Genomic DNA, 288358 nt, shown 5'->3' on the forward strand with positions numbered 1-288358 from the left:
ATTAGAGCAGAAAGAGAGACAAAAGACAGTAAAAAAGATTAATGAAACTAAGCTGGTTCTTTAAAAAAGATAAAATCTATAAACCCTTAGCAGACTAACCAAGAAAAAATAAGAGCAGACTCAAAATCAGAAATAAAAAGTAGTTCCAACTGATACCACAGAAATACAAAGGATCCTAAGAGACTATTGTGAACAATTACATACCAACAAGTTGGAAAACCTAGAAGTCAATAAAATGCTAGAAATATAAAAATTTGAAAACAATCATGAAGAAACAAAATAGACTGATTACTAATGAGATTGAAACAGTAAACTAAAAACCTTGCAATAAGCCAAAGTCCAGAACTAGACAGCCTCACTAGCAAATTCTACCAAACTTTCAAGGAAGATTTAATACCTATCAAAACTTCCAAAAGAGGAGGAATAGCTTCCAATTGCATTTTATAAGGCCACTGTTACTATAATAACCTAAACCAGGCAAAGATACCACAAAAAAAGAATTACAGGCCAATATCCTTGATGAATATAGATGCAAAAGTCCTCAATAAAAGATAAGCAGATCTAATCTAATGATATGTTACAAAAGATCATATGCCACAATCAAGTTAACTCCAGGGACACAAAGGTAGTTCAACACATGGAAATCTATCAATGAGATATGTTAACAGAAAGATAAGTCATTTTATCATCTCAATAGATGTAGAAAAAGTGACGAAATTCAATATCCATTTATGTTGAAAATTCTCAACAAAGTGGGCACATCAGGGAATGGGGGCTGTACCTTAACACAATAAAGGCCATATAAAACATAGCTAACACCATACTCAACGGCACAAAGCTGAAAGCCTTTCATCTAAGAACAGGAACAAGAATGCCCATTCTTGCCTCTTTTATTCCTTTAATTTATTCAACATAGTATTAGAAGTCCTAGCCACAGAAATTAGGCAAGAAAGAGAAATAAAAGGCAGCCAAATCAGAGAGGAAGTAAAACTCATTATTTGCAGATGATATATATAGAAAACCCTAAAGATGCCATCAAAAAACTGCTAGAACTAAAAAACTAATTCAGTAAAGTTACAGGATATAAAATAAATACACAGAAATTGGTTATGTTTCTATACCCTAAGAATAAAACCTCAGAAAGAAGGAAATCTCATTTTTAAAAATACCATTTATAATTGCATCAAAAAGAAACACCTTCAAGTAAATTTAATCAAGGAGGTGAAAGAGCTGGACACTTAAATAAAACACTGATGAAAGACACTGAAGAAGCAAATTGTTATTCTGTGCTTATGGATTGGAAGAATTACTGTAATTGAAATCTCCACACTACTGGAAGCAATCTTCAGATTTACTGAAGTAGTTCTTAAAATTCCAACAATACACCTCACAGAATTAGAACAAATCTAAAATTTGTGTGGAACCACAAAAGAGGACGCCTGGGTGGCTCATTGGTTGAGCGTCTGCCTTCGGCTTGGGTCATGATCCCAGGGTCTCTGGGACTGAGTCCCGTATCAGGCCCCCCACAGGGAGCTTCCTTCTCCCTCTGCCTGGGTCTCTGCCTCTCTCTCTGTGTGTCTCTCATGAATAAACAAATACAATCTTTAAAAAAAAACACACACACACACAAAAGATCTCGAATAGCCAAAGTAATCTTGAGAAAGAAGAACAAAGCTGCAGTAAGAAAACAGTACAGTATGGGTATAAAACAGACACGGAGATCAAGAGGAAGAGACTGAGAGAGCCCAGATATAAATCAACATATATCTGGGCAATTGTTCTGCCACAAAGGAGCCAAGGACACATGTAATGGAGAAAAGTCAGTTTCACTTATATAGAGAAATCTCAACAAAAGGACAAACAAAATAAATAAACCTCACAGAAGACAGACTAGTGGTTACTAGAGGAGGAGATGGTTCATTGGTGACTACATTCATGGTGGTGATCATTTTGTAGTGTATACAGATGTTGAATTATAAAGCTGTACACCAGAAACTTATATAATAAAAAAGATTTATGTAATTCTTTTTAATGCTGGTCATAAATTTACACAATTGCTTTCTAATGAAGATAAAAATTAAAAATACCCAATTCATGCATTTTTTGTTAGAATTGCTGTTTTAAAATTCCTAACACAATGCAAATGACACATAAATTACGTGAACCTTTGTTAAAGTGCACACTGGACTTTCTGGAAAAAAATCTTATTAATGTTAGTTATTTCCTTATCACAGCACCAGGTTTCAATTTTATTTATGGTTCCTCTCTGGGACACCATTGTCTGTTCAGTAATAAAACAATAAATAATTTAATTGCACAGGTTTGACAAAAGGAATCAGGTCAAAAAGGAAATTCGATTAGCAGCAGAATCTGTTCATGTTTGGTTGCAGACTGGTGGCTGACTTGCAGGAGAAGGGGTGTCTTGCTTTGGGTTTTTGAAAAACCTCACTTCATAGTACCAGAGAATTCTTTTAAGGAGATTAGTTCATCCACTGGATTTGTACATTGAAAAATATCTTGCCCAGAAGTCTGATTTGAAGGTGAAATGAGAATAAACAGTCTGCTTTTGAACCAAACTAAGCTACTGAAATAATTCCTGAAGGAATGAGAAATTTGTTACCACAGGGGAAGCTTTACAAGGCAAATGCAGAAAATTTTTAAGATGTTAAAAAAAGTGACAGTCACAAACCTTCCTGGAGTCTCAGGAAAAATGTGCCTAGATGGAATATGACAGTTACTGTGAAAAGCTGTGTGAGTACTGGCAGAGTCCAGAAAGGTCACTATAGGGAAAAAAGGTCATCTTTAACAAAAAATGGAAAGGTGGCTCACCCAGGTAAGGAGAACATGGACTTCAGAAGTATGCAAACCAAATCAGGCAACACAGGAAGAATGTTAAGGCAAGGACCTCTACAACCTACACAGGATGTTCATCATATGATGGTGAAGGTAAAAAAACACAGAACATCCACTATGTGACAGGCCATGTCCTTAGTATTTGAAATATTACAAACACATTTACAGAAAGGAAACAACCAGCAATATTAGATTCTGTAGGACCCCTTAATAAGAGACCCAAAAGGTACACTAAAGGGCAGAAAGGATATTGTAGAAAAATTGTTTTTTCTAAGAAATACAAATTCTCATTCCAAATTGCTCCCAAATTGGATACACTTATTCTCCAAATGTCCTTATCAAGATAACCAGAATATATGTAGATACACTTCAGGAATTATATGGCATCTACCCAATCTTTCTGAAGGTATCTGGGAGGACCAAAGGAATTGGCTGAAGACCACCTGGCCTGTTGATAAGCTTCAGAGACAAGCTGTGATGGTAAAGACCATGGAATTACCTCTCTGGGTCCATCAAGCTGGATGAGTCTAGTGAACACAGTTTACCTTTGGGAAAATAACTTTGCTTCTACTAGAGGAAATGGTCTCTCTTCCTAATCATATGGAAAACATTTAGTATATGATGACTGGTTCTAACACTCTCCTTTTTTGGACAAGATAGGTCCAGAAGCCATATGGTATGTTAAAGAAGAGACCATAAAGGACTTGGGAGTTTAATCAAAAGACTGAAAGGCTGTGGAAGGAGGGATTAGAGCAGAACTAAGACACTGGGAAAACAGGTTACTTCAGCTCAATATAAAGGGGATTTTTTTTTTTTAACATCAGTGCAGTCCAAAAATGGAATGAGCTCTCTGAATACATGCCTAAACAAAAGCTGAATGATAACCAGTTGGACGTGTTAAGGGAATTCTCTGATGGGCAGAAGGTTGACATGGGACTCAAACGCATAACAGCCAACATCTTTGGCTGTTTCCAATCTTAAAGATTCTTATTTCATTATGTAGCAGTTTTTGAGAAAGACAACAGATATAAAAGTGACCTAAGTATAATAAAAGTCAGAAGAATCTGAAGAAATTCCACATTGTAGTAAAAAACAACTAAAATTTGGGGGATGAGGATATGGAAATTTGCCTAGTTACTTGTACATACCACATGTCAAATATTATTGACTCAATGGAATGACTAAGAAATAAAGCTCCCCAAGAGCTGATGTAAGAGCCAGGGATATTAACATCTTTTTTGAAGGAGCTGAAAGAGTCTTCTGTGAAGGCTACAAGTTTGGGGAGATATAAACTCTGTTGGAAAGTAGCTGGAGGCAATGGGCCAAGGCAAAAGAGCCAGATTATAGAAAGATCTTTCAAGTCCAAGAGCACTTGAGTGGATAGACAAGCTGCGAATAATAGTCACGTAAAAAAAAAAAAAATACAAGATAATGAATTTTAAGGGAAACAATTCACAAAATCAAGAGCTCTGTGCGCTCAAACTCAAAAAGAGAATCCATAGTACCTATGTGGGCCAAGATGGCCAACCAAATCGAATGTTAGGTACCACCCAAGAAGGATATCAGAAACTGTGGAACTAGGCAAATGATTTAGAGGAAATTAGTTAAAATGATCAGGGCCAGGACAGGAAGAGATACTGCTATAAATGGAGAAAATAAAAAACTGAAAGGAGCTCTGACCAAAATCTAGATGCCAGGGTAGATGTATTTCTTAGAAATACAAAGAAAACATGTTTAGGATAAGAAATTACTATAAACACATTAGCCTGGAGGAGGTACTAGCACTGAATACACACATTCCTGTAAAGTTGGATATGTTAATCTCAAGGTTGTCTGATTAAAAGTTGATTAAAAGAAGGTAGTTATTCAAGGGAGTCACACACACACCCCCAAATCCTGTTCCTAGAGACTGGATGTCTTCCTTATTTATGCTAGGGTCTGCACAGTTAGGAGCTGCTCTCCAACCTGCCAAGATTTAGGATGGCTCGCAGCTGGCTGACTAGAACTGGCACAAAGCAGGATCACATAATTTCAGATATGTTACCTTTTTCTCTCCCTTGAATTACACATGAAAAGTAAATCCAGATATTTCTTTCTTTCTTTCTTTTTTTTTTTTTTTTGGGTGGTGAGTGGAAATAAGGGTGGGACATGGCAATGTGTAGGGAGGAGAAAAATACTGGTGTTGACAGGTCATGGGATAGCAATCAGTGGGCTTAGTTTCACATGTAAGAGGAAAATTAGTATGTTCAAAGGAATGAGGCACTCAAAGGGCTGAAATGAGATTTTTCTTTGGTTCCCAGGGACTAGTCCTTGGATTCTCCAAGTTTCAAAGCTATTCATTTTGGCTCTGTGACACACAAAGAATCTCAAAGATTTAGACTCTGGTGCCAGCTGTGCAAGCAGAGTGGTTAGATCAACAGTTCACATTAGATGTATAAAATTAATTTGACCCAAATTTCTAGATGCAAGGACAAGACCTGTGTCCAAAAGCCCCTTCTACCTGATGAATCCAGCTGTTGGGCTTCAGTCCAGGCTATCCTCAGACTAGCTCAGAACATTTCTGAGTCCTTTCTTCTTTTACTTTTAAAAAGCTTGTTGGCAAATGAAGTCCTTAGAAGAAGGGGGGTTGGCCTCAGTGGGAGATGCCCAGAGACTGCAACAGGTGAAAGGTGGCCCCCAAGGCCCAGCCTGTCTCTATGTTGTTCACTTTCTTTGAGAGCTGTTGAGGAGGAAAAAAAAAAAAAGGCTCACATTTTCATCAATTTTCAACTCTAGCAAACATGACACAAGGCAGAGAGTATTTACAAAGATCATCCACATGGCCAAACCAAGGTAAAATTTGGAGTGGCCAGTCTTTGGAGGCTTCCCACTACCCTCCTCTGTAACAGCTTCCCTTCTGCCTTGGCTTATTGCCCCTACACTTGCCAATCTGATCTCTGAATCTTCTGGCCCAGAAAGTGGTCTCATCCAGACCTTCTAGACAGGACCTTTTTTTTTTTTTAATAATAAATTTATTTTTTATTGGTGTTCAATTTGCCAACATACAGAATAACACCCAGTGCTCATCCCGTCAAGTGCCCCCCTCAGTGCCCGCCACCCAGTCACCCCCACCCCCTGCCCTCCTCCCCTTCCACCACTCCTAGTTTGTTTCCCAGAGTTAGGAGTCTTTATGTTCTGTCTCCCTTTCTGATATTTCCTATCCATTTCTTCTCCCTCCCCTTCTATTCCCTTTCACTATTATTTATATTCCCCAAATGAATGAGAACATATAATATTTGTCCTTCTCTGATTGACTCATTTCACTCAGCATAATACCCTCCAGTTCCATCCACGTTGAAGCAAATGGTGGGTATTTGTCATTTCTAATGGCTGAGTAATATTCCATTGTATACATAAACCACATCTTCTTTATCCATTCATCTTTCGTTGGACACCGAGGCTCCTTCCACAGTTTGGCTATTGTGGACATTGCTGCTAGAAACATCGGGGTGCAGGTGTCCCGGCGTTTCATTGCATCTGTATCTTTGGGGTAAATCCCCAACAGTGCAATTGCTGGGTCGTAGGGCAGGTCTATTTTTAACTCTTTGAGAAACCTCCACACAATTTTCCAGAGTGGCTGTACCAGTTCACATTCCCACCAACAGTGTAAGAGGGTTCCCTTTTCTCCGCATCCTCTCCAACATTTGTGGTTTCCTGCCTTGTTAATTTTCCCTATTCTCACTGGTGTGAGGTAGTATCTCATTGTGGTTTTGATTTGTATTTCCCTGATGGCAAGTGATGCAGAGCATTTTCTATGTGCGTGTTGGCCATGTCTATGTCTTCCTCTGTGAGATTTCTGTTCATGTCTTTTGCTAGACAGGACCTTTTAGACAGAGAGGCTTCTGAATTCTTTCCCTGATCCCGAAACTAAATACAAGAGGAGCTAGGAATAGATTTAGGAGTTGGAAAAAACATACTAAACTTCTCAATTCATACTTTGTAAACAACAGAAACTTCTTAAGCACTAATAACCCAATCAAGGCATTTAAGGCATTCTAGTCGGGTTGTGCTTCAATTAGTTCAGTGACTTTGGGCAAATGTTTAGACCTGATTTCCTCCATTATGTAACAAGAGGATTATATTAGTATCTGTCAAACTGTTTTCCTTAGAATTTTAGGACTTCACGGCACCTGGGTAGCTCAGTCAGTTGAGCGTCACCCTTTGGCTTGGGTCATGATCCCAGAGTCCTGGGATAGAGTCTAGCATCGGGATCTCTGCTCAGCAGGGAGCCTGCTTCTCTCTCTCCTTCTGCCCCTTCCTCCCCAACCCCAGCTTGTGCTCTATCTCAAATAAAGAAAATCTTAAAAAAAAAAAAAAAAAAAAAAAAACTTTTAAGAGTTCTTGGAAGTGCTTCAAAGGAGAAAGGGAGGCCAAATGCTGAAGGAGTTCCAAGCCCCGTTCCTCTGCTTCAACCTGATAGCTCCATTTTGATCAGTTTTACTAGCATTCTGTGTAAGCTTTTGTTGAACAATGATGCCCACCATTGATAACACCACACACAAAAATGTTTTGAAAGCAGTGGACTGGATTTAGTATCTTTCTAGGACTAATTTCTTTTCTTTCTTTTTTAAGATTTTATTTATTTATTTACGAGAGACACAGAGAGAGAGGCAGAGACATAGGCAGAGGGAGAAGTAGGCTCCCTGCAGGAGCCTGATGGAGAACTCCATCTCAGGGATTATGCCCTGAGCCAAAGGCTGATGCTCAACCACTGAGCCACCAAGGCGCCCCTCTAGGACCAATTTCTTATGATTCAATACTTCTGTTTGATCTGATGAAATATACACTAGTCACTGTGCCAAAAACTGGGAAGAACATGAATCGTCATCTTGAGATTTAGCCTGTGACACCTGAATCAAATTGTCTCCCCTACCCCAAATGCTCCTCTGCCCTCAGGAGGGGGCTGATAGCCCAAGGATATAGATGTTGAAGTGAAGTGACCTCTGAGACAGGGAATTTATTTCTGCTACCACTGAAATAATAAAGACTAAAAGGATGCCAGCACTAGAAATGGCAGAAAACTGTCCTTAAATGACTTGGTTATTGTTGATCCTTAAGTAGAGGAAGTTAACTTTATATGTATTAGACTTAGGATGACTTTTCTTATCCACAAATCTATCCCCAACTGGTGTGAAATGCCTACACTACTAATACCAATATTAATAACTTACTCTGTGCTAGGCATTGTGCTTTACGTACATTATCTCAATTTTCTAATAGCCCTATGAAATAGGTACTCTAAGGATCCTAAATTTGAATGAGAAACCTAAAAGTTAGAAGGTATGTAAATCATTTACGGTTACAGAGCTAGTAAGCTTGCAGAATCAGGATGTGAACCCAGATTTGATGGACAGTGAAGCCATGTTTTAGATACTACGTGATACTGACTCTATTGGCAAGTAATTCTTTGTTAAGCACTTTAAATGCTGATATTCTTGTCAGACAAAACACACTAAATCCAAATAACTTAGTACAAAGTTTAGGAGTTTATGAAATCTGTATAACACAAGAAATGGGGCAATGTAAACTCACCTGGAACTGAGGAAACAGGAGGGAGAAGTGGCACAAGCAAGGGCACTTCAAAAATAAAGAAGGGTCTACCTATGTGACCCCAAAGTTCAAAGTTGCCTGTGCCATCCTTATATTTTAGTCACATCTCCTCTAATAGACTATATGCTACATGAGGACAAGATTTTATCTTAATCATCTTTGTAACCATAATGTACAATTATTCAATTATGGTACAGAAGAAAATAAATGGGATGGATGAAACATATGTGTTTAGAGTAAGTAAGTTACTACAGATAAAGTGGAGCCTGCATGTGCTGAACAGATGGACAGAATAGGAGGACAAAGAGCGACCCAAGATTGAAGAGACATTAAATACATGAGGCACATGTGAAGGATGTTGAAGGAAGTATATAAGACATACTTCATATACACAAGGCATTCAATACTAATGAGAACTTGAATGAGCCACTCACTGGTGACATCCTTTTGTTCTCTGCCAAATAAAGCCATCCAATGGGCTAATGAGTGAATGGATGCTACAGGCCAGTGTACTTGCCCCTATGCCTCTCCAAATTGAGCAAATTTGGGTGATGGTCCCAGGTACCTTCTATCCCTGTGCTCCCTTCATCAGCTCCAGTCCTTATAACCACACTATCAGTAGCAGAGAGAGAGGCAGGATATATGAACCCAGGATTTAAGAAGTATGGCACTTCCAACCTACCTGCACCCTATCTCATTTCTTTCCCTTTGCTTCTTGCCTTGAGTTTTGAACTTGCTTTAATAAACCATGTGACTTGGCATCTTAATTTAGGATGCAAGCCTTTCTGCTCTGTGACCTCTGGGAAAGCTTGCCTGAGAATACACTTAGAAGCTACTACCATTGCATCAAGCTAATTTCCCACATTCATGGTGTCTTGTATCACTCCTTATCCATAGTCCTAATAAAAACCCCTCATAATTCCACCTGCAGCCACTCTGATTACTACACACACAAGTCCTTTTCCTAATTCCCAGATAAGTAGACTGTTTTGCAATTCTGTGGAGTCCTCTCTTACCTGTAAGACAGTACTGTCTGCAAAGCCAAAGCCATCCTTCAACAGGGCTGTGATGTAACTGAGATCCATGCACAGGAAAGGACTGCCTGAGGTGAAGTTTTCCAAGTTATCACACACTGAAAGGGAGAGTGAAGAGTGGAATTCAAGTTTGCAGTCCCTGGCAGGGGTACGGTTTTCTCTAAATGCAGACTTAGGATAAGCAAACAGAATTCTCCATGTGGTCAATGCCTGAGAGTCTTGAAGACTAGAACTGTGTGCACTGACAGCCTCTGCAAGACTACAGCCTCATGTATATTTCTGATGTCCCATCTCACCTGCTAGAATTCCATGGACTCTCTCAAGCAAGCCTCTGTGGCTATTTCCCATATATTTTGGTGCTCAGTGTTTCATTGATACTAATAACACTATTTCAATTAAAAAAAAGGACGAACATCACACATAAAAATAAACTCAAAATAGATTAAATATTTAAATATGAGACCTGACACTATAAAACTCCTAAAAGAAAACAGGCAGTAATCTCTTGGACATCAGCTTTAGCAACATATTTCTGGATATATCTCCTCAAGCAAGGAAAACAAAAACAAAAAAACTATTGGGACTACATCAAATTATAAAGCTTTTGCACAGGGGTGCCTGGGTGGCTCAGTCAGTTGGGTGTCTGCTTTTGGCTTGGGTCATGATCCCACACTCCTCGGCTTGAGCCGTGCGTTGGGCTCCCTGCTCACCTCTCCCTCTGCTACTCCCTCTCTTGTGCTCTCTCTCTTTCAAGTAGATAAATAAAATCTTTATTTATTTTTTTTTTAAAAAAAAGGGAAGTCCTGGTGGCTCAGCAGTTTAGCACCACCTTTAGCCCAGGGTGTGATCCTGGAGACCTGGGATCGAGTCCCACATCAGGCTCCCTGCATGGAGCCTGCTTCTCCCTCTGCCTGTGTCTCTGCCTCTCTCTCTCTCTCTTTGTGTCTCTCATGAATAAATAAATAAAATATTTAAAAATAAATAAATAAAAATTTAAAATTAAAAAAAATATAAAAAGAGAGCTTTTGCACAGGAAAGGAAATCATTAATACAACAAAAGGGCAACTTCCTGAATGGGAGATGTTTGCAAATGGTATGTCTGATTAAGGCTCAATATCCAAAATATATAAAGAACTTAGACAACTCGGGATGTCTGAGCGTCTGAGTTGAGCATCTGCCTTTGGCTCAGGGCAAGATCCTGTGGTCTCAGGATCAAGTTCCACATCAGGCTCCCTGCATGAAGCCTACTTCTCCCTTTGCCTATGTCTCTGCCTCTCCCTCTGTGTCTCTCATGAATAAATACATAAAATTAAAAAAAAAAAGAACTTAGACAACTCAACACCAAAGAAACAAACAAACTTATTAAAACAATGGGCAAAGGCACTACATTTATAGGAACTTATTAGTGGTAATAAAAGCAAAAGAAAACTGATACAACTTATTTTTCTTTAGTGATGACTTAATACTTAGACATTAAGTTTTATATATAAAATGTTAATAAAAAAATAATAAAATAAAATGTTAATCATTTCCGGGACTATTTTTTTTTTTTTAAGATTTTATTTATTTATCCACGAGAGACAGGCGCTAAACCTGCCTAAAGGTGGCGCTAAACCGCTGAGCCACCCAGGCTGCCCTCTAGGACTATTTTATATGTGAGTGATATTAACCTCTATCGATTTTATATGCTGCAAATAATGTCTCCAACTTTATTATTCCACCCATTAACTTCATAGATAACACCTTTTCCCATATACATGTTTTATTTTTGTCAACCTTCAACCTCTACCATCATTTTTAATGCATTCTCAATCCTGAAACTTGTCTAAAGAATAACCTAATTTATTCATACTTTCATATAACTTTCAAATGCTTAAAATTTATATTTTAGGGGCACCTGGGTAGCTCATGTGGTTAAGCATCTGACTCTTGATTTTAGTTCAGGTCATGATCTCAGGGTTGGGAGATTGGGCCCTGTGTCAGGCTCTGCACTGGGCATGAAGCCTGGTTAAGATTCTCTCTTCCAGGCAGCCTGGGTGACTGACTCAACCGCCTTCAGCCCAGGGCATGATCCCAGAGACCCAGGATCAAGTCCCACGTTGAGCTCCCTGCATGGAGCCTGCTTCTCCCTCTGCCTGTGTCTCTGCCTCTCTCATGAATAAATAAAATCTTAAAAAAATAAAAATAAAAAAGATTCTCTCTCCCTCTTCCTCTGCCCCTCCCTCCTTTTCTCTAAAAAAAAAAATGTTTTAATATTTCACACAATATGTGAATTGTACAAAAAAGTATAATTTGCTTATTTTATTCACTTTAGGAAATAAATCTTTACAGAAGTATTTGAAAAAAAATGGGCAAAGGACCTGAACAGACATTTTTCCAAGGAAAATATACAGTGGCCAACAGACACATGAAAAGATGCTCAACATCACTCATCATTAGGGGAATGCAAACCAAAACCAAAGTGAGATATCACCTCACACCAATCAGAATGTCTAGTATCAAAAAGAAAATAAATAACAGGTGTCGGTGAGGATGTGGAGAAAGGGAGACCTCACGCAAATTGTTCCACAGTCACTGTGGATAAAATTATGAAGGTTCCTCAAAAATTTAGAAATACTATATGATTTGGTAATTCTACTACTGCCTATTTACACCCCCCGAAAAAAGAAAATACCAATTCAAAAAGATATAAGCAGGGACGCATGGGTGGCTCAGTGGTTGAGTGTCTGCCTTTGGCTCAGGGCATGATCCCGGGGATTGAGTCCCACATCAGGCTCCCTGCAGGGAGCCTGCTTCTCCCTCTGCCTATGTCTCTGCCTCTCTCTCTGTGTCTCTCATGGATAAATAAATAAAACCTTTAAAAAAAGATTTAAGCACCCCTATATTTATTGCAACATTTTTAAAAAAGATTTTGAGACAAGGAGAGAGCATGAATGGGGGGCAGAGGGAGAGGGAGAAGCAGGCTCCCTGCTGAGCAAGCTTGACATGAGGCTTGATCCATATATATATATATATATATTCATATCTTCTTTATGTGTGTACAAACACACACACACATATACACACAGTGAAATATTACCCAGCCATAAAAAAAAAGAATATCTTGTCACTTATTATGATGAGGATGGACCTGGAGGGTATTATGCTAAGTGAAGTTAAGTCAGACAGAGGAAGACAACTACCATATGATTTCACTTATATGGTAGTGGAATCCAAACAAATCCAAACAAATGAACAAAGAGAAACACAGACTCTTAAATAGAACAACTGGTGGTCGCCAGAAGGGAGATGGGTAGGGGGATGGGAAAAATAGGTGAAGGAGATTAAGAGGTACAAACTTCCAGCTGTAAAATAAGGAAGTCACAGAGATAAAAAGTATACCATAGGAAATATAGTCAATAATATTGTAATAATGTTTCATGGAGACAGAGAGTGACTATATTTATCATGGTGAGCACAGGTAATGTATAGAATTTTCCAATCTATATGTTGTACACCTGAAATTTATACAACATTGTATGTCAATTATATTTCAATGATAGAAAAAAAAAAGGAAGGAAGGAAGGAAGAAATGTAGAAAGAAGAAAAGATTTTCACCATAATGCCCAAAGCCTCTTGTATTCCCATGGATTTCTATGCCACTTAATGCTTTTAATTCTTAGTCAAACTAGGAAACCAGCCTTCTGAGAGGCTTTCTGCTGACTGTGGTGCTCTGGGTCACTTTAAGGTCACTAGAGTTGGCAGGCACAGCTTCATGGACTTCTCTTCAAAGGCTTCCATTGGCACTTACCTTCCCTTGCTTTTCTTTTAAAATCTTCAACTTTTAAAACACCCCCTGTTTCATAATCTAAAATGAAACAGTAGTTAATGTCAAAAAGCTTTCAAGGAAACAAGGAAATGTATCCTAGTGGTACTTATAATAATGAAAAATTGGAAATAAAATTTCTAACATTACAGAATGGGATAAATATACATGACATATCCATACAATATAATCTGTGTAGTCTATTTTATTTATAATTATTCTATGTCTATTTAACCACAATAAAAAAATTGACCTGTTAAAAAAATTGAAAATAGGAAATAGGAAATTAATTCATATCTCAGGCCATGACAGACCACGTACATATATTCACAGAACTAACAAAAAGCATTACTATTGTGATAAGGAAATAAAAATTATAAAGTAGGAGGGAGAAACTCTTTGGGGCAAGAGACATTATTTTGACTTTGGTGATAGCTTAATGGGTATACACATATGTCAAAGTTTAGTGAATTGTACACTTCATTTTTTTTTGAATTGTACACTTCAAATATTCATTTTACTTTCTATCAATTATATCTCGATAAAAATGTAAAAAAAAAAAAAAGACTTTATGTGTATCTGTTTAGGCCATTTTCTAGCTCCAAAGGATACTTAATCCTATTCATTCTTCCTCTGCTGCAACTAGTGTCATTCAATTGTCAGCACTGGGGAAGAGTAGTGTGATTACGTATGACAAAGCATTTCAAATATTCCTTTTCTCCTTTCCCTTCCCAGGACAGCTTCCCTCCTAGTTTCCTCTATAGCTGATACCTGCAGTGAACTTACCAATCATGCCTGTGTCAACAGCACGATCATAATAGTAAGAGAAAGCATAGAAAGAGCTTCTCTGGACCTCCTCCGGCTGGTGAAGTTTTCCTTGGACCACCCTTAGCACTTCAGCATAGCAGGGCTCAAAGCCCATCTTCCCTGCCAGGGCAAAGGTGAGAAAAATGAGAGCTCTCTGAAGCAAGCTGCTGGAGCCAACAAAGAAACAGCAGGAGGATCAAGGAAAGAAGAAGCTGAGGTTCAGGACAAAGAGCTTACAAAGATGAGCAAAATTCCATAGAGGCAGCTTCCCTCCCTGTGTTCACCAAAAATAGCCATATTCAACCTCAATCTGCTGCCTAGCCTATGTCAATGATATTTATGTGAAGCAATCAGAAGTCTCATATCTGTTTCCTTCCCTGGAGGAATTAAGTTTTTTCCTTGATTTTATGGTCTTTGCTTTTTATAATATCTAAGATGAATTCTTCTATTGTCTTAGTTGTATTATTATAATTTAAAAAGCTAAACATTAACTGAATCTAGAGTTTCTAGATAGAATTTCTCCTTGCTAAGGGCAGAGACCCTTAAAGCATTAGACGCAGGTTAAGAACAGGTTTCTAATGGATCCCCACAGCACTTGGGCAGGGAAAGAGCAGGACAGAGGGACAGTTGCCTTGTTCACTGTCATTTCACATTATTCCTTTACAGCATACTAAGACCTATTTGGAATGAGTCCCAGAAAAAAGCTTCTCTTGAGTTCTGGAAAACACTTCCCATGGAACTTTTCCAGATTTCAACTGTAAAGGTAATTTCAATCAGTGAAAAAAACATCACTTGCCTTCTTTGTTGCCACCATACTGGTATTTCACACCCCCAAAGATCCACTCTGCTTCCAACCATCTCGGTAGACAGGCACTTCGAAAAGTGTGTCCATCAATCCCTGAAAGAAGTCAGACCACAAAGTAAGAGGCAAGGATGAGAGAGAGAGAGCGGGAGAGAGAATGAGAGCGTGCAAGCGCATGCACACGTGCACAAGAGTGAGAGACACATGCATACATGCAAGCAAGAAGCTAGTAAAGTTGAAAGGAATTACCAAAAAGTAGGTAGTTCCATGACTGCATCCTATGACAGGAATTTTTTTTTTTTTAAGATGTTATTTATTTATTCATGAGAGACACAGGCAGAGACATAGGCAGAGGGAGAAGCAGGCTCCATACAGGGAACCTGACACGGGATTCGATGCTGGGTCTCCAGGATCACGCCCTGGGCTGAAGGCGGCGCTAAACCGCTCAGCCAAATTCCCTATGACAGGAATTTTTATTTTTATTTATTATTATTTTTTAAAGATTTTATTTATTCATGTGAGATAGAGAGAGAGAGAAGAAGAGACACAGGCAGAGGGAGAAGCAGGCTCCATGCAGGGAGCCCAATGTGGGACTCGATCCCAGGACTCCAGGGTCAGGCCCTGGGCCGAAGGCAGGAGCTAAACCGCTGAGCAACCCAGGGATCCCCTTCATTCAGCTTCTTAAATATTCTTTGGTTGGGCTACTTTTCTAAATGCAAAGGGGTACAGAAAGGTTGCTAACTTGCCCCAAATCACAAAGAGGGACTGAACCCAGTTCTGCTTGACCCCAAAAGCTGAGTTCCTAACTGCTCTACTATCTTTGAAGATATGAATAAAGTTGCTCAGTAATTTCACCTTGCAGGTGTACTGATGTTGCTTCCTGAACCCCCCATGTAAAACTAAGGGCTTGAGCAAGCTTCTGCCAAATTCACTCTTTGAGCTTTGAATTTCTGCACACTGCAGCCTCCTTGTCACAGACTGTGTGACTATATATAGACTTCATTCTAGAAATGGCTAATAGTGTATACCAAAACAACGGAACATAACATAAAGTAGAAAAAGAATCTGCTATTATCATGTTCATTACATAACACATCCTTCCTAAATCAGCATAACCCTTTTCTCCACAGAATCACTGTCAAGGAAGGGGAAAAGTAAGCTGAGTATTGGTGTTACTCTCACCATACCCCAACCAGCACAGGTACCTAGACGAACCTTCTGTTTCCAGGGCTCCCAGGGTTGCTAGTCTTGCAGCTTTCAATCCAAATCCCAAGTAACTGTAAAATACAGGATTGACTTAATTTCATGCTGGTCCTGAAGTTCTCCAGCCTAAAGCTATCTCTTTCAAAAGTAGCATGGTTTCTCTGTCTCCCTCTGAAGGGAGGAAAACCTTGGTCTCTATGACCTTCTCATCTTGTGTGGACAAGTAGTCATTTCTACACAGTTCAGATCAAGGCCATCCAGAACTTTCCGTGCCTATGATTTAAAGGCCAGAGACAGTGATACTTCCTAGGGTCCCGCCCTGGGAATCATTCCCAGAAAAGCTCTCATTATCTTAGCTCCTAGCCCCACTGTGATCAAATCCTAGGTTGGATTTTGAACATCTGAAAGCAACCTCAAAGGAGTTGGCACAGAGCTTTGGCTGAAGATTCTCCAAGTGTCCTCTCTCTAGAGAAAACTTTTTTTAAAGTTTATTTATTTATTTGGGGTGGGGGTAGAGAGAGAGAGAGAGAGAATGAGAGGAGAGAGAAAGCAAGCGCATGAGTGGGGTGAGGGACAAGGGAGAGGGAGAAGTAGACTCCCCATTGTGCAAGAAGCCCAATTGGGGCTCCATCCCAAGACTCTGGGATCATGACCTCACCCAAACGCAAATGCCTAACCAACTGAGCCACCCAGGCGCCCTTCTTTAGAGAAAACTTCTGATTCTTTAAGTTATATACTTTTGAGGCCAAGAATGGAGAAACCTCTTGAGTCCTTGGGCTTTGGTAAGTGGCTCTGGTTTCAGTTACCAGACCTTTGCGGGTTGGCAGGGACTTTGTGAGGCTTGTCAGATACAATAACAGATGTGAAAATGCTTTGAAAAGTTAGGAGAATCATACAACATGAAATATTCCTCCCTGTCCCCTCTCCTCACCTATGTGTATAGAGCTTATAAGTGCTGTTAAACATCTCAAATGAAGTGAGGTAGCCCCTAGGGGTTTGTTCCAGGGTTTTCTGCAAATCAGAAAAAGCAAAAAGACTATTTAGGATCTGCAATGTTTGAAGGTCTTACTACCACCATCCCCGTTCCTCCCCCAAAAAATCAGCAATGAAAGAGACAGACTAAGCAGCTAATCTCCCAAGGCTAGAGGAATCAAAGGGACTCTGAACAGTAAGGGGGCAAAGGAAGTTTATTCAGTCATTGACTCCACTCAACCTATTTGTGGTGGAGCTGCTGTCTGAAAATGCAGCACTACCTTCTTGGCACCATGATATGCCTGCAAAGTGGGTTGCTAACCAGGCCTTCATGTAAATGACTCACCTCAAACTGGGGTAGGAATGTGATTTGGGTGGAGGCTCCCCCCAGGTCGAGGGTCCCCACAGTCTCCTGGCTGTGGCCATGCAGCTGACCTGTGAATGAGAGCCAGCTCTGAATATCTTCTGCTTCCAGGACAGCCCAACACTCCTCTGTCTGCAATCTCTCTCTTGCTCTTGGTTGTACTTTGCAGGTGTTCCATAAATATTCCACTGGCTCCTGGCCCCAAATACTGCAAGTGAATGCTAACCTATAAGGACTCTTACTGTAGCTGAGGCCCTGAAGACAGTTATAAATGTTAACTTCCTAGCTTTTCCTTTCTTTCTTTCTTTTCTTTAAAAGCACAATACAAGCAAAACGAAATTTTTACTCTTTGATCCTGCATGAAACCCAGTTACTGTCTTAGAATAAACTTGAGAATGTATTACCTGTCAGGAAATTCACAGTAACCCAAGCTAATATGCCTGAAAGAGAGAGAAAAATGGATTACATCTCAGAGCATTTTCCCTTGACCCTATTTTTGTTTTCTCTAAATTCTGTGTCTAAAATACACATTTTCCTTCTCCCTGTCATTCCGTTTTCTCTTATCCCATTCCTCCTCGCTTATTTGTTTCTCCTTGTTTAGTTCTTTTTACTTTAGCACCCCCATCCCTGTTCCTAGTTCCTTTAATCAAATCTTTTGTTAACCTTGGTCCTCTCCCCCCAGAACATGTATCAACACTTCTCCTACCTTCATAGGATCCGTCCATGATGCTAACACTGTCATTTGGTACCAGGAAAGGTGACTTCTTAAAGATTTCTCTTACCTATAGAAAAAGGGGAAAAAATCTGGATTCTCTAAGGCAATAAGCATTTCCATATTTTGGCTATATCCTATTAAGGCTTATTAGAAAACTATACTCTTCATTTCCCTAGATAAAATTTTAGCAGAACATTTCTTTGCCCTAAAAAACTAGAGAAGGAACTATATAAGTAATTACTGGTTTCTTGTAAAAACAAAAACACAGGGATTCCTCTGACTTAAAATCAATCTCAAAAAAAAAAATCAATCTCAAACAAACTACAGAAATTAACAGGTGAACTGCATCTAGGAAAGGGCATATATTTGACCCCTTCCAGCTCAAATCAGGATCCTGTAATTTTTTTTTTAAACACCTTATAATCCTGCCTGGGTACACTGGAAGCTAGGAGGACCCTTTCCCACTTCATTTCTTTTTTTTTTTTTTTTATAATTTTTAAAAAAATTTTATTTATTTATAATAGTCACAGAGAGAGAGAGAGAGAGAGAGAGAGAGAGAGAGAGAGGCAGAGACATAGGCAGAGGGAGAAGCAGGCTCCATGCACCGGGAGCCCGACGTGGGATTCGATCCCAGGTCTCCAGGATCGCGCCCTGGGCCAAAGGCAGGCGCCAAACCGCTGTGCCACCCAGGGATCCCCCCACTTCATTTCTTAGATGATAAGATAAAGAGATGATAGAGAAGAGTTAAGCCTGGGCAGCTCCTGAGGCTACAGAAATATTTCTTTTGCTCTCCCATCAAATTCTGCAGGTCTTTGTCCTTGCTGGTAAAGGGGGCTCATGTCCATAGGCTGGCCTACTCTGCTGTTAGCCCTTGTTAGATTCTGGCACATGGCTGAGGCCTCAAGAGTTCACAGAGACCCCAGATCTAGATTTATTTATACTATTTTAGGAGAAAGGAATGAACATCTCACACATTAATGACTCTCCATAAATATGGGTCAGTGACATGGGTGTTATGTCTTATTTTTTTATATGATTATCATGAGGCGGGGGGACACTTTCCAAACAGCAATAGAAGGAACTCTGGTCTGCTGGCTGTTCTCATTCCTGATAGGATGAAATGCTTCATGTGATGACCTCTGGACCCTATTTCATCCGGGAAAAGCCAGTTAAGTGATCTATAAATAAACTATTTTTTTTTTAAGATTTTATTTATTTATTCATGAGACACATGGAGAGAAAGAGAGACAGAGACATAGGCAGAGAGAGAAGCAGACTCCATGTAGGGAGCCCGATGTGGGACTTGATCCTGGGACTCCAGGATCACACCCTGGGCCAAAGGCAGGCGCTCAATCGCTGAGCCACCCAGGCGTCCCTATAAACTTTTAAACGGAAGATAGGTAAGCAAACAGGAATAAACACAGACAGTTTCTGCTATTTCTCTCTCCACTCTTCTCCCCTGCTCACAGTTTATTCTTAATACAGCACCCAGAGTGCTTGCTTTTCTTTCTTTCTTTCTTTCTTTCTTTCTTTCTTTCTTTCTTTCTTTCTTTCTTTCTTTCTTTCTTTCTTTCTCTTCTTTCTTTTCTTTCTTTCTTTCTTTCTTCTTTTCTTTCTTTCTTTCTTTCTCTTCTTTCTTTCTTTCTTTCTTTCTTTCTTTTCTTTCTTTCTTTCTTTTCTTTCTTTCTTTTCTTCTTTCTTTCTTTCTTTCTTTCTTTCTTTCTTTCTCTTTCTCTCTCTCTCTCTCTCTCTCTTCTTTCTCTCTCTCTCTTTCTTTGATTGACTGTTATTTATTTTAGAGAGAGAATGTGCCCATGCACTGGGGCAGGATGGGCAAAGAGAGAATCTCAAGCTGACTCCCCAGTGAGCACAGAACCCAAAGCTGGCTCAAATCCCATGATCTTGAGATTATGACCTGAGCCATGAGGTCGGATGTCCGGTCCACTGAGCCATCCAGGCACCCTGTCCCCCCCCAATTTTTTATTAATTAAGTAGGCTCCACACCCAGAATGGTTTGAACTCATGACCCTGAGATCAAGACCTGAACTGAGATCAAGAGTTGGACACCTGGGCAGCCCGGGTGGCTCAGCGGTTTAGTGCCGCCTTCAGCCCAGGGTGTGATCCTGGAGACCCGGGGTCAAGTCCTACTTCAGGCTCCCTGCATGGAGCCTGCTTCTCCCTCTGCCTGTGTCTCTGCCTCTCTCTCTCTGTCTCTCATGAATAAATAAATAAAAATAAAATCTTAAAAAAAAAAGAGTTGGACACCTAACCAACTGAGCCATCCAGACACCTCTAGAGCGGTGCTTTTATTTTTTTATTTTTTTTTATAGTTTTTTTTTTTTTTTAAATGATAGTCACACACACACACACACAGAGAGAGAGAGAGAGAGAGAGAGAGGCAGAGACATAGGCAGAGGGAGAAGCAGGCTCCATGCACCGGGAGCCCTACGTGGGATTTGATCCCGGGTCTCCAGGATGGTGCCCTGGGCCAAAGGTAGGCGCTAAACCGTTGCGCCACCCAGGGATCCCTAGAGTGGTGCTTTTAAAACAGATACCAGATCCTGCCTCTTAGCTCAAGACCCTCCAGTGACTTCCTTCTTAGAGAAAAAGCCAAAGTCCTTACATGTGCCTTAAAGGGCCATCATGATAAACCCCGCACATCTCTCTGACCTCATCTCCTACTTCCCTTCCATCATTCACTCCCCTCCAGCCACTCTGACCTCCTGGGATGCTGTTCTTGAACATACCAAGCACATTTCCTGCTTTAGGCCTTTGCACTTGTTATTTCTTTAGCCTGAAATAGTCTTCCTACAAATGTCTTGTATAGCTTGCTTCTTTATTCCTCTCAAGTCTCTGATCAAATGCATCTTACCAATGAGGTCTTTCCTGACCATTCTATTTAAAGTCATATCCTTCTACACCACCACCAGCATTCCCTAGCTGACTTCCCCTTCTTTTCTTTCTCTGTATTATCTACAGTACCTGACATACTTCGTAGTGAGTTGTTTAGTTTCTGTCTGCTTGCAACTAGAATGCAAGCTCTGCCAGGACATGGACTAATTGCCATTTTTTGCTCCCTACAGAATATCCCTGGGAACTCCACCAATGCCCAGTACATGGTAAGCTCATATGCTCAATAAAAGAAAAAATGAATGAGGAGTCCGAATTCAGATTCTCATGCAGACGACACTCTAGGCAGTTTGTCCTTGGACAAGGACTTAAGCCCTCTGCGCTGATAGTCAAAGGAAAATGGATTTTGAGCTCGGAATTAGCACACCTATAACACAGAATAGTTTTTTGCTGTGATTTTTAAAATTTTTTTTTATTTATTTGAGAGAGAGAGCACACACACACATGGGAAGGGGCAGAGGGGGAGGGAAAAGGAAAGGAAAAAATACTCAAGCAGACTCCCAGCCAAGCACAGAGGCTCAAGCCAAGCACTTGGGGCTCAATTCCATGACCCAGAGATCATGGCCTGAGCCAAAACTAAGAGTTGGACTTTCAACCAACTGAGCCACCCAGGCACCCCAACTGTGATTTTTGTTAAAATGGGATCCCACCTATAAACATTTTTCACAATATGTAATTTAAATCTTACTAGTTTACATGTTATTTTTACAAAATAAATGTTCAGTAATGTTAAAAATATTGAGTTTAAAAAAAACTCTCTAAATTTTTTATCTAAGAAGTTGAAATGGACATAAAAATGGCCAATAGATGCATGAAAAGATGCTCAGTATCACTCATCATCAGGGAAATGCAAATCAAAATTACAATGAGATATCACCTCATACCTGACAGAATGGCTAAAACCAAAAACACAAGAAACAAGTGTTGGTGAGGATGTTAAAAAAAAAAAGGAACCTTCATGCAGAATGCAAAATGGTACAGCCACTGTGGAAAATGGTATGGGGGTTCCTCAAAAAGTTAAAAATAGAAATTCTCTACAATCCAGTAATTGCACTATAGGGTATTGACCGAAAAAAATACAAAAAATACTGATTCAAAAGGATGCATACCTATGTTTACACATACACACCTATGTTTATTGCAGCACTGTCTACAGTGGTCAAACTATGGAAGTAGCCTGTGTCCTTTGACAGATGAATGGATAAAGAAGATATGGTATATATAAACAATGGAATGTTACTCAGCCATAAAGAATGAAATCTTGCATTTGCAACATGGATGAAGTTAGAGAATATAATGCTAAGCATAGTAAGTCAGAAAGAGACAAGTACCATGTCTCATTCATATGCAGAATTTAAAAAATAAAACAAACAAATAAAGAGACAAACAAAAAACAAGACTCTTAACTATAGAGAACTGATGGTTACCAGAAGGAAGGTGAGGGGACATGGGTGAAATAGGTAATGGGGATTAAGAGTACACTTATCATGATGAGCACTGAGCAATGTACAGAATTGCTGGATTGCTATATTGTACACCTGAAACTGGTTAACACTGTATGCTAACTATACTGGAATTAAAATTTTAAAAATTATTTAAAAAAATTTTTTTTTTTTATTTGACAGAGAGAGAGAGAACACAAGCAGGGGGAGCAGCAACCAGAGTTAGGAGAGAAATAAGCTCTCTGCTTAGCAAGGGGCCTGATAAGGGGCTCACTCTCAATGACCTGAGCCAAAGGCAGATACATAAGTGACTGAGCTACCCAGGCACCCCTAAAATTAAAAATTTAATTAAAAAAAAACCTTTATGCTGAGAGAAAAAGAGATATAAAAAAAAAGAACATAAACTGTATAATTACACATTTATATAAAATATAAGAATAAGCAAAACTAATCTATAATGGCAGAAAGCAGATCAGTGGTGGCCTGACTTCAGGGAAGGGGTAAACGGACTGCAAAAGGGTACAGGTAAACTTCTATATTTGTCAAAATTCATTTAGCTGCACACTTAAAAGGTACATATTTTAAGTTATACCTCAATAAAGTGGGCTAAACATCATTTCTATGATTCTGCTTTAACAAGGGAATTAAGAGTATCACGAACAGAACGTACTTTAAACTTCTTTAGGAAAAGCTATATAAATTCAAGAGTAACATTTACAAACGTAAATAAGTAGCTAGAATAAGAGCCCAGTTACCCCAATGCTATAGCAATGGTGGAATACTAAAGGTAGCAGTCACACTCCAGAGAGCTAAAAACCCTTAGAGAAAATATTCACATAGGGGAAAAGGAATTATTCAAGATGCAAAGGACTTCAAACATTACCTCAAAGAGCAGAGCCTGGGCTTTCTGTTCTGGCAGTAAGCGCAGTCCTGCTGTTGCCTTCAGGACCACCGGGGTTCTTTTCCAGTGACTTTGCGGGATTGAGTCTTTGGCCACTTCTAAGAGTCCTTGAACAGTCTCAGCACCCTTCAAAAGAGATGACCTACTCATCCAGTAAACAGTCCATCCAGTGAATATCCAGTGAACAGTTCCCACAGAGGGAAGCATGTCTCTTCCCTCAACATGCTCTGGGGGACACTAAGAGTGAGGCAGCAGAGGGCTCCTGGCACTCTCTGCTCTGTAGGAGAAACCTAGAGAAGTAGGCTTCTTTGAAGGAGAATCCATTTAATTATAGTTGGGTAATAACAAAAATGATTTTGTTATACCATGGTCATTTTATTCGATTGTTATTTTGTGTTCCATACATTAGCTTTAGGCCAGGAAGTTGAGTCTAGTGAAAAAAACTGCGGATTTGGAGTTAGAACACTTGCTTGCTAGCCCCATGGCTTAATATAGGGGTTTGGTTTCCTTCTCATATATACGAAGGAGATAGGCCTCATACCACTACAAAACTGCTGAGTGCATTAGATGAGGCAGACTGTGTGTACATGCCACACAACTGTTGGTGTAGCTATTATGCTACAGTTTTTATGATCTCTGTAAGGACAGAACATGTTAGGTTTATATTTACATCACCAGCACCTACATGCACAGTACACATGAGATACTCAACTTATGAAATTTAAAAATCATTATTTTAAGTCCACTGTTTCCATGAACGAACATCTGACAACACACTGCCTCTAAATCATTATAATTGGCAACCACAACACAATCTTCTCTAAATGTCAAATCAGTTTCTGATAATGTAGTTGCTTTCAACAGCTCCTAAATTTCTGAAGCATTTATCATTTCATAACCATGAGCTGAGAAAATAAACATCTTCTCAGTTCAAGTTCAAGCCGCTTTTTTCTTAGATTATATTTTTAAGTAATCTTTACACTCAACATGAGGCTCAAACCTATAACCCTGAAATCAAGAGTTGCACGTTCTACTGACTGAGCCAGCCAAGTGCCCCATGACATTTTATTCCCCAGGCCATTTTTATTATAAGGTTTTCCTTTGGTTAATGATTATGCTTGTAACATGGAATAATACCTTCGTATTTGCTACCAAAGTTCAATATCCTGTCTTATTCTACTGCAGTGTGGCCTCTAACAACTGGGTATAGTACATATGGCTGCTCAAATGTGAAATACGGTCATGCCAAACTCTCCATTCATCCTCTAATACCAAAGATTTTTGTTTTCATGAGTTCTTGCCCAAATTCTAGAGTATAAGCATGCATGGTCTGTCCTATATCAGGGTACTTTGAAATGAAGTTCATTGGGTCTACATTGTCTCAGCTGCCATGTTTATACCTCACACTCTATATAGAACTCCATGTCTAACTTCTGTATTTATATTAATCAATGCAGTTGACAGCCTCAACTCAAAATCAACTTAAATACAAAGGGAACAATCTCTTAAAAGATGTTGTATTCCTGCATGTCTATCATCTATTCTAGCCCCCTTCTGCCCAAGCCCTAGAGAGCTTGGGGAGTACAATTTCTGTTATCCAGTATGGCTGAGGACAGAAAACTGATCTTGCACATGGCCTCAGTATGAGTAGTGAACAGCATGAGATATTTAAAGCAGTGGTGTGGTGAAGTTATCAAAGCATTAAGAATCTAAACATCTAATTGTCAAAAACTCACCTGCTTAGGTTGATCTACAAAAGCAGAAAGTCCTGGCTTCACAGAATCAAAAATTTCCCCTTCCAGAATTGGAAGCTGTCCTATTTTGTCCATGAACAAAACAGAGGAGAGATGGCTGATTACTAAAAGTTAGGCTGCTTTTAATAGTGGGCTCTGTATCATATGACCTACTAGATTAGTAGGTTATTCCTCCAAGCCATGCCAAGTAATCCCACCTGTGAGGAGTGGCTTGCAGGAGTATTGGGTAGGGGGACAGAAGATGACAGGCAATTCTTAAGAGTCCCTATGGCATTTCTTAGAATGGATACCTAGCTGCTACTGCTGCCCAGGCTCTATTTTTTTTTAAGATTTTATTTCTTCATTCATGAGAGACACAGAGAGAGAGAGAGAAGCAGAGACACAGGCAAGGGGAGAAGCAGGCTCCATGCAGGGAGCCCGACGTGGGACTCCACCCCAGGTCTCCAGGATCACACCCTGGGCCGAAGCGGTGCTAAACCGCTGAGCCACCTGGGCTGCCCATCCCCTAGGCTCTATGTGCAACCTGAGAGCACTGGAAATTCAGAAAAAGTTAATTTTCAGGGTCTCCCTCATCTCCTTCTCCAAGGATGGCACTGATCCTCTCTCAAGACCACTTCCAAATTCTCAATATTCTGGACCCTGGAGTATCAACCACCTTTAGAGAAAAGGAGAGACAAATTATAGCTATACTTCTTGGACATATGGGTTTCAGATTACAGGCAACCCAGATCTAATTTCACAGTGAATTAAACTATATGTTAATTATGGCCCAAAATCTTCTCTGAAGAAAGATAATCAGTAGCTCTAAGTTTCTGTAATTCATATTGCGTACTCATAGCACATTTGTTTCTGGAAGGAGATGCTCAAGTATGGATTAGTAGGCACTGGTGAGGGTACCAGTTACACTTACCTGGTATTTTCTGCACAAAGGTGTAAACGTGAATTCGTGTTCCAGTGCTCCCTGCGTCAAACATAATTCCATACAATGTGCTGGCACTGACATTGATGGGGCACATGGAAGACAGGAAGACACCCTCAAACCAAGTCTGCTGGTCTCTGTGGAAGACAGTGCTGCAAACACAGGATGCCACCAGCATGAAAAAGGCTGCCCCCCAGGTAGTGGCCATTCTCTTCCCAAGATGTGGTGAGTCTAGGCTTTTGTGCAGAAGTAATGCTGCTCATACACCTGCAGTGGCTTACAGGACAAATAAACACAAGGTTAGACCAACTGGTCTTTTGTTTATACCTGTAAAGGAAGAAGTACCTATTATAGAAATCCCATCCCTTCCCCCAAGGTGCTCCTTCTCTATTTTTTTGTAACCAGCACAATAAGCTAGACCAGGGTAACATAGGCTTTTAGCACCTATTTCTAAAGAGTATCTTGCTGCAGAAGGAAATTAGGATTTAAAATATATTTCCTCATTCTCTACTTTCAATTGTAGAGTGGATTTCTCATACTCAAGGCTTTCTCTGATACCTGCTCTTTTTATTGTGTCTGTCTTCTTTCCATTTTGACAATTTTGTCTTTAGAACATACACTAACCTTCTCTCTCTCTTTCCCTCTCTTTTGTCTTTTTTAATTGATATAAGATGTTTTAATTTCTGAATTAAAGCCATAAAGTTACAGGGATCCCTGGGTGGCGCAGTGGTTTGGCGCCTGCCTTTGGCCCAGGGCATGATCCTGGAGACCCGGGATCGAATCCCACGTCGGGCTCCCGGTGCATGGAGCCTGCTTCTCCCTCTGCCTGTGTCTCTGCCTCTCTCTCTCTGTGACTATCATAAATAAATAAAAATTAAAAAAATTAAAAAAAAATAAAGCCATAAAGTTACAAAGAAGTTATAAAGTCAGTAGCATTGGGGTGTCTACAGCTTTCAAAAATCAGGCTACTGGACTGCTACCCATGACCAATAATATTGCCAGTGGCTTGCACATACAATCACATTTTAGGGAAATCAACTTATTTTAAAAACACTTAAATAGACCATTGTGGGTTTTTCAGAGTTTTAAAAATTTATTTAAGTAATCTCTACACCCAACTTGAAGCCTGAACTCACAGCCCACAGATGAAGAGTTGCATGTTCCTCTAACTGAGCCAGCCAGACACCTGGACATCATGGTTTTGGAAAACATCCTTCACAGGCTTTAGGCCATGTTATCCCAGTAAGAACTTAAGGCAGATGCAGGCACCTGGCTGGTTCTATAAGTTAAGCATCTGACTCTTGAATTTTGGCTCAGGTTATAATCTCAGGGTCGTGAGACTGGGCCCAACATCAGGCTCCATGTCTGGCGTGGAGCTTGCTTGGGATTCTCTCTCTCCCTCCCACCACAAACCCCCTCTAAAAAAAAAACAAACAGAAAACAACCACTTAAGGCAGATGGGCAAATTAAGCCAGAGAGGTTCAATGACTTGCTGAAAGTCATAAAGGTCAATGGTAAAATCTTGGCCAGAAATCAGTCTTCACTCTTACCAACCTTTCTTTTTCTGATTTCAAAAGCCTTCCTTATGGCAAGTTACTGCTTATATTTCTTAATATGTTCTTAGCAAAGACAAAAATCTTAGCATTAGGGCTCAGCTTTATTTGTTTTAGCTCTGTGTATTATAGTAGGTCGGATACAAATGCTGCTGAAAACCTAGAGTAGGGTTACATGACAAAATGTCTCCTGGAAAAGCTATATTGTCTTTGTTCTAGGCTTAATTGTCTCCTGATATTCATGAAGAATACCACATATCTATCCTCTCACATTTAAGGCTTCCTTAATTGGCCTTTTTTTTTTTTTTTAATTGGCCTTTATGTACTTTGTTCAAAACAGTTTTGATGTCCTGTTCCAGCTTTCTTCTCTGGACTTTTCCTTATGCAAGTCACAGTAGCTGGTTAAATAAAATCTAATTCCAAAGTTCCCAGTGTCCAGTCCCCTTATCTCTAACAGAGTATGAGTAATCTGGAAAATATATTGAGGATTTTCAGTCATTCTCAAGTACGTTGACCTCTTAGGGTTCATTTTATCAAAATGTCTCTCTTCCCAAAGGCGACATATTCAAAATAATGTAAATTGAAGTCAATTGCATTTATAGTTTTAATTTTTTAACTTTAAAATAACTACAGTAGTTGTGAGGTACTAAAAAGCAGAGTTAGAATTATTAGTTTGAACACAATTCAAGGCTGGACTTCTACTTTACAATTAAGAATAAAGGGTTTGGCTAGGAAAAAAACAAAAACCTTTTAGAGTTTCAAAGGAAACTATCCCAGGAAAACACCACCAAAATAGAGTAACTGCTTGGCCAGATTCATACTCACATCTTATATCACTCCTTTTGGCTGATTCGTCTTTTACAACAAACAGGCTGGTCATATAGATCAATCTAAATAACTGAAAACAAAAACGACACTTTCAGATTCTCTGAGTATTAATGGATCCTCACTTTGTCCAGAGCTCAAACCATATCCAGTCCTTGGTCCCTTTTCTCCCTCAGGAAAAGCATTAAGGAGCTTTCCAGTAGCCAGCTTTCCTTAACCTCTGCAACTTATCCCACGCACCTTCTCAGGGCTCACTCATGTTTTCTCTATTATTGTGGTTTCTGTAAAACCTCTCCAGCTTCTATTTCTATTAAGTAAACATTGTCTTTCTTCCAAGAGATTTCAAGGGGAAAAAAATGTATGCTAGGTATCTGTTTTCATGGAGTGAAAAAGTGCAGAGTCATACCAGGTGCTCAGTATAAAACTAAACAATAGAGTTTAGACAAAGCAGAGGATGAAAACATAAAATACCCCTTGTGCTCTCAATCCCTACCTTCTAACACCATTTCCAATCTCATTTTTAAGATTAGCTAAGAATGGTATTATAAAGGCTTATAATTTATAAAATGGCATCCTTTTTCATATGGCCCCAGCCTGCAAAGCTTACTCATTCGTTAGTCTTTGCTCAAATGTCATCTTCTTGGGACCTTCCCTGTGTACCGTATTTAAAATTGCAACCCACCTGGCCACATATGTATCTTCTACCTTCCTTCTCTATTTTTTTCCATAGCACTTTCCATATTCAGTATAATTTACTACTTTAGTGTGCGGGTTTTTTTTTTCTTTTTTTTCCCAGATTCCCTGCTCCCTGCTATCCTCATGTCAGCTATATATGAGTGGGAATTTTTGTCTATTGTATACAATGATATGTTCCTGGTACTGGAACATGGCTAGCACACAGGTGTTGAATAAATACCATGAAAGGATGAACTGGATCCTACCCATTTAACAAATATATAATAGCTGACTTCTTTCCAACAGGAAGTTAATTATCTGCCCAGTGGAAGATCACAATTCAAAACTTCCAAGGCAGGATTGTTTCTCCAAATGTGTCAATTATATGTTTTATATGCTACTCAAAATAATGCAGATGGTCAAGTTTACTTTTCTATACACTGGGGAGGATACACATCAGTATATTGAAATTCACTCCTTCAGAACTGGTCTTCTCAACATCTCTTGCTCACTTTTTACCTATTCACCCCAACAAAGCCCCCTCTTCAATTCTTTTGAGACCTTGGTGCCAGCTAGCGTTTGTCACTGTTCTCATTTCCTTCCAAAGGTCTTTTCAATATATCTTTGTCTCTATAGTAAACATTAATACTCCCTAGGCAGCCTCCCTAGAGCTTCATGCTTCAGATTCCCTTCTTCCATGTCACCAGAGACAGATTAAAATACCATAGAACCTGGGCCCCATTTGGGTGCTCACCTGCTCATGTCTGCCTGTTCCCCATGAATCCTTGCTTTCACTGTTGGTTGCCTTTTGCTCTTTGCTCCTAGTTCAGCCCTTCTGAAGCAAGTTAGCTTCATGAACCACATTCACCTTTGTGTTAGTTTGCAACTAACTACGTGGCTTTTTGTTAGCTCACTCCCTTCTTGATCCTTCACTCCTCCCTTATCCACTTTTTTTCTGGGTACACATGATTGTCTGGTTCATCTACTTTTATGATAGTTAAGTGCCAAATAGAATTATTACTTGTAGGGCAGAAGTTGCTCAGAACTGAATTCTGTGTTTGTATACAGGATATTAATTACCTACATGTAATAATGTTTTTACATTATTAAATGTTATATTTATAATTATATAATACATAACTATGTAATAATGTTAATAATTCCCTACTTGATGTTTTTATAACCTTAGCCCAAGAGTGCGAAAGTTAATTGTACTTCTTGATAGCTTTTATCCTTGTGATGAATTTAGAAAGCTGGGTATTGAATTGTCTAATTAACAAGCATTTACTGAATGTCTAACGTATTCCTGACACTATGATAGCTTCTAGACACAAAAGAGGAATCAAATATAGTCCCAGGTCTTGGGGCTTCAACTTACTAGAAGACACAGACAAGTAAACAAATAGCTAAAATGTACAAATTGTAGTAAGTTCTCTTATGGGAATATGCACAGAATATTTTAAGAATGGGAGGTGCCTGGCTCAGTCAGTTAAACAGCTGCCTTCGGCTCAGGTCAAGATCTGAGTCCTGGGATTGAGCTCAGTTGGGCTCCCTGCTCAGTGGGGAGTCTGCTTCTCCTTCTGCCTCTCCCCTACTCATGCTGTCTCTCTCGTGTTCTCTCTCTCAAAGAAACAGAATCTTAAAAAAAAAAAAAGTATATTATAGGAATGGACCTAAGAGGCAAGTAACTCATCTCAGAAGGGGAAGGATGGAGATGGGAAGGGTAAGGGAGGGTCCTTAAGGGATGAGGCCTAAGCTGGATCCTAAATCAGAGGTAGGAATTAACTGGTGAAGTGACACAAGGAAAACCCTGAGAACTTTAAGTATTAAACAGATGGAGTATAGAGGACCAGAATAGAGCACAGGTGTGAGGAAGGATGATTCTGTAGGCACTGAATCAGATTCCAAAAGGAGTGGATTTGTTTTCCTTAAACAAACAGTTCCAAGGTGACACCTGACCGTTATTTAAATCTTTCTATTCCCTACCTAAACAAATATCCATATTGGCTCAACTGAATAAAATGACACAGTATTTCTCAACAGTTTAAAATAATGGAACGGGACAGGTGACTAGAAAGTTCCACCACAAAGTCTTAGTGATGCTCCCACTGCCAATTCTCCTGAGCTCCACAGAGAAGCTAGCTCTAATAAAATTAAAAATTAAACATAATGCAAGTTTAAAATTTAACCAGAATGGAAATTTTAAAAAATAAGCTGAACTACTGAAATGGATTAGCTAAACCACCCAGAGCACAAGTTAGCCAAGCAAAGCAAAAACAAAACTAGTCTAATTAGCTAAGTCTGAAATAGATTCAGAGTGAGCGATACCTCATTTGGGAATGTATGTTGGGACCTACATACCCAAAACCAAGGTCCAGAGTCCTGGAACACTTTGCTATCTGAAGGTTCAGGGTACATGATATCTTTCGTATTCCCAGACCCAAGTACTAAGCCTGGAACATGTCAGACATCAGTAAATTTCTCATGAATAGGCTTGGTACAATTGAGCTAATACTATCTGCAGACAAAAGCATCAGGGAAGGGAGTACCACCTTTCCTAGTGTCTTACTATGGTGATGTATCACATACCCAACTCCCCATTCCCCTCCAAACCAGCTCATAGATAGGAGTGCTACTCTAGGAATCCTATTTATTCATATAGTCATTCATTTAGCCATTCCAGAAATTATCAGTTGCCCAGTGCTACTTACAAGTACGGCATGCAAAGATGAATCATTCTAGACTTACCCTTTAAGAAATTACAGGAAACAGGAAAGAAAATGCATGTTCATTAACTACCTCTGTAAAGTTAAAATGTGACAAGTAGCTCTCAGTTAGTGTGCTCTGAGACTTCAAAGCATGGAGACATTATTCCCAGCTGGAATAACTGAGAAGGCTTTGTGAAAGAAGTGGCATTTAAGGAGGGTCCTGAGAAAGGGCATTAAGACAGGAAAGGAGTGCTTTCAGGAAACATTGATTCAAGACATGGATATAGAAAAGGGATGGAGGCCCCTGGGGAACAGTGAACACATCAGTTTGACTGTGAGAGGAAATACAGTTGGAAAGGCAAATTCAGGTCAGACAGTACAGCATACCAAATAGCTGAGTTTATTATTATTATTATTATTATTATTATTATTATTTTAGTTTTTTAAAAAAGATTTTATTTATTCATGAGAGACCCAGGCAGAGGGAGAAGCAGGCCCCATGCAGGGAGCCTGACGTGGGACTTGATCCCATGTTTTCAGGATCAGGCCCTGGGTCGAAGGCAGGCACTAAACCACTGAGCCACCCAGGGATCCCCTCAGCTGAGTTTAGACTAAACTCTGCAGGGAATGGGAAGCCACTGAAGATTTTGAGGAAGAGAGTGTCATAAATATGAATCTGGCTGTTACATGTAATAAAGACTGAAGTGGAGCCTTTGTAGGCTCTGTTTCAGCATCTAATTCTATAAATGTTCACTGATGCCCATTAAGTGCTAGGTGATCAAGAATTAAACCTGAATAAACAGATGTTTTTATTCAAGAAGCTCAGAGTCTGGTAGAGGTGACAGACATAGACACAAAGAACCACACCTTCTTAAGTTAATCATAAAACACTAAAGGATCCCAAAGCCTTAAAGGACTAACTCTACCTACAGGATTGGGAAATGCATCATGAGATGACATCTGAACAGAATTACACAAATAATATAGATATGTGGATCAAGACCAGAGGGACTATAAAATGATGAAAAGAGATAGGTAAATTATGGATGATTTGATCTTATTTTTTTATTTCCTCAAATATTTTTGTAATATGGATTACAGAAACAAAACAAAAAGTAGACTATAGTGGAAGAGGGTATAGAAGAGAGGGTTAGTACTTAATGCAGAGGAAAGACTGTGGCCAAAGGAACATAATCTGAGTTAATAATGATAACAGCTAAGACTTGCCAAGCACTACGTTAAATAGTTTATATGCATTATCTCATTTAATCTTACCATACCACTCTGTGAGTTGGGCTCCATTATTAACATCCCAATTCTAGAAATGAGAAAGCTGAAGCATAAGCAGCTAGGTAAGACCACATAGTTGTAAGGAGAAAGAGCCAGAAATCACACCCAGATGGTTTAATGTCAGAGTCCACAATTTTAACCACTAGATCACTCAGGGAGGGTCATCTAGAATGACTCTAGGGAAAAATGGATATGGGGGTGGGAGGAGAAGTAGACCGCAGAGGAGAATGATCAGAGATGAAGCTGGAAAGTTAGATTGGCGTTGACATACAAAAGTCTTACAGCAGTTTCATCTCTTTCCTATACACAACCAAGAGCTTTAATCTGTTTTCTGCTGGTTCTACTTTCATTACATTTCCAGAATCTGACCATTTCTGTTTACTCATTGCTACCACCCTGGCCTGAGTCACCATCATCTCTCATGTGATTTACTCTAATAATGTCTTAACACATCTCTGCTTTTATTCTTTTTTTTCCTCTGCTTTTATTCTCACTCCCCTAGAGTCTTTTTAACAAGCAACCAAGGTCATCCTTTTAAAATATGTTACAGCATGTCTCTCCTCTGCAAAATCCAGCAATGGCTTCCCATTTCCCCCAGAGTAGCAAGATTCCAATACAGTCTTCACGGATCCATTTCCTCTGCCTCTCTCCCCATTACCTCTCTGACCTTATCTAAGCTTTCATCTTACTCACTCCCCCAACACTGACATCTGTGTGTGTATCAAACATGCTCCTGATGTAGGGCCTTGCTATAGCTGTCCCCACTGTCAGAAATACACCTCTACTTGATAAATTCCTGCAACTTCTTCAAATCATTGTTCAAATGCCACTTTCTTATTGAGACCTATCTTTAATACTAAACTCCCTCCCTCATGTGCCCTTACTGCTGCCTGCTCTGTCAATCCCCCTAACAATCTTTTTCATTTTTTATAGCACCTTATCACATTCTAACATATGAGATAGTTTATGTATTATGCTTATTATCTATGTTCTTCTGATAGAATATAAGCTCCTAGAGAGCAGGGATCAGGAATTGTTTACTGACGTAGCCCAAGTACCTACAGGAGTGTCCAAGAAAGTTCTCAATGGAAACTGATGATAAGAATAAATTACAAAGTGACATAAGAAGGGAAAAATAGGGGTGCCTGGGTACCTCAGTCAGTTAAGCCTCTGCCTTCAGCTCAGGTCATGATCCCAGGATCCTGGAATCAAGCCCCAAATTGGGCTCCCCGCTCAGAGGGGAGTCTGCTTCTTTCCCTCTGCTCCCTCTCCCCAACTCATACTCTCTCGCGCACTCTCTCAAATAAATTAAAATCTTTAGGGGCACCTGGGTGGCTCAGTCAGTTAAGCATATGACTCTTGATTTCAGCCCAGGTCTGATCTCAGGGTCCTGAGATCGAGCCCCATGTCAAGCTCTGTGCTCACTGGGAAGTCTGCTTGAGATTCTCCTCTCCCTCTGCCCCTCTTCCCCTCTCTAGAATGAGTAGATAAATCTTTTTTTATAAAAAAGGAAAAATAATATATACTTTTATAAATAGATTTTAAGAGAATGTAATTGATTAATGAATACCTAATCTAAACATATTTAGGAGAAACTATAATTTTATTTTTCTGAATCTACTAGTTCTATAGCTATATTGAATTTCTTTAATCAAACACACTGTTAAAATTGTGATAAACTGAAGTAACTCCTCCCCTCAAAGCTAAATAAAGGATACTAAACATTATTTACATTGTCCAAGTTCTCTTCTATTAGTCAAACCAATAAATACTTGCAATGCTATACAGTAGTTACCTATCGCTGCAAACAAATAATCTCAAAACTTAGTTGCTTAAAACAATAATATACATTTATTATCTCACAGTTTCTGTAGTTCAGGAATTTGAGAATGGCTTCACTGGATAGTTCTGGCTCAGGGTCTCTCATGATACTGGAGTCAAGATGCAGGCTGGGGCTACAGTCAATTGAAGGCTTGACTGAAGGTGAAAACCCACCTCCTAGAATGGATCACTCAATGGCTGGCGAGCTGATGCTGGCTGTTGGAAGGAAGCCGCAGCTGCTTCCCACGTTGACTCTCCAAAGAGCCTTGAATATCTTAGAACATGGTGGATGTCTCATCCAGAGTGGGAAATCCAAGAGACAGCAAGGTAGAAGCAGTGATGTTTTTTTATGACTTATTCCTGTAAGTCATATACTATTATTTCCCCCATATTTCATTGGCCATACAGACCAATCCTGATGAGAGGATGGGCATGAATACCAGGAGGTGAGAATCACTGGAGGCCATCTTACAGGCTACTGCAAGTTATAACCAGTATTTACATAATATTTTGTCTTTGGGTTTTTTTCAATTTATATATGTTTCTATTAACAGAGCTTACACACTTCTTGTTTTAGGAACTACATGTTATTCCACTGATACTAACTCTTAAAAATTAAAAACAGTATGGACTTTTATTTTTCTGAAAATCAGGATGCGGGATCCCTGGGTGGCGCAGCGGTTTGGCGCCTGCCTTTGGCCCAGGGCGCAATCCTGGAGGCCCGGGATCGAATCCCACATCAGGCTCCCGGTGCATGGAGCCTGCTTCTCCCTCTGCCTGTGTCTCTGCCTCCCTCTCTCACTCTCTCTCTCTCTCTGTGTGACTATCATAAATAAATAAAAAAATTAAAAAAAAAAAAAAAAAGAAAATCGGGATGCCTGGGTGGCTTACCAGTTGAGCATCTGCCTTTGGCTCAGGGCGTGACCCTAGAGTCCTGGGATCAAGTCCCACATCAGGCTCCCTGCATGGAACCTGCTTCTCCCTCTGCCTGTGTCTCTGGCTCTCTCTCTCTCTCTGTGTCTCTCATGAATGAATAAATAATATCTTAAAAAAATTTTCTGAAAATGTCATATTCTACTACTTGATGCTTTCCATTTTTTGCTATAGTTCTGATATCTTTTAAAAAGGTTTTATTTATTTGAGAGAGAGAAATAAAGTGAGCACAAGCTAGGGGAGAGGGAGAGGGAAAGAATCTCAAGCAGACTCTGCTCTGAGTGTGAAGCCTGGCACAGGGCTTGATCTCACCACCCTGAGATCATGACCTGAGCCAAAACCAAGAGTCAGATGCTTTAACCAACTGAGCCACCCAGGTGACCCTAGTCCCAATATTTTCCTTAAGGAAAAGCATTAAAGTCATAAAAACTATAACTCATACAACTTTCTGCTTGTTCCTAAGGGCGGCAGGAATTTAAATACTTCGAAAAAGTCAGACATATTTAAAAAAGAGTAGGGAGAAAACAAATGAGTCCTTATATTCGTTAAGATTATAAGCATCTATTAATAACTGAATAATAAACCTAACAGTGAAATAAAATGCTTAATCAAGGAAGGCATAGAGTGAAAATATTTATTTTAAACAGAACAGCAACTTTTTTCATGCTATATATAGAAAGAAAATTTCTAATCAGACAATAGTAGCATTTATACTTAGGTAATAAAGAGATATTTGGTAGAAGGGTAAAACTGATAACTGGTACAGACATGAAAACCACTCAATAACTTTATACCCAGCATTTTTCAAGTATCAACAAAATAAAAAAGGGTTATTAAATAACTTGCTTTAGATATCTGCCAAAGAACTGTAATAAGATCTGTAAGCATGGAAACCACAACGGGAGAGATTAAACAGGAAGAACCTTCCAGCAGTAGGATTTGCTGTGCTGGCAGGGAGGAGAGGATTCTTGCCCCAAGGGCTCAGCTCAAATCTGACCACATTGTCCCAGGTGGATTCACAGACCAGAAGGCTGATTGAATGAGATTTCTTTTAAGGTCTCTCCAACCATAAGATCAAACCCTCCCTATAAAGGAATTAGAATTGATACATTGGTAGTTAACCAACAAATATAAAATTCTTTCCTATTAATAGATCACTTCTTTCTGTACTTTATTCCATTTTAATCAAAACATCATTAGATAAGTGTCAAAAAGGCCAATTCTATACAATGAAACCATTTGGGTATTATACCAAAATGAGATCAGACAGTGCCTGACTTCATTCTTCATGGTTTTGGGCTTGACTTGGTTACAATCGTCACTGCATAGGGAGAGCAGCTGCTCTTGCTGCTTCTCTCTCTCTTCACAAGTCATAAGGTCTTTTCTTACCCATTCTTTTTTTTTTTTTTTTTTTTTTTAATTTTTATTTATTTATGATAGTCATCACAGAGAGAGAGAGGCAGAGAGAGAAGCAGGCTCCATGCACCGGGAGCCGACGTGGGATTCGATCCCAGGTCTCCAGGATCGCGCCCTGGGCCAAAGGCAGGCGCCAAACCGCTGCGCCACCCAGGGATTCCCTTTTCTTACCCATTCATGAAGAGTGAGAAACCTTTATACAGGAAGATACTACCAGTCAGGAGAGGGTTCATATTCCCCCAATGAGCAAATATAATAAAAATATAAGGTGATCAACCATTTCTGCCTTCAAACTCATATCCATTGTAGGAGGTATTTATGTGCAGAAGAGTAATTACAAGGATCAGTGTGCTCTGTCACTGTTTACACTGGAATTTGTGGGAAGAGAAATGAAAACCCATTTTCCATTTCTTGTTATCAAATGAAAAGTATCTTCTGCTTCAAATATGTTACATCAAAATAAAAAAACGAGAAAGACTGAAATATTATGTGATATCTGATATATAAAGCAAGGAATAGGGCTACCATATAAGTACATTTCTGCAAATGTGTCTAAGATGCTTCCCCTTTAAATAACATAACATCTTTATTTTAACAATGCTAGCTACAAATATTTCTAAGGTGACTTATGATTCAGGGTGATGATTATGATCATTAGTTATGTTTTTCTGCAAAACTGGAATGCCTCTGGGGCTACAGTTCTATAGAACTGTTTGCCTGCCACTAAACGGTCCCAGATTGATTTACTTTTTTTTTTTTTTTTTTTTTTTTTTTTTTTTTTAAATGATTTATTTATTTATGATAGTCACACACAGAGAGAGAGAGGCAGAGACACAGGCAGAGGGAGAAGCAGGCTCCATGCACCAGGAGCCCGATGTGGGATTCGATCCCGGGTCTCCAGGATCGCGCCCTGGGCCAAAGGCAGGCGCTAAACCGCTGTGCCACCCAGGGATCCCCTGATTTACTTTTTTGAGCTTGTTTTCCCTGACATATTATGTTATCACTGATTAGTGTGCCATGGGTGTGATTCCTTCAATAAGCTGCCATCATGTAATTTTTAAAAATCTTTAAAATCAATGGGATGCAGATCAGAAAGACATAATTATTAGACTTTTATGTAAACTTATGCAAATTAGAGTCTCTCTAAAAGAATAAGGGTTGCAGATTTTGTGACAGCTTTTTTAGTGGCTCAAAGATCCCTTTCCATTTATCATGAGCTTTCAGGAATAAGAAAGCAGAATGTGGAGAAATCTACCTATGGAAAAGTAGAGTACTACTTTATATTGGCTACTTACCAATATTTTCTTTTTCTTCTGGGCATTCCCCTTTGTTTCTTTCAACTAATGTGACATTTTTTCAACCTGTAGAAGATAGACATGGATAATCATAAGAGCAAAGTTCTCTCTTTTCCCTCTTGTCAGGATGCTTATTTTTGAGGTAGTAATCTCTTTTCACATTTATTTCTAATCTGTTCAGTCTTTGGAAACCAGATCACCACATTCATCCCCTGACTTGCAGTCTAGTACTCTTAAGCTCTTTGTCTTCTTCCATACTTTCTTCTCATTTAAACTACAACCACAGCCACTCTTATAAAATCACTTGTTTATAAAATCAGCAACAACAAAGGGAGGCAAATCACACTCCCTCTAAAAGCTAGTATATATCTCTGTATAAATGTATGTGTGTAAATGTATAGGGGTCAGTGACTAAGGAGCTAATCCACAAAGTGGATAAAATCTAGTTTATGCACTTAGTGGGTTTTTTTTTCTCCATAAAGAAGTCAAATAATGAGTTGTGTGTTCCACAGTGTGATCAAGAGTGGCCATTTAGTATTACACGTATGAGTACATGGTTAAAAGGCACCAAGCCAATTCTAGTCCTAAGTATACATTCACAATTTGAAGACAGGGACTCAAACAAATGTATTTCTACACTGATGTTCATTATAGCACTGTTCAACCAGAGGTGGAAACAACCAAAGTGTCCATTAATAAATATGTAAACAAAAATATGATACATATATTTAGTAAAATATTATTTAGCTATAAAAAGGAATGATGTTCTGGGGCACCCGGCTGGCTCAGTTGGAAGGGCATGTCACTCTTGATCTCAAGGTTGTGAGTTTGAGCCCCACATAGGGTGTGTGGAGGTTACTTAAATAAATAAAACTTGAAAAAAAAAAGGGATGAAGTTCTAACACATGCTACAATATGGATGAACCTTGAAAACATTATGCTAAATGAAAGAAGCCAGATACAAAAAGATATATATGACTCCACTTATATGAAATGTCTAGAATAAGTAAATTCACAGAGACAGAAAGTAGATCAGAGGTTACCAGGAGTTGAGCGGAGGGTACAATGGAGGTTACTGCTTAATAGGCTTAGAGTTTGTTTGGGGTGATGACAGAGTTTTGGAAACAGTAGTAATGGTTATAAAAGACTGTGAATAGGGATCCCTGGGTGGTGCAGTGGTTTAGCGCCTGCCTTTGACCCAGGGCGCGATCCTGGAGACCCGGGATTGAATCCCACGTCGGGCTCCCAGTGCATGGAGCCTGCTTCTCCCTCTGCCTGTGTCTCTGCCTCTCTGTGTGTGTGTGTGAGTGACTATCATAAATAAATTTTAAAACATTTTTAAAAAAAAGACTGTGAATATAATTAATACTACTGAACTGTACACTTAGAATGGTTAAGATGGCAATTTTTGTGTTCTATATTTTACCATCACAGTAAAAAAAAATTTTCAAAAACATTATGTGGTGAGGAGCCTGAGTGGCTCAGTTGGTTGAGTGTCAGACTCATGATTTCAGCTCAGATTATGATCTCAGGGTTGTGAGTGGAGCCTGCATCAGGCTCTGAGCTCAGGGTGGAGTCTGCTTGACATTCTCTCTCTCTCTACCCTTTCCCCTGTTCATGCTCGCTCTTTCAAATAAATGAATCTTAAAAAAAAATAAAAAGCAGATGGGGGCGCCTGGCTGGCTTAGACCATAGGGCATGTGCCTCTTGATTTCATGGTTGTGAGTTCAAACACCACACTAGACAGAGTTTACTTCAAAAAGAAAAAAGAGGAAAGTGCAGATGGAACTAAACATAAGATCAAATGAGGAAAAACTTTGGCTACTATTTCAATGAAACAACAGCTATGACAACACTTCTTCCTTTGGATATCTCATAGGTACACAGCCAATTATGATTTAAATTTTGAAGGGTAGTACTGATACTTAGAAAATGTCTTTAAGCATTTGAATTTATACAGTACCTTCTATTCTCCCATAAAGTTTAACTTAACCTATGCAGCATAAATATGAAAATAATACAACCAAGAGAGGATTCAAACAAGATTATAAATTCTAACTATATGGGCCCCAAAGCAAATGTTTTCAAGAAAGGTCTTCATACATTTTGTTGACAACTTAAATACTTCTCCTAGTATGCCCTTGGAATCCAAGGATGGAATGAGTGATATCTACCTCTAAGCCTGCAATCTTGACATTTCTATTAAGTTTTCCTTTTAAAAACACTTAATGTTGTATGCATGTCAATACACTGAACTCAAAACAAGAGACACTTCAAGCTGACATCTCCAAATGCTCCATCTCCTTGGCACCCTTGCCCCCCACCCTGCAGAGAGGGCTAAATGGATTTTTCTTATTTCCTGTTTCTATTAGTGGCATCTATTAGATTTCCTAACTCACAACCCAAAATCCTCATCATCTTTGAATTCTCTACTCTCATACCTTCTATATTCCAATCTGTTATCAAGAACTGATTATTTTTCCTTTGCAATATCTCTCTCATCTCTTTCTCCTTTTTTTCCTCCTAGTATCCCTAGTAATAACTAAATTCTGGCCTTTATTATTTCAGACTTAGATTGTTACAGCTTAATTGGTCTTCAAATTACCAACATTTCTTTTTTTTTAAAAGATTTTATTAATTTATTCATGATAGAGAGAGAGAGAGAGAGAGAGAGAGAAAGAGAGAGGCAGAGACACAGGCAGAGGGAGAAGCAGGCTCCATGTCGGGAGCCTGACGTGGGACTCGATCCCAGGACTCCAGGATCATGCCCTGGGCCAAAGGCAGGCGCTGAACCACTGAGCCACCCAGCAAATTACCAACATTTCTATTCTCAAATCCATACACTACTGTCTTCATCATTTTCCCACTAGATTTTATTTTATTTTATTTTATTTTTTAAAAGATTTTATTTATTTATTCATGAGAGACACACACACACACAGAGACGCAGAGACACAGGCAAAGGAAGAAGCAGGTCCATGCAGGGAGCCTGATATGGGACTCGATCCTGGGTCTCCAGGATCACACCCTGGGCCAAAGGTGGCGCTAAAACGCTGAGCCACCCAGGGATCCCCCTCCCACTACATTTTAATCCAGAGCATATTAGGAATTCACTTATCTTTGAACACTGTACAACTGGCATATATGTTTAATTAACCAATGTTTGTTGAATGAATTAATGAATACATAAATCAATTCACTCTCTAAAACTTTCACAATTTTGGGTGCCTAGGTGCCTCATTTGGTTAAGCATCTGACTCTTGATTTCAGTTCAGGTCATGATCTCAGGGTTGTAAGATTGAACCCCATGTCCAGCTGCACACAGAGGGGAGTCTGCTTGAGATCCTCTCCCTCTCCCTATGCCCCTCCCTGCTGCTCATTCTCTGTAAATTAATCTTTAAAAAACCAAAACTTTCATCAACTTCCCACTGTTTGTAACAGAAGGTACAAACTCAAATACCTAAATACTTACGGGGGCCAAGGAGGAAATACAACTGAGTAAAGGTGTAAACCAATAGGAATTGGTAGGGACTATGGCAAGCTAGAGAGTACACATCTCATCTAAATGGGCGCTGCTGCCGCAAATTGCTGCCATGATGAATCACCAGCCCAATATTGCCAGGTCTTCTGATTTTTCAAGACAAGCTCAAAGTACAGATTTCTGTGTGGAATCCAGTTTTTAAATAGTGACAACTAATTCCATTAAAAAAATAAAAAACCCAGGGATGCCAGGGTGGCTCAGTGGTTGGGCATCTACCTTTGGCTCAGAGCATGATCCCAGAGTTCCAAGATCAAGTCCCACATCAGGCTTACCGCATGGAGTCTGCTTCTCTCTCTGCCTATGTCTCTGCCTCTCTCTATCTCATGAATAAATTAAAAATCAAATAAATAAATATTTAAAAAAACAAACAAACCCCAGGGACACCTGGGTGGCTCAGTGGTTGAGCATCTGCCTTCAGCTCAGGGCGTGATCCTAGAGTCCCAGGATCGAGTCCTGCATTGGGCTCCCAGTAGGGAGCCTGCTTCGCCCTCTGCCTCTGCCTCTGTCTCTGTGTCTCTCATGAATACATAAATATTAAAAAAAGAAAGAAAGAAAGAAAGAAAGAAAGAAAGAAAGAAAGAAAGAAAGAAAGAAAGAAAGAAAAGAAAGAAAGAAGAAAAGAAAGAAGAAAAGGAACCAAGGAAAAAGAAAGGAAACCAGGAGATTATGACATCATGGAGTAACTAACTGCTAGTCATTGGATGTAGGGTTTTCTCATACAGTAAATGCAAGAATAGGTGTTTATGGTGGTATGTGTGGAACGCCCAAAAAGATTGTTGAGCCTCAACCCTCAGACTCTAGAGTCTAGAGGCAAGTCTGTAGACATCACTATCACTGTCTCCTGGCCTATGTCTCTGCCTCTCTCTGTGTGTCTCTTATGAATAAATAAATAAAAATCTTTAAAAATTAAAAAAAAAAGGCACTTTTCAGGCCTGGCAAAACACACCTATGGGTCAAATCCAGCCTTCAAGTTACAAGTTGGTGATGCTGCACTGTAGGACAAAAGTTTAACTCCCTGCCCAATATCTGAAGTCCTCCACTGTGAATGTCCAGGCTACCTTACTGAAGTTTTTTTGCCCACTACTTTCATACAAGAACCTTGCTCTAGTCTCTCAAGTCTCAATCTTTAGGATGTATCAGAACCACCTGGAGGACTTGTTAAAACACAGGTGGGTGGGCCGCACTGCCAGCAATTTAGCAGTTCTCAAGTGGAGCCTGAGAACTTACATTTCTAATTTGTAACAAGTTCCCAGGTGATGCTGATGCTACAGGTCCATGGACCACAATTTGGAAACTACTGTTTTAAACATCCCCTTGTCTCAAACATACTGAATTTTGCTCACATCATTCTGCCTTTCCACAAAGTCTTCCCCCTTCCTTTCAGTCCACCATCTGTAAACTTTCTCTATGAAGTCTTTCATGTCACCAAATTCTTGCAGCACTTATGCTATCTCCCCTTTATTCATCACAGCTTGGTGTTTTTTATTAACTGTTTGTATATAGGTGCCAGTGAAGTTGTGTACTCTCACAGGTCAATGCTCAGGTCAGTACCTTATACACCTGACTATAAGCCACTTGAAGGTGTTGTACTCCTCAAGCTATCAGGTAGCATGATATACAGCTGGTACTTACTAAATTTTTTTTAAGAATTATTTATTTATTTTAGAGAGAGCACAAATGAGCAAGAGAAGGGGTAGAGGGAGAGGGAGAGAAGCAGACAGCAGGAAGCCAGATGTGGGGCTCAATCTTATGACCCTGAGATGATGGCCGAACCAAAATCAAGAGTCAGATGCTTAACTGACTGAGCCACTCAGACACCCCCTCACTAAACATTTCTTTTTTTAAAGGATCTATCTATCATCTATCTATCTATCTATCTATCTATCTATCTATCTATCTATCTATCATCTATCTATTTATTTATGAGAGACAGAGAGAGAGAGAAGCAGAGACACAGGCAGAAGGAGAAGCAGGCTCCATGCAGGGAGCCTGATGTGGGACTTGGTCCCGGATCCGGGGATCACACTCTGAGGCAAAGGCAGAGGCTCAATCGTTGAGCCACCCGGGTGTCCCTCACTAAACATTTTTTTTTTTTTTAACATTTCTTAAGTAAATATCTGACAGATCCATGAAATCAAAGTGAAAATAAGAGGGACTGAAATTTATGTGTATAATTTTTCTTAGAGAACTTTTAGTTCTCTTTGATGGCTTTGTCAGAATGGACAATAAAAATTGAATACTTCGCAAATCAATTGCCAGTGGTAATAATTATTGTATAAAAATAGAACAATGTTTAAAAAAAAACCCAGCTTTTAATGTTGATAACAGTAAATCCTTGATCTCCAGGATTCCTTATCCTTTGCAGGGATGTGAACTAGCCAATGTTACAACATAATACATATTTAATAGAATTCTCTATTTGTACCATGTGCAATAAAAAAGTAAGATGGGGGACACCTGGGTGGTTCAGTGGTTGAGTGTCTGCCTTTAGCTCAGGGTGTGATCCCCAGTCCCAGGATCGAGTCCCACATCGGGCTTCCTGCATAGAGCCTGCTTCTCCCTCTTCCTTTGCCTGCTGCTCCCCCTGCTTGTGCTCACTCACTCTGTCAAACAAACAAATAAATAAATATCTAAAAAAAAAAAAAGTAACTCACTCCCCTTGATATTCAGAAACATTGATAAGTTCCTTCAGATATAGTTTGGATAATATATTTATCTACGATTCCAAACATTGTATGAAAACAAAATCAAAAGCTATACACCTACTCTCTTCCACCTATAGAGTCACATCTGCTATCAGATGATTTCAAGGATGATTTATGAGTAGAAATCTGAGTCTCCACTCTAAACCAGAATAAAGCCATGACAACTTTACAGAGTAAACCCAATTTGGGAACAACTAGAAAATTACAAATACTATATATTTTGAAAATAAAAGAAAACCAGGAAATACAATATACTTTGTTTTTTTTAATTTTTTTTATTATTATTATTCTTTTTATTTATGATAGTCACACACAGAGAGAGGCAGAGACACAGGCAGAGGGAGAAGCAGGCTCCATGCACCGGGAGCCCAACGTGGGATTCGATCCCGGGTCTCCAGGATCACGCCCTGGGCCAAAGGCAGGCGCCAAACCGCTGCGCCACCCAGGATCCCCAATATACTTTGTTATGTAGTCCTAAGTTATTTGCTTTTTGAACTGTACACTTGATATTACAATCAATAGGACAAGAGAAAAGTCATCATTTGGTAAGGACAATCCAATTTGGAAAGAAAACACCAACAAAAATGACCCAGAAGCATATGAAGTACATTTAGAGCTTTAGGTTAGCACAGATATTACCTTATATCAGGTTACTTATCCTACCTACCAGGACCATAATGATCTTGTCTGCATGAGGATTCAGTCAAGACACTCCACATTTCTATATTGACCAGGAACTATGCAAACTGGGGGAAAAAATAATTGTAAAGTCAAGTCAACAAAACACTAAGTGGCTTAGTCCAAGTTTTAAAAGCATTAACATTCTAAAAAATAAAACAAAGCATATTTATTCAGCAAGATAATCCTGAAACTTCATAGTAAACCTACCTCCCAGAAATTACAGAAATTATAAAAGGAAATGTTACCAGATAAATTGCTAGACAGCAACTTCCTACTGCACTATCTGTATTATCAGATGTTTCTCACTAACAGATGACCGAATAATATTCAGTTCTTTGGCAGAGAATGTGAAAATTCAGAATATGGCATTCTAGAACCATATAAATATGATCATTTATCTTAACAACAGTCATATCACAACAGTTTAACTACAAATCAAACTTATGGTCAATAAAAATGTAGGATTGGGATCCCTGAGTGGCTCAGCGGTTTGGCGCCTGCTTTTGGCCCAGGGCATGATCCTGGGGTCCCGAGATTGAGTCCCACATCAGGCTCCCTGCATGGAGCCTGCTTCTCCCTCTGCCTGTGTCTCTGCCTCTCTCTCTCTGTGTGTGTCTCTCATGAATAAATAAATAAAATCTTAAAAAAAAAGTTGTAGGATTAAAAAACTATAAAGTACATGCAATTAAAGTATGTGCATATTAAGAAATAATCTTGTTATAATAAAACTTTCATGTTTATAGATCAGTCTATAGGCTTGTGTTCAAACAAGGAAAGTCTTGGACTGACTTTCATATTATACAATAACTATACAATAACCAATTTTTAGAATTCCGAATATATAGCCTCTAAAGAAGATGCTCTCTCTTTTCTGCAAGTTTTCAATTGGGTGCACTTTCAGAAACTCAAAAACGAATCCTTTTATGGATTCCAAATCAGAGGAAATTCCTTCAGAGGTGATTCTACCGTGGACCCACCAGAGTGTGAGAGACAAATAGAGGGAAAATACACCAAAAATACATGAAGCCAGCAGAGGGGTGGGGGTAGCATCTCTCCCCCAGGACTTTACAGCAGGGCAGTGATCACAGTGATTTTGTTCAAGGGATGCCTCAGACAGCTTTGACACCAGGACCTCTGACATATTCTGCATGGGATGCCACCCAGGAAATGGTGGTGGTGGGGGTTTCTTGGTAATGGCTCTTCTCTCTTCAGTTCCCAAGGACTCTCCCTTAGGATGCCTTTTAGCCCAATGGAAAACAATTCAGATTGCAAAATTTAGGAAGAGACTGATCTCCTGTAATACTGCATGGCCTCAGGAGGATCTCAGTTAGATCTGTTCTGCAAGAAGCAGGGCAAAAGGGAGGAAGTACCCCAGGTCCAGACCATCAGGGCTCTAAGTCTGGACCCAGACCTAAGGGCCTCTAGCAGAACATGTCTGGTCAGTAACCAGGCCAGTAAACTCCCTCCTGATATACTGAATGATAATTATCTAAATAGGCCTCCTCCTGATAGAACCCCGATTGTTAGAGGAAACACAGGCCATCCCTAATGAGGGGGGACTCTGACTCTTTCAGTGTTCCTTCTCCTCATAAATGTGGGGGCTTCTCCCTCATTTCCCAGGTTAATGGCTATAATTAGAGCCGTATGGTTAGTCTACTCAGGAAAGGGACTTTAAGGAATATTCCCAAGCAGCTACTGAATCTCCCTTTGTTTTGGGGAAAATTCTTGTCTTCTCTGGCCAGACATGAACTGCATATTTCCACTTTGGTGGAAAAAAGCCATGGTGCCTGCTCATTGGTCCGAGCTGACAAAGTTTAGAACCATCTTCCCCTCCTCCTCTTTCTATACCATCTTGGGTGCCACCTGCATAACTGGTTCCTATACCATCCTCAGTACCAACAGACACCATTGGCTCCTTTCCATCTCCTCCCTGCCAAGGAGAGAAAAGCACTCCCCTGGAATTAACACTGCTCACTGCATATTTCCCCAGTGCCCCAGGCAAAAATTGACAGTGGAAAACAAACGGACTTTTACAGTGGGCCCAGGTGGAACATACCTTGGTATTTAAACTAATTTAAGTTTGTTGGTTTAATTAAAATAGGCATATCCTTAAGAGTCATCAGCATTAAATACGAAATTTTTATTCTACCAGGGATTACTGAAGGTCAAATAAGCTCATGTTATCTCTGTTGCGGTTTGTTAGCAAATAGATGACTTAAAATGATGGTTAATTTTGCCTGTCTCAAAGTTTTCATGGGTAATTGTTAAGATAGTTTTCAAAATCTTTTGGTAACCTGAAACTTTAAAGTTTTGCTTGGATGATAAATTGGGACTGAATTCATTGGCCATCTAGGTCTTTTCCAAATAGGATAAAGTGCTAAAGCACTGATTACTGAATGTAGGTTTGTGCTTTTGATTACTTATTGCAAAGAAACAAAGGATATTTGGGTCTGTTGGGAAACATGCTGTATGCCTAACAATTCATAAGTTTGCTATCTAAAGAATTCTGCTCACAATTGGTTATTATTTAGTTTTCACTGGAGATTAAGTTTCTAAGAGTCACAATTCTACTCAATGTAATTAACACTTAAGGAAATGAAGCAACTCTGTATGTGTAAGAAAAACATAATAGAAATACATTTTTGTTGAAGGTAAAAAAAAGTAATTTTGAGGGCACCTGGGTGGCTCAGGTTGGTTAAGTGGCTGCCTTCGGCTCAGGTCATGCTAAAGGTCCTGGAATTGAGCCCCACGTCAGGCTCCCCACTCAGCAGGGTGTCTGCTTCTCTCTCTTTCTGCCTCCTGACCCCTGCTCATGCTGTCTCTCCCTCTCTCAAATAAATAAAATTAGAAAAAAAATTACAAAAATTAAAATTTTGTCCTAAAATGACACTGGTTGTTTGGAGAGACATGGCTTTGGCCAAAATCTGAATGCAAAGGAAAGTTGTAGAAAGTTTTGAAGGGAAATCTTTGGAAAGGAATTTTATGCCTGGTCAGGACAGACTAAGGTTGAAATGAATGGATTTTATTATTTATTTAAAAGATTTATTTATTTATTCATGAAAGACACAGAGAGAGAGAGAGAGGCAGAGACCTAGGCAGAGGGAGAAGCAGGCTCCATGCAGGGAGCCCAATGTGGGACTCAATCCCAGGATCACGCCCTGGGCGCAAAGCAGACGCTCAACCACTGAGCCACCCAGGTGTCCTGGAATGAATGGATTTTAAAAATACACTGGTGTAAGTTTGAAATCCTTCTTTCTCTGTTTAAAAAAAAAAAAGAAAAAAGAAAAAAAAAGTTTTCTTGGATTGTTGGTCTGCTCTTGATAAAATATAAACAATGTTTTTCTCTTTTCTATGTCCAGGCAAACCAGTTTCTATGTTTTTGTTTTTATCAGGTCTTTAGTGATCTGTAATCCTATTTAGCATGCATTTTAAAATTTTCTAAGGTTTAACATACTTCTTCAAGATTTAAATCATGAGGGTGGCTCAGCGGTTTAGCGCCACCTTCGGCCCAGGGCATGATCCTGGAGACTGGGGATCGAGTCCCACATTTGGCGTCCTGCCTGGAGCCTGCTTCTCCCTCTGCCTGTGTCTCTGCCTCTCTCTCTCTCTCTGTGTGTCTCTCATGAATTAAAAAAAAAAAAAAAAAGATTTAAATCATGAATGAAATCTTTTTGACTAATTAGGCTTCTTCATATGGTATGCTGGTTTTGGTACAAGGTCATCACTCAATATTCTGATTATTAAAGTGTTCTGTGTCAGAGAAATAACTGAATTTCCTTGTCAACTGCATCGTAACTCACATCATTAACAATGTCCATTTCTGAGTTTTTGTCATTTGTAATTGATCTTATTCTCTTGCAAAATGAATTCCGTCTTCAAGGAGATTCATATAAAGGTCTTTTTTTGACAAATACAAGTATTTGATATCTTTAAGATCATAAAACTGAAATGCATTAAGAATTTCCAGAACTAAAGACTGCAAACAAGAATTAGTAACATGTGACTAAATGAACTGAAAAAGATAATTATAGCTTTTTTTTTTTTTAAGATTTTATTTATTTATTCATGAGAGACACACACACACACACAGGCAGAGGGAGAAGCAGGCCCCATGCAGGGAGCCTGATGTGGGACTCCATCCTGGGTCTCCAGGATCATGCCCTGGGCTGAAGGTGGCACTAAACCACTGAGCCACCAGAGCTGCCCTGACTATAGCTTTTGACTCTTCTTTGAAACACTGCTGATTCTCTAAATGTTTACTTTCCAGATTAAGGAAACTTTCCCTTAAGATATCTATGACTTAAAGAAATATGATAAAGTATTCATTTGTGAACAAATTGAAGCATTTAACTTTTCTCTCCACCTGAACCCTCTGATACTCAAAAGGTCTAAGTATTTTTTCTTCCATGGCAATCATGGTCATTTGCATAAGTTCAAAAGAATCTATTTTCCTGGGCACCTGGGTGGCTCAGTGATTGAGCATCTGCCTTTGGCTCAAGTCATGATCCCTGTGATCCCCAGGTCCTGGGATGGAGTCCCATATCAGGCTCCCCACAGGGAGCCTACTTCTGCCCCTGCCTATGTCTCTGCCTCTCTCTCTGTATCTCTCATGAGTAAATTAAAAAAAAAAAAAATCTATTCTCCTTGTAACAGAATACCATTGGAAACACTGGTTAGTTTACTAAGGCTTTGACTGGAATGTCATATTTGAGAGAGACATGCATAGACTCAGAACCAAATAGTTTTCAGGAATTGAGGTTGACTTATGAAACATGGAGCCTTTTATAAAGCCCATTGAGAATGCTGCCTCATACCTTTGCTTACAGAGTTCCCAGTACTCTTACCAGGTTAGTAAAAAATGTCAATTCCTGGCAGGTGCAAGAACCTCAGGATACTTTGGGGATCTCATGAAGAGAAATTCACCCAAGTTTACAGGTATTGCAGGCATAACTGATGGCAAGAACGTGGCTTGGCTTCTGGCCAAGAGGCTACTAAAAGTTCAATCTAGATTCCTTATGAAAATTCCAGCAGCAGATTTTAAAAGATCTATACACCAATCCCTATCCTTGCTGAGCTTATGTAAATAATAAGGCCAAGTTTGTTCAAACTGAACTTGTTTTACAAATTAGTCTTAATTTGGCCACCTCTGGAAATAATGATGATTTTTAAAGAGAAAAATTATGTTTCAATAACCCACCTTTGAGGATGTTAAACTGTCTTTGAATGTTCGTTGTTTGCCTAAACTAGACAACTTGTAAATTTCAGAGAAACTGCCACAATAGCTCATTTATAGACAATCTTCGTGCTGGTTATTCTGTGGAAATAATAGGACCTCCGTGGTATATGCTTATTTGAACAGGTGCCAAATAGGATTGATTTCCCAACAACTGTGTAGCTCAACTATCACCTTGACCAATTCTGTGTGACTGTGATGACAAAACTGCTCCTTAAAAAATGGAGCATACCCCACTTCATGGGTTTAACTACGGACTTGGGGGGAAATGGATGACCTTCCCTTCCCTATGATTGCATTAGATGATACACTTACCTCCTGAGACACGTTTTCTCCCCCTTGCCAGTGATTCCTAATAATTAGGATACTGTTAAGGCTAGACTTCAAACAAAGAGGGCTTCTTGATGGTTTTATTCCTTATATTTATCCCAGGAACTCTCTCTATTGATATAAAATTGCAAACAGAGGCTTTAGCTGAGCATACAACAGCTATCTTTAACCAGACTCAACCGGCAGATTGAGTTTCACCCACAAAATCAAAAGGTGGCCCTCCAAAACTGAATGGCCTTTGATATTCTGACTGCAGTTCAAGGAGGCCCAGAATTAGATGGCTAGCTCCTAACAGGGTCCAATGGCTATTCGGCTCTAACTTGTGTCCATAGCTTTCTCCAGGCTGGATAGGCTGCTGTACTATGGATTTTGCCTGGATGCATGGACACATTATTAAAACGACTACCAACCCAGCTAACCTTCCAAATTTAAAACAATGTGGATATGTTCTGTGTTTCATTGGTATGACCACCTAGTATCTATCATTGTTCCCTTCTTGGGATTGGATGATGTTGTTTGGCACACTGAAGCTCTTAATAAGTAAACAGTCTAAGTCCTAAATGACACTCAAAATAGCATTTCTCTAATAAATACTTGAGTAATACAAATGCATAAAACAGTTTTACAAAATAGAATGGCATTAGATGTTTTAACTGCTGCACAAGCTGGAACATGTGCTATGGTAAAAACAGAGCAGTGTGTATACATTCCAGATTACCACAAAAATATTTCTGAGTTTCTAACTGATATGAATATTCAAATTGGTCCTTTAAATCAGCCCTCTCTTTCCTTTAATGACTGGTTAAACTCCTGGACTGGAGAAGTTTGTCAACTATCAAAGGACTCTTATTTGGGCTTCTCTTTCTGTTAATTTTTTTTTAAAGATTTTATTAATTCATGAGAGACACAGAGCGAGGCAGAAACTAAGGCAGAGGGAGAAGCAGGTTCCCCACAGGGAGCCCAATGCAAGACAGATCCCAGGACCCAGGATCACACCTGAAGGTAGACACTCAACCACTGAGCTACCCAGGCATCCATCTTTTTGTTATTCTAATCATGTTTTGCTCTTTTGTCTTTCCACCAGATGCCAAGACTCCATTACTGCCATAACTTCAAGCCTATAAATGATCCTGTCATCAGAAAGAGATCCAAACATATGGTCTCCCTTGGTATTACCTGCCTCTACCTTTTTGGGGTGTGTGTGTGTGTGTTTAAGATTTTATTTATTTATTTGACAGAGAGAAAGAACACAAGCAGGGGGAGAGGCAAGGAGAGGGAGAAGCAGAGGGAGATCCCAGCCTGGGATCAAGCCCTGAGCAGAAAGCAGATGCTTAACTGACTGAGCCACCCAGGTGCCCCTGCCTGTATCTTTTGTAACTTCTATATATTTAAGCCCCCAACTGACCAATGTTGATTCTTAGATAGGGACATCTTTGCTCCCCTATTCATCTGGAAGAAGTTACAGAAGATGAGACCTTCCACCTTCAGCAATCTTAAAGATTTAAGAGTCAAAATTTTTCAAAATTTTTTGTTTTCATGTGGAAAACAAAAGCAAAAGAAAAAAATTAAATTTCCTTACTAAGAGCCCTTTGATAAGTCCTTGAAACAGGCAGAGTGACATTCCTCTAGGAACTCAGCTGCCTCCATGTTAGTACTTTGCTAAGGGCAAAGGGCAACCTTAGTCCGACCCCCACCCACGTCCTGTGAGTCTACTTTAACATATAAAATTTCCTTTGGAAACTTTTTACACAGAATGAATAAATCACAGGAATAAAAGGGACTTTGGGAATAAGTTAATGCAGAGAAAATACAGTTAATGATACTGTAATAGCATTATACAAGGATATACAGTAGCTACACTTGTGAACGTAGCAGATACTGTAGAGAAGGTGAACTGCTACCTTGTACACCTGAAACTAATTTAACACTGTGGTGTCTCTCATGAGTAAATAAATAAAAATCTTAAAAATAATAATTTAACACTGTGACTCAACTATACTTAAAAAGGGGGAGGGGGATAAACTAAGATCATGCTAACACACGCCATGTCTAAAAAGATTTTCAGCGTTCATGAACAAATTGGCCTGTTCCCCTTATCCACAAAACTCAAAAACAGAAGCTACACAATTGAAAGAAAAAAAAAAAAAAAAGGCAGCCTGGGTGGCTCAGCAGTTTAGGGTCGCCTTCCGCCCGGGGTGTGACCCTGGAGACCAGGGATCGAGTCCCACGTCAGGCTCTCTGCATGGAGCCTGCTTCTCCCTCTGCCGGTGTCTCTGCCTCTCTCTCTGTCTCACATGAATAACTAAATAAAACTAAAACTAAAAAAAAAATAAAAAAAAGAATCAGAAAGGAAGGGGACATCAGGACAAAGACCTCGAGAAATGGAGAGGGAAGGTGCACAAAGAAGTTTTTAAAGAAACTTTAAATTCAACTGGAAGGGGCACCTGGGTGGCTCAGTGGTTGAGCATCTATCTACCTTTGGCTTAGGTCGTGATGCTGGGGGGGTCCTGGGATCTAGTCCCGCACTGGGCCCCCTGCAGGGAGCCTGCCTTTCTCTGGTGTCTCTCACGAATAAAATCTTTAAAAGATAAAAAATAAAAAAATTAATAAATTCAACTGTAAATGCAGGATAACAGAGCAGAGAGCTTCAGTCACAAGTTTCCTAAGCATCGTCTTAGCACCCCAGAATTCCCATCCTCAAGGACTCTCACAGAAGGAAGATATAATCTCAGAGCTCCTCCTCCGAAAAAGGATAATACTTTTCAGTACTCCTTTTCACAGGTGTGCTCAAGGAAAAAAAAAAAAAAAAAAAGCCCGAAGTGCCAACTTTTATGCAACTTGCAGAAAAGGGGGCTGCGGATGAGTCAGGTTATCAGCAAACGGGAATCCGGGATCCTTCTGGGAGTGCAGCTCTTCGGGCCCCGCCGCCTTTCGCACCCCAGCTGACAGCACTCTTCCCGGACGCCCGCGCGCCCCTGCCCAGAGGCCGCCAGCCTCCCTCCCAACCTTCGCCCCCCGAAAAGTCCTTCACGGCCTCCTCAAAGAGTTTGGCCTGGCAAGTCCGCTGAGTGCGCCATCCCTTACAGAATTAGCCAGGGTTGGAAGCTAGGCGCGGGAGAGAGAGAAACCAAGAGTGCGGGCGGCTTGGGGAGAGGACGAGGCGGAGCAGGGAGGCCTCGGCCACGCTGGCTGCGGCGGGAGGCAAGGGGCGGACGCGTCAGCCGGGGCGGCGCTCCCACGCCCGCGGCGGGGCGGACAGAGCCCCTCAGAAACAAACCCTCCTGAGGCGAGCGTGCCGCGAGCGTCGCGCCGCCGGAGACGCGCGGCCTCCGGACGCCGCGCCGCCATCCCGTACGGGAGCGTTTCGAATCCCCGCCCGCCAGCCCGCCCAGCCGCCTCTCGGGGCCGACTCTCCCGCCCCCAAAGCCCGCACACTCACCGCGCGCGCGCGCCACCCCGGCGCGGCCGCCCGCCGCCCGCCGCCCTCCGCCCTGGGCGCGACCTCCGCCCCGCCCCCCTCCCCCGCCCGCGCCCGGCCCGCGGACCGGGCCCCCTTGCGGCGGCGCCGGGGCTACGTCACGGGCGCGTGCGCTCTCGGCGCGCACGGGCAACGGCCGCCGCAGAACGTTACCCGCGGAGCGTGCTGGTTTCCTTAGAAACGGAGCCAGGCCCGGGGCGGCGGCGGAGAAACGTCGGCTACAGGGGCGCCCCTAGTGAAGCCAAGATGCCGCCTAAGGGAAAGGACAAAAAGAAAGGCAGGAGTAAAGGCAAAGACAAGAAGTAAGGAGAGGCCACGCTGGGGTCCCCTCTCCCTGGGCCTACCCTCCGGGGATTCGGGACTGGACACCCGCGGCACGCTGGGGCTGGCCAGCTGGCCAACTGCCCTCCTCTTGTTCTCTAGGCTTCTGAAAAGGGCAGCCTTCGTTGTTCAGGAATTCCCCAAATGCACGCCAAACCGTACTGCTCCAACCTAGACACTGGAGTGTGAGATTTGGAACCCTGAATAGTTTAGACGCAGCCCCTGCCTGTGTGTAATGCGTTAACGATGGAGGCAGATAAGTTCCCACCGAAGAATAGAATACAGGACCAAATGAAATAGGTGCTAGTGAAGAAACCAAAGAACTGAGAATGTGGAGGAAGGGTCGTGACACTAGAAGTGAAGATCAGAAGGTCGGGACGACATGTCTTGGATGGAAGGTCCTCTAGACCAGCGCTGTCCGACAGGGTAATGACCATGTGTGGCTATTAAGTTAAAATGAAATTTAAAAATCAGATCTAATGTACTAGCCACATTCCGTATGCTCAATAGGCACATGTAGCTGCTGGTGACCATTGGACAGCCTAGGTATAGTACATTTCCATCACCACTGAAAGTTCTCTTGGGCAGTATTGCTCTAGATCAGTGGTTCTCAAGTGGGAGCGATTTTGGCTTCTGGGGACATTTGACACTATCTAGAGACATTTTTGGTTCTCATCCAGGGATGTGTGCAACTGGCATCTAGTGGGTAGAGACCAAGGATACTGTTAAACATCCTGCAATGCACGGGACAACCCCCATCTACCTTCCAAACAAAAATATCATTTGGCCCAGGATGTCAGTAAGTGCTAGACTTGGGAACCACTGCTCAGGACTATTATCTTCTCTAGGATAGCACTAAGCATTAGTCACCGTATCTTCAGCACCTAGCAGAGACTTTGGAACGTAGCGGGTGCTTATTATTTGTTAAATAAACAAATCAAGGTGTCTGCTTGTGTATGCTTCAACTTGAATCTTTTTCCCCCCCCAGGGGAACTATGCTCTAGGTTCTTCCCGCCCCCCCCAGCTTGAGAGATGTTTGTGATATAGTTGAGAATATCTTGAACATCTAGAAAATTTCTGCATGACTGGAGTAGTTCCTTGGGCCTTTTGATGTATTCTTTTTGGTTCAAAGGAAAACCTAAAAGATTTGAGCAAATTAGGTAATTGTTCAGATTTCCCCAAACTAGTCAGAACCCCTGAAGTAGGTATTGCTCTAGCAACTAACCCTTTGTAGGCTTGGGGTTGCTGCTAAATTGCCCTTAAATCTATTGGGTGACTCTAGTGGTTCATTAAAATCATACACTGTGGGCACCTGGTTGGCTCAGTGGTTGAGTGTCTGCCTTTGGCTCAGGTCATGATCCTGGGGTTCTAGGATTGCATCAGGCTTCCCACAGGGAGCCTGCTTCTCTCTGCCTATGTCTCTTCCTCTCTCTCTTAAAATATTTTAAATATTTAATAAAATTAATATTTATTTATTCATGAGAGACACACACACAGAGAGGCAGAGACACAGGCTTTTTAAAATATTTTATTTATTCATGAGAGACACAGAGAGAGGCAGAGACATAGACAGAGGGAGAAGCAGGCTCCATGCAGGGAGCCTGACATGGGATTCCATCCTGGGTCTCCAGGATCAGGCCCTGGACTGATGGCAGCGCTAAACCGCTGAGCCACCTGGGCTGCCCAATAAATAAAATCTTTAGAAAAAAGAATCCAGCATCTATCACTATATATGGGACCATAAGGTAATCCCAAACTTGTAAAGTTTATAAAGTAATTTAAGAGGGTAATACATGCTCAGAAGTACAGAATGTTTAGGAAACATGGAAAGTCAAAGTAGAAGACAAAAATCACCTGTAATCCCATCATACAAAGATAACCACTATAATCATTTTGAGATATTCTTTTTCTCCTTCATAAAATGGTAGCCCATTATACACATTTATTTGTACCTCCTCCCCTGATGTATTAAGTATTCTTCCAGAGTGTAATTTTTTCTTTTTTTTTTTTTTTTTTACATAATTGCATAGTTTAGCACTTTAAAAAAAAAGATTTTATTTATTTGAGAAGGAGAGAGAGCATGAGCGGGGGAAGGGGCAGAGGGAAAGGAAGAAAGAATCCTTAAGCAGACTCCCTGCTGAGTGCAGAGCCCCATGTGGGTCTGGAACCCAGGACCCTGAAATCATGATGTGAGCTGAAGTTAGATGCTTAATCAACTGAGCCACCCAGGTGCCCCAGTCTTGCACTTTTTAAAAGTGCCAAGGGCTTATATTCTTGGAACTCACTAGAATATGTTTTCTATTTTTGACTGTGCATCTATGGTACACTGATCAACAATGAGGAACATTGAGAGTAACAGACTTCTTAGTCCTTGGATTTTTTTTAGTCCTTCTAAGTCCTTGATTGTCTTATGAAAAATTCTAGCTGCATCAACTGTTCTGATCAGCTTAGACCTTATACCTTCAGGGAGCAATTGGAGGATTATAGCAAGGCAGCCTATCACTAAGTGCCTAAATCATGCTGGAAAGGGAGGTCAAAGCTACAATAGACAAGAGGGTTGGAGGTGGGGTTGCCCTTAATTTGAAGAGAACAGATGGTGACAGTGGGAATGGAGACAGATGGAGGGTGATAATACAGAAAGATCCACACATAAGTATGTGTGAGAATATTTAGGGTTCAAATACAAGTAAAGTCTTACTTATTATCTAAATATTTATGGGCATCCCTGGTGGCTCAGTGGTTTAGCACCGCCTTCAATCCAGGGTGTGATCCTGGAGACCCAGGATCAAATCCTACGTCAGGCTCCCTGCATGGAGCCTGCTTCCCCTCTGCTTGTGTCTCTGCCTCTCTCTCTGCATCTCTCTGTGTCTCTCATGGATAAATAAATCTTAAAAAATTTAAAAAAATTTTTATGTATCCATTGCCTACTGTATATATGGGACATTGTTTTGTTAATCCTCGTATAATCTTTATTTTGAAAACCTTTATCCTTTTATCACTTTAACCTTTGAAGCCATACTTTATTTTTATTTTTAAATTTTCTTTTTACCTCTGTATACCTGATTTTGGTTTGTTTCTCAGGCATCCTTGAAGCCTGGTACATTGTGGCACCAGCTGATAGAGTATTTAACATACTTGTCCTAGTTACTTAATCTTTTGTCCAAGGTCTAGCCAGAAAATCCCTCCCCCAAAAAATCTAAAACAAAACCAAAAGTGGGATTGGGGTAGGTGGAAGATCACAGAACAATGGATTTACAGTTACACTATGAATGTATCATCATGCAGAAGGGGGACTAAGGTAATAGATTTGTAGGAGTGAGAACCAAGATCTAAAACTGAGTGAGTAGGAATAGAAATGACAAATGTGAGAAAAAGAAGTAAATGAAAAAATGTATGAAATGAATTTTACTTGTGCCTTTCCTCTTTGTTTTTCCAGTCCTTTAGAGTTATGCTCCAAAGCTCCCCTCTGCAGAGTCACCCAGTTAACCTCCTGTATCATAAATATGTATTTCTTATTAACTCATCCATCCAACAATATTTGTTCATATATGCCAGGCAATGCCAACCAAAACAAATAGTAGTAAAGGGAAAAGTAAAATTCTAATAAAGAAATAGTTATATGCTGTCAATGTCCTTCTCTTGTAGGAAGATAATAAAAGCTGATGAGTCTGCAGTGGACAGAGCCAAGGCCAATGCCTCCCTTTGGGAGGCCAGGCTGGAAGTCACAGAACTCTCTAGGATTGAGTATCGTGATACTTCCCGGAGACTGGCAAAAAATAATGAGGACTTAAAGAAACAGCAGTATAAAATGGAGAAAGACACAATGTCTGTATTAAGTTACCTGAAGAAGCAGGATCAGGAAAAAGATAATATGGTAGGTAAGTAGAAACCCTCCAAGCCTCGATAACTACCTCTGTCATACCTGAAGCAGGATGTTATTTCTGAATGGCTTTACTGTTAGAATAGGCTCTTTTACTTTCAGCCCTTGTCTCATTGTTTTCTTGTTTGAAACAAAGATTGAGGGTCATACGGGAACATTATGATCCATTTTATTTTAAGAAGCACATAGGTATATGACCTATATGGTTGGTTTTTTTTTTTTAAGGTTTTATTTATTCATGAGAGACAGAGAGAGGCAGAGTTAGGCAGAGGGAGAAGCAGGCTCCCTGCGGGGAGCCTGATGGAGGACTCAATCCCAGGATCCCAGGATTATGACCGGAGCCAAAGCCTGATGCTCAACCACTAGCCACCCAGGTGCCCCTATATGTTTTTTTCTTAAGATTGATTTATTTATTGAGAGAGAGAAAGAGGTGTGTGTTCACACAAGCAGTGAAAGAAGGACAGAGGGAGAGGGAGAGAGACTCTCAAACAGACTTCCCTCTAAGTGCAGAGCCCAGATCCAGGGCTCAGTCTCACAACCCTGAGATCAAGACCTGAGTCAAAATCAGGAGTCTGATCCTCAACTGACTGAGCCACCCAGATTCCCCTGACCTATATGTTTTTTGATATTGATAAATACTTTTAATGATTTATAAAGCAATTCATTGATAATCTATGATCACATGATTATGAACCCAGCAAGTGTTGAGAGTAAAGCTATTATATTAGATCTGGAAGAAAAAGGGAAGGGAACTACTATTTTGGAGACCCTATTTTGTGCCAAGCACAATGCTAGGTACTTTATACCTTTCTTATCTCATTAAAGACCTTTAAATAACCCCATGTAGCTATAATATTGTCATTCCCATTTTATAGATAATCGACTCTCAAAAAGGACAGATACCCATTTACACTATACCTGTGTGACCCAAAATCACACAACTAGTGGATGTTAAAGTGGAATTTAGGTGTAACTTCAAATTCTTCTCTTTCCCATATGCCTCTATAAGTCCCATGATTATTACTTATATATATGCTTATTGTCTCTTTTCCTGATTGGAATGAAACTTCAATGAAGTAAAGAATTTGAGGGCTTTTTTTTTTTTTATTGTTGGTCAGTGCTACAATTCCAGCACCTAGTACAGGCATGGCACATAGTAGGCACTCATTAAAATATTTTTTTGCATGCATGAATGAATGTCTTATGAGTGTGCTGATACCTTGAAAAAGTTAATACCAATCAAAACTAAGTTCAAGATGATAGTGAAAGCTTATTACAGAAATCAAGCAACTGAGCATTTATCTTGATTTTGTGAATTTTATCATAAAGTAATTTTTATGCATTACTGTTATTTTTTTTACCTTCTTTCCTAAGCAACTTCCATTTTAAAAATACTCTTTCAATAATAAGCATTATCAAAATTGTCTTCTATAAAGTATTATTCTAAAGTAAGCTTTTAGGTAAAATAATTTTCCAAATTCATTACATAGAAGCTTCATGGCCTGTGTTAGCTGATTGCTGATCAATGTCACTTCTATTTCCTGATTCTCATCTGCCTTTGTGTATCAGAGGTCAGCATCTGGCTATAGCAAATAACATAATTTTCTCATAATCATAGATGCCCATTAAAACCAGAGACTGTCTTGGGAGGAAGAAGTAGATTCATTATATCCTATTTAACTAGCTCTCCTATAGTTTTGTTACTCATTCTCCTGTATTCTAGAAATGTATCATTAAACTCTACTTAAACTTAATAGTCTAATTTAATTTTAGTTATAGAAATATTAGAAACATAATGTGTTTTGGAAACATATCTTGAACAAAATTAGGAGATTTTCCTTAAGAGTGTATTTTTGTACTTAAGCCTTTGTTCAGTTACAAAATAAATCTAATTACATTTCACATCTGTACTATATATTTCATACTTGTCCAATGTGACTTAGAACTGTCTCAATTTATATCTTAGAATTTTTAGGTTTTCCTTAAACTAGTCTCATTACAACAGTATTTCACTTATGTATCCTCTGATTCTATAACCATGACAAGGAGTTAGTTTAAAAAGCTACGCCTGGGTGGCTCAGCAGTTAAGCGTCTGCCTTCCAGCTCAGGCGTGATCCTGGAGTCCTGGGATTGAGTCCCCACATCGGGCTCCCTGCATGGAGCCTGCTTCTCCCTCTGCCTATGTCTCTGCTTCCTCTCTCTCTGTGTCTCTCATGAATAAATAAATAAAATCTTTAAAAAAAATTAAAAGCTACTCAGGTTTCCTACTAAACCATACTAGCATTTTTGTACAAATGATTGATTCCAAGACTGGAGCAGGGAAAGTAAAGGATGAGCCTGGAATATCTGTGCAAGAAAGTAAGTAAAAAAAAATTAAAAGGCAGGATAACTAGCTGGGCTCAGTTGGTGGCTCATGCAACTCTTGATCCCGGGGTTGTGAGTTCAAGCCCCATGTTGGATGTAGAGATTGCTTAAAAATAAAATCTTAAAAAAACAATTTTAAAGGGCACAGGCACTAGCTTGAAGGGGCTCCCACTGGCCAAACCTGAAACAATCAAAATAAATGATAACAATAAAAGATTATAATCCATTGAATAAAATAAGTCCATGAGTGCATATTGCTAACAAAATATTATATTAATAAATAGGGGAGAAGGGAAAGCTTTTCCTTACAGTTGAATGTAGTAAATTATTAAATTTCCAAAGACTGATGGAGCTAAAAAAAAGTCACCAGGGATCCCTGGGTGGCGCAGCGGTTTGGCGCCTGCCTTTGGCCCAGGGCGCAATCCTGGAGACCCGGGATCGAATCCCACGTCGGGCTCCCGGTGCATGGAGCCTGCTTCTCGCTCTGCCTGTGTCTCTGCCTCATTCTCTCTCTCTCTCTGTGACTATCACAAATAAATAAAAATTAAAAAAAAAAAAGTCACCATTCAGCATTATGGTAATAACTGATTTCATTAAGAATCATCAGTGGATGCTAAAACGAGTGGTAAAAGTCTGATGAACAGAAGGATATTTGCATAGCCTCAAAATATCTTTCCATAAATCACTTAGTAATTACAAAAGGAAAAATTGTAACTTTTAAAAAGAATTTTATTTATTCATGAGAGACACAGAGAGAGAGAGGCAGAGACACAGGCAGAGGGAGAAGCAGGCTCCATGCAGGGAGCCCAATGTGGGACTCGATTCCAGGATTCTGGGATCACACCTTGAGCCAAAGGCAGACGCTCAACCACTGAGCCACCCAGGTGTCCCTAAAAAATTGTAACTTTTAAGTAGAGAAACCAGGCAGACATAGTCTTAACCAACTGATGAAAATTAACATCAAATACCTCATGATGTAATTTACTAAAAGGTATACATCATCACTTAGATAATATATGCCTGCCAAAAATGCATAACCTGCAACTGCTCATGCAGAAATATCAGACAACCCCAACTCTGGCTGGTATTCTTCAAAACTTTTGAGACACTAAAAGACAAAGACTGAAAAACTGATTATGGAGACTAGGATACATGACAACTAAATGTAATGCATAATCTAGGATTATATCCTGGACCAGAAAAAGAAAAGTTGCAGTAAAGGACACTACTGGGACAATTGGTCGTAAAATTTTAATATGGACTATAAATGAAATAATAGTTTTATTTCAATGTTAAATTTTCTGATCCCTGGGTGGCGCAGTGGTTTGGCACCTGCCTTTGGCCCAGGGTGCAATCCTGAAGACCCGGGATCAAATCCCACGTCGGGCTCCCGGTGCATGGAGCCTGCTTCTCCCTCTGCCTGTGTCTCTGCCTCTCTCTCTCTCTCTGTGTGACTATCATAAACAAATAAAAATCTAAATAAATAAATAAATAAATAAATAAATAAATAAATAAATAAAATTTAAAATTTTTTTTCTGATTTTGATAACGATTCTGTGCTGCTAAAAGAATATCCTTTTTCTTAGGAAATACATTCTGAAGCATTTACAGGTAAAGGGCCATGATGTCTTAAACTTATTCTCATATTTCTACATTGAAAAACTGAAAGAAAATATATATCATGTATATATTCATATTTTAGATAGATCTATCAATGCATACATAGAAAGGGAAAGCAAATGGGGCAAAATTGGGTGAAATATATAAGAATTCTTCATACTTTTCTTGAAACTTTTTTTCAAAAAAGTTACCCAGAGGGGCGCCTGGGTGGCTCAGTGGTTGTGTGTCTGCCTTTGGCTCAGGTCATGATCCTGGGGTTCTGGGTTCGAGTCCCGCGTTGGGCTCCCTATGGGGAGCCTGCTTCCCCTCTGCCTATGTCCCTGCTTCTTTCTGTATGTCTCTCATGAATAAATAAATAAAATCTTTAAAACAAAAAGTTACCCAGATAAGAGATACGCAAAACTACAGTGAAATATTACTTCACGCCTATTAAGATGGCTACTACCATCAGAAAAATTGAAAATAACAAGCATTGGAGAGGATGAAGAGAAATTGTAGCCTTTGTGCACTGTTGGTGAGAATGTAAAATGGTACAGCCATTATGGAAAACAGTATGTAGGTTCCTCAAAAAATTAAAAATAGAATTACCACATGATCCAGCAATCTGCTTGTGGGTAAATTTCCAAAAGAATTTAAAGCAAGATCTTGAAGAGATATTTGCACACCCATGTACATTGAAATATTCACAGTCAAGAGGTGGAAGCAACCCAGATGTCTATTGATAGATGAACGGATAAAGAAAATGTGGTATATACATATAATAGAATATTATGTGGACTTTAAAAAGAAGGAAATTTTGTCATGTGCTAGAGCATGGATAAACTTCAAGGGCATTATCCTAAATGAAATAAGCCAGTCACAAAAGGACAAATACTGTGTGTTTCCACTGATATGAAGCATCTGAGGCAGTCCAGATCATAGAAATAAAAAGCAGAAAGGTGGTTGCTAAGGGCTGGGAAGTAGGTAGGAGAAGAAATTAGTGTTTCTTGAGTATAGAGCTTCAGTTTTGCAAGATGAAAAAGTTCTAGAAATCTGTTGTGCAACAATGTGAACATATGTAACACTGCTGTGCTGTGTTAAAAATGGTTCAGATGGTAAATATAGTGTTTTTTACCACATACAAAAAATAGTTACACAGGCAACTCTGATGATAGCCAGGTTTCAGAACTGGCAATAGCAAGTTAAGGACATGGAATATGTCCCCTTTTCTCTTCTTTCCAGCTTACTCTACATTTCCAACTCTATTGGTTTCAATATTATGTGAAAACTAGGCTACTTAATAAAGGTAGGATACAGAACAATTTCTTCACCTTCTTGATTCTGTATTTCCAACTTCTATAGATTGAAAAACTGAAACAGCAATTGAATGAAACAAAGGAAAAAGCCCAAGAGGAGAAGGAAAAATTGGTGAGTTATCAGGGTACACTAATACTTTTACTTACTGGGTGGTCAGGTTTTTGACATACTCAGATATTTAAGACACAATAAGAGTAACTGAATAGGTCCTTGGAGTAGTTTGGTGACCTTAAAGCTCACATAGTTGATTGTACAGAAGCTCAAAAATAACATAGAATTATGTTTTTGTAGAAAATGATCTGGTAGTAGTGGTACTACTGAGTTTGTCATTCTTTCCAGGCTTTTCAGTGGACAGAGGTAGGAAATATATATTTTTAAAGACTATATAATGAGCCCATATCAATATTTTCAATACAGATGCAGGAGTACAGAGTTTATTACTTGATCTGTCTCCTTTCTCCTTCACCAAAGGTTCTGTTTTGTTGTTGTTGTCATTGTTGTTTTTACAATATAGTGATAGCAAATTAATATATGTAGTACTTTTTCCATTCTGTCTGTATCATCAGAATTTTTTTTTTAAAGATTTTACTTATTCATGAGAGACACACAGAGAGAGGCAGAGACATAGGCAGAGGGAGAAGCAGGCTCCATTCATGGAGCCCGATGTGGGACTTGATCCTGGGACTCCAGGATCATGCCCTGGGCCTAAGGCAGACGCTTAACTGCTGAACCACCCAGGCGTCCCTCATCAGGAAAGTTGATTTCAGCTTTCCTTTTATCTACATCAGACCAGTTGGTATTCAAAACTGTACCACCAGACTCTGTAAATTATTTGATCATGTCATATTTTGCATCATCAGACCCATCTAAATATGCTGAAATAATTTGTTTAAAGCTGCATCTCCATCCAACTTTTCATTTTTTTCTTCTTCTTTGATCTCACTGACCAATTTATCCCAATTTCTTGTATAATAAGATGATGATGCATATGAGTTCTTTATGTCTGCTATGAACTGTTTTGGTTTAGGCACATCTTGCCCCTCTAGCTTTTCCTATCTCACAGCCTCTGTCTTTTTCATTTTAATTTCGTTTTTTTTTTTTTTTAAGATTTTATTTATTCATGAAAGACACAGAGAGAGAGGCAGAGACACAGACAGAGGGAGAAGCAGGCTCCATGCTGGGAGCCGGATGTGGGACTTGATCCTGGGACTCCAGGACCACGCTCTGAGCCAAAGGCAGACGCTCAACCACTGAGCCACCCAGGTGTCCCTCTTGACACCTTTCAATTCAGACAGTAAAATCAGGATCTGCACTATCTAATTCCTGTCCCCCTAGAAAAGTTTCTAGAACCACAGGATAGGGTTTTCTTTTTTCATGGTATTCACATATCTGTTTTCCCAGCATAGCAATGGAATTATTTGGATTAAGTTCAAGGGATTTCTTTAATCAACAACAGCATCACAATAATTCCCAAGAAGAGCATGACAGTAAGCTCTTTGACAATAATATTGTGCATCATCTGGTTTCTGTTCCAAAGCCTTAGTCAGCTCTCTAATGCTGTCTGGGGGTTCTCATTAATCAGAGTAGCTGAGAAGCTCTGGAGAAACTTCTGGACTCTTGCAGGTCATGCTGCAGCTGCTGCCGCCATCCCTAATAATCACTATTGCTGTTAGAGCTGCTACCGTGCTGCCCAAGGGGGATACTTACCCCAAAATCCTGTTCTTAATGATATCAGTATAGTTGAGTAGTTACTTCAAACCTCAATACATCAACGGTCACAAAGTACTATTACCAATAATTATAGCCAACATAGATTAGCAGAAACAGTTTAAGATTTTATTTTTTTTAAGATTTTATTTATCCATTTATGAGAAACACAGAGAGGAGACAGAGAGAGAGAGAGGGAGACAGAGAGGCAGAGACACAGGCAGAGGGATAAGCAGGCTCCATGCAGGGAGCCTGACGTGGGACTTGATCCTGGGGCCTCAGGATCACGCCCTGAGCCAAAGGCAGCACTAAACCGCTGAGCCACCCGGGGTGCACTAGTTTAAGATTTTAGGGGGGCACTCCCCCCTTGGGATATATACCAGTAGGAATCAGTGATCAAATTACATTACCATTTGAAATAATTCCTCTGAGTTTATGCCACCAACTCAAGAACACATTTTGTTTTGAGTTTTAGAAGTTGCTTTTAAAAAATTAGATTGTGCATCTACAATTTTGTAATTATATAATTACATAAAATATGTGGCTCCTAAATCAAATTGATCAAACATGTTGTATTCTGAGAAATCTAACTACCGTCCATTCACAATATACCAGAGTATATGGTCAAAAGAGATTTTTTTGTGAACATGTTAGGTGAGAAAGGGTATTTCAGTGTATTTCGATTTGCATTTTCCTATTATGAGCATTTTTTCATGTTTGGAGGTCATTTGCATTTCTTTTTGATATCTCATTCATTTTATTTTTTTATTTTTTTTTCTCATTCATTTTAAAAATTGTGTTATTCACCCTTTCTTCCTGCCTCCTTTTTTTCCCTCTTCTCTCCTTTTTTTTTTTCCTTTTCTACTCATCCTCCTCCTTCTTAGCCTTCTCTTTGTCCCTCTGCTCTTCCTTCTGCTTTTCCCCAACTTCTTGACTTATTAGAGATATTGGCCCTCTCTTTATCTCTTCAAAAATTTTAATTTAGGGTTAGGGATGTTATTTGTCTTTCTTACAAATTAAAGATTTGTTTAGTCTTTTCACACCTCTTTTTAATAACTATCTGCATTTTCTATATCAGATAATCTCATTTGAGAATTTTTTTTTATTCAAGGCACTTGGTATCTTCTAACAAAAAGTAAAACTTTATGGAAAAATAAAAAGGGGAATATTTCTTCAAAGAAGAGAGACAAATGGCCTAAGGCTTCAAAGGGAACATGACTGTGTAGGGCTTCTGTTCTTTTTTTTTTTTTTTAAAGGTTTATTTATTTATTTATGAAAGAGAGAGAGAGAGAGGCAGAGACACAGGAGGAGGGAGAAGCAGGCTCCATGCCGGGAGCCCAACGTGGGACTTGATCCCAGGACTCCAGGATCGCACCCTGGGCCAAAGGCAGGCGGTAAACCGCTGAGCTACCCAGGGATCCCCTTCTGTTCTTTTTCCTAACTCACTTACCTGTTTTTTTGCATATAGGAACAAAAGTATACTGTGCAAATAAATGAGCTGGAGGGACGGTTCCATCAAAAAGCCAGAGAAATTGGCATGATTCAGACAGAGCTGAAAACAATAAAACAATTCCAGAAGAGAAAAATCCAAGTGGAGAAAGAATTAGATGATGTAAGTTTCTTTATTTCTTTAAATAAAGGAAATTAGAATTAACTACAGGTATACTTTGGAAGTATTGCAGGTTCAGTTCCAGAGAGCCACAATAAAGTGACTATTACAGTACTATACTTATGTGTGCAAGAGCTTTCATAGACATTTACTCCTGTGAGAAGGTAAAAGACTCCCTTTGACATTCTAGAGATTATTATTATTTGTGAGAAAGTGGAAGACATAATGAGTGTTGCACTGGGTGCAAGTCTTATTTCTAAGACTTTTCTAAGCATTGATTGATTTTTTTTGTGACCAATTCTTAGCCAACACATCCTTTCACATCAGCAATAATTTTTTTATTCTTTTTTTTTAAGATTTTATTTATTTGTAAGAGAGAGAATGAGCAGAGGGGAGGGACAGAGGGAGAGGGAGAAGCAGACTCCGCACTTAGCAGGGAGCCTGATATGGGCTCAGTCCCAGGACTCTGAGATCATGACCTGAGCTGGAAGGCAGAAGCTCAACCAACTGAGCCATCTAGGCACCACCACATTTATCAGCAATTAAATCTTTGGAGTGACTTCAATAAGAAACAAATTACAGGGCAGTCCCTGTAGCCCAGCAGTTTAGCGCCACCTTCGGCCCAGGGCAAAGTCCCACGTCGGGCTCCCTGCGTGGAGCCTGCTTCTCCCTCTACCTGTGTCTCTGCCTCTCTGTGTGTCTCTCATGGATAAATAAATAAAATCTTAAAAAAAAAAAAAAAGAAATTACAGTTCTTGGGAATTATAAGGGGCAAAATAGCAAAGTCCTAAAGGAAAATAGGTTTAGACTAATGAAAGATGATTTTAGAACATTTTAGAAGGCTCTCTGTTAAGGGTAGGCAGGATGAGAAAAACTAAGTACTTTTAGAAAGTTTCTCTGACCTTGCTGTGCTTTTTCTTTTACTTCCCATCCCCTCAGCTCAGATATAGTTTTTTGCATTAATAATAATAAATGACATAGGTGAGTGCTGGGCATAGTAGATTAAATCAGCTTTGTGACTTTGGGCAAGTTGCATAAACCTCTCTATACTTTGGTTGCCTAATCTGTAAATTGAGGATAATAAAGGTTACTCACAGGCTCATACAGTTGTTGTGAGGATGAAATGAGTTCATATATTTAAAGTGCTTAAAATACTGTATGGCACTTAAGTGAAAATTATATTGATAGTGGCATATAGCTCTCTGCAGATAAAAGTCCTGATTTATAGCATTTGCTGATTTCCTTAGTATGAATACTTTTATTATGGCCAATTTCAAGTACCAATTTTAAGTTTCAACATGCTAGCAAAATTCCTGGTATGAGCCCACTGCAATGTGCAGCTGAATATTGTTGCTATTACTAGTAATAGCAGTATATTACCAAACCTAATATAATCTATTTCAGGTAGTGGAGGGGCTAAAAGTTTGTGCTCTGAAGCCAGACTGCTAAAGTATACTGTTTTTACTACTTGGGTATCTTGTTAAATTTCTTCTTATGAAACATGGAGGAGAGAGTAATGGTATCAACTTTAAAGGGTTATTGTGAAGACTAAATGAAATAATGTTTTAAATGCATAGCACTGGGCACCTGGGTGACTCAGTTAAACATCTACCTTTGGCTCAGGTCATGATCTCAGGGTCCTGGGATCAAGTCCTTCATTGGGCTCCCTCTGCTCAGTGAGGAGTCTGCTTCTCCCTCTGACCCTCCCCTCTGCTTGTGCTCTCTCTTTCTCTCTCTCATGCATGTGCTCTCTCTCTCTTTTTAAAAAAGAGATTATTTAAAAAATAATAGAGATTATTAAAAAATAGTTTTTTAAAAAAGGTAAATGCATAGCACTGTATGGTAAATATTACCTGCTGTTGCTGATCCTGCTGCTATTATCACTGCTGCTAAAATTATGATTATAGCTATTAGTATTATTAAGGCCCTTCCACCATCCCTTTTAGTGCCTCTCACTCTTGAGCATGGTGTTCTCTGAGCATGCAGTGCCCCTCAAGCTCTCCTTGGGCTACTCAGAACCCTATTTAACAAGAACAAGCTTTGATGGGAAACCAGAGTTCCTGCATCTTATTTCTTTTTTTTTTTTTTTAATTTTGTTGAATTTTATTTTTTATAATAATTTTTACTTATTTATGATAGTCACAGAGAGAGAGAGACAGGCAGAGAGAGAAGCAGGCTCCACGCACCGGGAGCCCGATGTAGGATTCGATCCTGGGTCCCCAGGATCATGCCCTGGGCCAAAGGCAGGCTCCAAGCCGCTGCGCCACCCAGGGATCCCCCTGCATCTTATTTCTGTTTACCTTTTAGCTAATTGCCAAATTGAAACAATATATGAGAAATGAATTAAGTTGGATAAGATAATGTAGTGTTCAAAATCATAGCCTTCAGATCCTAGTTCCACAGCGAATAACTATCAGATAGTTATTTGGATAGTTTGTTAACTTGAGTCTCAGACTCTTCACTTGTAAAATGTGGCTGCAATATCACCTGCCTCCTTTTAGAGATGTTATATGGATTAAATAATGTAATGTGTGTAAAATACTTAGGACAGTCATTCCTTTAATCCCCAGTAAGAGTAGTAGCATAGTTGTTATTGTTTACTTGTTGTTATGATTATATAGCTTTAAAAATCTTAGTAGAGTATTCCTAAAAGCTCTAATTAAAGGAATGAGATGGCACATTTCAGGCAAGTTAGGAAAGGGGAAGATACTTTCTTAGACTGGAGGAATGTGGAGGAGTATGTTTTAACTCTTTTTATCACAATTGCAAAGTTATCCCCAGAACTTCCCATTAGGCTGACTTTGTTCATGAACTTGATAAGTTGTTGCTTTACAACTGTTCTAATAACTGTTGCTTTAAAATTGTTCTTAATTTCTGTAGCTCACCATTATACAAGCTCCTTTGAAGTATTTTCAGAGGAACTCTCTCCTCCTATGGGTTTCCAAACCTTTGAAGTCCTTAAAATAGCAGCTCTATAACTGTCTTCTCTAGTTATTTTATATTTGTGTTCTTTAATTTTGTAAACTGAGAATAAAAGGAGCCAAATCATCTATTTGTGTATGTCCTTGTCACTCCTCACTAGTTCCTGGATTAGTACTTAATAATAAAACTTGCAGGGTTCCTGGGTGGCTCAGTCGGTTAAGCCTCCACCTCTTGATCTCAGCTCGAGTCTTGATCTCAGGGTCATGAGTTCAAGCCCTGCATTGGGCTCCAGGCTGGGCATGTGGCTTCTAAAAATAATAACAATAATAATAAAACTTGCTAAATGAGTGATACAAGGCAACCATCTAAAACAAAACCCTTTTATGGAACTCATACAATCTTAGAGCTGGAAGAAACTTTAGGGCCTACCTAAGTCATTCTACTGACAAGAATACTGAGACAGAAAGATGTTAAGTGACTTTCATGGTAAGTTGTAGAGCTGGCAGCAGAACCCCAGTGACCTGCATCCCTGTACAGTGCCTCTAGTCCTGCTCCCTCTATTTTTTCACCTTCATTAGTTACTGCAGGAAAAATTACCCCCAAATTTAGAGCTTGCAGCTATAATAAACATTTGTTAAAAGCACAATTTCCATGGGTCAGGAATTTGGAAGCAGTTTAATTGGGCAGTTCTGGTTCAGGGCATTTTATGAAGTTGCAATCAAGATAACTAGCCAGGGCTTCAGTCATCTGGAGGCTTGATTAGAGCTTGAAGATCTGTTCTCAGGTGCCAACTCACATGCTGTCAGGTGGGAGCCAGTAAATACTGGGTGGCCTCAACATCTTCCCATAGGGGCCTTACAAAGGGGCCCTGAGTGCCCTCATAGTTTGGTCAACGACTTTACCCAAAGTGAGTAATCCCAAAGAAAGCCAGACAGAAGCCATCCCTTTATTTCTTTCTTTTTTTTTTTAAGATTTTTATTCATTTATTCATGAGAGACACAGAGAAAGAGGCAGAGACATAGGCAAAGGAAGAAGCAGGCTTCCCACAAGGAACCTGATGTGGGACCTGATCCCAGGATCCTGGGATCATGATGTGAGCTGAAAGCAGACATTCAACCACTGAGCCACCCAGGTATCCCTAGAAGCTATCCCTTTCTTGACCTAGCCTTGGAAATCATAGAGGTTGTGTATGTATTTTAAAACCATCACACTACCACAGTCCAAAGTATGTATTGATGCAGGAATGTTCTGATCACCTCCCTGAAGAATGTTTAGTATTTCTCTGTTGTAAACCCAGTATTGCCCAAATGCCCTAGTGTGAAAGTCAAGACCCTACACCTACTTTGTAACATTATTTTCTCCTTTTACTATACTTCCCCATGCACACCCCCTTTTATTCACCCAAAGTGGATATTTACTTATCCCTGAAGTCTTTTCTGCTGTTTTTACATAGTTTCCACTGTTTCTTCTATCTGGAATATACTTTCAACAGGTCTTTATACATTATAATTTTACCTGTCCTTCAAAGGCTCAGCTCAAATGCATGTTCTCCATAAGGCAGTCCCCCAGAGTCATGTTTAAAAATATTAACTTAAAAAAAGTAATCATTTTCTTCTTTCCATTTGTGACAGCTTGGATGAAACTTCAGGATGTCATGTTAAGTGAAATAAATCAAAAAGCTAAATAGTGTATAATATCACTTATAAGTGGAATCTAAAAAGAGCTGAACTCAGAGAAACAGAGAGTAGATTAGAGGCTACCCAAACTGGCAGGGAAGGGGTTATGAGGAAATATTGGTCAAAGGGTACAAACTTCCAGTACTGAGATGGACAAATTCTGGGGAATCTAATGTATAGCATGGTGATTATAGCTAATAATTCTATATTATATGCTTGAAAGTTGCTAAGAGAGTAGATCTTAAATGTTCTTACCACAAAAAAGGAATGGCAATTAAGTGACAGTATGGAAGTGCTAGCTAATGCTATGGTGGTAATCATTTTACAATATATAAGTGTAACAGATCAACACGTTATATACCTAAGATTTATACAATGTTGTATGTCAATTTACCTCATAAAGCTGAAAAAAAGAAAAGATTATTAGCAAAAAAATAACAATTTTCTTTGTGTTTTCATACCACTTTGTATCTCTTTTATACCCTTTAGCCTATTCTACCTTGACATACTTATTATTTGTCTTATCTCCCCTACTAGATTACAAATCTTTGGGCCATAAACAGCATTGTTCCTTTGTATTCCTTGAAATACAAGGTACACAGTAATGCTCAATAGATCTTTGTTGAATGCTGAGTAGTTCTTTAAATTAAAAATGTAATTGATGGAATATCAAGTTTTCTGTTAACTAGAGGAATCCTTTCATAATGTATATGTATGTCGAATCATCATACACTTGAAATACTTTACTGTTAATAATTCCTCAACAAAGCGTGAAAATTTTCTAAAAGGAATATAAAAAAATTTTATATGAAAATCCTGGGGATCCCTGGGTGGCTCAGCCGTTTGGCACCTGCTTTCCGCCCAGGGTGTGATCCTGGAGTCCTGGGGTCGAGTCCCTCATTGGGCTGCCTACATGGAGCCTGCTTCCCTCTGCCTGTGTCTCTGCCTCTCTCTCTCTCTGTATCTCATGAATAAATAAATAAAATCTTTAAAAAAAGAAAAAATCCTGAAGACTGAATCAAGTTAAGATCCATAACTTTTTAGAAACTCCCAAAATAGCTATCAGAAGTATAGGTATACATTCTGAATCAAAGTGAATTAACTAGTGGATACTCTAATGGGCCACGGTATGATTTCTTTTTTTAAGAACAATATTGCCACCTAATGGAGAAATAGGTTTCAGACTTTTCAGAAAGAGCCATGGGCCATGGGATGCCTGGGTGGCTCAGCGGTGGAGCGTCTGTGTTTGGCCCAGGGCATGATCCCAGAGTCCCAGAATGGAGTCCCACATCGGGCTCCCTGCATGGAGCCTGCTTCTCCCTCTGCCTATGTCTCTGCTTCCTCTCCCTCTCTCTGTCTCTCATGAATAAATAAATAAAATCTTAAAAAAAAAAAAAAAAAAAGAGCCATGGGCCAGGAAGACTTAAAATTCAAAGGCAAAGGATTATGGGAAAAAACAACGTGATTCTCTGGAATACCAAATACGGAAGAATTAAAGCAGGTGTAGGAAAAAAAAATAATAAAGCAGGTGTAGGGGCCCATGAACTTAAAATGGGAAGGGAATGTATACACAGAGGAAGAAAATTAATTATAGTGTATATATAGAATTCACTATGCAAATTAAAAGAAGCTAATTTAGGGGATCCCTGGGTGGCTCGGTGGTTTGGCACCTGCCTTCGGCCCAGGGCGTGATCCTGGAGTCCGGGGGCCGAGTCCCGCATCCGGCTCCCTGCTTCTCCCTCTGCCTGTGTCTCTGCCTCTCTCTCTCTGTGTCGCTCATAAATAAATACATAAAATCTTAAAATAAATAAAAGAGGCTAATTTAGATTATCACAAGACATTCAAAGCATAAATTTTAAAGAAAAAATGATTTCTATCTACGTGATTAACAGAAGGAGCATACATTGGTAGGTTGCAGTTATTATTTTTAATAATTTTAGTTTTTCTTCTTTTGACAAACTGATAATACCCATTTCAGCAAATTTAGGTGATAAAAAAGAAGAAAATTAAAAGTCCTCCCCTGACAATTATACTACCTAGAGATAACTGGTAAATATTTTGGTGTATTTTCTTTCCATTTTTCTTCCTCTGTATTAGAAACATTTAAAAATATATGCTTTTAAAAACGAGGTTATTTTTTTTAATGAGGTTATTATTTAAAAACTGTTAACCTGACTTTTTTGCTTTTATTGTGAATATTTTTCAATGCCATTATATATTATTCTATAAAATCTTCTGACTAGATGTATGGAATTCCACTGGGTAGATGTATCATGATTTATTTTTCTAAAAGATTTTATTTATTGAGAGAGTGAGAGAAAGAGAGAGGAGGGGGAGGGGCTGAGGTGGAGGAGAGAATTTCAAGCAAACTCCATGCGCAGCTCAGAGCCAGACATGGGGCTCAGTCCCATGACCCTGAGATCATGACCTGAGCCAAAATCAAGAGTCCATTGCTCAACCAACTGAGCCACCCAGGCACCCCAATTATTATAATTTGTTAATTGATCCCTTGTTTTTGGACATCTGGACTTTTTATAGAATGTGTAGCAAATTTTTTTTTTTTTAGATTTTATTTATTTATTTGAGAAAGAGAGCATGAGCAGTAGGGAGGGACAGAGGGTGAAGAAGAAGCAGACTCCCAACTCCCTCTGACATGAGGCTTGATCCCTGGACCTTGAGATCATGACCTGAGCTGAAGGCAGACACTTAACCAACTGAGCTGCCCAGGTGTCCTTGGGCCCTTGGACTATTTTCTAATTTTCCACTATTATACACCATGATGCATATCTAAGTAATAATATTTTTCTACATCTGTAATTAGTGTTTAGGATAACTTCTTAGAAGTGGAATTTATAAGTTAAAGAACATAAACTTTTAAAGGTTTTTATAGATGTCAATTATTTTTTGAAAGGTTTGTTAATTTATGGATTTCTGAAGGGCACCTGGGTGACTCAGTTGGTTAAGCATCTGCCTTTAGCTCAGGTCATGATCCTGGGGTCTTGAGATTGAGCCCTTTGTTGGATTTCCTGCTCAGTGGGGAGTCTGCCTCTCCCTCTGCACCCCCTCCCAGCTTGTGCTCTCTCTCAAATAAATAAAATCTTTTAAAAATTATGGATTTTTGAGGGAGTCCAATGGCATATGAAATCCCTGCACACACTAAGGTGATAGACATTTCCATAAATTTATATGTTGACATTAATTTTTAGTCTAACGATGTAAGAGGTCATTTAAAAAATTGTATGAAAAATACAGGGAGAAAGAACATCTGAAAGAGACATAAAATGGAGATTTGAGGCACCTGAGTGGCTCAGTGATTGAGCGTCTGCCTTTGGCTCAGGGTGTGATCCTAGGGTCTTGGGATTGAGTCCCATACCAGACTCCCTACTGGGAGCCTGTGTCTCTCTCCCTCTGCCTATGTCTCTGCCTCTCTCTCTCTCTGTCTCTCATGAGTAAATAAATAAAATATTTTTTTTTAATTGAGATTTAATACAGTTAGGACAGAGATCACAGGAAAATTATTAAGTATAAGGGAGGACAATAGTAGATATAATAATAACTAGCCTTTATATTAAATAGTTACTATTCTAGGTACTTTACATGTATTGTTTGTTATTTAATCCTTGCCACACACTATGAGCTAGTTACTATTATTATTCTCTTTTTATTCCTGGAAACCTGAGACTTAGAGAAGTGATTTGCCCAGAGTAAAACAGATGGCAAGTGAGAAAGATCTATCTCTTGGGGGAAACCCTTCTCTACTGCTTTTTTAATGACATGAAGATTAGATAGAGTATGTCTATTTCAGCCTGATGGATTGGCAGGAAATGTAGACTATAGGATCATAGCTTTAAAGTAGTTTACCCTTTGCCTAGAAGAGTTTTTATGTCCTTTTTATTCCATGTACACATGTTTTGAGGATAGAAGGATTCATCTGTGGTAATCATAAGGAAATGTGTTTCAGATTAATACTAGGAGGGGTGCCTGGGTGGCTCAGCTGGTTAAACATCTGCCTTCAGCTCAGGTCATGATCCCAGGGTTCCGGGATTGAGACCCACATTGAGTTCCCTGCTCAGCAGGAAGCCTGCTTCTCCCACTCACTCTGCTTGTGCTGTCTCTCTCTTTCTCTCTTGCTCTTGCTCTCTAAAATAAATAAATAAAATATTTTATTTCCCCCCCCAAAATAAATAAATGAAATATTTAAAAAATGGATTAATACTAGAAAGAATTTTCTAAAAATGGGAACTATGAAATGCTAGTCTAATGAATTCTGTGTCTCAATGTTTTTCTCATAGAAGGAATCTTATATTAAATGAGAAATTGTGGGATCCCTGGGTGGCGCAGCGGTTTGGCGCCTGCCTTTGGCCCGGGGCGTGATCCTGGAGACCCGGGATCGAATCCCACATCGGGCTCCTGGTGCATGGAGCCTGCTTCTCCCTCTGCCTGTGTCTCTGCCTCTCTCTCTCTCTGTGACTATCATAAATAAATAAATAAATAAAAATTAAAAAAAATAAATGAGAAATTGTATAGGACTATTAAGGTCCCTTTCTATTCCAAAATATTATTTTTAAAAATTGTATTTATTTAAGTAATCCCTGCACCCAACATGGAGCTCAAACCCATGACCCCAAGATCAAGAGTTGCATGCTCCTCCAACTGAGCTAGCCAGGTGCCCCAATTCTAAAATATTATGATTCTATGAGTCCACATGATATTTCGAAAATATGATTATGAGAACAACTTGTCCTGAGAACTATTGTTCATGAACAGCTTTTTAGAAACTGAATACTTATCTTGTGTCTGTAGAAGATTATTGGGAAAGATGGTACTCACAGGCAGGGATGTGGAATTGTTCTGTTCAGGATTAATGATGTATAATAATGTATAACGGAAATAATAATATATGTATATTGTATAATATGTATATTGTATAATGTATATAATGTATAACAGAAATAATGTATAATGTATAACAGAAAATGTTTTATTGAGAATATTCCAGGAATGTGCCTCAATCACCTTGAATTCCTATTGATATTTTTTTGTTGTTTTAATTACAGCTGAAGGAGAATTTAAGGAACACAGAGCAGAAACATCAGGAGACTCTTAGAAGATTGGAGGGCAGGTTTTTTGAAGAAAAGGTATGACATTTTAGAGTTAAATACTTTGTTTAAAAAAAGAAATATTTTATTGATTTACTAAAACAATATAAGTATCTATATGCATTCTGAGACATGTCAACCTTTCATTTGACTCTTACTAGAGAATATTTATCATATCATAGCAGAATTAAAAAAAAAACCAAAACAGGGAAATCGAAACCAATGTCTAGTCTTCTTCCCTCTCCTAGTTAGAGAGTCCCGAAATCCTCAAGAGGGATTATCAATTTACCGAGGCTTTAGGACACACCACCGTCAGCTTGGTGTTCCCCTGGTGGAAGGAGAGCTGCACATAACCACATTGTATAGGGGGATTGGATGGGAGAGGTCACTCTGTTACACATGAAGGTGTTTCCTCAGTCAAGCCAAGCCAGGCTAAGGATCTTAATAAAAGGGGCCCCAAAAATGTTCCTTAACATATCACAAACTTCCATGTTTCCTTGTGCCTCTGACATTAATTCTCCAAATTGTGGGAAGTGCATTGGAACACTTCTCTTCTACACAATATTTTCAGAGGACCCATGGTATTTCATTAATTCTTCTAATTTTTCATTCTCAGGGAAGAATTGAACAGATTTTTTTTTTCAGAAATTGGTAGGGATGTAGGAAGTTGAGGGTGGGGCAAATAAGTACTCATGTCAGGTTTAGATTTAGATTTGCTTCAAAAAGTAGCTCTAGATTCCCAATTTTTATAGTGAAAAATGTCATTTTTCTCCACTCCACCTAGGAGTGGAGCAGAAGCAGCATTTTGGTGTTCTCACTCTGGAGCACTTCCTGGTACTGTTAGGAATGGAAGCCCTCAGGAAGTCCTCAGCTGCTCTCAATTGCTTTTTTCCTCTATCCCATCCTATGGAATCTTGATCTCTTCTCTACTAAGTTTGTAGCATTTTACAAACAAAGCTTAGGAGTGCTTGATCATTTTATAGAATACCTGACCAACAGTGCTTATGTAAATTAGATTTTCTGAGGCCCCTGGGTGGCTCAGCAGTTGAATGCCTGCCTTTGGCTCAGGTTGTAATCCTGGGGTCCTGGGACCAAGTCCTGCATCAGGCTCCCCAAAGGAAGCCTGCTTCTCCCTCTGCCTATGTCTCTGCCTCTCTCTGTGTCTCTCATGAATAAATAAATAAAATCTTGATAGATAGATAGATAGATAGATAGATAGATAGATAGATAAATAGGATTTTTACATCTGGAAGTAGGTGGCTGCTGGCCTTTCCCTCATAGTCGCAAGATGGTTAATGCAGCTCTAAGATTTGTCTGTGTTTAAGGCAGAAAGAAGGGGGCCTCCCGTTGTGTCTGTCCTTTTATCTGCAGACCATAAAAGCTTTCCCAGAAGCTCTTAGCAGATTTCTTCTTACATCTATCTCATTGGCCAGAACCATGTTATATTGGATGCTGGGAAAGTGAGTGTGTTGTTTTGCTAGATACTAGTGGCAGCTGGGAAGGAAAAGGATAGGATGGGAATAAGTGATGGGATGGCCAGCTGCAGCAGTAGCCATCTCACCATGTTAAGTGTAAACCTCCTGGTTAGGTTCGAACCCCAGTGCTGCGCTGGTGTGAACCCCAGTGCTGCAAGTTTATGGCAGTGGGCTTTCCAGTAAGCCTGCTTATTCATCTCCTACCATAGCATGCTGCACCTGGTCATATAAAGGACTTCCCTCAGGTTACTGGTGTTTTGTTTTGTTTCTCCATTTAATCCCTTCTGTTCCTTAAATCACCAAGCCCTTTCCCAGTGTCATGTTTTTGTACTTTGCTATTCCTGTCTGGAATGTTCTTCCTCTGGCTCTGGCCCTTCTCATTCTCATTCTTCAGAGCTCAAATGTCATTTCCTCAGAGATAGACTCCCTAAACCCCAATCTAAAGTAACCTCTCTAGTGACTCAGTGGTTGAGCATCTGTCTTTGGCTCAGGTTGTGATCCCAGGATCCTGGGATTGAGTCCCCCATCAGACTCCTTGCAGGCAGCCTGCTTCTCCCTCTACCTATGACTCTGCCTTTCTCTCTGTGTCTCTAATGAATAATAAAAAATAAAATAAAATAAGATAAAATAAAATAACCTCCTTCAGTTACTGTCTATGTCATTACCTTGTTTGCTACATTGATAGTATCACAGGAGAGGTGGTATAGCAAACATCACATTGCCTACTGTGAATCTCTGCTCTGCCACTTACTAGCTATCTGATTCTGGGCAAGTTAGTAATCTCCCCTTCCCTCCATTTCCTCAGTCCTTGTTCTTGAGGATAATACTATCTAATTTTTAGGGTTATTGTGAAAAGTAAATAATACATGTAAAGCTCTGAGAATCATGCCTGGCATATAGTAAATGCTCAATGCATTTTAATTATTATCGTTGCCTGGATCTCACCTAGAATATAAATTGAGATTTTATCTGGGACTTTATCTGTTTTTTCACCACACAGAATCTCCAGCATCTAAAATATCTGGTACAGTATTAGTGCTCAATAGGAGTTTGTTGCATAAGTAAATAAATAACTCTCACCAAATTGTATTTATTTATTATTATTTTTAAAACATTTTATTTATTTATTCATAGACACAGAGAGAGAGAGGCAGAGACACAGGCAGAGGGAGAAGCAGGCTCCACACAGGGAGCCCGATGTGGGACTCGATCCCAGGTCTCCAGGATCACACCCCAGGCTGCAGGCGGCGCCAAACCGCTGTGCCACCGGGGCTGCCCACCCCATTGTATTTAGTAGAAATTTCTCTCAACTCTGTTTTCCAATACTGATGTGGAATTTTATTTTTTTGGTACTTATATATCATGCTGCTGCTTTAGTGAGGAAATTTGGAGGTACCCTGAGGTTCCTGTATTCACACACTCCTCTTTGCTAGTTCCTCTACCAGCACTTGGAGTTCTTCATACCAGGTCATGTGGACAGGAATATTTTTTTTTTTAATTTTTATTTATTTATGATAGTCACAGAGAGAGAGAGAGAGAGAGAGGCAGAGACACAGGCAGAGGGAGAAGCAGGCTCCATGCACCGGGAGCCCGATGTGGGATTCGATCCCGGGTCTCCAGGATCGCGCCCTGGGCCAAAGGCAGGCACCAAACCGCTGCGCCACCCAGGGATCCCCAGGAATATTTTTTTTTAAAGGTATTATTTATTTATTTATGATAGTCACAGAGAGAGAGAGAGAGAGAGGCAGAGACACAGGCAGAGGTAGAAGCAGGCTCCATGCACCGGGAGCCCGACGTGGGATTTGATCCCGGGTCTCCAGGATCGCGCCCTGGGCCAAAGGCAGGCGCTAAACCGCTGCGCCACCCAGGGATCCCTGGACAGGAATATTTTATTTGACATTGTGAAATCAATACTTCACTTTTTGATGTGTAAATTTGTTAGAAATATAACTCTGTATTAAAATAGCCTATTTTCTTTTTTTAGCACCGACTAGAACAAGAGGCTGAAAAGAAGATAATAATGCTGGCAGAGAAAGCTCACCATGAAGCTGTTGTGTAAGAGACTGCTGTCTCCTTTACCTTTCTTATAGCCTCTCTGACCTATTTGCTGGTCTGTTTTATTATTATCATGTTGTCTTCCCCCTCCTTTCCTGGTTTGCTTTCTTGGCATTTTCTTGTTTACTTTCCTTCACTGTTTCTTTCTCTTTGTATCCTGGCCCCTTTCCCCCCAACCCTTTCTGTACCAAGGTGGTGTGGAGGAAAGAACCCAGGCTGTGAAGTTAGACTTTGGTTCCCAACCTGAATGCTGAGTCAGTGTCAAAAGATTTCCTAACTTTTTTGAAATTAAATTTCTTCATCTAAGTATTGGGTTAATCATAGCAACTGTACAGGGTTATCATTAAGTATGTTAGTGAAAGTAACACTTAGTTGTGTTATGCCAATAAACTACCAAGTCTCAATGGTTTAGTTCTTGCTCACTTAACAATCCAATTTGAGTCTGAAAGCTCTACTTGAGTGGTGATTCAGGAACTGGGGCTGCTTCCATCTTAGACTTCTTCACATCCAGTCATATGGATAAGGAGAGAGCATGGGAAACCCCTGTCTGCCCTTAACTACCTTGAGCTGGAAGTAACATACATTTTCACTCTCCTATTGGTGAGAACTTAAGTCACAAGATCCCCACCTAACTGTTGAGTACCCACCATGAACTAAATAAGTGGTGGTCATTATTTTTAACATTGGGGAATAAGGCAATCGTTGTTCTAGTTTGGTAATATCTAAAACGTAGGCCGGTGTTTTGGGATCTTATATCTATCTATTTCAGGCAATTGAACAATGCTGGAAGAGCTGTTTTTAAAGAGAATGTTTATCTCCAGAAAGCTCTCGCATACCATCTGAAGGAAGCGGATACTCTACAAAAAAATTCCCAGAAGTTGCAAGAGACTCAGACTTTCCTTTTACATCAAAAGGTTCCCACTCCATTTAGACTTCATTTACTATTTTTCTGGCTTTTGTTTGTTTGTTTAAGAATTGGGTTGGTAAATATGAAAAATTGAGTATAATAATGCACATAAGGGCAATGGGACCATTTTTCTTTTGTCTGGATGATGTACCTTTCTTATTTGAAAGGATTAATTTCGAGAATGACATAGAAGCATGCAACTTGGCTTTATTTTATTTTTTTAAAGATTTTTAAAATTTATTCATGAGAGCTACAGAAAGAGAGGCAGAGACACAGACAGAGGGAAAAGCAGGCTCTCTGCAAGGAGCCCAATGCAGGACTCGATCCCCAGACCCTGAGATCATGCCCTGAGCCTAAGGCAATCACTCAACCACTAAGCCACCCAGGCATCCCCCAACTTGGCTTCATAAAGAATATATCAGAAACATAACTATAACTCTTATGCCCTATTACCTTAAAATATTCATTTTACTTTGCTTGGAGTTGGTCTCTGAATCACTTAGGAAGAGGTTCAGCTGTGACAGCCCTGGCAACAATGACTTTACCATGAAAGGGTTTATTCTCTCCCCTAAAGAAAGTCTGGAGATTAGCAATCCAGAGGTGGAATGGTAGTGCCACAAAGTCAACAAAGCTGTTGTGCAATGCGTGGCTTACATCCCCAAAGTCACCTTGTGGCCCAAAGTGGCTGCTAGAACTCTATTACTTAAATGGCAGGAAGGAAAAAGGACAAGGAGGAAAAAGTATGCCCCCACCTCCTTTAAAGGTCTTCCTGGAAGTCCTGCACACACTTCTACTTATATTTCATTGACCAGAACATAGTTACTTGGCATTACTGAACTGCAAGGGAGGCTGGGAATTTTCAGTTGGGTTTACTGCCTTCCTTTTTTTTTTTTCTTAAAGATTTTATTTATTTCTTTATTTATGAGAGACACAGAGAGAAAGAGAGAGGCAGAGACATAGGCAGAGGGAGAAGCAGGCTCCCTGCAGGAGCCCAATGTGGGACTCAATCCCAGGACTCTGGGATCAAAGTCCTGAGCCAAAGGCAGATGCTAAACCTCTGAGCCACCCAGGCATCCTTGGGCTTCCTGCCTTCCTGAATGAAGTTAGAGTTTTATTACTAAGGAAGAAAGGGAAGATGAAAAAGAAATAGGCAACTAGCCTATGGCCTAGGATAGGTAACAATTTCCACTGTATAGTTGTTAAGTTAATGTATTACTGTATAGTCTTAACTGATTTTGAAATTATTTGAGAATAAAAAATATTTAAACTTTCAGAATTTTAGAGGAAGGACAGTTTCTTACTTAGCAAAATTAGTGGCCTTCCCAAGTCTAGAGAAGAACCCTAGGATATTTTTACTCTCCATACACAGATATCACCATCTCAACCTGACATCAAATTTAAATTTCATGAAGTAATGAAAATTAGTGAAGAACTCTTAAGTTCTGAAATCAATTAAAGAAAATCTCTCACCTGTCTTATCTTTGTTTTTAGGAGATCAATGATCTTTTAGTTAAGGAAAAGATCATGCAACTTACCCAGCAAAGACTGCAAATCCAGACTCTTCAGAAGAAGGTGGTAAGCTTGGAGACTGCACTGAGTTGTATGACCAGAGAGTTTGAGATTGAAGTTTGTAAAGTGCAGCAACAGGCAATGATAGAGAACCAAGCAGGGCAGGTTGAAATTGACAAGCTGCAGCAACTTCTCCAGATGAAGGACAGAGAAATGAATCGAATCAAAAAGCTGGCCAAGAACATACTGGATGAGAGAACAGAAGTGGAAAGGTTCTTCTTAGATGCTCTACACCAAGTGAAGCAACAGATCCTACTTAGCAGGAAGCATTATAAACAGGTTGCACAAGCTGCTTTCAATTTTAAAATGAGAGAGGCATATGCAGGAAGAACAGATTATCCTAAAATCCGAACGTTCGATGGCAAAGAGCACAGCACCAATAGTGTGAATCAAGATCTTATGGAGGCTGAGAAATGGTACTAATCATACCTTTAATATTTTATCTTTTGTGCTGCAACTTTTGTACCTTTTAGAGGAATAAGAACCCTGAGTTCAGTTTGCTAGTATCTAAATATTGAAAAGATTGCTCACGAAGTTATTTGAGGACAGGAACTATCTTACTCATCTTTGTAACCCCTATGCTTAGCACGGTGTAGGGCTTAGTAGGTATTCTTAATAGATTCCCTTTTTTTTTTAATTTTTTAAAAATTTATTTATGATAGTCACACACAGAGAGAGAAAGGCAGAGACATAGGCAGAGGGAGAAGCAGGCTCCATGCACCGGGAGCCGGACGTGGGATTCGATCCCGGGTCTCTAGGATCGTGCCCTGGGCCAAAGGCAGGCGCCAAACCGCTGCGCCACCCAGGGATCCCAATAGATTCCCTTTTTTAAAAAATTATTTTTTTATTTTTGAAGACTTTTTTTTTAATCAGAGAGAGAAAGCAAGTGTGATAGAGAGCATGAGAGAGAGAAAAAGCATGAGCAGGCGGGAGGGGTAGAGGGAGAAGCAGAGTCCCTGCTGAGCAGAGAGCCTGATGTGGGGCTTGATCCCAGGGTCCTGGGATCATGACCTGAGCCAAAGGCAGATAGATGCCTAACAGACTGAACCACCCAGGCATCCCCAGATTCCCTTTTGTTATGACAGAGACTTGATAAAGAGACTAGATCATTTGTTCCATAAAATGTCATTGTAATATCTTTTAACGTTTTATTTTCTGTAAACTCATTATGAAGGTTTGATCAGATTCAGTTTAAACATTTTTGATAAACATACTTTCACAAATATTTTGTAATGTTCCCTTTACTATTATGAGATGAAATTCATAGGTAATAATATCTAACTAAACATATAATTTAAAAAACCAATATAACAGTTCTTTGTAATAATTCTTTATTGTACAGAACTGTCCTATGGATTAGCTGACATCCAGTAGTGGGCCCCCATCACTGTATTATCCAAAAGTCCCCACAAGTTTCCAAAATACACTCCAGATATCCACTGCTATTATGATAAAGGTAGCAGAAGGCTTGAGACAGTTGTAAATTGTATATAATGATTGTTTCCTGTTAACATTTTTGTCTTATCATTCTTTTTCTTTTAAAGGAAACCACCCCCCCCCCCCATTTTTAAAGATTTTATTTATTTATGAGAGACACAGAGAGAGACACAGGCAGAGGGAGAAGCAGGCTCCATGAAGGGAGCCTGACATGGGATTCGATCCCAAGTCTCCAGGATCAGGCCCTGGGCTGAAGGCGGCGCTAAACCACTGCGCCACCCGGGCTGCCCCTTATCAGTGTATTCTTTTTTTTTTTTTTTTTTTTTTTTTTTTAATTTTTATTTACTTATGACAGTCAGAGAGAGAGAGAGAGAGGCACAGAGACACAGGTAGAGGGAGAAGCAGGCTCCATGCACCAGGAGCCCGATGTGGGATTCGATCCCAGGTCTCCAGGATCGTGCCCTGGGCCAAAGGCAGGCGCCAAACCGCTGCGCCACCCAGGGATCCCTTATCAGTGTATTCTTAAGCCATAAATTATACAGCATTTTAAGGATTATTCTGAAAAAACAAAACAATTACGTTTTATATCCCAGTGTAGTTAGGTTCTTCAAAGGCCTTAACTCAAGAAACTTAAAAGGACTCTCTACTACTATGTACTAAATATCTTATTAACAGTGCTTCCAAATGAGTTCTCTGCTTTGTTTTATAATGGACTAATAATTTGTAGGTTCTTTTAAATTACATAGCTGTTGGGAAGGTTGGACATGATGTGGCTTCTGAAGGATAAGATTCTTTTACAAAAATGTCCGTAGTAGGATTTTTAAAACTTTTTGCCATATTCAGAAATCTGTTACTTCTATTACCAAGAGGTCCACTATAATTTCCTTCTTTTCAATTAGCAATAATCGCACCTTGGATAAACCTCATTGGCTATGATACTGCCACTGTGCAAAGCTTAATTTCTTTTTTTTTTTTTTTTTACTGTGTCAAGCAAATTGAGTCTGTACCATACATAAGGAAGTTTCTTTTATGTTTTTTGTCTCCAAAGTGGTAAGTAGGTTTTCAGACGGAAGTATATAAAATGATTCTCCACATTGTTATTCTAGAAACTGGACTCTTCCTCTCCTGCCCTTGTGTGACATTTTTGCTACTGAACAACTTCTCATCTTAACCTCAGTGTTCTGTTGCCTGTACCAGCAGGGCAGAAGTGATTAAAATATTACATCATCTGCTTAGGAGGCAGATTGAGGAAGGAAAGTTGAAGTATACAGTGATCATAAGGCAAAACCTAAACTTTTAAAGAAAACTAACCCAATGGGCCTATGTGTAAAAACATTTCTTACATTGTACAACCAATACTGTCTACAATGTCAGCCAGCTTTCGTAAACAGCAAATAGACTACGAATCCTCCAGGAAAGTGATAATATAAATAAAGACCTGCCTGGGGAGCTTAGCTGTGGGTTTATTTGGAAGTAAGAAAATAAGCTAGATAACTTAGGTGTTATTTTCTAAATGTACTTTGTTATTCTGTTTTCATAGCAAAATATCTGATATAAAAAGAAACGTTAAAAGGATTCAGCAATAATCTCACCTTGTAAATAACTTTTTTGTTGTTTTTGTGTTTGTCTTTGGATGCATAATGTTATATAACAACTTCCTATTTTACTTATTTGCTTAATGTTTGGGCACAAACTTTTTTCTTATTATAGCTTTTCTTATTTTTATCTTAATGACTTTATATAACATTTCAGAATGGCTAGCCTATTGATATCCTTTTCAACTTATGATTTTGTAATGCAGTTTTCTTTGTAGTCATTACATTTGGAAACCTCTTAATATTCAGTTACAGTTTGGAAACTTTCTCATGCTTACATATTTCATATTTTTTAAAAAGATAAAATGCTTATTACTTTGGCCATATTTTTCTGTCTCATTTTTTTTCTTTGAAATTCTTCAGGACAGATATTCAAGGAAATGTGGATATTGGAGATTTGACCTGGGAGCAGAAGGAGAAAGTCTTGAGATTGCTCTTTGCAAAAATGAATGGTTTTGTTCCTAGGTAACTCCCTATTTTTGTAACGAAATACCAAGTTGTTATCAAACCTAGAAACCATATAATAACAATAACCTAATGGAGGTCAGAAAAGTTTCTAAGGAAGTAAAAATTTGAGCTGACCTCTAAAAGGTAAACAGAAGCAGAGTGTGTAGGAAAAAACATTCTGGACAGAAAAAATAGGAGTATTTTCAGTGTTGAATTGGAGATGATGGCAATATATTGAAGTGAAAAATACTCAAGGCATTTGTAAATAGGGATTGGAGTACAGGTGAGTTTAGGGAGGGAGACTTGAACATATTTAGTGAAAACTAATAGGTGAGTGTAGGAGAGAGGATGAAGGTAGAAGAATAAAGAGCTGAGGCTAGGAATAACCAGTATAATAAATAAGAACAAATAATAGGACAACGAAAAGAAAAGAGCTTAAAGACTTATGGAAAAAAAAAAAAAAGACTTATAGGTTAAATGGAAAAAAGGAGAACTTTGAAATGGCCTTTGTGTCTCTGGTAGCCTTCCAAAGTTTTGTTTGCTTTTTGTTTTTTATTAAGAGGTGGAAAAGAATACAGGCTGAAGGTACAGAATGTCTGTCTCATTTTGAGTTGACTTTTCTGTACCCCAAGAAACAACCAGAGTTCTAGGCCTCAACTTCCATACTGTGTTGTTTTCAACACTAGAGAAACAAAGGAAATTGAGTAGAAATATTTCATACCAAAGCAATGAACTTAAATCTGGCCACTATGGAACAAGTCTAAGCTTGTTGGAATCCCATGCCGGAGTTGGATGAAGGAAAAAGATGGGAATAGAACAGTGAAATGTGAGGTAAAGAGGAGATGAAAATGAGAAAACTCGGGCAGCCCCGGTGGTGCAGCGGTTTAGCGCTGCCTGCAGCCCAGGGCATGATCCTGGAGACCCTGGATTGAGTCCCACGTCGGGCTCTCTGCATGGAGCCTGCTTCTCCCTCTGCCTGTGTCTCTGCCTCTCTCTCTCTCTCTCTGTCTCCATGAATAAATAAATAAAATCTTAAAAAAAAAAAAAAAAAAGAAAGAAAATGAGAAAACTCAAGCCCAAGTGGAGAGGAATTAGATGATAAATGGTCTATCAAAGCAAGGACAGCAACTAGAAAGTTTATGAATTCAGTTGATTGTATGATTGTGGTTTTAACAGTATGATATTTTCCTTTGTGCTTAAACAAGTCAAGGAATATAACCAATAAATTGTACTCTTTAGTGCATCAGCAATCACTGTGCCTATCTCCGGTACTATAGTATCCAAAGTACATGTTTTTTGTGCATCATTATTAGACTATTTAATACAGCCATATTTTGAATGTGTTTTTTTCTCACTTTCATATGTACCTAATTGAGGACCAGTTTTAGGAGTAGAGTATGTCTTTATCTGCTGGCAGGTCAACCTATTATATTTTTTATAATCCTGTTAAGCTCACTTTACTTTTTTTTTAAAGATTTTTAAATTTATTTATTCATGAGACAGAGAGAGAGAGGCAGGCTCCATGCAGGAAGCCTGATATGGGACTCAATCCCAAGACCTCAGGGTCACATCCTGAGCTGAAGACAGGCACCTAACCACTGAACCACCCAGGCGTCCCTAAGCTCACTTTCCATTAGAATATTGAATTAGTGATATAATTATTTCTTTTTCTTTTTTTATTTAAAGATTTATTTATTTATTTATAAATAGAAACACAGAGAGAGAGAGAGGCAGAGACAATAGGCAGAGGGAGAAGCAGGCTCCATGCAAGGAGCCTGATGTGGGACTCGATCCCGGGTCTCCAGGATCACACCCTGGGCTGCAGGCGGCGCTAAACCGCTGCGCCACCAGGGCTGTCCTATTTCTCGTTCTTAAAACAGATTTTCCAAAGTAGAAGAAGAAATCTTCATACTGGGTCTATCTCCATTAGGTAATTTTTCTGTTTGAGGTTCTTTTTGTGGGAATGGAATTTTTCTGGCCATCTTTTTGGTCAGTAGTCTGGTTTAGTCTTAACTATCACCATTAATAGCTGTTGTATCTGTATCATCATTATGACCATCTCCATAAATACTACCATTTAAGTTCAACACATCTCAACTTTAAGAGAAAATAAGTTTATATTAACTTGCTTAACATTATATTGTCTCTCTATATATAAAGCTCAGTTTTGAAAATAAGCTCATCCAACTAAAGCATTTCCTTTAGCACTATTAAAGTGTAGTTGAAATGTGGAGCATGAGGAGACATTAACTCATTGTTAACTTTTACCTACCACAGGAAATACAGCCAGCATTCTAGGCCTCCAGTTCCAGACTATGTTGTTCCTGATGATGGAAATACAGAGGAATTAGAGTAAGAGCTTTCTTGACAAAGCAATGACTGTGAACCTGATCACAGTGTGGGGACATTTTATATGTGCTAGAACTAAGTGGGAGTTATATGACAAGTCTGTTGTTCTGAATCAAGTTCCATGTGTATGTGGTTGTTGACAGGTCTGTTATTTTATCATTATTGCAGGAATGACAGTAAGCTTCAAGATCAAACCTTCATCACCCAGCAAGTACCAATCTCAGACTCTTCTAGTGAACTGATGATACCCAACATTCAGAAAGGATCACAAGAGTCTGACATAGTAAGGAGTCTAAAAATCTAACCAAATAATACACATAGTAACTGCTACTTTTTCCCATGCAACTTCTTGCTAAGTCACTAGCCAAGAGCTCTCAGGGTTCAGCGAAATGAGTAATAACACTAGTGTAAGATTGTGGACATTTTTATAACATATCTACACTTTGGCAGGCATATCTACTTAATGCAAATGCACATTTGTGCCACTTTTAGTAAATGTGGAAAAGCCTATAAATTGCCTTTTGAAATATAGCCTAGCCAAAATATGTACTAGCTTTTTTTTTAAAAGATTGTATTTATTTATTCATGAGAGATACAGAGAGAGCGAGGCAGAGACACAGGCAGAGGGAGAAACAGGCTCCATGCAGGAAGCCTGACGCGGGACTCAATCCCAGGTCTCTAGGATTATACCCTGGGCTGAAGACTGTGCTAAACCGCTGAGCCACCGGGCTGCCCTGTACTATCTTTTATGTAAAAATAAATATAAGGGCCACATAACTCTTGGCTTTGAATAGAGTTGGGAAGTCTGAGTCCCTAGAAGCAAGGGACAAAGGCATTATGAAAAAACAAAAAAGCCAGGTTTTATTTTTAGGAGCTTTTTATTGATAATCAGTACAACATAGGATCTGAGAAATTTCAAATAAGGCAGCATCAGAGCAAAAAGAAAATAAAATACTAAATTTTTAAGCTGAATATAACTGCAATTTTTTTCCATCTAAGAAACAAACTCTTTCTTCTAAGTGGCAAATAGCTAGCCAAATGAGTTGATTCCAATTAGAGCAACATAATTCTGATGAGCCAGTATTTAAAAAAAAAAAAGTGATTTCCCTTAAATATAAGGAAAATTTAGGAATCTCTGGGATTATATTTAATTCCACTTGGAATTTAGACAATATGACCTTTCATTCAACCCAGCCTGTAGTCGTTGGATTGGATTAAATATCACTATCAGTTGCCAGCTGTGATAAGTAGAGATATAACAAAGGGTATTCTATTACCAAATAAAAATTTTTATTACCTCATGTTTAGGAAGGCAAATCAAAAAAAAAAAAAAAAAATGACCCACTAGGGTCATAAATATATTTTATTAAAGTTCCAATCACCTTAGATGATTGAAGATTCTGACATTTCTATATAGTAGTGGTAGTAATAAGTTTAAAATCTACACAGTGCACAAATTTTTTCCAAGTTTTCACTATCCTTAATCACTGAATCACTGCCATGGGGCAGATTAGCATAATCTAAGTGAGTAATGAGGAAACAGAAAAATAAATGACCTATGTCTTCTGGCTGAGGACCAGAGATTATTCTCTCAGAGCCAGGAGCTTTCTCCTACTTCTCCTAGTACACTAGGTAAAAACTGTATCAGAAAAGACTGATTCAATTGAAAATCTATTTTTTTTTAGCTCATCAATTTCTGACTTAAAGTTCAGCTATATCAAAAGGAACAAAAGGCATAAAGACATTTGAATTAATGGTAGCCAAAGAATTTGCCAAAGCATTTCTTTTTTACTATTTCATACCCTGAAGAGCCTTGAAATTTCTTAGGCCCCAATCACTCTACATTCAGGGTTCTTTCATTAAAACTTATCACTAATGAGAAATGCAGGCAAGGTAAAAGAACCTAAAAAAATTCGGCAAGTAATATCTGGTTATACTTACTTAAGGCAAGAGTCTTGCACACTTTCATAGCTGGAATACTCCTTGATTTCTGGGCCTAAAAAACTTTTGAAATAGTTTTCTAAAAAAAAAAAACAATAACTCCATTTGCACCCGAATTAATGACTGAAACATTATTGATTGTTGAAGCCAAATCTGAAATTTAACACTTGGTACACACCACAAAAAGTTGATTTATCCAGTGAGTACTGAGGTATCCTTGAGAAGTGATTTTAGAAGCAGGAACAGTGACGATGATGGATTAGTGGTCATAAATCACTAGGACAAAGTGGCATTCATCGAAAAAGAAAGCAGTTGTCACAACTGTGGGATAAGTAGAAATGGATTATGTCCTGTGTAGTGTGGGTTAAATGAGAGGCTCAGGAAAGCTTGGCAGAGGGGTCTCCCCCCACTGCCATTTATGGAGGGCTGTGTTTGAGGAACAACCAAAGGGTGAATTATTTCTGTCCTATTTCCCCATCCAAGAGGTCCTCTTCTAGTTACTGGAAGATCTTCTTTCCATACACTAATCTTCCCTTCCTTCAAGTCATCAGAAAAGGGGAGAACTTCTAGAAAATAGGTCTCAGTTCTCATACCATGTAAGCATTTCACAGTTACAAAAGCTATCTCAGAAGCTGAAGTAAGAAGAGCAAGTGAAAATCTGGTTTCAGAGTTACAGTAGGAGTCTCCTAGAGCTACGTTGCATGGGTTTGATGGTCTTGAGAAAAATTTTAGTTACCAGGTATTCCAGTCCTAGGAATCTGACTTGAGCAAAGTCGGCAAATAAAGTTGGTCAAGAATATAGAGAGATTACTCAGGGTGGACTGAGTCTAGAACAAACTTGTTTCTAACGGCCCATGGTAGGCATGACTACGGCAGGTGAGGAAAGAGTGGCATCTTCTTCTTTCCACTGAGAAGTGATGGTCTTAATCTGTGTGTAGAATTGGATGCCCTAAAGAGAACAAAGGGGGAAAAAATAGAGGTAGCATATATTCCTGGGGGTTTCATGATTTTTCTTTGAATCAACTTTTGAAGGAGGTGCTGAAAAGTGCTACTCACATTCCCACTTGAGGAATTGGTGCACCCAAAATCCAACATATTGTTCATTAGATCATCTATCTAAAACATTTAGCATAATACCTCCCACAGAGTAAATAGTCAAACCCTAGCTATTATTGTGTTGAAACTAGTCAAGAGGATCTAAGTGGAAAAATTGAACAATGTAATTTATTAAACTCACAGTTCATTCTGTTCCTAGGGCTTAAAGTCTTGTGCTCTCAGGTCTTGGAACATGGCTCAAATCCTGCCTCTCTTCCTTATCAACTGCCATGTAACTTTGGGCCTTAACTGTTATCTATGGCCCAGCATAGCGTTGCTGTGAGGAGAAAATGAAATAACCTACAAACATCCTAGCAAAGTAACTGCTATTCAATAATTGTTAGTTTTTCTCTCAGGAAGGAGAGAAAAACTAACAATTAGGGATGAAATACATGCTATTTCTGACAACTGTCAGTGATAAATAGCTCTATATCTGATGTAATAAAATCCATAACATCTTATAAATCTAAAGTAAAATGTCTGATATTACTCAAAATCACTTCCAAATCATGTATAATGTGAACCAAAAAAATTCAGCATATTTAAGACTATATATATATATATATGTATATAAACTATATATATATAGTTTATTTTGTAAGATTAGGTTTGAGTGAAAGAGAATAGACTGATAAGAGCTAAGACAAAAAATACTAGCAAGCTAGGGGCCCCTGGGTGGCTCAGTCAGTTGTGTCTGACTCTTAATTTCAGCTCAGGTCATGATCTCAGGGAGGTGGGATGGAGCCCTGCACTCTGCAGAGTCTGCTTGTCCCTCTCCCTACCCTTTGCTGCTTCCCTACTCCTCTTAATTACATATATACATACATACATACATAAATATATATTTTTTATATATATATTTATATTATATATAAATATATATATACATACATATATACATACATACCTAAATAAAATCTTTAAAAATACTAGCAAGCCAAAAAATACTAGCAATACTACTGCTAGAAAAACATTACACTAGCTTGATCAAAGTACTCTTCTAAAATTATTTGACAAAATCTGGACCATGGTACTTTATTGAAAAAAACTGACAGATTATTACCTACTTTCAAGTTTTTTTTCCAGGATGCAAAATAGCAATTTGATCACCTAAGAATTTAAGACTTCAAGCTGTATATGGGGTCAGTCTTTTCCTTCAACCAGAATGACTTACAGTAATTAAACCAAAACAGGGGAGAAAAAAAGCAATAGTTTTACTCTGCTTCCCTGGAAAGAAATTTTTTTTTTTAAGATTTTATTTATTCATGAGAGACACAGAGAGGCAGAAATACAGGCAGAGGGAGAAGCAGGCTCCCTGTGGAGAGCCTGATGCGGGACTTGATCCCAGGACCCTGGGATCACGACTTGAGCCAAAGGCAGATGCTCAACCACTGAGCCACCCAGGTGCCCCTGGAAAGAAATTTTTCTTAATAGTATCAAACTAGTCAATTACACAAAAGCTGTGACTAATGCACAAAGTGAATAAGCTGCCTCCAAAAAACCAAAATGTTTTCTTAACCAGTTAGTCATACTATTACATTCTGCTATGCAATATGCACTGTTAATTTTTAATTGAACTATAAAAGAGATCTGTATAGAAAACATGTCATTTAATTACTGAAGGTTCCAAAATGGCTGTATTACTATGGAGCTACAAAGAAGTTCCACTCACCAATTTGTTCAACACATATTTGAGCACTTGGCTCTGTGCCAGATACTACAGTTAAGAAGTAAATAATAATTATGGTGTGATGAGGACTTCTTATCATGGCTTACACAGCCCGACAGGACTTCCCTTGCCTATCTCTGTATCTTCATCTCACTCTCTGTGCCCCTGCTTATTTCTGCTCTTTGAAATTGCTGTGCTTCTTCCTGCTTTAGGACATATGTACCTGTTAAAGGATGTGGGGATAGTGATTTAATCTTACTAATCTTATGAAATATATAGGTACTAATGTTATTCTCATTTTATAGATAAGAAACTCGAGAGACGGTGCATTCTCCCAAAGTCACACAGTTAATAACTGGCGGAGCTGGAATGTGAAACCAGACCATTCAGTTCCAGATCTCCTTAATTTTTCTTGTTCAGTGATGTATTTATAGTGCCTAGAATAGGGTTTGGTACAAAGAAGGTGCTCAGGAAAATTCTTGTAAATGAATAACTTACAAGAGAAAAATGTGCAATGGGAGCACACGATGGCATATCTAACCTAGCTTCAAGGAAGGAGGGTGGTAGTGGTCAGAGGTGATTTTCTGGAGGAGTCCATGCTTTAAACTTAGACAAGACAGATGATTGTTAGATGAAAAAAGGGAGGTAGGAGGAGAGGATCTCAGACAGAGGAAAGGATATACATAAAGGCTTGGACTTCCTCATGTTCTTTCCCCAAAATCTTGCTGCCCTGAGGTATTCAGGAAGCAGCAGCTTTGGCAAAATTTTGTTACTTTTTAAATTTCTTCTAGGGGACCTCCTGACAAGCACTATTGAACAGTGTATGACCCCACAGAAGCTACTCACAGATCCTTCCTTGCAGAATCCTTGTTCCTGAATATGTTCAAGAAACTTTCTTAGAAGAAAAAACGTTTTCTTACAATTACCTGTTTGCCATAGAAATTGGTGTCTCCCCTGAAGGAAGATCGAGAGCCGGTGAATGAGAACATTGGCAAAGGCACTGGAATAGGGACATTCACCCCCACCTAAAGCAGAACAAATCCACAACAAATAAAAGGACTCAAACAAAGGAACTCTCCATCTAGAAGCACAAATGCCTGACATCAGAGAGACCAATTTTAAATACCCTAACTTCTACCCCATCTTGCATCCCATGAACTTTGATTCCTAAGGAAAAAATGGGGCATTACAGGAAATCAGAGGGGCGGTGACTAATCACTTTACCACCTCCCTTAGGTAGGAAACAGTACATGGCTACAAGAATCTCCTAAAAATCCTGTTCACAAACCTGTCCAACATCCACCAGGTGGGAATATTTTCGAGCAGTGGCTCCATTGGTGGTGAAGATGGCAGTTCCATTTCCATATGGATTGCTATTTACTATCTTGATGGCTTCATCCAAAGTGTCTGTCTCCAGAACCACAAGAACTGGACCAAAAATCTCCTCTTTGTAACAGGTCATAGTTGGCTGTCAGGAGAGATGCATCCAGAAAAGTTAGTATTTGATGCTTATCTGGTACTTTATTACCCACTGTTTATATGGACAGCTTTCATGTTAGGAATCTCTCCATTTTTAAACCACCTTTTTAAAAAAAGTCCTTTCTTGCTGTGTTCCATCTTCAAGCTGTAAACCAATAAACAACTTGAAATTCCTATTAACTATAAATACACTCCTGTCCTTTAAGCACTGTAGTTTTAGGTCCCATGACCCATCACCGTTTTCCTCTTTATACCTGTAAAACCTGTTTACACAATTGTTATCTTACTGATAGGTTACATGAAATTCATTTTTCATAAATCAAATATATATCGAAAACACCACAGGAGAGTGTTTCTGTGCTAAACTTAGCTGTGGTAAGTTTCCTTTGCTTCTCAAATGAGTCTGTATAATTATATTTTGATATAGGTCACATTAAACATTCAAAACATCCTTCACCACTGCAACTAGTCAGTGTGTTTGTTGCTAATAAGTGGGTTTTTCTCCTATGGTTCTATGACAAGAGGCTTCTTAATCTCTACTATACTTACATTCAACTCTTAATTATTCAGGATTATAGTAGGATTAGTGGGGACATATGAATTTCAAAAAAAGCCTCCTAACCTCAATTTATTTAGTCATTAATTTTAGCTGAGAGACTTGCAGAGTTTCGATAAATAAAAATTGAGATCAATTCTTTTTCATATCTTTCTGGCGAAGATGCAACTAAATTTGGGGTGCAGAGTAGATGCTCAATAAATATTGGGTGATTGATTATTGATGGAGACACTGCAATAACTATAAGCTAGATAGCAAGGAGCAGGAAGAGAAAAACATTAAGTAACAAAAGATAGGGTTGGCAAAATACAGCCTATGGGCTAAATGTGGCTTGCTGCTTGTTTTTGTATAGCTGACAAGCTAAGAATGGTTTCAGTATTTTCTAAATGGCTGCAAAAGAAATCAATCATGACATGAAAAGTTATTTGAAATTAAAATTCCATTGTCTATAAATAAAGGTTAATTTAACAGCCAGACAACATTAATATGCTTTCACACTAAAACGTCCATAGTGAGTAGTTGTGACAGAGACTGTATATCCTTGCAAAGCCAAAAATATTTACTATCTAGCCCTTTATGGAAAGTTTGCCAGCCATTGGTATAGTGGAAGGAGGTTGGGAATCAGGATAGGAGGCTCATTCAGACTCAAGGTAAAATAACTGAGGAATACCAGCAAGAGACAAAGACTCAGTCATTAAATGGCTTCGTTTATAAATTGGAAGGATGAGATTCCATAGCTCCTAAAATGCTTTTAGTGCTCATATTTGTGAAATAAATAACCCAGAGTTGTTCACCTTGACATTTGAGATGATGGTTGGTCCAACAAAGTTGCCGTTTTCATAGCCTTTCACTTTAATTTTTCGACCATCAAGAAGAATAGATGCTCCTTCCTTTGTTCCACTATCAATCAGATTACAGACTCGCTCTTTGGCCTGGGGGGTTATCAGAGGGCCAAGATCAGCTCCAGGTTGGTCTCCTGTAAAACAACATAAAAGTAAGATCTTCATTATAATAAATTATGACTGTCAACTAAAGATGATTCCAAATGGCAAGTACAGTGGAAAGAGAGGCAATGGTTAAAGAGTCAACATGATTACTCCCATTGATCAGGCCAATGCTCAAACCAAGAGCTTAATGTCACAGATGCAAAGTCTAAAGGAGCCAGGCAGATAACTGATTACCTGCATTGACTCTCAGGTTTTTGGCACGCTCCACCAACTCTGGCAGCCATTTCTTAGCTTCTCCTACAAGGATTGCTGTGGAAAGAGCCATGCAGCGCTGCCCCGCAGCTCCAAATGCTGCCCCAACCAGCTGGTTCAGGGTATTTTCCTTATTGGCATCTGGCATGACTACTCCATGGTTCTTGGCTCCCTAAGGAAATACAGAAAGTACATGAATCCCCCTTGGCAAAATTCAGTTAGGCTAAGAAAATAAGCAAAGAATCTGAGATTTCAAATGGGAATTTAAGGAAAGAGAGAATATACCCTTTGTTGCTTTGAGGCTAGATTTATTATCATTTTGATACTGCTAAAGTCTTGGTAGCACAGAGCGAATCTCCAGGTTACTTTTTTTCTACTTCCTTAGCTGATAAGCTGATATGTGTTTATTTAGATCAAAACCATTACCAAAAAGCATAACAAAACCTCCAGTCACAAACTGACAAGCTAAGTACTGCATCCAGAAACCAAGAATAACTCCCTTCTCTTTCCTAAATTAGACAAGAAATAGTCTATTGACTGCTGGGATTTCCAATTATATGAATAGTGATGTAAACAAAGAGCTTGCCAGTAATAATGCCAGTGGCCAGCTGAAAGGTGAACTAGATGGACCTTTTGAATACACCACTTCAAGAACCAAGAACCAAGAGGTTCCCCAAATTGACTTGCTTCCAGATGCATAGCCTCATGAAACATAGCTATGTAAGATAACATGGTCATGTCCATGCATGTTTCTAGATACAGTAGTCCCCCCCCCTTTTCCGTGGTTACACTTTTGACAGTTTCAGTCACACAAAATCAACTGAGGCCTGGAAGCAGATGATCCTCCTGATGCTGTGGCACATCACCACCTCACCTTGTTTCATAATGTAGGCATTTTATCATCTCACATCATCATCATCATAAGGGTGAATAAAGTATAATAAGACATTTTGAAAGAGAAGCCATATTGTTACAGTGTATTGTTAAGATTGTTCTATTTTATTATTATTAATCTCTTACTGTGCCTAGTTTATAAATTAAAATTTGTCATAGATACATATGTATAGGAAAAAATATAGTATACATGGAATTTAGTACTATCCAGTTTCAGGATCCACTGGGGGTCCTGGAAGACATCTCCCAGAGATGAACAGGGACTACTGTACAACTGTAGTGGAGTCCATGAATAGATACCATGTCTGCTACTTAATTTTATCCCATTACACATAGTATATTATTAGACACAGAATATACTCAGTAAATATGTCGTGAACGGGTAGGGACTTAAGTCAAAATGGCCAAGACATTTAGCCATGAAAAGAAATAAGTAGGCATATCAGAAGCAGGTTCCAAGCCTGTGCATAGGTGGCTATCCTTTCTGCAACATTAACCAAAGGGTGAGAAAGCGGTAATTGAACTTTATATTTAGTATCAAAGAATTAATATGTATTAGGCAAGGAGCTAGTAAGAGAAGAGCAAACTGCAACCAAGGAAACCACACTCACATACAGGGATATTTGGCTCTTTCTAGTACCTTAGATAGCTTGGACTCTCAGGCAAAGCGTATCTTTGACATTATAGTAGTTAGGATATGCCTTGACAGGAAGGAAAGATAAAGCACTAGAAAGCATGGTATGAAGGAAGATACAGGGCCAGAACCAGAATCCAGCTGTTACCTCTAAAGCCCAAAGCATTTGAATAACATTCTTAGGGAGAAAGGTGCCCTTTGTGATCAAGATTAGGTGTATAGGATAAAAAGGTAATGAAAGGGACTTAGGATAAAACTCATCACAAGGTTCATGGCTAAAGGTTCATTCAGGATGAACTGGAAATAAAAATACACTGGCATTAGAGTGGGAAATAGCCCCTCTGTTGAAGAGCTGTCTGTGGGTAATTTCAATACATATAACAGATTTAGGGGAAAAAGGAACAGGAAGTCACCATATTGGCTTGAACTCTCTTGCCATGTCGCGACCCTCTCTCGAAGATATACTCTCCTGCCTGGTTGGATCCCACGAAACTGATTGCTTTGATATCCGGATGATCACAAATAAAGTTTACAGCTTTAGGAAGAAAATAAATGATTACTACAAAGGAACAAATAGCTGTGGGCTTCTCAACATGGCAAATTTCCCCTTTCCCATTGCTGTGAATGAGAAGCTTCCATACTTTTATTTTTCTATTCTAGATTCCAATTTTGAAGTTCTTTCCATCTCTTAAATTCTTTAAAAAAATGTTTTTATTTATTTTATTTGCGAAAGAGAGAAAGCATCCATGCATGTGTGTGCATGCACATGAGGGGGGCGGGCAGGGAGAAGAGGAAAGGGATGAGGTTGGGGAGGAACCCCAAGCAAACTCCCTGCTGAGCACAGAGCCCAATTCAGGGCTCCATCTCACCACCCTGAGATCATGACCTAAGCCAAAAGCAAGAGTGAAGGGGTGGGGATGGCCTGGGTGATGCAGTGGTTTCAGCTCAGTTCATAATCTCAGGGTTGTGATATTGAGCCCCACATCAGGGTCTGCACCAGCACTTTCTCCTTCTGCCCTTCCTGCTTGTGTTCACTCTCTATCTCAAATGAATAAAAAAATCCTATTCATTTCTGAGGTGGGGTGGGGGGGAGAGAGCAGAGGGAAGGGGCAGAGGGAGAGGGAGAAGTAGACTCCCTGCTGGGCAGAGAGCCTGATGTGGGACTCGATCCCAGGACCTGGAGATCCTGACCTGAGCTGAAGGCAGATGCTTAACCATCTGAGCCACCCAGGTGCCCCTAAAAAAGTCTTTAAAAACAAAAACAAAAATTCCTGTTTTCCTCCAAAATAGCAGCTTTTTTTTTTTTTTTTTAAAGATTTTTATTTATTTATTCATGAGAAACACAGAGAGGCAGAGACAGAGGCAGAGGGAGAAGCAGGCTCCATGCAGGGAGCCCGATGTGGGACTTGATCCCAGGACCGCAGGATCACGCCCTGAGCCAAAGGCAGATGCTGAGCCACCCAGGTGTCCCAAAATAGCAGCCTTGGGCAGCCTCGGTGACTCAGCAGTGTAGCGTTGTGGCGCCTTCAGCCCAGGGCCTTTTAATACTCAAGTTGTCCTTTAAGAATGTGGTATGTCCTTAATTGTCACTATATAACCAGGACTCTGGTTGCCACTCTCATACTACTGTGCCCTCATGGGAGCAGCAATATAGCTTAGTATTTAAAAGTAAAAGCCAGGGAACTCTGGGTGGCTCAGCGGTTTAGCGCCTGCCTTCAGCCCAGGGCATGATCCTGGAGTCCTGGGATCAAGGTCCGCATCGGGCTCCCTGCATGGAGCCTGCTTCTCCCTCTGCCTGTGTCTCTGCCTCTCTCTCTCTCTCTCTCTCTGTCTCTCATGAATAAATAAAAATAAATAAATAATAAAAATAAAAGTAAAAACTAGAGTCAGCTTTCCTGGGTACTTGGCTTTGATAGTTTCTAGCACTGTGACTTTGGGCAAATTACTTAATTTCATTATGCCTCAGTTTTCTTACCTGTAAAATGGAAAAACATTACCTACTTGAGGGATTGTTATAAAGAATAAATGAGATAATATATGAAAGGCACTAGAAACAGTACCTAAAACACAGAAATGCTTTTTAAGTGTTAGCTATTACTACATGAATTAGAATGTCTTTAAGATCTAGAAATTTTCTCAATATTGAAGAGAAAACTTTATCTTTTATTTGGGTCTTGCCCTAATCCAGACTTCTTTGTCCCAAGGTGTTCTGTAGGGCAAGAAGCATTGCTACTCCTCAATTAGTTACTTTAGCATAGAGATGGCAAACAGTCAACACACATTATCTTCAAACACGGAGATTACTGTTAGTAAATCCCTTCTTCCCTAGGTTCCTCATCCTAAAATATTCCTTTGCCACTCAACACCTTGATTTTTTTGGTAGCCAGATTAAATGCCATGTACAGAAGGGCAGTTACCTTCATGTTGTCCATGGATGATATTCAGTGTCCCATCCGGGGCACCAGAGTCCTGGAGCAGCTTAGCAAGAAGCATGCTTGCTCCAGGAACTCGCTCTGATGGTTTCATCAGGAAGGTATTTCCACACACCATGGCCATGGGAAACATCCAAAGAGGGATCATGGCAGGAAAATTGAATGGAGCAATGCCTGCACATACTCCCAGAGGCAGACGGTAGGAATAAAGGTCCATATCTTTGGTGATGGATGGCATGGTCTCTCCCAGCATGAGAGATGTCACACTGCAGGCATGCTCGACCACCTCTGGAACAGAGAAGTAGTCAGACCACCAGCTCTCCACTGTGTACTACTTAGCTTCGTCATATTCTAGTCATTCCTGAGGATAAAGAATGGCTCAGGCCAATGACACAGGGAAGAAACCTTGATTTGCCCTTCCATGTGAAGGGGATGTACAAAATGAGATTCTCCAAATGGGGGGAAAAAGAGAGTGAAATGCATGTACCTACTGGAAGATCAAGTAAAATAAATGAAGCAAACTATTTTCTATGTACCTGAGAAGTATTGTTATTTCCCACAAGTATTAAAAAAGATGTTATGGGATAGCAAAATCTACCTGGAAGAAGCAACCTCCCATTCTGAGATCTTTGCCTCCTATCTTCCCTTTGCTCTTTCCCAAAAGGTTCCTGAACTCCCAAAGAGGGACTCCCAGCTTACGAAGGCCTCGGAATACATCTCCTTCTGCATCAGCGAGGGTCTTCCCTTGTTCCAGTGTGATTAACTTGGCAATTTCTTTCTAGAGAAAAAGCACACAAATAGAAACCAATGCAAGGATGTGCATTGGTTTTAGTTCTTAGGTAGCCAAGGAAGAACAAAAAAGTACAAGAAGTAGTACAAGGGAGAAGTAGTACAAGGGAGAAAGCCATGATCTATGACTTTCTGGATTATAGAGTTAATGGAGAGCAGCTGAAAGGGCTTCTGTGTGGGTGTGACAAGTATCCTAGGCAACAGTTTAGAAAATGACACCATTCTAATTTCTTACCAAGTTTTCTTTAATGAGTTGTTGATAGCGGAGCAGGACCTGCTGGCGGCTTAACACAGAAGTGTCTGCCCATGCAGGAAAAGCACGTTTGCAAGAAGTAACGGCTGCATCCATTTCAGCCTTGGTGGCCTGAGGAACCCGACCAATGACCTCATTGGTGGCCTGATGGGAAAAAGCAGCACATCATCTTTTGCATCATCATCACCTTCTCCATTTTTCATCTAGTCACAGGGGCAGCATTATGTACTTCACATGACACACACCCAGGTTCCTAACTTCCCACCACATTCCCAGAATTCTGGACTAGTCAGTTTAAATCCCAAAGCAGCTTTGCTTACTGGGTTGTGGATGTCAATCCATTTGTCACTTTTGGATTCAACAAATTTCCCATCAATGAAGAGCTTTACAGTTGGCTGGAAAATAAAAACCCCACAAAACTTTATATTAGTTCATTGCTTCTCTCTCCTTCACAAAGAGGAAGGAATTCAGGGTTGATAAATGAATCATCTGTTCTCTAGAAATGTTACCACAAGGAAAGAGATACATGGTGTACTTGTCTATAGCCTTAAGATGTGGCTGAGCCTCTATTATGATCTCTCTTGAGAAAGGAAACTTCCTTGATAATCAGTGTGGAACTTTACGTCACTATGAGGCTTACACTAAAAAAGTAGTAGCTTCTGTGTTAACAAAGACTAGCTCGTAAGGCTTGTTGGCCAGCTGACTTTCTAACCTCTCACCATGGGCATGTATTACCTTTGTGATAAAAAGTTGTTTTGTTTTTTTAATATTTTTGTGTGTAGTTTTTCTAAGAAGTAGCTTGCTTACATTAAATTTTCAGAGGGGGCTGTGGACTAAAAAATGTGAAGGACTACTGTGTTACAGTGTGTGCTTATAGATAAAAAGGATTTTGAGCACCTATCCTTATTAGATTCTAGATACTGCAAATGGCTGACAGTTTTATAAAAACAACTTATAAAGATTGTGAAGAGGACAACTATCTGGCAGAATCAATAAAACCTCTAGAAGCCATGAAAATGTATTTTTTGACATAGTAATCTTACCTCAGAATGGAAATTATCTAAAAGAAGGGAAAAAACTATATAAATGTTTGCATTATAATATTGAAAAATTGAATCAATCTAAGTATTATATGGGAAAATTTTTAGTTAATTCTGGCTATATATATTTGGCAGAATATTATGCAGCCATTAAAAATAGTAAGTATAAAGAGCATTTTGCAATACTGAAAATGTTTATGACATAATTAAAATAATACTAGATAAGAAAACCAAGAGAGAAAATTTCACATATATTCTTGTCACAAATTTGTAAAGAAAGTAAATGGGAAAAATCCCAAAATTATACTGTATTCCTTCTTGGAAATCCAACTTCAGTGCCAAATAAACTTACCACTGAAGAAGAGAAGGAGTATGCTGGATACCAAGTGGAATTCACCTTGGAAGAGACCTGTGAGGTAAAAGAATGATTATTTTGATGAGAGCAGAAAATTATTAAAGACTTAGCAAATAGCTACTATATACTTAACATTACACTAGTTACTGTAGGTATATGGAAGAGGACTTGGTATTTGCTCTTAATGGTCATACAGTCTTTAAAGAGAAAAGATAACAGTCTATGAGGTACAGCAAACTATGAGAAAATAATAATCCATAATGATCACGTCCTCAATTTCCAGAAGAGTCCTGATTTAAAAATGTTTTTTATTAGACCATATTTTCCTAATATTTGGCCTGAAAAATGTCATCACCACAGATCCTAATATGAAAATTCTTAGATGGTATTTAACACAACAGGTGTCATATGTCTGATAGTACATAACCAAGTGTCAAAGGTAGTATAATATGCCCATATAAATATTTATTTTTTAAAAGATTTTATTTAATTATTCATGACAGACAGAGAGAGAGAGAGAGAGAGAGGGGCAGAGACACAGGCAGAGGGAGAAGCAGGCTCCATGCAGGGAGCCTGACATGGGACTCGATCCTGGGTCTCCAGGATCAGGCCCTGGGCTGAAGGCGGCGCTAAACCACTAAAACGCTGAGCCACCCGGGCTGCCCCCATATAAATATTTAAACACAAATGCTCATAGCAGTTGTAATAGCCCAAAACTTAGCAACAACCTAAATGTCCACTATTGAATGGGTGAATAGGGAATAGTGTATGGAATGAGGTATATCCATACACTAAAATAATACTCAGCAATGGAAAGGAACTATTATACATGCAATAACATCGATAACTACAACAATTATACTGGGTGAAAGAAATCAGACAAAACAGTACACACTGTACAATTCCATTTATATAAAACTAGAAAATGCAAATGAACCAATAGGGTGAGAAAGCAGATCAGTGGCTGCCTGGGGATGATGGAGGAAGTACAGAAGACAGAGTAAAAAGAAAACATTTTCTGATGGATATGTCCACTATCTTGATTGTGATGATGTTTTCACAGGCATATGCAAATATAAAACTTATCAAATGAAATACCCTAAATATGTACAGTTTATGTCAATTTTACTTCAAGAAAGCTGTTTTAAAAAATGCCACATGTAGGGATCCCTGGGTGGCGCAGCGGTTTGGCGCCTGCCTTTGGCCCAGGGCGCGATCCTGGAGACCCGGGATCGAATCCCACGTCGGGCTCCCGGTGCATGGAGCCTGGTTCTCCCTCTGCCTGTGTCTCTGCCTCTCTCTCTCTCTCTCTCTCTGTGTGACTATCATAAATAAAAAAATAAAAAAAAAATGCCACATGTACCTTATAGGAAAAGAATGTACTATATAGTTAAGATTTAATAGGCTATAATCAGCATGTTGGAGGGAGAGGGGTCAGTTACAATAAAATAATCCCTCATTTGTATATATGCTATGGAAGTTGTTTTAAGAAATATTCAAAGACAAATATATCAAATTCAGAAAACAAACATTTAGAATGGGATATAAAGGAAAACTGCAATCTAATAATCTTTTATCTTGTCTGAAGACAGACACATTAACCAAAGTGCTTAGGGCTAAACGAGGTACAAGAATTTGTGTTCTTGCAGCACCAACCAGGGGAAAGGATGCAGGTCCTTTGGGCCAGCAGACAATTCTTCCAAATGCCTCATCTACTTCCTCTCCCATTCCCCACAAAAACTTTCAAACCATCAACACTCTTCTGGAGCCCACCATGTCTTATTTATAGCAATGTTCCCAACACCAACATGTTACCTGCTACATAGTAGGTGTTTAATAAACATCTACAGTACAAATGAAAGGTCCACTGGATAGCTAACTGCCCCCACCCCAGACTAGGTTAGCAGCCAGTACTAACCCTATCAGGTTTTTCTGTCTTAGTTGTAATTGCCTGGGTATTTGTTGCCTAAAAGGCTGAAGTTTGGGCAGCCTGGTGGCTCAGCAGTTTAGTGACGCCTTCAGCCCAGGGCCTGATCCTGAAGACCCGGGATTGAGTCCCACATCAGGATCTCTACATAGACCCTGCTTCTGTCTCTGCCTCTCTCACTCTGTGTGTGTGTGTCTCTCTCATGAATAAATAAAATCTAAAAACAAACAAACAAAAAGGCTGAAGTTCCATTAAGGTAGGCACTACATCTGACTTGCTCACCTACTTTACAATTGTTATGGTCAAGATTGTCCCAATATGGAAAATAGCAAGTTGTTGGTGCTCATTCGATGTTACTCCTATATTATTATACTTTTTTTTTAATTTTTATTTATTTATGATAGTCACACACACAGAGAGAGAGAGAGAGAGAGAGAGGCAGAGACATAGGCAGAGGGAGAAGCAGGCTCCATGCACCGGGAGCCCGACGTGGGATTCGATCCCAGGTCTCCAGGATCGCACCCTGGGCCAAAGGCAGGCGCTAAACCACTGCACCACCCAGGGATCCCCTATTATTATACTTTTTGCTCTCACTCCTTGCTATTTCAAAACTTTTCGTATCTCCTTACTATTATCTCTTATCTCCTTGCTATCTCTATCTCCCTGCTACTTATTTGCTCTTATTCCTTGCTATTTTTTTTTAAGATTTTTATTTATTCATGAGAGACACACACAGAGAGGCATAGACATAGGCAGAGGGAGAAACAGGTTCCATGCAGGAAGCCGGACATGGGACTCGATCCTGGGTTTCCAGGATCACACCCTGGGCCAAAGGCAGGCACTAAACCGCTGAGCCATCCAAGCATCCCAATTCCTTGCTATTTCAAAGCTTATCTCACTCCTTGCTATTTCAGAACTTACTCTCTTAAAATTTCCAACCCTGGGGACACCTGGGTGGCTCAGTGGTTGAGCGTCAGCCTTTGGCTCAGGGTGCAATCCCGCAGTTAAAAAAAAAAAAAAATTCTAACCCTACTGCTTCCCCTCTCTTAAGAGCTGACCTTTGTTTTTTCTACTTCAGAGGGATTGGAAACCATCAGATGAGAACTTTAACTTCCTACTAGCAAATCTACAAAACTGACCTATACCCATCCTTTCTTCCTCCCTTTCTCTCACTCTCCCTCTCTCTCTTTTAAAGATTTACTTGTGTGTGTGAGAGAGTGCATGGTGGGGCAAGGAGGGGGAGAGAGAGAGGGAGAAGCAAACTCTCTGCTTAGAACAGAGTCTGGTGTGGGCCTTGATCCCAGGACCCTGAGACCATGACCTGAGTCACAGGCAGACATTTAACTGACTGAGCCACCCAGGCACCCCTTTTCCTCCTTTCTTCTTACAAGGGAGCAGGTAGCTAGCAAGCTCAGTGGGGAAAAAGTGACTGAAAGACTGAAGTGCACAACTAGTATCTGTGGACTAACTGATGAGGTTCCTCTGCACCTGTGCTCTAAAACCCACCTTTCCTGCCCCTCCCACCCAGACACATCAATTATCCTTTCTTTCCTGAAACTTAAACATCTCTCCATCCAATAGCAAGGATTCTCTTTGCTAATTACCTTTTATTTCCTCATTTCCCACGAACCCTTCAGTCTACTCCAACCTTCATGACCAAACACCAGTGACTTCCTACATCCCTTGGGTTCTTCCCAGTCTTCCTATACTTGATTTTTCATGCCCTTTTCACTTGTCTTCAGGGATGTCCTGTGTCTCTTCTGACACATCTCTGCCTTCTGTGCTGATTAGTCCTCTGCTACCTGGCCACTATCTATTTAAATTCAAGGTTTTGTCCTAGGCTGCCTTTTCCTATTCTGCACATTCTCCCTGGATGATTTCATCAACTCCTGTGGCTTGATGATCTAGATTCTGATGATGCCCAAATCTGTAGTTCTTAGCCAGCTCTTCCTCTTCAGATAACACCCACCCAACTGTCTTCACTATGCCTCTACCTTGGTGTTATTCAGGTACATATTGAAAAAGTGGAAGTCCTCACCTTTCTCTCATCAAGCTGCCTGGCTTTCTCTATCCCACCTTTCAGTGAAGGGGGCCACTATTCACCTAAGTTGCCCAAGAAGAAACCTGAATGTCACCACAATTCCTCCCTCTCTCTCCACAGTGAATCAAACAATTCCTGGCAATCTGTCCTCCTAGAAGTCCTTGGAACACAGACCTTTTTCTCTACCCCTCCTGCCATCCCCATAGTCTCTATCATCATTGTCTCTCACCTAGACTTAACTGTTTCCTAACAGATCTCTCAACCTCCAATCTTAAGCTTGCTGAATCTAGTTTCCTACCCTAAGCCAGTGAGGTTTTCTAAAACACAAATCTGGGCAGATTACTCTTTTTTTTTTTTTTTTAAAGATTTTATTTATTTATTCATGAGAGAGAGACAGAGACAGAAACACAGACAGAGGGAGAAGCAGGCTCCATGCAGGGAGCCTGACTGACTGGATCCCGAGTCTCCAGGATCACATCCTGGGCTGAAGGTGGTGCTAAATCATTGAGCCACATGGGCTGCCCAGGGCAGATTACTCTCTTGTTTAAAAAGCTCTAATGGCTTTCCTCTGTTTTTAGATAAAGACTAATCTTGATGTTGCTTAGAAGACTTCATCTCAAGTTTCATAGCTTGAAAGGCCTTTCCTCCTTGCTGTATATGCTCTAGGCATTTTGGAACATGTTTTGTGTTCTGTGTACATGCTGTCCCTTCTTGCCTGGAATTGTTTCATCCCATTTGCTTGGGTCTCTCCTACTCCTTAGCCTCTTACTTAGCCATCACTTTGGGTATCAGTGCAGGTCAGTTTTGTATGTCTGGTAGTAGGTAGCTGAGGGAGTTCTCAACTGATGGTTTCTGTAATCTCCAAAGTAGGAAAAGACAAAGTTAACTTCTGAGAGTGAAAGCAGAAGTAGCAGAGTCAGAAGCTTTTAAGTCAAAATATCAAGTCTAGACCAAGCACCTAATTATTAGGTCTCTCTCTCCTTAAAGATCACTAGATGGCTATGTCCTCAGCCCCTGACACCATTCCTGAAATAGAGTAAGCATTCAATAACATTTTTTGCAGAATGAAAGAATGAGTACTCACCAAGCAATCAGTTAGTATTATGTTTCATGCATACTCTCTTACAAGGCAGAAAATGTATAGATCAGCCAATGAGCATTCTAAGCCACTTAATTTTACTTTTTTACTTATACACAACTTCCCTGACATCAAGAGGGTATGAAAGGAACTGCATGTGGCATAACAAAACATTAGTATAGAGTTTTTGACAGGTTGGGTCTCCTATCTTCATTTCTCAAGAAACACTCATTAGCACTGTTGCTGAAGAAAGTATCCTCTATCCAGTCACACCAAAATTCTTCCTCTCTTGGTGTTTATGTCATACTTGCTATTTCCTTTATCAGGCACTCCCTTGCACTCCCTTTTCCCTTTGGCTGAAGGTCTGTTAGTCTTGCAAAAGTCAAGCCTGGAGCGAATTCTTTTGGAATCTTTTCCTGAATGGACAGGTTGAGTTTGGGATAGTTTCCCTACACCCCTGCAGTTGTCTGTGCACTATCATTGCGTTATAACAGAGGAGTTTTCTTTTCTTTATTTATTCATGAGAGACACAGAGAGAGAGAGAGAGAGAGGCAGAGGGAGAAGCAGGCTTCATGCAGGGAGCCTGATGTGGGACTCGATTCCAGGTCTCCAGGATCAGGCCCTGGGCTGAAGGCGGCACTAAACCGCTGAGCCACTAACAGAGGAGTTTTCAGTGAGTGTTTTACTTACCTCTCCTTTCCCAAAGCCTGGGGACAGTGCCTGACACAAAAAGAGATACCAAAACTTAAGTCCTGAATTCTTAGCCCCATCAGTCACTAGCTGAAAGACCCTGGAGTGTCAGGTAATTTACTTAAGTGTCAGGTAATTTACTTCATTATAATCATGAATTCCAATCTTCACAAATATTCTTAAAAACCAGAAAGTGGTGGAGCTTGGCAGGTGGGGGTGGGTGGGCTGGGTGGCAGTCAGTAGAGCACCTACTCTTGGTTTTGGCTCAAGTCATGATCGCACAGGCATGAGATCAAGCCCCGCATTGGGCTCCATGCTCAGTGTGGAGTCTGCTTGAGAGTCTCCCTGTTCTTCTGCCCCTCACCCTACTTGTTCTCTCTCTCTTTCTCTGAAATAAATAAATCTTAAAAACAAACAAACAAACAAACAAAAAAAAAAAAAAAACAAGAAGGTGGTGAAGGTGGGAAAGAATGCAAGTGTGATTGTAAACCCTGTACTCTTTAAAGCACATCTCAGAGGCAAATCACAGAGTTTCTTTAAGACTGGTTTTCTTGGGACGCCTGGGTGGCTTAGTGGTTGAGCCTCTGCCTTCAGCCCAGGCCATGATCCTGGAGTCCTGGGATCGAGTCCCACATCAGGCTCCCTGCATGGAGCCTGCTTCTCCCTCTGTCTGTGTTGTGTCTCTGCCTCTTTCTGTGTGTCTCTCATGAATAAGTAAATAAAATCTAAAAAAAAAAAAAGACTGGTTTTCTTATCTCTGAATATGAGTGATAAACCCATTGTAAGTTGAAAATGCATTTAATATACCCAACCTACCAAATGAACATCACAACTTAGCCTAGCCTAGCTTAAACATGTTCATGTTACATTAGCCTATAGTTGGGCAAAATCATCTAACACAATTACTATTTTATAATGAAGTGTTGAATATCTAATGCAATGAACTGAATACTGTTTCTGAAAGTGAAAAAAAGAATGATTGTATGGGTACAGAATGGTTATAAGTGTATCAATTGTTTAACCTGGTGATCATGTGGCTGATGGAGAGCTGCCCAGCATCCCCTCAAGACTATCATACTGCATTTCACTGGGATGCAAAGGGCATAAAAACTCAAAATTCCAAATACAGTTTCTACTGAAGGCATACTGCTTTCACACCACTGTAAAATCAAAAAGTTTTAAGTTGAGCTATCGAACATCAAGCACCATATGTACTTAAAATTACTGAAAACACAAGCTCTTTCCTTTATAGACCCTTTTGATGATGCTCTGAAATTCATGACTGTCAGAATCTAGACTACTTTATTTTTAAAGATTTTATTATTTGAGAGAGAGCAAGAATTAGATAGCAGGAGCAGAGGGAGGGGCAGAGGGAGCTGGAGAAGTAGGCTCCTGATGTGGGACTTGATCTCAGGACCCTGGGTTCATGATCTGAGTCAAAGGCAGATGCTTAACCATCTGAGCCACCCAGGCACCCCCTAGACTACTCTTTATCAGAGTTTCATGTTACAGTTGTTCCTATTTGGCTAAAGATTACCATTTCTGTTCTTTTTCAGGTCAACTCAGAAGTTTCTTCAAATGAATCAGAAAATAGTGTCTGTGTCCAAAATAAAGTGCATAGGAAGGATGATTCTTCTCCTTGATTTAAAGGACAAAATACGGGGATCCCTGGGTGGCGCAGCGGTTTGGCGCCTGCCTTTGGCCCAGGGCGTGATCCTGGAGACCCGGGATCGAATCCCACGTCAGGCTCCTGGTGCATGGAGCCTGCTTCTCCCTCTGCCTGTGTCTCTGCCTCTCTCTCTCTCTCTCTCTCTGTGACTATCATAAAAATAAATAAATAAATAAAAATAAAATAAATAAAATAAAAAATAAATAAAGGACAAAATACTTTTTTTTTTTTTTTAAGTAGGAAGAGGGTTGTGGAGGGGAGAGAGAGAATCTTAAGCAGACTCCAATCCCAGCATGGAAACTTGATCCCACAACCCTGAGCCAAAATGATTTGGATGCTTAACCAACTGAGACACCCAGGTATCCCAGGACAAAATATCTTCTTAAGGCTATTAATGACTCACTGTGATGGTGAGGAGGCAAAGGAAAAAAGTCAATTTTGGTAAAAGATTTCAAGGATAAGTTGGTAATGGAAATTATAGGGTAGAAACTTTGTATCTGTACTACTAAAAAAAAGATACTAGAAAAATAGAACTTGGATCACAGCAAGAAATAGATGAATAAAGCCAGACTAACAAACTCTTCCAGCCCCTTCTCTACGCTGTCCCTTTAAATAGCATTTTTTAAAAAAAATATTTTATTTATTCATGAGGGACACATAGAGAGAGACAGAGAGAGAAGCAGGCTCCTTTCAGAGAGCTGGATGCGGGACTCAATCCTGGACCTCGGGAATCATGCCCTGAGCCAAAGGCAGACATTCAACCGCGGAGCCACCTAGGCAACCCTTTATTTATTTTTTTTAATTTTTTAAAAATTTATTTATGATAGTCACACAGAGAGAGAGAGAGAGAGAGAGAGAGGGAGGCAGAGACATAGGCAGAGGGAGAACCAGGCTCCATGCACCGGGAGCCCGACGTGGGATTCGATCCCGGGTCTCCAGGATCGCGCCCTGGGCCAAAGGCAGGTGCCAAACCGCTGCGCCACCCAGGGATCCCTAGGCGTCCCTTTAAATAGCATTTAAACATGAACCTTTGCTGACTTTGCTAAGAATCTTAAAAATGTGTTAGTTTCTGCAGTAGAACTCACTGCAACCTGGTAAGTATTAATATTATCTAAAAGTCCAGCAATATGGAGGAAGAAGTTCCCAGGTTGGACGTAACAAGTAAGAAGGGCAATGTTGTTTCTTGTAGGGTGGAGAATGTTTCTGGCAGTAAATCTTGCCTCCTAAGTCCTTGCTAGGCTGTGAAAACTGGGGAAGGACTATGAAGAGAGTTAGAAACCACAGGCCTCAGGCATGCAACTCCTGGTAGAACCTCTCCCCTTAGGCTAGCTTCAGAAAGGGCCTAATCCCCACCATGGGCAAGCGTTGAGGGTGTGTTGGCACACTAAGAGCTAACTTTGGGCTAGGAACTTAGAATTAACACTTCCTGTTTCTTTTTTTTTCTTTTAGATTTTATTTATTTATTCATGAGAGACACACAGTGAGAGGCAGAGACATAGGCAGAAGGAGAAGCAGGCTCCCTGCCAGGAGGCCTGATGTGGGACTTGATCCCAGGACCCCAGGATCATGCCCTGAGCCAAAGGCAGATGCTCCACCACTGAGCCACCCAGGCACCCCCCTTTTTATTTTCAATCACCTGTTTTAGAGATGCTTATCACTTCATTCTTCAATCATTTTTTTTTTTAAAGAGATGTTTAGTCCCTGGCATGTGCTTGGGACATCATGGTAGCATAACTATGCGTTATTTACCACCAACATGAATAATGTAACTTTGCTAAAGGTCTAACCAAGTCTTAGCAGGAAAAGGCCAGTCTACAGACCGTGGAAAATACAAAGAGGGAAAACAGCTCAGCGAATAGCTGCTTTGGGGGGGGGGGGGAACCTGGTGTACGCTTTCTAGAAGGAGATTCAAAGTTCATGTACTGACCCTCCCCCTCATGTGCTTCCTTCCCTTACCATGGATTACAGACAGTGAGGTAGGGTGGGGGGAAGGGAACAATCTGGTCGCTCTGGGCAGGAGAAGGTGACCAGAAGAGGGAATTTCTGGTGAGAGAGAGGTGACTGGCACGGAGGTGAAAGGGAGTCACGGTCAGGGAACGACAAGAGGTGCGGGTAAGAGTGATTGACTGCAGAGGCAGGCAGGGCCGAAGGAGCAGAGTGGGCCCAAGCCAGATAAGGAGAGCCTTCAGAGTAAAAGGGCAGCGGGCCAGGGGTGACAGTCCAGGATCCAACGAGGGCGGGTAAGAAGTGAGGGGCTGGGACAGGGGGGCCGCGCGCGTCCGGTGGGAACAGAAAGGTCGGCTAAGAAGTGGGGTTCTTTTGGCTTAGATTGTGGACGGAAAGGACGCAATTCCTAGCTTCGCGATCCCTCGGTCCCACGCTCACTCGCCTGCAGGATCCGTGCGCGCATTGCCGCCGCCGCCACGACCGCCGCCATGGTCCTCAGCCGCCTCTCACCCTCCTCTACGCGCCCCTACTGCGGGTGACTCCCCAGAAGCTCCAGGCCGCGCAGGCCTAGCCCCTCCATCCTGCCGCACCGCTTCATTGGTGGACGAGGCTATCTTTAGCCAATCACGCGCCCTAACACTTGACCCCACCCCTCGGTCCCAGCCTTGGAGACATGCGATTGGTCAGAAGGGGAAGAGCCCTCCCACCTCAGCAAATTCTGTTGGCGGAGGTAGGGCAGTGCCCCGACTTGGGTACTCAGTAATGGGCGCTCGGAGGAGACGCCCCCTAAACGGGAACCGCGATTGGCCACAGGGACGACCGCCACCCCACCCCCTCACCGAGGAGAGTAAATAAGACCCTGCAAGAGCTTCGCAGTCGCGCCACCTCATCCACTGCGCGAGGGGGTGTGGCCAGCGCTGGGGGCGGGGCTAGGCAAAGATGGCCCTATGGGGCGGGGAAATGAAAAGAGGCTGCGAGCTGGCGATTGGGTCTCTGGAGGAGGGGCGTGGCTTATGGATCTCCGCTTTCCCGCCGACGGTTGGCGGTGTCACGTGACATGGGTTGGAAGATGGCGTCTCCCACAGACGGTAAGAACTGGCTTAGAGATCTTTAGGATGCAACCTCCCTTGCTCCGCTGGGGACTTCCACTCTCTTGTCTGTCCCTCAAACTTGCACTTTTTTTTTCCTTGGGCTCCCACTCTTTACAGTTTTCCTTAGGATGCGAGTGCGTCCTCAAGCTCGCGGGTTCTTCACAGCACCTCCGGAGGTACCCGGTTTCCCCTCTGTGCACCAGGAGGGTGGAGGAGGGTGCGCACCCTAGTGTGGCCCATTCCAGGCAAAAGGACGAGGGTCGCTCTAGCCCTCTCTTAGCCCCATTTGGGTGAGGCAGAGCCGAGGAGGAGATGCTTCTAGAGTAAATGTGGTGCCTTAGTGAAAGCTTAGCTTTCCTCTTCCTAGGGCGCCCCATTGAAGGGTCGAATTTCTCCGTTGTGAGCATCTGAAACGATTCTCTCAAACCCTAGCTAGGGTTGGTGGCTGACCCGGGATTAAGCCGCAGAGGAAAACCTGATACTCCTGTCTGTCTCACTAGATTGGGATGGTTGCCCTATATTGGCCGCTCCCAGTGAGAGTCCGGAAGGAAGATGACAGACAATTGAGCTTTTCAGTGAGGTCATAACACTTATCTCATACTCTCTTGCTTCTGCTGCATGTGTTATTTCCTCAGTCTGAATGAGTGAACGATTTCTGTTTATATGTTGTCTAAGATGCAAGTCATTTCAGATAGCAGTTGATTTTGATATAATCACGTGCTTTTGCGCGCGGTTCTGTTAATTATGGTTTTGCAGTCATTTCTGAACTACTTAATTTTTGCTTCCACCGTCGCCATCCCCACGTCCATTTCATTGATATGTAGTTTTTCCTCCTCAAACACATTTCATGTTTGGAAGGAATCTTGGAAATTTCAGGAATAAAGCAATTGAAGCCAGGGGAGCTGTTACTGAGTTCCCACTCTGTGAAAGATGTAATACGAGGTGCTTTGGAAGAGGAAAAGATTAATCAATCACGTAAATGCTTTTGCACTTTCAGGTTTCATTTTATATATAATTTTTTTTTTTAAGAGAGAGCGTATGTGAGAGAGCGGGGGAAGGAGCAGAGGGGGACAGGGAGGGAGGAGGAAAGACTCTCAAGCCGACTCCACTCTGAGCTTGGAGCCCTACACAGGGCTCCGATTGACAACCCTGAGATCATGTCAGGTCTCATTTTAGATGTCACCTCTCAGAGAAGTTTCCCAGAACACAGTATCTAGAGTTGCCTCTCTTCACTGTTATTCACTATCTCGTTACCTTCATTGTCAGCGTAGTTATTCTGTTAACTTTGTCCCTTTCATACTGGTTTATAAATTCAAGTCTGTCTTGTTCATAGTTGGATCCCAGAGTTTAGCACAGGGTCTGGCAAACAGCAGACCATTTAGAATATATACCTAAATAATATATTAGTCTTAGGTTTTGAGTTTAACTTAATCTTAAGTTGTTTTTTTTTTTTTTTTTTTTTTTTTAGCACAGGTGCATACTGTATAAGAAATTATGGGTGTTCAGAGTCAAAAAAGAAATTCCTTGGGGCATCTGGGTGGCTCAGTTAGGCAGCCAACTCTTGATTTCCGTTCAGGTCATGATCTCAGAGTCCTGGGATTGAGTCACAATTGGGGCTCTATGCTCAGCGGAGAGTCGGCTTGAGGATTCTTTCTTGGCCCCTACACACACACACTCTCTCTCTCTCTCTCTTGCTCTCTAAGTAAATAAATCTTAAAAAGGAGAGAGAGATTCCTTCTCCTGACTGGATGCTCTCTCTCTCTCTCTCTTTTTAAGATTTTATTTATTTATTCATGAAAGAGAGAGAGAGACAGGCAGAGGGAGAAGCAGGCTCCATGCAGGGAGCCCGATGTGGGACTCGATCCCGGGTCTTCAGGATCACACCCCGGGCTGAAGGTGGCGCTAAACCGCTGGGCCACCGGGGCTGCCCTAGATGCTCTCTGAAAATGTATTTTTCTTGCCAGAGGAAAAAGAAAAAATCCGTTCTACCTACTTTGTGAGAATAGGTTTGGGTAGAGAGGGGAAGGGGTAATAAAAGCAGGGAGAACTGTTGAAAAGCTTCTGAAGTAGTCTGGGAGAGATGTGATGTTTCCTTAGTTAACTAATTTGGTTTCATTGTGTTTTTGGAGGTAGAAACTACTGGATTTACTAATGGATTGTAATGGAAGGTTGAAGGAAAGGGAGGCATAGAAGGATGGATGATATCTGGGTTTTGATTTGAAAAATTGGGGTTCATGGCAGTGATACTTCTTAAGCTGGAAATGGTTTTGAACGTAATTAGAAAAGTTTCCACACATGTAAATGGAGAGAGATGTCAAGAGTTAACAGAGCTCTGGCAGAGAAGTTTGCTAAGTAGCCTCTTAGCTATACCTCTGAAGTTCTGGGAAGGACTGGGACTGGAAATATAAATATGGAGTTACTGACATATAAATGATGGTACATGCTATGGGGCTAGATGAGATCTCCTTAGGAGACTTTAGGTAGAGAGTGAAGCCATCCTAGGGTGGGACCTGAGTGGAGGAAAGTAAAGAAGGAATTCATGAGGTAGGAAAAAAACCAGCATAGTGGTTTTACAGAAGCTGGAAGTGGAATTTTTCTTTTTCTTTTTCTTTTTCTTTTTTTTTTAAAGATTTATTTATTATGAATACAGAGCCTGACACAGAACTTGATCTCACAACCCTAACATCATGACCTGAGCTAAAACCAAGAGTCAGACGATTAACTGACTGAACCACACAGGTGCCCTGGAAATGGAGTTTTTCAAGGAGAGTGGTCAGTGTGTAAGTGCTGCAAAGAAGCCATGTATTAGACAACAGAGAAGTGACCACTGGATTTAGCAACATAGGTTATAGATGACCTTGACCACAGCAGTTTCTATGTATGCAGGAGCAGAAGCCTGATTGTCTTGGGTTAAGGAGAGAATGTGAGGTGAGGACGTGGAGACATCAAGATACACATACTCAAGAACTTTTGTAATGAAGGAGGAGTTAAGGAGGTAATGGGTCACCAAAGAGTTTTTTTCAAAGAAGGGGAATTCTACAGCAGGCTTGCTTGTTGTTGAATTTGAGCCAGTAGAGAAGGTAGAAATTGATTGTGCAAGAGAGATTATTCAAGATGATATCTTTGACAAAGCAAGAGAAAGTGACCTCCACAGGTCTGCAGAGGAGTTTGTCTTTCTTTCTTTCTTTTTTTTTTTTTTTCAATTTTTATTTATTTATGATAGTCACAGAGAGAGAGAGAGAGAGAGAGGCAGAGACCCAGTCAGAGGGAGAAACAGGCTCCATGCACCGGGAGCCCGACGTGGGATTCGATCCCGGGTCTCCAGGATCGCGCCCTGGGCCAAAGGCAGGCGCCAAACCGCTGCGCCACCCAGGGATCCCTGAGTTTGTCTTTCTTGAGAGCAAGGACACTTGGGGGAAATTCTAAGAGTATGAGTGAAGATGCAGGTGGGTTTGTTGATAATTGTTTTTCCTAACACCTGACTAAAATGTTGCTCCCATTTTAGAGATCAGAAAAGTGAAGTTTGTTAAAGGAGAATAATTTATTTGTATAACATCATGACCTAGTAGTATCAGTAGCTATAGAAATCAAATTTCTAGACTTCCAGGTGAGTGTTCAGTTTGTTGTGTTCTTTGAGATTGAAATATTGTAAATTAAAGTGTTTTGTGTCTTTTTGGCTCATCTGGGTGTTTTGTTCTAGGGACAGATCTGGAAGCATCTTTGCTAAGTTTTGAAAAACTTGACCGTGCCTCACCAGACCTTTGGCCTGAACAATGTAAGTTTTTGGTTTCTTGATATTAGAATCAATGTAGGACAATCCAGTGCTACTTTGACAGAGATTTTTTGAAGTTATTATTAAACTATAATGGTTAAAATTTTGATTTCACTTCACAGGGAAGAGACTGAATTCTGTGGTCTAATTTTAAGGCTAGCTGTTTGGTAGTTTAACTTTTTCAGAACACAGTGTTGACTCAAGAAATTATGATAGAGACCCTTAAAAAATGCATCTGTAATAAGTTCAGACAATACAGAGGTACATAAAGTAGTATTTCCTCACCTCCTTCAGTCTTGTAAACTCACAATTAATAGTTTGGTACAAATTCTTTTGGTCTTTTTTATGATTGTATGGTAAATAAATACATATTAATAAAGTATACAGCAGGGTTTTTTGGGTTTGTTTGGGTTTTTGTTTTTGCTTTTTTGATGTAATGATGGGGTCATATATACATGGTTAAGTTAATGCAGCTTAACTTATTCCCTCTTTTAATGGATCTTTCTACATTAGTAGGTGTAAATCTATTTCATTCCTAAAGTATTTCATTATATAGATATACTATGGTTTATGTATTTCTACCCTATTTGGAAACCTTACATCCACTGTTTGACATTACAAACAACATGTGTCTTTGTGTGCAAGGAAGAGAGTGGTTGTGTATGAGAGTACCCATTTGCTCAAATACTAGGCAATATTGGATGTTACTGATTTTTTAAAAAAGATTCATTTAGAGGGTGGGGAGGGACAGCGGGAGAGAGAGAGAGAGAATCCCAAGCAGACTCCCCACTGAGCACAGAGCCTGACAAGACTGATCCCACAACTCTGAGATCATGACTTGAGCCAAAATCAAGAGTCAGACGCTCAACTAGCAACCAGGTGCTCCTGGATATTACTGATTTTTATTATTTTTAGTTCATATTTCTTTATTGGTTGAACAATATTTTATTTTTAAATATCTATTTTTTATCTTTTTATTTTCTAACGTGATTCTTCCCATGGGGCATTTAAATAAACAATTATCCAATTGTCAATCCATGACGGGACAGCATACCTAAAAAAATTTAAACTTTCTGATAAGAGATAGTGTATCTCCCATTCTCTGATACAGCTAATTCCTGATCCTTGCAAGTTTGGTTGAAGAATTATTTTCTCTAAGAAGCTTTTCCTGCCCCCTCAGTCTGATACAGATTTCCTCCCCCCTCCCCCCCCCCCCCCCCCCCCCGGCCATCTTCCCATTGTGCCTAGTATCTTTCTTGGAGCACTTAACCAATATTATGGTTACTGAGTACTCTTTCTCCTCTTCCAGACTTTAAGCTCCTTGAAGGCAAGGCTATTTTCTTATTATTTGGATCCTCTATATCTGGGGCACTGAAATGTTTATTGAATAAATAATGTGTCTTTTTCTTTTCAGTACCAGGTGTCGCTGAATTTGCAGCTTCCTTTAAAAGTGTAAGTCATATTTCACTTCTCTAATATTGTTTATCCAGTGTTTTGCTCTTTAGTGAAAGTTCAAATATCTCCTATTTCTTTATTTTCAAGAAAAATGTCAGAGGTTTCAAATCAGTTTGTAACTGCAGCCCTGGAAATCCGTGTATATTATTATCATGTTTATGATAATGTCTTCCTCTGTTCAGATGCTCTGTTTTAGTTGAAATAGTTAATATAACATCAGTATTATTTTTTGCCCATGCCATGATTTTAAAGCTTTTTTCCTTTTGTTTATGGGATGCATTGTGACCTTAACTTATACCTCCTTACAGGATTTTGAAATTTCTCAGTGATTCATCATAAAACAAAGGAAGACATCCATTAGAGCCATACCTTTTGTACTTTCACTGTGCTAGATACTCTCCATATATTCTCTTATATTCCCACAACCAGGAGAATATGGTTATAGTATCAGGTAGCAGCACTTACATAGCACCATATGCCCAGCACTGTTCTGAGCACTATACATATATTATTTAATCTTCACAAAACCGTGTGGGGTATAGGTACTATTATTATCCCAATTTTATAGTCAAGGAAATGGACTGAGAGAGAGAGAGGTTAAGTAGGTTACCCAAGGATATAGGCAATATGTGGCAGAACCAGGTTTTGAATCCATTGATCTGATTACTAGCATCCATACTCTTACCATCATATACAGAAGCATTTGAGTCCAGTGTTAAAACTTTTCAGTTAAAACTGAAAGGGAACCTTGGAAATTACTTGCCCAAGACCTAGTGAGTGACAGACCAGCATTTGAATGCAGGTTATATCTATTCTAGAGTTCATGCTCTATCTAGTAAAATATGCCACTGGGGACTTGTAATAAAACCCTCACTTTTTTTTTTTTTTTTTTTAATTTTTTTTATTTATTTATGATAGTCACAGAGAGAGAGAGAGGCAGAGACACAGGCAGAGGGAGAAGCAGGCTCCATGCACCGGGAGCCTGATGTGGGATTCGATCCCGGGTCTCCAGGATCGCGCCCTGGGCCAAAGGCAGGCGCCAAACCGCTGCGCCACCCAGGGATCCCAAACCCTCACTTTTTTAATGTAGTGTGGTAGTTTTAAATGTTTTTAAAGGTAGTTTTAAACTTTGTTTTTAAACAAACTGTAAAACTCTTTTTTGTTGTCTGTAAAGGGAAGAGCCACTGCAACAATGATAGTTCAAGAACCTTGTGTACCTTGCTATATGCTTAGCATTCTCTACTTATTGTTAGAGTTATAGATGTTGAGTTAGAAAATAAGGCCCCCTAGGGGCACCGGAGTGGCTTAATCCCTTGAGCGGCTGACCCTTGATTTTTTTTTTTTTAAGATTTTATTTATTTATTTGTGAGAGACACAGAGAGAGAGAGAGAGAGGCAGAAACACAGGCAAAGGGAGAAGCAGTCTCCCTGCAGGGAGCCCGATATGGGACCCGATCCTGGGACTCCAGGACCACGCCCTGGGCCGAAGGCAGGCACTAAACCACTGAGCCACCCAGGGATCCTCATGACCCTTAATTTTGACTCAGGTATGATCTCGGGATCATGGAATCGAGCCCTGAGTTGGGCTACTCACTCTGCTTGTACCTCTCCCTCTGCTTCTCCCCCACCTCAAATAAATAAATAAGATATTTTTGGGGCAGCCCCGGTGGCGCAGCAGTTTAGCGCCGCCTGCAGCCTGGGATGTGATCTTGGAGACCTGGGATCGAGTCCCACCTCTCTTTCGCTCTTTCTGAATAAATAAATAAATAAATCTTATAAATAAATAAATAAATAAATAAATAAATAAAATAAATTTTTTAAGAAGAGTATTTATTTATTTGAGAGATAGTGAGAGAGAACCCGAGCAGGGGCGTGGGGCAGGTAGAGGGAGAAGCAGACTCCCCACTGAGCAGAGATCCCAAAGCAGGGCTTGATCCCAGGACCCAGGGATCATGACCTGAGCCTAAGGCAGACGCTTAACCAACTAAGCCACCCAGGATCCCCTAAATAAATAAAACCTTAAAAATAAATAAATAAATAAATAAAGTTAAATATATATATATATATTTAAAGCCCCTCTGGGCCAGTGGCTTTTAGGTTCCTTGAGAGTATCTGTTCAGTGGTTAGTCAGACTTTGTGGCCTCTCATTTATTCAAAAGCTGGGGTTATAGGAAAGTCAGTCCGTACTCTTAGCATTCAGTAAGGCCTAAGCATGAAGAGTTCGGAATAATATAGGGCTCTGGAGTCAGATACACTTGGATTTGAGACCTGAATCTGCTTTTAGCTGCCTGCGACCTAAACAAGTTTCCTAACATTTCTGAGCCTTAGTGTTGAAACTACCTCATAGGATTCTTAGTGTAAAATGCCATAATGCATGTAAAATACATTGCATTGTACCTAGGATGTAATAAAGAGTACATAGTAATTATTAGTATTAGATTGGCTTTTGTCTAGTAGATTGAATAGAAAGTGACTAAATTAATTTTCTTACGTTCTCATTCATACTGACTTTTCAGTTTAGTTAATTATATTTGTAACAACTAAGTATTTTGAGTTAGAAATAAAAGGTTTTTAAAAAATCTTTAAAAACCTTTTATTAAAGTATGCTGTTTTTGAAAATCTGATTATGTATCGACCCCTTTTCCCTAGAAGTATGCACATTCATACTGTTTTGTTTCTAGGAGTTCAGGATCATCCCAGGACCCTAGGTTAAAATCTCCTGATATAGTCTGTTTTCCTACTGGTGGGTAAAAATGGCAAATTTGACCAATGGCCTTCTAGGAAAGGTGTGTAGAGTAATGGTTTCTGAACCCAGACTTCCTGGGTTTAAATCTTGGCTCCAGTAGCTGTGTATCTAGAGGCAAGTGATTTATAATTTTCCTATACGTCAGTTTTTTTCCCTTGTAAAATGAGGATGATAATACCTGCTTCATCCTGTTGATTTGGAAATTAAGTAACACGATGCATTGGTCACTCATGTTAATTAAAAAAAAAAAAAAAAAGACTCAGCTGACATAATGTTTCTCAGCCATACCCCTGCCTGCACAACAGAATCATCTGTGTGCAGTCCTGCAGCTTTTAAAAAATACATATGTAATGGTTATAACGGGAAGTGTGCTGTGTGGCTTGACCTGTGGACCCTGTGGTGGGTGTTCATTTAGCTTTATGTCTTATTTTTGTGTATAGTAACATAGCATTCTGTTGCCATTCTTAGCTGTGGAAAAGGAGGGGGGTCCACTGGCATGAGAAGTGTTTGGATCTTTTTTAATGTGTGGTAGTTTTGTGGGTTTTTTTTTTTTAAGATTTTATTATTTATTTGACAGAACATGAAAGAGCACAAGCAGGGAGAGCAGCAGAGGGAGAGGGAAAAGTGGGCTCCCTACTCAGGGGAGCCTGACATGGGGCTTGATCCCAGGATCTCAGGATCATGAACTAAGCTGAGCAGATGCTTAACCCATTGAGCCACCCAGGTGTTCCTAGTGTGGTAGTTTTTTTTTTTGTTTTTTTTTTTTTTAAGATTTTATTTATTTATTCATGAGAGATACACAGAGAGAGGCAGAGACATAGGCAGAGGAAGAAGCAGGCTCCTTGCAGGAAGCGTGATCCAGGACTCAATCCCAGGACCTGGGATCACACCCTGAGCTAAAGGCAGGCACTCAACCGGCGAGCTACGCAGACATCCCTAGTGTGGTAGTTTTAAACAAATTGTAGATCTCTTCATTGTCTTCATTGTAAAGCAAAGAGCCAGTGCAACAATGAAAGTTCAAGAACCTTCTGTACTAAATACAATTTGCAATGTTCTGTTACCTTTTTTGTATGCTTAGGATGCTAAAATGTTTTTGAAGCTAAATAGGTGGTATTACATTTTAAAAAATACATATGTAATTGGCCATTGGCTCTGTTCTCTCCACTGGATCCTCCTTCCACCTCTGATATTTTAAATCTATGCATGTAGAGTGTGGCCAGGTCATCTGTATTTTTTTGTTACATAGATGATTCTCGTGTGTAACTAGGATTGAAAACTGTTGTCCAAAGTTATTCCAAGAATGGGCTCTTTTTCACATTTTTTTTTTAAGATTTTATTTATTCATGAGAGATACACAGAGAAACAGAGACACAGGCAGAGGGAGAAGCAGGCTCCACGCAGGGAGCCCGATGTGGGACTCGATCCCAGGACCCCAGGATCACGCCCTGGGCCAAAGGCAGGCACTAAACCACTGAGCCACCCAGGGATCCCTCTTTTTCACATTTTTAAGTTCACTTTTCAGAAATGAGAATATAGGAGGATCCCTGGGTGGCTCAGCGGTTTGGCGCCTGCCTTTGGCCCAGGGCACGATCCTGGAGTCTTGGGATCGAGTCCTGCGCCGGGCCCCCGGCATGGAGCTTGCTTCTCCCTCTGCCTGTGTCTCTGCCGCTCTCTCTCTCTCTCTATGTCTATCATAAATAAATAAATAAATCTTAAAAAAATGAAATGAGAATATAACTTAAAATTCTACAGTTTTCTAAAATGTCTACAATATAATAAAATTTGAAGTGATGACCCTTATAGTCTTCTCACAAATTGAGGATTTCCTCTTTTTTAAAATTTTTAATTGAAGTATAGTTGACATATATTAGCTTCAGGTGTAGAACATAATGAATCAACAATTATATATATTACATTATTATCAACTATATTCCCTATGCTGTACTTTTCATTTCTGTGACTTATTTACTGTATAACTGCAAGTTTGTACCTCTTAATCCCTCTTACCTATTTTGCTAATTCCAATACAACCACCAGTTTTCTGTATTCATGAGTCTGGTTTTTTGTTATATTTTCAGATTCCACATATAAGAGAAATCATGCTATTTGTCTTTCTTTGTCTGACTTAGCATAATATCCTCTAGATCTATTCATGTTGTCATAAATGGCAAGATTGCATTCCTTTTTTTTTTTTAAGGTTTTATTTATTTATCTTAGAGTGAATGTGAGTGGGGGATGAGCAGAGGGAGAGAATCTTAAAGCAGACTTCCTGCCAGAGGCCTCACTCCCACAACCCATAAGATTATGACCTGAGGGGAAACAAAGAGCTGGATGCTCGACCAACTGCGCCATGCAGACACCCCAAGATTTCATTCTTTTTAATGGCTGAGTAATAGTCCTCTGCATTTGTGTGGAGAGAAAAGAGAGAGACATCTTTCTATGAATCTTCCCCTCTGCCAGAGAATGTTACTCCTGACTGTCTCAAACAGTTCAGTTGGAGGCTTTTACCAGAACTGAATTTCAAGTAATTTCTTTCATTGCCTTTTTTTTTTTTTTTTTTGTGGTCAGACCTCTCTTCTAAGATCATTTCTCTGAGATCAGCTTTTTGTAAAGATGAGCAGAATTATTTTGCAAGGTGACTGGTTTTAGGTCATAGCTGAAGCTTGAGAAATCTGGGTTTTTGAAATTATCATTTGCCAGTATTTTCAAACAACCTGAAAGTTGTGTGACAGCTACTTTTCATATAAGAAGGAAGATTATGGTCTCTACATTTTGTATGTATCTGAGTGGATATATTCTTATTTTCTGACAGCCTATTACTAGCTCTCCACCCAAATGGATGGCTGAAATAGAACGTGATGACATTGACATGTTGAAAGGTAAGCAATGCTGGTGACCTCTGACTTGTCACCTGACATTTATGTTCCTTTACAAAACACCTTTCCAATTTTCTCTCACTGTTCCCTTACAAGTATTTGCTGCAGTCAAACCGCCAACTTAACCAAGCTTATTCATGGTTCTTCATGTCTGAATGCTTGTCTCTACTTTTCCATGTGAATAAATCCTTTCAGTTCAGGACCCACTCATGATTTCTTCTGCTACTAAATTCCTTTAATATTAATTTTATTTTGTATAATGTTATAGTCGAAAAAATCTCATAAATTTTTCCCATTTAATTCTCATAAAGGTCATGTGAGTTAGGTATGATGATATCTAAGGTTCAGAGGTTAACTTAACCAAGATTTATTAGAAAGAGTTAAAATTTAAAATGATCTTTTAAGTCTAGTCTCTTAGTCTAACACAAGTGCCTTACTTAGGATTTAATGCTATGTATTGTTGTCAGTACTATTAATTGATAACCCCATAGTGGGTTAAAACCTGTCTTTTAGTTCTTTCCATCTCATCAATTTCTCCCATAAACAATAGTGTAAGTAGTGAATATTGTTGTTTGATAAATGACTTGGAACTCAACCACAGAGTAGAAATTTAAATTAAAAAACATTAATTTTCCTTGATTTTGCTCTACTTATTTAATTTTTATCATCTTTCTGGTGATAAGATTCATGATGGTTGTAAAGTAATAGACTGAAATTAAGGTAAAAATCTGGCATTCTTGAGGTATTTAAGTAGCTGAATAGATCGTGAAAGTCTACTTATGCCAGATATCGATAATGAGGGTGGCATGATAAGTGGGAGAAAATAACATCTTTATTTGATTTCGGAAGTAATTCATTGTACTGCATGAAATGCTTAAATGAGGATCCCCTCCTCCAACCATGGAAAAATTAAGTCTCAAGGGCATCTCAGGTTCATTGTTGTAAATGTTCCAAATGGACATTTATATAACATCTCATGCATGTGTATTTTCTAAGGAAACTTTAAATTTTTTAAAAGGGATCATATCGTTATGTTCCATGCAAATTGACCTGTGCCTTAAACATAAAAGGAATTGGGTGCTATTTAAATGAAAATCTGGGAACTAAGTTTTTATTTAAAGTATACTATCTTTTTATCTGGTAAACTTAAATTTTATAGAACTTTGGTTTGAAGGGAAAGTTTGGATTAATATTTAGTCTTTTCTAAACTTAGGGAAATGGGGAAGAGTAAGTGTTTTATTGCTATTTTATTGTTATCTGGAATAAGAAGACTTACAAACGATATTGGAGACAGTATCCATTTTGAAAGTCTGTGAGACTTTCTCAGACTAAGATCTGCTGTGTCAGATCACAAAGTTTCATATTTTAACAGTGTGTTCATCTTCTGTGATGGGCAGAATGAAATTTATAAAAGGATCGTTGGGATAAAATATAATTTGCTGTATATTTATACTAACTCTCTTCTCATTAAGTAAGTTCATCTGAAGCATTTTGCAACAGTAGGAAAAATTCACTGTGTGTGTAAGGGGAATAATTGGATGAGAAGAGATATGGATCCTTTTTCTACTTCTTAGATAAGAATTAAGCTTGAAAACTTTTATAGCAAGGATTTGCAACCTGAATAGGTTGTTACTAGAGGAGAGTAGAAAGAAATGATATTGAAACAAATGATTGTGTTTCAGAACTGGGGAGCCTCACCACAGCTAATCTGATGGAGAAGGTACGAGGCCTACAGAACTTGGCCTATCAGCTGGGGCTGGATGAGTGTGAGTACCCAGATCACATTTTTCAGGGTTGCATGTTGTGTATTTCCTAATGAGTGCTAGCTATAATTTAAAAAGATCTTTACTAGGCATTGTGAAGGTAAGAAGTCACTGTAATCTAGAGTGCCTTTTTATGGTATAGTATACTGGAATAATTACTAAGTTTACTCAGTAACAAGTTATTTTTCTCTGTACAATAAAAGTATATTGGAAGCCTTATTAGTTTAAAGCAATAGAATGTCAAATCAAAGTAGCTTAAGCTAAAGAGGGACCTCATTAGTTCACATAAATCAAAATTTCAGGTGTAGAAGTAGCTTTAAGGGTATCTAGATGTTTGACCTTTAATAATATCATTGGGATGTGCTCTTGTTTTTGCTTTTGTTTTGCATCTCGAGGTGGGGAAGGTGGCCAAAAGTAGCTCCAGTTTATATGTATTTAAATTTCATAATCCCAAAATAAAGAACCATCTTTTCTGAACATTCCAAAAGAAAGATCCTGGGGAGGACTCATTCTATACCATCTTGACTCACGTACCTATCTTAGAACCAATCCTTTAGCCAGTTAGCCTAGAGTACTTTCATGGGTCAAGCCTGGGTTCAGGATGCAGACACAGATTAGAGGGGTTAGTCTAATCCAAATCATGTGGAATGGGAGGAAGGATTGGTTCCCCAAATAAAGGGCCATATAGCAGGCCAAGAACATAGTCTATTGTCATGAGTAATAATTTTAAAACTTCTCATTTATTCCTGTCTACTCTCCATTCTTTTAGTGTAACTTACTTTATAGATTATATTTCTTCCCATACTGTGTTCATTGTAAAACTGGAAAAGAAATTGTAGAAATTCTCACTTTGTAAATGAAAGAGAAACTCAACATATAGTGGTTAGAACTTTGTTCTCAATGGGTACTTCCTGACACCTTCATGAATCCACAATTGTGAGAGGCTGTACTAGCTTATAACTTTCTTTAAACATGCAAGTTTTGCCCTGATTAGAACAATCCCAAAAACAATTTCATAAATTGTTGATTTATAGAGCATATAGAGGATTTGTTCACATTGTTGATTTAAATTACTGCCAAATTCAATATTTCACTTTAAAATATCATTTAAAACTTCTAATTTTTGATTAAAAGTCATCACTTCCTTAGGCCTCTTTATCTTTTCTATATTTCCATCACTGTCATTAATAGTTGGCCTTCTTTTACCAAGAAAATGTTTTTTAATCACTTCATGAATCAAGGAGCAGGAAACAACAAACTGCTTTGAGATATGGTTGCTAGTGGTCTACTAGGTTCACTCATTGTTACCTAACTCTCTTCCGTGTTACTGGCCATTTATTTTTCATGATTAAAATTTATGCGTCGGCAAAGTTAACATTTACCATGTATGTCATGGACTTCCAGGGTTTATAATGAAAAGTCAAGTCTGTGATTATTAAATTCATGAATGCTAGGTTGGTATAATATAGAAGTTGATTCTGTTACTAGCTCTAGGTAGTAAATGCTGTAATAATAATAATCCTTTATTTCTCTGTGTCAGTTTTTCTTTATAAATTTTATGCTCATTATATCAAGAAGATTTTTTTATTGTTGTTTTGTTTTGTTTTTTATTTATTAATGAGAGACACACACACAGAGAGAGAGAGAGAGGCAGAGACACAGGGAGAGGGAGAAGCAGGCTCCATGCAGGGAGCCTGATGTGGAACTCGATCCTGGGTCTTCAGGATCAGACTCTGAGCTGAAGGCGGCACTAAACCACTGAGCCACCTGAGCTGCCCAAGAAGATGTTATATTGCCAAATGTATTTATCAATAGTATTATCTCTAGTTAGTTGTAGTTGAAATTGCTATATTTCCTCTGATTAGTTTTTTTTTTCTGCCTTCCTTTTGGGAAAAGTAAGATTTTTCCCATTTTTTATTATGGAGAGTTTTAAACATATATCAAAGTAGAGAGACTAGAAGAATGACCTCATGTTGCCATGACCCAGCTTCCATAGTCAACCATCGGCCAATCTGTTTACTTATACAACCTCCCATAATTATTTTAAAGCAAATCTTAGGTATTATATTACCTCGTTGGCCAGTAATTACATATATATTACCAAAACACAAGTTCTGTTTCCTTCCCTCGCCTTTTTAGATATAACCACAATTCCACTAGTATGCCTAAACATTTTTAACAAACTTACTTAATATCATCAAATAGCTAATCAGGATTTGGATTTCCCAGTTTGAGTTATAATTGTTTTTATACAGTAGGTTTGTTAGAATCAGGTTCTTTTTTTTTTTTTTTTTAATTTTTTATTTACTTATGATAGTCACAGAGAGAGAGAGAGAGAGGCAGAGACACAGGCAGAGGGAGAAGCAGGCTCCATGCACCGGGAGCCTGATGTGGGATTCGATCCCGGGTCTCCAGGATCGCGCCCTGGGCCAAAGGCAGGCGCCAAACCGCTGCGCCACCCAGGGATCCCTAGAATCAGGTTCTAAATAAGGTTCATACACTGTATTTGGTTGATACATCTCTTAAGTCTCTCTAATCTGTCATAGTTCCACCTGCCTTTTATCTTCCCTTACCATTTATTAAACCTAGTTATTCTGTAGAATTTTCCACTTTCTGAATTTTGTTATATTTCTGTGGTAGTGTTGAATATGTTCATTTATCCCTTTTTATTTCCTGGTAGTTAGATCTAGAAGCTTGCACAGATACGGCTTGACTTTTTTTTTTTATTTTGGCCATTTCATAAGTGGTATTGTGTACATCTATCAGAAGATACATCATGTCTATCTATTTCTCTTTGTGATGTTAAAATTAATTAGTTGACAAAGGCATCATTAGCCTGATTTTTTTTTAAAGATTTTATTTATTTATTCATGACAGAGAGAGAGAGAAAGAGAGACAGAGAGAGAGAGGCAGAAGGAGAAGCAGGCTCCGTGCAAGGAGCCTGACGTGGGACTTGATCCTGAGTCTCTAGGATCGCACCCTGGGCTGAAGGTGGCCCTAAACCGCTGGGCCACCAGGGCTGCCCTAGCCTGATTATTCATTGTAAAATTCTCCATCAGCCTTACACAAGAGTTTTAGCAACGTTTGATAACTGCTGAGATCCCCTGTTTTATTTTAGGTTGCCAGATGGTAATCCTCTCATTCTGTCATTTTTTTGTTATTAGCTAAAATTTTTCTATATTTTTCTATAAAGGACTTTATCTTATCAACTATTTATTATTACCTTGAAAGCTTTTTCTACAGGATAAATTATTCTTTCTCTTTATCAGCTTTTAGAAAAAAGAGTTCCCCCTTAAACATTAGTAAAGTTCATTTTATTTATTTTTTATTGTTTTTTATTTTTATTTTTTTAGTAAAGTTCATTTTAATGGCTTTCCACAGAATCAGAAACTTGATGTGGTTTGTTTTAGTTTTTAATCCACACAGTTAAAAACGTTATTACTATTCAGTGTTTTGTATTTTTAAAACTTTTTTTAAAAGGTTTTATTTATTTATTCATGAGAGACACAGAAGCAGGCTCCATGCAGGGAGCCCCATGCGGGACTCTATCCTGGGACCGTGGGATCATGCCCTGAGCCAAAGGCAGATGTTCAACTGCTGAGCCACCCAGGCATCCCAAGTATCTTTAAAACTTAAAACATTGGAGGTGAGTACTTGGAGTCACCAAACTCAACTACCTTAAGCACTGAACCAAAGTTCTGCAACAGAAATGCTCATTTCTGCCACATGAGTCCCATGAGAACAGCTGAGACTTTTCAGAATTATTTTCTGGTTCAAAATTCAGCCTTATTTCAATTTCTGTAGCAGTGCTTTGCAACTTACTGTCATTTTCCCTGATTACAACAAATTAACTGACATATAGAAAATAGTTTTAGGGGACACCTGGGTGGCTCAATGGATGAAACTCTGCCTTCGGCTTAGGGCCTGATCCCAGGATCGAGTCCCGCATTGGGCTCCCTGCATGGAGCCTGCTTCTACCTCTGCCTGTGTCTCTGCCTCTCTCTCTCTCTGTGTCTCATGAATAAATAAATAAATAAATAAATAAATAAATAATCTTAAAAAAATAGTTTTAGCTAATAGAATTGGAAAGATTCATGTTGTTATGTATTGGACTTCTTGGCTACAGTCTCTCTTTGTTTTATTGTATATAGTGTATTTGCATAAAAGGAAGATCTTTTTTTGTCCTTACAGATTATTCATCTACTCTAGGGGTTGACATTTACTTGACACCCTAATCTGGTGTTTCAATGTCTCAATCCTCTTTGCTGCATTAATTGAGAGGATGACATGGATGAAAAATAAGCAATAGGAACTGATGAATCCCCAAGGACCAGTGATCCTGTTTTCATGCAAATTATCTGCACTGATAAAGATGATGGAAAGAAAAAAAATGCAAAGAATATTTGTCCTCAAAACATGATTGTTTGTCACTTCCCTGGAGCATTGTTATATGTTAGTATTGAAATAATGTGTACCTTCTAGAGCTGATAGTAACTAGATTGTGTCTTTTGGAAGATGAACCAGGCCCTTTGATTTGATACATGATTATGTCTCAACCCTGTTGGTGTGGATATTTTGGAGTGCAGTGATTTTTTTTTTTGGTATAGGCATTTATATATAGCTTGTCATGATTGGGGTCCCTTGGCTTGATTTGAGCAGTTAGTTAATGTGAAGTTCCCATGAAATATGAAAAATTGTAAACTGCCTTATCATATAAAGAATTTCATTTCTGTAATTTCTGAGTTTAGTGTCCTTCCTGTTTTGCCAGAACTATTGCAGTCTCTAACCGGTCTCCCTGCTTCTCAACAACCCCATTCCAGGCCATCTTGTTTATCCTCAGATTAATCTTTCTAAAGTATCATTTGCTTTTTTTGTCCTTTGCTCATAAGTCATTAGTAGTACTTTACAGACCATGCAATCAAATTCATATTCTAGCATGGCATTCAAAATCCTCTTCCCTCTAGACCTAGCTTAGTGACTAGTTTTATTACTTCTCTCCTTAAAAAACACCATGTACCATTCCCATTTGAGATATTCACTTTTCCGGGACCCCTGAGTGGCTCAGCAGTTGGGCGCCTGCCTTGGGCTCAGGTCATGATCCCAGGGTCCAGGATTGGGTCCCACATAGGGCTTCCTGTGGGGAGCCTGCTTCTCCTTCTGCTTATGTCTCTGCCTCTCTCTCTCTCTCATGAATAAATAAATAAATCTTAAAATAAAGAGAAATATTTACTTTTCCTGTAACACTTGCCCATCTTAATTCCATACATGCTATTCTTTTTTCAGAAAGCTCTCCCTGACCTATTTCTAATATTAGAACTTCTATTCTTCCTTCGCTCTTTAGTCTCAGATTTACCTCTTTTACCAGTCTTTCCTTTTCATTCCTTATCTGGAAAGTGAGCTCTCTTTTCTGGCCTCCCACATTGCTCCTAGAGCAGTGTATTTATTTGTATGGCATTGTTACCATTCTGGGAGATTTTTTGGTACATGTCTTATTCATTGATTGATTGTAACTCTTTCAGGTAAGAATCATACTTTGGACTGTCTAATCCATAGAGTACCTGGCATGTCGTAAATGTACAAGTGTGTATTTGCTGATTGAATTAATGATCAACTGCTGATGACTTTGGGTGAAATGATAGACTTTTTCTAATGAAATCCATGGACAAAACTGAAAAGGTGAAAGTTTCTGGAAATCGTTCTTTTTTCTAGATAGTTTTAGTGATGAGAAGTAACATTTGTAATGTCTGGAATTTTTCCTCTAATGGCTAGAATGATCAACCACACATAGTAAAGATAAGAATGAAGCTTATTGGGCAGCCCCGGTGGCGTAGCGGTTTAGCGCCGCCTGCAGCCCGGGGTATGATCCTGGAGACCTGGGATCGAGTCCCACATCGGGCTTCCTGCATGGAGCCTGCTTCTCTCTCTGCCTGTGTCTCTGCCTCTGTCTCGCTCTCTCTGAATGAATAAATAAATAAATAAATCTAAAAAAAGAAAAAAAGAATGAAGCTTATTGATGATGGTTTGATTTTATCTTCTACTTGAACATTATTCCATCATTGTTATGACCTGGACATGATCTTGATTTATTTAGTCTTTTCAACAGTCCATTGGTTGCTTTATTCCTAAGACCAGTAGAACTAGAGGTGCCTGGCTAGCTCAGTCAATAAAGGATGTGACTGTTGATCTCAGGGTTGTAAATTTGAGCCCCATATTAGGTGTAGAGATTACTTAAAAATAAAATCTAAGGGATCCCTGGGTGGCGCAGCGGTTTGGCGCCTGCCTTTGGCCCAGGGCACGATCTTGGAGACCCGGTATCGAATCCCACGTCGGGCTCCCGGTGCATGGAGCCTGCTTCTCCCTCTGCCTGTGTCTCTGCCTCTCTCTCTCTCTGTGACTATCATAAATAAATAAATAAATAAAAAATAAAATAAAATCTAAAAAAAAAAAAAAAAAAACCCAATGGAACTATCATGAATCCATTGAACACTGATTCTCAACACCTTTTGCCCTTTAAAAAGATGTTCCCTCTTGTCTCTGAAAGCTAGAAACCATTTAGTAGCCCATGCAGATAAGCTAAATAATGACTATGTTCAAGATTTTTTTTAAGATTTTTTTTTAAATTTATTTATTCATGAGAGACACAGACAGAGAGGCAGAGACATAGGCAGAGGGAGAAGCAGAAACAGGCTCCCTGTGGGGAGCCTGATGCGAGACTCAATCCCAAGACCCCGGGACCACAACTCGAGCCAAAGGCAGATAGATGCTCAGCCACTGAGCCACCCAGACGTCCCTATATTCAAGATATTTTTAAATAGAATGTGAAAATTGGGAAAGCAGAGGATCGTGCCATTTGAAACTAGGGCTAAAGCTTGGAACTCTGATGATGTTCTGTTTCTTTTTTTAATAGCAGCTTAGTTGAAATATAATTCACCCACCCTACAATTTACCTATTTATAGTGTGATGCAATTAAGTAGCTTTTAATATATTTAGAGTTGTGTACAGCTATCACCACAATTGTAGAACAATTTTTATCTCCCAAAAAAGAAACACTAGACCCATTAACAGTCATTCCTTATTTGCCCCCTAAGCCATGGGTCTAGACCGCCACTAATCTGTCTTTATGAATTTATCTATTTTTGACGTTTTGTATTGGTGGGATCATACAGTATGTGGTCTTTGTGACTTGTTTCCTTCACTTAACATAATGTTTTCAATGTTTATATTAGAATGTACTGGTATTTAACTTCTTTTTATGGCCAAATAATATTCTATTGTGTATTTATCCACCAATTATCCACATTATACTTATCCCCCAGTTGATGGACTTTTGGATTTTTTCTGTTTGGCTAGTATGAATAAGGCTGCTATAAACATTAACTTAAAAGTTTTTGTATGGATTTACCTTTCCATTCTCTTGGGCTTATAACCAGAAGTGGAATTCCTGGATCATATGATAACTCTGTATCTGACTTTTTGAGGTACTGTCAGACTATCTTCCATACTGGCTGCACCATTTTACATTCTCACCAATAGTATATGAGGATTCCAATTTCTCCATATCCTTGCCAATACTCGTTTTTTGTTTTCAAAAAGTTATCATTCATCCTAGTGGATATGAAGTGGTATCTTATTGTTTAGATTTACATTTGACTAATAACTAGTGATACCGAGCATGCTTTCCTGTATTTATTGGCCAGTTGTATATTTTCTTTGGAGAACTGTTTAGACCCTTTACCAATTTTTAAGTTGGAGTATTTGGGCATTTATTATTGAGTTATAAGAGTTCTTTATATACTCTATAAACAGGTCACTTATATATATGATTTGCAGAAGTTTTCTCCCATTTTGTAGGTTGTCTTATTACTTTCTTGGTGATGTCCTTTGAAGCAGAAACTTTAAAAATTTTAACTCTGATTTCTCTACTTTTGTTGTTGCTTCTATTTTGGTTTCATGCCTAAGAAACCTTTGCCTAATCCAGTGTCCCAAAGATTTATGCCTGTGTTTTCTCTTAAGAGTTTTATAGTTTTTAACTCTTACACTTAGGTCTTCGATCATTTTAAGTGAATTTTTGTGTGTTTTTGAGGCAAGAATCCAAATCCATTGTTTTGCATGTGGATAGCCAGTTGTTTCAAACATTGTTTAAAAAGACTGTTCTTTTCCTGTTAATTGTCTTGGCATTTTTGTTAAAAATCAATTGACCATTAATGTGAGGGTTTATTTCTAGATTCTCAAATCTGCTTCATTGATCTATATGTCTATCCTTATGCCTCTAGCTCACTGTTTTGATTACTGCAGGTTTGTAGTAAGTTTTGAAATTGGGCTGTATGAGTTTTCCAATTTTGTTCTTTTTCAAGATTGTTTTGGCTACTCTGGGGCTCTTGAATTTCCATAGGAATTTTAACTTGTCAGTTGTTGCAAAGAAGTCAGTTGAGATTTTGATAGAGATTGCATTGAATCTTTAGATCATTTGGGGGAATATTCCCATCTTAATATTAAAATGATTGCATTGAATCTTTAGATCATTTTGGGGAATATTCCCATCTTAATATTAAAATGATTCATGAATGTAGTATGTCTTTCTATTTAATTTCTTTCAGTATTTCGTAGTTTTCAAAGTATAAGTTTTACATTTTGTTAAATTCCCAAGTATTTTATTTTTTGATGTTGTAAATGTTATTGTCTTTTTAATTTCATTTTCAATTTGTTTACTGATGCTTTATTTTTTCCCCCAAGTTTTTATTTAAATTCCAGTTGGTTAACATACAGTGCAATATTAGTTTCAGGTGTAGAATTTAGTGGTTCATCACTTACATAGAATACCTGGTGTTCATCACAACTGCCCTCCTTAATCCCCATTAGCTCTTTAACATCTCCCCTGCCATGCTCCTCAAGTAACCATCAGTTGGTTCTCTATAGTTAAGAGTCTGTTACTTGGTTTGCCTCTCTTTCCCCGTCTCCCCCACACCATGTTCATTTGTTTCTGAAGTTCATTGGTACTTTAGAGAAATGCAGTTGACCTTTGAATAATGGGGCTTGAGGTGCCAAACCTCTGTCCAGTTGAAAATCTGTGTAAACCATGTTCAAGGATCAATGTACAATTAACTTCTGTATGTTGATCTTATATCCTACAACTTCACTAAACCATTTATTAGTTCTAATAGAGTTTTAGTAGACTACTTAAGACTTTCTATATTCAGGGGCACTTGAGTGGCTCAATCAGTTAAGCATCTGACTCTTGATATCAGCTCAGGTCTTGATCTCAGGGTTGTGGGTTCAAGCCCCATGTTGGGTTCCATGCTGGACATGGAGCTTACTTAAAAATATAGGGGACGCCTGGGTGGCTCAGCAGTTGAGTGCCTGCCTTCAGCTCAGGGCATGATCCTGGAGTCCCGGGATTGAGTCCCACATGGGGCTCCCTGCATGGAGCCTGCTTCTCCCTCTGCTTATGTCTCTGCCTCTCTCTGTGTCTTTCATGAATGAATAAATAAAATCTTGAAATATATATATATATTTTTTTCCTTTATACAGAATCATATCATTTGCAGATATAGTTTTACTTTTTTATTTCTTTTTTTTAAGATTGATTGATTGATTGATTTATATATTTAAGACACAGAGAAACAGACATGGGCAGAGGAAGAAGCAAGCTCCATGCAGGGAGCCCGACACGGGACTCGATCCCGGGACCCTAGGATCACACCCTGGGCTGAAGGCAGCGTTAAAACCGCTGAGCCACCCAGAGATCCCCTACTTTTTTATTTCTGATCTGGATGTCTTTTATTTCATTGTCTTACTTAATTGGCCTGGCTAGAAATTCTAGTACAGGATTGAATAGAAGTGGCAGAAGTGGACGTCCTTGTCTTCTTCCTGACTTTTGGGATAAAAGCAGTAAGTATGATATTAGTTGTGGGCTTTTTATAGATGTCCTTTGTCAGGTTGAGGAAATTACCCCTTTTTTTGTGGAGTGTTTTTATCATGAAAAGGTGTTGAATTTGATGAAGTTCTTGATTACACTTTACCTTATATTACAAAATAAATGAAAATCTCAATTTATACTCATTTAGTTGGTCTGAGTAGAAACTTAATGTTATAAAGAAAAGATAGGCTAAACAGTCATTAATGTAAATAATTTCACAATGAGCATATCACCCTCTAAGACTAGCTTTACGAAATTTAGCTTTTGTTTTGTTTTTTTGGTTTTTAAAAAGATTATTTATTCATGGGAGACACAGAGAGAGAGGCAGAGACACCGGCCGAGGGAGAAGGATCCAACTCCAGGACCCTGGGATCACGACCTGAGCCAAAGGCAGACGCCCAACCACTGAGCCACCCAGGCATCCCAAATTCAGCTTACTTTGTTATAAGTTGTTGTTTCTGCTAATTTATAACCTAATCCTGTATGTTCATTTAGAAGTCTCAATGGGATTGTTATTTGGCTAAATATAATCACTTACCATAGTTTTTTTTTTTTTTTTTTTTTAAAGATTTTATTTATTTATTCATGATAGTCACAGAGAGAGAGAGAGAGGCAGAGACACAGGCAGAGGGAGAAGCAGGCTCCATGCACCGGGAGCCCGACGTGGGATTCGATCCCGGGTCTCCAGGATCGCGCCCTGGGCCAAAGGCAGGCGCTAAACCGCTGCGCCACCCAGGGATCCCACTTACCATAGTTTTTAAAAGCAACATTTTATCGTAAAAAAAACAGACTTCCCCATTCCTGGTATTTCATCCCATCAATCTACATTGATGAAGTTGTCTAATACCAGAAACTATTTGGTACAACTTTCTTAAGAGGTGGTACCAAAGAAAAACTTCCAAGGTAGCCTGTGGTATAGTAGTATACTATGTGGTATAGTATTCTCTACCCTCTAGGCATATAATTTTTTGAAAAAAATGACCATTTATATCTAGAAATTGTTTCCCATCTAGATAAAATCCTGAAGAACAGTTAGCTCTAGTCTTTAGATTTTTTATTTTAATCTGCGAAGGAAGAGAAGGAGAGAAAAACTGGGACTCTTGCAGCCTGGATATTCTTCTCTGTGGCCTGACAGCAGATTTGTCTGACTTAACTTTATAAGGCCTGTAGGGTCTCCCTCTATAATAGAAGTTAAATTAACTGCAGTTGATTGATTGAGGAGGAAAATCATCTAGCCTTTAACCTCTAGATGGCAGCATGAGTCTTACTGTGCTACCAGCTTTTCCTTGACCATTTCTCTTGAACTGGGTTTCTGATTTAGGTAAGACATTCTTGTGACTTTACCAGACTATTTGCCTAACTTTGTTGATGCCTTTCTTGATTCTTTAGATTTTTGTTTTTCCTTTTCATCCAGTTTTTAAATCCCTTTTCAAAGCAATATATATTTCTGATGCTCAGAGTCCTTTAGTTTCTCTATTGTCAGAAATAATATTTTGCTTTTTTTTTTTTTTTAAGATTTTATTTATTCATGAGAGAGGCAGAGACGTAGGCAGAGGGAGAAGCAGGCTCCATGCAGGGAGCCCCATGTGGGACTCAATCCCGGGACTGCGGGATCACACCCTGAGCCAAAGGCAGGTGCCTAACCGCCGAGCCACCCAGGCATCCCAACATTTTGCTTTTGATTAAAGAGATTGGTAGAAAAAATTCTAAAAATGTGGTAGTTTAATTCAATAGCTTCTGTACCTGGATATAAGCCCTCTCAGAATGGGCTCAGTTCTCATCTTGGCTTATCTTGTTCTATCCTTTGACTCTGCAGGTTACCGTGTGAGATTAGACACTGCCTTATTAAGCTAAGGCAAGAATGTTGGCTAAAATTGATGAAATAAACTTGGATTCATTAGTCGTTCTTCAAGAAGAATTTAACTGTTTTAAAATAAAACTTGCAAATAGCCATTTTGAATCATGAGGTAATAGGAAAAGAATGAAGTATTCAGTTCAGCAACTGAGTGCCGACCTCGTGCAAGGCTCTGCAGGGGAATATGAAGATGAATAAGACATAATTACTGTCCTTGTGCAGATTAAAATCCAGTAGGAAAGGGAAATAAGACAATTAAGTAAATGATTCTCAATAGAAAGTAGAGGAGGTGAGCTCCATAAGTGTTTGAAGACCTGTGGGGTGGGGGAGAAGAGAGTAATTACATTAGATTGCTATAGGAATGGCAGGTATGTTTGATTTTGAATGTCAATATGGATTGATTAGTAAGGATTGTATAGGGCCATTGAATTGAGGATTTGAGAAGGAGCCTGGATTCAGAGAAGTCAGTCAGTGTTGTCTGCTGTGGACAAGAGGAAGGGATGTGGTAGTATTTGCTGTATCTGGATCAGTGAAAATAGACGTTGAAGAACACATAGGAGCTTGTTAGGTGGGAGTGGGAAGGGACCATATTCCAGGTGGAGTGAATATTCAGAGCAAAACAGAGTTTGAAGGAATACCTGTGCTCAAGGAATGGGTGAGAGTGATCTGATTCTTCAGGAGCCCAGGTTACATCAAGGTCCATAAGGACTAAGACAAGGAAGGAGACAGGGCCTGGATTAAGGAGAGCCTTCAATACTAGGGGATGAGGAATTAAACTTAAAGGTAGCAGAAGCATGTGAAATTTTTAAGGTATTTTAACAGCTATAACATGAACTGTGCATTCATTATAGATGATTTATAGTGACACTCACTAAAAGAGACCTTATCATAAGGTAACGATAAGAAAGTAAAAACTATATAGCCTTAACACTAAGAAATAACCATTGTTAATATTAGATGTGTTTTTTGCCCCACTGTTTTCCCTTTCTGCTTGTGTTCATACACAGGCATGCTTTTTAAATAACCGAGACTAGTTATATGTATATAGTTTTAGCCTGTGCATTTTTTTCATTCCGTCTTAAGTATTTTTCTGTGTCAAAAATTCTACCATTGAAGATTTCTGAGTAGGGAAGTCACGTGGTTAGGAGATGTTGGTGCATAGGATGGAATGGAATGGTAGAGCCAGGAGGCTGGAAGGTATTATGGGAGTCCAGCAAGAAGAGTTGAGGGCTTGAATGAATGGTGCAGTGAGAATGGAAAGAAATGCACTGACAGAAGATGTTTCAGCTCTGTCATTTCCAGAACTAAGTAACTGTCTGGATGGATGGATCGAAGGGATAAAGCTGAAATTAGAGTCTACCATGATGCTTTGAACCTAACTAATTACAGGGACTTCAGAAGAAGGAGGGAGATCCAGTTAAAGAAAAACATCACATAACTCTTTTATACATTTCTTAGGAGTCAGGCACCTTGATTTTTTAAGAAATAAGTAAAAGCCATTTGTTCTTAGGTGGATGTTATTAATAGAGTGACAGCAATACTCTAGTTTGGGCAACAGGTAATGTTTTGAATAGATATTTTTCTGTCAGGGAGATAAACATGTGTAACAGGATATCCATAACTTCAGAAATGGATTTGTGGAGTCCCTCTACAGTACTCTTTGGCAGATCAGTAGGCCTTTCAGTTGAATAAATTACTTTGTATAGTTTTCTTCCATGGTAGTGATATTTTATTCACTTAGCTTACCTATATTCAGGAAATTGGTATGGTCTTTATATATAGTTGATATCCAAATCTTTATTAACTGGAAAAAAATTTCAGAAGTATAAATTTGAAATAATGTGGTAACTACACTTACATGGTGAGCATTGTATAATGTATAGAATTGTCAAGTCACTGTGTACACCTGCAACTAATATAACATTGTATGTCAACTATACTTCAAAAATAAATAAAGAATATGTTTAAAATAATGCAATTGGCCCCAAATACTTGATGTTGATACATCTATTAATTAACGGCTATATTTGGAGTATATCAGCAACAGGGTCAGTTCCTCCCAGGAGTGAAGACAACATTTTACGTATAGCTAGAGATTTGTGAGATCTCTGACAGAGAGGAAATCTACTGCCAAATTGTCTTCTAGAAAGGCATTTCCTACTGCTACATTCTTATGAACACCAAGCATTATAATTTTAAAGTCATTGCGAACTTGGTAGGCAAAACATTAATATCTTGTTTTAATATTTATTTTTTCAGTTGTGAGGATGAACTTTTTTTTTTAATGTTTCTTAATTATATCTGTTGACAGGGAAATTCAAGAAGGTATGTATTTAAATTATTTTAACCTGAAAAATAAAGCCAGGGAACTTGATGCAAAAGCACCTTAAGGACAGTGTTTAATCTGCACTACTCAAATACCAAATGAAATTTATCTTTTGTTTTCTTTGTTTCGGACATTGCCATACCATTTCACCACAGTCATTAGCATGGGATCCTATTTAGGTAGTAATACAGTATAAAATCTAGAAATCCCACTTTGGAAGGATCAAGGTTATTCCTCATAATTAGAAATTGTCAGTTTAGCCTTAAGTATTTTGTTTTAAAAATGTATTATGATAATGGGAAATAAAACATGCCATTATTTCTCATTTTTCTCTTGGTTAACAAATTAGGATACACAAAGCCTCAAATTACCTTTAAGGCTTATAAGCATTCATATATTTTATCCATTAGTCAAGTTGTTTCATAAACCCAACATTGGCTCTGAAATGGCTTTATGCACAAAGAGGATTTTACCATAAAATGCTTGTGATGTTCTATTCTCTTCTGATTTGGGGTGGGGGGTTGGGGAACGCAAAGATAGAGGAAAGCAAGTGGGGCATACATTAATTTGGATGGGGTTGGTTTCAAAGTAGCATTCTGTTTAATTGTAGAAAATACATGGGGAGGATGTACATACTGAAACAATTTAAAGTTCAACACTAGGGGAATATCCAAGTAAATTATAGTACCATCCACACAGGAGAAGACAATGCAGCCATAAAAATGTTAAAGCATTAAGGAGAACTTAATGACAGAAAACTGCTGATTGTATGTAAGGATAATTGCAAGTGAAAAAATTATAATGCACAACACAAAATCAAGTTGTTTTTTTTTTTTTTCTTTTTGGTTTTGTTTTTTGGTAGTGTGGACATAGACAAATGATGGGAAGGAAATACAGTAATATGTTTTTGGTTTGTTTTTCTGCCCTAGAGGAAGAAACATTTATTCTGCCCTATAAGCACCCGAAATGCACAAATGTTTTAATGCCTATCTAGTGATTTTTTTGTTCTTTAAAATTTTCTGAATTTTCCTTACTGCCCACAATGAGCACATTCTATTTTTGGATAGAGAAACTAAAGAAATAGAGAAAAATTGTATCCCATTCTAGAAACAAAATTATAGTTACATGAAAGATCTATCTCCTGATATCCTGTGCAGTTAAAATTTTAAACTCTTTTACTGACTGTTTCTAATAAATAAAAATGACTAGATTCATTAACAATAATTGATCACTTTAAGCAAGTGATGAATAGCTAGGGGAGAGTTGTGATACTTCATTTCCCATCCTTAGCATGTTCTTCCAGAAGTAGAAATTTGGGAATAAAAGGAGTGGTAGCCTCTTGGGTCAAGGGCAAAAGATGGCTTAGTTGGTGAAAGAGGATCTTTTCATAAGCAAACATTGGCCAAGATTTTGTCCAGCTTTGTTCTTTCAGCTTTTCTCACCTGTAGTTGGAGAACAATACTTTTAGTTTAAACTGTTTAGTAGGAGCAAAGAACTGTTTGAATGTATGAAATTGCAGCTCTTTGGATGGGAAGTAAAATGAGACCTCAGATTCGGGATACAAAAATATTCCACTGTGACATCATTTTTTTGGTTATCTAATAAACTTTCTAAAATGGAAGTATAATATATATAATGAAAAGTAAATTATAGTTTACGGCTTAATGAATTTTCAGAAAATTAGTACTTCCCTGTGACCATGACCCAGACCAGATGAAGATAACCTTTCGAATATAAACCTTTCGAATATAAAGCCACCTTCAGGGATCCCTGGGTGGCGCAGCGGTTTGGCGCCTGCCTTTGGCCCAGGGCGCGATCCTGGAGACCCGGGATCGAATCCCACATCGGGCTCCCGGTGCATGGAGCCTGCTTCTCCCTCTGCCTGTGTCTCTGCCTCTCTCTCTCTCACTGTGTGCCTATCATAAATAAATAAATAAATAAAAATAAAATAAAATAAAGCCACCTTCATGCTTTTCTCAGTAACTATCTGCCCCTTCCCCTAAAGCAAGCACTACTGTGACATATCATGAAAGAATTTTGTTTGTTTTTGAACTTTATGTAAATGGAATCACAAGTTACACTCTTTTGTGTCTGGCCTCTTTTGTTCAACATTTTGATTATGATATCCATTGTCTTTAGTGGTCATTTGTTTCTTTCCATCACTGTGTGTGGTATGCTGTTGCAAGAACACAATACAATTTTTTTCATTCTGCCAATCATGAACATTTGAAGTGTTTCCAGCTTTTGGTAATTATAAATAAATACTCTGAGCATTAGTAGTATATGTCTTTTTTTGGTATATGCATTTTTGTTGTATATATAACTAGGAGTAGAATTGCTGGGTTATGTTTATATAATAGATGCTGCTTCCAAAGAGTTTTCCAAAGTGGTTATACCAATTTATAAGCCCTTTGGCAATTTCAGTTCCTCCAAATCCTTACTGGGAGACTTTTAAATTCTAATCATTCTGATAATTATAATGGTACCTCAATGTAGTTTCAATTTCCATTTCTTAATTATTAATGAGGTTGAGCACTTTTTCGTATGTTCATTGGCCATTTGGATAACATCTTTTGTGAAGTGTTTATCATACCTCTTGCCCATCTTTAAAATTGGATTGTCAATCTTTTAAAAATTGATTTGCAAGTATTATTGACATATTCCAGATAATGCATTCTTTGTCTGTTACATAAATTGCAAATATCTTATCCCTCTCTATGGCTTGCCTTTTGATTTTCTTAATGGCATATTCTAATGAGCCAAAGTTTGGGGTTTTTTTCTCCCAGCTTTATGTTTTGTCAGGTTTCAAATCTCTTTTAAATGTTTTAAGAACAGTACAATACTTATATACCCTTCACCTGTTCACCAGTTGTTAACATTTGTCACAGTTGCTTTATCTTTCCACATATAATTTTAAGTTTATTGTTTTATTCTTGAACTATTTGAGAGCTAGCTGCAGAAACCATGACACTTCATAAATACTTAAGCATAATTTTTATTTTTTTATTTTTATTATTTTTTTAAGCATAATTTTTAAAGAGTGAGGACATTCTCCTACATATCTACAGTATAATTTTAACACACTCAAATTTACCATGATACAATATAATTGACATACAATCCTTATTCAGATTTCTCCGATTTATTTATTTATTTATTTATTTACTTAAAGATTTTATTTATTTATTTATGAAAGACACACAGAAAGAGAGAGAGGCAGAGACAGAAGCAGGCGCCATGCCGGGAACCTGATGTGGGACTCGATCCCGTGACTCCAGGATCACGCCCTGAGCCAAAGGCAGGCGCTAAACCGCTGAGCCACCCAGGGATCCCCAGATTTCTCCAATTTAAACACAAATTTTGAATTTTAGTATAGTTCGTTTTGGGAGTATTTTCACTTTTTGTTAATGCCACCCCTGTCATTTTAGCTTAGGTTATGATGTCAAAGCTCTAGTATCTTAGAAATGAATATTAAATTACTAGATATGTGACTTGGGCTGGCTGAATTCTTTTCTTCCCCTACTTCTTCTCCCTCATGGGGATATCAGAATATCATTATTGGTTACATAATAGAAAAAATTCAAGTGGACAAAGTGAAAGTGTGTTTTCTTACTGGTTTCCTGATTTGATATTTAAGTTTTCTGACAGCCTTACTGAACAATGCATTTTTAAATGTGTTATCATTTGTCATGTGGAAATCCTTGGAAAACCACTTTCTAAAAAAAAAAAGAGGAAAACCACTTTCTTTGAAAAACCAAAACATCTTTAACTGTTGACTAACTTGGGCACCGTATGACAAAAAAACTTGTATAATGAAGTAATAACTGAGTTGGTGTATATAATTATTTTAGAATTGGAAAGGAAAGAATAAGGAAGATTTTAGTCTCACATTAGTAATTAAAACTTCCATCACTTAATTATAAAAGACATCTTTTCAAATGTGTATGGAAACCATTATGGCTAGTAAGAAATAGTAAATTTGTAATATAAAATGGAAACAGCAGATCTAAGCAATGGAGGATTATTAGAAAAGTTGTTTGGGTGGGATGTGGGATGTGGAAACCACAGGGAATTACACTGGAGCCATTGACTTCAGTTGGATTATTAATGATTTATCTAAGCGCGGTGCTTATAGACCTTACAGTTTGACCCAGAGCGGAAAATCTACCCTGTGCAGTGGATTATTTTTAGAAATAGTGGAGCCTACTAGATAGGTTTCTTTTGAGAAAAAAAAAATAATAACTTCATGAGGATTGGAACTACGTCTTGTGCAAATGAATCTGTGTCAAATTCCCCAGTCAACTATAAAGAAAAGCCAGTGTGAAGAAGGAAACGCATTGCTGTGAAGATGCCTGAGGAAAAAGAGCTTGTTTGGGCATCTTTGTTGTGAAGGTTTAGGAAATCACTGAAGCACTGTACACAATCTTCAGTGGCTTACTGTCCAGTATAGTTTTTCTTTTTCAGTTCATAAATCTTTTGTAGAAATGAATACATTGTAACTAACATAAAACATGTAAACAATGACTTTAAGTCCCTGTTTCTTGGTTCCAAACATATCCCCTGGGATATTAGTATAATCATTGGCATTTCTGTGGACATTTTGTGAGGTTTGGGTTGTTTTTTTTTTTTTTTTTCCAAAGGATTTATTTGAGAAAGAGCACATGTAGGATGGGTATAGAGAAAAGCTGACTCCGTGCTAAGCAGGGAGCCCAACCCGGGCTCCATCCCAGGATCCTGGGATCATGACCTGAGCTGAAGGCAGATGCTTACCCGACTGAGCCACCCAGGTGCTCTGTGAGGTTTATTTTTAAGAAGAAATTCTTTTTTTTTTTTTTTAAGATTTTATATATTTATTCATGAAAGACACACAGAGAGAGGCAGAGACACAGGCAGAGAGAGAAGCAGGCTCCATGCAGGGAGCCCAATGCAGGACTCGATCCCGGGTCTCCAGGATCACGCCCTGGGCTGAAGGCAGACGCTCAACTGCTGAGCCACCAGGCATCCCTTAAGAAGAAATCCTTAAGGGGTCAGATCCAAGGAATTATATCTGTATTTGATAGGTTGATAAACTTAAGTTTGTCTGGTTTAAAGAAAGCTTTGTTGGGATCCCTGGGTGGCGCAGCGGTTTGGCGCCTGCCTTTGGCCCAGGGTGCGATCCTGGAGACCTGGGATCGAATCCCACGTCGGGCTCCCGGTGCATGGAGCCTGCTTCTCCCTCTGCCTGTGTCTCTGCCTCTCTCTCTCTGTGTGTGTGACTATCATAAATAAAAAAAAGAAAAAAAGAAAAAAAAAAGAAAAAGTAAAGAAAGCTTTGTACTAACTTATTGTAGTGAATAGCTCATAGGAATTGCTTTTTCAAAATATAGCTTTATTTGGAGCTCTATTGGAGCCTCTATTTGGAGTGCCTCGATGGCTCGGTCGATTAAGCACCTGACTCTTGGTTTCATCTCAGGTCATGATCTTAGGGTCCTGGGATTAACCCCCACATTGGGCTCAGTGCTCAGAACGGAGTCTGCTTGTCTCTCTTCCTCTGCTCCTCCCACTGCCTCTGCCCCTGTCTCTCTCTCTCTCATAAATAATTAAAATCTTTAAAAAAAATAAAAAGTACCTCCATTTGAGGAAACTATGGCTAGTGGAAAAACGTGATGGCCTGAGTACGATATAAGAGAAAGAACATTAGCTTAGAAATAATTAGGTAGGAACCAGATGATAAATAATGAGGGACGCCTGGGTGACTCAGTGGTTGAGCATCTGCCTTTGGCTCAGGGCCTGATCCTGTGCCTGGATTGAGTCCCACATCGGGCTCCCTGCATGGAGTCTGCTTCTCCCTCTGCCTGTGTCTCTGCCTCTCTCTCTGTCTTTCATGAATAAATAGATAAATAAATCTTTTTAGGAAGGAAGGAAGAAAAAGAAAAGAAAAGAACGAACAAGTGAGGGCAATATAGTGATGAACAGTTTGGGTTCTGGAGTCATGCAGCTTTATTATGCACCTCAGTCTACCACTTAGGCAAGTTTCTTAACTCTCTAAGTGCTCGTTTCTTTGTGGAATGGAGATAATAACCTTAGAACAGTGGTTCTCAGATTTTTTGGTGTCACTCTTAAAGATTCATGATGACCTGAAAGGGCGCTTGTTTGTATGGGTTATATCTGTCTATATTTACTGTTTCAGAAATTAAAAAGGAGAAAATTTAGAAATATTTATTAATGGATTTTAAAATGGGAACACATCCATTACATAGTAACATAAGTAACATTTTTATGAAGACTAACTTTTCTGAACAAAAAAATATTGACAAGAGTGGCATTTTTTTCAAATTTCTTTACTGTCTGGCCTGATAAAAGACAGCCTGAAAAAGATTTTCATATCTTCTTTTGCTTTCAGTGTTATATCTTCTGTTAGGTAGGCTCTAGAAAACTTCACTGGTCACTTATTAGAGAATGAATGACAAGGGTATCTTAGTATTATACATATAGTTTTGGATTCATGGACCCCCTGAAAGATGCTTAGTGATTCTTAGGGGTTTTCTGACCATACTTTGAGAGCTTTTACCTGAGAGTGTTCTTTTTATGATTTGATACAATATAATTTATAAAATTTTAGCATAGTGTTGGCACTTCAGTGCTTAAAAACTATCAACTTTTGTAATCATTATGGGAGCATATGAGAAATTTAAAGCATAGTAGGCATGTAATCATACTTTCTTAAAAATATCACTTTGCTAACATGATAGAAGATGGATTTTTTTTTAATTTTTTTTTAATTTTTTAATTTATTTATGATAGTCACAGAGAGAGAGAGAGAGGCAGAGACACAGGCAGAGGGAGAAGCAGGCTCCATGCACCGGGAGCCCGACGTGGGATTTGATCCCGGGTCTCCGGGATCGCGCCCTGGGCCAAAGGCAGGCGCCAAACCGCTGCGCCACCCAGGGATCCCAGAAGATGGATTAATAATAAAAAGAATAAGGTGGAGACAGAGAAAGAAAGACAAGTTAGTAAGTTCTTCAGTAAGCCAGACCAAAATGATAAGCCCTTGAACTAAGATAGTAGAAGTGGAAATGAAAAATGAAGGATGGATTCTAGAAATCTGGGTAGTAGAATGGAAAGTCTTAGTGACTGGTTGGTTGTATTGGGGCCAGGGAGTTCTGGGCAGTTAGAATGAGGAATCAGGAATGACTCTTAGGGGCACCTATTTGGCTTAGTTGGAAAAGCATGTAACTCTTGATTTCAGTGTTGTGAGTTCAAGCCCCATTTTGGGTGCAGAGATTACTAAAAAATTAAACTTAAAAAAATTTTTCCTACTTAGAAATCTGGTAACGGAACATTTTAAAAATAAAAAAGAATGACTCTTAATGTGTATACCTTAAATTTGTACAGAGTTATATGTCACATATATTTAAATTAAAAAAGTCTCTTAGGTTTCTGGCTTGGATTAATATAGGAAGATCACTTTTGAGAAGAGAGATTAAGAATTCAGTTGTAGGTCTATGTGTAAGCAATGTATGTGGTTCTACCCAGGAGATAGTTAAATGTATGGATCTAGTGTACAGGAAATAGTTTTGAACATCATCAGCTTATAGGTTCTAGTTAAAGCCATCAGTGAGAAAGAGATCACCCAGGAAGGATGTGTGACATTAAAACAGAACTCTGATATGGTAGGCAGATTCTGACATGACCTCTCTGATCCCTGCTACTGGAATTAGGCCCTTGCATGATCTTATTCTCTTGAGTGTGGGCTGGGTCTAGTAACTGCAGAAGTGACAAAAAGACCATGACTTCTGTCTTGTTCTCCCTCATCACCCTTTCAGAAAAACAAGCTCCCATGTTGTTAAGGATAGAGAGAAAAACTGACTTGGGGATTATGAGCCTGGTCATTGGGAACAGACTAGTTCTAATACTTACTAAACTTGACAACTTGTCTCTCTCTGACCTCATTTTCCTTGTGTATAAAATGGAGGTAGTAATAATAATACCTATCTTATTGGGTTGTGGAGAGGATTAAATTAATTGGATGACGATTATAAAATGCCTAGTATGAATCTTCATAACCTTGGATCTGGCCACAGATTCTTAATATGACACCAAAAAATACAAGCAACAAAATCAAAAATAGATAAATTGGACTCCATTAAAGTTAAAAACATTTGTGCATAAAAGGACATTATCAAGAAAGTGAAGTGACAACCCATAAAACGGGAGAAAACTTGGATTTCATTTATCTGATAAGACCCAGTATCTATAATATATAAAAAACTCTAACAACTCAACAACCAAAGGACAACCTAGTTAAAAAATGGGCAAAGGACTTGAATTGTGTATCCACAAATGACCAATAAGCACATAATAAGATGCTGAACATCATTAGTTATCAGGGAAATGCAAAATAGACACAGTGAGATGTCATTTCACACCCACTAAGATGACTATAATAATAATAGTTTTTTAAAACAGGAAGTAACAAGTGTTGACAAGGATATGGTGAAATTAGAGCTCTCATACATTGCTGGTATAAATGTAAAATGATGTGGCCACTGGGGGAAAGTGGTGGTTCCCTAAAGGTTAAACATAGAGTTACCACCAGACCCAACGATTCCACTGTTAGATATACACCCAGAATCGAAAACAGAAACTTAAACAAATATTTGCACATGTATGTTCATATCAGTACTATTCCTGTTAGCTAAACAATGGGGAAAACCTAGTATGCATTAACGGATATATGAATAACCAAACTATGGCAAATACATACAATGGAATATTATTCAGCCATAAAAATGGATGAAGTACTGATACAACATGGATGAATCTCAAAAACATAATACTAATAAAGAAGCCAGACACAAAAATGTCACATATTATACAATTTCACTTATATGAAATATCCTGGGTAATAAACCCATAGAGACAGAGAGCAGATTGGTGGTTGCCAATCAGGAGAAAGGATAGGAGATAGGGTAGAGGGGGAGTGACTGCTTCTAATGAGTAGAGGAATTTCTTTGGGGGTCATGAAGATGTTTTAGAATTTGGTATAAGTGGTGGTTACACAATATTATGAATATACTAAATGCCATTGAAATGTACACTTAAAAAATTCACTTCTGTGAGAAAAATGCATAGGATGATGTTTGACACCTAGTTAGCTATCAATAAATATTAGATTTTATTACTGCCTGATACAATTTATCATTTATTACTGCCTGATACCTTTATCATTAATTTAGTGGTGTGACCTTGGGCATCAGTTTCCTTAGTTGAAAAATGAAGTTGTTGTACTAGAAGACTCCTCAGATGCTTACAACATTAAAACTCTATTATTTTAAGACATTGTATTTAATTCATTTTGTGGGGAAAGCTGATTCTTACTCCTCCTAGGTTTCTCCTTTACTCTCATGCTACTGTCACACTCTACTGTCAAAACACTTCTGACACCACACATGGGTTTCTTTTCCCCAGTACCAAGCAATTCTGCGACACCAATCTGGATGTCCTGCTATTTAACTCAATTCTGACTTGCTGGAGATACTGTTAGATCCCACAGGTTAAGGGCTTAGTGCCACAGGACTCCCCTCCCTCCCACTTCAGATACCTGTTGAAAGTCCAGTTGTTGTCACTTGTGCCTGTGACCTGATCGACTGTAAATTGGATGTTCCCACAAACTCTTCTTGGGTTTGATAAGTTTGCTAGAGCACCTCACAGAACTCAGGAAAAGTTTACTTACTGTTTGCCAGTCTGTCGTAAAAGAATATGATAAAGAATACAGATGTACATCCAACTGGAAGAGATGTGTAGGGCAAAGTGTGTAGAAAAGGCACAGGGAACACCTGGGTGGCTCAGTGGTTGAGCATCTGCCTTTGGCTCAGGTCATGATCCTGGAGTCCCAGGGTCAAGTCCCGCATTGGGCAGAGGGTGCCTGCTTCTCCCTCTGCCTGTGTCTCTCTGCCTCTCTCTCTGTGTTGTCTCTTATGAATAAATAAATAAAATCTTAAAAAAAAAATAGGTATAGAGCTTCTGTGCCTTCTCCAGATGAGCCACTCTACCAGTATCTCCACTTGTTTACCAGCCCAGAAGCCCCCAAACCCTGTACTTGGTTAATTTTTATGGAGGTTTTAATCACATAGCCATGATCAGTCAGTAACTGCATTTCCAGCCACTCTCCCCTCCCTGGAGCAAGGAGTGATATGAATGAAAATCCCAAGCTTCCAATCATGGCTTGGTCTTTCTGGTGAGCAGCCCCCATCCAGGAACCCACCACAAGTCACCTCATTAGAACAAAAGACACTACTGTCACCCAGGAGATAGATGCCAAGGGATTTAGCAACTCTGTGTCAGGAACTGGGGTCAAAGATAAATATTAGAACAAAAAATTCTCCTAGGGTTCTTACCAGTTAGGAAATTATGAGAGTTTTTAGGAGCTCTGTGCCAGGAACCAGGGGCAGGGACCAATATATATACTTTTTATTATCTCACATTCATACAGCAAATATTTATTGTGTACTTTCAGGGTACTGTGCTAGGTACCAAGGACTTAGCAGTAAATAAGAGAGATGGTTTCTGCAGTCACAGAGCTAACATTCTTGTAGTAAAGGCATTACACAAATAATTGTTTGCTGATAAATTGTTTTAAGTAGAATGTGGGGCAGAGGTCAAATGGGCAGTGATCGTTCCCCTGAGAAAAAGATACTTAAGTATGAAGAATGAATTGGAGTTAATTGAGTGAAAGAAAGGGAAATGAGCTGCCTAGAAGGAGTAGCAATTCTGGTTGTGGGAAGGAATACTAGAATGTCCTTGCCAAACTGAAAGAAGAATAATATGCCTGAAACAGTCAGTGACTGCTAAAGTAGACAAAGGCTGGATCATGTAAGACTTCTTATTAAGGGATCCCAGGGTGGCTCAGCGGTTTAGCGCCTGCCTTTGGCCCATGGCACGATCCTGGAGTCCCAGGATCGAGTCCCACTTCGGGCTCCCGGCATGGAGCCTGCTTTTCCCTCCTCCTGTTTCTCTGCCACTCTCTCTATGTCTATCATAAATAAATAAATCTTTTTTTTTTAAAAAAAGACTTCTTATTAAGAAGAAAAATTAAGGATTTTTAAAATCTTATCCTTTAAAATCTTATCCTAAGAACACCAGGAAGTCATTGAAGGACTAAAGGAAGCAATATTCAGCATCTGGCCATGAAGAGAATGGTTTGGAGGGCGGCAAGAGAGGAAGTAGGGACACCAAGTAGGAGGTCATTGCAGTAGCCAAGACTGTGATGCCTAGGTAGTGGCCAGGGAGGAAGGTCACTGAATTTGAGGATTTAGGACAAAGTCTTGATTGATTTGCTGTGGGACATGAGAAAGGAGAGGGAGTTATCAACAATGAATCCAGATTTCTCCCCTGATCAAATAAATCAGTGGCATGTAAAGAACATTGGAAGGCCATCTGCTTTTGGCTGAGGTGGAATACAGGGACTAGATTCACTTTTCCACCTGGAACAATTTTTTTAAATGACAAAATCTATGAAACAGTGGTTTCCGAGAGACAAGTAGTGAATGAGATGAGCCCTGTGATCATCCCAGCTTACTGCTTTGAGAGTTTTCAAGCTGTGGTACAGGGAGGGGGACCCCAGGCAGAGATTGACAGACTCCCTTGAGGTGAAGAAACAGAGCTAAGAGTTTGGAGAGACCAAGGCAGCTGGTGTTCACAGGACAGAATTCCAAAAAGGAGAAGGCTACACAGAACCCAGGAGATCTGTAGAGGATTCTCCTGGAGTCTCCAACTGAGTACCAGTCCACCCATTCATGTGAGTAAACTACTGGAGGCTGAAGAGAGTACCATCTGAAGGGATTGGGCGAACAGTGACTGACACCACAGGCCAGTGCTAGTATCTAGCCCCACCAGCCAGACCGGAAAAATCTCGTGATTCATAGGACTCAGAAGGGTTTTGCCTCAATAGTGGTAAATATGTTTGTCAAAACTTCCACACTGTACACTCCAAGTATGTGCAGTTCATATGTGAATTATATCTCACTACACTTTTTAGAAAGAACAATGGAGGAGGAACCGATTTGTGAGGAAAAATTATGAGTTTGGTTTTTGACAGGGGTTTGGCTTTGGATATTAATTGGAGACATTGTGTAGGCAGTTGAATGTATGGATGAGTGAGGTAGTTTGAAACGGAGTGAGGAGTGAGTGGAAGATAAGAAATGTAGATAATGCTTACCGAGTTCAGCTGTTAAGAGGGAGAGAGGTGGTTGCTAGAGGGAGAAGTAGAGTCAAAGTGTATTGTTTGCTTTTAGACAATAAATTTGTGTGTGTTTAGGGGGCACCTGGGTGGCTCAGTCGTTTGAGCATCTGCCTTTGGCTCAGGTCATGATCCTGGGATTGAGCCCCGAGTCGGGCTCCCTGCTCAATGGGGAGTCTGCTTCTCCCTCTCCCTCTGCCTTGCTTGTGCTTGTGCTATCTCTCAAAATATTTTTTTTTAAAGACTTGTGGGGATCCCTGGGTGGCGCAGCGGTTTAGCGCCTGCCTTTGGCCCAGGGCGCGATCCTGGAGACCCGGGATCGAATCCCACATCGGACTCCCGGTGCATGGAGCCTGCTTCTCCTTCTGCCTATGTCTCTGCCTCTCTCTCTCTATCTCTCTCTGTGTGTGTGACTATCATAAATAAATAAAAATTAAAGAATAAAAAATAAATAAAAAATAAAAAGACTTGTGTATGTTTAAATTCCGGTGGCAAAGATGGGAGACACAGGTGAAGAGGGGTAAAGTATAAGTAAGCTTCCTGAGAAGGGCCAGGGTTTAGAGCACAGGTGTGCTGGCCTCAGGTTGGAAGATAGGGCTACTGTGTCATAATCAGAGGATGGGGAGAATAGATGATTATGCAGGTCTGTGCATTGATGGAAAGGTGAGAGAGTGCCTGTGTATTACATTACAGTGTTCCCTTTTCTGTGCCTCTGCAATTTAAATTGAATAACCATATCAGCAAATGAAGAGGTAATTAAATATGCTTTTAATGTGGAATGGTAACCAAAATTTCAGCATGATTTAGGAATTAAGTTGTTTAGTGGGTGGCTTAGTCGGCTAAGTGTCAGACTCTTGATTTCTGCTCAGGTCATGATGTCAGAGTTGTGAAATCAAGCCCCATGTTGGGTTCTGCCTCTACACTGAAGGTGGAACCTGCTTAAGATTCTCTCTCTCCCTCATTCCTCTGCCCCTCCCCTCTCTCCTCCTCTCTCTCTCTCTCTTTAAAAAAAAAAAAGGTTGTTTATTCTTAAGTACACTGGTATCTTCTTTTCCTATCCAGGCCATCCTTCAACGAATAATCAGCCCAGATCCTGTCCCACATTCCAGTGTGCTTTGTTAAGTACCACGCTTGTGCTCTTCCTGGGTTCTGGCAATCCTGAATATATTCCTAGTGTCAGTTTAGAATTCCTAAATGCAAGAGTGTTTCTAATTGAGATTTGGAGGATAACCAAGAAAAAAAGATTTGTTTGTATTTACAAAGTGACTTAAAAAAAATAAAGATAGTTTTATGGTCTTAAAGATCTCAGTTTGCAGTTTATTACACTTCTCAAAATAAAATCTATGTGGGGAAAACAGGTTCTAAAATGTAAAAGCCCTGCTGGGTTTTCTTTAGGATAAAAACGGTCCTATAGCATTGTAGAGAGATTAGAAATGGCATGTGTAAAGTGCTTAGCAAAGGTGTAAGTAAACCAAGTACATTGTGATGCTAATCATGTAACTGTATACATGTTAGAAATGAGAGACTGTAAGAACAAGAGATACTACTTATCTAACTGAAAATAATTGTTAAAGCCACAGAGAGTTTTTTTTGTAGTGTGTATTTTTTTTAAGATTTTATTTTATTTGCAAGAGAGAGCACTGAAGGGAGGGGCAGAGGGAGAAGGAGAAGCAGACTCCCCTCTGGGCAGGGAGCCCAACCCCAGGACCTTAGGGGAAGGCAGACGCTAAACTGAGCCACCCAGACACCCCTGTAATGTATATTTTTAAAAGTTAAATATGAGCTTTATTTTTTTGCCATTATAAAACAATACATATTCATTATAGAAAACATAAAGAAAGCAAAAATCAAACAAAATCACAGCATCCTAAAATGGTAGTCACTTTTAACATTTTAAGTGACCATTCTTCCAAGTCATCCAGACATCTCTAATCAATATTATACACACGTGCATGTACACACACACGTATGCATATAAATATAAATTTTACGTGCATGGCATCATGCTATTCTTGTTCTACAATCTGCTTTTTCAACTTAGTTCATCATGGACATCTTTCAGTGTCTGTAAAAACATAGTAAAATCACTAGTTTTATGATTGTGCAGAATACCATTATATGGTTATTTGTCATGTATTTTTTTAATTCTCTCTTAGTGGACATTCAGGTTGTTTCCAGTATTTCACTAAACTAATTCATGCTGCAATGAGAATCCTTTGCGAGATCAAAGTGAATGGCACATTTAATGTTTTTATACATCTTGTCAAAGTGACCTCCACACTTGTCCAAATTATATTTCTGAGATTGGTAAATAAAAGCACTGTATTCCTCCAACTTAGCCAACCCTGGATATTGTTAAACTTTTAATACTTGCCCATTTTTTAAAAAATATTTATTTATTTGAGAGAGAGAGCACACAGAGGAAGAGGGAGAAGCAGACTCCCTGCTTGGCAGGGAGCCCAATGCAGGGCTTGATCCCAGGACCCTAGGATCATGACCTGAGCTGAAGTCTTAACCCACTGAGCTGCCCAGGTGCCCCCAATCCTTGGCCTATTTTATAGAAACACTATGTTTCAGTACTTTTTACATGCATTTCTTTGATTGCTAATGAAGTTGTTTATTGGCCACATGTTTTCCTCCTTTTATGAATTTCCTATTATCATTCTTGTCTCCTTTTCTGTTGGTTCAGCTTCCCATATTTAAAGGTGAGGAAATTGAGGTCTAAAGAAATGAAGTGACTTTCCCATGGTCAGCCAGTAATTTAGGGACAGAATTGGTAATCATAGCATGCTGGAGCTGGAGGGGGATCTTAGACATCATCGAGTCCCAATCCTCTAATGTTACAGATGCAGAAACAGAGGCCTAAAGATATTAGGTGACTTGACTAAGGACAGCTACACAGCTCATTAATGACAGAACCAGGAATCTGAATCGTGTCTCATGAAGTGGGAAAGGCAAGTAACATTTTTGAGCCTGCTGTGTTTCTTATATGTGTTTTCTCATTTAATTCTCACTATTGTTTTACTATTGTTGATCCTTGAATAATGCAGACATTGCGGCCCTGACCCACTGAGCAGGCAAAAATCCTCAAAGAACTTTTGACTTCCCCAAAACTTAATTACTAATAGCCAATTTTTGACCTGAAACCTTACCAATAATATAAACATTTGATTAGCACATATTTTGTATGTTGCATGTATTAAATACTGTAGTCTTGCAATAAATTAAGCAGAGAAAGGAAAATGTTTTTAATACTGTATTTGTCAAAAAATATCCACAGGTAAGTGGTCCCATGCAGTTCAAAGGGTCAGCTGTACTCCCATTTGAACAGATGATGTGAAAGAGGTTCATCTGTTGTTCAGAGAGCTTCAGTGATTTGCTCAGTCACACACCTAGTTATTTGTAAATCTGGGCTAGAATTCAAGTCTTGTGATGCTTGATCCAGAAGTATCATTGCCTCTTAGAGTAGTAACAGTAGATGTTTTTCTTGACTTCACTTAAATGTTCATTTGATAACATATGATTTGCCTCTTGAAAACTTGTAAATAAAATTCTGCCCCTGCTTGACAGTTCTTGTTTGATACTGGACACCAACCAAACATTTAGGAGCATAAGGAACTTTCATTTTAAGCAAAACCAGGTCAGAGGCCCCTGGGTGGTACAGTCCATTAAGCATCGGACTCTTGGTTTTGGCTCAGGTCATGATCTCAGTCTTGAGATCAAGCTCCGCCTTGGCTTTGAGCTCAGCAAGGAATCAGCTAAAGTTTCTCTCTCTCTCACCCTGTGCTCCTCCCTACACTCGCTTTCTCTTTCAAATAAATGAATCTTTAAGAAAAATAAGTAAAAACAGATCAAAGACCATGTCTTTGGCTTATGGGTGAATAGATTTGAGATCCATGAGCTAGATATAACTTAAGTTTTTGTGGTACAGATGTCTAGGTTGAAACTCTCAGTATTTCCTTAGAACCATTTTTATTCCATAGAGAGTAAAATCTTAACATATAAAATGAAAATGACATTTGGATTCTCTGAAGTGTAAAATGGACCTGAAATCATCAAGGGGTCAATAGGAACAAAATCGAAACCATGTCAATTACATCCTCTAGATATCAAAAAAAAAAAAAAAAAGTGCCCGTTAACTTTCATTTCTTGACAGGTCTCAGATTTTCAGAATCATATTAGAGCTAATTTGAAGCCTCATCCTACAGAGATGTACAATTTTGCTGGCACTGTTGGTTTGCCTCAGTTACATAGAAGTTAGTTGGTAAAAATAATGTGTTATGCGTTTCTGCTTTCCAAAGAGATCTTGTAAATGTTTGGGTTGATGGTTTTTTTAAACCTGCTAGTTTCATCTAACTAAGTTGGGGAAAATGATAGAGTGTGGCATGTGATAGAATCTTCCTTTTTTTTCCCCTTTACAGAGGATTTTATAGAACAGAGGGGCCAATAATTAACTTACATGATTCTAGTCTTTAATCATGGGGCTCTGTTAAGTGTCATTATTTAAGAAATAGACATAATTTCTTTGGTATGTTCTGATTTTATTGGAATAAGAATTACACATTAATTAGCACATAGATTCTGGTAAAATCAAAGGTTTTAGTTTCATTTTGCCTTTTTTTTTCCTTTATGTTTTTTTCCTCCCCTCCTGTAGCCTTTGCAACTGGAACAATGTAAAAAATAAAAGTTGAATGGTTTAGGGCCATACCACATTTCAGCTCAGGCTGAGACAGTTACCTAAGAGTAGAGGCTATTAGCTCAGTCCACTCCTGAAAAACAAGTATCACCAGAAGTAATTCTTATTCTAGTATCAGACATAACAGTCCTTTAAAATCTCCTTTGGAATGTTGAAAAGAGATCAAATGAAACCTTCAGAATGGTTATTTATTGGGGAAGAAGAAACCTCCAATTTCATTCACTCATTGTAGCTCCACTTTCTCATTTTAATGCTCAATCCACAGTGGCAATGGTAAAAGATGTCTTGCAGCTACAGAGATGGCAGTGGAGAAGGGACATCACCTTTCCATTTATGGCTTGTTGCAGTTTGGCCTGTTTACAGACAGAACTGCTCTGAGTTCTTCTAGTAGAGAGTGAAGAAAATCAAGGTAGCAGCAAGAAATCAGCATTTATACATGACCTATGAATTGGCTAATTTTTAACATGCAGTAGTTAAGAAATGATTACAGCTTGAGGAGTCGTGACCTCAACTTTTCATCAGCTCCATTGGATTGTGCCTCAGTTTGGAAATGAAGGAGGTATGCGGGAAGTTTTAATTGTACCTGTGTGATTTATCCCTAGTCAGCTCTTTAATTTCTTCTGGCTGTCTGAGGTTTCCGACATGCTGTAAATTTCCCCAACTTTTTCATTATCTGCAATTTCTTTATGACTCGTGAATCGGAGTGGAGAGAGAGTATGGATTTACAGCGGAGATAAACATGTCCATAAAGTCTGTATCTGTGTCAGTAATTGTACTGCTGTCAGTGACTGTCCTGTTTTACAGGCCTCTCTTGGGAAAGGAACAGGCTTCACTACCAGCAGCACTTGAAGTGCTTGCTTTGATTTGCATTAACTTGCTGGGAGATTAGGTAGGGATGGTGGGATAGGAATTGATACTGGACCTTGGCCTTTCTTGTTCATTTATTTGTTTAAAGTCAGGGGACATTGTGTTGGATAACTGTGTACTGAAAACAGAACATGGACAACGTTTGCTTCCTAAGTGAAATGCAAACTTTATTGATATGGTAGATGTGAAAAAAAAATCTCTTCTAACTTCATGTTATATATTGCCTTTAAGATGACTTCCCATTTTCTGTCACTGTTGATAATTCAGCTTTCATCTTTCCATTTTTCTTTCCTTAGAATTAAAATACAGGATTTCTCTTTCAGAACATTCATTCCTCAAGTGGGGCCAGCTAGAGTTTTATAATGATTCCATCTCCCATATCTTAATTCTGAGCTATTAATGCTAATTGCTTGAAGTGGGGTGCCTTCAACCATTTGCCATGAGAAAGGAAGTCTTAAGTCATAGAGAAATTCTTAATATTCTGCGTTTAAAGACCCTTCAGGATTTTTCTAGCATTTTCTTAGAGCAGTTTGAAAGAAACCAAAGAGAAATCCTTTAAAAATAGATGGAGAAGCAACATACTTTTCTTCTAGTACATTTGGTATTGGAGACATCCCTCAAGAATCAGAACTGTCCTTGTATACTCTGAATCTTCTGCGGGGCAGCTTAAGAGTAGTAGGTGGCAGTACAGTTTAACAAAGAGAGGATAAGATGCAGGATAAATCTCAACCCTCAGTCAGCCCACACATCTGAGTAATATGGAGAGTTATCTAGTTGATTTTTCCGTACCTTTAACTTCTCTTCCTTCTTCTGCTTGCATTCTTTTTGCCATCTTTCTACCAGTAGATAGGAGAGGGAAGATTAAAGGAGATGATATGATATGAAATTGGTTGGCTTCTTTCCAGAAGCTTTGGTGAAAAGTATAGCTAGAGAAAATAGTAGCTAAAATGAAATGTGAAATTATCTGTGGTTTTAACTCTCTCCTGCTGCCATAATATTTTTTTCTTATTCAACAAGGGATAAACTACTTTTTTTTTGGATGAGAATAAGCTGCTCAGGCCCTTTATTTGTCAGTCTTTGCCTTTTAAATAGGAGCCTGCTCTCATTTCCCATACACCAAGCAGTGTTCCTAATGGAGTAAGTGACATTGTTAACCTAACTTTAGTTTGGGAAACTTCTAGTATATGCCTTCTAGGTCTGATGTAACAAACATACACGATAACCTAAAAATGACCAGCCAAACAAAACTGCAAGTTGTCCTCTTACCTTGGTGCTGTAACTTCTGGTTTTGTTCTATGAACTTAGCTAAGTTTCTTTAATGAATGCCATTTTGGAAGTGCTCAGGATCCATTTTGATGTCGACCTTCATTTTTTCTTTTGTCTTTTATCCATTTTATACAATCTGGTTGTTAGCACAAGTTTGGACTAGGTTAAGGAGTTTCACCTATGTGCCTGCTGAGTCCAAAGAATGAGATGTCTTGGTCTGACAGTAGAAATAAGCTTTCTGATTGCTCAGGTTGAAAGGCTTGTTATTACTAAGACTATCCCCTCCTAGAAAATAGTTATGTAAGTGGGGAGAGTATAATATTCTAGCTTTGCAAGGGAAGCACTTTTCTTCTGGTTGGAGGGGAAATAGTTTATGGTTGTCTGCTTCTGTTTCTGCTGCCATCAGCTGTCAAATCAGTAAAAACAAGGGTCTAATTAGCCAACAGTCTTAGTGTTGGAGGATAATAGCATTAATAAAGAAAAGAGCAACACAGGGATCCCTGGGTGGCACAGCGATTTAGCACCTGCCTTTGGCCCAGGGCGCGATCCTGGAGACCTGGGATCAAATCCCACGTCAGGCTCCTGGTGCATGGAGCCTGCTTCTCCCTCTGCCTATGTCTCTGCCTCTCTCTCTCTGTGTGACTATCATAAATAAAAAAAAGAAAAGAAAAGAAAAGAGCAACACAATAAAACATTATTTGAATATGAATTTGTGTACCTGCTATTCGCTGAAATGGCTCCACAGCAGGAATTGATAGCTTTGTATTAAAGGGTTAATAAACAGTGCTTGCTTCAGCAGCACATATATTAAAGGGTTAATAAACATAGGCACTGGAGAATGATTCCAGAACATGTCTCCAGATTGAAAAATGACAGGCAGTTCTTCCCTACTCTACTCAATCAGGCTGAGAATGGAATCCAAGAGTAGCCAGGCTTGAAAACTAAAGGGTGGGCTAGAGTATTGATCTGTTAACTGCTTGTAGAAGGGATAATTCTTGGGTGAAAATCCTCAAATGCTGTTTTACTTTTTAAGATCCCAGACTTCCTTGGCTTGGTAAAGATTAAAAATCGTTTATTTCACATTTTCACATAAAAGAATATTAATGCCACAAATCGGTCAAGAAAGAAGTTTCTCTTCACTAACTCAAGAAGATAATGCAATTAAATCCGTTTTTCCTCCTACAGCTCTTTTTATGAAAACACGTTTTAAATACCCAGTGGGTCTCCAACCACCACTGATGTGTATACATGTACATACATACACCTACAAATACCTGTGTGTGTTTTTTAAATTTTTATTTATTTATTTATTTATTTCTCCTTGGACTCTTTGGAAGTAAGTTGCATGCATCAGACACTTTATCCCTAAATACTTCAGAACACATCTAAAAATAAGGACAGATGGAACACCTGGGTGGCTCAGCAGTTAAGCATCTGCCTTCCAGCTGAGGGCATGATCCTGGGGTCCCGGGATTGAACCCCACATCAGGCTCCCTGCATGGAGTCTGCTTCTCCCTCTGTCTATGTCTCTGTCTCTCATGAATAAATAAAAAATCTTTAAAAATAATAATAATAAGGACAGTTTCCTGCATAATAACTTAAAAAAAAGATTATTTATTTGAGAGGGTGAGAAAGGAGGAGCTAGGGATAGACGGGGGAGAAGCAAAAGGAAGAGAGAGAAACAGACTCCCTGCTAACCAGGGAGCCTGACCTGGGGCTCGATCCCAGGACCCTGAAATCATGACCTGAGCTGAAGGCAGACGCTTAACCAACTGAGCAAGCCAGGTGCCCCAATAATACTGTAACTGTTATGTCCAAGAAACATTTACAATAATTGTAAAATATCTAATATCCTTTCACATTCAAAATTCCTCAGTTGTCCCTATAATCTTGTGTAGCTTTTTTTTTTTTTTTTTTAAGATTTTGTTTATTTAAGGGAGAGAATGAGTGAGCAGAGGAGGAGCAAAGGAAGAGGGACAAGCAAACTCCATGTTCAGTGTGGAGCCTGATGTGGGGCTTGATCCCACGACCCTGAGATCATGACCTGAGCTGAAATCAAGTTGATCATTTAACTGACTGAAGCAAGTCCCCACACACACACCCCTTTTAAACCAAGATCCAGTTGAGATTCAAGCATCGCAAATGTCAGTACATTCTTTTTTTTTTTTTTTAAGATTATTTATTTATTTGAGAAGGAGAGAGAGGGAGAGCGACAGCATGAGCAGGGGAGTGGGGGGTCAGAGGAAGAGAGAAGCAGACTCCTAGCTGAGCAGGGGGCCTGATGGGGGTCTTGACCCCAAGACCCCAGGATCATGACCTGAGCTGAAGGCAGACACTTAACTGTGTCAGTACATTCTTGATAGAACATTTATTTTTTTTATTTTTTTATTTTTTTATTTTTTCTTGATAGAACATTTAGTACTAAATTCTGTACATTAGCTCTTTTGCTAAATATTATCAGTTTTTTCCTGTGGGAAACATATATTTACTGAAATGACTATCATTTTCCATTTAGAATATTGAGTTTCAAGTTCTCCCTCTACAACAAGCCTGCTTTATCAAGCTTCTTTAATATGTTTCTGGTATTTTTTCCTTCTCCTAACCAAATTAGCTGTAGAATTGATCTCTCTCCAATAATTACTCCACTCTGCAATCAGAGTAATATTTCTGAAACATATTTGACATGTGACTTCATTCCCTTCTTAAAACCCATCAATGGCTTCTCATTGCTCTTGGGAAAAAAAAAGTAAAAAGTAAAATTATTCTCGTGTGATCTGGCCTGTCTCACACCATGCTTCCTTCTCTGACCATGGATATTACAAATTCCTCAAGAGGAAAAAAGGAGGTAAAGAATCTGGGGAACACCTTTTGGAAGAAATGAAACTTAAGGTAGGAATTGACGGCTAGTATTTGCATCTGGGCAGAAAGAAGACTTCAGACTGGAAGCAGTTTTTGAGTATGGATTGGTTAGAGTACTAGAACATAACATATGGTTTTAGAAGTGAGGAGGACCTAATTATGGAAGACCTGAAGGACCAGGCTGACCCATCATTTTCAGAAGTCTGATGGCTACCTCCCGGGAAAATTGAAGGTTGTGATGATGGGTCCGAGAGACTAGCCGGGAAGCTGTTGCAGTCTACAAATGCAATGCTGCTTATACTGGATAGGACAGTATGAATGCAAAGGAGAGGACAGTTGACAGATATTTGGGGGGGGGGGGGAATAGATACGAAATTGTAACAGAAGGATACAAGAATCAAAATGATTTTAAGATTTTAAGCCCCTGTGACCAGAAGAATACAATTTAGGGTGGAAATGGGGTACAAAGTGTTACAGCACCATTGAAATGGATTACTTAAACATCTATCAGTATCATAGGCTAAAAGATTGTGGATATCAAATCTGTTAGGGTAAGATTCAACTACATGTAACAAGAAATCCAAAATAATTGTGGCTTACATAGAGTAGAACTCCTTTTTTTCCACAAAAAGGAAGGGTGGAGATAGACAGGCCCAGGCTGGTAGTGCACATCACAGTGTCATTAAGGACTAAGGCTTCTCTCTTTCTACTCCACTTGCTTAGTGGCTTCCATCCATAAAGGATACCCCGTATTACAAGATGACTACTAGAGCTCTAGTTGTCAGGCCTGAGGTATAGGTCAGGAGAAAGTGGGAAGGAAAAGAGGGGCAAAGGAGGTTGGAGGTTCCCACACAGCTGACTTACTTTCCTTTAAGCAGCTTCCTAGAAGTGCCATAGAACTTCATCATCTGGACCAACCTAGCTGCAAAAGAATGTCATCTTTTATTCTAGGTGGCAATTTTGCTGGCTAAAAATTAGGGGTTTAAAAGATAGATAGATAGATAGATAGATAGATAGATAGATAGATAGATAGATAATAGATAGATAGATAGATAAAAATTAGGAGTTTTGTTAACAAGGAAAAGGATAATAATATTAGGATGAGCAATCAATATCTTCTGCCTCAAGTAACGAGATCTGTGTAAGAGCAATGATTGGTCAGTAGAAGAATGTGAGGTGATAGTTATGTTGAGAAAGCTCAGAATTAGTGATTTTAGAGGTGCATGAATGGTTGTTAGATCTGTGAATTAGACTTCATTCTTATACTTTATTATGTTGATTTTCTTTACCATATGGTATGTTTGGTATTCCAAAAGTCAGTAAATGGATACCCAGTTGAGTCCTTTTAAGAGTTCTTGTCTTGCAGACATTTAGGGTGGGGAGCTATTTTTCCAAGGAAATTAAACAGGAACATGCCAGCTTCTTAAAAAATTTTCGGAAGAGGGATCCCTGGGTGGCGCAGTGGTTTGGTGCCTGCCTTTGGCCCAGGGCGCGATCCTGGAGACCCAGGATCGAATCCCACGTCGGGCTCCCGGTGCATGGAGCCTGCTTCTCCCTCTGCCTGTGTCTCTGCCTCTCTCTCTCTCTCTCTCTCTCTCTCTCTCTCTGTGTGACTATCATCAATCAATCAATCAATCTTCGGAAGATAAGTCACTCAAGAAATGGTCGGCTTTTAATATTGAACCTTATTTTATGGTCAGTTTGTTAATATGTATATCTATTCAGCAGGCTCTGAGTAGGTATTTCTAGTTATGAAGTAAAACACTTGATTCTCTGATTTCTTTATATTTATCAAAGCAGATTCAAAGAGATTAAAAAAAATGTTTTAGTAACATTTTCTTTTATGCAGTAAGCCTGGACTAATGACAGTGACTCCAAGGGCTGATTTTTATTTTCACTGTATCTCACATAGCCTTCATTATAATAAGGTATCAGTATTATTGAGTCAATGATTGAATTATTTCTGAATATTTCCAATATGATGTAGGCTCTGGTCATATTTAAAAGTTAAAGGCAGTCTTTATGTTTAGCAGAATCAAATTTGTTTTATAGCCAGTAAAAAACTGTAATGTCTTTTATTATATAACATGTATTAATTATGTATTATTACTATATTAATATAATTAATATAATTAATTAATATAATATATTATAATATATTAATATAATAAGCTATTTTTACAATGGCCTTATTGTTAGTTTTTTTTTTTTTATTTTTTTTTTTATTCATGAGAGACACAGAAAGAGAGAGGGAGAGACAAGCAGAGGGAGAAGCAGGCTCCATGCAGGGAGCCTGACATGGGACTCGATTCCAGGTCTCCAGGATCACACCCTGGGCTGAGGGCGGCGCTAAACTGCTGAGTCACCTGGGCTGCCCGCCTTATTGCTAACAAAAACTAGTCCCTGAGAATACTTTTCAGCAAAATACATGAAAATAGATAGATTCATTTAGAAGCATTTTTTGAAAACAACCCAAAATGACAAATCTTTTAGGTTTATGCTGCTTAAAATGTTAAAAAAAAAAAAAAAGCCAAAACCAGCATTTTACTTAATATTTAAATATGACTTCTTACTTATAGTGCTTTGTCTATTGCAGAATGTATGATTTTGCCCTACTTCTGGTGACTGGATTCTCATCCTTTCAATAGGATCAATATTAAGCCAGCCTTCTTTACCTCTTCGATCCATATTAAACCTGTCTTGGAAAGAGTCCGTTTATTGGATAATATAGCTACACCGGGGCTCTATGACAATATCTTTTGCTGCCTCATTAACTCAGGAGCATTAGAACAAGATAAAAATGCCCTAAAGCCTCTTATCTGATGTCTGGTGTAACCTGCTGAAAGCAGGAGCCATTAGTTTATGTTAGAAATCAAATGGCTCTCTCCAGTGCAGGAAGTACTGATTAAACCTGAAGTGTCCCTGGAGGACTCTACAGCTGTCACAGGGGTGGTGGCTGTCCCTTACCAAAAGAGAAATCTGGGCCAGAGGTCCCAGTGGGGTGGTGCTTTAAGAACTAGCACGTGGCTGCCCCAGCTGTTCTGCTTTGCCTAATGAATTGTTTTACAAGAAGAGGCTGGGTATTGTCATCACAAGCTGCCTTCCTTAGAGACTGGAGCGGGCCAAATAATAAGTAATGTTAGTGATGGTAATTGAAATGTGATGGCTCTCCTGGGATCTTCACAGCCCTGAAGCTGGTTGGCACTTGTGGATTGTCTCGTCCTACCAAGGCCCTATTTGAAGTATGCTTTTTTTTTTTTTTTCCAGTTACATAATTGTGATTTTTTTTTCTCTCTTCCCCACTATAGAAGTGCATTGACAGAAGCAGTCTTAGGAACATTATAGTGATTTTAAGTACAAAAAAAAACCCAGCTTTGACTTTTTTTCATTTTTGGTGCAAAATGGTGGTTTTATTAAAGCATGGGGACAAAACCCGTGGACAGGAAGAGCTGCTGCCCAGGGATTGTGAGGAGCACCTTGATTATATACTTTGGGGTTGGAGGATAAAGGGAAGTTCCAAAAAGATTTTCATACACAGTTTTGACTTTTTCACTTAAATTATCAACACTGCAATAGTAAAGAAGGGCTACCACATATTCTTAGTCTCTTGAGAACCACTGCAGAGGTCTGTCTAGGCTTTAAAGGAATGTGTTTTATTATTATTATTATTTCTTTAAAGATTTATGTATTATTTTAGAGAGAGTACAAGGGGATGGAGGGAGAGGGAGAGAGAGAATCTTAAGCAGACTCCCCACTGAGCGTGCATGGCTCAATCTCATGACCTTGAGATTATAACCTGAGCTAAAACCAAGAGTTGGACACCTTACTGAGTAATCCACCCTAGCGCCCCTAAAGAAATTTTTAAAACTTATACAAGTAATTAACACTCTAAATTTAAATTGTTTTTAATAGCACAGTAGGATATAAAACGAAAAGTAAAAACCTTGCTTGCTGAACTTACTGGAGGTAACCACCATTTTCTGTGCATAATCAGGTTTATGTATTACCACCTACAGATGAGATCATGATATATGTACTGTTTTGTGACTTGTTTTTTTATCCCACAGTATATCTTGGATATCTTTCCACAGTGATATAAGTAGACCTATCTCATTGTCTCCCAATTGCTGCATAGAATTTTATTGTATTGATGTACCAATTCTAGACTCTTACTAGATAGCTTGGCCTGGACCTGTGAGTGAATACTTAATTGTACCAACTGGTTGCACTCACTGATTTGTATTCTGTGATTCACCCTTTTACATCAGTGATTTTCCCTTTCTTCAGGAATGTTCCAAGACTTTTAAAATAGGAAATAGTGGAAGTAAAACTTTTGGGGAGGTATGGTGTGAGTGTTGTCATGGACCACCACCTGGACATATATGTATTGATATGTGCCCTACTGCATATTTTCAATTCTTTGCTTGGTCCAGATAGGTGAGGAAAACAAATAATGCTTAATGGATGTTGTCTAAGGCATTTACTAAAGGCTTCTTCTCAAGTTGAATGAATGTTCTTTCCCCTAATTTTCTACTTCAGAAGTTCCAAGTATCAAGTTTGAATGCATTAATGGACTTGGGAAATGATTTGTCAGCACATGAAAATGAGTACTTAGGTTTCTTATGTTAACAGCTTGGTTAACAAAGCAAGTTTGTACCTTGTGAACTTGAGGGGCCTTGCTGGGAGTGGCAGTGTGCTGAATGAAGCAAAGCAATTTTCTAGGAGCATTTCAGGTCAGTGATGAGAGAAATCACTTGTCTTCTCAGGCAAACAAAAACCTAATTTTAGTTGCATCTGTCTTGAATAGGATCTATGCAGATTGAGTGATAAAAATGTTACTTCTATCAAAAATATGAACATTATATGTTTTTAACTCAAAGCCCTATACTATAGACTCATTCTCTCAACACTTCAGAGTTCTGATTTGCCCATCTTTATTGAAGAGATGTCATACTAGTAAGTTCTGAGATACCAACTAGTTTTGTTTCCAGTTTCTTCTATGGTGTTTTCCTCACCTTGATGCATTCGAATTGATGTGCAATGCTTAACTTAATAATTGAAGGATGTTATTAGTAAAAATTACTGTTTATGCCTGATTTACCTCTTGTCCAAGCATTCAGTAGATTCTTGGAACACATGGGTGTATCAGAGATTTAAGGGGCTCTTGTGGGCTATTGGGGATTCTCTAGACCTAAGCTATTCAAAATTGTAAATGCTAGCTGCATATAGTATTTAAAGTTAAATTAATTAAAATAAAACAAATGAATTGAATTCCCCAGTCACACTTGTAAATGCTTAGTAGCCATGTGTAGCTAGTGGCTACCATATTGGACAGCCCTGACTGAGAAAATTTCCACTAGATAGCACTATTCTAAAGGTTGGCAAACCTGGCCCACCACCTGTTTTTGTATTCCCTGTGAACTAAAAATAGTTTTTTATGTTTTTAAAGGGTCATAAAAATAAAATTAAAAAATAGAAAAATATGAGACAGACTGATTGTGGCCCTACTTGTCTTAATAACATTTCAGCTTTCTGATCAAGTTAAGATTAGGGGTTTCCCTAAGCCATCAGAAGATTGTAATCTGTTAAGCAAATCAGGCAAATTTAGGAACAAGTTGTTTGTTTTATTTTGTTTTGTTTTTACTATAGATAGACCATGGAATTAAAATTCTTTGTATTATAAATGATCAAGTTGTAACAACTTTGTGAATAATACCTACAGTATAACAGAACATCTTTCTGATTTTATATATTATTTTGTATTCTATCTTCCCATCTTACTCTGAAAGAAATAGAATGAGTACATTTCAGGAGATATACTTGACCTTTCAACAAAGAATTTACCATCAGGATTTTTAACTGTTCAAATTATTTTTAACTGTCAAATCATTTCAGCCAATCTCTCCTAGGAAGAATGAAGCAAAAAGATTCTTCTGCTGATATTCTCAACATCTGAGAGATAATCTTCCCTTGCCAAATGTATCTAACAATTTCTCATTAAATGTAAAGCTTATGAAATTTGCCTATAAAGTGAGCATCTGGCACTTCTGTGGTAAATTAGAGTCAACTTGTTGCCATCAAGATAGGACCTTGATATTCATGAGGGAACTTTGTGATTTCCCAAGTTTATGCTAACCCATAGCATATTATTTTTCCTCTAAAATGCAGTAAGGTACATTTGAAGAAAACCAAGTTATCCCTTTGGATTTTTTATGTAAATTATTTCATAATTAGAAGTAACTAAAGTAATTCCCCCACTAAAATAAATGTTATACTATAATACATTGGATTATTAGTAGAAGCATTGATTTGAACTTGCCTGAATCTTCAGATTAAAGATAGTGATGTCACATTATTATGGACTATGTGGTGGGATCACGAAACGCACTGAATTCAAGAAAAAGTCACATTTCTACATTAGCCTCAGAGAAAGAAAGAGGCAAGTGGTAGAGGAGATAAGGGAGAGAATTGTGAGACAGTATTTTGAGAGGAAACGTTCATGAAGTGATACCTTCTTTCTTTTTTTTTTTTTTTTTTTAAGATTTTATTTATTTATTTGACAGAGAGATAGAACAAGCAGGAGGAGCAGCAGGCAGAGGGAAGGGGAGAAGCAGGGAGCCCAGTGTAAGACTTGATCCTAGGACCTAGGAATCATGACCTGAACTGAAGGCAGACGTTTAACCAACTGAGCCACCCAGATGCCCCTGATAGCTTCTTTCTAAAGAACAGTAAGAATGGTAGCTGTGTTTTGCTTTTACTCCCTGGTACAAAATCAGTGAAAATTTTATTGCTCAAAGTTTTATTCATCAATCATAACTGGTTATGATTTCAAATAGCAATTTTCCATGGTAGAACTTTGACTAAATTTATGAAAACCCCCCAAATTGTTCTAATCTTTCAATGCCATCCTTTTTTTTAAGCTTATTTATTAATAATGTGGGGATTGAATTCATGACTCCAAGATCAAGAGTCCATACTCTTCTGACTGAGCCAGCCAGGTGCCCCCTCTTTGCCATTCTTTTCCAAATTGTTTCTAAGTCTTCATGCTTTTTCAGTTCTTCCGTGTCACTTCTATGTGTGCCCACCACACCTTTGCCACCCTCTTGTCTCACCGGTATTAATGATATACTCCTTTTCATTGCCTGTGAAAATAATCTTGAAGTCGTACACTGCCCTCTTCTATAAGGTATGCCAGTAAGCATCCAAAGATCGCCCAGCCTCCACTAAGATTCCGTAATATTTCTTATGTAATCAAGGATGTACCTCTACTAAAGCTGGCTATAATCAAGTTTGAGATCTTTGTCCGTGGCATTTTATGATGCCAAAGTATGGTTAAGTCATATATACCTTGGGCTCATATTTTATACCCCAGTTGAAAGAAAAGTCAGAAACATTAAGAGGAGAAAAAACATCAACTTGATGTTGCAAAATATAAAGTTGCAAACCATAGCCATTTAGGATGGACCATGATGAGGAGAACCTGAAATCAAGCTTCTGAGAAATTAGATATTTCTCCATTTCTGGCATACAGTATTTATAAGACCTGTCCAAAAAAAGTTGCTTTTTTATTGACCTATCCATGTTTGAAAAAAAATTCTTTTTATGTCCTGAGATTCTCAGATTAGTAGGGCAAACTTAATTTTTGCATAAAGTCTGCATATTACAACAAAGTGGTTAAGGTAGTCTGACCTTAAACTCCAGAAACCCAAAAGGATATCTAGGCATTTGGGGTTTTAGTCATTGAATATTCCCAACACTTCTTAAAATTGGTACATGATAAATACCTATTTTCTAATAAATATTCTCAATTTATGTTTACAAAAGCATTTTCTTTTCATATCCATGTTAAACAGCCTGATTTTTTTTTAAAGATTGTATTTATTTATTTTAGAGAAAGAGAAAGAGCACAAATGAGAGAGAGATAGAGGGAAAGGAAGAGGAAGAGAGAGAATCTCAAGCAGACTCCCTGCTGAGCATGGAGTCTGATGTAGAGCTCGATCTCATGACCCTGAGATCATAACCTGAGCCAAAATCAAGAGTGGGATGCTTAACTGACTGAGCTACCCAGGTGCCCCAAACAATTTCTTGTTATGACTGATAACTCTTAGTTTTTATGAACCCTTTAACTTCACATTTTCTCCCAAATCACATTGTGGTCATCATGAGTCCTGTGTTACCTGTACCATCCTTACTGCTTTCTCAGCTTTCATTTTTCTTTTCTGATGGATGCTTTTGGTAAAGCTGGTGCACTTGTTAAAGCATTCTCATACACTGCTGAATATGTGATGGAACTATTTGTGTCATGGATCTGAGCCAGCCTCAAGAAATGTATCCATATTTTATTCCAACTTTGTAGAAATGTCTACTCTCCAGTTTCCATAGTGTTATCTTTACTGTTTCTAAGAGTACCACCTGGGAACATCACAGCCATAGTGGGATGGTGGTGGTGAGTGGACTGCTAGGCTCACTAACTAGCAGAATGACTGGTTCTTAGTTTGTGTTGTTTGTGTTGTGTTGTTCCTCAGCAAAATTGCAAGTTAACTCTTCTGTTATATTGACTTTCGTGCTTTTATAATTGAAATCCCACAGATATTAAAAACTTGGATTTATATACTGGTAACAGTTATGAGTGTTTAGAATAACTTGTTTTCCTCCTTAAGTAGAAAGTGTAGTAAAATTCAGTTCTTATGTAACAGAACTATTCAGTAGTGTATATAGTGCTGCAGTCTGATTTTCTTTCTTTTTTTTTAATATTTTTTTAATTTATTCATTTGAGAAACAGAGAGCACAAGCAAGGGGAGAGAAAGAGGCAGAGGGAGAAGCAGGCTCCCAACTGAACCAAGAGCCCAACGTGGGGCTCGATCCCAGGACCCAGGGATCATGACCTGAGCCTAAGGCAGATGCTTAACCTTCTAAGCCACCCGGGCACCCTCCCCCCTTTTTTTTAAATATTTTTTATTTATGCGGTCTGATTTTCTTTGGAATATTTTATAACACTGTTAGAAGAAGAAGTGATTTTTGCCATAAATGAGGTCTAATAATTATTTAAATTAATAATTCTGTCCTTAGAGATTATATTTGATCTGTTTTTATTGTTCATCACCAGTGTGTCAAATTAATATATGCAAAAATGGTCTGTTATCACCTACATTTGCTTTGGTGTTTGGAGGGTGTAACCAGTGAGAAGATCCCAGTTTACATGATTAACCTGGCAAGGACTATGGACCCTTCCATATATGAGAACTATTCCTGAACTTTAGGTCAAGAATGAAACTGATTTTGCAAAAATTAACAAGGATATCCTAAAATTCACATGGAAATACAAGAGAACCAAGATAGCTAAAAAATCTTGATAAAGAACAAAGTTGAAGGACTCATAGTCTCAAAATTTTCATACAAAACTACAATAATCAAGACAGTATGGTAATTTATAGTCAATTACTTTTTAACAGGGGTGCGAGATCATTCACTTGGGGGACAGGGGGAGAAAGATAGTCTCTTTAACAAATGGTACTCGGAAAATACAGTATCCACAGACAAGAACCCCAAATTGAACCCCTTACATTACACTGAATGCATTATAGACCTAAATGTAAGAGCTGAAACTATAAAAATCTTAGAATACATAAGCATAAATCTTTAGGACCTTAGATTAGGCAGTGGTTTCTTTACATATGATTCCAAAAACACACAAGCAGAAAAAGAAAATTAAAAATTGGACTTCAAGATGTAAAACTTTTGTGCTTCAAACATACCATTAAGAAAGTGAAAAAGTGGGATGCCTGAGTGGCTCAGCGGTTGAGCATCGGTCTTAGGCTCAGGGTGTGATCCTGGGGTTCCGGGATCGAGTTCCGCATCAGGCTCCCTGTGAGGAGCCTGCTTCTCCCTCTGCCTATGTCTCTGCCTCTCTGTCTCTCATGAGTAAATAAATAAAATCTAAGAAAAAAAAAGAAGAAAGAAAGAAGAGAGAGAGAGAGAGAGAAAGAAAGAAAGAAAGAAAGAAAGAAAGAAAGAAAGAAAGAAAGAAAGAAAAAGAAGAAAGAAAAGAAAAGAAAGAAAAGAAAAAAGGAAAGAGAAAAGGTACAGGGCACCTGGCTGGCTCAGTTGGTAGAGCATATGACTCTTGACCTTGGGGTTGTGAATTCAAGCCCCACATTCGGTATAGAATTACTTAAAAAGAAGAAAAAAAAAAGAGAGAGAGAGAGAGAAGGAGGGGGGAGAGGAAGAGAAGAGAAGAGAAATTGAAAAGACAGCCCACAGAATAGGAGAGAACTTTTGTGTATCATTTCTGTATATCTTCTATCATTTCTTTTTTTTTTTTTTTTTTTTTTTTTTTTTTTTTTCTTCTATCATTTCTGTATATCTTATAAAAGGGGCTTGTATCCAGAATATATAAAGAATTCATATAATTCAACAATAAAAAGACAATAGCCCCATTTTTAAAGTGGGCAAAGGATTTAAATAGACATTTCTCCAAAGATTATACAGATAGCCATTAGGCACATGCAAAGATGCTCAACAACATTGGTCACTAGGGAAGTGCAAATCAAAATCATGAGATACTACTCCACACCCACTGGGATGACTATAATGAAAAAGATGGACGATAACAAGTATTGGCAAGGATGTGGAGAAAGTGGAACACTTGTGCACTACTGTTGGGAATGTAAAAATGCTGCAGCCATTATGGAAAACAGTATGGTGCTTCCTCAAAATAAAATAAAATTGGATTAACATATGATCCAACAATTCCACTTCTGGGTGTATACCCAAAGGAATTGAAAGCAGAGACTTGAAAAGATACTTGTACACCCATGTTATAGCAACATTAAAAATTACTAAGAGATGGAAACAACCCAAGGTGTCCAGTGATGGATGAATGGACAAACAAAACATGGTATATACATACAATGGAATAGTATTCAACCTTAAAGGAAAATCTGACACATGCTGCAACGCGGAGGAACTTGAAGGTATGCTAAGTAAGATAAGGCAGTTACAAAAAGACAAATAATGTACGTTTCTACTTATATGAGTACCAAGAGCAGTTGAGCAAAAAGCTGGTTGCCAAGGACTGGGGAAGGGAGAAAAGGAGAATGGGGAGTTGTTATTTCGTGGATACAGAGTTTCAGTTTTGCAAGAGGAAGAAGTTTTAAGATATGTTGCATAGCAATATCAATATATTTAATGCCCCCAAAATGTATACTTAAAAATGGTTAAGGTGATAAAATGTGTATCTTATATGTATCTTACCATGGTTTAAGGGGGGAGCAAATTTATGACATATGAATTCTATTTCTATTTTAAAACAAATTATATGAGAAAAAGAAGAAAACAAAGACATGATAGTCCAGGAAACACAAAAGGATTTGAAGAAGTCCATTACAGCCCTGCTCCTAACTGAAGGCCTTTTTTTTTTAATACATGACTTCCTTCAGTTCCTGAATGAGTCTTTTCTACCCATCCTCTTCTTTAATTCTTACCCAAAGTAGATTTAAAATAATCTCTTCATCATCCTTGATGCTTATTATAACATCTGACTGTATTAAGGGTTCACATCTATTTCTTAGGATTTAGATGTTTTCATGATAAATAAACATTTATTAATGGCCTGCTATGAAAAGCAATGGTTCTATACCCTGGATGTCAAAAACATGTACTCTTCTACTTATAATCTGATTAGGGTGACAAGGCAGATATGTAAAAAGATCACAGTACAAGAGAGCATGTACTGAATGCCACTTGAGTACCATAGGAGTTGAGAAATGAGAGATGATTGTGGGCTGAAGGTGGTTGGTAGAGTCTTAAAAAAAAAAAAAAAAAAGAATTTAAACTGCAATGAAAGAAATAAATTTTCTATATTATCATTGGCAAATTGGTTTCCTCCACATTGTAAGATTCCATGTAAAATGTAACATTCCATGTAGCAGTTCTTTTTTGGTTAACCTCCACAAATACTTTTTTCTCATATTCATTTCCCTTGCTGGCAGCCCAAATTTGCTAGTACAGTAGTAAAAGGCATTGCCTGTTTGCCTGTTCGTTCACATACAGCTGAGTAATTACATAGGGAGGCAAAGTGACCTTACATGTTATTTGGCCACTGCACCATGCTGTACCCTCTCTGGGTTTACCCTGGTAAGCCTGTAAGTGGTAACAACGAGATAAGAAAGTGGCCACTGTCAGGCATCTCTGGCCTAGAGTGAGTTTGACCTGCACTTTCACAATGATTTGATTATTTCTGCTTTCTATGTTGAATGAATTTACTACCCATCAGAGTCTCAAAGATTCTTAATTTTAAAAATATTTTGATTTTTTTTTTTAGTCTTCTACATGCTGACTGTTAACTCCTTATGAATGCAGTGATGATTTTTGAATTTTCATTAGGCACAACTCATTGTTGAAGCACTGAAGCAGTTGGTTACTATTGCAGCTAATTCTTGGTTTAATAAACAAGAGTCCTTTAAAAAGATTAGCCAGAACAGTATTTAAAATCCACAGCAGCACTGATGTTTATCGGTTCTGGGTTGGCATACTCTGACCTGTGGCTGTGCACTGTTTTATTACCCTCACATAAGGACACATACTTATAGCATACTTTTGTAGCAGATATTTTTATAACTCTACAAAATGATTAGACTGACATAGAGCAATTCTCTGAATTCATAGGTATTAAAATATTCTGGCAGCTGTCTCCTTTTTGCCTTTAAGTTGAGACATCATGATGAGAGAAGACTGTACAAATCCTGATCAGTACAAGACTGAAGTTAGGCATGGTATTCTCACATTATTGACAAGAGTCTTTGTCATTGTAAATAGGAGAAATCTTGGAGGAAGGGTTCCCATTGTAGTAATCCCAATTTAATTCCATTAATATTCTTTTTGAGAAACTTCTTTACATTAAAACACATTCCAGGGGATCCCTGGGTGGCTCAGCGGTTTATTTATTTATTTTTTTTTTTAAGTTTCAGGTTTTTTTTTTTTTTTTATGATAGTCACAGAGAGAGAGAGAGAGGCAGAGACATAGGCAGAGGGAGAAGCAGGCTCCATGCAGAGGGAGAAGCAGGCTCCATGCACTGGGAGCCCGATGTGGGATTCGATCCCAGGTCTCCAGGATCGTGCCGTGGGCCAAAGGCAGGGGCCAAACTGCTGCGCCACCCAGGGATCCCTGGCTCAGCGGTTTAGCACCTGCCTTTGGCCCAGGGCACGATCCTAGAGTCCCGGGATCGAGTCCCACATCAGGCTCCCGGCATGGAGCCTGCTTCTCCCTCCTCCTGTGTCTCTGCCTCTCTCTCTCTCTCTCTCTCTGTCTATCATAAATAAATCTTTAAAAAAATAAAATAATACACATTCCATGTAGTCAGATGGGAAGGAAGTTATGGTATTAAAATACCTCTAAATTCCAACTAAACAACTTAGCTTGTGCTCAAAAACATATAATATCTTTATCTAGGAATTTGAGGTATTGATTAGGTTTTAGAGAATGTTTCGAAGAACCTGACCAGGAGAAACCTTCTGGTAAACTGGTAGTGACTTGGGATACAGACTCAAAATAGGCTTCTAGCATCCTGTGGACTATAGGTCATAGTCCTCAAGGAGGAACCGAGTCTGGAAAGGTCTCAAGTAAAGATCTAAGCAACTCTCTGTACTCTCTTCCCCTGAGTACTCCCAACCTGCTTCCAACTATCTCAAATTTTTCTGAGAACAATTTCCAGCTGAAAGATTGGCCCTTTGCTGAGAAATATGAGACTTTAAATGGTAAATGATTATGGGTACAGCCATTTTGGAAAACAGGCAGTATCTTCTAAGGGTGATCATACATATACCCTATGATCTGGTAACTCCAGTGCTGGATATATACTCCAGAAATATAAATGAAAACATTTGTATACCAAAATATGCATACAGAAATATTCAGAATGGTGCTATTCATAATAGACCCAGACTAGAAACAATCCAAAAGTTCATTGACAGTAAAATGAACAAATAAACTCAGGTATAGTCACATGCTAGAATACTATATAATCCTGAAAATGAACAAACTTGCTATTTGCAACAACATGAGTCTCAGGAACAGAACATTAAGTAAATGAAGATAGACACAAAAGATTACGTATTATACGATATCATTTATATAAAGTTCAAAAAGCTAATCTATGATGATATAAATCAAAATAATGGTTGCATTGTAAGTATGGTGGTAGCTGGGAGGGAGCATAAGAAGGGAGACTCCTGGGGCGGGGGGGCTGGTAATGGTGGTTGTGTGTTCATTTTGTGAAATTCCTCTCACATATACTTATGACTCATACATTTTTCTATGTATATGCTGCACTTTAAAAGTTAACTAAAAAATCTTTTTTAAGATAAATAGTGGCTAAGATAAAAGTTAAGTAATTCACTCAGAAGTCTTAATAGCTAGGCTGTTGTTAAATTGAGATGCTAGCCTTTCTGGCTTGCTATGGGAAGCTTGCACAAAGAAAGTTATCAAGCATTAGTAGTATTCCAACCGCATTTCAAAATATTGGTGTGGGGCCCCTGGATGGCTCAGTCCGATAAGCATCTGCCTTCGGCTCAGGTCATGATCCTGGGGTCCTGGGATGTGCCCTGTGTCTGGCTCCCTGCTCAGTGGGGAGCCTGCTTCTCCCTCTTCCTCTGCCACTCCGCCTGCTTGTACTTGGCTCTCTCTATGTCAAATAAATAAATAAAATCTTTTTTAAAATTAAAAAAAATATTCCTTTGAGCAGGGCTTATTATATCATTGGATAAGAATAAGAGGAATTGCTTTTTAGGATTTTTTGTTGTGGGTAGTTATGAATATATACAACTTTTGTGCCTTAAATGTTTGCTTTTAACAATAAATATGTTTAGTATTAAAAATTTTGTTTTCAGGGAGTCATTAAGTTGAGGTATCACTGTCATAGCAACGGAATGGTGATAAATGTGATTCAGTAGATGGCAGTATTCCCTTTGAAGTTTTTAGTTAAAATGTAGCTATGTGGGGGTAACTCTTAGCAACTTTCTTTGGTAGGAGTGATAAAGGGTCACCTGCTGGGACAAGTAGACCAGAAAGAACATTTTAATATTTTTGTTCATTTGTTATTTCATGTATTACCAGAACTATTTTAAGTGAGTCCATAAGATTTAGAGTCTACAAGTGTAGAGGACAGATTTTTCCACATAAAATCCTAGAATGATAACCTGCAATAGGAAGTTTGTTTAATGTAGTCTTACTTTAAGTGGGTGTTAATGCATACAATATTCAAGAAGAATTTAAGCAGCATCTTTTTATCTTTTTTTTCTGTCTTGATTGTAGGAATATGTAAATATCAAAGACTGAGACTAACTGCCTTGGACAAGGATGTCAATGAAATTTATTGATGAGGAGATTAGGGTGTACTTGAGCATAAATTAGAAGAAAAATTAAAGTGATTGACCAGTCTGTTTTTGTTGGTTATTTTAATACGAATCAAATGCTTTTTGAATAGTCTCTTTTTCATATTGAAATTTCTTAAAATGGTAGCTCTTGATGAAAGCAGTGGAGTTTAAGAAATCCTGTAGCATTATAGGGGTTTTAGTTGTAAGGAATTTGACATGGATCAGAGTAATGTGCCAGAGAAGTCAAAGAGTTATCAGCCAAAGGACAGAACGTGCATAAGATGCAGAATGGGAGGCCAAAGAACTAGCCAGTTAGAGTGAGGAAAATTACATTCAAGTCCTGACTTTGCTCGTTATTAGCTATTGACCTTGCCTAATTTTTCGTATCTATGAATTATAAGTGATAAATAACTGCTTTGCCTTCCATATAGGTTGTTAAGTGCATCAAGTAGGTGCATTGAATGTATGGGTGCTGTGTTAATGTTAATGAACTCTACAGATGGACTTTGCATTGTTTTTATACTGTTCAATTAACTTTTTGTTTCCTCAGGTTTTTCTGCCTGTAGTCATCAAATGCCAGCTGAGAAACATTGATAAGCATAGCCTCAACAGCCATCATTATATGAGTACCTACTAATAGGTACTGTGCTAAGTGCTTTAAATGCATAGTTTCCAAAGCCTCACAACTACACTGAGTAAGTTGGACTATTGACCCCATTTTATAGTTCACAAAGGTTTGGGCTGACCCAAGAGCTGTAAATCAAGTCCATGTCATCTGACTCCACAGCCCTTATTTGTAGCATGCTATACCTGCCAGGATGTGCTTCAGTTTTTACTTTTCCTTAGCTAGTACTTTAGAAGCCAGGGCCATATGTAGCATTTTTATATATTGGGCAGTTCAGATAAAGACATTGGGCCTTAAAATAAAATTTTATTATATTTCATTATGGAGTTATTAACAGAATCTGAATGTATACATTTGTTAATTTGGGAATGGGGAAGATTGGTGCTCCTGACTTGAGCCTGTTTCATCTTTAGCCAAAGCATATACAAATAATTTCTTGATGACTCAAACTCAGAGGAACAGTAATATTAACATATCCTAAAGTAACAGTAATACAACATGAAGAATGTTAATATTTGGTTTGAGGCTATATTGATTTTCTTTGCAAACATCCCTCCCCGCCCAAAAAATAAAAAATAAAAAACATCCCTCCCAGTTACTTATTTTTTCCTATCATAACTGCTTTGCTTTTTATCTTTTGTGTGTGTGTATGTGTGTGTTTTAGGGGGTTTCTCATTTATTGCAGTTATAATACTAATTGACATTTTGCATAGAGATAACATTTTCAGGAGAATACATTTAAAACTGATAACTAAATATACTAATAACTATAAATATGTTTTTGCTATTCTTATTAGGTAAAAACAAATAAATATATATGAAAATTTTCATTTATAAATGTGTTGTTTTTCACTAATCCAAAAATATTGTTTTCAATGAAAAATGACTTTTCAAAAGTACTTTCTTCAACCTTCTGTTGTAAAATTATAATCATTTATTCATGTTTTGGCCACCTTGTAATTTAGTTTATATGTTGTCACTTTCTGTTTTTTAGATAGATTTTTAATTTTTAGAATAGTTTCAGGTATTTATGGGAAAATTATAAAGGAACAATTTCCATTTAACCTACACCCAGTTTCCCCCTATTATTATTATGGTATATTTATTATACATTTGTTACAATTAACGAACTTTTTTTGTTTAACATTTTCCCTATACTTTATTCAGATTTCCTTAGTTTTTTCCTATTTCCGGAGTCCCATCAAGGATATCATTACATTTAGGAATCATAACTCACCATAGGCTCCATTTGGCTGTGACGGTTTCACGGGCTTTCCTTGTATTTGATGACCTTGACAGTTTTAAGGAGGACTTACTAGTTAGATACATTGTAGAATGTTCTCCAATTGGGATTTTTTTAAACTTTTTTTTTTTAAGATTTTATCTATTTATTCATGAGAGACACAGAGAAAGGCAGAGACACAGGCAGAGGGAGAAACAGGCTCCATGCAGGGAGCCTGATGGTGGGACTCGATCCCAGGACTCCAGGATCATGCCCTGGGCCAAAGGCAGGTGCTAAACCGCTGAGCCACCCAGGCATCATCCTCATTGGGATTTGATGTTTTTCTTAGGATTATGGCTTGCCTTTCACTGCATACACTAGGTTATAGGGGGAGGTTGCTCTTAATCATAGTAAACTCTGAGGAAGGCAGATTGGGACTTGGAAATATTGGCTGTGGATAACCCACACAAAGATAAGCATTAACATTCTTTGTTGGCATTGAAACATAGGCTACATTTTTTAATGTTTTTTGTGTTTTATCATTTTTTCAGAAGAAACCAGTTCTAATTCTAGCTGGAAATAAGAGTCTTGTTGTATGATCTGCTCATGTCCCCAAAACAGTTTCTTTTCTAATTGCACCTATTGGGGCAGTTAGCATGGGTCTTAATGTTACTCATAAGAGCTTTATTTAATTTGAATTGGCCTTTTAATTAGTAATGGGCAATTTTGGGTGAATTGTTAATTGATTAGAATTGTGGAAATCATCTGAAAAGCTGTTTTGTCACTACAGCCTAGAATAGTAGAAGATTAAAACAAAATCTGGTTTAGTTACTATTCTAAGACAAATGCTTGCAAAGTACTATTTTCATGGTTTGGATTTGCTGTTCCAGCTTGGTGTCTTAACTCTACTGAGAATGATTGTCTTTTAACTCACCGAGGTCCTCAGTTCTACTCCATTAAGGGCCACTTTTCTGCCAATCAAAAGGCAGCATCCATGAGATTGATTTTTGTTACAGTGGATAGTAATGGCTGCTGAGTGACAACATTTCAAACTCTTTTATGTAAACAAAAAACAATCAAATAAGTACTAATCCAAGGATTATGTCGACTCAAATCTCGTGGCCAGGAGAAGAATCTCTACAGTGTATGTCCCTGGCTCTTTGCCTTCTGGTCGCCCCTCTTCTTCCTGGAAAGCTCTCTTGCTGCTGGTGCTGCCTGTTAGATTGCAGGATGCGGTGACCAAAACACTCCTGCAGCTCCTGAATGGAATTCAGAAAGACACTTACATTTCCATAAATAAATTAGGAATTCAGTGGTTTCTTCGGGCTAATCAGGGCAGGCTGATAAACCTTGCTAGCTGTTTAATAAATGAATTGTGACTGATTACCTATTAATATGGACGCCTCAGGAATTCACCCAGGGGGAAGCAGAGCAGTGAAATAGAGAGGGGCATGGCCCCTTGGGAAATCAGGGCTTCATGTTTGCAGCTTAAATATCTCTGTGAAGTATCAATAAGGAGGTAATTGAATTTTGAACACAAACATGAGCGCCGGATGGATGAAAGGGGGAGGGGGGATCTGATCATCTCTTCTCTGCCCCTTCATTCTCCCCTCCCCTTTTCCTTAGAGACCACTCTAGTAAAGATAGATGCTAAATCCATTAAATAAAGATTAGACTCTGTCGTAGTAGAAAATGGCAGCTTAGCTAGATCCCTGGGCAAATTGGGGCCTTTTGCAATACAGAAAATTAAAATATACATTTTTAACAAGTGTGCTATCTTCCTACCAATAATGCCAGGCTAGCTTGTGGGGTTTGCTCCTCCTTCAGATTGGCTTTTGTTTGGACAGATCACTTTCTCTTGTACTAATGCCAATCTTTTCTGTATTCCTGGAGCAGAAGGGGCTGGGTTTATTTATTTATTTTTAAAGCTTCTTTTGAGGCCTTCCCTCTAGCATCCTGCTTGCTTGTAATCAGAGAAGTGGGAAGGAGATTAGTGTCCCATGAATTGACGGTAGATAAATGTTCCCTCCCCTTAACTGGTGGGTCTAGAAGAGCCCAATCACTTGTATTTCAGGGATGATTGGAGACTGTACAGCCAAGCAAGAAAAGGGCTTACAGACTGAAAGAAAAATTGATGTTTTAGATGCTATTTTATTTGGCATTATTTCCCCTAGATAAGGTTATTGATTTGCTTTGTTTAATTTTAAGCCAGATACAGTCTTATTACTGTAGAGAAAGAATTGGCATCATTTGATTACAGATCATAATACCTCTTTCTGAGCAGTATCAAAACACAAGCATCAAGCCCTAGATACTTTCTGTTACTATAGATGAATACCCAGTAGTGGCTCTTTGGACTAGCCTTTGTTTATGTGTCAATCTACATGTTCTGATAATTCTTTCATAAAGCTTCATTCAGTAAGTCTATCAACAAGTATTAATTTGAGCATCTGTTAGGTGTATGGCATTTTTAGTTGCCATAGTCAACAGTAAAAAAGTCTGTCTTCTGCTACCACAAATATATCTTTTAAGTATGTCATACTCCTGCTTATAAAAGTTCTTTGGCTCCTTGGGTCTTATTTACAAGATAAAATTCAGATTCCTCAGGCTTTCACAAAGGACTTTCTTAACATCAACTTAGCCTTTCTCTCCAGTTTTATCTGGAAAATTTGCACTTATCCTCCAAGGCTATTTGAAATCCCAGTCTCTCCATGTAGTGTCTCCTTATTCTCCCAGGCAGAGTTACATTTTTGTTATCATTTAGTATAGGTTCTACATGTGGTGGCTATGAGGATGTTCCATGGAAGAAAAAAAATGTACTTCTCAGTAATTAAGGATTTTGTGCATTATTTGCCAGATTGCAAACATTTCCAGTTTTTGTTCCAACCTCAAAGGTAGCTTTTAGTGATCAGATTTTTAATGATTGGTCCTTATGCATTTCACTTTATAATTTAACTTTGATTTGTAGTAATCTTTAACAGTAAGAAGGAAAGTGTCTGTTTGCTGTCCCTATCATTACTGTTACCTTATTTATCTCTAGAGAGCAAAAATCAAACTTATTTGATCTGATTACCACAGTTCACAAATGACCCTTAATGATTTTGAATGCTAGTTCTCAGAGTTAAATAAATAGTGCAAAATTTCAGAATTTTCTAGACCCTTACATGTTGCAAGTTACATTGATGTTGTACTTAGATGGTTCTAGTTTTCCTTCCAGTTGCTCTAACTTTTGTTTCCTGCCATTTTTCTGGGCTCCAGAGCTCCTTCCAACCTTCCTGACTATGCAGGTTTTCTGGGGCCATGGAAACCAGCATTTTAAAAGCTCTGTATTCTCAGTGGTTAGATCTCAATTATTTTAAGTTTCAAGCCATATAACATTAACAGATTTAGGCAAATAAAATGTGTCTCCTCTTTGTACTAATAATTTTCACTGTAGATTGTGTATTTTCATTTAATTATAAGAAAAACTTAATACTGGAAATTCTGAGGTTAAACTTACCCAAATAATCCCTAAAATTTTTAAGTAAAATGAAGGGTATTAACTTTATCCCTTTAAGGAAGACTCTTGGTAACTTCCTTTCCTTAAAGCTTTCTTGTAATCTTGACATAACCTTCATTCAATAAAATACCTCTTTCCTACCTTTGCATATACATAACATAGTACCCTTAGAATTGCCTGCAATATAGTGTTGCTACCTAGACAATACTAATTTTAGTGTCTGTAAGTGTGTAGTTAATGCTCAGGTGTGTGTCATATTCAGGAAGGTAGTGTAGCTATGGTTCTTAACCTAAGAGTCCATAAAATCTCCTGAAATTATAAACAAAATTATATGTGTGTGCTTATACATAAATATTTCTCTGCAGAGAGTATTGATGGCTTTCATTAGGTTTTTTTAAAGGGTCTCTGTTAGGATTGAACTGTGTGCCCCCCAAAAAGGTATGTCAGAATCCTAACTTCTGGTACCTCAGAATGTGATCTTTTTGGAGGTAGGGTCTTTATACAGGTAATCATTAAAATGAGGTCAGTAGGGTGGGTCCTAATCTAGTATGACTGGTATCTTTATACAAGAGGGAAATTTAGACATGGAGACAGACACATAGAGGGAAGATGATTGTGAAGAAATGCAGGGAGAAGACAGCCATCTTAAAAGCCAAGGAGACAGATCTGGAACAGATCCTTTCCTCATGGGCCTCGAAGGAAACAACCCTTTGATACCTTGATCTTAGACATGTAGCCTCACAACTGTAAGACAGTGAATTTCTGATGTTTAAGCCACTCATTTCATTACAACAGTCCCAGAAAACTAATATACTCTCTATTGGTAGGATCCTTTTGTCTGCAAGTTACAGAAGAATCAACTACAAAGGTTTAAAGGATAAAGATGTAATATAGAGGCACTTCATTTTTAGGGTTGGGTAATTTATTACTTGACATTATCATTGGAGACCCCTGTTAGCTCCATCTTTCTGCTGTGTCATTTCAGTGTATTGGATCCCTCACACACACACTTAGGTTGGTTTCCATCATGTTTGCAAGATGGCTGCTAAAGTTTTTAATATCATAGGCTGACAAAAGTACCCTAAGATAGAAAAGGGAATTGTGTTTTCCCCTATGCATCTTCTTATTAGTGAGAAAAATCCCAGAAGCTCTGAAGCAGATTTCCCTTGCATGCCATTGAACAGTGTTGGTCACATTCCTATGCTTAAACTAATCATGGTCAAGAGAAATGAGACTACCATCATTGGTTGAGATGGACTAATCCTGGTTCATCCTTGGAACTGGGAAGGAACCCAGCCTCCCCTGAGTACATGCTCACCCTTTACTTGAATAAAACCAGGGTTTTGTTAACAAAGATTAAGTGAGGAAATGCCTATGTGTAGACAATTACCTATGTCTACCAGCGTGTGAGCCCTAAAAGGTTAAACTTAATCATTCAAAAATAAGTGAATGCCTCCTATGTGGACATACTCTGCTGAGCATGAGGTTATAGAGAAAAAGAGAATGTTCTTGTCCTTGAAATTACGATTTATTGGAGAGCACTAGGGAAGGGTACTTATCTCAGACAGAGGAAGTAACCCTAAACAGTCTCTAAAGCTGGGCAGTAAGCAGTAGGGTCAAGAGGACATGGGGGTGGTGATTGCTGCACAGAGTGTGGGTAAGGAAGTCTGGGCATAAGCAATGGTAAAAGCACGGGCCCAAGGCATGCTATGTTTGGGGAACTGCTGAGTAAGCAGTCAGGAGACCAGGATGGAAAACCAGGAAGGAGCCTGATTGTGCATATGATATAAGCCAAGGTGTAGACACATTAAAAGTCCATAAAATCTCCTGAAATTATAAACAAAATTGTATGTGTGTGCTTATACATAAATATTTCTCTACACATTATCCCAAAGGCTCTGGGTGGCCACTGTAGAATGATGAGCAAGGAAGTCAGCTGGCCTCTTGTTAGGAAGAACACTCATAGTTGAGGACTGAGGCTGTTGACTTGTTCTTCACTATCTTTCCCTCTCTTTTTCATATCTGGTGCATATAAGAATATCAGTTTTAAAAGATGCAGTGATACAGAAGTCTTAGATAACTCTGTTTCTAACTCGAGTAGTTTGTAATTGGTTTTATTAACCAGAATAGAGAATGTAAGTAAAAGTACTGTTTGGGGCTGAGAGATACTTGCTTTCAACCTGTTGTGTCTTGTTTGCCTGTGGGACATTCTAAGATAACTAAATATTGGTTTAATAAACAATCTAGGCATATACAAATAAACCTATATCTAGTTGTTCTGCTACTTATAGATATAGTCCTTCACATATAGGTATATTCTTGTTTATTATTAGCATCAACAGCCTGCATTTCCTGATGTGTGACTGGCACTCTGCCCAGCTCCTTTTCCCTACTTTGATACCACTTTTGTTGGGGGTAGCTACTATTACTATCCTCACTGTACAGAAGAAAGAGGGGGTCACTTGCCCAAGATTTTTTTTTTTTTCCCAAGATATTTAATGACAGCGCCAAGACTAGAACTCAGGCCTATGATTGATTCTAAAGCCTCTGCTCCTTAACTTGATTGCTGAACAAGCCTAAGTCCTCTGGCCATGGTAACTAGGGAAGGCTTTGGGTCCTGGCCCTGGATGCTCTTCTGAGGACTGCTTAGCACTGCCATGAATATCACTTCTTAAGGTCAGTACTTGTCTCCCCGCTACCCAGCTAACTGCTAGAAAGAAACATGAAGCATACTGTATCGGTATGGGTATGGGTTCAGGAGGAGCTTAACCCAGCCCTTTCCTAGCTTAATTGTGACTTGCTAGCATTTTTAGGGCCCTGAATTTCTCCAAAAAAACAAACAAACAAAAAAACAGACACTGGGGCCCCTTTTGACTGGATGAAGGCAATTTGAGAAAAGCCCCAGACCATTTTCTCTCCCATAGCAAGATATTAGCATTGACAAATCATTCCCTTGAGAAGGAATCCACATAGTGACTAGAGCAAACTCCAGGCTTAGCTTAAATGACAACTCTTTTGGAAGGCTATACCTGATTGCTAGACTAGGTTTTTCCTACTTTCACTCCCATGTTCATGATATATGTTCTATCAGCACTGTCTACATCCCCCTATTAGTGTCTGCTTTGTTCTCCACTGAGGCCCCACATAAGTTCTGTGTTCTCCATATAGGATGCCAGGAAGGTACAGGAAAGGAGGGGAAAGACCAGACAACTTCTGAGTTTAGGCAATCTCTTTATTAAAGCATTAGTAATATCTTTATCTATAAAAAAATTCAGTTTGGCTGCTATTGTTTTGCTGCTTTTACTTCTTCCATTTTGTCTCTACTTTTGTATATTTGTAAATCTACAAATCCACACAGAAAGGAAATTCTGGCATTAACTCAAGCTGCTGTATGATGTAGCCATGCAAAGGATTATTTATAGACCTAAACACTCTTCTCTCCATGAATTTATAATCTCTATAGAATGAAAGGAATTAGATCCCCCAAGGTAGATGCTGTTCTTAGCCCAGATAAAAACCTCTGATTCTTTGCTGTCAACTATACATAGTCCCACCTGCATGTGGAGGTTTTGAGATCACTGGGTAAAAATTACTTTTTATCTGAATTGTTCATAATAAAGGGAAAGAGTTTGTTTTTTGTACATCTTTCTCACTTTTCTAAATTTTTTATACTTTAGACCATACTGGTTTTTACAGATCCCTTCTAGTTCATGTCTACTAAACATTAATTAACTTACTCTTAAAAAAAAATTAACTTACTCTTTACTTTCCCAAGTATTAATGGAAATACTGGATTATAACCAATCTAATACTCTCTGGACATTCTACCAGACACTTTCCTCAATGTGATTTAAGGCAGTTTATAATCACTCCTTGCGGTCTTGAGGCCAGTTTTCAATTCATGAGACTCATATATCCTGGCTAGTTTTAATTAATTTTGCAAGGAAGATGCCAGGAGAAGCACTATTAAATGCTTTCTTATAATCAGGTTCTTTCATCTATTGGGTTCTTGTCAGCCACTAATCTTGTAATTTTATCACAACAGAATCTAAAAGTTTCTCTGACATAGTTGTTCTTTACTCTTGTTCTTCAGTGCTTAGTACTACTCATGGTTTGGGAAACCTTATATTTATAGTTGTCTTATTCAGAATTGGTGTTGGGATTTCTCTTGGGGGGATTTCTCTAGACTTCTAACAGTAGTTGCTAGAATTTATTTTTTAACATTAGCATTTGGGGACCGTCTTTACTTGGTATCATTTGTATTCCATTTGTTTGGTCTTTTTGGGTGACTGTAACAGCCAGAATCCAATGAGGAATAATCTGAACAGGGAAGATTTTAAGTAAAGAAGTGTTAAATTGTTAACTAGGTGAAAGGGGTAGAAGACTCTAAAGAGTACAGGAGTAGAAGCTACAGAAAGCCACTTCTCCTGGGGCTGAAGGAAAGCGAACCACAGAGGAAGTTAGAAACTTAGATGAGGTTCCCACAAGGCTGAGATTCAGACCTCTGAAGAGAGGTCAGAGCTGCCAGCAGAACATGCTGCCCACTGCCAAAGGGTACTCTGTTGGTGAATTATAGGAAGAGCTGCCCTGTGGTGGTAAATAATGTTAGCCAGAAGGAGCCCTGCCACTGAAATGAGAACCACTGTTGGCAAGGTGAACAATGTGGGGACCCCCAATACCAACCTGCTTCTCACTGTGGAGAAAAACCATACAGTGTAAAAAGGAAGAAAAGTTCTTTCTTTCTTCTTCAGCCTGCAGTCTCCCACCAGCACCCTCTCTATTGGCAAGCTTAACATCAAGCCAGCTGACAGAAGAAAAATGTAGCCTGTTGCAGGGTCCAGCTCTAATATCACAAAGGAGGGTAGAGAGGCAATACATGAATAATTGGCACAGTGAGTAAAAGCTTTGTGTAAAGTTCAGTCTTGCAAATTAAATAATTTCATTTTGCATCATGAATAGTTTTGTTTGGTTTTGTTTTTTAATAGATGTTTATTTTTCTCAAAGCAGGTTACACCTACAACTTTTGCAGTTGGGTGGGTAGCATTCACCGCCTTGACAGTGCCGTCTGAGTCAGTGATTGACTTAGCTATAAATGTCCCTCAAACTTCTGTTGGTTACTTTATAAAAAGGTGTTTAATAAATGTTAATAAGTTTTAACAAATATTTAAAATTAAGGAAAAATCAGATTGTAGTTAGAAGACAGAACATGAATGTGGATAGAAGATGGCTCCCCTAACCTCAGCATCCCATTGAATTCTCCTGATTTCCATCATGACTAATTCTCTCTTCTAACCATTTTCTTTTTCTTGAACTGTTATTATTCTCTTTCTTTTTTAGCCACAGTGAGCCCTCATGATCCTGACTTCATTAGTATTCACTTGTTATTTATGCTTGTCTTCCCAACTAAATTGCAAGACCCTCGCTGTTAGAAGCCATGTGGTTTATTATTTTTGAATATTACAAACTTGTGCAGGAGTACCTGGTTGCCTCAGTCGATAGAGCATGTGACTCTTGATCTCCCAGTCGTGCATTCGAGCCCCACATTGGTATTAGAGATTTCTTTAGAAAGAAAGAGAGGAAGGGAGGGAGGGAGGGATGAAGGAGGGAGAGACAGGAAAAACCAAGACCCACCTATATGCTGTCAAAAATAAATCCATTTAAAAAAAAAAACAAACTGTGTTGTGCAAATGCTGGTTGAATAGATAGAATTTTTTTGTATTTACAGAAGAAGAAATGGAAGTATAGTCTTCAAGGCACTCAGAGAATAGATGAGTACTTACCCATTCTTTTCTCCGTTGCTGCTTTTTCAGAAGGTATACACTGTCTCTTGCCCCTTAGAAAGACTAATATTACCAATGTAAAGACAAAACCAAAACCAAGATGGGAGTGGGGATGATGACAAAACAGTTAAAATCACAGAAAAAGCTGGAAGGTACCTATGTATCATGAACTATAAGTTTGGGGAAGAGAGTGCTTTCAGGTTAATGATGGTTTTATTATTTTTTTTTTTTTTTAGGATTTATTTATTTTTGAGAGAGAACATGCGTGCATACATGGGGGGTGGGGCAGAGGGAGAGGGAGAGAAGCAGACTCTTCTCTGACTCTGGAGCTGGATGGAAGGCTCAATTCCACAACTCTGAGATCATGACCTGAGCCAAAATCAAGAATCCGATACTCAACCAACTGAGCCACCCAGGCACCACAGCTAATGATGGTTTTAATGCATACATTTGCTTTCCTTCTTTCCCAAACCCTACTAAAACAATTTTTTAAAAAAGATATAAAACCTCAAGGAGAATAAGGATAGAGGACAACAGTTACAAATTGTGGCAGCTGGCAGGTATATGAATGTAGCAGACCTAAGAAAAACAATCCTTAAAAGAGGAAGGCCAAGAACCAAGCCACTTCACATCTCACACAGTACTCCAGAAGGCTGAAGATTGGGATCAGGTGGATGGGGGAGATGGCTTAAATAAGGAAGATTCATTAAAGTCTGTTTAAGGAGGAGTCAGATATCCAGATCACCTGCTTTATTCTATCCCACAAAAGACTGGAGCTGCATTTTCTAGAGAATGTAAAACAAAATGGTTCCTCAACTGGTAGATACAGACCACCCAAGGATGAACGGTTTCTGTACTGAAAATATAGGGTATTATGTACACTCTGTGCTGACACCGCCCCACCCTCCACAAATAGGCCTTTACCCTCCGATCAGGAAGTCGGAAGAGAGGAATCTGACCAGCCCAAGAAGAATAAAGGCATTGACATTGGAAGTTCTACAACTAACCAGCTTGGTCATACTGCAGTGAAGCTCATAATCACCAAGGTCAACTCCTATAACTCTCAGACTTTTCAAGCAAATTTTTTGTCCCTGTTCTTACAAATGAAAAAACAGTGAAAGATCATCAACATTTGAGAAAAGCCCTTGACAAAAAATTTTAAAAACAAAGGCAACAAATGGAAAAAATCCGGTCAGAGAAAACAGACTCTGCGAAACTACTCTATTAATAATCTCAGAAAGAGATGCCTGGGTGGCTCAGTGGTTGAGCGTCTGCCTTCTGTTCAGGTCCTGATTCTGGGTTTGGGGATCGAGTCCCACATCCAGCTCACTGTGAGGAACCCACTTCTCCCTCTGCCTATGTCTCTGCTTCTCTCTCTGTGTCTCTCATGAATAAATAAAGTCTTTAAAAAAAAAACTCAAAAAGAAGATATTGCAAATGTAATAAAAACAGGATGTAATTATAAAAAGGACTTTACAGAGAACATGAAAGAGTTCTCCATGGAAGTTAAAAATGTGACAGGAATGAAGAATACAATAAAAATAGAGTTGAAGTTAAGGAAATAGAGTAGACCAGAAAGACATGAACTAAGGGAAAAGCAAAGAAAAGAGAACCAATTTGTGAGAGCCAAAAATCTGAATAATAGGAGTTCCAGAAAGAGAAAGAGGGAAGCAGAAAGGAAATCATTAATGAAATACTTAAAGAAAACTTCCACAAATTGAAAGACTTATATTTCCAGTCTGAAAGGTCTTGATAGGTGCAACTAAAATAGATGAAAATAAAACTGCTCTAACGCACATCATTATGAATTTTCAGAGCTCTGGGGAAGAAGATAAGATCTTAGAAGCTTCCAGAGAAGAAAGACCGAAAACAAGTTTCAGACAAAAGGATAGGAATCAGAGTGTCTTCAACATTGGAGACCGGAGCAATACCTTCAGAATTTGGAGGGAAAATTATTTTCAACCTAGAATGCCAACTCAAGTGAAAAGATGAAATAAAACATTTTTGGACATGGAAGATCCAAAAATTTTGACCTCTCATGAACTCTTATGAGCTGTTGGAAGTCCTGAGGTAATAAGCCAAGAAAGAAGATGATGTAAGCTATAGAAAACAGGGGCTCCCCAAGGTGTGAGAGGGTACAAGTCCCAAGGTGATTGCTGCATACCAGGCACAGAGGACAATTAGACCATATTGGAGACTTCTTCAGGAAGATAAAATTGGTAAATTATGGGATACATCTCAGTATCTTAAGGTTTAGACAACAGGTAGTCATAGTCTGTAGTTGAATTAGAGGTAAGTACATTGAAAACCAAACAAATTAAAAACCCAAAGAAGGGGTGCCTGGCAGACTCAGTTGGTAGAGCATGCAACTCTTGATCATGGGGTTGTAAGTTTGAGCCCCACGTTAGCTGTAGAGACTATTTAAAAATGAAATCTTAAAAAAAAATGAAATCTTAAAAATATAAAATTAAAAACCCAAAGAAAACAAAAAGTATTCAAGAAAGGAAAGGTAATCATAGTTTATCACAATGGCTTAGCTATAAATAGTGTTTATATAATAATGTAGAACATGAATATCGATCTAAGTAAAATCACAATATATGAGACAATAGGAGATGGGATACGTGCATATGTATTGTGAAGAATTTAAGTGAGGATGGAGAAAGGAGCTAAATCATCACCTTCTATATTTGGGGAAGTCCATACATAATGCCTCAAATTGAAAAATCAAGCAATAGTAATATAAGTGTGTTATTTAATCATGTAGAGACATATAGGTAATATAAAATAATCAACTAAACAAGGTCAAATGGTTACCACTGAGGAGTTAAAGGCAAACTATTGTTTTTCTTAATAAACCTCATAGAATTGATTTTTGAAAACATGTACCGATATAACTTTAAAGAAATAGCTTCATTGTTAAAAATAGGTGAAATAGGTAATTGGGGGGACAGAGAATACATCTTGTAACATATAGAATGACAAAGCTAAATAATGTTTGTAGAAAAGTAAATGGAAGCCAAAACAGAAAATGCATATACATAGGCCAAAAATAAAAAATGTCTACCTCTCTTTATGAAAAGGAAACTAAATTAAATGAATTAAAATGTGACTGCTGGGACACCTGGGTGGCTCAGTGGTTGAGCACCTGCCTTCTGCTCAGGGTGTGATCCTGGAGTCCTGGGATCAAGTCCCGCATCGGGCTCCCCACAGGGAACCTGCTTCTCCCTCTGCCTATGTCTCTGCCTCTCTCTGTGTCTCTCGTGAATAAATAAAATATTTTTTAAAAAATAAATAAAATTAAAAAAAGAATGTGATTGCTTATAGATTTTCTGCTTTTGTGTTACCAAAAAATCTGCTTGCCCAAACTTACTATAATACAAAATAAGTAATTCACAGTTTCTGGGTAGGAAGCAACTGTATTCCCACCCTGTGATGAGAACCTCAGAGCAAGACCTTAGCAATATATTGACCAGATGTAATTAAGGAATTTCACTATAACCCACCTTTCCTCCTTCAGTGTAAGTGATACTTTTCTTAGTATTTAGTTCAATTGCAGTTCAGTTGGAAAAAAATTAAATTCTATGTTAAGTTGACGTCTGGTAGGTTTTGGCGGATAGAATTTTACTTTTTAACTTGGCACTCAACTGTACATTTACCACTAGGTCTGGGTGATCTCTCTGGAGAGAGTGGAATTGATGGATCCTTTTGCTGCTAGTCCCGGGTGGCCTGTCAGGAGAGCAGGTGTTACTGGGATGGTTCATGCATTCAGGAGTCATAGTGCAAATCTGATCAAGGCACGTATTCCCAAAACCACTCAGGCTAGTGTCTCTCATGGGGAAGAAGCCAACATTGGCCTCCTATGATTTTTTTTTTAAAAAAAGAAAAAGAAAGAAAGAAAAACTAATTATCAACCTACAGCAAATGTCATTCAACTGAAATCCCTGAAGGATAAAGGCGTAGGTGACAAATGTTCCTGGAGAGAGGGTTGAGCTGTCACTTGTCTTTTTAATGGATCGCCCATGTTTGGCTATAGAATCACATGCTATTTCTCCTTATTGTGTGTTTCATCTAAAGAAATACTGAATACAAAAGAATTGTACAATATCTATAAACCCCCTGGGTTTGAACAGAATCCTCGTGTCAAGGAAGATACTAGGGCATTCGTTTTATTGCTCTTAAAGTATTCAGGGGACTGCTGTCTATTGACTTAGTTGTCCCTGATACTTAACCTGTTTTTCCTTACTTTTGATTAGAGCTTTTATATTCCATTTTGTCTGCTTCAACTAACCGTAGGCATTTATCTGTGTTCTGTTCCTACAGAATTAGGAACAATGGGGAGAAGTTAGAAAGAGGTTTGTTTTGGGTTTTGTTTGGAGGTTTTTTTGTTGTTGCTGCTGGTTTGGTTTGATTTGTTTGGTTTTGTTGCTACAGTATTAAGGAAGAACTTCCCAAATGTCCAGAAATTAAATGGACTCTCAAAAAGTACTAAATTCCCTCTCACTAGGAATGCTTAGGCAGAACTCTTCAACCGGCTCTGGAATGTTACTAGGTGCTGCTTAGAATTAGATGGGAGCTTAGGTTAGGTGATTTCAAATATTCTTTTCACCAAGAGAGTTAAGAGTCTATCCGTTTGGCTTTCAACAACAAAATAAACCGCTAGTCTCCATGTACAGTAGCCATAGGTGTTGAGAATGGTTCTGTGAGAGAGTAAAGCTGAGACTGGGAGATCAGTTAGGTTATCAGTAAGAATCCAGGGGCAAGATGGAGAAGACCTCAGATAAGGCGATGGAGAGGCAGAAAATGCTGTTGACATGAGTTATTTGGGCTAGAGAATCAACAAGATTTAGTCACCAGTTGAAGATGAGGGTGAAGTAAAGGACCCAGTATGATCTTCCAAGGTTTCCAAGTGAGATGATTTAATAGGTGTGCTCCCATTGCTTAGAATGGGGATACAGACAGGCTTGAAAGGGAAAGATAAAAGTAAATAAAACCAGCATTGTCTTTAACTTCCTGTTGTGGCAATAACAATTCTGGTTGCCTTTCTTTGGATATAGATACTATTTATCAACATTTTTCTTAAAATATGACAATGAACTCTAGACTAATCCCTAAGCATTGCACTATTGTTTCCTTTGATCTGGAAACTGCTTCTACAAATGGAAACTAAGGTTTGTGTTTGTTGATGAGTACTTACCTCTCCCAGAGTTGGCTTATACCAAACACAAAAATTAACTAAAAATTCTAGGTTTTTCTGTTATCAAATCATGTGGCTCCTCCCAACTTAAAACACAGGGTTTTTTAAATTAAATATTATATTTTACATTTATCCAATAGCCCTTTCTAGCTTCATTAGTCTTCACATATTTCTGGGATCCTGTACTTCCAAGCTGTATACTTTCCTCTAATACTTGTCTATGAGGATTTCTAAAGGTTGTACCTCATTTCTCTCTCCCACAGCACCCCATGTCTTATCCTTTTCTGTGACTGCCATCTAGAGAATGCTTTGGCCCTCCCTTTCTACTTGTCCATATCTTATTCACACTTGAGGCCCGATTCAGGCTTAATGCTATGAATTTTCTCGTCCTTAGTAGTGTTCTTTCTCTTATAGTACTTGTTCTTTACCTGTATTATGGTCCTTAACATACTTTGTCTTAATGGTTGTTAATTTGTTATTTTGGTCTATTCGTTCTTAGAATATCTACTATATTATTGAAATACAGTCTTTGAAGGAGGGATCAAGTATTTATGTTATATGTTACTTGCCTTGATAACCTAATAAGCTCTTATAAAGGTAAAGGAACAAGTTATAGAACTTCCTGAAATCTTTACCAGCTTTGTGTTCATAAGGTTTTTACAGATTGCCCCAATAATTATATAATAGCTTGAAATTCCATTATATCTTTCAAATAGGACTTTCATTACACTGAAAAGCTTCTTGCTGCCCTCTTGTGAAAAGCTAGGTAATACTGCCAATTAGTCATGCTCAGAAAAGTTAAGTATAGTTGACTCTTGAACAGCACATGTTTGAACTGCCCAAGTCCACTTTTATGTGGATTTTTTACAGTATAATACTGTAAATGTGTTTTTTTTCTTATGATTTTGTTAATAACATTTTTTCTCTAGCTTACTTTATTGTACAAGTACTTTAATATATATAACCTACAAATTGTATATTAGTTGACACTTGTTTATGTTATCTGTTATCTGTTAAGGTTTCTGGTCAACAGTAGGCAATTAGTAAGTAAGTTTTGGGGGAATCAAAAATTACACATGGATTTTTGACTGCATGAGGGGTGACTGCAACCCCTACATTGTTCAAGGGTCAACCGTAATTTTCATCTAAATTTTACTAAGACTAGCCTTTCTCACATTATTAGGATTCTTATAACTTCTTCAGAGTCTCAAGCCAATTCATAGTTACTAATGAGCATTTCGTCCCTTTTTGTGTGTATCTAAGGTGAATATGAAATATTTATTTGATTACCTGCCAGAATTTATAGTGCTACATTTCGCCAAATTACATTTGGCCAAAGAAAAAGAAAATTAATTCTTGGTGAGGTGCACTCCATAGTATCTTATTTAACATTTTAGAAGTGGTATTGGAGTTTAAATGTTCAATTTCCTTTCTGACTAAAAACAGAAGGGATTAAATAGATACAGAGAAAGTGGGCTTTTTTAGTTTGATAAGACTTGATAATAAAAATAAAATGATGAGTGTAGTCCATACTGTAAGCTCTACTTCTCTTCTTCCTCTCCTAAAATTGAGTAATCTTCAGTCTCTTTCCTTTTCTTTCTGCTACAAATCATAGGGAAGATAGTAGCATTCTGGACCTAGGCCTATTGTTAAAATCTGTATAATACACAAAAAACATCCATCATACCTAGGCATGAAAGACTGGATGCTTTCTCCCTGAGACTGGGAACAAGTCAAGGATGTCTGCTTTTAGCATTTTTATTTGATGTTTTACTAGAGATCGTAACTAGTGAAATGAGGAAAGACAAAGAAATTAAAGATCTGCAGATTGGAAAAGAAGTAAAACTGGCTTTATTCAAGATGATATGATTGTTTACATAGAAATCTAAGAAATCTACTGCCAAAAAAACTACTAAACTAGTAAGTTAAATAAAGCAAGGTTCCAGGATACAAAATCAAGATACAAAAATCTATTTTACTTCTCTATATTAGCAGTGACCAAATAGGTAAATTCATTTTTTTAAAAAATACAAATTACAACCTTAGAAACCATGTAATTCCTAGGGATAAATTTAGGAAAATTATGTATTTAGGAAAGACCTGTATACTAAAATCCACAGAGCATTGCTGAGAGAAATTAAAGATCTAAGTAAATAGAGATATATACCCTGTTTATGGATCAGGAAGCTATTTTCATGTAGACTGACCTATTTATTTAATGCAATTCCAATTGAAATCCTACCAGGCTTGGGGCACCTGGGTGGCTCAGTCAGTTGACTGTCCGACTCTTGATTTAACTCAGATCATGATCTCAGAGTCCTGGAATCAAGCCCCACATTGGGGGAGCTTTCCTGAGAAATTAAAAGTGCCAAAATAATTCAGGTATAGTCTTGTCTTTTCTTTTCTTTTCTTTCTTTTCTTTTCTTTTCTTTTCTTTTTTTTTCTTTCTGACAGAGAGAGAGAGGCAGGGACATAGGCAGAGGCAGGAGGCTCCATGCAGGATCACACCCTGAGCTGAAGGCAGATGCTCAACCTCTGAGCCTCCCAGGCATCCCAGGTATCGTCTTTTCAACAAATAATGCTAAAATACCTGGATACCATTGTATGAAGAAATTAACTTTGACCTTTACCCTCATGACATAAAAAAATAAAACACAAGACAGGTGACAGATGTAAATGTAAAACTCAAACTGTAAAACTTCTCGTAGAAAGCATACGAGAAAATCTTCACATCCTTGGGATAGCCAAAGACTTCTTAAATAACACAAGCAGTGTGAACCATAAAGCAAAACTTCATAAAATGTACTTCTTCAAAATTAAAAACTTCTATTCTTCAGAAGATACTGTTAAGTAAATGAAAAGACAAATCACAAAAAGACTGACAAATTCAAGACATCCTGGGATAATATACTTGCAATACGTGTGCACTTGATCCTCACTCATGGATTCTGTGTTTGCAGATTCATCTCTTTGCGAAAATTAAAACCTCAAAGTCAATATTTGTGGTGCTTCAATGATCATTTGTGGACATGGACAGGGTGGCAAAAATTTTGAGTTGCCCTACCTACATGCTCCCAGCTGCTGTCAAAGTGGTACTCTGCCTTCTTGTTTTAGTTTTCATACTGTAAACAAGTATCATTTTTGTGGCCTATTTATTTAGTGCCACATATTTTGCATTTTTGTTCTTTTTGTTTGGTTTTGCAATTTAGAGTGGCCTCCAGAGCACAATGCTGAAATACCATCTAGTGTTCCTAAGTACAGGGTTGGTGTAATGGTGCCTAATAGAGAAAATAAATACATATGTGAGATAAGCTTCATCCAAGCATGAATTAGAGTGTAATTGTCTGGGAGTTTAGTGTTAATGAATCAGCAATATGTATTAAATACATTGTCTTTAAACAGAAACAAATGAGGTTTTGTGTTGACTGGTTGACTAAAAAGTTGTGACAGAGGCTCTCAGGAACCCAGCCCGGTATTTCCCAAAGGAGCAGTGGTTCAGTACTTGCTAATTCATTGTTCATGATGACATTAGAGAACATAACTACCTAGAATAATGAGAATTGACAGTACTTGATGAGAAACTTTACCCAAAATATATTTTTGAAAGTGTATTTGATAATAGAAAGATGAATAATCTAAAAATGGAAGATTAATAATGGTCAAGAAGCATATGAAAGTGTGCTCATTAGTCATCAAGGAAATTGTGCAAATTAAAAACCACAATGAGATACCACTGCATGGGGTGCCTGGGTGGCTCATTTGGTTGAGCATCTGCCTTCAGCTTGGGTCATGATCCCAGGCCCTTAGGATCAAGCCCCGCTTCTCCCTTTCCCTCTGCTTGTGCTCTCTCTCTCTCTCTGTGTCAAATAAATAAATAAAATATTTTTAAAAAAAGAGATACCACTACATGCCCATTAGGATAGCTAAAATTAAAGATGGATGATAGCAAGTACTGATGAGGATATGGAACAACTGGAACCTTATGCATTGCTAATTAAAATGGTATAGCTACTTTGGAGAAGTTTGGCAGTTTATTATATTAAACATACATTTACCATCTAGCCTTGCAACTCCACTCCTAATTTTGTACTTGAGATAAATGAAAACATGTCTGCACAAACTGTACAAAATATTCACAGGTTTTTTTATTCATAACCATAAGTCGGAAACATCCCAAAGGCCTATCAACAGGTGGACGAGTAAACATTTTATGATATATCTGTACAGTTGAACACTACTCAGCACTAAAACCCAACAAACTAGTGATACATATAAAAATATGGATGAATATTAAAAATATTATGGTAAAGAGTACCTACTGTATAATTTTATTCATATGAGATTCGAGAAAAGGCAAATCCAATGTGTGGTGACAGAGGTAGATCAGTAGTTGCCTAGGACTGTGGTGATATTAGGGTTGATTCCAAAAGATATAAGGGAATGGTTTGGATTGATGTAAATATTCTATATCTTGATGAGATGGCATGTAGGCAATTTTAAACATCTCTGTAAACTCATCAAATTAAATGTATGATTAAAAATGGGTATAATTTAGGACGCTTGGGTGGCTCAGTTAAGCATTTGCCTTTGGCTCAAGTCATGATCCAGGGTTCTGAGATCAAACCCCACATCAGGCTCCCTGCTCAGCGGGAGTCTGCTTCTCCCTCTACCCTGCCCTCCCATGGTCGTGCTCTGTCTCTCGTGCTTTTTCTCAAATAAATATATATATATATTAATGGGTACAATGCAAGTTATAGCTCAAGAAAGTTAATTTTCAAAGAATGAGTTAGTTGAAATTTATTTTGGATTTTGAGGGGGGGATTTGGGGTTTTGAAGGGAAGAACTACACATTTCCTAATGGGACACATTTCATAGAACCAGTACTTGAATAAATGTACCTATTTCCTTGTTATTTTAAATGTGCTTCTTAAAAATTATAAAAATATTTTTATTAATTTTAGTAGGAAAAACTGTGGTGCATTCCATCCCAACCTGAGATATCCAAACAAATTTTATGGATAGAAAAATACATAAACTGAATGATGACAGTAAGTTAAGTAATAAGAATTTGAGGGGCACCTGGGTGGCTCAGTCGGTTACACATCTGCCTTTGACTCAGGTCTTGATTTCAGGGTTCTGTGATTGAGCCCTGCATTGGGCTCCCTGCTCAGCAAGGCATCTGCTTCCCCCCTCTCTCTCTCTCTCTCTCTCTCTCTCTCTCTGCCCCTCCCCTCCACTTGTGCACTCTAGCTCTCTCTTTCTCTCTCTCAAATAAATGAATACTATCTTTAAAAAAGAAGAGAGGGGCACCTGGGTGGTTCAGTGGTTGAGCATCTACCTTTGGCTTAGGTCTTGATCCCAGGGTCCTGGGGTCAAAGCCCACATCAGGCTCCTTGCAGGGAGCCAGTTTCTCCCTCTGTTTATGTCTCTGCCTCTCTCTGTGTGCCTCTTGTGAATAAATAAGTAAAATCTTTTTTAAAAAATAGAAAAAAGAAAGTATTTGAAAGTACATAAATACAGATTGTATAACATAATGTAATGAAACGATTGTGTTTACCAAGGAAAGAAGAGAAGATTTGATAAAGGGTGGTAATGGAGATGGAGTGTGAGAGCATCATCTTTTGGAAGATGCATTTTTCTTGCACTATTTTCTTCACTAATTTTTCAGTCTTTTGGGGACTCAAATTCTCTTGCACTCAGACTGAACTTAAAGCCCTAGCAGAAACAGGAGAATAGTTTAAATCACATGGAAATAGTATAAGTGCAAAGTAATGTTATCCCATCATCCCTCTTGCTTGGCATACATACATAAAGCAGATGTTGAGTTCATTCAAATATGGGCACACAACACAAATGTGGTGGTCCATGTGATGTCTCTGTCTAGAGAACTGGTAGTATTGAATAGAATGCTCTGATTTGAAATAGCACTTTTTGGATAAATAAAATCTAAAAATAAAGAAGTAAAGGAAGGGGGATCCCTGGGTGGCGCAGCGGTTTAGCGCCTGCCTTTGGCCCAGGGCGCGATCCTGGAGACCCGGGATCGAATCCCACATCGGGCTTCCGGTGCATGGAGTCTGCTTCTCCCTCTGCCTGTATCTCTGCCTCTCTCTTTCTCTGTGTCTCTCATGAATAAATAAATAAAATCTTAAAAAAAAAAAAAAGAAGAAGAAGAAGTAAAGGAAGGAAGGAAGGACCCCTGGGTGGCTCAGCAGTTGAGCATCTGCCTTTGACTCGGGGCGTGATCCCAGTTTTAAACATGAGAAACAAGTAGAATATAACATAGTTTTTTGTTTTTTGGGGGTTTTGATTGATTGATTGATGATAGAGAGAGAGGCAGAGAGACACAGGAGGAAGGAGAAACAGGCTCCATGCCGGGAACCCAACTCGGGACTCGATCCCGGGACTCCAGGATCACGCCCTGGGCCAAAGGCAGGCACTAAACCGCTGAGCCACCCAGGGATCCCAGAATATAACATAGTTTTAAAAGATAATGTCCAGGGATGCCTGGGTGGCTTAAGGTTGAGCACCTGCCTTCAGCCCAGGGTGTGATCCTGGAGTCCCAGGATCAAGTCCCACATTGGGCTCCCTGCATGGAGCCTCCTTCTCCCTCTGCCTATATCTCTGCCTCTCTCTGTGTCTCTCATGAATAAATAAATAAAATTATTTTAAACATAAAAGATAACATCCCAGTTTAAGAATAATTTAAGATACTTCAGAGTTTGATCTACCAAAAATTTTGTAAAACCTTTATGGAGAAAATTGTACACTTCATTGAGGACCATTAAAGAAAACCCAAATAAATGTCACGAACTAGAAGGAAAACAAAAGCTGCTATACTGAAAAAAATTTTTTTAAGATTTTATTTATTTATTCATGAGAGACACACACAGAGAGAGAGAGAGAGAGAGAGGCAGAGAGAGGCAGAGACACAGGCAGAGGGAGAAGCAGGCTCCATGCAGGGAGCCTGATGTGGGACTCAATCCTGGGGCCCCAGGATCACGGCCTTGAGCCAATGGCAGGCGCTAAACCTCTGAGCCACCCAGGGATCCCCATATACTAAAAACTTTTTAAGTTTATCTAAAAAGTAGTAAACAGGCATTATGTGAGTAAAGAGTACATTTATATAGACCTGGAAATTGGAAAATGAATGTAGATCAAATATTTTCATATCTTTTTTTTCTTAAACCTTTTTTTTTTTTTTAAGATTTTATTTATTTATTCATGAGAGACACAGAGAGGCAGACTCCTTGCAGGGAGCCTGATGCAGGATTCGATCACAGGACCCCAGGATCATGCCTGAGCCAAAGGCAGATGCTCAACCACTGAGCCACTCAGGTGCCCCAATTTTCCTAAAATTTTAATTTAAATTCCAGTTAGTTAACATACAGTGTAATGTTAATTTGTGGTATACGGTATTAGTGATTCAATACTTCTATGACACCTCATGCTCATCACAGCACTCCTTAATCACTATCACCTGTTTAGCTCATCCCCCTGGCCACTTGCCCTCTAGTAACCATCAGTTTGTTCTCTATAGTTAAGAGTCTGTTTCTTGGGTTATCTCTCTCTTTTCTCCCCCCTTGCATTGTTTTGTTTCTTAAATTCTACCCATGAGTGAAGTCATACAGTAATTATCTTTCTCTGACTTACTTCGCTTAGTGTAATACTCTTTAGCTAATACTCCACAGCCTTAAAAAATAGCAAGATTTTGGGCAGCCCGGGTGGCTCAGTGGTTTAATGCCACCTTCAGCCCAGGGCCTGATCCTGGAGACCCGGGATTGGGTCCTGCGTCGGGCTCCCTGCATGGAGCCTGCTTCTCCCTCTTCCTGTGTCTCTGCCTCTCTCTCTCTCTCTGTCTCTCATGAATAAATAAAATCTTTAAAAAAAAAAATAGCAAGATTTTGTTCTTTTTATGGCTGAGTAATATTCCATTGTGTAATATATACACCACATCTTCTTTATCCATTCATCAGTCAGTGCTTCCATAATTTGACTATTGTAGATAATGCTGCTATAAACATTGGTGTGCATGTATCCCTTTGAAGTAGTACGTTTGTATTCTTTAGGTAAATCTGAGTAGTGCAACTGCTGGATCGTAAGGTAGTTCTATTTTTAACTTTTTGAAGAAACTCCATACTGTTTTCCAGAGTGCCCACACCAGTTTGTATTCCCACTAACAGTGCAAGAGGGTTCTGCTTTCTCTGCATCCTCTCATATTTTAGTCATTCTGACCATTGTGAGGTGATACCAGATTGTACTTTATATTTGTATTTCCCTGATGATGGGTGATATTGAGCATCTTTTCATATGTCTGTTGGCCATCTCTGTGTCATTTTTGGAAAAACGTCTATTCATGCCCATTTTTTAATTGCATTATTTATTTTTTGGGTGTTGAGTTTTATATCACTGTAATTCTTTTTTTTCTCCCCAAAGATTTATTTATTTGTTTGAAGTGGCAGAGGGAAAGAGAAACCCAAGCCAACTCCATACTGAGTGCAGATCCCAGCATGGGACTTGATCTAACAATCCTGAGATCACCACCCAAGCCAAAACCAAGGGTTGGTGCTTAGCCAACTGTGCCACTCAGGTGCCCCTACATCACTGTAATTCTGTAATTCATCTGTTGGGAAATTTAAACCTGGAGTGTTTGAAATACTGACCAGTCTGTTATCTGTGGAAAGCTTTGTCCATTTTCCTAGCCCATTTTCTATGCTTTTGTACATTGCTCTGTTACAACCAATATCAAACTATATTATAAATGACGTCTATATCTCTAGCCTGTGAACTCCATTAGATCAGGAACATGGGGAGATAATCGTAGCAGTGGCTAAGAGTACAGGCTCTGGAGTTAAGGCACCTGGGTTCTAATCCTGCCTCTATCACTTATTAGCCGTATAAACTTGAGCAAGTTATGTACCCTTCTGTGCCTCATTTATAAAACAGGAATCACAAATGATACCTATTTGTGAGGTACCTATTTGTTACGAGGATTTTAAATGATGATAACCATGTTAAGTGCTTTGAATAGTATCCAGCATATAATCACCACTCAAAAATGTTAGCAGTTATAGGTCTTAGCCATTTAATAGCACAAACTGTTCACTGGGTGTACTATAAATTTTGAACAATGTGTAATAAACACATTAACATTACAGTGATGCCAGTCAGATGAAAGTTAGGCCTGAGCAGGTTATGTGATGTGTGAAGCAGGATACAACTTGTTCTAAGTTAGAGATCAGAAGCATAATGTCAAGTTAACACCAAGGGGGACGCCTGGGTGGCTGGCTCAGCAGTTGAGCATCTACCTTTGACTCAGGGCATGATCCCAGGGCATGATCCCAGGGCATGATCCCAGGGTCCGGGATCGAGTCCCACATCGGCCTCCTGCAGAGAGCCTGCTTTTCCCTCTGCCTATGTTTCTGCCTCTCTCTCTCTCTCTCTCTCTGTCTGTCTCTTTCTCTCTCATGAATAAATAAATAAAATCCTTTAAAAAAAAAAGTTAACACCAAGGAAAGATGGCACTTATTAAAACAAATGAGAACTTTGCCTCACAGATATATTAAGTATGTAAGAATGTGTCGGACCAGAAAATCATTCTACTCAAATAGCCACATGGGACCAAAGGACAACCAAATGACTAGTGTGACAATTTTGAGGTTCATAGGAACCCAGTGAGAAATTATATTTTAGGAATGATTATGTTAACTTTTATAATGATTACCTGAATCTTTTAATCTCTTCAAAATGTGAATGTAAACAGGTAAATGTTACTAATCCTATATGAAGTTATGTTCAGTAAACACATATTTAATGAACCAATTTTTAAAAAGAAACTATCATGGGCACCTTGCTGGCTCAGTTAAGTGTCTGCCTTCTGCTCAGGTCATGATCCCAGAGTCCCAGGATCTAGCCCCACATCAAGCTCCCCACTCAGCTGGAGTCTGTTTCTGCCTCTGACTCTTGCCCTTCTCATGCTCGCTCGCTCTCTCTCTCTTAAATAACTAAATCTTTAAAAATTGAAATTAAAAATAATAAGAAACTATCAGCATTATTATTCTTAGTATCTTCAGAGCATAACACTACAATGACCCAGAATGTCTACAATTAAATGCTTTTGTGCAAATGAAGTTACCTACATTGCCCATGATCTGAATGAGGATTGCTAATTCGGTTATTACATTTAACCAATTATTTACATGTACTGAGGATTTCTTAGTTTTCATAGCAACCTTAATCTTTCATTTCATGGATTTTGATATGTTTAAATATATAGCTTTGTTAAATGTTTTTGCATTTAATGTATTTGCATTAATCTAATCTACTTATATTAAATCTAATTGCATTCTGACTTCCTGGGATGAATATTTAGTCATTAAACAAAAGGAACATTTTTCAAATAATTATTCATAGTGTCTAAGTAATCTAAGTACTGTAGTTATTTTAATTCAAAGTATAGTTTCTTTGCTTTCTAAAAATACATCATAAATACAAATTCTGATGTTATCTCAATTTATACAATTGAATTTGTGAAGTATATTTTCTCTTGAAGTATATGACAATAATGTTCCAACGTCCAGATCTTTTATCAAAAGATTAATTGGTTAGATTTTCAGTCACTTCTTTAGTAAGAACAAAGCGAGAAGGAAAGGGCTATTTTCCTTTGTGCTGTAGAATGGAGGTAAGAACTGGATGCTTGTGTCTTTAGTAGAGAAACTCAGGTTCTCTTGCCTTGGATATTCTCTGTATGGGGTCTTTTTATGAAGGATTTTACTTGAGCCCAAGGAGCTTTTTTATACTTGTACATTTAATTCTGGCACAGCTTTACACAACACCATTTTTATGGAAGTGGATTTATTGAGATATGTTCCATATATCATCAAATTTACCTGTTTAAAGTATACAAGTCAATGAGTTTTTAGTATATTCACAGGAATGTGCAACCATCATGCCAATCTTATTTTGGAATATGTTCGTCACCCGGAAAAGAAACCCTATACCCATTAGCAGTCTCTCCCATCCCATTGGCTCCATTCCTCGCCAGCTGGCCTGAAGTAATCACTAACCTAAGGGTTTCATTCCTTTTTATTCCCAAATGATATTCCATTATATGGATATACTACATTATTCACCAGTTGATAAACATTTGGTTATTTTCAAATCTTGGCTATTATGATAATGCTATGAATACTCGTGTTCAAGTTTTTGTGTCATCACCATTTTAACCTTTATTTGGATGTGGGAATGTGTTTGTATATTATATCTTAAGATTTGCATTAGAATTCCCTGGATATAATTTTAACTTAGTGTAACATATATCACCCAATGATCTAAATATATTTTGCTAAATTAGTAGGTGACTCAACCATTTAGTAGTCTCTCCTTTGTTTTTTGGAGTCACTTAAAAACTGACTGAGCAAAAAAAAAATTAAAAAAAAAAACTGAGCAAAATGCCGTTTGCTTTCTTCACTCTCTGTGTTGGATCCCATTTCAAAGGACTCTGGAGATTGGATTGATTCATATCCTGAGCTAGGTTGGAGAAGAATGGCTTGTGGTGAATTCATTTACAGTTGGTTGGCTATTTAGGGGCATGAAAAGCTGAATGACAACATTAGGTCATATCTTCTGTCTTGTTGTTTTTAATCTTATATATTCTTGTTTCGTTTTTGCTTAGAGTGAATCTCTGAAAGAATCTATAGACTTGGAATGCTGAAAAGCTTCTGGCATATAGAATTTAATTTCTGGGTTGATATTAACCTCAAAGACACATCATTGATTGTACAAATGAAGTGAATATACCCAGTAACTCAAGCTGAACTTGGCAGTCATTAAGAAAGTAGTTCAGAGAATGTGATTAATAGTAAGAATATTGAAGTGTGGGCTCAACAGTTTAGCACCGCCTTCAGCCCAGGGTGGGATCCTGGAGACCTGGGATTGAGTCCCATGTCAGGCTCCCTGCATGGAGCCTGCTTCTCCCTCTGCCTGTGTCTCTGCCTCTCTCTCTCTCTCTCTGTGTGTGTGTGTGTGTGTCTCTTTCATGCATAAATAAATAAAATCTTTAAAAAAAGAGAGAGAATATTGAAGTGTATTATTCACATTGTCTTCTGGCCTTTGACTCAATTCTGGATCTGGGGGGCTTATTTATTAGAAATAGGACCCCATAATCAAATCAGAGCTAGATTACTGGCATCTTAATAAGTAGTCTTTATTAAAATAAACTTTTAGCAAGTTAGGAGAACTAGCTTTTAAGTCTCTCTACCTTCTGAAAACGTGAGGTTCAGTCAGATATGTTTGGTTACAAAGTGCTAGTTTATTGAAATCAACATAAGTATAGAGGAAAAACTGATTTAAGATTTGGCTGTTTCATGGAATTAGATCAGGTTGATCTTACAGGCCCAAGGATTTTTAGTTCATTAAGATAGCATTATCCAGTCTGGACTTTATAAAGCATCTATTTTTTTAAAGATTTTATTTATTTATTTATTTATTTATTTATTTATTTATTTATTTATTTATTTGAGAGAGAGCACAAGCAGGGGGAGAGGCAGAGGGAGAGACAAAGGGAGAAGCAGACTGCTGAGCAGGGAGCCTGATGGGGGCTCAGTCCCCAGCCCCTGGGATCGTGACCTGAGAGCTAAAGGCAGACTTAACCAACTGAGCCACCCAGGTGCCCCATCATCTATTTCTTTCAAATAAAAAAGAAAAATAGTTAAGTGAAGCTTTTTATATAAAAGCTGGTGGATGGTAGATGGAAGATGGTAGATGTCTTCATTTTCTGCAAATCTTGTGAAAACTTCAATCTTGGGAGGAAACTGGACTTAGGAGCAGATCACTTGATTTAATTGAGTTTTGGTTGTTGACTGTCACAGTTTCTTGCTTAACAGGATATGGTGAAGAATAGTTACAATTGCCTTAGTTTCTGCCAAATTTTGGATAGGCCAAATTCACTATTTGGTTTAATTTCGTAGAGCCATGTCTTATACGACTTTGGTAGCTACAAGAAATGCCAAACAGTGCTGGGAATTAAGCAGATATTTAGGGTTTGTTTTAAAGATCTATTTCATAACATTCAGTTGCATTTTACACCAGTGGCCTAGTGGAAAGCTTTTAAAAAGGATCTGTCCTTAGCTTGTCTAGGTGTTCCGAGATAGTACATTCCTAAAGGCTCAGTTCAAACATCACTCCTTTTTCTAAAGCTTTTTCTTGCCCATCCAAACGAAACCTTGTGCAGAATTAAGTATGCCCATGTCTGTCCTCTTTCATGACATTGTTTGATAGTCCTTTATTTAACAGTCTTCAGTCAAGATTCTCAAGGTTAAAGATTGTATAGGAACCTTAACACTAAGCACAATCATGACAACAGAGATGGAACTAAAGTTTTAGTAAAAAATTCTAATCCCATAGAGGTGCATGGCTGGCTCAGTAGAGCATGCAACTGTTGATCTTGGGGCCATGAGTTCGAGCCCCATGTTGGATGTGGAGTCTACTTAAAAACAAAATTCTAATCCTTTGGCTGAATGTTTTAATTTCTCCCTTTGTTGCTTATATTTTCTAAAAGATAATACTTTCTAACTTCTAACTTTTTTTAACTTTTAACTTCAGATCATAATTTTGATATAATAAAACCTTTCTTTTATAGTAATGAATTAGAATTGCAGAAAACTGGAGACAAAATCAGAAAGCCTAGGTAATGTAGATTCATGGTTCTCATACTTTAGCATCCATCAGAATCACCTGTGACAGGCTTGTTAAAACATGGATTCTTGGGCCTAACCTCTAGAATTTCTGATTCAGTAGATCTGAATTAAAAATCAAACTATTGGGTAGAACAAGTAATATGTTTTACATTGTATAAATCATCTATGAAGTAAAAGGATGTTCAAAGTGAAGTAGGATTGGTGAGGTCATCATTTATATACACAGTTGTTGATGGTATGAGGGCAAACTAGTTAAAATTTTGCTGAACTCGTAAAAGTTTAGATTAAGCTATTCCTTTTTGTAACTTGTTACCTGTTGGACTGACCTACAGCTTTAAGTTAGTCTTGCTCCTGACTTCTGAAGGTTGTTCTGAGAAGATTCAATAAATGAGTAACCAAAGACTCATTCTCTCCACCTCCCAGAGAATTTCATAGAAGCAGAATGTTGAGCAAGAGAGTTTCTCTCATAGCTATTTACGAATAAATTGAAAACTGTGCTCTTAAATTAGTTGGTATGATTTCTTAAATAATTAAGAGAGAGAAAGGTTGGAGGGCAGCTGCTCCTTATTATTAGGCTTAGCCTGAGTTAGATTTGGTAGACTTTAAAAAATAAATAATCTGCTTTTGTTTGGTCATGTGTAATTTGTTCCTCATCCAAAAAGTTTAATGATGGAGATAAACATTCATTACACTGAACAAAATAAAAATAACTCCTTAATAACATCTAATAGTCCATGGCAAATTTGGCTCAAACTTTTGTCTTTTAAAGATTTTATTTATTTATTTATGAGAGAGCAAAGGGGCGGAGCAGAGAATCTACCTGTGCCCCTCTCCCAACGCATATGCAAGTGTGCACTCTCTCTCTCTCTCTCTCTCTCAATAAAATAAATAAATAAATCTTTAAAAGCAAATAGAATTAGTTTGTATGAATCAGGGTCTCAACTGGATCTCACACATTGTATTTGGTTGATATGAATCCTCAGTTTCTTAATCTTCTATAACCACACTCCCTACTTCCTCCAAGGTTTTTCCCTCGTGCTTTGTAATTGTTGAAGAACTGGGTTGTTTGTCTTGTAGGATTTCACACATTTTATTTCCCTCTATTTTCTGGGGTTTTCTTCTTTCTTTTTTCAATCTTTACCCCACATTTTAAATTTTGATGATTTTACCCTGGTAATAGTGTTCCACATATTCTTCTTTTCCCCCATATTTCCTGGAATCTGTTAAAGTTAAACAATCAATTGAGTTTGGATTCAGTCTTTTTCAGTCTCCTAAGTGGTACTATGTGCTTGCTACTATAGCTTTATATCAGGAAACACATGACCTCCCATTTGTTCTAGTTTCAGTGAAGATCAGTGGATTTAGGTGGTATCAATCTGATCCTTTTTACAATAATGATGATGATGATGATTCTGATACATCACCAACTATTTGGTTTCCCTAAAATACAGTCCAAATAGGAATGGCAGGGAAAGGGTGCCCGGGTAGCTCAGTCGGTTAAGCATCAGTAAGCATCTGCCTTGGGCTCAGGTTATGATCTCCAGGTCCTGGTATTGAGCCCTGTGTCTTTAAAAAAAAAAAAAAGAAAGAAAGAAATGGCAAGGAAAATGCTAGATTATCTTTCCCCTCTTAACTTACAATTTTCAGAACATGAAATGAATTGAAGTATCTGAAGGCTTTTAAAAATTATTGTGGGTGTTTATATTTGATGTGTTTCAATCTACTACGTTATTCTTTTTGACACTCAAAACTGTCACACCTTTGGTGAGTGGATGCCCCTTCAAGCTGCCTTCTGTGTCATTTGACATGCCCCTTGTGATTTTTGGTAATATTCTTGCTTTTAGCATGTTAACTTAGGCTCTGGCTCATGTACTTCCTCAGACTTGGAATCTCATTCATTTGTCTAAAGAATCCTTGTCCCTTTTAGTAGAAATCTAAATACTACTAGTATTCATTGTTACTGGGCTGTCATTCTTATTCTAGGCCTTTCCTATAGATACAGTTGGTAAAAATGTTTTTGGTTTGGTTTGGTTTTTGAAAAGAGAAAAGGAAATGGTTTTTGAAAAGAAAAAGGGAAATTATGTTCCTACCAATATGCCCAGTTCAAATTAAAGATGTTAAAGGTTTTTATTTAATGTGTTTGATTTTTAATGATATCTTTCTCTTAATGCTGAAAAGCTTGTTTCCTAAAAATTAACATAATTATTTTCTTTAGCCCACAGTAAAACTAGCATCAAAATAATTAACTACTTGTAACAAGACTGCTGGGTGCAGGTTAAGATTTCTCTGCTTCTTTTATATCCTTATGGTATATCCTTGGGATGTATATCAGAATGCCTTTTAAAATTAGTTAATTATGCTGGAATTAAAATAAAATTTAAAAAATAATAGAATAATTTAAACTTCTGTATTGTGTGGTTATGCAAACTTTATAGATTCAGATTATTTTTAGTTTATTTCAGTTTTTAGATTGCTTTTTTCTAATTAATGAATTTTGTTTCCAATATATAGAATATTTATATGATGTCCTGAAGAAAAATCTATGAGGGGAACCTGGGGTCTAGCTTATGATTTTGGTCTAGGTCATGACCTTAAGACCATGAAATTGAGCCCCATGTTGTGCTCCATGCTAGATGTGGAGCCTGTTTAAGATTATCTCTCTGCCCCTCCCCCCTCTGAAAAAGAAAAGAAAAAATATAAAATAAGGTACAAAGTATCTACCTTCCATCTCTATCTCTTCCCCCTCTCATTTCTAGCCCCAAGGTAACTATCTTTATTAATAGAAACTAATAACAAAAGTAGTAGAAACTAATAGCAAACCTGATCCTTTCATAGTTTGTTTCGAAAATAGAAATAAATACGCATGTGTATTTTCCCATTTTCTAATTTCCTGCATAAGGTGATACGCTATATACAGTCTCTGTACCTTACTTTTTTTCCACTTAACAATACATCCTGAATATCTCTCCATTACAATATATAGGTATCTTTATTCCTTTTTATAGCTAAACAGTACTCTGTCAAAAGGAGTCCCCTTCATAAGATACACATTTGGGTTATTTCCAGTCTTCAGGTATTACAAATAGTACTGAAATGAATGGACATGTGAATACTCTAATATTTCTGCTGGTATATCTTTAGCATTGCTTCCTGGAAGTGAAATTGCTGAGTCAAGGGTAAAATGCTTATGTAGTTTTACTAGAACAAAAATTTCTTTTTTTTTTTTAAAGATTTTATTTATTTATTCATGCGAGGCACAGAGAGAAAGAGAGGCACAGAGACACAGGCAGAGGGAGAAGCAGGCTCCCTGCAGGAAGCCCGATGTGGGACTCCATCCCAACACCAGGATCAAGCCCTGAGGCAAAAACAGATGTTCGACTGCCGAGCCACCCAGGTGTCCCTAGAACAAAAATTTCTTGTACAGTGTTTAAGAATTGAAAAGGAAACAGAGTTCTTTTTCCCGCATGTATGAATAATTTTTTTAAAGATTTTATTTATTTATTTATTCATGAGAGACACAGAGAGAGAGAGAGAGAGAGAGGCAGAGACACAGGCAAAGGGAGAAGCAGGCCCCATGCAGGGAGCCCAGTGTGGGACTCAATCCGGGGACTCCGGGATCATGCCTTGAGCCGAAGGCAGATGTTCAACCACTTAGCCACCCAGGCATCCGTGAATAAATTATTTCAATAGATATGTAGTTGGCCACCTATTGTGTGCCTGGCATTGTTCTTTTTTTTTTCTTTAAAGATTTTATTTATTTGTTTGTTTGTTTGTTTGTTTATTTCAGGGTGGGGGGAGCACGAGCAGGAAAGAGGGACAGATTGTGCTGAGCAGGGAACCCAACTCGGGCCTCGATCCTGAGCTGAAGGCAGATGCTTAACCTTCTGAGTCACCCAGGTGCCTGCCTGAGCTGAAGGCAGATGCTTAACCTTCTGAGTCACCCAGGTGCCTGCCTGGCATTGTTCTAATTTTTTTTTTTTTTTAAGATTTTATTTATTTATTCATGAGAGACAGAGAGAGAGAGAGAGGCAGAGACGCAGGCAGAGGGAGAAGCAGGCTCCATGCAGGGAGCCTGATACGGGACTCGATCCTGGGTCTCCAGGATCACACCCCAGGCTGCAGGCGGCGCTAAACCGCTGCGCCACCGGGGCTGCCCGGCATTGTTCTAATTGATGGCGGTTCAGCAGAAAGTTCTGCAGAACTTCAGGGAGCATAAAGTTAAAGTTAATTGCAGATTTTGGTGAGTACTATGGAGGACATAAATGGGTTGATATGAAAGAATAAACTAAAAAAAAAAAGAAGAAGAAGAAACTAAAAGGACTCACTTTAGGGACACCTGGGTGGCTCAGCAGTTTAGTGCCACCTTCAGACCAGGGCCTGATCCTGGAGACCCAGGATCGAGTCCCATGTCGGGCTTTCCGCAGGAAGCCTGCTTCTTCCTCTCTCTGTGTCTCTCATGAATAAATAAATAAATCGGACTCACTTTGGATAGGGTAGTCAGGGAAGGCCTCTCTGAAAAGGTGACATTTGAGCTGAGACATGAAGGATAAAAATGATTAATGCCGCCATTTATTGACTTCCCTACTATATGCCAGGCAGTATAAAGGATTTTCATACATTATTTTATTCCATAGACTCTGCAAAGTCTACTTTATAATTCCTCTTTTACAGATAAGAAAACTGATGCTCAGAAAAGTAAATTACTTGTTCAAGATCTTGAAACATAGAAATAGGAGGTGGGATTTGGATCAAATCTAGGCCTAATTCCAAAGCTAGAGAAAACAAACCCTTTTCCTGCATTGCATTACCTCTTAGCCAGAAAGTGGTGAATACTAGTTAATGTAGTAAATGGTTTAATTGATTTATTACTGAATTATTATAATTTCAGAATACATATGCTCATTTCATTTGGGAATATTTGTTATATAAGAAAATAGACCTTCTTGTCCAAGCTAAATAAAATTATTTCAACATCTGTTTTTATTGTTTTTGATTTATTGATGCTCCTCTGTTTAAAATACTGTAGCAAAAATGTCTCCCAGATATTTTTAACCTGTTAAAATGATGCACCTTCTGAGTATCCTTTTTATTTATGTCACAAATATTTGTTAAAAATTATTTAAAAGGTACTTCAAAGTATCTGTTTAAATTAATGTTAGTAAGTGAAATAACCAAATTGTTCAAGGTTCAATAAATAATCATAAAATTAATCTTAGGGGGGAGTTTTTTTCTTGTATCAGCACTTACTGAGCACTTAAATGTGTTATCTTAAGTATTACAACAACCCAGGTTAGTAGTGATCCCCATGCTATAGATGGAAGGAACTGAGGCACAGAGAGGCTACATAATTTACTTGGGATCACCTTCCAATAAGTGACAGGATTTATACCTAAAGACCAAATCCCACACTGTCATTGGTTGTATATTGTAAGTATTAAAAAGGCCATCTCAGGGATATCTGGGTGGCTAAGCGGTTGAGTGTCTGCCTTTGGCTCAGGGCACCATCCTGGGTCCAGGGATCAACTACCGCATTGGGCTCCCTGCAAGGAGGCCTGCTTCTCCCTCTATGTCTCTGCCTCTCTCTTGTGTGTCTCTCATGAATAAATAAATAAAATCTTAAAAAAAAAAAAAAGCCACCTCAATAAAGTAGGAAACTATTATTATATTCTTATTTGCCAGTGAGTTAAGTCCATACTATTGTCCACTGAACCATGCATTTTCTTTGGTGTCTTAAACTAGAACTAGTTTAGCAATTAAAACCTAAGACTCTAATTTTATAACAAAGCCACCTCTAACAATAATAAAATAAAATGGTATTATTTCCTGGCTTAAAGAAAAATTCTCCAATAACTATAGGAATGCTGGGGCATGAAGACAGCATCTTAAATCTCTATGCAAGTCATACACAAAGTGTTATTGCAATGAAAAAATAGTGGCGTGAATAATACCTGCTCACAGCCCGAGACACTTGATGTATCTTGGGCCTCAGTGTTTGTTGGATTTTGTAATTTCATGAGCAAGATTTGTATTTTTTTAAAGTTCTATATTTCTATGTGTTCCACTCGATGTCAAATCTGTATTCTTAGGTTGTAGGGTTCCATTAAAAAAAATAAATAATCTCAACCCCTCCTCCCTCCACTCCCCCTCCCCCCCACACACTCATTTTGTATAATATGGTAATGATATCACCGTTGCAGTAATTACGGGTCATCTTCATTTCTTTCATCTCTGCCTGTTCTGATGGCTTCATTCCTTTGACGGAAAAGATTTGGCTCTGGGTGCTATGATTATTTTGTTAAGCGTTATTCGAATAGACAGGAGTGAGAGAAATTAATCAATCCAAATGCAATTAGCATCATGTTTAACCCAGTGATGGACGTCTCAAGGTGAAACAGCTAGGGGAGTTTCAGACATTATTATTCAATCCAATGGTTCTTATCTAAATTATAATCAAGAGAGGTTTTTATTGGCTTCTCAGTGTGAAGATGTAACTCTTTCCCTGCCCTGGGGGTCAAGAAGACTGGGCCTTCCTCCTTTGTAGACTTCAGTTACTGCCAGCACCTTGTAGTGGGGATGTTCCAAGCAGGAAAGTTGTCTTAATGGTCAAGTCATTTGAAATTTATCTATACGGTGATCTTGGTCTGATTTTCCTGAGAATGGAAGATAGTCTATGGATAAATTACTCTAACTTGAGGCAAAATATTTTGTGTACTGATCAAGTCAGTTTGACTAGTTTTCTTTTATCTTAACCTTACACAATAAATTTATTTCTCTACTTACTTTATGGATGGGGAAATTCAGACTGTATGAAGCTACTGGCCTTTGGTTATAAGTGTTTCATCATCACAATGCACTACTACTAACACCCTGAAGCATGAATGTTGTAGAAATTTCTAAGTGTTTAAAGTTCTCACCCCAAGAGTATTTAATCCATTGCTTTGATCTCATTGCCTTTCATTCAGTTGAGTTTACCCGTGAAAGGGAACCAAGCAAAACTATGAAGTAGGCCTCTGAAGCCCTCTGAAAAGGAAACAAAATACAAATAAGAACTTGTTAACTCTTATTCCTGAACACAAATCTTTGAGGGTTGTTTTTTTTTTTTTTTTTTTTTTAGTAGAGAGAAGGATGATAAAGACTGAACATTTGAAATCTAGTCGTGTTTTGCTCTTAAAAGAAGGCAGGGCAAGGAGAGTTGATGGAGAAACACAAGCTTTCACTTGAATACAACATTTTTCAAATGCCTGACAATTAAGATTCTTCTGCTTTTGCCTTCAATCTTCAGGCATCATGGCTGACACTTCCCATATTTTATGTTCTTGCTTGATGTTTTATATTCTGAGAATAAATCTGTTGGCTGGATATTTCTGTCCTTTTTTTTCTTTTTTGTCATGAAAAGCCATTAAAATTATTTTCCATATTGGAACTGTCCAAGTTTGTTTACCTGTACATTGAGTCTTGGCTTTTCTTTTTTATATTAAGTCTCAGATAAAACATTCTCTAGAAATAGGCCTTACTGCGAGTTGCGGGGTAAACTGTTTTATATAAAATTATCTTTCTCTGAATTCACTGGAGGGAACACTGTTCTTAGCCACCCCCACCCTTGTTGAAGAAAAAGTCCTGTTAGAAAGACAAGACATCCAATAAAGAATCTGGAAAGCATGTGCCAAAAAAGGCTTTTCTGAGAGTTCTCAAGATGAAGATTTTCATAGTCAGTGATGGTTTGGTCACAGATGTAGCATCCAAACTGTTCTTTTCTCAAATATATATTTCAGTCACCTTTTTGAAATGCTTATGCCCAAAAAACTTTAGGCAAAAGCCTCAAAGCTGTACTGCTTACTTTCAAATGCTACCTCTATAAATTTTAGAGAAAAGTGAAATTTGTACTAAAGACTCTTACTTGTGAACTCTCTCATGAGTTGACTAAGAATGGTCAGGAGACCTTATTACAATTATATCACTTTCTGAGGGCCACCAAGTGTCTCAGTGGGGCCCCGAGAGACCCCCTTCTCATCCATGACACCTTACTCAGGTCATAGCACCTTCTGTTCTTGACAGTGGCACCAGCGCCAGCTGCTCTTGTGTTAGAGGCATTAAAAAGTGCTTTCTTAGTTTTTGAATTATCGATCACTTACTGGTACGTTTTGTGGGGAGATCTGAACTGGAGCGTGGGGAAGAATCGGTCTGGCAGGCTGCCTGGAACTGCTCTGCTGTACACCAACTCTATGCCAGAGCAACAACAACAACAAAAATTTTCCGCGTTCCTGTGAGAGAAATCAGAATTATAAATCATGTTGGCTGGGATGCCTGGGTGGCTCAGCGGTCGAGCATCTGCCTTCAGCCCAGGGCATGATCCTGGAGACCCGGGATCAAGTCCCACATTGGGTTCCCTGTGTGGAGCCTGCTTCTCCCTCTGCCTGTGTCTCTGCCTCTCTATGTGTATGTGTCTCTAATGAATTAATAAATAAAATATTTTTTTAATTAATTAAAAAAATAAATCACATTGGCTTCCTTTTGTTCTCCTCTAATCCACCAAAATAACCTGTGAACCACTAGCTCCATTTCAAAGGCCACTTCTAATTTATTTGAATCTTCCCTAATATCTAATACATAGTAGTTACTTCATGTGACTAACTTAACTATCCATCCTCCCTCCCCCTTCAGGCTTTTCTCTTGCTCAGCACACAGTGATGACTAGGAGATCCCTCTTGTCATAGTTATCAGAATGCATTTAAGGTTTCAAGGACCAGAAAAGTAATTTTTAAAAGAGTCAAAACTATAATTATAACAAATGGCATCATTTCTACGAAACTATCTTTCTATGAAGCTAACTAAATAAATAGTTTCTTAGCATACTGAACCCCATTAAACTAAACTAAGATTTTATGTGTTCCTCTTTGCTAGAAGCTTCTGGTATCGTTGAGGAAGGTAGCTGGCTGTCTCTAACTAATACCCAACATTATTCTAGCAAGTTTGATCCTCCAGATTATACACGTTACACAGATGCAAGCCATTCGTGTTTCCTTTTGTTTTGCATTTGAGATCTTTTTTTTTTTTTTTTGAGATCTTTTTAAAAATAAATAGTTTGATCTCCTTTGGCCACTCCCCAGACTTCTGTATGCTGTTCCAGTGCAGACCTGGTACCTCTTTTGTGAAGTGGCAGCTGAGGAGCTCCAGTTCTCACCTTGGTCAGCGAAAAACCCGAGGAAGGAAGAAGTCAAGACTAAGAGCAATAGTCATATTAACTTGAAGGTGGCAGGGCAGGATAGGTCTGTGGTGCAACTTAAGAGGCATACACTACTCAGTCAACCACTGAAGGCCTATTGTGCACAACAGTGTTTATCAGTGAGGCAGTTCAGATACCAATTCACAAAAGAGATACACCTGCACAAATGGAAATAGAGTTTGAAGATACAGTTTACGTGTTCCAGCAGCAGACAGGAAATGTCTAATACAAAGAGAACCTGCTGTCTACTCCAAAACTCAGTTCCTACAGAGCACAGACACATTCTCCAAAAACTGCCATTTCGTTCCACCACACCCTGACCACTGCAGTATGGATTTCTCTCTTCTTTGATTTTCACCTTCCTCATTCCTTCATTATACATAAAGTAACTGGTGTATGTACACAAGCATATGGCCTTTTTAAAAAACTAAATGACCAGTGGTATGTTCTGGTATCCGGTATCAAATGGATATGGCATGGTATAAAATATTGGTTCAGGGAAAATATCCCTTTCCTCCATTAGTGGCATGCTCATTCAGCTTTTGTCTTGTATTCCAGTAAATTATTTTGTTCTCACAGTTTAATATAAAAAAACAAGAAAAAAAATTCTTGCATACCTTGTTCATTTGGAAAATTTTAATGTTTTTCATTTATCATTGTAAAACCAAGGACAATTGTATAACTTCTTTGTACATAGCTGTTACACATAGGGCATTTTGTCTTTAAGTAGAGAGAAATTGCTCTAAAGAAATGAATCCAAGGTAGTTTTCCCATCAAGTGTCTCTGCTTAAATAAACTTCTTGTTTGAGATGAAGGAAAGAGAATGATGGTAATATAGTAGCTAATGTTTGCTAAATGCGTATGTGACCTTTATATTAATTACACCTTGAGCAAATGAGGGAACCAAGGGAAGCCTGGCAGGCTCATTCGGTTAGAGCATGCAACTCCTGATCTCAGGGTCATGAGCTTGAGCCCCATGTTGGACATAGACCTTATTTTAAAAAATAATAATAATAAAATAAAAGTGAATTTTATTTATTTTATTTATTTATTTTTTTTTTTTTTTTAAGAAACCAGAGCTCAGAAAGATGTCTTGGGTGGCTCGCCTGTAGTGGTCCAGGGTCAGTGTAGGAGCTGGGGTCCAGCTCTAAGCCTGTCTGATGTTAAGAGCCCCACTCTTTTCAAAGGGTTATGCTGTTTCCTTTGTTTCCTGCCAGTCATATTAGAGTCTCCTAAAGACAGCCTGTTGTAACTTTTCCCCATCTTGCTAATGTTTTTAATTATGTTGAGGCACAGAAATATTTAAAGTAGTTTGCACTGGAATTGAAAACCAAACATTATGAGTTTCTCCCGTTTCATTAAAAAGTTACTTAATCTTTACATTGTTCTCTACATTAAAGCCGAGCAGAATTTTATCAGGCAATTGCCTCAAAGTTATAATCTGGAAAATCTTTCTGTAATGAAACCCATATGTCACGGGCGAAAGGTGCAAAGCCCTGGCAGAGAGGGTTGGTCTCGTGAGAGATTCTGCACCCAATCTCGTTAACCAGGGTGCCTCTGGTAATCCCTCATCCCCTCACTGGTGAGAAATCAATCTGTACCACTGAATCTTTTTCAACCAGCCACCAAGAAAATTTACTGCAGAGGAGGCAGTTTGGGGATAGTCATTGTGGAAAGGGAACCAGAGGCAAGGCTAACTGTAGATGGAGGAATTGGAGAATCTAAAGAAAGGATTGTATTAAGCCACAGCCCCACCTTCAGAGCAAGCAGGATGGAGTCCTCCCTTCAGCCCTGACCTCTCTAAGTCTACCCAGGTATTTACAGCTGCAATGAACCTGACAGCCCTAGGGAAACTGTGAAGGGGATAAAAGAAACTGCATAAACCTGCAAGTTGATTGTAGTTTATCCATTTGCTGTCTTTAATGTATACCAGTGGTCTCCTGTCCCACGGTCTCTGTAGCACTTCACACGTTCACCCTATGACAGTTTGTATTGTGACTTCTCCGTTCATGGTCAATGCACTGCATGGAAGGGCCTGTAAATCATGACTTGAGGGATCCCTGGGTGGCACAGCGGTTTGGCGCCTGCCTTTGGCCCAGGGCGCGATCCTGGAGACCCGGGATCGAATCCCACATCGGACTCCCGGTCCATGGAGCCTGCTTCTCCCTCTGCCTGTGTCTCTGCCTCTCTCTCTCTCTCACTGTGTGCCTATCATAAATAAATTTTTTTAAAAATTATTTAAAAAATAAATAAATAAATAAAATAAATCATGACTTGACATGGAGGTCCCACTTCTCTTCTGCACAGCATATACTGTGGTGGCTGATCACCAGTGGATCCGTCTGGGCATAATTATTAGAACGTGGTAGCAGTGTTGCCTTCCTGTTGAACCTCATAATCCTAGAGAATTAACTCAGAATTAGAAAAGAGTTAAGAAATTTTATTGACTCTGAGTAAAACCCTAGCAATCTTATTGTCTCTAGGATTATCTTATAGCACACAGTGGAAAAAAAGAACAGGAGGAAAAAGAGGAACTGGAAGTGTCAAGCTGGGGAGCATGTAATCTTACCATGGCCATTAATGCAGAAATTGTACCAACCTGTAAATAGGAGAAAGAAGGGATGAAGCAAGGCAGGGAGTAGAAATGTCTTCCTCTCCTCTATAAGCAAGCCAGAGATATCTCTAAAGGCCTTTCCCTGAAGAGATTTGAAACCCTTGGTGGGAGTTTTTTGAAAAACACATTTACATATAAAACCCTGCTGGAAGGGGTGTGTATGTACGTGCATGTGAGCGCATGTATGTGTGTGTGTGTGTGCATGCATGCGTGTGTATGTGTGTAAGAGGAATACAGAATAGTAGCAGAAGGCTGTCTCCCTACTCCTAATGGGATTTTGTAGCAGCATGTGCGAGTTTGTTTCAGAAGTCAAAAATGAACAGATGTTGGTATAAATTACCTCTGTGTCTGATGTCTTGCAAATTAAAAGCGCGGTTGGCATCACTAAACAATTTCACTAGGTTTAGGGGGTTGCGGCTAGCAGGCGGTGATTACTGTAGCAGGTCGGTAAGAATCTTCACACTGCAGCAAAAAGCAAGAAGGCAATGATAAAGAAATGAGGAATAAAATAAGGGGTATGTGAATTAATCAGAGATGTTAACATCTCTGATAACAAGTGAACAGGAGGGGCTTGAGCTTTGAAGCTGCCCCTGACCCACAGCAATTTCCCTGTGCACAATGAGGGGTTGGTGCTTTGGATATGATTTATAGGGCACAGCCCTCTTTTAGGGAGCAGCTATGTCACGAATTCGTATATCTCCTATATGGGACTGGCGAGTAGGAAAACTTTCTCCCCTCCCATGTAGAAGATGAGGTCTTTGAATTACTTCTACTTTTACGGTGGTTTCTTGCAGCTCTGTGTACTTAGATTAGGTTGAAGGGGGAGGAATGATTGAGTGGGGAAAGGGTTGTTAAAAAGGATTGGTTAAATTCAAGGAGAGCTTGCCACCAAGAGACTTTGGAAGATCTGTTTATTTTGCCTTTTAAATCCTTTTGATCCATCAAACAGATTGGGTCTTTTTAAATTTTACATCTTAGAATATTGGTCAGTCTCCCATTTGGGGAAAAAACAGTAAAGAATCAGGGATGTGAAGAGCACCAGGACGGAAATAATTAGTAAGATCAGTATAGTGCTCCCAGCCCAGGATTTTGGGAGCAAGGCTCTGTTCTGCCAGTAGAGTTTTGTATTACCCATGTCTGGTTTCCAGAGTACCGGCTTCTAGCCATGTTGCAGGATCATTTGATACCGTGTAAAACTCCTTAATAAGCTCCAGAGAGGAGGCAGGAAACCCATCCAGTAGAAATAAATGATGAGACCCACTCTGGCCAAAAGTATATGTCAATTCCCATAGGATCAGGCTGAGGGAAAAGATTCCAAGGAATGGGATTTTTTAGTTTGCTAGCCTCCTTTCCTATCACACTTGGTTCATTCATTCACTCAGGAAACACTGAGTGCAGAAGAAGCAACAGACCACTTGCCCTCCTTTGAAAGGTGGTGTGTTAATGGTACCTCTATACCCAGCATGTTCATTGCTGAACATCCAAGAGAAGAGCAGGGCAGGTGGCATTAACATGCTACTCATTTTGCAGGTAGAGAAACAGGCTCAGAGATCTTGCCCCACTCGAGGTGTCACCCAGCTGTTCAGTGCTGGAGCCCAAACCTAAACTGAGTTCACACCCTATGTTACCTGAAAGAAGTCCCTGCTGCCTCCCATGGATGAGAAAATACTTGTTTGGATTTCCTCTAGGGTAGTTAATCCTACCTCCATCTCTCCATTAATCTGGCTTTACTTCCATCAAAGGAAATTATTTTTCTTGCCAAATAAGCAAGGTAAATTTAGGGCGGAAAAAACCCACAATGCAGAGAATGAAGCATTTAAGGGCCATTAATATTGTTTGTCTCTGGGAAGGAAGGCAACAAACATGATTGCATTCCTGCTTGGAATACTTCTTTTGTCTATTATCATTCACTCAGCCAACATTTATTTAGCAGATACAAGGTCTAATGCTGTACTAGTTGCTGGAGATATAAAGAATAATGAAACCATCTCTACCTTCAGTTCTTACCCTTTAATGCAGGGAGACAAGTATATAAACAAATAATTACAAGTCTTACTGGAACTTTGTATAGGGTTTGGTGCAAATGCACCAAGGAAGGAATGGTCAGTTTAATTTGAGCCAGGATGGGGTTGGGGGCACATGAGGCAACACTTAGCACTGGGGCTTCCATTCCTAGTTAACGGGATTTCCTTTCCCTTTGTTGGAGCTCCAGAATTTGTGAGAGATTGAGGAATATATGGACTGCAGGCACCAGAAGCTTTCCCGTGGCTACAGAGTTTGTGTTGTTTTATTTCTCTGTTGTACAAATAAACCAGGAACTGTAAATGTTGGTAGGGAAAGGGTGTGGAGCCCATTCATCTAGCACTGTCTCTAGACAAGGAGGCTAGGGCAAAGATCCTTTTCATTCTTTGGGTCTCCAGCCATCTTACTCTTTGACCAGGATGGGGACATATTCTTAGGAGGCCACAGACGCAGCCTGCTGTGTGCCCACTGCACGGTTCCAGGAGACCTCTGGCCTCCAGGACTAGCCATTAGAAACTTCCAGCACTGTTAAATATATTTAAGAGATCTGAAAAGATGATTTTGTAGGGATGAGGAGGAAGGGGGTATTATAATATATACACTTTTTGAGGATTTGCTTAACAGAGCTAAAACAGCGGTCTTATGGAGTGGCCCTTGTAATTGAGAAATGTTTTACTTTCATTTTGGAGCCTCATATGTAGGAAAGTAGCTGTATAAAACCCTCTTGTAACTACAGCATTCAAAGATTGATGGTGCTGAAAGTCAGAGAAAGACACATAAACCTTGCCTAGCTATATTAAATATCTAAGGACTGACAATGCCAAGAGAGAGAAGACCAAAGCTCTATAAACCCTACTTTATTACACCATCCACAGATGAACTGCACTGAGGGAATATAAACCCTGTTATATTACAGCATCTAGAGACTACCACTGCTGAGAGATGGGGTAAATGATCTCTAATTTTGATTTGAGATTATAAATGTCCAGAGACCAACAACCCAGAGAAGACTCTAATCTTGGCTGGATTATAGTCTCCAAGAGCAAATCCCCTGACATAGTGAACATGAGTATTAGGTTACCTTCTCAAGAGAGAGAAATAGGTTTGGGGGAATTCCCTGGGGATTTTTTTTAAAGGATGGATGATAATCTTTCCCAGTTGGCCTCTGCCTTATAGCAATTGCCAACTTCAGAACAGCTTGGTCCAGTGTCAATGGTGGTTTGTTTTTCCCTCTTTTAGGAGGTTAGTGATGATTCAATCTGTTATGGTAGCAACTTGTTTTTACAATTTAAATCAATTTGCATGTTTAAATTCTGTTTTCCTGAGATCTCTTTTTTCAGATTTGGGGTTTTCACTGATCTTCCATTTTCTGTGATTCCAGCTAGAGAGATGACACGGGGGAAGTTTCTCAACATTCTGGAGAAACCCAAGAAGTAGCAGCTGCTTGTGGACAGGATGTCCTGGAGACTGGAACCATGCTCCCCTCCCAGTGCAGCTCTGACGTCGTGCAACTCTCTGCTTCCTGGTGAGAGGCCGGAGGATGCACCTCCAGGACTGACCCTCTCCCCTGCTCATGGCACTCTGCACGTCTGCAGACACTCGGTGGCAAGAGAGGAATCTGCTCCATAGATTCTCTACAGAAGGATCAGTGTAGTTATTCAGTCAGCTTTCAGACTTTGACCATCTCAGCCTTGGATGTGGGTAACAGCTGAGGGCACATCTTTCTTAAAGGTCAAAGTCCTGCTCTCTCGTTTCAGAAGGGATTCAGGAGTCCCAGGATCTTAGGGTTGATTTGATTCAGTGAAGGCAAAGTCAGTTGTGACACGTTGATTGGATGGGTTCTTTTGACTTGTACTTGATATCATAGGAAGTGTTTATGGTGCGAGGAGACCAGAAACCAATTAGATTCTGAAACAGACCAGGCAGCCTGACCTGTGAACTCTCCAATATATATATATTGGGTTCCAAGAATCCCCAGCTGGAGAAGCTAGAATCTTCTTGAAATGTACACCTCCTTTAAAAATTCTGTACCTCTCACAATAGTCCCATTCCCCAGTGCCTTTTGTTCCCCACCATCAGTTTTAATTTCAGGATAGGGGATCCCTATGTAGCAGGTCCCTCCTGGGATAAGCTAATGAGAGGCCCTTGCAAGGTTGCATTGGGTTCTAGACCTCAAGACCAAGTTAAAGATGAAAGGACTTTTGAGTTCCAGCTAATCTGTTACAGACTCACACAAGAAAGTCAGTATGGCCTTAAAGGTAGGAGAAAGGGATTGTTTGCAGGAGTTCCCATTTGATTAAAAAACTGGAAACTCTAATTGACCTGAAAAGAATGTGCTGTATTTTACCCCGCCCCCCCGCCCATGTCCCCTCTCATAGCACACAGCAGATAATTCACCAATGTCACAGAAGTACACACACACATGAAAGGAAAGAATTTTCTGACTTAAATACAGTTCTTATGGAGCTCTTTGCCAGTTATCTGTGTTAAAACCTGAAAACCTAACCCATGCATAAAATTGATTATACATGTTCTCCGTATTTTGTCTCATAAGCCAGCCCCCAGCCTCTGATGTTTTGAGAAATACATGAGGCTTCCTAGCCTTCATGCAACGAACCTCCATGTGGCAGCTGTCTGACTGTGTTTAGACACAAGGAAAGTTGTCCTGAGTGTCTGTGCTAGGGTGCAGCATTATTCAGTCTAATAGCTGGTCTATTAACCATTTCTGACATTTGTGCCTTGTTTCCCATGCTAGAATTAACATTGGGTTTTTCTCATTTTTGCTATCCATGCGATTCTATGTATTGATAAGGGGAAAAGTTGAAAGTGAGTCACGAAGAATGGGTATGAGAAAGAAACCATTCTACCTGGATGTGTTATAGAAATTTAGGCTGGAGAGGCATAGATTTTAAGTTAAGCTTATTATTGACATTCCTTTTTCTCTAAATACGGTTGAAGTGGGAGAGAGAGAGAGTAGGAAGGGAGGAAAGGGCAATAAATAGTGCCATAACGTCGGATTCTTCCTTTTGCTCTGTTTTTGAGAGTTGATGACTTCAGGCACTTTTAGGTGTGTGGGGAAATTGAGAAATACATGGAGAATATGAGGATACCTCCCCAAAACCAACTCAGGTGTGTAACCCAAGGCTATGTAGTTGGTTTTCTGGTCTGCTTTGGCCTTTCTTTTATTGTCATCTTACTCACCAGCACTTAATATAAGTAGATGTTTTAGAATTGTGATATTTATTGGTTTTGTATTTGTCATCCTTAGAAATGTTAATGATGTATTTTTATATTGATAATATAAATGGATGTATAATGTGTGTGTGGACTTCAGGGTATTAGAGTACTGTGCTTTGTATATGATGGTTTCTGTGTTGTCATAATAAATATGTCCCTTTTATAGAAGAGTGAGTTTTTCTTTTTCTCAAAGGGCCAAGTTGCGTATTTAAAGCATTCATCAGAAAGTGCAACTATAATGATGAATGACCTGCTATTTTCCCTCTTAATATCATAGTGGGTGGTGTGATGCTTCATGACCATCTACTACTTGGTCTCCCAGCTTCCAGTCTATTCTCCCAGCCATCCTAGCCCATTACTGCTCAACTCCCTAAAGTATTACTTAAAAACCTTTAATACCTTCTTGTGTCCAAAAATAAAGTCTGGGTCTCTTATCCTGGCATTTAAAACTCTCTGCTTGTAATCCTAATCAACCCTCTTCTCCAATAGATGAGGTCTCTGTTCCTGTTAATCTGAACAATTCCCATTTCCTCACTTGAGTGCCTTTGCTCATGCCATTGAGTTCCTAGAAAGTGTCAGATCCCTTTTACACCTATCAAACCTACCCTTCCTACAAACCCCTGATAAATCAGCTGGAAACAATCTTTCCCCCCATATTCCTACAACATTTGTGTATACCATCCTATGACTCGTACCAACTCTGCTTTATAAAGCGATCTGAGTGCAGATCTTCTTGTCCCAATTAATTGTAAGCTCCTTGAAGTTACAGCTGTCTCCTGTACATCCAGTTAGTCGTTGGTGTCTTCTTTGAGCTGGAAGGGTCAAAACACCTGCTTGCAGACTTCCAATTAAACACTATGGATTGAAAACAGATGTTTCTCCATCACCTACTAAAATCCTTAGTGTGACTTCCTTTTCAACTCTGCTCAAGAACTAGAGGCGAGGACAGCCCGGGTTGCTCAGCGATTTAGCACCGCTTTCAGCCCAGGGCCTGATCCTGGAGACCCAAGATCGAGTCCCACATCAGGCTCCCTGCCTGGAGCCTGCTTCTCCCTTTGCCTATGTCTGTGTCTCTCATGAATAAATAAAATCTTAAAAAAAAAAAAAAAAAAAACTAGAGAGGAAGTATTAGTACTATCACTGTCCCCCGTTGATAGTTAACCTGCCCCAGAGCAGAGCATCATGCCCTTTTAGAGAAGCGTTCCATGTGAAGAAAGCAGATTGCTTGGCATCATTGGCTTATCATTGATTTACAAGAAAACAACTGGGTGGGCAGTGGATCTCTGTGATCTGGAAAAGCACAGCTGGGCAGCTGACTCGACAGGAACAGCGTTATGACTGTGCTGCTCTAAATCTTGAGAGATTATTTTTCCAATCAATAATTACATATTAATGCCCACAGGCTCATTTTGCCTTTCCCTTTGCCGTTCCAAATGCCATCCTTATAGAAGCATCTTTTGACTGTGAGCACCACTGTTTTGAGAGGAATAGCACCGGGGCTTGGAGAGCTGTTCTCAAATTCTTATTCAAGTCTTTCCTCACCAATAGCCTTGTTGCTTCTTGCTCACTCAGTCTCTCAGATTCTTGCTTGGCCTCTGCTGATTTGCTTGGCCTTCCTTCCATTGTTAGAGCGCTGAAAGTTCACAGGCTATTAACTGTATTAATAGCAAGATGCCATTATTAATTTTGCTTTATCTTTTTGTTACCCACGTATCATATTTTTTAAATGGACACTTGAGAACTGCTGCTTGTTTGTGGTTCTCTAGCTGCAGCTTTATTGTAGCTCCTCTGTCTTCTGGGCAGGGAAAATGGAGCTGGTCAGTCTGTCCATTGCCTCTTTGGTTCCTGAAGGGTGTTTGGACTTATGCAGGAGCTTTGTGATGAAACCAAGAAATTTCCTTTCCAGTGGGATGCTCTGGTCCCTTCTGTTTCCTGCAGGATTAAGGCCTCACAGAAAAGAGAAACAGGCAGAACAGGAAGGGAAGAAACAGGCTAGTGGGCCAAGGTAGACGGTCCCAGGGGTCAGGCCACATGATTTCTTACCAGCTATCAACTTCTACACAAAATCCATCTCCAACCATTTGGTTATGCTCTCCAGTGTCGATTTTCTTCATCCATTGCCAGCTCTACAGACCTGCGTGGGCTTCTCTTTCACCAGAGAGCCTTATAGCCTCCACCCCAAACAGTGGCCTCCCCAAGTTTGTAACTTCCGACTGTCCTGTAACTGGCTTCTCCTATCTGGTTAGGCTCCTTGGCACTTTGGGGATGTGTCCCTGACTATGCCTAAAGTCCACCAGCCTTCCCACTCTTTGCTCAACACTTTTTCTTCATGAGCAGGGGCATTTGGGGGCTCAGGTGGCACCAGGTGCAACCATGAGGCTCACACTTGGTGCAAGTGCTGGCAGAGCTTGTTAATTAGCACATGAACACCCCAATGCTCCATTAGCCAGGCCAGGCATTCGGAACCTTCCCCTCCTGTGGGCCCCTTCCTCCTAATGAGAGCTGGAAGAAGGGCCCTCACAAAACACTGCCTCAGAATAATATTCCGCTTTGTCCCCACCAGTAACCAGGACTGACAGGATCACTCTGTCCATTTCTCTTCTAATTAGCACAATTCCAGCATGGCCTGAGCCAGCAAATGGAGAAAAGCGATCAAAAGCGATCGGACAACCGTACCGAATCACAAACACAAAGAGGGCCATTCCCCATAATTAGGTGAGACAATCCCTCAGTCTTTTCTCGGCTGGAGTTTGCCGCTAAGACTCTTGCTGTTTGGGTCCCAGCAACACAACTTACGTGTCTCCCTGGGACACTAATAAGCCCCACATTGTCTTCCGCTTCACACAACTCCAACCAGAGGACAGATGCCTGGGGAGGAGGGGGGACACAGTGAGGGGACAGGGTGTCTAAACAGCCGGGCAGCTGCTGCTGTGTCTCCCCAACTCCAAAAGGCAGACACGGAGGCCGTGGGCAGGGAAGGAAGAGGCTGTGGGTTTGAGAGACCAGGTGCAACCTGATCCTGTGGCCTGGGGTGCTGTCTGAAGCACAGAATGCCAGGACCTTGGGAGAGACACACTCTCTGCTATTTGCCTTGCCCTGTTCATTTATCACCTCTTGCCAGTTGCCCCTTTTGGTCTCCTCCCTTCTCCCACGTGTTCACGCTGGTGGCATCATGGGCAGCTACAACTGTGGCAGCATCCTTGGACCTGCACTGAAGCCCTGTACAACTGTAGTCTCAGCAATCTTGAGGCTAGCTAATGTGCACACACATGTGAACGCTGCTCTCAAAGATCTCAGGACCTGGAAGGGGCCCTCACTTTCAGCACCCATCACCTCTGGGTCTCCTACAGCCCTTGCCTTCTATCTCTGTTCTCTCTCCTGGAAGATCCCTGTGGTTTTGTGGGGGTTTTTTGTTGTTTTTTTTTTTAAACAGAAAAGTGGCCCATCAACAGCCAGGGCAAGAAGCCACAACTGGCCACACTCCATGTGGTGCAGAGGCTGGCCACTTAATAAACAGAAACCGCTCCCCCAGGATTGCAGCCCATTACAGGGATTACTAGGGGTAATACGGCCATGAACTTGGTCATAGCCAGGGACAAAGGAATGCAGAGGAGAGTGGCATTTGGAATCTCAATTAAACTCTAGCTCTGAGCTGAGTTGGACTTACACATATTTTCATCTTACCCTGCTCTCTGCTTTTTGTTTTGATCTATACTTGATGCTTCTGAAAGTGACCTCCAATACCAGAAAACAATTATCTGGAATCCAAGGAGCCAGAAAGCTCAAGTAATAAGACTTGTTTTGTTGTTTTTCCATCTTCCCTGAGACACAGAGATAACAATAGGATTTGACTTTTTAAATAACTTTTGGAAGATGTCAAAGAATCTGATCCAAATTTGTTCAGTCTCTTACAGTTTCTTGGTTATAAACAGGGCTTAGAATAGTACCAGGTACATAATAAATGCCTAATAATTCGTTGGAAGGAAGAACTGCACCGTGATAGTGTTCATTGCTTTCTTGCTAGTCTAAGGTAGGAGCATGGATCTTGAGAGAGAGGCAGGGTATAGTCATGCAAGTCACTTCTCTCTGAACCACAGTGTCCTTGGGACCTTTTCTAGGAAGGGAGGCAAGGCGTGCCTGAGCGACTCAGTCAGTTAAGCATCTGACTCTTGATTTCAACTCAGGTCATGATCTCAGAGTTGTGAGATCAAACCCCACTTTGGGCTCTGCACTGGGCATGGAGCCTGCTTGCTTAGAGTCTTTCTCTCTCTCGGGGATCCCTGGGTGGCTCAGCGGTTTAGCGCCTGCCTTCGGCCCAAGGAGTGATCCTGGAGTCCTGGGATCGAGTCCCGCATCAGGCTCTCCTGCATGGAGCCTGCTTCTCCCTCTGCCTGTGCCTCTCTCTCTCTCTCTCTCTCATGAATAAAAAAATAAAATCTTAAAAAAAAAAAGTCTCTTTGTCTCCTCCTACCACTCTTCAAAAAAAAAAAAAAAAAAAAAAAAAAAACGCCAAATAAGGGCATAGACCCTGATGTAGGACTGCCTGGATCCAAATCCTTTTTTTGCCATCTACTAGCCATGTGACCATAAATAAATTGCTTAATCTCTCTGTGCCTTAGTTTACTCATTTATGGAGTGGGTCCAATAGTAGCATCTAAATCCCAGGATCATCATAGAGATTAAATTAGTACTTGCAAGTATTTAGAACAGCACATGGCCTATCTTACCCATTATATAAGTGCTTAATGGATATATCTTACAAAAATGCATTCGATGCATTTGTTTCTTTTATTATACTCCCATTTGTTAAAAATTGGTAATTCTTACAGGGAAAATATAGTAACATTTGGTTACCTTGAAGAATTGAAATGAGTTAGGCAGAGAACCCGCTCCTCTCACCCTCCCGGGATGCTGAGAGTTTACAGAGTCCTCCTGCCCCCATCCTTCCACCCTCTGGGTTAGCCTGCACTGGCACTGACATTTCAACAAATACTGCTGAGTCTGCAGCCAGTGGCATTAAAGACTGTTACTCATGAATAAGGGAAGAAAAGGTGTCCTCTGTGACAGTGGCAGATTTCTGAGCTAACACTGAGCTTGGCCTAAGCCTCAGCTCATTCTTCACTAACTAGTCTGGATGGTCCTCACATTAGCTGAGCATCCCATACTATTCCAGTCACTGCACAGGAATGCTCTTCCCTGTTGTGCTGTGTCCTCTGCCTCTCCCCACCCCACCCCTACTCCAGTCCCTCCATCCTTCTTCCAGATGCTCCCTTTCCAGGGCTGAGCAGGATTCTCTTGGGCCTGGGCTCCCCTCCCTAGCTTTGCCCTATCTAGGAGCACACAGAGAACAGCCTGGCCTGACTCTGCAGCCCGGGGCCTCAGGGTCAGGCAGGGCTGAAGGTCACGTCCCAGGGCTTTCCCGGATGCAGCTGAGCCCCAGGAGCCAAGCAGGCCTGAGCCAGCGGCTTCACACAAAGGAGCAGCTGAGAAGAGTCAGGTTGGAAAAGTCAGTGACTTTCGGCTGAGTGGAAGTGAGAAGCATTGGCTTCAGCCCCCAGCAAAGGCCTGGGTAGGGACACGGGGAATGGGCAGGGGTCAGAACTATAAATGGTCTCTGAGGAATGGGGAAAGCAAGCTCCTGAGAACTGCTTCCTTGGCCTCCTCTTCCCCTCCATTTGTCTCTGCTCTCACTGCCTCCACCATTTTTTTTTTTTTTTTTTTTTTTTTTTTTTGAGAGAAAGAGCAGGGAGAGGCAAGGCAGAGGGATAGAGAATCCCAAGCAGGCTCCACACTCAGTGTCGAGCCCCATGCAGGGCTTGATCTCATGACCGTGAGATCATGAACTGAGCCAAGATCAAGAGTCAGATGCTTAACCAAGTGAGCCACCCAGGCACCCCTGCTTCCACCTGCTTCCTGGCTGACCCTCATCCCTTGCTTTTTTCACAGAGCTACTTACCTCAAGCCAACTGGCCTGAAGGTCCTTCATACCTGGAACTATTGATTAAATTATGGTATGTTCACATAGTGAACTATTATGTAGCCAGTTAGTATGTTTGCAAAAGGTTATAGCATCATGGAAGAAATGGTTTGTCATAAGGATAAGTGAAAATAAAATAGCAAGATGTAAAACTATAAATGCAACTTCATGTCCAATATGGGGGGTGGGAAAGTACTTGCCGCCTGGTTGGAGGATTGTGGGTAATTTTTGGGTTTTTTTTTTTTCTACATTTTCCAAACTCTCTACAGAAGTATACGTTGTGTTCATAATACGGGGAGAAGCCTCTCGAGCTGGGTATACAGGTATATGGGGCTTAAAATACCCTACCCATCAGCCCAGCCTATTAACATGCACGTGTGCATGCGCACACACAGAGTTCACTGGTGACATTTGTTTATAGTAATGAGATTTGTTCTTGTGTATGAAAATGTCTATCTGTAAACCTCTAAGTATTTACTGAGCACCTGGTGAGCATCCAGCCCTGCCCTAGACCCTACTCCATTGCACGTAATGTGCATGAAATGACTTGTGCCCTAAGCACACTTAGTCCCAGGGCCCAGCCCTCCTCACATGACACAGGGCCTTTGCTCAGGAGCAGAAAAATATTCTTAGTACATGTTCAGTCAGTGTCACAAAATAGCTCATTTTTCCTCAGTCCATCCCCACACAGAAAAATATATCTCGGGGATCCCTGGGTGGCGCAGCAGTTTGGCACCTGTCTTTGGCCTAGGGCGCGATCCTGGAGACCCGGGATCGAATTCCACATCGGGCTCCCAGTGCATGGAGCCTGCTTCTCCCTCTGCCTGTGTCTCTGCCTCTCTCTCTCTCTCTCTCTGTGACTATCATAAAAAAAAGAAAAGAAAATATATATATATATATCTCACCTCATTTTGCTGTGGATTCTTTAATGCTGAATTTCCCCAGCTCTGGGGCATTCCAAACATTACTTCAGACATTGTGCTTGTGAGAGTTTCCTTCAGTCCTTTCTTCCTGCTCATTTTCCCTTCCCAACTGGGAGAGAAGGGGGTGGGGGAGAAAGGAACTCAGGGTCAGGAGTAAGCAGGGGTCAGGACAGCCTGGAATGATACTCCTCTATTTTCATCCCACACAGCCAGACAGAGGCGCTGCACCCTCAGGAAAGAGCATAAAGTGCCTTCTTTGCAAGTTGGGATCTGAGGGACACAAGGGGTGTGTAGGAGGAGGTTCTTACCTTTATTGGGAGCAAGTGTGTATATAGTCAGTTTCCCCACGCGATGGAAGCAGAGCCATGGAAGTGATAAACTAGGGATGAGAGCATCAGGGCTGGGTGACCGGAAAGTCACGCACAAGCATGAACTTTGTCCTCAAGAGATGATTCCTCATCCACCCCAAGCCCAGGCAACTGGAACATACAGGTCCAAAGAGGCCCGGGCATCTGACTAGGACTTGGAGGTTATTTAAGGAGCCTTCCTCCTTATTTTCCTGCAACAGAAATAAATGTCATTACGAGCAAGAAAAATTCTGGGGATGCCTGGGTGGCTCAGTGGTTGAGCGTCTGCCTTCAGCTCAGGGCATAATCCCAGGTTCCGGGGTCCAGGGATCAAGTCCCTCATCAGGCTTCCCGCGGGGAGCCTGCTTCTCCCTCTGCCTATGTCTCTCTCTCTCTCTGTGTCTCTCATGAATAAATAAATAACATCTTTTCAAAAGAGAGAGAAAGAAAAGAAAAATTCTGTGCCTGAGACACCTGCTCCTTCCTCCAGGTCACCAGGATGTGTCCTTGTCCATCCTGTTTCCCAGAGAGGAAAACAGCTCAGGATAGCAAAACAAAGGGAAGAACCTAGCCACGCACAGCCCTGAGCCCTGCTTGACCAGAGCGACTTTCAGCCTGAAGATCTAGGCGGGCCAGGTCCCTTCCGCCGTCCTGGAGCAGAGAGGAGCGGGCCCAGGACAGAGAGCCCAGCGGTTGTTACAACACGAGGATGGCAGGGCAGGCGACACCTCACAACATCACCAAAGATTGATGCAAATTGGTTTGGTTCTGACCCTGTCACGCCAGGAAGGATAATGACTCCAGCAGCACGGGGCACGGGAGGGGGCACGTGGTGGAGGCCCCGAGGACGGTGTCTGACGACGCATCTTCATTAATGATCGGCAAGACAGGGGTAAACAGCATGCTAATGAAACCTGCAGATGATTGGTGTTCCAAACCCGGGAGAGGACAGAGAAATAGCACAGTGAGACCCAGAGAGCTTAGAAATATGGGCAGGAGATTGTCAAATGAGGTTCGTCTTAGGAAAATGAAAGTCGACGTGTCAGGCAGGAATGATGAAGGGGCCGCTGGGTGGAGGCCTGCGGACCTGGAAAGCAGAGATGGGTGGCGGGCAGGCTGCTGAGTGAAGGGATGGGCCCGGGGTGTGCTGGGGAAGACGTCGGAGCTGGCTGTGATGACCCAGGGGACAGATAGCCTTGGACATTGCTGGCAGGACTGCCTGCAGCAAGAAGATGGGAGCAGGGCTGTGGGGCCAGGCGGGTGGCTGTGGCCCCAGTGGCCTGTGTCGGCCCTGGGTTCCATGGCAAGGCTGGACTCTGACTTCACAGCCACAGGCTGGGCCTATTTGCATTCAAGATATCCAGGCTCAAAATGGCATTTTGACCTGAATTATTAAAATGAAACAAGCCAAAACATTTTTTAAAACGTGGCCCCAGGGATCCCTGGGTGGCGCAGCGGTTTGGCGCTTGCCTTTGGCCCAGGGCGCGATCCTGGAGACCCGGGATCGAATCCCACGTCAGGCTCCCGGTGCATGGAGCCTGCTTCTCCCTCTGCCTGTGTCTCTGCCTCATTCTCTCTCTCTCTCTCTGTGACTGTCACAAATAAATAAAAATTAAAAAAAAAAAAATAAAAAAAATAAAACGTGGCCCCAAATTATTGGGAATAGGCTATTTAAGAGTAAGGGAGGGGAACCTGGCTGGCTCAGTGGGTAAGAACATGTGACTCTTAAAAAGAAAAAAAAAAAAAAGAACATGTGACTCTTGATCTTGGGGTTATGAGTCTGAGCCCCACGGTGAGTGTAGAGATGACAAATAAATAAACTTAAAAAAAAAGAAGAAGCAACTTCAGCTGCTTCCCATTCAGTAAACATTGCTTGGAGGTTATAACTCATTGCATTAAGTGTACAAATATTAAGTGAATAGCTCAATGAATTTTTTAAGCAAATCACTTAACCTCATGAAGCCCTGATTTCCTTGTCTAAAATGGGTATAACAGCAGTACATATTTCATAGCTGTATTGTGAGGATTAAATGAGATAGAATATGTAAGGCCCCTACAACATAATGTGCACTCAGATATGGGTGATTATAATTCCTAGTTATTACCCTCTAATTTTATTCCCTAAGCTTTACTCTTAATTCTCCAAGTAAATGATAAACTTCTTAAAGTTAGGGATTATCTTAAAATTCTTTTTCAGTGCATAGATGCTGAGTAAATCCTTGTTTGACATGTTGATATTGCTAGAATTCCCTTTTCATGTGAATAATATTGTTTTTACTCTATACAGAGATTTGTATAAGATTTCAGCGAAATCTTTCTTTAAAATGAGACAAAGCAGGGATCCCTGGGTGGCTCAGCGGTTTAGCGCCTGCCTTTGGCCCAGGGCGTGATCCTGGAGACCTGGGATCGAGTCCCGTGTCGGGCTCCCTGCATGGAGCCTGCTTCTCCCTCTGCCTGTGTCTCTGCCTCTCTCTCTCTCTCTCTCTCTCTCTCTCATGAACAAAAAATAAGATCTTTTAAGAAAAAAATGAGACAAACCTGGGGCGCCTGGGTGGCTCAGTCAGTTAGATGTCTGCCTTTGGCTCAGGTCATGGTCCCAGGATCAAGCACCCTGTCGGGCTCCTTGCTCCACAGGGAGCCTGCTTCTCCCTCTCCCTCTGTCTGCCGCTCCTCCCTGCTTGTGCTCTGTCAAGTAAATAAAATATTTTTAAAATAAAATGAAACAAAGCCAAGAAAAAAAGAAACAAGGGGCACTGGGTGGCTCAGTCACTAAAGCGTCCAATTCTTGATTTCAGCCCAGATCTTGATCTCAGAGTTGTGGGTTCAAGCCCTGTGCTGGGTTCCATGCTGGGCAGGGAGCCTACTTAAAACAAACAAACAAACCTAAGTAAAATGCTGGTATCACAGAGGTTTTTTTCAAACAAAATATTCCCCATGAGATTGTGCTAACACAGGCACTACTGGGTGAAATCTTAAGCCAAAGGAAAGGAACCCAGCTTTTGAGTCCAATCCAGGTCTGAATTAAGAGGACTAAGCATCCATTTTGCTTGGCACCCGGGGTTACCCAGGGCAAGGGACAGTCCTGCTAATGGGACGGTTAGTCACTCTAGTTTGGATCCAAGTTCGGCTACTTCATAGTTTTCTGGCCTCAGATAATATTCTTGGCTTTGTTGAAACTGGTTTTCTCTTCAGGCAATGGGATTATTGGAAGGATCAAATGACATGCTGTTCGATAGTTGAGCAATGTGTTTGACACATAATGAATCCTAGGTAAATATTGACATAAACTGTCAGATTCCATGTTAAGAAAAGTTTGAAAACAGTACTAATTAGTTTATGATGACAGAGGTTAGAATAGTGGTTACCAAGGAAGGAACTTTAGGGGACTTCTGCAGGGCTAGAAATGTTCAAGGTGCAAATATTGAGCTTTATCATCTTTGTGAAGCCAGCATGAGATTTGGGTTACCAAAAACATTTTTCTTTACTCTGTTGGTTGCATAAATTAAGGCAAAAAGAGACAGGAACTGGAAAGAAATTTATTTTCCATGGGGTGAATTAAAATAAATACAAGAATCCACGGGAGAACTTTAGTTGTTCTTGCTTCTTCCTTACACATGCTCCACTCTACAAAACAAAAGCCTGTCTTTTCCTGTGCTCATCTCTCCTCCCAGCCTCCATTCACGTAGCACACAACATGGTTATATGGCCTTGATTTTGAGAACCATGTTGTACTTCTTTGCTTGACTCTCTCCCTGACCCTTTCTTTTCTAATAGGAGCTACTCTCCCCTCCACAGCCAGTAGGGGCATATAGTTCCCCAAGAGGACTCTCAAAGCTGACTCCCCACTCTTACCTTAAAGCCTGTTCAGAATGTGGAGTCACCAAGTCTATGTGACGTTGAGGAATACACAGTCTTTGTTCGTTCCACTTCTAGGTAGATACCCAACAGAAATGAGTGCTGGCGAAAGGACATGTGCGAGAATGTTGATAGCAACTTTATTCAGGGGAGTCAAAGATTGGCAAAACCCCAAATGTCCATCAAGAAAATGAATAAATTGTTGTATATTTATATAATGGGATGCCAGTCAGCAATAAAAAACACACTACTGTGCTTCACCCAGTAACACAGTTGAATCCCACAAACAAGAACAAGGAGAGAATTCAGGCCAGATCAGAAGGGCATTCCTGTATGATTCTAGAATGGGCAAAATTAATCTAGGGTGGTAGAGTTAAGAATAGTGGTTGCCAAAAAAAAAAAAAAGAATAGTGGTTACCTTGGGGTAGTGACTGGGAAGGGGCACAAGGAGCCTTCTTGGAGTATAGGAAATGTTCTCTATCTTAATCAGAGCAGTGGTTACACAAGACTATATATGCACGTGAGTGTGTGTATAAACTTCCATCGAGGAGCACCTGGCTGGCTCACTTGGTAGAGCATTGTGACTCTTGATCTCAAGGTCCTGAGTTCAAGCCCCACATGGGGTGTAAAGATTACTTAAAAATAAAATCTGGGACACCTGACTGACTCTGTTGGTTGAACGTCTGACTCTTGGTTTCAGCTCAGGTCATGATCTCAGGGTCGTGAGGTGGAACCCTGAGTCAGGCTCCCCACTCAGCACAGCCTGCTTTATGATTCTCTCCCTCTCCCTCTGCCCCTCCACCCTGTGTGAAATTGTGTTCTCTATCTCTCTCAAATAAATAAATCTATTAAAAAGTAAAATAAAATCTTTAAAAAATAAAAAATAACAAAAACATCCGCCAACCTGTGCATTGAGCAGTTGTACACTTTACTGTGTGTAAACTATGCCTCCATTAAAACAAGTGAATTTAAGGTCCTCTGAGCTTCTAAAGGGAAAGCTACCACAACCCCATGGAGCTGACTGGGGCCATAATACAGGAGAATCTAGACGATCTCAAACTCATCCTGGCTTCTAAGCTATGGAGTCAGACGGAAGGATAGAAAATGTCCATCATGTTCCTTTGGCAGCTGCTTTTCATGCTCCGCCAGCATCTGAGCATTAGGGCTGAGGGGCCCTGTTCTGTGCTTTCCCTCTGTGACCTATGGGGAGGGCTGTGAGCCAAACTCCAGGGGTGCTAGAAACCCTGATGCTTGGACTCTTATTGAGGAAGTATCGTTGTCTATCTACCCGTCTCCTGTGAACTGAGTCTCAACACTGTGAGCTGCTCCAAAGCCAGGACCTGGTTTGTGCTTCCCTGTTGCTCCAGAGCCTGACACCTCATAGGTGCTCAGTGCGCAGTTGCCAAATGGATGCCTGAATCCATGGCCTCCAGTCACTGGGCATTATTAAAGTCTTCCCATCTGGCACTTACTGACCTCAAAGCTACATAAGTGCTTTCTGACTCATGGGTCGTTTAGGTGATCCTTCCTAAAAGAATTGGCATTCTAGGTGAGCTACTGGCATCTCTGACTTGCTTCTATCCAATGCAGTTCTGGATCTGCTAGAAAAGACCTCCAGTTATCTCTACAACCAAATTTCCAAGGACCATTCTAAGGTTCCATCACCAACCACTCCCAGCAAAGAGTGGTGTGTATGGAGGCTAGAACAGCTGGGTTGTTGTCCCTTGGAGAGAGTTCTGTGCTATCCAAAGAGGGGGCCATTAGCCACATGTAGCTATTACATTTAAATTAAAAGTAAATAAAATGTAAAATGTAGTTCATTACACTAGCCACTTTTCTAGGTCTCGGTAGCCACCTAGAGCTACTGACTACCATATTGGACACTGCGGAACTACATACATTTTCATCATCATAGAAAGTCTGTTGGACAATATTGAATCCTAGATGGTCTTCAAACTCTCTTAAAACCTTTGGAGGAGAGGTGAAAGGAACTGAATAGGACTGGACCCTTATCTCAAGTTCCACCAGAACTTGCCTATGAATTTAGATTTCAAGTTAGATTTCATTTAGGAAAAAAAAAAAAGCTCTATTGCTTTTTAATTTTATAGTGCTTCTTGAGAAGACAATAAATACAAACTGTATTTAAAATAAACACATTGTGGGATCCCTGGGTGGCGCAGCGGTTTGGCACCTGCCTTTGGCCCAGGGCGCGATCCTGGAGACCCAGGATCGAATCCCACATCGGGCTCCCGGTGCATGGAGCCTGCTTCTCCCTCTGCCTCTCTCTCTCTCTCTCTCTCTGTGACTATCATAAATAAATAAAAATTTAAAAAAATTAAAAAAATAAAAAATAAAAAATAAAAAATAAACACATTGTAAAAAATCTCCCCATCTCCTGACCCTCAGGCCACTAGTTACTAGCTTCTTGGGAGCTACACCCTGTCCTACATCTTGCTTTTTCTCCCACTTAATTTATCCAGTATCTTGTTCCTATTGGTGCATACAGATCTCACAGCTGTGTACTACCCCACTGTATAGATATGCTTAGTTTATTTAGCCAGTCCCTTTGATCGACATTCAGGTTGTTTCTGGTCTTCGGCTATTACCAACTACATTGTGATGAACAAACATCCTTGTATGCAACTCATTGCACCTGTACAAATACATCTGTAGGACAGATTACTAAGGAGGGAATTGCTGGGTCAAAGGTCACATGCATTTTTATTTTAATATATAATGTTTAATATATATTGCTGAACTGTCCTTCTGAAGTGGTAGCAACAACGAGATCTTGTCCCCATGCCCTCAGCAGCATCGTTAGCTGCGCACAGGCCTCCTGCAGAGTAACAGGGGGTCCTCCTGGGAGGGGGCTTCTATTGCCTCCCTATAACCCATCCTTCCCACCTACCTTCTCTTCTTGTCACTCCCTCCTGCTGCCAAGAGCAATTAACTTACTTGAGCATTCACCCAACTGCCAGGTACTGGTCTAAATCCCATTTTACAGAGGAGAAGCCTGAGGCTTAGATTCACTAATTCATAGTCACCTAGCTGGTTAATGGTGAAGCTGGTATTCAACCCCAGGTCTGTCTAACTTCCAAGCCTATGCTTATTACCAGTAGGCTTCCCCCCGCCCCCGCACACTTCCCTGCCCTTGCCCCTTCTCCCTGCATGGACACCAGCCATTCCCCCATTAAGAGCCACCTACTTCTCTTCAGTGTCTTTGCCCCCCTGCCATGAGCCCTCCATTCCTTCCCACGCCCTCCTTCCTAGGGTTAGGGCATGTATCTCCTCCTTCGCTGCCTTGGTTTCCTCTATTCTTGGCCTGGGGACTGCCCCACCTGAACGCCAGCTCTGCCCAGCCCTCCCCCAGGTGATCACCTTTGCCCACAGGGCCAGGGAGGGAGAAGGCAACGGCTTCCGTCACCTGACCCTACTCAGCCAATTCAGGAAGACAAGATGTCAAGTTAATGAGCCTGTGGGCCTCTAATTAGCTGTCAATTACCTCAAATTAATCAACTCCTCGCCTAATTAAGCATTATCGGCAGGTGGGCACAAAGCAGACCATTGTGTGGGAGCCATGAGAAAAGCCGGGCTGGCAAACTTGGTTAGGATCAGCGCTGTGCACCGCGCCCGCCTCCCCACGGCTCTCAGCTCCCCGCCCGGCCCAGAGGCACCAGGGCCCTCTGCCCATCATGGTCCCCACCCCCCGGGGACCCCTTGGACCTCCTGGGCAGCTGGGTGGACTGCGCCTCCTGAGAGTGAGATGCAGAGCCTGGAGGCATGTGGGACTGCTGTTGGTGAAGTGGGCCGGTGGGAACTGTGTGGCCAGACAGAGGAAGGCCATGGTGAGGGCTTCCAGTTGGAGGCACCAGCTCCTGGCACTTGTTAGGGCAGAGGGGCAGGAGCTGGGCTCAGAGCTGGACAGAGGGGAGGCTGGGTCCTGCCTGGAAGTTCAGGCCTGTGCTGGCAGGCAGACCGGCTTCCCATCTGGCTCTGCCACTTGTGACCCCAGGGAGTGACTTCACTTCTTTGATGCAGTTTCCATCTCTGAAAAAAATGAGAATAATTTTTTAAGAGACCTTGGATCTTTGTGAGGATTAAATGAGATGATGTTCGTGAAACATCGGCCACGTGGTACGTGTTCAATGGATTTTAGCAGTGACTAAAGGAGATAGGATGTATCATAAGAGAAGCATTCGAACTGTGTGATATGTCCCCAGAGTCTGCAGGGTACCCATGAAAAATGTCAATGGGCTGCCTATGATATGTTGGGTGCTGGAAGCTGGGATGTTCTGGCTTTAACCTGCTCCCTACCCCTCTTCACGTCCCAGCACCTTTGAGGGTACATACGAGGAGCCCTGGGGGCCATATGGAACTCACCAGATGAGGTAACCACAGGTGCCTAACTGGTGACCGTGAAGAAGAGAGCAAATGAGGGTACCTCCCTACTTGGGTCTTGGGGCTGCAGAACGCAGAGAAGAGGGCATCTCCAGGCACCCAGTTCATGCCCCTGACCATAGTCCTAAGGCTGAACAGAGTGCCCACTCTGCTTAACACAGGGTGGGACAAGGCTAGGGGTCAGCTGGATATATATGTGCCCCCACTGATGGTCAAATGCCACCACACTCATCCAATTCTGTCCCCTCATTCCATTCTAATCATCCCCTGAAATCAACCCACCAAATTTCTCATTTGTACCTCCTATCTTGACCCTGGCATGGGACTCCCTCTCCCTGCTTCCTGGGGCAGCAGAGGTGTTCAGCCTTGCTTCTGAGCTTGGCAACATCTTCTCCTCCCTGGTTAAGTCACTCAGTCATTTAGCAAACATTTATTACACCTACTAATTAAAGTTTGCTGTGTAAAGGGAAGACAATTGGGTAAACACAAATTATTAATGCACACTCTGTAGATGTGAGGAACAGAAGAGAGCTAGGATTTATTAGGTACCTATTGTATGCTGGCAAGAGTGGCAAAGCCAGACGTGGGTGCCAATCCTTCTGAATCCTGTCCACCTTGAAAAATCAGGTCTGTGCCCAGGAGTGGGGATGGGAATGGAGGGGGAGTGACCAGGTGGATGCTACCTCCACCTGGGCCTGGCAGGTGAGGCCTCCCCTGGAAAGAGAAGCTTGAGTTGAGCCTTGAAAGAGGCAATGCATTCTAGATAGAGGAACCAGCAAATGGGAAGGCCCATAGGCATGCAAAGAACACGAAGAGTTCAGAAAATAGAGAATATTTCCTGAGGACGCTAATGGAACCTCAGTAAGTCCTCCCTGCCCAGGGAGCAAGAGCAGGATCTCAGAGGACTTCCAAAAGGGTCTTTCTAGTAGGGATTTGGGGAACCTTTGGAAGACGTGCCTAAACTCTGACTTCTTCTAGGGGAGCTGAATTCCACAGGGATCGGGTCCATAATTTAAGTAAATGAAACCTTTGAGTGGATCTCCAGAAGGAGAGGGAGGGATCTGGAAAAGTGGGACCTTCCTAAAATCCTTGAAATCCTCCCAGGAGAGGGATGCCTTGGTGGCTCAGTGGTTGAGCAACTGCCTTCAGCTCAGGGCATGATCCTGGGGTCCATGGATCAAGTCCCGCATTGGGCTCCCCGTGTGGAGCCTGCTTCTCCCTCTGCCTATGTCTCTGCCTCTCTCTCTATCTCTCATGAATAAATAAAAATAAAATCTTAAAAAAGAAGAAGAAGAAGAAGAAGAAGAAGAAGAAGAAGAAGAAGAAGAAGAAGAAGAAGAAATCCTCTCAGAAGAAAGGCCTGCATCCTCTTTTGTACCCCACAGCACCTACACTAGTGGGGTTTTTTTTTTAAGATTTTATTTATTGATTTGTTTGTTTGTTTGTTTGTTTATTCATGAGAGACACAGAGAGGCAGAGACATAGATGGAGAAGCAGGCTCCTCACACGAAGCCTGATAAGAAACTCCATTCCCGAACCAGGATCACACCCTGAGCCGAAGGCAGATGCTCAACCTCTGAGCCACCCAGGCATCCCTAAATTAATGTTGAGCACACAGTAAGGCCATGAGCCCTCCATGTGAAATATTTAAGGGATGTCATTTGTTTCTCTGTCACATACTGACAAGTACAGGGATGCAGGAGCTTCTGTTAAGCCCAGACATATTTATTTTGGAGTTGAGACCGAGTTCCATCTGGGCTTGAATGGAGGAGAGACAGGGCCATGGGAAGGAGGTGATTAGGCACCCTGGCTGTGGGACCAGGAGGCAGCAACACCTGAGAGAAGAAGCTGCAGCCCTATCTTTCTAGGGCCATCCTATCCCAGAGCCCACAAGGCCCCCACATCCTTATGGTCCTTTCTTACTTAAGTAAGTCTAGGTATCTGTACCTGGACCTCACCCAGACTCCTCTACCCCAAAGTACCCGGGCACACACAGGCCTGGAACAGCCAAAGGAGTCCCAGTCCATGGGTGGAAAGACATTTTACAGACCAGCCAGGCCAGTGGTTCTGCTAGAGCCATATGAGCACCCAACGCCAGGAACACCCTCACAGAGTTGGGGGCTGGATTTTATGATACAAACGGTACAGAGCCCAGTGAGAGATTCAATGAATATACTATACCTATATATACTGTTATGTTTAATATGTATGTTTATCAAGATAGATAATGCATACAGTTTTTTAAAATATTTTAAATATTTTACTTTTAAGTAATCTCCACACCCAACATGGGGTTTGAACTCAAAACCTCAAGACCAAGAGTCATAAGCTCCACCAACTGAGCCAGCCAGGTGCCTTACATGCATAGTTTTTTGTTTGTTTGTTTGTTTTAAGATTTTATTTATTTATTCATTCATGAGAAACAGAGAGAGAGAGGCAGAGACAGGCAGCGGGAGAAGCAGGCTCTATGCAGGGAGCCCAACTTGGCACTTGATCCTGGGTCTCCAGGATCATGCCCTGGGCTGAAGGCATCGCTAAACCACTGAGCCACCCAGGCTGCCCCACATGCATAGTTTTTAAGAATGAACTAATACGAAGAGTGTAAAATAAAATGTCAGCTTCCTTTACACTCTCATTCTCTCCAGTCATCTGATTCCCTTTTCCACAGTCAACCAGTAACCAGTTTTTCAGATACCTTTCCAGAGGCTTAAAAATAGTTATATGTATACATGGAGTGCCTAGGTGGCTCAATCAACTGGGTGCGGAACTCTGGATTTCAGCTCAGGTCATGATCTCAGGGTCATGAGATCGAGCCCTGTGTTGGGCTCCACGCTGAGTGTGGAGCCTGCCTAAAATTCTCTCTCCCTCTCCCTCTGCCCCTTCCATCCCCCACTCTCTCTCTCTCTCTAAAAAATAAGTAGAAGTAAAATACACCATCCTGTATGTTCCTTATCATACTACTATTGTCTTGGAGATCATTCCAGATCAGAATGTGATAACAGCCCCACAATACTCTATTATAGGAATATACCTTTTTTCCCCCCTTTTAAAGTTACATTAACTCATCACAGCCAACAGGAGCCAAAGGAGTCATGACTACTACATGTGGTATCCCATGTAAAATACTGGACCAGAAGAAAGGACTTTTTAAAAAGATTTTATTTATTTATTCATGAGAGACACACACAGAGAGAGGTAGAGACACAGGCAGAGGGAGAAGCAGGCTCCCTGCAGGGAGCCCAGTGTGGGATTCGATCCCGGGTCTCCAGGATCATGCCCTGGGCTGAAGTTGGTGCTAAACCGCTGAGCCACCTGGGCTGCCCCAGAAGAAAGGACTTTAAGTAAATACTAAGAAAAAATGAATAAAACAAAAACTTTAGTTAGCAATGTATTAATCTTAGTCCATTAACTAAAATATTAATGTCAGATGCTGGTAACAGGGGCATTTGGGTGTGGGGTATGTTGAGAACTCTACAGTCTCACAATTTTCCTGCATGGTTACAAGCTGCTCCTAAAAAAAATAGTGCTTATTTAAAAATACTTTTAAAACCTATAGAGCTGGGGCGCCTGGGTGGTTCAGTTGGTTAAGCGTCTATGCCTTCAGCTTGGGTCAAGATCCCAGGTCCTGGGATAGAGCCCGGCATCAGGCTCCCTACTCAGCAGGGAGTCTGCTTCTCCCTCTCCCTTTGCCACTCCCCCTGCTCATTCTCTCTCTCTCTCTCTCTCTCTAGCTCCACTCTTTCTCTCAAATAAATAAAATTTAAAAATCTTATCAATAAGTAAAGACAATAAAATCCATAGAGTTGTTGAGATTAATAAAGTATCGTTTCATGTACAAGCATTACGGAATGCCTAAGAGTGTCGGGTCACTGGGTAGGTTCCCTAGTCTGACAGTAAGTACTGTTCTACCCTGAGGGACTCTGAATTGTTTTACGTTTTTTTTGTTTTTGTTTTTGTTTTACGTTTTAAAAGGTGGTTTGAAGGACGCCTTGGGTGGCTCAGCGGTTTAGCGCTGCCTTTGGCCCAGGGCGTCAGCCTGGAGACCCTGGATCGAGTCCCGCGTCGGGCTCCCTGCGTGGAGCCTGCTTCTCCCTCTCCCTCTGTCTCTGCCTCTCTGTGTGTCTCTCATGAATAAATAAATTTTTTTTTTAAAGGTGATTCGAGTCGGAAAGGTGGAACCACCTGGTCTCACCACCGTCCGTTTACCGCGAGGCAAGCGAGGCTGCACAAGGGACTGAGTCGTGCCTGGTCACGGCGGGTCCCCGGGGCTCCTGGGCAGCCCGACGCCCCGCGCCGCCAGCCTGGGCAGATGCTCCCGCGCCCCGGGCTTGGGGCTGGGTGAGCCGCGGTAAGACATCGTCCGAGCAGAGCGGCAGGCAAGCTAAGGGCAGGCAAGCTAAGGGCAGGCCGCTCTCACGACGGGAGCCGGCGCGGCTTAGGACCCTCGGCGCCGCCTCGGAGGCCTGGAGGAACGCGACCCCGGGAACCCCCGCGGCCCTGCGTCGCCGCCCGCCCGGCCCGGAGGGGCTTCCGCGCCTTCGCCGCTAGAGGGAGCCGGGGGCCGGGGGCCGGGGGCCGGAGCCGGGGGTCGGGGGCCGGAGCCGGGGGTCGGGGGCCGGAGCCGGGGGTCGGGGGCCGGGGTTCGGGGGCCGGAGCCGGAGGCCGGGGGCCGGGGGCTGGGGGCCGGAGCCGGGGGTCGGGGGCCGGGGTTCGGGGGCCGGAGCCGGGGGCCGGGGGCCGGGGGCTGGGGGCCGGAGCCGGGGGTCGGGGGCCGGAGCCGGGGGCCGGGGTTCGGGGGCCGGAGCCGGGGGTCGGAGGTCGGAGCCGGGGGTCGGGGGCCGGAGCCGGGGGCCGGGGATGGGGGGCCGGAGCCGGGGTTCGGGGGCCGGAGCCGGGGGTCGGGGGCCGGAGCCGGGAGCCGGGGATCGGGGGCCGGGGGCCGGGGGCCGGGGGCCGGGAGCCGGGAGCCGGGGGCCGGAGCCGGGGGCCGGAGCCGGGAGCTGGGGGTCGGGGGCCGGGGGCGGGAGCCGGGGGCCGGGAGCCGGGAGCTGGGGGCCGGGAGCCGGAGCCGGAGCCGAGAGCCGGGGGCCGGGGGCGGGAGCCGGGGGCCGGGGGCCGGGGGCCGGGAGCCGGGAGCCGGGAGCTGGGGGCCGGAGCCGGGAGCCGGAGCCGGGAGCCGGGGGCCGGAGCCAGGAGCCGAGGGCCGGAGCCGGGAGCTGGGGGCCGGGAGCCGGGAGCCGGGGCCGGAGCCGGGGGCCGGGGCCGGAGCCGGGGGCCGGGGGCAGGAGCCGGGATCCGGGGCCGGAGCCGGGAGCCGGGGGCCGGGGGCCGGGGGTCGAGAGCCAGGGGCCGGAGCCGGGAGCCGCCGGCCCTCCCCCGCCTCGGGCTCCGCCACCCTGGGCCCCCTCCTGTCGTCAGGCCTCAGGCCCCAGCACTCCGAGGGGCCCGCGCTGCGCCCCTGGCCCAACCCTCCCCTGTGAAAACCCTGCCGCGCGGCTGCCCCCGTGTTCTACATTAGGACACAGAGAGGCCATCTGACGCGTCGGGGGTGGCACAGCTAAGGCAGGGCAGGACCAGAAACCCAGGGCGCCCGGTGGGGACCTCCACGCATCCCGGGGTCTCTCTCGGGATCTCCAGCATCCTCACTGTAGCCTCCTCTCCAAATAGGGAAACCGAGGCACAGGGCAGTGCTAGGGTATACTGCGTGTGGGTGGCCGGGTCTGTCAGGGGTAGGCAGGAGGCTAAGGCTGGGAGGCCAGCCCTTTGACAGATGATCACAGCGGGAAAGCCTTGGGGGGGGGCAGAGGTGCCAGCCTGCCTCGAGGTGGGGGTGGGGGCACTGCTAGTGACTCTCTCCTGGGGATGGGTGACAGCTGCAGAGGCCCCACACGCTAATAACTTTCACTCATTGCCTGAAGTCTAATCCCATTACTCTGCCGGACCCTCTGGGACCACCCTCCCTAGCCCTCCTTAATCCCCTGCCTCCCTCTGGGAATGGTCCAAGGCCCTACCCACTGGCCCCAGCCAGCCCCAGATACATGCAGACCTCACCCCCTCAGGTCCCATCAGACCCCCTGCATCCACCCACACCTGATTCATGGGGCCCCAGAGGGACAGCCAGGAGGGCTGAAGGCCCAACCTTCTGGACCTGCCTCTCCTTTTGCCACCAGCCCTGTGGGCCAATCCCCAAGGCACCTTCCCAAAATAGCCTCCAGCTGGACTCCAGGTTTTATGAGCCTCCTGTCCCTTTCTAAGCAGGCTTCTGTTTTAGTTTCTGTTGCAGGAATTGTCAGAAGAGGGATTATGTCCTCAGTATTTACATCTGTAAAGTGGAGACAATGGCACCCACTTCGTGTGTGGTTGTTCTGCTGCTACAATGAGATGCTATCTAGCAAGTGTCGAGAGCAGCACCTGGCACCAGGGGAACACATGGAGGTTGCCAGTGGCCAATGTAATTATTATTGGACGGACAGGTCAGATATGCAAAGGAAGTAGATTTACTCTGTGTTTCCAGAAGGAAGCCTCATGGCCCCAGGGCAAATGTTAGTGGGAGGCGCATTGGACTTACAGTGTCCTCACACTGGTGATAGGAGCCACTAGGTCTGCCAGGTACCCGGCTTTTCCTCTGCTACTTTCCATGTTCCATGGGGAACCAACCATAAGAACTCAGAGGTTCTGAAGCCTCAATATCCCCTTGAAACAGACTGGAAACTAGGATGAAGAAGATGGCTACACAGGGTACCTGGGTGGCACAGTTGGTCAAGCAGTGGACTCTTCATTTTGGCTCAGGTCATGGTTTCGTGGTTGTGAGATAAAGCCCCAGGCTCTACACTTCGCTCAATGAGTCTGCTTCAGATTCTCTCCCTCTCTGTCATAAATAAATAAATAAATAGATAGATAGATTAAATAAATAAATAAAATATTTTTTTAAAAAAAGAGAGATACAGCTACACAGTGGTGGAGCTGTTATCAAACAAAGCTCTGACTCTGGAATTCTCCAGGATGTTTTACTGCTTCTCAGGATCCACTTCTAATGAGGAGGGCTGGTGGATCTGAGAATTGCCCCCCAAAAAGTAGTGGGCTCCCCACTTGTCAGAAGCATTCAAAGTGATGCTGATGGGCAATCTAACCAGTTACGACAATCTAACCTGTCATGAGGTCCCATGACAAGCCCCAATTTCCTTGGCACCCCACTCACCCATTTCCAGGCAGGGCCAGCTCACTGTCCCCTCCCCAGCTTTGGTTCAGGAGGGGCCCCCTTTGGCCCTCAGCCTCCCTCTCTCCTACCTTCTGCTGTTCCTCATTTACATAAATTATCTCTCCCCAATTATCCATCCAGCTGTCCCAACGGTGATCTGTGAATGAATTAAAAACGGAATATAATTTAATAATGGCTGATTAGAAGGAGATTAGTTGTTATATAAAAAGGAAAAGCCAAGAGCCAGCTAGTTGCCCTTAATCTGAGCCAATACCATCGTTATTCAGGGAAGACAACTCTGGCCACCATCAGGCTAGGCAGGCATGAGGAGGGGCACGGGTTAGAAGAGAGCCCAGGGGGCCAGACCACCCCAGAGAGGAGGTCAGGGTGCTGGGAACCTGAGTTTGAGGACCATCTCAGCTGTGGGGCCTAGGCAGCTCCTGTTACTTCCCCAGGCCTCACTCCTTCCTTCTAAGTGGGCTTGGATGGTTTATGGGCTCCCTTCTTGCTCTAAATCCTAGGTGCTGGGCAGCCCGGGTGGCTCAGCAGTTTAGCGCTGACTTCAGCCCAGGGCCTGATCCTGGAGACCCGGGATTGAGTCCCACATCGGGCTCCCTGCGTGGAGCCTACTTCTCCCACTGCCTGTGTCTCTGCTGCTCTCTCTCTCTCTCTCTCTCTCTCTGTGTGTCTCTCATTAATAAATAAATATTTTAATAAATAAATCCTAGGTGCCCTCAAATCAAACCACTGGGCTTTCCCAAAGCCACAGTGACAGCTCCTGCCTGACCCCTGCTAGGCATAATACCTGGGCATTCAGGAGTCTGATGTTCAGGCCTCACCTCCCAGGAACACACAAGAGTCAAGGATGTAGACCTCCCCAGGAGGGGGGTCTGCCTTCCTGGGGTAGGCAGTCAGAGGAGAGACCGGGGTTGGCTGCACCAGGAAGGCTCCGTGGAGGAGAATCTGGCCAGGAGAAAGAGGGGTGAGTGCCCAGCAGAGACTCTGGCCCCCTTAACTTCAGCTGAAAGACTAGATCTACTGGTGGGGACATTTCTCTGAGATTCCCATTCATCCTTTCATTCTCAGCTCACATTCATCTCCTCCAGGAAGCCTTCCCTGATCTCCCCAGCTTTGGGGTCTCCCCAGTGCTTCCATAATGCCCTGTGCTTTCTCAGTACAGTTAGCACATCCACTTACAGGCATTTGTCTCCCAGCTTGTGAGCTCCTGGAGAACAGAGACCATGACTTTTTCATCTCTTCATCATCAGTGCCAGGTACACAATAGTTGCTCGACTACACATTGAATAAGATGCCTCCTCCAAGAAGCCTTCTGTGGTTGCCCTCGTGTAGGTTTAGTGCTCCTTTCTATGCTCCCAAAGCACTCTATGATTATGCCTTTAAAAAGAAGGCATGAATAAATAAATAAAATCTTTTTTAAAAAATGAATAATAAAATGAAGGCAAGTCACTTATGGAGAAGTTCCATACATAGACAAGTAGTTACAGATAAAGATGAGTGGACGTAGAGCAGAGTGGTTTAGAGGACAGGCTCAGGGACGCCTGGGTGGCTCAGTGGTTGAGCGGCTGCCTTTGGCTCAGGGCCGGATCCCGGATTCCCAGGATCGAGTTCCACATCAAGCTCCTTGCATGGAGCCTGCTTCTCCTCCCTCTGCCTGTGTCTCTGCCTCTCTCTCATGAATAACTAAATAAAATATTTACAAATTAATTAATAAAAAAAAAAAGAAGACAGGCTCAGAGTCAGACTGGCTGGGTATGAATCCCAGGTCCACCACTTAACAACTGTGTGACCTTGAGCATGTGACTACTCTCTCTGTGCCTCAGTTCCCTCCTCTGTAAAGTGGATGCATTTATTTTTTAAAAAATATTTTTTATTTATTTATACACAGAGAGAGGCAGAGACACAGGCAGAGGGAGAAGCAGGCTCCCTGCAGAGAGCCCGATGTGGAACTCAAACCCAGGACTCCAGGATCAGGCCCTGAGCCAAAGGCAGACGCTCAACCACTGAGCAACCCAGGCGTCCCAGTGGATGCATTTAATGATATTTCCTACTTTATAGGGTTTTTATGAGGATAAAATGTGCGGAGAGAGGAAGAGCCATTAGAACTGTGCTTAGCACATAGTGAGTGCCTTAGAAGCACCTGTGGGTATTAATAGAGCATGTCACACCTGTTGTTTTCTCCCCAGCTGTGGGTTCTGTGAGAACAAGGACAGGACTTTTCAGCTCTGTGTCGCCAGTCGTGGATGGACAGACGGGCCCACGTGTCGCCAGTCGTGGATGGATAGACGGGCCCACGGGCACACTGCTGCTATCTCACACCAGAGGTGCCAAAGGGGCACACGGTGTGTAGGAAGGACCCATATGTCTCACCCAACATTGACGGAGGCTTGGGGCCAGACCCTGGGTCCCCACTCTTCCTGAAGAAGCTCACAGCTTCCGGGGGGGTGACATGCCCGTAAGGGGGGTCTGACCTCCACGGCTTGCATCCGGGCACTGTGTCCATGTGGCCAACATCAGAGGCCGTCTGCTAGGAAGGAAGGAACCGGCCCGCTGCCCGGGAGGGAGGGCTGAGGAGCCCTCGGGCAGCAGCTGACTCAGGCCTCAGGGGCCATCGCGGAGCCTCGGGCCAAGGGAACGAGGTCTGCCCTGCCCCGGGCTGGGATGGATGGAGTGGATCCCAGAGGAGGCTGAGGAAACTCAAAACATGAGGAGGTACCAAGTGTGTGTGCACTAAAGAAGTATTAGCTGGGGATCCCTGGGTGGCTCAGCAGTTTAGCGCCTGCCTTCATTCGGCCCGGGGTGTGATCCTGGAGACTCAGGATGGAGTCCCACATCAGGTTGCCTGCATGGAGCCTGCTTCTCCCTCTGTCTGTCTGTCTGTCTGTCTCTCTATCTCTCATTCTGTGCCTCTCATGAATAAATAAATCTTTGAAAAAAAAAATAAAGAGGTATTTGCTGATTGGCTAACTGAGCAGCTCCAGAATTTTTCAAGCATTCCTACTAAAAAACCTTGACTCCTTATGTTTGGGGAGGGGCTTGGGAATCTGTATATTTGACAAGACCTACTGCCACCCCTGCCAGCCCAGGTAACTCTCATGAATAGGGGGTTTCTCACCCCCCTCCCATCCCCCAGGCCTGAGAGCTGCAGTGCTCTTGTCTTCTTCAGCACCCCCGGAGGTCCCCTGGTGCCCCCACTCCATGCACACATAGCCCGGTCCAGCCTCACTCACAGAACAATCACCAGAGGAGCCCAGAGCATGCGGCAGGAGGCCTTCCAGGCCAGCCTGGGCTGTGGGATAATTTGATATTCAAATCCTGGCAAAGACCTGCTTCAAGTTGCTGCAAATTAAGCTGATTTTGTCCCTCCGAATGAGGGATTTGCTTCTGTGGATCAACCCTTCCCAGGACTTGATGAGGTCAGGATTAGAGCTGGAGGGACAGGGAGAAAAGCCTGAGGCGGGAGGTCTGAGGTCTGGAGAGGTGGTGGGAGGGGGACCCCAGGTCCCTCAAGCTGCTCACTGACCCTGGAGTTAAGGAAGCTTCCCAGGGTCTCAAAAATCAGCTCTTCCCAGGGATGGCAGGGCCTCTGGGCAACCAGATGGGCCAGCCTCACCCCCAAAGCCCCCATGTCCCCAGGAGAGCCCAGCCCCATACCACTTGGACCTCATCTAATCCTTCCAAGCACCTGTGAGCCAGGACTACAGGAGATAAGAGACCCCACCAGCCAACAATAACCTGGCCTCAACCACTGCCACCGACATGCTGTGTGACCTTGAGCACGAGGCCTCTGTGAGCCTCCTCATAAAAATTATTGACAATGGACACATAGTGCCAGGCACATGGTGAGCACTCCACCAAACATCCACCAAGGCTACTACCCAACATAGTAAGCACTCCAGAGACATGGGCCATGGTGACGGCTCAGAACAGGGATTGGAACCAGGTCTTCTCTGGACCTCGCAGGGAGTCATTGCCTGCCTTTTCCTGGAGCTCTGGGCCTGCCCCTGCCCCTACCCCTCCCGACAGGACCCCCTCCCTGACAGAACCTCATTTCCATCTGTTTTATCAAGGCCTGTACTGTATATTGCAGCCATTTCAAATTGCACCATTAAGGATTTTATGCTGGAGACGTTAAAATTAAAAAGATCTATGTGCAAAGAGTCACAACGAATTTAATCAACTTGATTTAATAGAAAACAGCAAATGGAATTTATGATGCTCCAAAAGACAAGGGAATTTTTTTTTCAACGCAAAATAATAAAAAGCACTTTGTGGAAAACAGAAAGTAGAGTGGGTGGGGGGGCTCCCCATCTGAGAGTTTATCAGAACCTAATCCTCAGTGAACAACCCCAGTTGGGGCTGTTTGCCCACTAATCCCAGCTGCCATTAAAATATTAAAGATAAATCTAATCGTCTCTTTATCCAAAATAAGCGACTTTTGTGTGGGGAGAAAACATCTAACCCTTTGGGAGGAGAATTAGTCCTAATGCATCAAATGGAATTCGGTCTAGGCTGGGGTGAAATAGGGTTTAGAGGCAAATGAGATGGTAATAGAAATAAAACCCAGAATAACAAATTAAAAACCCTCATTTACACGAATTAAAAGGGCTCACAAAAGCGCTGGAAGCCCAGCCCTACTCTTCTCAGCCCCCACCTCCTGGTCTTATGGGCCTAGCTTGTCACCCGCCTGCAGGCCCAAGAAGAGGAACCATGGTCTGACCTCATCCCCTCAACTTGTGCCTCACACCTTCCTGCAGCCTCCCCAGTTTCTCCCTCCAAACCCAAGCTGAGTTCCTGAAGCCCGTGACTGAGCCCATCATACCTCCTGTGTGGGCTCCTGTCCCAGGGCTCTCTCACTACAGGACATCTTGGTTTCATTTCTTTTTTTTTTTTAAGATTTTATTTATTTATTCATGAGAGATACAGAAAAAGAGGCCGAGACAGAGGCAGAAGGAGAAGCAGGCTCCCCATGGGGAGGCCCATGCAGGACTCAGTCCTGGGACCCCAGGATCATGCCCTGAGCCAAAGGCAGAGGCTCAATCACTGAGCCACCCAGTTGCCTCTTGGTTTCGATTCTTAAACTCTCTGGGCCTCTGTTTACTTCCTAATACTAGCCTCCTACCCTCCCACAGTCCCTCTCCCCAGCCTTAACTCTTTGCTGCTGCCTGGATTCCACAAGATGACATCAGGACAGTCCCCAGATCTGTGCCAGATCCACAGTATCACTCAATAGTCAGCTGTGATCAAGCTCCCTGTCAAGGCTCCCTAGGCAGCCACTTCAGGACCCTGAGGAAATCAGGCCCTTGCCCCCAATCCCTCTGCCAAAAAGGAAAACTTAGCAGTGGATGAGCCAGGGAGGCAGAGATGGGCAGACAATAGCCATTCTGAGTAACTAGGTGAGGTCAGCCCCAAGTTCTCATTCAAGAGGGCTGAGGCCACCCCACAAGGCTTCTCATTAATCAACCCTGTGTCCCCTAAGATTGCCCTAATGTTGACCTTGTGGCTCCCCCTTCATAGTGGGATTTCAGGGGCTCTGATACATACCCTCCTCCACCTCCGCACACTACCCCTATACTCTGGCCCAGATTTGAATCCCCTACATTAAAATCGCACTTTGCCTCAGTGGCTGGATGCTTATCAAAGGAGACAGAGCCTCCTTCCAGGGGGGTGAAGGGCCCCTCTGTGAGTCATCATGGGTTGACGAAGACAGACAAATGTGACAAACTCCTTCCTGAGAGCCTGTTTGGACTGCGACAGGCACAGGTGAGAAGGGGGCCCTCATGCCTGAGGCACCCCCACCCCCACCCCACTGGTCTCTCCTCCAACCCCAGGAGAGCCAGAATACACCTCTGACCTCCCCCAGCCTTCTTAACAAATCCACTTGAACAGGAAACTCATGTTGACAGCATTTTATTATGGGATATTAAGTGGAATTGGATTGCAGGCTAAACCTTCCCTGGCTGGCTTTCCATGCTCAGTTGGCCTCCTCCCCACTGTGCCCACCACAGTCTCTCCTCCCTCCTGGGAGTGCTGTTAAGGGGTCTCTCTTCCCACTTCCTTCAACATCTCCCCCCACCTTAACCCTTGGCTGGGCCAAGTGGTGATTCTAAGCAAGAGGAAACGGGATGGGCTGGAGGGTATTCCTGGCCGTGCAGAGAAGAACATCCCTCCCCACAAGATGACTAAAGAGAAATATAAGGAGGTGTTGGATGGGATGGGCTTTTCCCAGAGAGGTGTCCTAAATCTGAGTTTTGTTGGGAAAGCATTGAGAGGAGATGTCGCAGGTGAAGGAGCCAGGAAGTCCATTGCTGCAAGCTGTCTCAGGACACGGGGAAGGAGGTGTGTTCCTAGACCAACATGCAGTTCTGAGTTAGAGAACAGTAAGGCACCATTATACAGGGCTGTTGTTAGAAATAAATATAACACTTGTGGGAGCCTACCATTGTACCAGGCATCACAGCAAGTGGTTTACATACATTGTTTTATTTAAACCTCAACACCCCACCCCCCCGCAAATCCAAACACGAATTCTTTAATTTCCCTATTTACAAAAGAGGGAATCAAGGCTTCCAGAGGTCAAGTAAACCTGAGATGGCATGGCTTATAGTGTTGGAGGCAGAGTAGAGTCTGACCCTGGCCATCTGACTCTGGAACTGTGCTTTTAGCCACTCCACCATGATAGTTTGTATCAGGTGCTATACTAGTCACTTATGACAAATGGCCAAGGTGTAGTCTTCAGTGCCAGATGGCTAGCCATATAGTGTATGCGTTTGTTCATAATTCTCCCCTTCCTCTCCACTCTTGGCATAACTTCCCTTGTGGGGGAGTTTATTGCCCAGTCCATTGCCTTTGGTCTTGGTCATGTGGCTAGCTTTGGCCAATGGGATATAAGCAGATATGACCCAAACAAAGACTTGAAATGAGCTTGTGTGGTCTGGCTGTCTCTACTCATCCTGACCTCAGCAAGGAAAAGAGCATGCCTTGGTAGCCACCGGTCTAGAATGAGATGTATGAAGCAGACCTGACACCAACCTGCAGTTCAGAACTAAGCCTAGCTGGGCCCTGGACCCCAGGACCCTGAGCAAGAAAAAGACTCCCTGAGATGCAGATGTTGTCTGTTACACCATATTTGCAGAAACTATGGAGTTGCACTGCTTAGATATCCCTTCCAGAAAGGCTAGCTGTTCAGGTGTAAGAGTGAGGTTAGTGAACAGCCTCCAGCTGCAGCCTCTTAGAGATCCACACAGTTTCTCTCCTTCCCCCACCCCCTCTGCTTTACTGACACATACGTGACACATAACATTTTGTAAGTTTAATGTATACAACATATTGATTTGATACACTTATAAATTGCAAAATGATTATCACCATAGCATTAGCTACCACCTCCATCCCATCACATAGCTCCCATTTCTTTCTTGTGGTGAGTACCCTTAAAATCTCTCTTAGTGACATTCAAGTACACAGTACATTATTGTTAGCTATAATCACCTGCTACAGTGTTTGCGTGAGTCTCATGGGAAGACTAGGGTGGGAAGGGTGGGAAGACTAGGGCCTGGCTATTTCTGCCCAACTCAAGGATCATTTATTGGGCAATGTGCTCCAGAGCTCCCTCCTAGATTGGCTGAGACTGTGAGATCTGCATTGTGGTCTGAGGCTCTTCTGGTCTCATCCTGCTTCCTCTCCCTTTACCTTTCACGGGTGTTACCCACCACCCCAATAGATCACTTGCATTCCTAACTCTGCCTTGGCATCTACTTCCTTTGAGTAGTTGAAGTGACACAATCTTGTTGCCACAAAGCCTAATTTGGATTCAAATACTGACTACACAATTCACTAGCTGCTTGACCATAACCATACTGTGACTCCATTTCCTCATCTATAGAAAGAAGATAACAGAACACTCAGGTTTTTTGAGAGTATTGAATAAGATAATTCATGCACAGGGCTGAGCAAAATGCCTGGCACATAGTAAGCACTCAATAAATGTTAATGGGGATTGCCAGAGGTAGTTATAAATCTCAATAAATAAATGCTATCTATATATGAATTATATATAGTCAAATACCAAGCCAACAGATATAAATCTAGGGTGGGTCTTAAAAGACTGAAGAGTGGGATCCCTGGGTGGCGCAGCGGTTTGGCGCCTGCCTTTGGCCCAGGGCGCGATCCTGGAGACCCGGGATCGAATCCCACATCGGGCTCCCGGTGCATGGAGCCTGCTTCTCCCTCTGCCTGTGTCTCTGCCTCTCTCTCTCTCTGTAACTATCATAAATAAATTTAAAAAAAAATTAAAAAAAAAAAGACTGAAGAGTGAGACAGGTGGGCAGATGAGTTGTAATTGCAGACAAGTATAAAGTAGAAAAAAATGAAAGCTTGAAACAAGATGGTTGATATATTCTGAGCCATCATTTGTTACCAGAAAAAAAGATGACCAGATTTCATTATGATCCTTCACCATCTTCTAAACATTTTCATGTGAATTTTTCTTCAAGGACTCTCTAAGAAAGCCAGGATAGGCATCACCATTCCCATTTTACAGGTAAAGGAACCGAGGCACAGAGAAGCAAAAAAACTCATTCCAGGGATACCTGGGTAGCTCAGTCAGTTAGGCATCTCTGCCTTCAGTTTAGGACATAATCCCAGGGGCCTGGAATAGAGCCCAGAGACTGTTCCCTTCTCCTTCTGCCTGCTGCTCTTCCTGCTTGTTCTCTCTCTCTCTCTCAAATAAATAAATAAAATCTTAAAAAAAAAAAAAAAAGACTCCAGGAATCCCTGGGTGGCTCAGAAGTTTAGTGCCTGCCTTTGGTCTAGGGCATGATCCTGGAAACTCAGGATCAAGTCCCACATCAGGCTCCCTTCATGGAGCCTGCTTCTCCCTCTGCTTGTCTCTGCCTCTCTCTCTGTATCTTTCATGAATAAATAAATAAAAATTAAAATACAAAAAAGACTCCACAGCACATGAGTAAGTACCAGAGGCAGGATTAGAACCATGTCCATAATTCTCACTGGGCAGGGGATGTGGGCACCAAGGAAAAGCACCAAAATAAAAAGTAAGGGACTTCCCTGTGACAAAATCAGTGTTAACTACTGCAAAATCTATTCTACAGATCACCACTCAAAATACTAGATGGCATCTAGATGGCAGGGGAAAGAATAGGATCAGTGAGCATCAAGATCTATAAGGTTGGAGACAAGAGACAGATCCAAGAGATTCCCAGCTGCTGAAACTTGGGGGGAAATAGATCTCTGCTGTGACGGCAAGCTTTTCAACATTTTCCCAGGTGAAAACATTTGATTTCAAATATTCATGCTTTGTATCAGTGAGGAATTTCTTAGGTCCTCTAGTGACAGTCCAGAAACCAGTGTTTTAAACACTGATGGAAGATGGAAATTTATTTCTCCTTGTGTGAAAACAAAAACAAAAAAGCACACAGCTCACTGGAGTAGTCCAGGGCTGGGGGCTGATATGGTGGTTCTGGGTCTCCAGGCACCCAGACTCCGGTTCTTCACTCCACTCTCCTAATCTTGGCTTCCATCCTCAAGGTCACCAAATAGTCTGTTGAGGCACTAGCCATCAGTGCCATTAGACAGGAAGCTAAAGGAAAAGTGGAAAGAGCAAAAGGGTGTGTGAACTGGCTTAAGATTTTTGCTCACATCTCATTGGCTAGAACTTTATCAAAGGGACCCTCCTAGCTGCAAAGGAGGTTGGGAAATGTAGTCTTTTATCTACAGACATCACCACTCTGAATAAAATTAGGGCTCTGATACTAAGAAAAAGGAGAGAATAGAAACTTAGTGGGCAACCATCAGCCTCATTCATACCATAGACTCAGAATTTATGAACAGATCCCTCTCCAAAGCCTTTCTTATTGTAACCCCATACTAATCACAGTTCAAATTTGGCCCAAATAAGACTATTAAGGGAAACTAGTTCCCAGGTTGAATGGCACTGGGGAGTAGAGTTAGGTACTATATACTCATATCCTTTTTTTTAAAGAATTTTATTTCTGAAAACAACAACAACAACAACAAAGAATTTTATTTCTGGGACGCCTGGGTGGCTCAGCGGTTGAGCATCTGCCTTTGGCTCAGGGCCTGATCCCAGATTCCCAGGGTCGAGTCCCATATTGGGCTCCCTGCATGGAGCCTGCTTCTTCCCCTGCCTGTGTCTCTGCCTCTCTTTCTGTATCTCTCATGAATAAATAAATAAAATCTTTCTAAAAAAATAATTTCATTTCTTTGAGGAGAGAGCTTAAGGGTTGGGGAAAGGCAGAGGGAGAGGAAGAAACCGACTTCTCACTGAGCAGGGAGCCCAACTCGGCCTCAATCCCAGGACCCTGAGATCATGACCTGAACCAAAGGCAGATGCTTATCTGAGCCACCCAGGTACCCCTATACTCACATCTTATAATACCTCAGGATCTAGGTTAAAAACAACTCTGTCTGATTTGACTCAAAGGGGAATTTACCCCCCTATTGTCCCCCACTGTGGTGTGTGCAGTTGACTGCTCCTCACCATGGCTTCTCACAAGATTCGCAGGTTCAAGTGATTCCTGGCTAAGAAACACAAGCAGAATTGTCCCATTCCCCAGTGGATTCAGATGAAGATTGGTAATAAAGTCAGGTACAATTCCAAGAAGAGATATTAAAGAGAATCAAGCTGGGTATATAAAGAATCACCCATAAGATGGTACACATATTTATTTATGCTGTATGGAGGTCACCTGTTCATCCATATCACTCTGTAAACATCATCACTACCTGAACAACTGGATTTGTTTTATTGGGAACATGATTTTTTTTTTCTGTTTCTAGGCTTCTATACTAGTAGGTTGGTTCAGTAATAAATGTGTATTATATATTTTTTAAGATTTTATTTTTATTTTTATTTTATTTTTTGGGGGGATAGATTTTATTTTTAATTAAAAAAATATTTTGGGCAGCCCTGGTGGCTCAGCGGTTTAGCACCACCTTTGGCCCACGGGGAGCCTGATGTAGGACTCTATCCCAGGACCCCAGGATCATGACCTGAGCTGAAGGCAGATGCTCAACCACTGAGCCACCCGGGCATCCCAGGTGCTTTGCTTTCCTTGACCCCACAGTGTCCCCACCTGCAGTATCTGGCACAGAGTGGGGACACAGTAACTACTTGTTGAAGATGCCAATGAAGTTGCCATGCAAAGGTCCTGTGGCATAAGACAGAACACCCTCTCAGGGCCTCAGGGGTGTGGTCATTCCTACCATCTGAGACTGAAGGGAAAGACACACAGCCCAGGGACATACGGCAGGCTGATCACAGAGCAAGTCCTCTGGAGCTTGCTTTTCTCCATTGTTTCCCCACTGCCCATAGGGGAACACTGGGGAAAAGAAGGGGGTGACAGGAGTGGAATGTTTTTCTTTTCACCTGGGGGCTAAGGAAGGAGGGGTTCATGCAGAAGGAGGGAGGGCACAGCAAGTGTGGGCAGCGGAAGCCTGGTGGGTGGTGTTCTGCTGGGATAAGATCCACAGTGGAGCTCCATGGGGTCTGGGGGAGAGGGCTGACAGAGACAAGGCATTCCACAAGGTTTTCCGGAAAGCACTGCCAAAAGTGCATTCCTTCCTTCCCACTCCCGAGGCCCTCCAAGAAGAGTCCGAAGAGGACTGTTCCTTGGAGAACTAGGGGAAGGATATGGGCCCTGGTGTGCGAGGCAAGATGCTCTTAGCAGCCTTGGGCTCTGGGGATTAGCCAGCCTTCCCTTCAGTGGCCCTCCTCAACCCCTTCTTTTCTTCTCCTCCATTCTCAGTGAGGTGGGATAGTGGCTCAAGAATTCCTGGCGTGTCATTTGCCTCCCTATATTCAAGGTCCCTTCCTCTGCTTGAAGCTCTGATTCTATATTTGAGAAAACAAGAGGGGTTCTTGGTTGGCTCAGAGGGTAGAGCATGCAACTATTGATCTCAGGGACATGAGTTCGATCCCCATGTTGGGCCTAGAGCTTACTTCATGAAAGAAAGAGAGAAAGAAAACAAGAAAGCAGTGAATCTAGATTCTGCTTGGCCCTTGGTGGCTGCAAGCTCCTGGAAAGGTCACCTAACCTCACTGGGGTTCCTTCCTCACTCAGAATGCGCAATGACACACATTTTTCAGGGTAGTTGGGAAGGTAGTTTCAGGTAGATGCATTGAGACAATGTCAAAAAAGCAAGAACTTAGTACATGTTATGATACATAAGTTAAATATGAATCGGTGTCTCTTGTTTTTTTTTCTCCTGGCATCAGCCCCTTGACTAAACGAAGAAAGTGGAATGCCTGGTCCAACTGTCTGATGACAGGAGGGTGATAGAGGAGGGCCTCTGGGGCTCTCTGAGGACCCCCTCAGGAGAACAGGGCTAGCACCACAAAGTAGAAGGCTTACTCTCAAGGGGTAAGCCCCAAATACACAAGAGCCTTTAAAAAAGTGAAACATGTTCATGGGTGACAGATTCATAATGGGATTATTGATTCAAACACACATCCTTTCCCTTCCTTGCATTCCTCCCCCCTCCGCCCTCCAAAAATTGTTGCTGATGGCTGGGGTAGTGACTTGGAGAGGCGACTAGCAGGGGAAGCATGACTTGGCTGCAGCTGGTGCTAAAAATGACCAGCATTGCGGCAAAGGAGGAAGGTGGCTTCCTCCCTCACCCAGATCTCTCTCTTTAAGCCTCAGTGTCTTATTTGTCATGAAAGGTACAGAACACCTGGCCTGTCAGAGAAGTTGAGTGGACGTAGAGTGGTAAGGTGTCTGGCACCCATTAGTAATAATAGTAAGAGCCGTGAAGTACTGAGTGTCCAGGGTCAGGTACATGCTAAGTGCTTTAAAAATATCACCTCCTGCAGTCATTGGCCCAAAATCCATGAAAGCTGGAACCAGATCAGTCCCTATATATTGCCAGTCCCTAGTACAATATTCTCCTGCATGATGATAATAGTAGCCAACACTCACAAGAACCTTATTCGTACACTCATGGTATAGCTTTATGCACATTTCTAATCTTCCTGACAATTCTAAGGGGTAGGTACCACCATTATCCCCATTTTATGGATGAGGAAACTGAGGCACAGAAGGCAGCAAGAGGTTGGGTAACTTTCCCGCTTTCCCAAGATCACTAAGTAGGTGATAGAGCAGTCTGGCTCTAGAGTCCATGTCCTTGACCATAGTTCTAACTCAGGGGGTCAGGCAGTGCTCCCAAATCCAGTACCAGGCTGTTTTATAGAAAAAGCAACCAAAGCTAAGACAGAATTTAATGGTTGGCTCAAAGCCACAGAGCTGTTAGGTGGCAGACCCAGGATTTGGATCCAGTGTGACCTAGCTAAATGTCTCCCAAAGGGTACATTTCACTCCCCCCACCTCCAACCCCCAAATTCAGAGACAGCCCATACCCCCACCAGGAGTCTGTCCGCAGTTCCAGTCTGAGGCTGAGATTGGCTTCAGGCTGATGCTGGGTCCTCCCTCTACCAGCAGTCTCTGGAAAGGAGTCTCTCAGAGGGCCTGAGGGCTGCCCCCATCTCCAACCTCCTTGGTCAAGATGGTAACTACCTCCCTGGAGTAGTTACTTGGGGCAGGGAATTGGCAACTTCAGATATGGGGTTTGGTCAAGAGATTTTTCATCCTCATCTCCTGGCAAGAGCCGAGTTTCCATCACGTCGCTCTTGTTTTTCATCACTTACAACCTTGCCCATTGGCTGGCATCTGGCTCATCCTGGATGTCCCGTGATAAGAAAGCAACATGAAAGATACCATTAATAACATCCCCATTCATCCCTCCAGGATAGGCTGGCATGGAGAGAAGGCCAAGAAAAGGATGAAGTCAAAATAGAACAGCTTTGGACACCAGACTCATTTGAGGTTGAATCTGGCCTCTGCCCCTTACTAGCTAGGTCACTTGCCTAACCTCTGGGCATCTAAGTTTCCATATTCATAAAATGGGGATAGAAATTCTTACCTGAAAGGCAAAGTCATTGCTCTGCACAACTCCAGGGGACCACATGGAACCCAACTCCATAGAATACAAGGTGAAGGATGCCTCAAGATTATATATCCTTGGGACACCTGGGTGGCTCAGCGGTTTGGCACCTGCCTTCAGCCCAGGGCATGATCCTGGAAAGCCAGGATCGAGTCCCACATCAAGTTCCCTGCATGGAGCCTGCTTCTTTCTCTCTGCCTGTGTCTCTGCCTCTCTCTCTGCATCTCTCATGAATAAATAAATAAAATCTCTTTAAAAAAAGATTGTACATCCTTGAGTATGCACCTTGCAAGGAAGAATGGCTATGCCATGTGTGTCAACTATACTCAAGAAAGAAAGAAATAAAGGAAGGAAGGAAGGAAGGAAGGGAGGGAGGGAGGGAGGGAGGGAGGGAGGGAGGAAGGAAGGAAGGAAGGAAGGAAGGAAGGAAGGAAGGAAGGAAGAAGGAAGGAAGGTACAGGATGCCTGGGTGACTCAGTCGGTTAGGCATCTACCTTCAGCTCAGGTAATGATCCCAGTGTCCTGGGATCCAGCCCCTCATGGGGCTCCCCGTTCAGCAGGGCGTCTGCTTCTCCCTCTGCCTCTGCCCCTCCTCCTGCTTGTACTCTTGCTCTCTCTCCCTGTCAAATAAATAAATAAAATCTTAAAAAAAAAAAAAAACAAGAAAAGCTATGTCAACTTCCATATGCAGAACAAAGATGCCAACAGCAATTCTTGTGAGAACAGAGATTCTTGCCACATAAAGGGGCTGAGCGACATCGGAGCACAGGGGGAATGGTATTTTTATGGGACAAGGAGGCAGCCCTTGGAGTGAACAGCACTCCTCTCCCAGACACCTCCTGCGCTAAGAAATCCCCTGGCTAGTTCCAGCTCTTATGTGGATCAGATCGGAGTGGAGGCCTACCTCATAACAGCCCTGACAGCAAGGCATTGGGCTTCCATACCCTAGGGGGTCTCCTCTCACCTCTCGGTTTGGCCTCATGGCAACCACAAGAGGTACTAGACACCTTGGCGGCAGGCTGGGTGAGGAGGTTTCGATTTATTTGGGGGGTTGCAGCTGACTAACCAGGAAATCTTGAATGGACTCTCTCCCCCAGCCTGGTGTTCCAGTCTTGGCTTAAAGCAACCGACTCTGTCTTCATCTTGCCTCATAAGGTGACTTTAATTCAAGGAATATTTAAAGCAAGCAATTTGACCAACTTTATTTGTGAACCAAGGGAATAAAGTCTACTCCTTTTAAGAAAGCAAGCAAGCAAGCAAAATTGATTTAAAACCTATTGTATATTAGGGACAGTAGAGAGGGGAATGCCAAGGTAAATGAAACAGTCCCTAGCCCCAAGAATGTCACAGAAGAATTAGCTGAACTGGTGGAATGCTGGGACTCAGAGGTTCATAGCAGGTGTGCGTCTGTGTGTGTGTGTGTGTGTGTGTGTGTGTGTGTAGAATCACCTTCACTTGACGTTTGGGCCCAAGGGGATCATGCTCCCCGCAGAGCTCTCATGCAGGAAACCAGTGGCTCTAATGCCCACTTTGGGAATTCAGACGTTTCTCTCGCCACTTTTCAACTGGCCCAGTTGGCTGTAATTCTGCAACTTCTAAGGCAGGAGTTAGTCAAGGGACAGGAGCTCACCTTTTAATTGCCTCTGATGCCCTCTTTCCAGCCCGCTCTTCACATCAGCAATCCCATCCTCTTCATTCCATCTGCTCAGTGAACTCTGAGGCAGAGCAGACCCCTTGCGTGTCCATCTGATTCACAGCCAGACCTCGAGCTCCCAGCTCAGAGCTGGGAAGGTAGGTGCTCAATGTGCATTAGTTGAACGATGGATGGAAGGATACATGAAGTCCTTCCATGGAAGTGGGCACACTCATACTCATGCTCACTCTAGGAAGATGTTCAAATGCCCATGGTTTTTCTCCAAAAGAAATCACCAGTGTTCTTCTCTCCTGCCAGGGACCCCTACTCCTGACCCCTTTATCATGTGTGTCTTCGTTGGGCCAATATTTACTGAGTAGTTCTTCTGAACTAGGCACTTCATCCTGGGCTGCAAGGCAAGCGTGGACCTCTTCCCACCCGCACATCTCCCTCTTCACACTGTGACCCCCTCTTTTCTCCCACTGCCACCACACACCCTGTCCAGGGCACTTGCCCCCTTCCTTGTTCTGCCTTTTACATGAGGATCCCATATTTGGGCTTCTTTGACCCTGTCAATCTGCACTGGACATAAGGGAGGGAGGAGGACTCTCACTCTCTAGAATCTGCCCTCAGCCCATCCTCCCAGCCCACCCCAGGGACATGCCCCGGCCAGGCTCTGCCCAGAATCCCAAGCCACCCAGCCTCCTGGAACAGCCCTGAACCTTGCTGTCTCATTTCAGGGACCCTGGGGTCCCTGCCCATGGGCGTCGTGCCGAGTCCACCGGGTGCCCGGCCCCCCGCGCCCTGGCCCCTCGGCGCTGCCTGCGGCGGGAGCTGCCAGCTTTTTGGAATTCCTAATGCTCCTGGCCCCGGTGATTGGCTGCTCAGCTCTGACCCCACTTGGGCTGCCGCCTGGTTGGATAAAAAGGGAATCTCCTTGGGGCTCCAGAGCATTAGACACCGGAGGGGGCACCTGGGACCAACTTCGGGAAGCGGGGAGCCCGGCGGGGGGGTGGGGGGAGCAAAAGACCTGCGGCCTCAGCCCCTCCAAAGAGCCGGGAGATGACGGGGAAAGCGGGGGAAGCGCTGAGCAAGCCCAAATCCGAGACAGTGGCCAAGAGTACCTCGGGGGGCGCCCCGGCCAGGTGCACAGGGTTCGGCATCCAGGAGATCCTGGGTTTGAACAAGGAGCCCCCCAGCTCCCACCCGCGGGCTGCCCTCGACGGCCTGGCCCCCGGGCACCTGCTGGCGGCGCGCTCGGTGCTCAGCCCCGCGGGAGTGGGCGGCATGGGGCTGCTGGGGCCCGGGGGGCTCCCCGGCTTCTACGCGCAGCCCACCTTCCTGGAAGTGCTGTCCGACCCGCAGAGCGTCCACTTGCAGCCGCTGGGCAGAGCGTCGGGGCCGCTGGACACCAGCCAGACGGCCAGCTCGGGTAGGTGAGGGCGAGGCTGCCAGGCTGCCGGCCGCGGGCGAGAGCCGGAAGCCCCACGCCGTCGGCTTTCGCGGCACCCCGAGGCCTCCTCCCCGCGCAAAAGTTCGCTCCAGGCCCGGGGGGCGCAGCTCCGGGCCCGGGGCCCGCGCCGGGGGCGGGGGCGGGGGCGGGCAGGTCTCGGCCCCGGCGTTTCCGGCCTCCGCGCTGGTCTCGGGTCCCCGCGTGGGGCCCGGCTCTGCGGCGGCGCCGGGTTGGGCCCCCCGGAACGCCGGCTGGGGTGTCGGAGCCCGCGGCGCGGACGGGGGCCCCCAGCTCGCTGCTCCGCTGCGGCCCCGGCCTCCCGAGGACCCGCGCGCTCCGGGAGCCGATTCTGTTCCGGGGGCGGGCGGCCCAGGAGCCGGGTGCCCGCCTCGGCCCCAGCCCTGGTACCCCGAGTCGTCGTTTCTGCCCCTTTTCCTCCGTTCCACAACGCCCACGTTGGCCAGCTGGGCTTTCTTTCACCCCCACGAGCTTGGACACCCTGGCCTCGGCGGCGGCGGGAGCGGCCACCCTCCGGTTCCACCTGAACGCCACCATCCATCGGAAGCCGGCGCCGGCGGGCTCGGGGTGGGGGCTCCCCGCCCCCCACGACCCCGCCGCGCCCTCCCTGGACCGCTCTCCCGGCCGCCCGTGCGTCCCCGCCGGCTCGGCCTCCGGCTCCTGCTCGCGCTCGGCGGCTCCCCCGATTTTTCGTTATCTTTGTAGTTATTTATTTTCCTTTGGAGGGGCAACGAAAAGTGGCGCGTCGCAGGCTCTCCAGCCTCGAGCGGGGGCTCATTCTTCAGGCAACGAAAAACGGGCTGTGCCCGGGGAGACCCCAGCGCCTCCCAGCGCCTCCCAGCGCCTCCCAGCGCCCAGCTCCCCGCGCCCCAGCTCCGCTCCTCGGGGCCGGCTTGCGGGCGCGGGGCTCCGGGGCTGCGGGCACAGGGCAGGGCGCAGCGCCCACATCACCGCCCTGGGGCCCTGGGAGCCCGAGGCTGCCGCGCTCCGCCGCCGCCCCTGCCCCGAGCACACTGGGGCCTTTGCCTCTCTTACAACGAAATCTGTACCAAATCTCCGGATTCGGGCGGCGGCGTGGTAGAGCCAGCCGGCGCTAAGGGATGAGGCCGACCTCCCGGAGGGCAGCCCCGGCCGGCAGAGCAGGTCCCCGCGGCTCCCGGGGGCGGCCCGGGTGGGGCCCTCGCGGGCTTCGGGCGCTGCCGAGCGCGCCCCGCTTTCTGCCGCATGTGCCTCCGCTCGTTTTTCAGATTCTGAAGATGTTTCCTCCAGCGACCGAAAAATGTCCAAATCGGCTTTAAACCAGACCAAGAAACGGAAGAAGCGGCGACACAGGTAAGGCCCCCGCGGCGCTTTTCCTTGTTCCCTCTCCTGCTCGGCGGCTCCCTGCCAGATCCCGTCTGGGGGTCGGGGGGCTCGAACCGCATCCCGCCGGCTCCTAGGTTGCAAGTCCCGGGCTGCGCTGCGCCAGGGCGCGGAGGCCGAACGCTATCTGGGACGTCCGCCCGGGCCCCCGGCGTCCAGCCACACCCCGGCCCGGGCTTCTTCCTTCTGCGGGAGAACCGAGAGGCCGAACCAGGGCCGACCCCGAGCCAGGGAGGGGCCGCGGCCCCAGGTTGGAGCCTGGCTTCAGCCTTCGGAGAGCCGCCGCGCGGAGTGGCCCCCACCTCCCGCGCGGGCGGGCCCCTCTGCCTCCTGTCCCGGGCGGGTCCGCGCCCCCGGCCCTGTCCGCCCCGCCACGCACCCCCATCCTTCTGCTCCCACCGTTCCAAACACCTTGAGGGTGCTCTATCTCCGCTGATGGGAATCTTTCGTTAGGCTTCTGCTCTTTTGTGATCCTGAGAGGGTCTGCTCCCTTCCGTGAGCCTCAGTTTCCTTGTCTGTAAAATGGGGAGGGAACCTGTGTGGTGGATTGGATGACCCCACCGGCCCTAGGGAGTCGAGTCGAGCTGACTGCGTCGGGGTACCGGCTACAGAGAGAATTTTTTTAAAAAATATATATGTCCTCAAATAGACATTCCTGGCTCAACTTTAAAATCCGATAGGTGCTGAAAGATACATCCTGAAAAGTAACCCCACGTCGACCCCTCATTCCCTTCCCATTGACACCATCGCTACTAGTTCCTTATAGACATTTAGGGTGGTGGTGGGGGGGCGGGTATTGTTAAAGGAAAGAAGCAAGAACCGAAAATCTGCCTGTCTTTCTGCGAGTGCTGCTTCCAGGCTCCATCCCTGTGCTCATCCTCCAGTCTGTTTCCCCAAATCTCTCTCTGCACCCCAGTCCTGGTGGGGTGTCCACGAGGTTCCTGCTGGTGCCTGGGACATTTCTCCCCTGGGGAGCGGTCCCGGCTACCCCATCCTCTTCTCCCCAATTTGTTCTCAGCCTCTTCGCACCAGTTTCTCCAGGTACTTTTCTGCATTTGCCTCTTAGCTAGCCCCTGCAAACTCCACTATTGGCTCCCACCTTTTAAAATGGCTCTTCCTGTCCTCTCAGGCCCCAATAGGTTCAGGCTGGAATAAGGGTGAACTTTGACTTGGTTTCTCAGTGACCTCCTTTACTCGTTCCCTTTAGGCAGCGTTTTTTTGTTGTTGTTGTGTTTAGCTCTGTTTTATTTTAAACGGAAACATGGATCCTGGGTCATTTTTCACATTCATTCATCCAACAAATATTCATTACAACATCTTTTGTGCACCCATTTCATGCTGGTCCCAGCATGGGTAATCCTGTCAGCTTCCCCCCACACCACACCCCCAGCAGCGGCAGGGATGGGGACCATGGGGGGGAGGACAGCTCAGAGTCGGGGCTGAACAGCTTCTGTGTTGGTGCAGAAATGGGAAAAGAGGTTCACAGAGAAAGGAGAGTCCTGGAGAAAACATCCCCTGGGCGCCCGACCAGTGTTTCTGCTCCAGGATATCTCCTTGTGTGGCACCTGGAGCTGGCTGACCCATAGCCCATTCTCTCTGCGTAAGGCTCCTGACCCTGTCCTCCTCTGACGCCCTCCCCATCGAGGAGATGTTTGGGAGCTTTGGAGCTTCTCAGTGAGACAGTGCAACTTGCCACCTGCCCTAGGTTTCAGGCAATTTCTGGTGCCTGAAGGGAGCAGATTATTAGAGACGAGAAGGGCTACTGATGGCCGGTACGGCTTTTAATTAAAGGAAAAAATTGTTTTTTTCCTGAGCTTTTCTTATTTGGAGATTTCAGGTAAGAGCCCCTGGAGTCTGGTAATGACGGATGGGCATCTCTTCATCTCCCAGAAAGACGCTGGGTTTAGGGTTGGAGAGGGGAGTTGGGATAGAGCAGCAGCCTTGGCAGTCTCTCGGATTCTGCTCTTCTCTGTGCCGGGAAAGCTCAGCTCCTCTGCAGACAGGATGCAGTGGGCACCTGAAGAGTCTAGGGTTCCGCATTAAGCCAGAATCAGGGTTTGGATCACATTTTGGGGATGCAGGAGCCTCCTTGGAGAGCACATCAGTATCAACACGCAGATTAGCTCTGAGGATGGAATGAGGGGAAGTTTGGGGGATTTGAGATTTTTGTTTTGTTTTGTTTCAATGAGAGCGCTCCGGAGCAGAGGCTGGCACTTGAATGGTTCTAAATGACCTATCATCATCTCCCTTCTTTGGCTTTGGCCAAGCCGCAACACCCGTGTGCCTTAGTTTCCCTAGTTTTGAGACGACTTACATACTTTGATTGTTTATTTTGACAATCTGTTCAGGGGCCCTTCAGTAAGTGGCAAGAGCAAAATAGAATGCAGCATATCTTCAAAATTCTGAAGAATCCACTTTCTGTGTACATAAACATTCCATTCCCCCCTCCCAAGAGAATAGGAGAAACAATTTAGAATCAAACCAGTCATTTTCTATAAAGGGCAGAATCTTTCTTCCTCACTCATCCCGTGTGTCTTCCCTCAAGATCTTAAAGCCGACACCAGCACAGGGACCCAATGGGGCTTATTTACGCTTGTGCTCTTTCCTTGTGTTGGGCGAGGGTGAGAACAAGGGCATCAATGAAGGATTCTGACCCCCTGCGCTGGTCCCAGGGTCAGGCAAAGAATGTACCATTCTCAAAGGTACCAGCGGCTCAGGCAAAGAATGTGCCATTTTTACAAGCTGGGTTTGTGGATGGGGATTACATTGCCCATTGACTTGATAAGGGTACAGGATAAAGGTCACCTGGAAGGAAATTAAGGTCTGAAGAGAGAAGAATCTGAGCCTGTCTGCAGATATTTATGGTTTACGGGGGGGGGGGGGGGGGCTGTGAAGCCCCTGATATGGGAGGTGAAATTCTGTGTTGGAGCACACTCGTTTGCACATTGTCCTAGGGCGAAAGGATATAGCTTTTACCAGATTCTTAAAACAGATTAGGACCCAAATAGGTCAATGTAAACTGCTCTTTGGGGAGTGGGGGCTGTGTAGGTAGGCTCTCTCACACCTGAATGGAACTCCCCCCTGAATGGAATGCCCCTGGATGAGTGGCTGAGCCTCGGTGTGAGATTGTTGGAAGGTGTTCCTTATCTTCTGAACACAGGACGTGGAGAGGGGACCTGAGGGCAGCTCTAAGGAGCTGGTAGGTCTGGGTGGTGGCAGGGGAAAGGCCCATGAGGAGGGCAAGGTGTTGGGGGCTGTGAGGAGGTGGGAGATTCCATTCTCAGTTGTATAAACACCGGGGTTGTGGTTGCAATGGACCTTCTGGTGGGTCTTTGAATGTGGGTGTCATTGAAAAGATCAGCCACTCTCTGTGAAAGGAAACTAGGAAGGTCCCAGTGGACCCGAGGTATTTATTTATCTGGTGAGTCCCTCACTCCATGCTTGGGAGGAGGAAGAAGGGCTTTCTATACTTTTCTAAAATTTCTGTCTCAACACCCTTTCCCCTGAATCACTTCTAGAAAGAGTCTCAGTATGAAATGTCCCTGAGGGCTAAAATAATGTCCTCCCAAGAAGGGCAGTGTGGATCCTCAGTCTTGAATGAAGAAGAGTCTAGAAGGGTGAAGCTTTGAGTGTATGTAAACATATGTGAGCATGAGTGTGAGTGGTGTGTGTGTGTGTGTGCGCGTGTGTGAGGGAGTTTGTGTCTGATTGTACTGAGCTAGCCTGTATTTGGGGTCTGTCCAGGAGGCGTAGAGGAGGGCCATTCTATCCTCTCTGGAACAGTCTCTTTCAGTTTCTGTGTCCTGAGTGTCTGGTTTTGCTCCCCCTAGGACAATCTTTACTTCCTACCAGCTAGAGGAGCTGGAGAAGGCATTCAATGAGGCCCACTACCCAGATGTCTATGCCCGGGAGATGCTGGCCATGAAAACGGAGCTGCCTGAAGACAGGATACAGGTAACGGAGCCCCCAGTCCCTCTCTCTCTTTCCACACTCTCTGAGGCGGTGACCGCCCCGGCTCCCAGACACCCACCCATGATACCATCTCCCACCCCCTGCCATGGATTCTTCTGAAGAGCAATTCGTTTAAGCTGATAGGTATTTTTAAGCTGATAGATATTTGCTGAACACCTACCATGTGAGGTGGGCACCGTGGCTGGGGTGGGGGGCAAGGGTGGACAAGAGACTTAGATGACATGACCTGGCCTGCTGTCCCAGACAGTAGGCTTCCCAAGGAGTACGTCAGGCAGACTGTGAAGGGGCCTGTGGTAGGACAGAGAGTCTGAGTGAGGCATGGGCTTTCGAGGAGGCCTCTGTTGTGGCGGGTATCTCTTAGGGACAGCTAAACATCTGCTCCAAGGCCAGACATGAGGAGAAGAGGAGAGTGGCTTCTAACCCTGCCCCTATTCTGTTTCCCTTCCTTTCACTCCCCTGACCCATGAAGAAACAGCTGCCCCCTCCCCTTCTGTCTACTTCCCATCTCCATCCACCTGAAACTCCTTCCTCTCACAATCAAACAGCTGGCCAGGTCCTGAGCTCCTACTTGGGCTGGCCTGAGATGTGACTGAGGACACCTGAGATGTGACTGGGGACACGTGCTCATTAAGCCCTCCTCCTCTCCTACGGAGTTGTTGATTTTTAGGTTTTCTTGGGTTTTGACTTAAGATTTTATTTTTAAGTAATCTCTACACCCAACATGGGGCTTGAACTTACAACCCCCAGATCAAGAGTCACATGTTCCATGGACTGAGCTAGCCAGGCTCCCGTCTCCTAGAGACTTCTGAGGCATAACCGACCACTGCTCTGGACTGGGATGTTCTCAGTGATGCTGGGCGCAGGGCTCCCTTTCATCAGCAGCAAGACATTTCCAAGGCCAGAACCCCTCTTACTAGGCAGGAATGGATCTGCTTAATGGTTTCTCTGGGAGAAGATGAAGTCTAATGATTTTCTAGGCAGGGCCTCCACGAGGCAGAAGAAGCGAGTGGGGAGGAGGATCATTTCCAGAAGATTTTGGTTTGCCTTAACTGGATAACACTCTTAAGCAAAAACTGCTCCCATCAGTGGAAGGGTCCAGAGCAGTTCACAGCTAAGGCTGGGAGAAATGAAGGGGAAGGGAGCTCCCCTCACTTCCTGAAACCCCTCCCAGTCAAGAACCCTTGGAGGTGGGGTGTGTGTTGCAGGGAGAAGGAGCCAAATAAGTTGTAGGTTGCTTTGTGTTCCCTCACTGGACACCAGAGAGTTGAATATGAGACATGAGCTACTTTTCCAGAAAAGTCTTCCTCTCCCCTGGAAATCTATTTGGAATTTCAGCCAATGGCTTTAGACATTGACACTAACAATAAGCTCAATTATTCATAAGTAGATTATCTGTTTGGTGCATTATCCATGGTGGCCTGGTTCCCCCATCCCCCCACCCAATTGGGTTCCAGTGGGGTAAGCCTGGGTGTTGATTCTGAATCTGTGTGTGTGTGTGTGTGTGTGTGTGTGTGTGTAAGACAAAACCCAATCCAGTCAATGTGTAGTGGTAACCCTCATCTGGCCTTTGCTAGCACAAAGTTGGTTATTTCAAGTGGCGGTGTGGGGTGGAGGCCTTAAAAAACTCTCCTGCTAAAAAAAACAAAACAAAACAAAAAAAAACTCTCCTGCTGGTAGGCCTCACCCTTGCACTACTGAATAGTAGGAACTTGCCTCTTGCAGTGAGCCTCTTGCAGTGAGCTGTCCTAAAATCTGTTTGGCCCTGGTGGTGGTGGGTAGGAGTGCCCAAAGGATTCCTGAGAAGGCTCTTGCTCAGTTGTTCCTGCATTGCCAGTAGGCAGATGCTAGGCTTCTTCAAGTTGCTTAGGGAGGGGGGGTGGGCACCTGTTGGGTAGTGTCTGAAGCCACGGGAACCAGGGAGGAGGGGCAAAGGTGTAGAGGAAGTTTGACTGCTCTGGGGCTGTGAGGATGGTAGGTCTGGGAGAACAGATACGAGAATCTCTGAGTCTTTTTTTTTTTTTTGAGAATCTCTGAGTCTTTGAGCACCACATGGTTCTTTGGCTAAATGCTGCCTCCAGAAGGTGTATGTGAGCTGTCAAATAGCCTTGCCCCAGGCAGTCCGGGGAAAAGTCTTAGTATACATCAGTGATGACCACAGCTGTCATTTACAGAGCAGTTTCCACGTGCCAGGGGTGTTCTGAATACATGACATGCACAGGAGAGGCAAGGAGGTATAGTGGTTAGGGACACTGTTTCAGAGCCAGACACACCCTGGCTGCACCATGCCCAGCTGAGTGACTGAACAAGTGACTTCCCCTTGCAGAGCCCCCGATTCCTCATCTGTAAGATGGGGATGGTGGTGACACCCGCCTCTGGTGCAGATGCCACGAGCCATGTGTAAGGTGTTCTGAGTGATGCCTAGCAAGTGCCCCGCGCTCACTCTATTAGCACTGATCTCATTTTTTTTTTAGATTTTATTTATTTATTCCGAGAGATACAGAGAGAGAGGCAGAGACACAGGCAGAGGGAGAAGCAGGCCCCATGCAGGGAGCCCGACGTGGGACTCGATCCTGGGACTCCAGGATCATGCCCTGGGCCAAAGGCGGGCACTAAACCACTGAGCCACCCAGGGATCCCAAGCACTGATCTCATTAAGTCCTGGTGACAACGGTGGAGGAAGCGGAAGCACAGCAACTGGCCGAAGGCCACACAGCTAGAAAGTGGGGTCACGGGGCTCTAACCCAGGTCTGCGTCCAAAGCCCACACGTTCACCAACTGCCTCTTGAGTCTGAAGCCTGTGTTCTGACTTGAAGCTGGGAGCGGGGGGCAGAGATGGTTGGAGGTCAGGTGGGGGGACCTGTATCAAACCTTCTTTATAAAAATAACTGATATTTATTGATTACCAGGCATTGTTCTAAAAAAAAAAAAAAAGGCCTCAAAAACTCATAAAAAGTTGTCTTTTGAATGGGCAAATTCTTGTACATAAGTTCATGGTTTGTATACTCAGACTTGTGCTGTTTGAGTCTGCCTCTTTTAAAGGGACTCCTGCCCAAGGATAGGGAATGATATTTGAAGGGATTCTATTCCAGAAGTTAGAAGATATGCCTTGACAGGAGAAAGTTACAGTGCATCTCAGCCCGGGACATTCATGAGCATCACAGGGCAGCTTTTGAAAACACCCAAGTGGAGGGGCGGGGCACGCCCAGCCACTCTGACTTAATTGCTTTGATGTGGAGCCTTTGGCATCTGTATGTTTTTAAAGTTCTCCAGTGACTATGTGCAGCCAGTGTAAAAACGCTGGGCCAGAAGCTCTGGAAAGGAATTTCTGCATTTGACAGGGGTTAATATGAGTGGAAGGAAGTGGAGTTTGGGGTGACTGGTCGAGATGACCTGTCTGGTGTGCAGGGAAGGATGCTTCCTGGGCTGCTGGGAAATGTGGGCAAAGCTGCCCCCTACTGGACGACAGAGGCTACAGCAAGGCCCAGCTTCCCTGAGCCTGAAGCTGGGACAGGAAAGGAGATGCTGAAATATGGTGTCAGGAATGCTGAGCGCATGTGGAGTGTTAAGTCATTAAATCACCGCCGCGATGAGCTCAGATTAATCAGCTTCCAGCCCGAGGAGAGAAAGGAAGCTGGGTGAATGTGATGGGACAAGCCACATGGCTGACAGAGCCAGGCCTGATGGTAGGAGGCAAGATCTGAAGGCAGGGCCTGGAGAGGCAAGGGACCAGAATGTGCAAAGAGCATCCATCCTACAAGATGTTGCCTTTAGAGTGGCAATCCTGGGAAGACCAGAGAGGGTATCCTGGGAGACTTCTGAGGGAAGAAGCCCTGGGTCTGGTGTCCTCTGGAGATGCAAAGATGGGAGCCTGCAGGGCAGGAGCTATGTGATGACAAGAGAGGCTGTGGGCACAACCACAGCTGCTCATGCTGGCCACCCACACCGTGAAAGAAATTGCTGATAGGGTTTGCTCCAAGTGTGCCCTGTAGCAGAAGAGCACCTGTAGCAAGTACCCCTCTCCAGGCCTAGTCTATCCTTGGAGGCACAATATTTCGGGACCCTCTCTGCCAGCTGTGGAGGCTCCTGCCAGACCAGCTGTTGATGGCCAGAGGCATCCTACTGGGCTTTCTGAGAGCTGCTAGGGCACCACCTCTGAAGGGAAATGCAGAAACCCAGACTCTTTCCCACATTGGAAGATCTTGCCTGGAGTGCCAAACCTGGTGACTTTTGGGGTATCACTCAGAGCCCTGAAGTGGAAGGCAGGGCTCTGGTCCTCACTGTGGCCTTCACACAGGTTCTGCAGAAGAGTTCAAGACCTAACTGTCACCTGAGAGGAGCAGTCTCTTCTAGAAAGTGGGCAGCCAGGAAAGTGAAGGAGCAAGGGACTGAAGGGATATTTGGGGCTTGCTGGAACCAAGAGGCCAGGTAGGGTGAAGGGCCTAAGCTTAGAAGGAATCTCAAAGGTGGGAGATGGGAGGACCTGGTTTTATGCATTGAGCATTTGCTAGAAAGCAAAGCCTCACCTTATTGCACGTTTATCCACAGAATTCATCCAGCAGCAGGCCAATGTTTTTTAGTTCTTATTACATGCCAGGCACTACTGTATTGAATTTTTGTAACAAACCTTCAAGGAGGTGGTATTACAGGACAGATGAGGAACCCAAAGGTCGAAAGGTTAAGAGATGCACCCCAGATCACCAAGACAGTTGGAGGCAGAGCAAGGATCTCCAACCTATAGGCCTTCCAGCTCCTGATCACCGCCAGCTTGCAGAGAGCATTGGGCACTGCCTGGGTGTTCTCTTGGATTTAAATCTCAAGGGTCTGGAATGCATTAGAAATGTGCTGAGAGGGTGCCTCTGTTTGGCCTTGTGGATGTCTAGAGGGGAAACAGGCTATCATACAGTCTCGCTGCAGGGCCTGTGGAGGAGGCCAGAGCCGCAAGTAATGCTGTTGATTAACCAGCCCTCTGGGCAGACTCCCACTGGTTTTCTGTACCTCCCCTGAAATAATAACACATAGCATTTTTTGAACACCTTTTATGTGATAAGCATGGGTTTTAGGAACTTTCACTTATTTCATTAACCCTCAAAACAACTGTAAAAAATAGGTATTAATAGGTAATATTTTGTGTTTGAAGAGACTGAGACTGAGAGAAGACAAGTAACTTGCCCAAGATCACGCAGCAATTTATCAGAGCTGGGAATTCTAGTTCAGGACCATCTGACTTTAATGCTTCTTGTAAACTGTCAAGTTCTATACACATGCTGGTTGTTCCTAGGGAGGGAAGAGAAAGGCAGATATGAAGAGTTGTTAGGGTTAATGCTAATTCCTTGTCCACCTCCCTCCAAGGCACCAAGCCATAGTTTCCCTGCCAACCGTCCTAAAAAGAAATTGTTTTGGCTGTCCAGGTCTCCTCCATAAATTGGAGTAGCATCTGGTCTTCGCAGAGAGCCAGGCATTCCAGGAGCCCATAACCGAGGGTCCGGATGACTCCAGGTTTGAGCAACCAGCTGGCACCAACTCCCCTGGGAATGTCTGTGGGCAAAGTCTGTTCTGCAGACCAGTTATTCATTTGCCAAAATTAGGAGACCCAGGAAAATGGTTCTGTTCATAGCTCCAGAGATCATCTGAATCCCAAATCTGCACCCCCTTCTTTAGTGTTCCAGTAAAATATGTGGTTTTCATGTGAGAGCCCTACCCTCCACCCAAGGAAGCCAGGGCAGTGCATCTTCCCAGGCATCCACACTGGGGTGGATGGTGCATCTCCGCCCTCCTAGCACACAATCCCTTCTCCAGAATCCATAAATCCAAATCATGCTGAAAACACAGCTCTCTCCTAAGTGAGTCATTAGAACTCGCTAATGGCAAAAACCAGGCCTGACTTTATGCTCTTTATTTATCCCTTTCAGTGTGACTATGCATATGTTTTGCTGCAGAAATCAAAACGGATGAGTTTGATGATGGGTGTGCTGCTGCTGCAGTGTCATGTAATGCGGTATATGCATCACATCTTCTTTCTAAAATCCTAAACATTGTGAAGTCAGGTCCCATGGGTTCACGTTAAGGGGCTGTCGTTTTATAATGCGCTGTATTCAAGCAGGAAGGTCATCTCCTGACCAGGGAGCAGATGTCTTACTTAGATTCATAATGAAGGCCTTCCCAACCCTCTGTGGTCACACTTGGTGCCTGGTGTTCCACCACCAAGGGCTTCATTCTTCTGTATTCTCTGAAAGGCGCATGAAACCGGAAGTCCCTTATACTTTTATGTGGATCAGTCCTTTTAGATTTCTCCTCTGTGGGAGAAGGCAGCTTGAGACAAGTGGGTATTTATGGAGGGCCACCAAGTGCTACTGGAAGGAAGATGGGACAGGACAGAGGTCACAGACACACCTCAGGCACTGGGTTGGGCAGACAGTCGGGCAGAGAGCCTGCGGGACTGACAGGTGGCGCTGGGGAGGATCTAAACAGCGTAGAGCCAGGCCGGGATGATGGGCGAGTTAACCCCAGGCTCACGTTGCGCATCGCCTCCGCTCTGAAGCCCACGAAGCTCAGCCATCTAGTGGCTTTCAAATTGCATAGACCCTTTCCATGGCAGGGGTCACCCCTGGCGGTCTGGGTCCGGACCTCGGGGAAAGGCCCTGCGCCGTGGCTCCGCAGCAATCCAGGAGGGCCCGAGCAGGAACGGCAGGTGCCAAGCCCGGCGGGGGGGAGGGGGGGGGAGGTCAAGGCGCAGCTCGCTGCAGGGGGCGCCACCCAGGGTGGACCACTCCATCGTTTTCTAATGGGGGGGGGGGTGGCGAGGCCCGGGGCTTCTGGAGCCGCATGTCTCCCATTTTTGTGGGTTCCTAGTGATTTACAAACGGAGGAATTTCACAACAGGGCTGCACACATTTAGGTCCCTTTAAAGGTGTGCGTGCACCGCGCGCTCTTTCCGCAGCCGCGCAGCGCGTGTCTGGGACCCCCCCCCCCCCCCCGCCCGGGCCCTTGGAGGGTCGCGGGGAGGCGAGGCGGGGCTGCCGGGGCGCCCTCTGCTGGAAGCGTCCGGCCGCGCTCAGCCGCAGACTCGGGGCCGCCTGGGGCCGTCTGGGGCGCTCACGGCGCCACGTAGCGGCGGCGGCGAGAACGGCGGGGGCGCGCGGATCCGAACCCCCGCCCGGGCCTCCCGACGGCCGAGGCAGCAAAGGGTTAAACTGTCAGCGGCGCGATGTTAAACAGGTGTCAAAGGCGCCCCATATATCTGCAGATTGAAATCAAATTCTTTGCCGTATAAAAAGATAAATTACCCAGGCGCTGCCGCGCGTCCCACTCATCACGCCAGCGCCAGACGGCAAGCAATTTTTTTTTTTAATGTGCTAACGACCTAATCAAGCAATCAAGTCGGAGAAGATTGCAGAGTGACCCGGGCAGCCATCTGCCGGCGAGCCCCGCATTCATTTCCCGCGCCCCCGCGCAGGGTGGGGGCCGGGGAGGGAGCTGCCGGGGGGAAGAGGGGAAAAAATCCTAAACAAATTAACACCCAATTTTCCCCGTCTAATTAGTTAAATGAGAAGTGTTTGGGGTCCCCCGGGGCGGGGGAGCGGCTCGCGGGGCGGCTCGCGCTGCCTCCCCAGCATTAATTAGTGCGGGTCAATGCCGCGGCTCCCGAGAGAGCAGCCGCTTTAATTTCCCGTGATATTTCAGTGCCTGAGGCCCATCGATTCAAACAGAAATTAACTTATTTTTCAATCAGCCCAGGGCTGCCCCTGGGGGTGACTCTTCTTTTGCCGCCTCCTGAATAGAGCTGGAGCAATTTTTCATCAAAAGCTGAAACCTCCGCCTCGGGGGGCGGGGGAGGGGCCCAGAGGGAAGGGGGCGGGGGACCCGGCCGAGGCGAGGGAATGGAAATCGCAGAGGAAACTAATAGATTTTCCCCGAACCCGCCTCTGTCCTCCCCCTCCTCCCCCAACTCCGCGGGGCGCCTTGGGCGGCTTGCCATTCCGGGGTCGGGCCCCGAGGGGCTGTGCGGGGCAGGAGGGGGCCGCTGGTCGGGCCTGGGGTCCTTCCAGCGCCCACTGGTTTCTCGGGGGCCTTTCACCTGCTCGAGGGCCGGCGCAGCTGTGCCCGGCGCTGGCTCCTGTCAGCTGCCGAAGTCTCAGGAAAGCTGCTTTGGGAGACCAAGACATCTCCCTTCCCCCAAGCATGGCAGGGACCGCTCCAAGCGCGGGGCTGCATCGCTGCTGACACCCCCAGGGTGCCCCATGCCCTGCACCGGTCAGCTCTGGGGCCAGAGAACCATTCTCTAGGGTATCCCCCACTGCGCCCTCCTAGGTCCCCATCCCCCTTTCTCCGCACACCAGGAGAATTTGGTCTTCCTTGTCTGACTGATGCCCAGCTCCTCCAAATGTCATTCTGGGTTAAGGCCAAAAGTGTGGAGAGCTGGTGAATGCAGCGCACTGTGGCATAGCAGGGCTCAGCCAGGACAGAGCGGGAAAGGAGAGTGACTCAGGCCTCCTGGGAGTCTCTCCAGCGGGCTTCCTGATAACCTGGATAAAATGCCCTTGTGCTGCCTGAGTCCAAACTCACCTGGCCTCCAGACCGCTCCCGCCTCTGGAGTTCCGGTGGAGAGGAAGCCCTGAACAAGATGCATGGCTAGTCTAGCCCCTGGAAGGAACTCGTCCCTCTGGGAGTCAGAAAAGAGATTCTGTTTATACGCTGGAGGTGTGACCACTTGCAAGAGAGCTACCAGGGTGGGGCTTCTCAGCTGCAAACTGAGGACCATGCTGGGCACTGCCTTCTGAAAGACCCTGTCCCATCACCCTAGAACTGTTATGATTTCAAAAAGAAAAAGAAAAAAAGGACCAATTTCACCCATTTTTTAAATTTATTTATTTATTTATTTATTTATTTATTTATTTATTTATTTATTTGACACAGAGAGAGGCAGAGAAGCAGGCTCCACTCAGGGTGCCTGATGTGGGACTTGATCCCAGGACCCCAGGATCATGCCCTGAGCCAAAGGCAGACACACTCAACCACTGAGCCACCCAGGCACCCCTCATTCATCATATCCTTACAGGACTGGGTGTCCTCAGTCTGGACACGCCGAGCCTGGAGGAACCCCAGGGGTACCATGGGGTGGGTGAGCTTTGGCCAGGGCGCCCCGCTGGAGAAGCTAGCAGTCACAAGGGGACGCAGCTGCCAGCTATTCAATGGGTGGGGAGGGCAGCCCTGGTGGCTTAGCGGCTTGGCAGTTTAGCGCCGCCTTCAGCCCGGGGCTGATCCTGGAGACCTGGGATCGCGCCCCACGTCGGGCTCCCTGTATGGGGCCTGCTTCTCCCTCTGCCTGTGTCTCTGCCTCTCTGTGTGTCTCTCATGAATAAATAAAGAAAATCTTAAAAAAAAAAAAGGGGGGGGGGTGGGGACCTTCACAGGGGACCCGCTGGGGTAAGGGCCTGGCCTCAGAGCCTCTCAGAACACCCCTGCCCTGTTCCTCCTCATTTGCAGGTCTGGTTCCAGAACCGTAGAGCCAAGTGGAGGAAACGGGAGAAGTGCTGGGGCCGGAGCAGCGTCATGGCGGAGTACGGGCTCTACGGGGCCATGGTGCGGCACTCTATCCCCCTGCCAGAGTCCATCCTCAAGTCCGCCAAGGATGGCATCATGGACTCCTGTGCCCCGTGGCTGCTGGGTAAGAGCCCGCGCCCTCCTTGGGGCCCTGTCCCCGTGGTGAGGAGAGCGGGCTCCCTGGAGGAGGAGCAGGGAGTCCTGGCCGCAACAGCCTAGCAGGACAGAGGCGCTCCAGAGCGGGCCTCCCCGTCTCCCTTGGGAGGCTGAGGGCAGGCGGGGCCCAGGGCTGCCCCCACCACTGGGTGACTAGGACTCTCCTCCCTGCCAGGTCCCTGACTGTGGCTTCTTTTGTCCTGTGAGAAGGGTGTGGCTGTTGCTCCAGGGTCTGAGGTGGGCTTGTGGTGAATGAAACAGCTCCTCCTTGGGGTTGAGGGGACCCTAGGTCCCTCTGGTCACCATTCTGGCTTTGCCCAAAGTGACTTCTTCCCCCTGAAATCTCTCCACCTGCCATCTTCCCCCCACCTGCCCTCAAGGCCTCTGTGTGGCAGCAGCACCACCGGCTTATCTTGGGGTTCCCAGATGCAGAATCCCAGGAGGGAGGGATGGGGGAGCAAGTGGTACGCTTGGGAAGGGACAGAGGGACAGGACGGGCTGCCCGGCGGCCAGGTGCGGGGGGCGGGGGGGGACCTGACTTGAAGAGCCCCTGCAGGCCTGGCGCCCAGCTGCTGGTCTGCGGCCCACCCCCGGCCACCCTCCCGCTGCCCCGGCCCCGGCCCCTGGGACTCGCGTGACTGCGGTGTGTGAAGTAAGGCTTTCTGCTCGTCCTTAATTCTGGCCTCTCTCTATCTTTGCCGTTTTCAGTTCAAGATGGCTTTCCCAGGCGCTTTTCTAAACCCGAATACCAACAATTCTTTTTAGGGATGCACAAAAAGTCGCTGGAGGCAGCAGCGGAGTCGGGGAGGAAGGCCGAGGTGGAGCGCCAGGCCCTGCCCAAACTCGACAAGATGGAGCCGGAGGAGCGGGGCCCCGACCCTCCAGCGGCCATGTCCCAGGAGGAACTGAGAGAGAACAGCATTGCGGCGCTCCGAGCCAGAGCTCAGGAGCACAGCACCAAAGTGCTGGGGACTGTGTCCGGGCCCGACAGCCTGGCCCGGAATGCCGAGGAGCCGGAGGAGGAGGAGGCCATGGACGAAGACAGGCCAGCGGAAAAGCTGAGTCCACCGCAGCTTGAGGACATGGCTTAGGTCAGGGGCACGCAGACACCGAGCTCCCAGGACTCGCCTCGGGCCTGTGGTGTTGGGAGGTGTTCTCTGAGGCAGGGCTGGGGCCGGGCCTGGCCTCTGCCTCGCTCCCCCGCGCCCCGGGCCCTCCACGCCCCCCGGGGCTGACTTCAGCACAACTCAGCTCTGGCCGAGGTTTGGGGCCGCGCTGAGACACCCCATCTAGTCTTGACCTCTCCAGCATCCTCCTCATCCCAAGGCCCTGCCTCAGCAGCTTTCTTGTCGTCCTAAACCACCCCTCATGCCACTTTCACTCAAGCCCTTGGCGCCTCTCACTGTCCACATCCGCCCCTTGCTCTCTGTTCTCTTGCTTGAAAGAGCCTCCCCTCCCCAGCTCTACGCACACACCCCCCGCCCCCATGGCTTCTGCTCTGCCCAGACCCAAAGCCCACAGCTGCAAACTGGCAGGGACTGCGGATTTGCACTCTAGTACCAGTGTCCTGAGTACCCCCCCCCAGTCTTCAGCAAAACTGTGCGCCCCCCACCCAGCCTGTTCCTTCCCGAGGGCCTGGGTCTGGGTCTCCACAGGGTGGATAAACTGCCCTGCAGGCCCAGGCACAACCTCTGCTCCACCCCATCGACAGGGCTCAGATTCCAGGTAAACTTGGAAGGTGTCATCCTGAGCCCCTCGGCCTCCCTCCATTTCATGCCTTCCATGGTCACCCTCAGGAACCTGCCTACCCTACCTTCCCCCCCAGTATGGGTGCCAGCACCGCCATGTACAGTACCTGTACAGTCCAGGGCCTGTGCCCTGCAGCCAGAGGGCACCTGTCACAAATGCTGTGGTCATGGCATTGCTGGGGAGGCCAAACTCTTACCCAGAGCCCTTGGGCCTGCATTCTGAAGCATCCTGCCCGCCCCCTACCCCTGGATATGCTACCTGTGACCCTGATCTGCTATGCAAGACACCCTTCTAGAGCTTCTTGCAGTTTATCGATGTGCATGTGTCCTGCCTTGGAGCAACCCAATCCAGCTGTAAAATGAATGAATAGGAAGCCACAGATCTTGACTCAACTTGATCCAGGCCATCCCTGGGAGGCCAAGCCTGGAGTGGGCCTGGGGCTATTATAGGCATCAAGGAGTGGTCACAAGAAGGGCACAAGAAAGGACTCAAAGGAGAGCAAGGCAGAAGCCAGAGTTAGACCCAAACTAAGCAACTGGCACACACACCTGGCAGGTGTATGCTGTGGCATCTGCCCACTAGAATAGGATGGACACAGTGACCGTGTAGGCATAGGGGACTGGGGGCTTCTTCCTGTCTGCTGATGGGAGGCACTGTCCACCGGGTGGCCTCTCTGCAGCTGCCCCTGCCACCCCCAGGCCAGGCATATGTCTCCCTCACCCCCTTGACGTTTCCCTCTACCATCCCTCCCACCTTTGCAGGGAATACCTCGCAAGAGAAAGGCCTGAGACAGTGAGTTTGGATTTTAATTCTGTATCAAAAGTTGATTTCTTCCTCATTCTGTTCACGGAATTCCCCGCCCCCTTCTTGTCTCTGTCTCCTTTGGTTTGAAGTGTTAGGCTGTAGCCCCCAGTGTGTAAATATGTACATAGAGTGGGAAGAAAGAGACTTGATATTGAGGTGTTTGAAATATGGAACTGTAATAACTTCTAGGTATTCTAAACCTGTGATTTCTGTGCCATTTTCTGTAAAGATACAAGTGAGAATAAAATTGATGTACAAACATCAGGGGAGGGATCCAAGAATCCTCCGTGGGTGAGGATGGTGTATGTATGGGTAGCATAAAAAGTAAACCCATGGAGATGTTTTTAAGTCAAAATGACCAGATTTGGCTTTTGAAATTACTCCAACTGTAAAGACATTGTGGCCTTTCTCCCCTGAGCTGACCAATGACATTTGTCACTTGGATATGGGACCCTCCTCCATTGTAGACACAACTGAATTATCCCAGCCATTGAGCCCCTAAGTTATTACCAACAACTCCCTCCTGTTCCCCGACACGACACAAGGGATCAGTTAACCTTTCCCTCTGGTACTTAACTTACGCATTCACAACCCTATTCCCATCACACCTCGTCCCATTTTGGCCCCCTCAAGTCCTGACTCCCTCTTTTTGTGTATACATGCATGCTCTAGAATCTTGCCTACAACTCAAACACAACAACAACATATGGGGAAGGCAGTGGTATCTGGAACTGAAAGTCAAACAAATCTATGCTGAAGCCTGTTAAAGCGTGGGGAAGGACTGTAAGAAATTGCCTGCAGATAGCTGCCAACTGTCACCCATCAGCTCCATGATGTGTTGGACGGAATTACAAGAAGAGAGAGGGGGAAAAGAACAGATAGGTTATATTTGAGCTTTGGACTCCAGAAATCTCATAAGATTGTTTCAAATTGCCTCAGATGTGGAACTCCTTCTCAGAAGAGATTTTTCTAGCAGGCCATCATCAAAGGAGAGTGACAGGTGGTCAGCATTCCCTGCATCCTGTCTTGGGAGCCAGTATAACCCTTCCAGACTCAGAGCCTGGAGGGCATATGTGGGAAATCTCCAATTTCAATGCAGTAAAAGGACAGATCCAAGAGCCTGGCTTCAAATCCTGCCTGCACACACTCCCCTAGGCCTTCCCTGAGCATGTTAGGTGCCCGCAGGACTCGCTGTGGCCTGTTGGCTTAGGAATGCCCTTCCTCCACCCTGGCCATGGACACCACTCCAGGAGACACACTGCCACTTATCCTTTCAAGTCCCCTCCTTCCTGGAGCCTTACCGATCCTCCTGGGAGAGTTTATCACTTCTGTTCTCCCCCAGCCCTTGGTACATTCCTCCATCATGGCATTGTGTGTACTGTACTATACGTTTTTTTTATATGTAATTTATTTATTTATGATAGACATAGAGAGAGAGAGAGAGGCAGAGACACAGGAGGAGGGAGAAGCAGGTCCGTGCCGGGAGCCTGACGTGTGGGATTCGATCCCAGGACTCCAGGATCGCGCCCCGGGCCAAAGGCAGTCCGCTAAACCACTGAGCCACCCAGGGATTCCCTGTACTATACGTTTTTAATTTACACATCTATCTTCCTTTCAAGATTGATCTCTTCAAGGGTGGGGATTGTATCTTATTCATCTTTTATCCCCAGGAACCATCAAAGGGCCTGACAATCTACTGATTGAATGAATGAATGAATGAATGTTCTTCCTCTAACTCATCCATTCAATAATTTAAAGACATTTATTGAGCATCTATTGTGTACTAGGCAAGGAGGCAAGGCACTGGGGATCTTGTGGTGGCCAGAGCAGTTTTATTTGGAGGGAAAGATAGAATTCAAGTAACCACACAAGTAAAATACAGAATTGCACCTGTCCTAAGACCTTGGAGGCATTAATTAAGGGGCCACGGAGGCATGTCGGTGGGACTGGAGTCAGGGTGTTGACCTCTGTGCCTCTCTCCTGGGAATGGTAACGTCTGCCCCCCAGGATCATTCCTCCAGTGAGGAAGCAGCAGAGACACTGGCACAGGGGAAGAGTGGCTACACCAACATAGACTTCTCAAGCCTAGCAGCCAATCTTGGCAGCTGTCCCCCTTGGTTCCATTGAGGGGACAACGGACACTGAGAGATTTGGGAGATGACAACCACCCTGGGGTGGGGGGTACCATGGGAAGAGGCATGCTGCTTTCTGCAAGAGGGACAGGCAAACAAGCCCACAGGTAATCAGTGAAGGCAGAGGTAGGGACATAGCAAAGGGAAAACACGGGCCAGGAAGGAGAAGACTTGGACTTTTGGGGCCTGGCAAAAGGAATCTGCTCTGGTGCTGCCTGCACTCCCGGGGAGGGACTTCTCCACAACCATCCCACAACCCAGCACCTGGAAGGGAGACTTTTTTTCCAGGCTTCCCAGGCCCAATGGGCTACCCATAGAGGGCTGCCTGCACCAGGAAGACCAAGAGAGTGATGTAAGGGCAGGGGGGCTGATTTGTGCAGGAGGCTTGGAGCTGCTGAGAGGGGCAGGCAGGGGTACTTGTGTGGTCAAAGTGAGGGCAGGGGATCGGAGGGACCTCTGAGGACTAGCCCATCCAGCCTCCTCTGTCCCCTGCACCCCAGCTCACCTGGGCCTTGGAGTCCTCCTCCTGCTCCCACCAGAGCTGCAGGGCCCTCTCCTCCCAGACCCCTTGGAGGCTGGGGGTATGGCACCTGGGCTCTGCTTACTGAGCATCCCTGTCCCAGATCTCCCCAAGATCACCCAGGCTCCCAAGACCTACTGTCTGGGAAGCTGAAACTGGGTCAAGGGCCACTGGCCTCAACTGGTTCTGTCTCCTGTTGTTTCCTCAACTCAGGCAGCAATGAAGTCTCTGTGTAGTCACGGCTGAGCGGGCCCAGCAGTGATCTGCTCCATTAACTTCTCACTCAGATCAATCCCTTCCAGGGCTAACTCTTCTCAGCAGGCCTCAGCCTCCTCCCCTCTGAGCTGCTCCCCCACCCCCCCACAGCTTTACTTGCAAGGCTCTGCTCCCAATTTGGACCTCAGGGAGTCTGACACAGGAAGGAGCCAGGGAGTGACAGGTGGCCTCCTGCAGAGCTGCGGAATGGCATTAACTGTGCGGAGTGCCTACCCTGTTGACAGTCCCTTCTCAGCGTCCCTTGGTGCTCAGGGGGCCAGAGAAAAAATGTGGGTTGACCAGGGTGACCATGATGAAGTCATATGGGAGAGGGAGGAAGAGGAAAAGTTCCTCTATTTCCTCGCCACGCACCCCCTGCCCCATCAGGGTGACCAGAGCTAGTCTCACCTGCCCTGCCCAGAAGTAGAAACAAAGGGGCACCTGTGTGGCTCGCTGGTAGAGCGTCTACCTTTGGCTCAGGTCCTGATCCCGGGGTCCTGGGATGGAGTCCCACATCAGGCTCCCCACAGGGAGCCGGCTTCTCCCTCTGCCTACGTCTCTGCCTCTCTCTGTGTGTCTCTCATGAATAAATAAAATCTTAAAAAAAAAAAAAAAGTAGAAACGAAGGATTAACAACCAAATCAACCAGCAGACCTTTGCATTTGAGTTGACAACCCAGGAATTTGATTGATGGGTGCTCTTATGACCAAGAAAGCTATTAAGACAAGTGCTGAGCTGAACTGTGATAGATACAGGAGAATGTTCGAGGACCAGCGTGCCCTGGAACAGAGTGCCACCTTCCCCTCCTCACACACTTCTGTCTTCCATGATGTTCTGTGAGCCGTCCACCCAAGGGTTCCCTGCAGGAGGAGCAGGAGCCGACAGTCCTCTTCCAGGTGGGGACCACTCTGTCGGTCTGCCAGGCCCACCACCCAGGGAGAAAACCCCTGGAGCAGAGCATCACCTAAGAACGGAAGAACACTGAGGTGGATCCAGGACTCCTGAGTTGAAGAGCGACCTCTGCTATCCTCTTGACTTCCTGGGTGCTCACTCATCCTCACAGCTGCTGCCAGAACCGGACCTCACGGGGATGGAGCCCAGAGCCAATGAGCATATGAGAGCATAACCCAACCCAGGTTCCTCTGTCCCCACGCAGCAGGGACCATCACTAGCTGTCTACAGCAAGGCAACTGTTTATTCCTCTGGGCAGCCTGCCTCCTGCCTCCTCCCAAGCCAAGCAGGAGAGTCAGGGAAATTTAAAGGCAAACAGAAAGTCTGGGTAAAATGTTGGAGCTGAGTTAATCCCATTAACCCTTTGGTTATCAGTTTCGAGATGGGGTGCGTTGAAATCTTATTTATTTTTTTTAAGATTTTATTGGGACACGTGGGTGACTTAGTGGTTTAGCGCCTTCCTTTGGCTCAGGGCGTGATCTTGGAGACCCGGGATCAAGTCCCACATTGGGCTCCCTGCATGGAGCCTGCTTCTCCCTCTGCCTGTGTCTCTGCCTCTCTCTCTCTCTCTCTCTCTCTCTCTCTCTCTCTCTCTCTCGGTGTCTCTCATGAATAAATAAATAAAATCTTAAAAAAAAAAAAAAAACTTCCACTCAGAGCGGGAGGGGAAGAGAAATAATAAGTAAAAATTTTAAAAAATAAGAACATTCCACTCTGTGGCTTCACCAATTTCTCCTTGTAATTCTACGTGTTTGTTGCATTGGCTGCCTCATGGTATATTGCTTATATTGTTTTGTAAGATGCGACAAGATTTTCTCTCTTTTTCTGTGAGAATACTTGGATTGCTTATGCATTCCGTCCAGTCTTCACCTTGGGTCTGGTCTCCTGTCCCCTGCTGACCCCACAGCCCCATCTCAGTTCTGGCTCTCACACCTGGGATTTCCCTTTCTGGCTTCCTAGTTCAGTCATGCATCAGACTTGTTTTTGGTGTAGCTTATCCATCTCTCGGTGTTCTTGATCAGATTTTTTTCCTACCAATCTAGTCCACCATTTTCCTTTGTACGTCAAGGGACAACTTGGACATTTTCCCCCTGTCAAGGGATGTACAATGTGAATGACGTGATTACCTCTCAAGCCTGTGGTTTTGTGTCTCTTACCCCAGTGCCAGTGGTCACTGCCCCACCACTTCTCTGTTGGGATACCTAAACCTGACATCGAGCTACCTGTGTGGGTTTGTTTCACTTGGTTCTTGTCAACCTCCTCCTATCCCAGCACCTTTCTCACCATCTCTGGCCTCTTTTTTCAGAAATACCAAGTAAGCACTGGAGGAGCAAGTTACATGTGGTATGTGTTTGCTTAGGCAGAGAAACCATGAAAATATGAAATGTATTTTCTTCCAGTCTTTAGTTCTGGCTGGCTGCAATTATGGTAGAAGCATGGATGTTCTCCCAAGGGCACACAGGTCATATATCCAGTACAATATATTGTCAGGTAGTTGGGCAGCAGTGGGGAAGGACTTACTCTTTTAGCAGTTATTTGTTTTTAACTGAGTTTTAAAATGCTCATTGGGGCAGCCCAGATGGCTCAGTGGTTTAGCGCCATCTTCGGCCCAGGGTGTGATCCTGGAGACCTGGGGGAGTCCCACATCGGGCTCCCTGCACGGAGCCTGCTTCTCCTTCTGCCTGTGTCTCTACCTCTCTCTCTCTCAAGAATAAATAAATAAAATCTTTTTTAAAAAATTAAAAAAATGAAATGCTCATTGCGATTTTTAAATTCTAAAATGGACAGTTTATGGGGCACGTGGCTGGCCCAGCCTGAGAGCGTGGGACTCTTGATCTCAGGGTTGAACTGGGGCCCCACAGTAGGTGTGGAGATTAAAGTGAATAAAATTTTTAAAATAATAATAAAATAGACAGTTTACTTCATTGCCTTATTCTCTTTATATACATATTTTTGCATATTTTCTAAACCATTTGAGAGCAAGCTGAGGATGTGATGTGCCATTACGCCGTAATGCTTCAGTGTTTATTTCCTTGGAATGAAGATACCCGCCCGCATAACCACTATACAACCAATAAAATCAAAGAAACCGAGCTTGATTCAGTACTTCACCTAATCCCCAGAATGCTGATTTTCCAATGACGCCCTTTCTAAGAGGTGGATCCAGGCTGGGACCACACACTGGGTTTCGTTGCCAAGTGTCTGCAATTCCCTTCAGTCGGAACAGTCCTGTCTTTCCTTGCTTTCCATGACTTTGACAGTTTTGAAGATTTCAGGCCAGTTTCTTGAGGGCATAGCCTCAATTTGATTGTGTCTGGCATTTCCTCACGATGAGGTTGTAAAACCCGAATCTA

General features: G+C 41.5%; 6 protein-coding genes and 1 pseudogene across 25 annotated transcripts; 4 read left to right on the forward strand and 3 right to left on the reverse strand.

Moving 5' to 3' along the window:
• Positions 1-1996: 1996 nt before the first annotated feature.
• Positions 1997-54597, reverse strand: ENTPD5 (ectonucleoside triphosphate diphosphohydrolase 5 (inactive)). 5 transcript variants are annotated; one of them, XM_049113708.1, is made up of 19 exons: positions 54516-54542; positions 51062-51098; positions 45500-45578; positions 38587-38652; positions 35117-35357; positions 28449-28521; positions 26062-26346; positions 25134-25213; positions 23380-23523; positions 18136-18211; positions 17834-17869; positions 17412-17500; positions 17025-17104; positions 16106-16167; positions 14885-14986; positions 14068-14208; positions 13267-13323; positions 9459-9574; positions 1997-5572 (listed from the first exon to the last, which is right to left on the reverse strand). In XM_049113708.1, the coding sequence occupies exons 7-19, from the start codon at positions 26276-26278 to the stop codon at positions 5486-5488; spliced, it is 1287 nt and encodes a 428-aa protein (XP_048969665.1). In that variant the 5' UTR covers positions 26279-26346; positions 28449-28521; positions 35117-35357; positions 38587-38652; positions 45500-45578; positions 51062-51098; positions 54516-54542; the 3' UTR covers positions 1997-5485. The 5 variants fall into 5 exon arrangements, with proteins under 5 accessions (XP_048969665.1, XP_048969667.1, XP_048969668.1 ...); XM_049113710.1 differs by lacking the exons at positions 35117-35357; positions 54516-54542 and adding exons at positions 53553-53654; positions 54161-54301 and having other exon boundaries at positions 26062-26337; positions 51062-51187; XM_049113711.1 differs by lacking the exons at positions 9459-9574; positions 35117-35357; positions 54516-54542 and adding exons at positions 53553-53654; positions 54161-54304 and having other exon boundaries at positions 51062-51187.
• A 59-nt stretch (positions 54598-54656) lies between these two features.
• On the forward strand, positions 54657-110666 carry BBOF1 (basal body orientation factor 1). Of its 7 annotated transcripts, none has more exons than XM_049113714.1 (12): positions 54657-55301; positions 58521-58749; positions 64081-64146; positions 67211-67354; positions 77007-77087; positions 80508-80578; positions 81348-81492; positions 82977-83470; positions 86450-86551; positions 88811-88885; positions 89051-89165; positions 110511-110655. In XM_049113714.1, the coding sequence occupies exons 1-12, from the start codon at positions 55258-55260 to the stop codon at positions 110595-110597; spliced, it is 1653 nt and encodes a 550-aa protein (XP_048969671.1). In that variant the 5' UTR covers positions 54657-55257; the 3' UTR covers positions 110598-110655. The 7 variants fall into 7 exon arrangements, with proteins under 7 accessions (XP_048969671.1, XP_048969673.1, XP_048969675.1 ...); XM_049113713.1 differs by having other exon boundaries at positions 54677-54856; positions 110511-110653; XM_025443353.3 differs by lacking the exon at positions 110511-110655 and adding an exon at positions 94379-95522 and having other exon boundaries at positions 54680-54856.
• Positions 85273-85447, reverse strand: LOC112658232 (U4 spliceosomal RNA; annotated as a pseudogene).
• ALDH6A1 (aldehyde dehydrogenase 6 family member A1) lies at positions 89742-113277 on the reverse strand. 2 transcript variants are annotated; one of them, XM_025443352.3, is made up of 12 exons: positions 113013-113277; positions 103216-103272; positions 102144-102218; positions 101806-101967; positions 101481-101559; positions 100767-101069; positions 98763-98884; positions 96804-96993; positions 96417-96598; positions 94876-95055; positions 94514-94612; positions 89742-91772 (listed from the first exon to the last, which is right to left on the reverse strand). In XM_025443352.3, the coding sequence occupies exons 1-12, from the start codon at positions 113058-113060 to the stop codon at positions 91668-91670; spliced, it is 1602 nt and encodes a 533-aa protein (XP_025299137.1). In that variant the 5' UTR covers positions 113061-113277; the 3' UTR covers positions 89742-91667. The 2 variants fall into 2 exon arrangements, with proteins under 2 accessions (XP_025299137.1, XP_048969676.1); XM_049113719.1 differs by lacking the exon at positions 89742-91772 and adding an exon at positions 93154-93328.
• Positions 113278-113350: 73 nt separating this feature from the next.
• On the forward strand, positions 113351-224931 carry LIN52 (lin-52 DREAM MuvB core complex component). Of its 7 annotated transcripts, none has more exons than XM_025443358.3 (6): positions 113351-113658; positions 117362-117436; positions 118848-118885; positions 124446-124512; positions 126192-126275; positions 222908-224931. In XM_025443358.3, the coding sequence occupies exons 1-6, from the start codon at positions 113628-113630 to the stop codon at positions 222961-222963; spliced, it is 351 nt and encodes a 116-aa protein (XP_025299143.1). In that variant the 5' UTR covers positions 113351-113627; the 3' UTR covers positions 222964-224931. The 7 variants fall into 7 exon arrangements, with proteins under 7 accessions (XP_025299143.1, XP_035575430.1, XP_048969677.1 ...); XM_035719537.2 differs by lacking the exon at positions 222908-224931 and adding an exon at positions 153653-153876; XM_049113720.1 differs by lacking the exon at positions 222908-224931 and adding an exon at positions 136482-140017.
• A 20750-nt stretch (positions 224932-245681) lies between these two features.
• Positions 245682-250403, forward strand: LOC112657780 (uncharacterized). 2 transcript variants are annotated; one of them, XR_004817787.2, is made up of 2 exons: positions 245682-248735; positions 249666-250403. XR_004817787.2 is itself a non-coding variant. In XM_025443924.2 (2 exons), exons 1-2 carry the CDS (start codon positions 246258-246260, stop codon positions 249827-249829), a joined length of 621 nt encoding a protein of 206 aa, XP_025299709.1. In that variant the 5' UTR covers positions 245682-246257; the 3' UTR covers positions 249830-250403. The 2 variants fall into 2 exon arrangements, 1 of the variants encoding a protein (XP_025299709.1); XM_025443924.2 differs by having other exon boundaries at positions 245682-246714.
• A 13751-nt stretch (positions 250404-264154) lies between these two features.
• VSX2 (visual system homeobox 2) lies at positions 264155-282410 on the forward strand. Of its 2 annotated transcripts, XM_025443591.3 has the most exons (5): positions 264155-264524; positions 265811-265895; positions 269756-269879; positions 279381-279561; positions 280359-282410. In XM_025443591.3, the coding sequence occupies exons 1-5, from the start codon at positions 264155-264157 to the stop codon at positions 280682-280684; spliced, it is 1086 nt and encodes a 361-aa protein (XP_025299376.1). In that variant the 3' UTR covers positions 280685-282410. The 2 variants fall into 2 exon arrangements, with proteins under 2 accessions (XP_025299376.1, XP_035575433.1); XM_035719540.2 differs by lacking the exons at positions 264155-264524; positions 265811-265895; positions 269756-269879 and adding an exon at positions 276186-276585 and having other exon boundaries at positions 280302-282410.
• Positions 282411-288358: the final 5948 nt, after the last annotated feature.

This window comes from Canis lupus, chromosome 8 (genome assembly GCF_003254725.2).
Source record: "Canis lupus dingo isolate Sandy chromosome 8, ASM325472v2, whole genome shotgun sequence".
Classification (NCBI taxonomy): domain Eukaryota; kingdom Metazoa; phylum Chordata; class Mammalia; order Carnivora; family Canidae; genus Canis; species Canis lupus.

Coding starts and splice junctions, on each gene's coding strand:
- ENTPD5 (XM_049113707.1), bottom strand. CDS start 26,278: ATGGCCACTACCTGGGGGGCAGCCTTTTTCATGCTGGTGGCATCCTGT. Junction 9,575..13,266: donor TAAAAGAAAAGCAAGGGAAG/GTAAGTGCCAAT, acceptor TCTCCCTTTCAG/TGTGTGATAACTTGGAAAAC. Junction 5,573..9,458: donor CAGACAGTACTGTCTTACAG/GTAAGAGAGGAC, acceptor CCTCCTCAACAG/CTCTCAAAGAAAGTGAACAA.
- BBOF1 (XM_049113713.1), top strand. CDS start 54,801: ATGCCGCCTAAGGGAAAGGACAAAAAGAAAGGCAGGAGTAAAGGCAAA. Junction 80,579..81,347: donor GCTCACCATGAAGCTGTTGT/GTAAGAGACTGC, acceptor TATCTATTTCAG/GCAATTGAACAATGCTGGAA. Junction 83,471..86,449: donor CTTATGGAGGCTGAGAAATG/GTACTAATCATA, acceptor GAAATTCTTCAG/GACAGATATTCAAGGAAATG.
- ALDH6A1 (XM_049113719.1), bottom strand. CDS start 113,060: ATGGCGGCGGTCGTGGCGGCGGCGGCAATGCGCGCACGGATCCTGCAG. Junction 98,885..100,766: donor CATCCATGGACAACATGAAG/GTAACTGCCCTT, acceptor TTCTTCCTAAAG/CTGTAAACTTTATTTGTGAT. Junction 94,613..94,875: donor ACCTGGTGGATGTTGGACAG/GTTTGTGAACAG, acceptor GTTCTGCTTTAG/GTGGGGGTGAATGTCCCTAT.
- LIN52 (XM_035719537.2), top strand. CDS start 113,628: ATGGGTTGGAAGATGGCGTCTCCCACAGACG. Junction 124,513..126,191: donor TGACATTGACATGTTGAAAG/GTAAGCAATGCT, acceptor ATTGTGTTTCAG/AACTGGGGAGCCTCACCACA. Junction 126,276..153,652: donor TCAGCTGGGGCTGGATGAGT/GTGAGTACCCAG, acceptor TTTCCTATCCAG/GCCATCCTTCAACGAATAAT.
- LOC112657780 (XM_025443924.2), top strand. CDS start 246,258: ATGGTCCAAGGCCCTACCCACTGGCCCCAGCCAGCCCCAGATACATGC. Junction 246,715..249,665: donor GGAGGTTGCCAGTGGCCAAT/GTAATTATTATT, acceptor TTTTCTCCCCAG/CTGTGGGTTCTGTGAGAACA.
- VSX2 (XM_025443591.3), top strand. CDS start 264,155: ATGACGGGGAAAGCGGGGGAAGCGCTGAGCAAGCCCAAATCCGAGACA. Junction 264,525..265,810: donor CAGCCAGACGGCCAGCTCGG/GTAGGTGAGGGC, acceptor CTCGTTTTTCAG/ATTCTGAAGATGTTTCCTCC. Junction 269,880..279,380: donor TGCCTGAAGACAGGATACAG/GTAACGGAGCCC, acceptor CCTCATTTGCAG/GTCTGGTTCCAGAACCGTAG.